The 288,358-nt window shown below is 48.2% G+C and overlaps 2 protein-coding genes across 4 annotated transcripts; both read right to left on the bottom strand.

Moving 5' to 3' along the window:
- Positions 1-6,494: 6,494 nt before the first annotated feature.
- Positions 6,495-234,997, bottom strand: LOC138246679 (carcinoembryonic antigen-related cell adhesion molecule 4-like). Of its 3 annotated transcripts, XM_069201443.1 has the most exons (5): positions 234,651-234,997; positions 153,294-153,457; positions 52,164-52,319; positions 8,125-8,481; positions 6,495-7,597 (listed from the first exon to the last, which is right to left on the bottom strand). In XM_069201443.1, the coding sequence occupies exons 3-5, from the start codon at positions 52,231-52,233 to the stop codon at positions 7,593-7,595; spliced, it is 432 nt and encodes a 143-aa protein (XP_069057544.1). In that variant the 5' UTR covers positions 52,234-52,319; positions 153,294-153,457; positions 234,651-234,997; the 3' UTR covers positions 6,495-7,592. The 3 variants fall into 3 exon arrangements, with proteins under 3 accessions (XP_069057544.1, XP_069057542.1, XP_069057543.1); XM_069201441.1 differs by lacking the exon at positions 153,294-153,457 and having other exon boundaries at positions 234,651-234,996; XM_069201442.1 differs by lacking the exons at positions 153,294-153,457; positions 234,651-234,997 and adding an exon at positions 68,873-69,006.
- On the bottom strand, positions 146,023-147,468 carry LOC138247108 (uncharacterized PE-PGRS family protein PE_PGRS20-like). The gene is made up of 3 exons (XM_069201853.1): positions 147,417-147,468; positions 146,861-147,079; positions 146,023-146,792 (listed from the first exon to the last, which is right to left on the bottom strand). The coding sequence occupies exons 1-3, from the start codon at positions 147,466-147,468 to the stop codon at positions 146,023-146,025; spliced, it is 1,041 nt and encodes a 346-aa protein (XP_069057954.1).
- Positions 234,998-288,358: the final 53,361 nt, after the last annotated feature.

Here is a 288,358-nt window from a genome sequence, read left to right on the forward strand (position 1 = left end):
TGTATCCACATTTTGTTCTGGGGCATTTCATGTGGCGGGCACTAGGCTTACCCACACAAGTGAGGTGCCATTTGTATTGGGAGACTAGGGGGAATGCTGGGTGGAAGGAAATGTGTGGCTCCTCTCAGACTGCAGAACTTTCTGTCACCGAAATATGAGGAAAAAGTGTTTTTTTTGCCAAATTTTGAGGTCTGCACAGGATTCTGGGTAACAGAACCAGGTGAGTGCCCCACAAGTCACCCCATCTTGGATTCCCCTAGGTGTCTAGTTTAAAAAAAAATGCACAGGTTTGGTAAGTTTCCCTAGGTGTCAGCTGAGCTAGTGGCCAAAATCCACAAATAGGCAATTCGCAAAAATCAGCTCTGTTTTCTTTGGGAAAATGTGATGTGTCCACGTTGTGTTTTGGGGCATTTCCTGTTGCGGTTGCTAGGCCTACCCACAAAAGTGAGGTACCATTTTTATCAGGAGACTAGGGGGAACACTGGGTGGAAGGACATTTGTGGCTCCTCTCAGATTCCAGAATTTTCGGTCACCATAAAATGGGGAAAAGTGTTTTTTTGCCAAATGTTGAGGTTTGCACAGGATTCTGGGTAACAGAACCTGGTGAGAGCCCCACAAATCACCCCATCTTGGATTCCTCTTGCGAGCATTAGACCTACCCACACAAGTGAGGTACCATTTTTATCGGGAGACTTGGGGGAACGCTGGGTGGAAGGAAATTCATGGCTCCTCTCAGATTGCAAAACTTTCAGTCACCATAATGTGAGGAAAAAGTGTTTTTTTGGCCAAATTTTGAGGCTTGCACAGGATTCTGGGTAACAGAACATGGTGAGAGCCCCACAAGTCACCCCATCTTGGATTCCCCTGGGTGTCTAGTTTTCAGAAAATGCACAGGTTTGGTAGGGTTCCCTAGGTGCCAGCTGAGCTAGAGACCAAAATCCACAACTAGGAACTTTGCGAAAAAAAGATCTGTTTTCTTTGGGAAAATGTGATGTGTCCACATTGTGTTTTGGGGAATTTCCTGTTGTAGGTGCTAGGTCTGCCCACAAAAGTGAGGTACCATTGTTATCGAGAGACTAGGGGGAACACTGGGTGGAAGGAAATTTGTGGCTCCTCTCAGATTCCAGAATATTCTGTCACCATAAAGTGGGGAAAAGGTGTTTTTTTGTCAAATGTTGAGGTTTACACAGGATTCTGGGTAACAGAACCTAGTGAGAGCCCCACAAATCACCCCATCTTGGATTCCTGTTGCGAGCATTAGGCCTACCCACACAAGTGAGGTACCATTTTTATCGGGAGACTTGGGGAACGCTGGGTGGAAGGAAATTCATGGCTCCTCTCAGATTGCAAAACTTTCAGTCACCATAATGTGAGGAAAAAGTGGTTTTTTTGGCCAAATTTTGAGGTTTGCACAGGATTCTGGGTAACAGAACATGGTGAGAGCCCCACAAGTCACCCCATCTTGGATTCCCCTAGGTGTCTACTTTTAGAAAATGCACAGGGTTAGTAGGTTTCCCTAGGTGCCGGCTGAGCCAGAGGCCAAAATTCACAGCTAGGCACTTTGCAAAAAATAGCTGTTTTCTTTAGGATAATGTGATGTGTCCAAGTTGTGTTTTGGGGCATTTCCTGTCACTGGCACTAGGCCTACCCACAAAAGCGAGGTACTATTTTTATCGGGAGACTAGGGGGAACACTGGGTGGAAGAAAATTTGTGGCTCCTCTCAGATTCCAGAATTTTCTGTCACCGAAATGTGATTAAAAAGTGGGTTTTTTGCCACATTTTGAGGTTTGCACAGGATTGTGGGTAACAGAACCTGGTAAGAGCCCCACAAGTCACCCCATCGTGGATTCCTCTGGGTGTCTAGTTTTCAGAAAATGCACAGGTTTGGTAGGGTTCCCTAGGTGCCAGCTGAGCTAGAGGCCAAAATCCACAACTAGGCACTTTGCGAAAAACAGCTGTTTTCTTTGGGAAAATGTGATGTGTCCACGGTGTGTTTTAGGGCATTTCCTTCTGCGGGTGCTAGGCCTACCCACACAAGTGAGGTGCCATTTTTATAGGGAGACGTGGGGGAAGGCTGGGTGGAAGGAAATTCATGGCTCCTCTCAGATTGCAAAACTTTCAGTCACCATAATGTGAGGAAAAAGTGTTTTTTGGCAACGTTTTGAGGTTAGCACAGGATTCTGGGTAACAGAACATGGTGAGAGCCCCACAAGTCACCCCATCTTGGATTCCCCTAGGTGTCTACTTTTCGAAAATGAATAGGTTTGGTAGGTTTCCCTAGGTGCCAGCTGAGCTAGTCGCCAAAATCCACAACTAGGCACTTTGCAAAAAATAGCTCTGTTTTCTTTGGGAAAATATGATGTGTCCATGTTGTGTTTTGGGGCATTTCCTGTTGCGGGCATTAGGCCTACCCACAAAAGTGAGGTACCTTTTTTATCGGGAGACTAACGGGAACACTGGGTGGAAGGAAATTTGTGGCTCCTCTCAGATTCCAGAATTTTCTGTCACTGAAATGTGATTAAAAAGTGTTTTTTTTGCCACATTTTGAGGTTTGCACAGGATTCTGGGTACCAGAACCTGGTAAGAGCCCCACAAGTCACCCCATCTTGGATTTCCCAGGGTGTCTAGTTTTAAAAAAATGCACAGGTTTGGTAGGGTTCCCTAGGTGCCAGCTGAGCTAGAGGCCAAAATCCACAACTAGGCACTTTGCGAAAAACAGCTCTGTTTTCTTTGGGAAAATGTGATGTGTCCACGTTGTGTTTTGGGGCATTTCCTTTCGCGGGTGCTAGGCCTACCCACACAAGTGAGATGCCATTTTTATAGGGAGACGTGGGGGAACGCTGGGTGGAAGGAAATTCATGGCTCCTCTCAGATTGCAAAACTTTCAGTCACCATAATGTGAGGAAAAAGTGTTTTTTGGCCACGTTTTGAGGTTAGCACAGGATTCTGGGTAACAGAACATGGTGAGAGCCCCACAAGTCACCCCATCTTGGATTCCCCTAGGTGTCTACTTTTAGAATATGCACATGGTTAGTAGGTTTCCCTAGGTGCCGGCTGAGACAGAGGCCAAAATTCACAGCTAGGCACTTTGCAAAAAATAGCTCTGCATTCTTTAGGAAAATGTGATGTGTCCAAGTTGTGTTTTGGGGCATTTCCTGTCGCGGGCACTAGGCCTACCCACAAAAGTGAGGTACCATTTTTATCGGGAGACTAGGGGGAACACTGGGTGGAAGGAAATTTGTGGCTCCTCTCAGATTCCACAATTTTCTTTCACCGAAATGTGATTAAAAAGTGTTTTTTTTTGCCACATTTTGAGGTTTGCACAGGATTCTGGGTAACAGAACCTGGTAAGAGCCCCACAAGTCACCCCATCGTGGATTCCCCTGGGTGTCTAGTTTTCTAAAATGCATAGGTTTGGTAGGTTTCCCTAGGTGCCAGCTGAGCTAGTCGCCAAAATCCACAACTAGGCACTTTGCAAAAAATAGCTCTGTTATCTTTGGGAAAATGTGATGTGTCCATGTTGTGTTTTGGGGCATTTCCTGTTGCGGGCATTATGCCTACCCACAAAAGTGAGGTACCTTTTTTATCGGGAGACTAACGGGAACACTGGGTGGAAGGAAATTTGTGGCTCCTCTCAGATTCCAGAATTTTCTGTCACTAAAATGTGATTAAAAAGTGTTTTTTTTGCCACATTTTGAGGGTTGCACAGGATTCTGGGTAACAGAACCTGGTAAGAGCCCCACAAGTCACCCCATCTTGGATTTCCCAGGGTGTCTAGTTTTAAAAAAATGCACAGGTTTGGTAGGTTTCCCTAGGTGCCAGCTGAGCTAGAGGCCAAAATCCATAACTAGGCACTTTGCGAAAAACAGCTCTGTTTTCTTTGGGAAAATGTGATGTGTCCACGTTGTGTTTTGGGGCATTTCCTTTTGCGGGTGCTATGCCTACCCATACAAGTGAGGTGCCATTTTCATAGGGAGATGTGGGGAAACGCTGGGTGGAAGGAAATTCATGTCTCCTCTCAGATTGCAAAACTTTCAGTCACCATAATGTGAGGAAAAAGTGTTTTGTTGGCCAAATTTTGAGGTTTGCACAGGATTCTGGGTAGCAGAAAATGGTGAGAACCCCATCTTGGATTCCCCTAGGTGTCTACTTTTAGAAAATCCATAAGTTTGGTAGGTTTCCCTAGGTGCCGGCTGAGCTAGCGGCCAAAATTCACAGCTAGGCACTTTGCAAAAAATAGCTATGTTTTCTTTGGGAAAATGTGATGTGTCCACGTTGTGTTTTGGGGCATTTCCTGTCACGGGTGCTAGGCCTACCCACAGAAGTGAGGTACCATTTTTATCGGGAGACTTGGGGGAATGCTGGGTGGAAGAAAATTTGTGACTCCTCTCAGATTTCAGAACTTTCTGTCACCAAATATGAGGAAAAAGTGTTTTTTGGGCCAAATTTTGAAGTTTGCACAGAATTCTGGGTAACAGAACCTGGTGAGACCCCACAAGTCACCCCATCTTGGATTCTCCTAGGTGTCTACTTTTAGAAAATGCACAGGTTTGGTAGGTTTCCCTAGGTGCCGGCTGAGCTAGAGGCCAAAATCCACAACTAGGCACTTAGCAAAAAATATCTGTTTTCTTTGGGAAAATGTGATGTGTCCACGTTGTGTTTTGGGGCATTTCCTGTCACGGGCACTAGGCCTACCCACAGAAGTGAGGTACCATTTTTATCGGGAGATTTGGGGGAACACTGGGTGGAAGAAAATTTGTGACTCCTCTCAGATTTCAGAACTTTCTGTCACCGAAATGAGAGGGAAAAGGTGTTTTTTGGACCAAATTGTGAGGTTTGCAAAGAATTCTGGGTAACAGAACCTGGTGAGAGCCCCACAAGTCACCCCATCGTGGATTCCCCTAGGTGTCTAGTTATAAAAATTGCACAGGTTTGGTAGGTTTCCTGAGGTGCCAGCTGAGCTAGAGGCCAAAATCCACAGCAAGGCACTTTCCCAAAAACACAGCAGATTTCAGTGTAAAAATGTGATGTGTCCGTGTTGTGTTTTCTGTCGCAGGCATTAAGCCTACCCACGCAAGTGAGGTACCATTTTTATCGGGAGACTTGTGGAAACACAGAATAGCAGAACAAGTGTTATTGCCCCTTGCCTTTCTCTGCATTTTTTCCTTCCAACTGTAAGACAGTGTGTAAAAAAGACGTCTATTTGAGAAATGCCCTGTAATTCACATGCTAGTATGGGGACCCCGGAAATCAGAGATGTGAAAATAACCACAACTTCTCAACACCTTATCTTGTGCCCATTTTGGAAATACAAAGGGTTCCTTGATACCTATTTTTCAGTCTTTATTTTTCACCAAATGAATTGCTGTATACCCAGTATAGAATGAAACCCCATTGCAAGGATCAGCTAATTTTTTGGTTCTGGTTACCTAGGGATCTTGATGAACCTACAAGCCATATATATCCCGCAACCAGAAGAGTCCAGCAGACGTAACGGTATATTGCTTTAAAAAATCTGACATCGCAGGAAAACATTACAGAGTAAAACATTGAGAAAAAGGGTTGTTTATTTCACCTCAATTACACTATTTTTTTATTTCAGCTGTTATGTTCTGTAGGAAAAGCTTGTAGGAACTACACAAATTACCCCTTGCTGATTTCAGAATTTTGTCTACTTTTCACAAATGTTTGGTTTTCTGGGATCCAGCACGGGTTTCACACCCATTTCTGTCACTAACTGGAAGGAGGCTGAAAGCAGAAAACAGTAAAAATGGGGTATGTCCCAGTAAAATGCCAGAATTGTGTTGAAAAATGTGGTTTTCTGATCCAAGTCTGCCTGTTCCTGAAAGCTGGAAAGATGGTGATTTTAGCACAGCAAACCCTTTGTTGATGCCATGTTCAGGAGAAAAAAACACAAGCCTTCTTCTGCAGCCCTTTTTCCCCATTTCTTTTTTTTAAACAAAACAAACTTTTTGCTGTCTTTTGGCTAATTTCTAGGTCTCCTTCAGGATAACCCACAAACTCTGGGTACCTCTATAATCCCTAGGATGTTAGAAAAAAAGAGACGCAAATTTGGCGTGGGTAGCTTATGTGGACAAAAAGTTATGAGGGCCTAAGCACGAACTGCCCCAAATAGCCAAAAAAACGCCTGGCACCTGAGGGAGAAAAGGCTGGGCAGCGAAGGGGTTATTATCTGCTCTGTGCAGGCGTTAAAAATGCTGCAAAAAATGACACAAAGAAATCTTTTAGATTTCTTTGCACCATTTTTTTGGCCCCCTAACAAGGGCACGCCCCCCTTGCATACATTATGCCTGCGCAGACATAATGTGGCATAAGGGGTTACAAAGTTACCCAATTCATTGCCATAATATTGTCACATTAGCGTCAAAACAATGACGCCAATGTGGTGATATATGGCGCTAGGCCCTCTTAAATCAGGGCCAGTATTTTTTTTACTTTTTTAAATCTAGTGTTAAAAAAGGAAAGAAAGAAATCCCTTGAAAAGAGGCAAAGTTTTAATTACCATATTAAACAGATGACTGAGACCTGTACACCAAGTGTTTTCACCTCTTAGCACCTAGCACATAAAGAAAAGGCCAGTATTTTAATCTGATAAAGGTGGCAATTTCACATACATAGGAGCTGAGAACCTAAAGCCTAAAGAGGAGAGGTGTCAGAACCAAGAGACTGAGAAGAAACATAAAATCAAGCTGGAGAGAGGAATATTAGGTGGGGGAGGGACCACTGTCATACTTAAAGACAATGTTGAAGCAGAAATGGAGAAGGAAAGAGAAAGGAAACCAGTTGAGCAAGAAGAGGGAAGAGAAGAGAGCAGTGGGCAAAACTAACAAGCATTGGCAATGCCAATAGGTCTGGCTATATAGGAATGTTGCATGGTGATGTCAAGTAGTATACGTAAACAGTATGGGAACAGAGAACTGTTTGTGTGGAAGCAAAGAACTGTAGGATAATATTGGTGGATTTGAAAGGTCAGGTGACAGTTGCACTGTCAAGCCAAACCTAAAAGTACATGTATGTGTATGACTGGCCTCCTCCCATCTGTGCTGCCGCCAGAGAAAAGCAGCATTAATTATCTGATACCTAAGACACTTCAATAGCATTCCAATGTCATGTCCCTACAACCGAAAGTGAAAGCTTACCTAGCTGGATAAACAAACAACATGATCACAGCTGCTAGAGGGTAAAGACTTTTTTTGAAGGAGGACACAACTTCTGCCCAATCAAAACATGTACTCCTGGCTCTCAAATGTGGGCGGAGCCAAACCCCTCTCTAGTAATGATCACAAAATTGTCTGGCGACCGCTGTGCTATCATTCTAGACCACAACAAGGGGATTTATGGCCGTAGTTAATAGCTAAACAAAAGAAAAGGCAGGAAGGGAAGTCTTAAGATGGGCTGAGTCAAGGCAGGTTTGAGCGAGAATGACAATATTTGCAGCCTGGAATGTAACGAACTGCCAGATCTTGTGAACACCATCAAGCTGGGAGCAACATGGGTCGACTGCACTCGCGCCTCTGGGTACAGGAGGTGTTGGCTGCACCCTCATACTCTGGAGGTGATACTTGGAGAATCAGGCTGTAAAAAGAGTTTGAGAAATAGGTTAGATGAGTTTGAAGCAATAAATCAGTGAAATGAACAAAAGAATCGCCTGGTAGGCCTACAGCTCTGGGTTGTTCTCCTTCCTAGGCCATCCCCAAGAGACAAGTCATGGAGCTGTGCTTCCTCCAACCCCACCCCTAGTTGAATGGGCCTGCCCTTCTTCCCAGCCCACCCCCAGCAGAATGGTGCGGTCCTTCCTTACATCCCACCCCAAGCAGGAAGGAGGTGTCCTTTATCCTAGCCCATCCCCAAGAGACCAGCAGAATGGTGCTGTTCTTCCCCCCAGCACCCTCCCCATGATCAGTAGTACAGTGCTGTCTTCCTATCCACCCATCTCAAGGAGGTCAGAAGAATGGAGCTGTGTTTGAGCTCCAGCATTATTAGAGAGTGAGGCTTCCATTACTAAAGCTCACAGTTTATTAATATGGGCTACCAGGGGTGCCCCAACTTTTCTGTTGTTAGAGAAGTTTGAGTCAGAGAGCAAGTGCTGCACAAACACTTACCAGAGACTGTTAATTGGACTGTGGCTTGAACGGAGTCAGAAGCGGTTGTGATCTCTACAGTATAGCTCCCTGCGTCACCAAATGTAAGGTTTGTGATCTTCAAGGATCCATCATCATACGTGGTCTCTCGGCCACTGAAGTTGTTTCCAAAGTGTGTGAGATTGAATTCTGGATTATAAGCCAGTATGGAATTCTGCTCATACAGCGCATGCCCTGCTGCTCTGTACCAGTACACGTTGTACATTGTGCCATTATATGAAGGCGTCAGAACAACCTGTCCTCCAACCATGGGTGACTCTGGGATCAGCTTGATGGATATCAGTGGTGTTGAAGCGTTGACCCCAAAGATCAGGAAAGCTGAAATGAAGTAAAGGTAGGTGGGTAGAACACAGGAGATATTCAGATCAAATGAAATATGCAAATTACAACATGAACAGTAGGATAAAGGAGATTAGAATAATCTTTAGAATGTAAGTCTGTGTACCTGGGGTGACACTTCCCCCTTGTGAGATGTGGTTGAGGCTTTGAGGTTTACCTGTTTCCACCATTTATAGAGGCCACATGCAACAAGCGCTTGCCTCCCTGTTAGAAATAGGGTCTATAGTTTGCAGTCAGTTTACACCCTGTCCAATCAGGAAGCCTCACTCTAGTAAGGGTAGGGAGATACACACTTCAGATAACCCCAGCTCACCCCCTTGGTAGCTTGGCACAAGCAGTCAGACTTATCTCAGAGGCAATTTGTTAAGTATTTGTACAAACACACCTAGTAACACAGTAAACACACCACAAGGGGACTCCACAGCAGTTTAGAAAATTAACCAATATTTTTCTCAATCAACCAAGACCAAAACAACAAAAATCCAAGATACACACACAAAGATATGAATTTTAAAAGGTTAAATCCCAGTAAAGACACTTCGAAACACAATAGCTCCAACTGGGGCTATCACGATGTAGTTGACGGAGTAGTTCCCAACAGTCTGATGCCACTTGCAGAGGGAGGCGGCGGTCACGGAGTCGCACGGACCTCCAGGTACAGTACCTTTGGTAACGAGGTGCACGGCGTCATGGAGGTGAAGCACTGGATCCAGTGCGGCTTCTGCGCCTCACTGCAGAACAGAGGAGGTGATGCGCCGTTGGTGAAAGGGGTTGATCCCTTACAATCCGGCGGGGCTGATGAATATGGCGGGTCAAGACGCGGTGGGGCGACCTCGTGAGCTAGAGGCACCGTGGCAGAGTCGGGTGTCATGGAAGTCGGCGACACAGCGCTCGGGACTCACAATGTCGCTGGACTTCAGTGGGGCTGCAGTGGCGTTGAGCCTGTGGCGGCGGTCAGGGTCGTCACACTCCAGCAGCGACCATGGCTTCAGGTTCCAGGCAGTGGCGCGGAGTTGTGCAGCGGCGCCAGTTCTGGAGTTATCCGGAGTTGGTGTGCATGTTTTTTCTTGGTTTTCAGGCCAGCTTTCACTCTCAAAGGCCCAGGAAATGGATTGGCACCACTTGGCAAGTCAGGGGCCTCAGCAGGAGTACCCAGGTGCTGGCAGGTACAGTCTTTGCTGTCCCTGAGACTTCTTAACAGGAGGCAAGGTCAGTCCAAGCCTTTGGAAAAACTTCACAAGCAGGATACACAGCAAAGTCTAGTCTTTTTCCTCTCTTAGGAAGAAGCAGCAACTGCAAACACACAGCAAAAGGGCAGTTCTCCTCCTCACAGCTCTTAAACTTTTCTCCTTGGAGGAGATTCCATTTGATCCAGAAGTGTTGTGAGAGTCTGGAGTTTTGGGTCCACTATTTATAGTCATTTTTGTCTTTGAAGTAGGCAAACCTTAAAGGAAGGTCTCCATTGTTCACAAGATCCTGCCTTGCCCTGACCAGGCTCCAGACACACTCCAGTGGCTTGGGGACTGCATTGCGTAAGGACAGGCACAGCCCTTTCAAGTGCAGGTGTCAGCTCCTCCTTCCCACCCTAGCCCTGAAGACTCATCAGGCTATGCAGGATAAACCCCAGCTCCCTGTGTGTCACTGTCTAGAGCATGGGTACTCACAAACTTTTTCTCGGGGGCCAAAATTGCAGTATGGTTTGCGGCCGAGGGCCGCACTGAAGAGACAGCGGGGGGCGGGGCTTAGAGGGGGCGGGTCTTAGAGGGGGAACAACCACCCCACCCCCTTTTTCAAAACAATGCCCCTACCCCAGTAACACACACAGCGCGCACACATACAGCGCCATCTGCTTTCACCCCTACCCCAGTAACACACACAGCGCGCACACATACAGCGCCATCTGCTCTCACCCCTACCCCAGTAACACACACAGCGCGCACACACACAGCGCCATCTGCTCTCACCCCTACCCCAGTAACACACACAGCGCCATCTGCTCTCACCCCTACCCCAGTAACACACACTGCGCCATCTGCACACAGCGCCATCTGCTCCCACCCCTACCCCAGTAACACACACAGCGCCATCTGCTCTCACCCCTACCCCAGTAACACACACACTGCGCCATCTGCACACAGCGCCATCTGCTCCCACCCCTACCCCAGTAACACACACAGCGCCATCTGCACACAGCGCCATCTGCTCTCACCCCTACCCCAGTAACACACACTGCGCCATCTGCACACAGCGCCATCTGCTCCCACCCCTACCCCAGTAACACACACAGCGCCATCTGCACACAGCGCCATCTGCTCTCACCCCTACCCCAGTAACACACACAGCGCCATCTGCTCTCACCCCTACCCCAGTAACACACACTGCACCATCTGCACACAGCGCCATCTGCTCTCACCCGTACCCCAGTAACACACACTGCGCCATCTGCACACAGCGCCATCTGCTCTCACCCCTACCCCAGTAACACACACTGCGCCATCTGCACACAGCGCCATCTGCTCCCACCCCTACCCCAGTAACACACACAGCGCCATCTGCTCTCACCCCTACCCCAGTAACACACACACTGCGCCATCTGCACACAGCGCCATCTGCTCCCACCCCTACCCCAGTAACACACACAGCGCGCACACACACAGCGCCATCTGCTCTCACCCCTACCCCAGTAACACACACAGCGCGCACACACACAGCGCCATCTGCTCTCACCCCTACCCCAGTAACACACACACACACAGCGCAATCTGCTCTCATGCCTACCCCAGTAACACACACTACATTAAAAACAAATAAATAAATAACCAAAGAGCCTTACCTGACTCAAAGCACTGTAAAGATGCCACAAATGTGGAACAGCAGGCAGGCAGGCGGGCAGCAGACGTGGAGCCGGTGACAGGAAGCAGACGACCAAAGCCCCATAAAAGTTAGCTGCAAGCGCTGACTTTTATGGGGCTTTGGCTTCCAGGATCGTCAGGGCAACGCCATAAACAATGGCCGCCGTATGTAAACATAGAGGAGGGCCGCGGGAGCATGCTCCCGCGGCCCTCTTCTATGTTTACATAATGCTGCCATTATGATGTGGCGTTTGGTGTGCGTCTCGCGGGCCGCCAAGCTAGGTCCGTGGGGCCGCTGGCGGCCCGCGGGCCGTACTTTGAGTACCGTTGGTCTAGAGGGAATTCACAAACAGCCCAACTGTTAATCTGACCTAGACTTGGATTCCACAGCCTGGTTGAGGCACAGAATGGTTATACAAGAAAATGCCCACTTTCTAAAAGTGGCATTTTCAAACAATCTAAAAAACAACTTCAACAAAAGATGTAGTTTTAAATTGTGAATTTGGAGTCCCCAAACTCCATATGTCAATCTGTTCCCAATGGGAGATTACACAAAAAAAATATTTAAAGGCAATACCCCTGTTAACTTATGGAAGAGATAGGCCTTTAAATAGTGAAAAATGAACTTAGCAGTATTTAACTAGCAGGACATGTAAAACACAACAGTACATGTCCTAACTTTTAGATACACTGCACTCTCCCCATGGGCTGCCTTGGGCCTACCTTAGGGGTAGCTTATATGTAGTAAAAGGGAAGGTTTAGGCCTGGCAAGTGGGTACACTTGCCAAGTCGAGTTTACAGTTTAAAACTACACACACACAGACACTGCAGTCCGTCTGTCCAAATTTGGTGGAGGTAAGTCCTTGCCTCCCCACGCCAGACAGCAAATCTGTGTACTGCGTGATTTGCAGCTGCTCCGGCTTCTGTGCACTTTTCCAAGGATTCCTTAATGCACAGCCTAGCCTGTAAACTGTAAACTGTAAACTTCGTACTTGTATAGCGCAGTACTCACCCGTTAGGGTCTCAAGGCGCTGTATGCATACCGCTGTGGAACCCCTCCTGGCTTTTCCCTGTGAGGTGCCCACTCCTGGGCAACCTCCAAGGTGAAGCCAGGCATCCCAGGGCTGTTGGGGTCGTTGTGGAGATTAAGCAAGCTATTGTCCAGAGATAAAGAGTGGGACCTATGAATTAGATTAGGCACCGATGCGAGAATTATCAGGTCTGAGGAAATTGAGCCCAAGACCCGCCAAGGCGGGAATTGAACCCTGGTCCCGGCCAGATTTCTGCATCAGGGTCTGCCGCTCTAACCATTGAGCCACACTTCTCCACTGGGTCCCCAGCCTGGGTCCCCAGCATTCCGTCCTGCAGTGCTCAACCCGCTGAGTTGGACTCCGACGTCGTGGGACCCTCCTTTTGTGACTCTGAGTTCACAGATCTTCCAAGTGCCTGCTCCAGTACTTCTGCGGGGGCTCTCTGAGTTGCGGAGCGCCCCCTCTGTCTCCTCCTCCAAGGGGCGACATCTTGGTCCTTCCTGGTCCCCAGCAGCACCCTACAAACCTCTACTGCGACCCTTGCAGCTAGCAAGGTTTATTTGCTGTATTTCTGGAAACACTTCTGCAACATCCAGCACGCCTTGGGACATCTTCCATCGAAAGGAGAAGTTCATAGCCCTTTTCGTTGTTGCAGAATCTTCGGCTTCTTCCACCCGGAGGCAGGTCCTCAGGTCCAGGAATCCGTCTTCAGTGTTTTGCTGGTGCTTGTGGTTCTTGCAGAATCCCCCTATCACGACTATTCTGTCTTTCTGGGTGTAGGAGGCTGGACTGGCTTGTAGTGAGTACCAAGGGGTACTTGCACCTTGCACCAGGCCCAGTTATCCCTTATTAGTGTATAGGGTGTCTAGCAGCTTAGGCTGATAGATAATGGTAGCTTAGCAGAGCAGCTTAGGCTGAACTAGGAGACGTGTGAAGCTACTACAGTACCACTTAGTGTCATATGCACAATATCATAAGAAAACACAATACACAGTTATACTAAAAATAAAGGTACTTTATTTTTATGACAATATGCCAAAGTATCTTAGAGTGTACCCTCAGTGAGAGGATAGGAAATATACACAAGATATATATACACAATAGCAAAAATATGCAGTATAGTCTTAGAAAACAGTGCAAACAATGTATAGTTACAATAGGATGCAATGGGGACACATAGGGATAGGGGCAACACAAACCATATACTCCAAAAGTGGAATGCGAACCACGAATGGACCCCAAACCTATGTGAACTTGTAGAGGGTCGCTGGGACTATTAGAAAATAGTGAGAGTTAGAAAAATAACCCTCCCCAAGACCCTGAAAAGTGAGTGCAAAGTGCACTAAAGTTCCCCTAAGGACAAAGTAGTCGTGTTAGAGGAATAATGCAGGAAAGACACAAACCAACAATGCAACAACGATGGATTTCCAATCTAGGGTGCCTGTGGAACAAGGGGACCAAGTCCAAAAGTCACAAGCAAGTCGGAGATGGGCATATGCCCGGGAAATGCCAGCTGTGGATGCAAAGAAGCTTCTACTGGACAGAAGAAGCTGAGGTTTCTGCCGGAACGAAAAGGGCTAGAGACTTCCCCTTTGGTGGACGGATCCCTCTCGCCGTGGAGAGTCGTGCAGAAGTGTTTTCCCGCCAAAAGAACGCCAACAAGCCTTGCTAGCTGCAAATCGTGCAGTTAGCGTTTTTGGATGCTGCTGTGGCCCAGGAGGGACCAGGAGGTCGCAAATTGGACCAGGAGGTAGAGAGGACGTCGAGCAAGACAAGGAGCCCTCTTAGCAGCAGGTAGCACCCGGAGAAGTGCCAGAAACAGGCACTACGAGGATGCGTGAAACGGTGCTCATCCGAAGTTACACAAAGGAGTCCCACGTCGCCGGAGACCAACTTAGGAGGTCGTGCAATGCAGGTTAGAGTGCCGTAGACCCAGGCTTGGCTGTGCACAAAGGATTTCCGCCGGAAGTGCACAGGGGCCGGAGTAGCTGCAAAACTCGCGGTTCCCAGCAATGTAGTCTAGCGAGGTGAGGCAAGGACTTACCTCCACCAAACTTGGACTGAAGAGTCACTGGACTGTGGGAGTCACTTGGACAGAGTTGCTGGATTCGAGGGACCTCGCTCGTCGTGCTGAGAGGAGACCCAAGGGACCGGTAATGCAGCTTTTTGGTGCCTGCGGTTGCAGGGGGAAGATTCCGTCGACCCACGGGAGATTTCTTCGGAGCTTCTAGTGCAGAGAGGAGGCAGACTACCCCCACAGCATGCACCACCAGGAAAACAGTCGAGAAGGCGGCAGGATCAGCGTTACAGAGTTGCAGTAGTCGTCTTTGCTACTATGTTGCAGGTTTGCAGGCTTCCAGCGCGGTCAGCAGTCAATTCTTTGGCAGAAGGTGAAGAGAGAGATGCAGAGGAACTCGAATGAGCTCTTGCATTCGTTATCTAAAGTTTCCCCAGAGACAGAGACCCTAAATAGCCAGAAAAGAGGGTTTGGCTACCTTGGAGAGAGGATAGGCTAGCAACACCTGAAGGAGCCTATCACAAGGAGTCTCTGACGTCACCTGGTGGCACTGGCCACTCAGAGCAGTCCAGTGTGCCAGCAGCACCTCTGTTTCCAAGATGGCAGAGGTCTGGAGCACACTGGAGGAGCTCTGGACACCTCCCAGGGGAGGTGCAGGTCAGGGGAGTGGTCACTCCCCTTTCCTTTGTCCAGTTTCGCGCCAGAGCAGGGCTAAGGGGTCCCCTGAACCGGTGTAGACTGGCTTATGCAGAATTGGGCACATCTGTGCCCAAGAAAGCATTTCCAGAGGCTGGGGGAGGCTACTCCTCCCCTGCCTTCACACCATTTTCCAAAGGGAGAGGGTGTAACACCCTCTCTCAGAGGAAGTTCTTTGTTCTGCCATCCTGGGCCAGGCCTGGCTGGACCCCATGAGGGCAGAAACCTGTCTGAGGGGTTGGCAGCAGCAGCAGCTGCAGTGAAACCCCAGGAAAGGCAGTTTGGCAGTACCAGGGTCTGTGCTACAGACCACTGGGATCATGGGATTGTGCCAACTATGCCAGGATGGTATAGAGGGGGCAATTCCATGATCATAGACATGTTACATGGCCATATTCGGAGTTACCATGGTGAAGCTACATATAGGTAGTGACCTATATGTAGTGCACGCGTGTAATGGTGTCCCCGCACTCACAAAGTCCGGGGAATTGGCCCTGAACAATGTGGCGGCACCTTGGCTAGTGCCAGGGTGCCCTCACACTAAGTAACTTTGCACCTAACCTTTACCAGGTAAAGGTTAGACATATAGGTGACTTATAAGTTACTTAAGTGCAGTGTAAAATGGCTGTGAAATAACGTGGACGTTATTTCACTCAGGTTGCAGTGGCAGGCCTGTGTAAGAATTGTCAGAGCTCCCTATGGGTGGCAAAAGAAATGCTGCAGCCCATAGGGATCTCCTGGAACCCCAATACCCTGGGTACCTCAGTACAATATACTAGGGAATTATAAGGGTGTTCCAGTAAGCCAATGTAAATTGGTAAAATTGGTCACTAGCCTGTTAGTGACAATTTGAAAGAAATGAGAGAGCATAACCACTGAGGTTCTGGATAGCAGAGCCTCAGTGAGACAGTTAGGCATCACACAGGGAACACATACCTATAGGTCACAAACTTATGAGCACTGGGGTCCTGACTAGCAGGGTCCCAGTGACACATAACAAACATACTGAAAACATAGGGTTTTCACTATGAGCACTGGGCCCTGGCTGGCAGGATCCCAGTGAGACAGTGAAAACACCCTGACATACACTCACAAACAGGCCTAAAGTGGGGGTAACAAGGCTAGAAAGAGGCTACTTTCTCACACTGGGGTAGTAGGGTAACTTTACTCCTACTTTTCAGGGTCTTGGGGTGGGGTATCTTGGACACCCTTACTGTTTTCCTACAGTCCCAGCGACCCTCTACAAGCTCCCATAGTTCTGGGGTCCATTCGTGATTCGCATTCCACTTTTGGAGTATATGGTTTGTGTTGCCCCTAGACGTATGTTTACCTATTGCATCCTATTGTGATTCTACATTGTTTGCACTACTTTTCTTACTGTTACTTACCTGTTTTGGGTTTGTGTACATATAACTTGTGTATATTACTTACCTCCTAAGTGAGGGTATTCTCTGAGATACTTTTGGCATATTGTCACTAAAATAAAGTGCCTTTATTTTTAGTAACTCTGAGTATTGTGTTTTCTTATGATATTGTGCTATATGATATAAGTGCTATAGTAGGAGCTTTGCATGTCTTCTAGTTCAGCCTAAGCTGCTTTGCCATAGCTACCTTCTATGAGCCTAAGCTGCTAGAAACACCTCTATTCTACTAATAAGGGATAACTGGACCTGGCACAGAGTGTAAGTACCACAAGGTACCCACCATATGCCAGGCCAGCCTCCTACAGTGTGACATGAGTGTGGTTAAAAGCCCAAAGAGAGATTACACCAGGGACGGAGCGCTTTGCACTCGACCCTAAAATAAAAACAATGGATTAAACCCAGATCTGTGACTGGGGTGAATGTTTGAATTGTTCTGCATTCTGTCCATCATCTGTTTTTTTGGTATATGGGTACTCACATAAATTTCTCTATGAATAGGTGAGAACATGTATGTATGAATATAGAAATGTGCATGCATGTTAGTCATGCAACTTTCAATTAAGCCGTGTGATTAATTCCATGTATCAATAACAGCATGGAAGAAAAAACGTGGCAATGTGTACTCTCCTAGTCTAGTGCAAACATCACATTGGTTTCTGGCAGCAGAAACTCCTGCGGTTTCATCCGGCCCTGTCCTGGTGTTGTAAGAGTTGCTTTGTTCACTTGGATGTCTCTACAAGTGGATGTAAATAGTTTGTTGTTCAGAAAACCCCTCTCTTTGCGGGGATGAAATGGAAGATGCCGCTCCCTCTTGGGTGCAGGAAGTGCTTTTAGCCACAGTGTGAGTCTGGTACACTTTGTTCCGCCGCAATGCAGTCTGGTATTTGTAGTTCAAAAGAGGGTGCAAATCTGACAAGCAAAGCACGCCCAGCTCTGTCCAGAAATATATTCTGGTTGGTTAAACGTCTGTTCTATTCCGGAACTTCTGCTTTATTGTAATCTCTCTGGGAAATTCTAAACGTACTTAATACAATTTCAGCGAGACTGTAAATCAATTTACAAAGACTTTCTGAGAGCCCTAACATAGATATTTGGCACTGGTACAAAAAGAGGTCAAATCCATTTCCCCCAGTTCTACTACTTGCATAATATGTAATTCAGCAAACAAAAAATGCCACCCCAGTCTCTACGAGAATACATTTTTTTTTTTTGCAAGATGTCGTTAATTGGGAATTGGGCAGCGAGACCATTTCCAAATGTATATGAAAAAAAGCGAATTGCTTCCTAATCATTTGACTTTATAAGAGGGACCTTAGCAAGTACATCCCTGACTCTGAATTGTAATGAAAATGAAAATAACAGAGTTTGTTTCAACGTAGAAACATATTGGACATTTGAAAACTGAACAAATGTATTTTCTTATTTTCTCAGTTTTTGTGTAAATGCAGACCAATTAGTGTGCAAGCTCTTTGCTGCGGTACAATGGTTCGATGAGACATAACAAACCTGGACTTCTAAGGTTTAGAACTTTCTTAACATATTTAACAGAAGCTCCTACAGAAAAAGAGTAAATGATGGAACTGCACGTGCCAGATTTTTTTCAACGTTTCTGGAGTAAGCCCCCTATATCTCGAGGAGTTACTTTGTGTAGCGCATCTCATTTTCATGAATTATGCTCATTTGTAAGTTGCTCAGAGTCATCGTGGGAATGTTAGTGGGGCAGAGTGTGCGAGGGGTGGAGGTATTTGGGACGGGTGACATAGCAGTGCAGAAGGATTGCTGCTTTTACTGACTTGTACACAACTTCAGCACCTCTTGTTCATGTTGAGTTTAAGATTTCGATAATGGAGAACTTTTATTGCAAAGTTAGCCAGATTTCCTTTTGTTTGCAGAGAGATAGTTATACATACCTCCCACTGTGTTTTCTCGAGTCAGAATTAGCACGTAAAAGGCACCAATATTGCAGCTTGTCCACAAGTTTTTGAGATTTTACGTTTGGGACGCCCCTCTGAATTGGAGGAGGCTGGTTTCACAGCCTTTATTTTAATGTTGAATACGCCATTTACTGTTTACTAATAACTTTGAGACAATAAAACGAGCAGCGCGCGACGGTGCTGTGTAAACCGCAGCCGGGACCTCGCTGGAGGCACCGAGCCTGCCACGGTTTCAGTAGTTTACCCGTGCTCCGTGGGCGGGCTCAACACGGAAGAGGCGTGACGTGTGCGTGCCTTCCACAAATGAAAGCACGCGGACTTTAACAGGCAAGCCCAGCGACCAATGGACGCGAACCTTGAAACAAGGAAAGCTGCGCGGGGTGAAGGAACGAGGTGCCCGGGGCCGCCCCCTCGCTGGACTCCGCGCCTGGAAACTGCCTCTTAACACCGAGGCTCAGGGACACGCAGCTTTACAACAAAGAAACAAGAGAGAACAGAGCGAAAGAGAATAAAAGCGGCGCTTACCCGCGGCCCCCAGCAGCCTGGCAGCTCCCCCCGGCGGCATGGCCTCCCCTCTCAAACCAACGAGAGCCGGGGAGACTGTCTCCACCAGAGCCCACAGTGGCACCCGGTGGCCAAACAGAGGTACTGCACCCTCTCTCACCTTAAAAGGAAAGCAAGCATGGAACAAGGCGCGTTCACAGCAGCACCCCCAGGAAGCCACTGCTCCACACCAACACCGCGCCCGCGGACGGAAACAGCGCAGAAGATGGAAGCGACGCGGACGACGCTGCACAGGGAAGGAGAGGACTGCAGCTCTCCCAGCCAAGCTGCAACGGTGAGGAATGGACTTAAGTGCCACATGAGGCACGAGGAGAGCGCGCATGACCTGCGCAGCCCCTGACGGCCACCCGCGCCGAAATATGCCACGTGTCCCACCAGTGATGTACATCATCGAAGGACAAGAAAGGGACATCCTAGGAGTTAACAAAGGACGCCCAGAAATGGGAAAAAAACAGAGACTATGTCACGTGCGCAAAGAGCTGCACCAGAGAACATCACGGCACGGGCAGAAACCTGCAAAGATGGAGACAGCACCCAAGAGCGTTAAGTAAAACACGGGACAAGAGAACATGTCAGCTGGCCACACAACGACAGAAGATGGCCACCACTGGCCCATCAGTGAGCAGGTCATCTGTGAGAAAGTAGCCTCTTTCTAGCCTTCTTACCCCCACTTTTGGCCTGTTTGTGAGTATATGTCAGGGTGTTTTCACTGTCTCACTGGGACCCTGCTAACCTAGTGCTCATAGGTTTGTGGCCTATATGTATGTGTTCCCTATGTGATGCCTAACTGTCTCACTGAGGCTCTGCTTACCAGAACCTCAGTGGTTATGCTCTCTCTTCTTTACAAATTGTCACTAACAGGCTAGTGACCAATTTCACCAATTCACATTGGCATACTGGAACACCCTTATAATTCCCTAGTATATGGTACTGAGGTACCCAGGGTATTGGGGTTCCAGGATATCCCTATGGGCTGCAGCATTTCTTTTGCCACCCATAGGGAGCTCTGACATTTCTTACACAGGCCTGCCAGTACAGCCTGAGTGAAATAATGCCCACATTATTTCACAGCCATTTTACACTGCACATAAGTAACTTATAAGTCACCTATATGTCTAACCTTCACCTGGTGAAGGTTGGGTGCAAAGTTACTTAGTGTGTGGGCACCAAGTCACTAGCCCAGGTGCTCCCACATCATTCAGGGCAAATTCGCCAGACTTTGTTAGTGCGGCGACACCATTACACGTGTGAACTGTACATAGGTCACTACCTATTTATAGCGTCACAATGGTAACTCTGAACATGGCCATGTAACATGTCTACGATCATGGAATTGTCACCCCAATGCCATTCTGGTATTGGGGGGACAATTCCATGATCCCCGAGTCTCTAGCACAGACCCAGGTACTGCCAAACTGCCATTCCCGGGGTTTCACTGCAGCTGCTGCTGCCAACCCCTCAGATAGGTTTCTGCCCTCCTGGGGTCCAGGCAGCCCTGGCCCAGGAAGGCAGAACAAAGGACTTCCTCTGAGAGAGGGTGCTACACCCTCTCCCTTTGGAAAAAGGTGTCAGGGCTGGAGAGGAGTAGCCTCCCCCAGCCTCTGGAAATGCTTTGATGGGCACAGATGGTGCCCATCTCTGCATAAGCCAGTCTACACCGGTTCAGGGATCCCTCAGCCCTGCTCTGGCGCGAAACTGGACAAAGGAAAGGGGAGTGACCACTCCCCTGACCTGCACCTCCCAGGGGAGGTGCCCAGAGCTCCTCCAGCATGCCCCAGACCTCTGCCGTCTTGGATTCAGAGGTGTGCTGGCACACTGGACTGCTCTGAGTGGCCAGGGCCAGCAGGTGACGTCGGAGACTCCTTCTGATAGGCTCTTGCCTGTGTTACAAGCCTATCCTCCTTCCTAGGTAGCCAAACCTCCTTTTCTGGCTATTTAGGGTCTCTGCTTTGGGGAATTCTTCAGATACCGAATGCACAAGCTCACCAGAGTTCCTCTGCATCTCCCTCTTCACCTTCTGCCAAAGGATCAACCGCTGACTGCTCAGGACGCCTGCAAAACCGCAACAAAGTAGCAAAGACGACTACTGCAACCTTGTACCGCTCATCCTGCTGCCTTCTCAACTGTTTCCTGGTGGTGCATGCTCTGGGGGTAGCCTGCTTCCTTCTTGCACCAAGAGCTCTGAAGAAATCTCCCGTGGGTCGACGGAATCTTCCCCCTGCAACCGCAGGCAACAAAAGACTGCATCACCGGTCCTCTGGGTCCCCTCTCAGCACGACGATCGTGGTCCCTGGAACTCAGCAACTATGTCCAAGTGACTCCCACAGTCCAGTGACTCTTCAGTTCAAGTTTGGTGGCGGTAAGTCCTTGCCTACCCACGCTAGACTGCAGTGCTGGGTACCGCGTGATTTGCAGCTGCTCCGGCTCCTGTGCACTCTTCCAGGATTTCCTTTGTGCACAGCCAAGCCTGGGTCCGACACTCTAACCTGCAGTGCACAACCTTCTGAGTTGTCCTCTGGCGTCGTGGGACTCCCTTTTCTGACTTCGGGTGGACTCCAGTTCACTCCTCTTCCAATCGCCTGTTCCAGTACTTCGGCGGGTGCTGCCTGCTTCTGTGAGGGCTCCCTGACCTGCAAGGCACCCCCTCTGTCTCCTCATCCAAGTGGCGACATCCTGGTCCCTCCGGGGCCACAGCAGCATCCAAAAAATCTAACCGCAACCCTTGCAGCTAGCAAGGCTTGTTTGCGGTCTTTCTGCGTGGGAACACCTCTGCAAGCTTCTTCACGACGTGGGATATCATCCTCCAAAGGGGAAGTTCCTAGTCCTCTTCGTTCTTGCATAAACCAAAGCTTCTTCCATCCGGTGGCAGCTTCTTTGCACCCTCAGCTGGCATTTCCTGGGCATCTGCCCTCTCTCGACATTGGCGCGACTCTTGGACTTGGTCCCCTTGTTTCACAGGTACTCAGGTCCAGAAATCCACTGTTGTTGCATTGCTGGTGTTGGTCTTCCTTGCAGAATCCCCCTATCACGACTTGTGTGCTCTCTTGTGGTTATAGGTGCACTTTACACCTACTTTTCAGGGTCTTGGGGTGGGCTATTTTTCTAACCCTCACTGTTTTCTTACAGTCCCAGCGACCCTCTACAAGCTCACATAGGTTTGGGGTCCATTCGTGATTCGCATTCCACTTTTGGAGTATATGGTTTGTGTTGCCCCTATACCTATGTGCTCCTATTGCAATCTACTGTAACTTTACATTGCTTGCATTACTTCCTTTTGCTATTACTGCATATTTTTGGTATTGTGTACATATATCTTGTGTATATTTGGCATCCTCATACTGAGGGTACTTACTGAGATACTTTTGGCATATTGTCATAAAAATAAAGTACCTTTATTTTTTTTAGTGTATCTGTGTATTGTGTTTTCTTATGATATTGTGCATATGACACCAGTGGTATAGTAGGAGCTTTGCATGTCTCCTAGTTCAGCCTAAGCTGCTCTGCTATAGCTTCCTTCTACCAGCCTAAGCTGCTAGAAACACCTCTTCTACACTAATAAGGGATAACTGGACCTGGTACAGAGTGGAAGTACCTCTTGGTACCCACTACAAGCCAGGCCAGCCTCCTACATCATCTGAACTGACTGACCCTGCAAAAACACATGGACGCAGGAGGGGGCACCACAACTGCACAGTTTCAAGGCGCAACAGTGGCACCTTTGAGTGAAGAGATGGAGGAAGAGAGCAGTGACCCTTTTGCCAAGGAGAGGTCCACCTACAAGATCCAGAAACGGACCAGTCCGGGAGAGGTCTGCTAGAAGAGCGGATCATGTCCTACCCGCAGTACTCACCCTGCGAAAGGCTGCGACCGAGCAAGATGCACCAGAGGAGGTGCAGTGATACGTCCATGTGAACCAACAGGCGACCTGTGGCATGAGGCCACGTCGAGGACGAAGAGAAAAATGCACCCGCAGAGGTGCAGCACAAGGTCCATGTGACGCAACATTCGACCTGTGGCACGACACTACACCAATGAGGAAAACGAGAAGAGGGAGTGGCACAATGCCACAACAAGAAATGAGAAGGAGAGGAGTGTGACAGACCAGTCACACCACAGATTGACTCCATCATAGGTGTGCAAGCGGAAGGAAGTAGAGTGACACAACTGAGGACTCGTGCGAGCAGATAAGAAGGTATCCATCAGCACAAGACAGTCACCGGGGTGAGCAGACGTCACTGAAGACAGGGATGTGGGTGTTCCCCGACGCTTCTCAGTGCAACCGTCCTGTCACTCGTCACCGGCTGCTTGGCTGCGATGGCATCCCTGTCGCCAACTGCACAGGCCACACAAGACCTGCCTGTGGCCACAACGTCCATCAAGGGATCTTTCCGCCGACAAAGACGCTGCCACATCTTTGATCTGTAGAAGGATGAAAAACACATCACCATCAAGATGAGGTGCATCGCCCAAACACCGAAGGGGCACAGCACCACCTGGGTGGAGCCAGTCAGTAACAAGAACCGACGCTGACAAGGCATGTCTGGCAACGTAGAAACTTACCATCTGAACACCTGCAATGACCCCGTGAACCAGACACCTGCGGGTGAGAGCAGACCAGATCATTTGAACCATCCCCCCCCTTGGGGTTGCACAATACTTGGGCGTGGCCCTGTTGTGAGTTCAGAGAGACTCCTTTGGCGTAGCCTTCATTGGCCCGCACAGCCCACGCAGTCCTGTGGCAATCCAGTGGCAAGGGCCTCCAACGAATTCCTGTGAGAGAGGAATCCTGCTGAGAGAGAATGCATCTGAGACAGCTCCACGTTTGGCATAAGGAAGCACGGAGATCTCATATTGAGAGACTGGTCACCTTAAGACTTTGCACTATGGCCAGAGCACCTGGATCCTGATGGCTCAAGCAAGCTATCCCTGCATCAACCGCCCTTGTGGCTCCATGCGAGACTAGGATGTGGTTCTGTAGGCTGTTCCTCTGCAACGTCCTTGCTGGGCCTGCTATAGGCCGGCTGTAGGAAAGTACCATCTTGCCTGGCATGTTACCCCCATTTTCACTTGTGTCAGTTTGTCTTTGCCTGTATCACAGGGATCCTGCTAGCCAGGACCCCAGTTCTCATAGTTTGTGGCCTGAATGTGTTCCCTGTGTGGTCCCTAACTGTGTCACTGAGGCTCTGCTAAACAGAACCTCAGTGCTTATGCTCTCTCTGTCTTTAAAATTGTGACTGCAGGCTAGTGAACATTTTTACCAATTCTGATTGGCACACCGGAACACCCTTGTAATTCCCTAGTATATGGTACCTAGGTACCCAGGGTATTGGGGTTCCAGGAGATCCCTATGGGCTGCAGCATTTCTTTTGCACCCATAAGGAGCTCAGACCATTCTTACACAGGACTGCCACTGCAGCCTGAGTAAAATAACGTCCACGTTATTTCACAGCCATTTTACACTGCACTTAAGTAACTTATTACTCACATATATGTCTAACCCTCACCTAGTGAAGGTTAGGTGCAAAGTTACTAAGTGTGAGGGCCACTGGCACTAGCCAAGGTGCCCCCACATCGTTCAGGGCAATTTCCCTGGATTTTGTGAGTGCTGGGACACCATTACACGTGTGCACTACATATAGGTCAATACCTATATGTAGCTTCACAATGGTAACTCGGAATATGGCCAAGTAACATGTGTAAGATCATGGATTTGTCCCCCAATGCCAAATCTGGTATTGGGGTGCCAATCCCATGCATCCCCGGGGCTCCAGCATGGACCCCGGGTACTGCCAAACTAGCTCTCTGGGGTTTTCACTGCAGCTACCGCTGTTGCCAACCCACAGACTGGCTTCTGTGTTACACCCTCCCATTTTGGAAATAGGTTTTAAGGGCTGGGGAGGAGTAGCCCCCCCAGCCTTTGGAAATGCTTTGAAGGGCACAGATGGTGTCCTTCTTGCATAAGCCAGTCTAGACCGGTTTAGGGATCCCCCAGCCCCTGCTCTGGCACGAAACTGGACAAAGGAAAGGGGAGTGACCACTCCCCTGTCCATCACCACCCCAGAGGTGGTGCCCAGAGCTCCCCCAATATGTCCCAGACCTCTGCCATATTGAATGCAGAGGTGTGAGGGCACAATGGAGGCCTCTGGGTGGCCAGTGCCAGCAGGTAACATCAGAGACCACTCCTGATAGGTGCTTACCTGGTTAAGTGGCCAATCCTCCTCTGAGGGCTATTTAGGGTCTCTCCTGTGGGTTCCTCTTCAGATAACAAATGCAAGACCACACCAGAGTTTCTCTGCATCTCTCTCTTCGACTTCTGCCAAGGATCGACTGCTGACTGCTCCAGGATGTCTGCAAAACTGCAACAAAATAGCAAGATGACTACCAGCAACATTGTAGCGCCTAATCCTGCCGGATTTCTTAACTGTTTCCTGTTGGTGCATGCTCTGAGGGCTGTCTGCCTTCACCCTGCACTGAAAGCCAAGAAGAACTCTCCTGTGGGTCGACAGAATCTTCCCCCTGCTAACGCAGGCACCAAACTTCTGCATCACCGGTCCTCTGGGTCCCCTCTCATCCTGACGAGGGTGGTCCTTGGAACACAGGAGCTGGGTCCAAGTGTCTCTCACAGTCCAGTGGCCCTTCTGTCCAACGTGGTGGAGGTAAGTCCTTGCCTCCCCACACCAGATAGCAAACCTGTGTACTGTGTGATTTGCAGCTGCTCCGGCTTCTGTGCACTTTTCCAAGGATTCCTTTGTGCACAGCCTAGCCTGGGTCCCCAGCACTCCGTCCTGCATTGCCCAACTCCCTGAGTTGGATTCCGACGTCGTGGGACCCTCCTTTTATGATTCTGAGTCGGCCACTGTCCTCAGATCTTCTAAGTGCCTGCTCTGGTACTTCTGCGGGTGCTGCCTGCTTCTTTGGGGGCTCTCTGAGTTGCTGAGCGCCCCCCGTCTCCTCCTCCAAGGGGCGACATCCTGGTCCTTCCTGGCCCCCTGCAGCCCCCATAATCCTCAACATCGACTCTTGCAGATAGGAAGGCTTGTTTGCGGTATTTCTGCCCGGAAACACTTCTGCAACCTCCAGCACGCCGTGGGACATCTTCCATCCAAAGGAGAAGTTCCTAGCCCTTTTCGTTGTTGCAAAATCTTTGGCTTCTTCTACCCGGAGGCAGCCCTTTTGCACCTTCATCTGGGGTTTAGTGGGATCCTGCCCCCCTGGACACTTTAGTGACTCTTGGACTTGGTCCCCTTCCTTTACAGGTCCTCAGGTCCAGGAATCCGTCTTCAGTGTTTTGCTGGTGCTTGTGGTTCTTGCAGAATCCCCTATCACTACTATTGTGTCTTTCTCGGGTAGTAGGGTAAATTTACTCCTACTTTTCAGGGTCTTGGGGTGGGGTATTTTGGACACCCTTACTGTTTTCTCACAGTCCCAGCGACCCTCTACAATCTCCCATAGACCTGGGGTCCATTCGTGATTTGCATTCCACTTTTGGAGTATATGGTTTGTGTTGCCCCTAGGCCTATATCTACCTATTGCATCTTATTGTGATTCTACATTGTTTGCACTACTTTTCTTACTGTTACTTATCTGTTTTGGGTTTGTGTACGTATAATTTGTGTATATTACTTACCTCCTAAGTGAGGGTATCCTCTGAGATACGTTTGGCATTTTGTCACTAAAATAAAGTACCTTTATTTTTAGTAGCTCTGAGTATTGTGTTTTCTTATGATATTGTGCTATATGATATAAGTGGTATAGTAGGAGCTTTGCATGTCTCCTAGTTCAGCCTAAGTTGCTTTGCCATAGCTACCTCTATCAGCCTAAACTGCTAGAAACACCTCTATTCTACTAATAAGGGATAACTGGACCTGGCACAAGGTGTAAGTATCACAAGGTACCCACTATAAGCCAGGCCAGCCTTCTACATTTGTGGTGCAGCTGTGGGATATGTACTTGTAACTGCTTTACCACTTTGTCATTTGGTGCTTTTCAGAAGAAAATCATATACCAAATAGTTCAGTATATGTACATTTAACCAAAACAAGTTTACTTTCTGCTCTAAAACGTTTTACTAAGTTTATGAAAAGTTCTGAAAACGTTTAAAAGTTTTCCAAAAGTTTGAAAACGTTTTTTCTCTGTGCTTTCTAAAGTTCTAAAACTTTTTCTCTCACTATCCTTAAACCTTTTCTATCATGTCTTCAGAAAAGCCCACTCCCAAAATTTTTCAAGCAACTTATGAGAGTTAAAACTATAAAAGTTTGAGGGGTCTCTGCCTGGATAGAGGTTTAAGCATAGGTAAGAATCCAACAAAAGAGTTTCTCTTTAACCTGCTCTTACAGATGACCAGAACCAGTCTGGCCCATCTCAGGAGAGGGTAGAAAAAGGGGAAGCTTCCCAGTCAGACTCAGAGGAGTTCCCTAAAGATGCTGGGGAGGGTTCTTACAAAGTCCTGCCCCCTAGCAGGCCACCTAGTGACACTGGTAGTGTTAGAGGGTCACACATTAATAGGGCATCTTTCACTCCTAGAGGCCAGGTTACTAGGGTCCAGACAGTTAGGGACTGGTCTCTCTCTGCCAATCCCAAATCTCCTCTATGTCCAACCATTCCCACGCCTCCCACCCTGAGGATAACTTAATGGAAAGGGAACTCAGAAAGCTGAGGTTGGAAGAGACCAGACTGAAGCTTAAACAGCAGCAGCTGACGTTAGGCAGGGAATACCTAGATATAGAGAGGGAAAGACAGAGAATGGGGTTAAGTCCCCATGGTGGCAGCAGCAGTATTTCCGATAGCAATCCTGTTAGAGAGCAAGATTCCAGGACCCAGGATTAAGTTCAGAGACACCAGAAAAGAGTCCCCTCAAGACTGGACAGATTATGTTAACTGTTCAGTGAAGGCCTTGGTAGGTTGGTTACATGGCAGTAAAGTTTCTGACTATGAAAGCCTATATAATCTGATCCTGAGAGAGCATACTCTTAACAATTGTGTGTCTGATTTGTTACACCAGTACCTGGTAGACTCTGATCTGGCCTCTCCCCAAGAATTGGGAAAGAAGGCAGAAAAATGGGTCAGAATAAGGGTCAACAGAAAACTTCATACAGGGGTTGACAAGGATGGCAAGAAGAAGGATGGTAAGTCTTCTGACAAGGGTGGGGACAAAAGTAAACATTCTGAGTCTTCATCAGGCACACAAAAATCCTCTGGAGGTGGTGGGTCCAAATCCTCTTCAAACAATCAGAAAAAGCCTTGGTGTTATTTATGTAAAGTAAAAGGCCATTGGGCAAGTGATTCCACTTGTCCAAAGAAAAACGCCAAACCTCCCACCACCACAACCCCTACTGCAACCTCTAGTGCCCCTAGTAATAGCAGTTGTGGTGGGAAGTTGGCTACTAATAGCCAATCCAAGGGTGTAGCTGGGCTCACTATTGGCAGTGTAGTTGGGGTTGGTCTTGTTAGGGAGACCACAGAGGCTGTTTTAGTCTCTGATGGTGGCATTGACTTTGCCACCTTGGTTGCTTGTCCACTTAATATGGGTAAGTACAAGCAACTACCCCTAATCAATGGTGTTGAGGTTGAGGCCTACAGGGACACAGGAGCCAGTGTCAGTATGGTGATTGAGAAACTGGTCCACCCTGATCAACACCTACTTGGTCAGCAGTACCAAGTGACTGATGCTCATATGAACACTCTTAGCCACCCCAAGGCTGTTGTGAATCTCAACTGGGGGGAGGTTACTGGTCCAGAGAAAGTTGTGGTAGCCACTGAATTACCTGTAGATTGCTGGCTGGGCAATGATTTGGAAACATCAGCTTGGGCAGAAGTGGAGGTGGAGGCTCATGCAGCAATGCTGGACATTCCTGGGCATATTTTTGCTTTGACAAGGGCTCAGGCCAAGAAGCAAAAAGGACAGGGAAACTTGGATCCTGGAACAATGGACCAAGTGCTCCCAAATCCTAGGGGTAGAAAGGGTAAATCCCTGCCCACTATCCCTCCCTCTACAGATGATTCCCCTTTTGAGGAAGAGGAATCCTCTCCCTGTGCAGAACCTACACCAGAGGAGGTGGCAGCAGACACTGCTGAGCTTTTGGGTGCAGGGGGGCCTGCCAGGGAAGAGTTGAGTGTGGCACAGCAAACCTGTCCCACATTAGAGGGTTTAAGACAGCAAGCTGTCAAACTGCAGAATGGGGATGTCAGTGATAGCCATAGGGTGTGCTGAGAAGACAACCTCTTGTACACAGAGTCAAGGGACCCTAAACCTGGAGCTGCCAGGAGACTGGTAATTCCCTTGTAGTACAGAGAGTTTCTTCTCACCCTGGCACGTGACATTCCTTTGGCTGGGCATTTGGGACAGACGGAAACTTGGGAAAGACTTATCCCCTTGTTTCACTGGCCTCATATGTCAGAGGACACAAGAGTTGTGTCGCTCTTGTGTGACCTGCCAAGCCAGTGGCTAGACTGGTGGCACTCCAAAGGCCCCCCTAATTCCACTTCCAGTGGTTGGGGTGCTCTTTGAAAGGGTAGGGGTTGACATAGTGTGGCAAAGGCCCTCCTGGAAATCTTTTCCAGGGTGGGTTTTCCTAAGGAAGTGTGTCAGACAGAGGTAGCAACTTTATGTCTGCATACCTAAAAGCAATGTAGAAGGAGTGTGGTGTAACCTACAAGTTCACCACCCCTTACCATCCACAAACAAATGGTCTGGTTGAAATGTTTAATAAAACTCTCAAAGGTATGATAATGGGACTCCCTGAAAAACTCAGAAGGAGATGTGATGTCCTGTTACCTTGCCTTCTTTTTGCTTACAGGGAGGTACCCCAAAAAGGAGTGGACTTCAGCCCCTTTGAACTCCTCTTTTGGCACCCTGTAAGAGGTCCACTTGCTCTTGTGAAGGAGGGTTGGGAACAACCTTTAAAAGCTCCTAAACAGGACATAGTTGACTATGTACTTGGCCTAAGATCCAGAATGGCTGAGTATATGAAAAAGGCCAGTAAAACCATTCAGGCCAGCAAGGAGCTGCAAAAGCAATGGCATGACCAGAAGGCTGTCCTGACTCAGTACCACCCAGGACAGAAGGTGTGTGTATTGGAGCCTGTGGCCTCAAAAGCACTCCAGGACAAATTGAGTGGTCCCCATCTAATTGTTGAAAAAAAGGGTGAAGTTACCTATTTGGTAGACCTAGGCACTGCCAGGAGTCCCCTTAGGGTGATTCATGTCAACCGCCTAAAACCCTACTATGACAGGGCTGATCTCACCCTGCTCATGGCAACAGATGAGGGACAGGAAGAAGAGAGTGACCCTCTCCCTGATCTCTTCTCCACCACTGAAGCTGATGGCTTAGTGGAGGGAGTAGTCTTAGCAGATTGTCTTACTGCAGAACAGAAAGACAACTGTATCAATCTCTTAAGTCAGTTTTCAGAACTCTTTTCACTTATACCAGGTACAATTTAAGACTAGTCATTACCTGATGGGTCTTCATTGTCTAAGTGGAAATATCTGGAGAGTCCATCTGCATTAGAGTGGGTACTCCCAGGTCTATGTTCCACTGTATAGTCCATTCCCTGTAGGGATATGGACCACCTCAACAATTTAGGATTTTCACCTTTCATTTGTTTTAGCCAAAGTAGAGGTTTGTGGTCTGTCTGAACAATGAAGTGAGTGCCAAACAGGTATGGCCTCAACTTCTTCAGTGCCCAGACCACAGCAAAGGCCTCCCTCTCTATGGCAGACCAACACTTTTCTCTAGGGGTACAATTTCCTGGTGTGAACATACAATTGATACTGGAGACAGTTTACCTGTCAAAAGTAAAATGTATAGGCAGCCTGACCATGTCAGTTACTGCATTAAACAACAGGTGCAGAAAATATTGGACTTAGGGGTGATTGAGCCATCTGAAAGCCCCTGGGCTAGCCCAGTTGTGCTTGTACCAAAACCTCACACCAAAGATGGAAAGAGCGAGATGGGGTTTTGTGTAGATTATAGAGGGCTCAATCAAGTAACCAAGACAGATGCTCACCCTATAACCAGGGCAGATGAGCTCATAGATACACTGGCTTCTGCCAAGTATCTAGGCACTTTTGTATGCTTGTACTATGAATCAAAAAATATTAAAAACAGTCGGTTGGTTCTTTTCTGTTTGCTGCATTAACTCCATTCCAAATCCTCAGAGAGTCTAAATTAATTCCTTTAATCCTCCAAAGATCCTCTGCAGAAACCAATCCAGACTATGATATATCCGTCGACGTTTCAACCCCTCTATACCTTGGGCCAAATCCCAGCTCCACAATGGGTCTTCTTCAGGACTAGTACAATGGGAGTCCCTAAAATTTGGAATGGAGTTAATGCAGCAAACAGAAAAGAACCAACCGACTGTTTTTAATGTTTTTTGTATAGGTTTTTGATTCATTGGAATGTGTATTCTTCTTTCTATGTATCACGAGCACTTTTTCTCACACTATCTGTCCTTTGGTGTGTTGTTTTACTAGATGGGTTGTCCATATCGGATGAATATATTAAATTGATATTTATGTATAAGTAAATAAAAGAATATATATATTTATATGAATAAATAGTTTTTTTGTTTTCACCTATGTTGTTTTATGATATATAATTAATTTGTCGATCTTTCCCCGTTAGGGCATTGTTGTATGTAATGATTATCTTCTACCCAGCCTGATCGGGTTTTTGGGTTACCCTCTGTGGTTTATAAGTAATCTTTTGAGCAGATAGCTGTCTGCGAAGGGTTTGTTTTAATATTGTTTGATGCTTTTAGATACTGTGCAAATTTTTCTGTTTCATTATGGCTTCAGATAGGGAGACTCTGTCATATAGTGAAGACTATATTAATAGATTGATTCAGGGTCAAGCGGGTTCACAGTTTCTAGGAAGTTCTCCACCTACTGTGGACTTATCACTAAACGAGAAGATTAACAAATTATAAAGGCTTGAGAAAAAACTGGTACGCACTCGCTTACATGGACATTCATTAACCAAACATTTACAATCCAATACCATTCCGATGGGGATACAAGTGAGGAATGAACCAGCAATCTTTGTAGATAACCCGAAATTTAAAGAAGGGTTTAGCTTTGTAGCAAACAACTGCTCACGACAATGGATGGTACTGGGTGTAGAAACAGCGTTAGAGGAGGTGAAAAAACTAATGAAAGAGATCACGGATTTGAGGAAGGAGATTATAGAAAATAAGGCCTTGGTAAATGCTAAGGAGGCACTGGACTGTCTTGATAGGAGTATGAAGGATTTTGATACCAATACTCAGATGTACAAACTTAATAAGTTAATGAGGGATATTAGTCTCTATGATAAAAAACGGACTTATCCGTATCTAGTGGAAGATTACTATAAACAGGAGGCAAGAGGTAGATATTCCACGAGGGGCCGTGGTGGACCTAGGAGATATGCTACTTTTTCTGAGGCTTCAGGCACAAGTGGAGGAGAAAGCAATACTGAACAGCCTAGTACCAGTGCAGCTCCACATTATCAAGATGGACAGCAGATGGACTGAACTACGGGTCCTTATTTAGGCCCCACCTCTTGGCCACAAACCCAGGGAGGGGGCAGGCCTTGGAACAAAGGTTTTCCCAGAGATCGGGGCTGGACCAGGGGTCGTTACAGGGGCAGGAGACAGGTGCAGTTTCAACAGGAGGAGCATGGGGAGATACAAACCCGGAGACAACACTACAGGTGGTAAAGGTATCCAATCCGGTAATTAATCTATCAACCCATTGTATGTCTGAAGTGGAATGTCAAGTTCTATCTAGGGGCTTATCCTTTGTCCCCACAACATTACCTGACTCTTTCAACCTTAAGATGGAACTTTATCCGTTTTTTCGAAAAATCAGATTGAGACATTTCTTTAGGAAGTCCCCCTCGGCAGCATTCCCTTCAGTGACTGGTTTGAGGACACCCTCTACTTTTACCCCTCCTGCTCATACGATGTTGCATAAGATTTTAGCTTTTGAGCAGGTGGTCATGAGGGATACAATGAATTTGGTTTCCAAGGGCAGATTTGTAAAATACAACACTACTAAAGCTGAAAAAGATGCTCTTTATAACCTAAGAGCTAATAAAGACATAGTTGTAAAAGATGCAGATAAAGGGGGAGCTATAGTGGTCCAAAATCTCCAGGATTACAAAGAGGAGATTTTATTACAATTGTTGGATACAGGGAGCTATGTGAAATTGGGTGATAACCCTACGAATGAAGTGATGACTATGATAAAAACAGTAACTGATTGCGGTTTGACCAATGGCTTCTTGTGCGATTTAGAATATGACTTTTTGAATAAGAAAAATCCTTGGACCCCCACAATTTATACTCTCCCAAAAATACATAAAGACCCTTGGAAACCTCCGGGACGTCCTATCATATCGGGATGTGGTTCAGTCATTGGTTGAACAATAGATGTAAGGATATTCAATTTACCATTAAATATAGCTCTTCTGAAATTGAATTTTTGGATTTGACAATCAAAGTAGAGGAACAACATTTATATACTACTTTGTATAGGAAACAGAGCGAGAGGAATTCTTTATTACAATATTCCAGTCACCATCCACGGAATTTGCGGCATAATTTACCCTTTGGTCAATTCCTCCGAATTCGGAGGAATTGCTCCCGCAAACATGATTACTTTCTGGAATCGGATGATTTGGTTAATCGTTTGATAGCACGGGGATACCCGAAGAGTCTATGTAGAAAGGCCAGAAAAAGAGCATGGTTTTGTCATCGAGAAAACCTTTTGTCATCTAAACAATGGGCCGATAATGAGACTAACAGATTGATTTGTGTTACCACATTTTGTACAAGAAGTTGAGATATTAAAAACATTATCAATGGCTACTGGAATATTATTGCGGATGATCTTGAGACTAATGATTTACCGATGTATGCCTTTAAGAGGGGTAGAAATGTCAAGGATTGGGTGGTTAGTTCCTTACTAACCGAACCCACACAACCGTCTTTGAGTTCTATGTTAAATTTACCAAGGATTGTGGGCCATTATAAATGGGGATCATGCAAAGCGTGTTCACAATGTATGGAAATGAAGGTGTTCAATTATCAGAATGTTTCTCTAGTTTTGAAAGAGCACACCAATTGTAATAGCAGTAATGTAATTGACATCATCAAATGTCCGTGTGAATTGCTTTATGTGGGGCAGACGAAACAAAAGGTTAAGGCACGGATTTTGAAACACTGCAGTCGCATTAGGTGCAAAACATTAGGGGCACCTTTAGTGGAACACTTTGCTGCGTTAAATCATCCCATTGACTCTTTACGTTGGACGGTGATTGAGAAAGTTTATCACAATTTTTGAGGAGGGGATCTAACACGGGCCCTGAATCTAAGAGAATGTAAATGGATTAATTCTTTAAACTCGGTAGAGAATGGCTTGAATGAGTATGAGGGAATCTCTAGACAAACTGCGAATTTGGCGACTGGTTGAATTCCCCTTTTTAGATGGTTTATATTTTTGGTTTCGTACAGGGTAATAATTTAAATACCTTGGTAATAAATTAGACATTTTTGAATTCTGAAATGCGTAGTTTGGTTCATTGATTGGCTTTTCTGTTTCGGTAATAAAGATGCAGCTTGGTCTGTAATCAGGTTGCTGTACTGTGCCCTTAATTGTGGAAGGGATTAGTTATCATTTGTTTAATATAGTTCAGTTATTTAGGCTTTTTGCTTGGTTTACATGTGGTGGCAGTGGCATTATTGTCTAGTCATGTTTTTAGTTGGCCCCTATTTATTCTATAAAGGTTATAAGTATTGTTGGTATTTTGTTAAGTTAATAGGATATAAGGTATTGTGTGTGTTTTTACACTGATGGGAGGATGGCTTCCTCTGCTGTCAATATGCATTTTGGTGGTAGTTTTGAAGTTTAGCGAGAATGAGTTGTTTTCTTTCCCTCTGTTGGAGGCTGCTGCTGGGCCGGACTGCTTTGGTTTCTAGTTACAAAGTGATTAATAAAGCCATCAAGGGATAAGACACATACATGATGGCATTTGGTTTCCCTTATCTTGGGCACCGAGGTGCTGCTTACATTTTCTTCAGCAGAGAGCATTTGATGGTGCTGCCAGAATGATGGATTGTTTTCGGCTGGCAGCTGAAAGTGTGCACTTGAGCGTGCCGAGCACTGAAGGCTTTGTATAAGTGACACGAGTTCTAAAGACCCTGTTCACATCCCTCGACATTCCTCGGGGGCCGTGGGTTTAATGTTTACAGTTTCTTTAACAATGGGTTGCTGCTGGTTTAAGTGGAGCACATATTTGTATTGAAACCTGGCTCTGGTAGGAAACTGAATATGCCTAATGAAGCGGGTGAAATATTGAGGGCTCTGTGTAACAAAAGGGGCTGAGATCTGAAGGCTTAGTTTACAATCCTCGGCTACCGCCGGTTGAATGTTTAGAATTGCTTTAACAACGGATTGCTTCTGTTCTAAGTGGCACATATATTTTTATTTAAGTTGGGCTCTTCTTAATTGATGGAATTATCTTCATTGCTAGTTGGCAGCTGGGACCAATTTGTCAGGTCCAGCAGTAAACCCAGGTGATTATAAAAGGGTGATTATAAAAGGCTGCGGTTTGCTTTGTGAACGCTCAGTCTTCTGAAGGCTCACACGTGAATGAAGGTAAAATGTGGTTTGGTATAAGAAGGAGATGTATAAGTTTTGTGAGATTTTTGGGAATTGTTTTGAGAAGTTATTGGATGTTAACAGAAAGCAGGATATATAGTTATAATATGAGGGCTTGCTTGTCTGCACATGGGGAGCAATATGGAGAGGCTTGTTACCTTGGAGTGCAACAGGATATGTTGTGATTGATAATTTATTAATATGGGAAGTGCAGGAATGGGATGTTTGGTAATTGTATCATACGTTTTTAGTGATTATTGTAAGAAATATAGAAAGAGGATATGCTATGAATATTTATTGAGTGGTATTAACAAGTGAGGGAATGTGAGGATGTTATATTAATGTTTTGTGATTGATATTGGTACTTAGTGAGTGGTATGTGATAATGTGTTGTGTTTGGCTAATTTTTTTAGAGTGCTTTGGAATTGATTGGTAACCTGGTATATGAGGAGGAATGATATTTTAAAATTAGGTGAGTAGGTGATTTTCTTGTTGGTTTCATTTGGAAGGGTTACAATATGATAGACTGGGTTGTTTTTGTGATGGTAAATGGTGTAATGTGGTTTATTATTTTAGATATGATCTCCTCATAAGTAGACAAGTAAAAGAAGTGAAGAAGCCTGAGGAAATATTTAAGGTAAGTTTTGATCAAATTCGTTAGACAGCATAGGTGGTTAGAATATAAGTGATGGTTTTTGATTGAGTTGTTATGGTGTTTTAGTGACTCCCATCGTACTAGTCCTGAAGAAGACCCATTGTGGAGCTAGGATATGGCCCAAGGTAGAGAGGGGTTGAAACGTCGATGGATATATCATAGTCTGGATTGGTTTCTGCAGAGGATCTTTGGAGGATTAAAGGAATTGATTTAGACTCTCTGAGGATTTGGAATGGAGTTAATGCAGCAAACAGAAAAGAACCAACCAACTGTTTTTAATGTTTTTTGTATAGGTTTTTGATTCATTGGAATATGTATTCTTCTTTCTATCTATCACAAGAACTTTTTCTCACACTATGGGTGTCATTACGACCTTGGCGAAATTATGACATTCCCGCTGGGCCGGCGGGCGCAAACTTGGATGAGGCCGCAACATAGGAGCCGGCTCCTAATGGAGCCGGCGGTGTTGCGGGCGTGCGACGGGTGCAGTTGCACCCGTCGCGCTTTTCACTGTCTGCTATGCAGACAGTGAAAAGCTGTCCGGGGTCCTGTTAGGGGGTCCCTGCACTACCCATGCCAGTGGCATGGGCAGTGCAGAGGCCCCAGGACACCCCTTAGCGCCAGCCTCTTCCTAGTGGTGCGCTGCCCTGGCGGATTATCACCACCGGGGCTAAAACGGCGGGAAACCGCTGGCCCCCGCGGTGCGACCGCGGCTCTTCCGCCGCGGTCATAATAGGGCTGGAAGCACTGCCAGCCTGTTGGCGGTGCTTCCGTCTTTTTAGCCCTGGCGGTCTCGGACCGCCAGGTTCAAAATGACCCCCTATCTGTCCTTTGGTGCGTTGTTTTACTAGATGGGTTGTCCATATAGGATGAATATATTAAATTGATATTTATGTATAAGTAAATAAATGAATGTATATATTTATATGAATAAATCGTTTTTTTGTTTTCACCTATGTTGTTTTATGATATATAATTAATTTGTCGATCTTTCCCCCTTAGGGCATTGTTGTATGTAATGATTATCTTCTACCCAGCCCGATCGGATTTTTGGGTTACCCTCTGTGGTTTATAAGTACCCACATTGTTCAGGGCAAATTCCCCGGACTTTGTGAGTGCAGGGACACCATTACACGCATGCACTACACATAGGTCACTACCTATGTGTAGCGTCACAATGGTAACTCCGAACATGTCCATGTAACATGTCTAGGATCATGGCATTGTCACCCCAATACCATTCTGGTATTGGGGGGGGACAATTCCATGCATCCTCGGGTCTCGAGCACAGAACCCGGGTACTGCCAAACTGCCTTTCCGGGGTCTCCACTGCAGCTACTGCTCCTGCCAACCCCTCAGACAGGTTTCTGCCCCCCTGGGGTCTGGGCAGCCCAGTCCCAGGAACGCAGAACAAAGGATTTCCTCTGAGAGAGGGTGTTACACCCTCTCCCTTTGGAAATAGGTATAAAGGGCTGGGGAGTAGTAGCCTCCCCCAGCCTCTGGAAATGCTTTGATGGGCACAGATGGTGCCCATCTCTGCATAAGCCAGTCTACACCGGTTCAGGGATCCCACAGCCCTGCTCTGGTGCAAAACTGGACAAAGGAAAGGGGAGTAACCACTCTCCTGACCAGTACCTCCCAGCTCCTCCAGTGTGTCCCAGAACTCTGGCATCTTGGATTCAGAGGTGTTGGGGCACAATGGACTGCTCTGAGTGGCCAGTGTCAGCAGGTGACGTCAGAGACCCCTCCTGATAGGTGCTCACCTCTTTCAGTAGCCAAGCCTCCTTTCTTAGTAGCCAAACCTCCTTTTCTGGCTATTTAGGGTCTCTCCTCTGGGCTATTCCTCAGATAACGAATGCAAGAGCTCACCAGAGTTCCTCTGCACTTCCCTCTTCGACTTCTGCCAAGGATCGACGGCTGACTGCTCCAAGACGCCTGCAAAACCGAAACAAAATAGCAAGATGACTACCAGCAACATTGTAGCGCCTCATCCTGACGGCTTTCTCGACTGTTTCCTGGTGGTGCATGCTCTGAGGGCTGTCTGCCTTCACCCTCCACTGGAAGCCAAGAAGAAATCTCCTGTGGGTCGACAGAATCTTCCCCCTTCTAACGCAGGCACCAAACTTCTGCATCACCAGTCCTCTGGGTCCCCTCTCATCCTGACGAGCGTGGTCCCTGGAACACAGGAGCTGGGTCCAAGTGTCTCCCACAGTTCAGTGGCCCTTCTGTCCAATGTTGGTGGAAGTAAGTCCTTGCCTCCCCATGCCAGACAGCAAACCTGTGTACTGCGTGATTTGCAGCTGCTCCGGCTTCTGTGCACTTTTCCAGGACTTCCTTTGTGCACAGCCTAGCCTGGGTCCCCAGCACTCCCTCCTGCATTGGCCAACTCGCTGAGTTGGACTCCGACGTCGTGGGTTCCTCCTTTGTGATTCTGAGTCGACCACTGTCCTTAGATCTTCTAAGTGCCTGCTCCGGTACTTCTGCGGGTGCTGCCTGCTTCTGTGGGGGCTCTCTGAGTTGCTGAGCGCCCCCTCTGTCTCCTCCTCCAAGGGGTGACATCCTGGTGCTTCCTGGACCCCAGCAGCCCCCCCTAAATCCTCAACAGCGACTCTTGCAGCTAGCAAGGCTTGTTTGCAGTATTTCTGCCTGGAAACACTGCAACCTCCAGCACGCCGTGGGACATCTTCCATCCAAAGGAGAAGTTCCTAGCCCTTTTTGTTGTTGCAGAATCTTCGGCTTCTTCCACCCGGGGGCAGCCCTTTTGCACCTTCATCTGGGGTTTAGTGCGCTCCTGCCCCCCCTGGACACTTTTGTGACTCTTGGACTTAGCCCCCTTCCTTTACAGGTCCTCAGGTCCAGGAATCCATCTTCAGTGTTTTGCTGGTGCTTGTGGTTCTTGCAGAATCCCCTAACACGACTATTGTGTCTTTCTGGGGTAGCAGGGTAACTTTACTCCTACTTTTCAGGGTCTTGGGGTGGGGTATTTTAGACACCCTTACTGTTTTCTCACAGTCCCAGCGACCCTCTACAATCTCCCATAGGCCTGGGGTCCATTTGTGATTCGCATTCCACTTTTGGAGTATATGATTTGTGTTGCCCCTAGGCCTATGTCTACCTATTGCATCCTATTGTGATTCTACATTGTTTGCACTACTTTTCTTACTGTTACTTACCTGTTTTGGGTTTGTGTACATATAGTTTGTGTATATTACTTACGTCCTAAGTAAGGGTATCCTCTGAAATACGTTTGGCATATTGTCACTAAAATAAAGTACCTTTATTTTTAGTAACTCTGAGTATTGTGTTTTCTTATGATATTGTGCTATATGATATAAGTGGTATAGTAGGAGCTTTGCATGTCTCCTAGTTCAGCCTAAGCTGCTTTGCCATAGCTACCTCTAACAGCCTAAGCTGCTAGAAACACCTCTATTCTACTAATATGGGATAACTGGACCTGGCACAAGGTGTAAGTACCACAAGGTACCCACTATAAGCCAGGCCAGTCTCCTACAAGGGGTCTCTGACGTCACCCGCTGGCACTGGCCACTCAGAGGCCTCCATTGTGCCCTCACACCTCTGCATTCAAGATGGCAGAGGTCTGGGACACACTGGAGGAGCTCAGGGCACTACGCCTGGGGTGGTAATGGACAGGGGAGTGGTCACTCCCCTTTCCTTTGTCCAGTTTCGTGCCAGAGCAGGGGCTGGCGGATCCCTAAACCGGTGTAGACTGGTTTGTGCAAGGAGGGCACCATCTGTGCCCTTCAAAGCATTCCCAGAGGCCAGGAGAGGCTACTCCTCTCAGGCCCTTAACACCTATTTCCAAAGGGAGAGGGTGTAACACCCTCTCTCAGAGGAAACCCTTTGTTCTGCCTTCCTGGGACTAGGCTGCCCAGACCCCAAGAGGGCAGAAACCTGTCTGTGGGGTGACAGCAGCGGTAGCTGCAGAGAAAAACCCCAGAGAGCTAGTTTGGCAGTACCAGGGGTCTATGCTAGAGCCCCAGGGATGCATGGGATTGGCACCCCAATACCAGATTTGGCATGGGGGGACAATTCCATGATCTTAGACATGTTACATGGCCATATTCGGAGTTACCATTGTGAAGCTACATATAGGTATTGACCTATATGTAGTGCATGCGTGTAATGGTGTCCCGCACTCACAAAATCCGGTGAAATTGCCCTGAACAATGTGGGGGCACCTTGGAGAAACAGCAGCACTCATCTTCCTGGACCTCTCCGGAGCCTTCGACACGGTATGTCATCAGACTCTCCGCACAAGGGTCCGCAACAAAGCACTGTATTGGATCTCGTCATTTCTCAGGGGCAGAACCCAGAGAGTCCTCCTCCCGCCATTCCTGTCAGAAGCCTCTGGAATCACCTGTGGTGTCCCCCAAGGATCTTCACTCAGCCCGACACTTTTCAACGTCTACGTGGCCCCCCTCGCCAACATCGCACGAACATACCACATCAACATAGTATCCTACGCAGACGATACCCAGCTGATCATCTCCCTCATTAAAGACCCCACAACAGCAAAGGACAACCTCCACAACGGACTCCACGCCATCGCCAGCTGGATGGAATCAAGCCACCTCAAGTTAAACACAGACAAAACAGAAATACTCATCTTCGGCCCCAACCTCTCAGCTTGGAACGACTCCTGGTGGGCCATCTCCCTAGGATCCGCACCCTCACCCACCACCCACACACGCAACCTGGGCTTCATCTTGGATTCCACACTCGGCATGACTCAGCAGGTCAATGCGATCTCCTCTTCCTCCTACAACACCCTCTGCTTGCTCTGCAAAATCTTCAAGTGGATTCCCGTTGAAATCAGGAAAACAGTCACCCACGCCTTGGTCAGCAGTCGATTGGACTACAGAAACACCCTATATGCAGGAATAACAATCCAACTCCAAACAAAGCTGCAAAGAATCCAGAACGCGTCCGCCCGCCTCATTCTAGACATCCCACGCCGCGACCACATCTAACCCAACCTCAGAAACCTGCACTGGTTACCAGTATCAAAGAGGATCACCTTCAAAATCCTCATCCACGCACACAAAGCCCTCCACAACACAGGTCCTGCCTACCTCAACGACAGACTCACCTTCCACACCCCCACCCGCAACCTTCGCTCCGCCAACCTTGCCCTCGCCTACATCCCCCGCATTCGCCGCACCACCGCCAGAGGAAGATCCTTATCTCACCTAGCAGCCAAGACCTGGAACACCCTACCTCTCCACCTCCGCCTGACCCAAGACCTCCTCTCATTCAGGAAATGCCTCAAGACTTGGCTTTTTGACCAGTAGCTCCCCCCCCCCCCCAGTGCATTGAGACCCTAATGGGTGAATAGCGCACTTTATAAATCCAAATACAAAATGTAATGTCTAATATCATGTCAAAGCCAATAGGCAGCTGAGCTGAATACAAAATGTAATGGTTAACTCCATGTTAAAGCCAATAGGCAGCTAAACTGAACAAAACATATAATGTGCTACTGATGAACATTGAGCAACTAATATGCGCAGTGGTGAAACACAAAGTCATTGGTCAAACACAATTAATAGCATCACAAGCTCCTGGCTGGCCTGAAGGTTTTCAGCCTTGGCCTTAGGCCAAGTACATAGTCCACAATGTCCTGTTTAGGTGACTTATAAGTTATTTATGTGCAGTGAAAAATGGCTGTGAAATAACGTGGACGTTATTTCACTCAGGCTGCAGTGGCAGGCCTGTGTAAGAATTGTCTGAGCTCCCTATGGGTGGCAAAAGAAATGCTGCAGCCCATAGGGATCACCTGGAACCCCAATACCCTGGGTACCTCAGTACCATATACTAGGGAATTATAAGGGTGTTCCAGTATGCCAATGTAAATTGTTGAAATTGGTCACTAGCCTGTTAGTGACAATTTGGAAAGAAATGAGAGAGCATAACCACTGAGGTTCTGGATAGCAGAGCCTCAGTGAGACAGTTAGTCATAACACAGGTAACACATTCAGGCACACTTATGAGCACTGGGGTCCTGGCTAGCAGGATCCCAGTGACACAGGCAAAAACAAACTGACACACAAGTAAAAATGGGGGTAACATGACGGGCAAGATGGTACTTTCCTACACTACTTCACTCTCGGCACTCATGTCTACTATTTTTTGCTTCTCAAACTTTTCTGGATAGAAAGTCAATTGGAATAAGAGTGAAGCTCTCCCATTGTCCCGGGGCACAACAAAAGCAGCTATCTAAGGCTACAATTCTCAATGGAAAGCAGATCACCTGAAGTATCTAGGTATTTATATCAACACTGGTTTAGAACGTACGATTCAAGATAACTTAGATCCACTCATTGCTAAAACGAAGTCAGAATATGAAAAATGGTCCCATCTTAACCTCTATTTTTGGAGTAGAGTCCAGGCAGTGAAAATGATTATAGTGGCTTGTTTCACTTATGTTTTAGGTATGCTACCTTTGACAGTTAAAATATCAATATTGCAAGACATTGACGAAGGTATTAAAACCTTTATTTGGGGATCTCTGAGACCTAGACTCAAGCTCTCCAAACTGACTGCTCACAGGCGATCTGGTGGCCTTAGTTTACCAAGCATTGAACATTACTATACAGCCCTCCATTTATCTCAATTGGTTTATCTTTGGCCAATACAGGATGACCCCCCCACTAAGGGTTCTTATTGAAAGGCAATTTTTACCGGCATCTTCAGGTTTGCAAATGTTTTATTCTCATAAATCGGCTGCTTTACAAACTTCTAACCCTAATATTCAGTCTATGCTTAAGATTTGGATACACTCCCACAAACTCTTTAAGAGTAATCCAAGGCTACATAATAATGCTCCCATATGGCATAACGCTGATATAAGAATTGGGAAACAGACAATTTCCTGTAATACATGGGAGAGAGCAGGTATTCTAATGTTGGATCATTTATTCACTTTAGAAGGCAATCTTAAAACCTTTACGAGGCTTCAGATAGAATTTCAAAACCCTAGCTCTCAAAAGAAGAAATACTTACAATTGAAACAAGCTCTACTTAGAAGACTAGGACCATTTCCGTGGATACCTGAGGATTCTCCATTCTTACAATACTTAAAAACTTGGGGGAAATTGAAAGGAGCGGTCTCTGGATTTTATAATCTCATAGTGCATAAACTACACTCATCACCATTACTAGCACAACTCCACATCAAATGGCAAGTGTTACGTATTTGTAGAGAATTCCAATGAGGACTGGACGGATGTTTTTTATGAACATGGATAAAGAAATCAGAGAGGCAAGAATGAAATTTATTTTTTACAAAATTCATCATAATTGGTACTACTCACCACAAATCAAATCAATAATATTTATAAAGCGCGCTACTCACTCGTGAGGGTCTCAAGGCGCTAGGGGGAGGGGGTTACTGCTGCTTGAAGAGCCAGGTCTTGAGCTGCCTCCGGAATGTGAGGTGGTCCTGGGTGGTCCTGAGGTTGGCGGGGAGGGAGTTCCATGTCTTGGCCGCCAGGTAGTAGAAGGATTTCCCATCTGCTGTTGTGCGGCGGATGCGAGGGACGGCGGCGAGTGCGAGGTTGGCAGAGCGAAGTTGACGGGTGGGCGTGTAGAAACTGAGGCAACGGTTGAGGTATTCGGGTCCCTTGTTGTGGAGGGCTTTGTGTGCGTGGGTGAGGAGCCTGAAGGTGATCCTTTTGTTGACAGGTAGCCAGTGCAGGTGTTTCAGGTTTCCGGAGATGTGGCTGTTGCGGGGTATGTCGAGGATGAGGCGAGCAGAGGCGTTTTGTATTCGCTGAAGACGTTTCTGGAGTTTTGCGGTGGTTCCTGCATATAGGGAGTTTCCATAGTCCAGGCGGCTTGTGACGAGGGCGTGGGTCACAGTTTTTCTGGTGTCGGCGGGGATCCAGCGGAAGATCTTTTGGAGCATGCGGAGAGTGAGGAAGCAGGAGGACGATACGGCATACACAAAAACTCAAGGCAGCAGGTTTACTACACCATTCTACCTGTTGGAGGTGTCCTCATGAGGACTGTAATATCCTACACATTTTATTTCGATGTCCAGTTTTGACGGAATACTGGTCTTCTATAACTTCCTCTCTACACAGAGCTATCCATGTGTCCATTCCTTTAACAGAAAAATTAGTTATATTACATGATGTTACTGATCTCCCAAATCTAACAACCCATACAAGACGATTGATGGCTATCGCACTCACTGCAGCACAAATATGTATATTACGACATGGGAGAACACCACAATACCCTACACATGATGACTGGCTTATTGAAATGTATAACATGGCATCATATGAAAAGCTGTTTCACAGTTTGCAAGATAATATTGGGATTTTCATCCAAATTTGAAATCCCTTTCTAGCTAATACATATTCTATTAATATTCATACTTAAATGTTTTCTCCTTCCTTGTCTCCTATCCTTATTAACCCCTTCGCTGCCAGGCCTTTTCCCCCTCCTGTGCCGAGCCTTTTTTTGGCTATTTGGGGCAGTTCGCGCTTAGGCCCTCATAACGTTTTGTTCACATACTCTACCCACGCCCCAAATTTACCTCCTTTTTTTCAAACATCCTAGGGATTCTAGAGGTACCCAGACTTTGTGGGTTCCCCAGAAGGAGGCCAAGAAATTAGCCAAAATACAGTGAAAATTTCATTTTTTTCAAAAAAATTGGAAAAAGGGGCTGCAGAAGAAGGCTTGTATTTTTTTCCCTGAAAATGGCATCAACAAGGGTTTGTGGTGCTAAAATCACCAGCTAACCAGCTTTCAGGAACAGGAAGACTTGAATCAGAAAACTAAATTTTTCAACACAATTTTGCCATTTTACTGGGACAAACCCCATTTTTACGATTTTTTGTGCTTTCAGCCTCCTTCCAGTCAGTGACAGAAATGGGCATGAAACCAATGCTGGATCCCAGAAACCGAAAAATGTCTGAAAAGTACACAAAATTCTGAATTCAGCAAGGGGTAATTTGTGTAGATCCTACAAGAGTTTCCTACAGAAAATAACTGAATAAAAAAATATTGAAATTGAGGTGTAAAAATCTGCAATTATTCTCTACGTTTTACTCTGTAACTTTTTCCTGCAATGTCAGATTTTGTAAAGCAATATACCCTTACGTCTGATGGACTCTTCTGGTTGCGGGGATATATAGGGCTTGTAGGTTCATCAAGAACTCTAGGTACCCAGAGCCAATAAATGACCTGCACCCTGCCTTGGGTTTTCATTCTATACCGGGTATACAGCAATTCATTTGCTGAAATATAAAGAGTAAAAAATAGCTATCAAGAAAACCTTTGTATTTCCAAAATGGGCACGAGATAAGGTGTTGAGGAGCAGTAGTTATTTGCACATCTCTGAATTCTGGGGTGAATTACAGGGCATTTCTCAAATAGACGTCTTTTTTACACACTCTCTTATATTTGGAAGGAAAAAATGTAGGGAAAGACAAGGGGCAATAGCACTTGTTTTGCTATTCTATGTTCCCCCAAGTCTCCCGATAAAAATGATACCTCACTTGTGTTGGTAGGCCTAGCGCCCGCGACTGGAAATTCCCCAAAACACAACGTGGACACATCCCATTTTTTGACAGAAAACAGAGGTATTTTTTGCAAAGTGCCTACCTGTAGATTTTGGCCCCTAGCTCAGCCGGCACCTAGGGAAACCTACCAAACCAGCACATTTATGAAAACTAGAGACCTAGGGGAATCCAAGATGGGGTGACTTGTGGGGCTCTGACCAGGTTCTGTTACCCAGAATCCTTTGCAAACCTCAAAATGGGGCTAAAAAACACATTTTCCTCACATTTCGGTGACAGAAAGTTCTGTAATCTGAGAGGAGCCACAAATTTCCTTCCACCCAGCGTTCCCCCAAGTCTCCTGATAAAAATGGTACCTCACTTGTGTGGGTAGGCCTAGCGCCCATGAAAGAAAATGGCCCAAAACACAACGTGGACACATTCCAATTTTTTTACAGAAAACAGAGGTGTTCTTTGGAAAGTGCCTACCTGTAGATTTTGGCCCCTAGCCTAGCCGGCACCTAGGGAAACCTACCAAACCTGTGCATTTTTTAAAACTAGAGACCTAGGGGAATCCAAGATGGGGTGACTTGTGGGGCTCCGACCAGGTTCTGTTACCCAGAATCCTTTGCAAACCTCAAAATTTGGCTAAAAAACACATTTTCCTCACATTTCGGTGACAGAAAGTTCTAGAATCTGAGAGGAGCCACAAATTTCCTTCCACCCAGCGTTCCCCCAAGTCTCCTGATAAAAATGGTACCTCACTTGTGTGGGTAGGCCTAGCGCCCACGAAAGGAAATGGCCCAAAACACAACGTGGACACATCCCAATTTTTTTACAGAAAACAGAGGTGTTTTTTGGAAAGTACCTACCTGTAGATTTTGGCCCCTAGCCTAGCCGGCACCTATGGAAACCTACCAAACCTGTGCATTTTTGAAAACTAGAGACCTAGGGGAATCCAAGATGGGGTGACTTGTGGGGCTCTGACCAGGTTCTGTTACCCAGAATCCTTTGCAAACCTCAAAATTTGGCTAAAAAAACACATTTTCCTCACATTTCGGTGACAGAAAGTTCTGGAATCTGAGAGGAGCCACAAATTTCCTTCCTCCCAGTGTTCCCCCAAGTCTCCCGATAAAAATGGTACCTCACTTGTGTGGGTAAGCCTAGCGCCCACGAAAGTAAATGCCCCAAAACACAACATGGACACATCACATTTTTTCACAGAAAACAGTGCCTACCTGTAGATTTTGGCCTCTAGCTCAGCCGGCACCTGGGGAAACATAGCAAACCAGCACATTTATGAAAACTATACACCTAGGGGAATCCAAGATGGGGTGACTTGTGGGGCTCTGACCAGGTTCTGTTACCCAGAATCCTTTGCAAATCTAAATATTTGGCCAAAAAAACACTTTTTCCTCTCATTTCGGTGACAGAAAGTTCTGGAATCTGAGAGGAGCCACAAATGTCCTTCCACCCAGCGTTCCCCCAAGTCTCCCGATAAAAATGGTACCTCACTTGTGTGGGTGGGCCTAGCGCCCACGAAAGGAAATGAGCCAAAGCACAACGTGGACACATCACATTTTTTCACGGAAAACAGAGGTGTTTTTTGCAAAGGGCCTACCTGTGGATTTTGGTCTCTAGCTCAGCCGGCCCCAGGGGGGTGACGACGCAAAAAAAAAAGATCCCCAGTGCCTAGTGGTTTCTGCCCCCCTTGGGTGCAGATTGACCTAAAATCATCCGATCTGCCCCCAAGGGGGGCAGAAGTGGTCTAAATACAATTTGCCCCTCCAGGGGAGCGACCCTTGCCTAAGGGGTCGCTCCCCATCTCTAAAAAACAAACAAAAAAAACAAACAAAAAAAAAAATTTAGCCCTGGCGCCTAGAGGTTTCTGCCCCCCAGGGGGCAGATCGTCTAATAACAATAGGCCGATCTGCCCCCAGGTGCGGCAGAAATGGCCTAAAATAAATTTGCTCCCCCCATTCCCCCCGGAGAGCGACCCTTGCCTACGGGGTCGCTCCCCTTGCGTGACGGCGCAAAAAAAAAGATCCCTGGTGCCTAGTGGTTTCTGCACCCCTTGGGGGCAGATTGACCTAAAATCGTCTGATCTGCCCCCAAAGCGGGCAGAATTGGCCTAAATACAATTTGCCCCTCCAGGGGAGCGACCCTTGCCTAAGGGATCGCTCCCCATCTCAAAAAACAAACAAACAAAAAACAAAACAAAACAAAAAAAATTAGCCCTGGCGCCTAAAGGTTTCTGCCCCCCCAGGGGGAGAACGGCCTGATAAAAATAGGCTGATCTGCCCCCAGGGGGGGCAGAAATGGTTTAAAATATATGTGCCACCCCCCGGGGAGTGACCCTTGCCTATGGGGTCGCCCCCCCTTGCCTGACGGCGCAAAAAAAAATATCCCTGGTGCCTAGTGGTCTCTGCCCCCCTTGGGGGCAGATTGACCTAAAATCGGCCGATCTGCCCCTAAAGCGGGCAGAAATGGCCTAAATACAATTTGTCCCTCCAGGGGAGCGACCCTTGCCTAAGGGGACGCTCCCCATCTGTAAAAGAACAACAACAACAAAATCCCCGGTGCCTAGTGGTTTATGCCCCCCTTGGGGGCAGATCGGCCTAATTAAAATAGGCTGATCTGCCCCCCTGGGGAACGACCCTTGCCTAAGGGATCGCTCCCCTTACGTGAAATTCACAAAAAAAAAGAAAAAACTCCCTGGTGTCTAGTGGTTTCTGTCCCCCTTGGGGGCAGATTGGCCTCATAAAAATAGGCCAATCTGCCCCCAAGGGGGGCAGAAATGGCCTAAATATAATTTGCCCCATATGGGAGCGACCCTTACCTAAGGGGTTGCTCCCCACCTCTAAAAAAAAAAAAAAAAATTATCCCTGGTGCCTAGAGGTTTCTGCCCCCCCCGGGGGCAAATCGGCCTAATAATAGGCCGATCTGCCCCCAGGGGGGGCAGAAAAGGCCTTAAAAAAAAATGCCCCCCCTGGGAGCGACCCTTGCCCAAGGCGTTGCTCCCTTATGTCCATTTAATTTTTAAAAACACATCCCTGGTGTCTAGTGGGCGTTTTGACAGCCGGATTGCTATCATTCCGGCTGCCAAAACGCAGAGAGAGACTTCAAAGGGAAGGGAATAACTTTCCTTCCCTTTGAAGCCTCTCTCGGCCTCCCCCACGTCATCATTTCTCTTCCGATCGCGCTGGTGGAGGCGCTGTGACAATCAGCGCGCGCTCACGCGCTGTCATGTACTTCTCAATAAACATATATTTTTTTTAAAACACATCATTTTAATCAAGTTTATACATCTTTTCCATGTCCAATCCACGTCCTTTTCCTCACTGTAGCGCTTTAAACACAAAGAAAGGACTAGCGGCATCAATATAAACAGGATTGCCACTTTAAATGAGTTCCAAAAATACAAAAAACATACAAAGGTTATCATGATGTGCGCAACTTACACATACATGAATTCATCTACAAAACTGAATACAATCCTTGGTTGTTGTCAGAGCACACTCCCCAAATAAATGCAAATAAATTTGGATGCATTTACATACTGGATACATCAGTTTGTCTCCTCAATCACTGCTGGCTGATAATGAAATCCATCCAACTATTAAAAAATATTATTTCTGCTGTTCCTCCTTTTAAAGACCATTAATTATACAAGGAAACCCTTCCCTTTCTTTGAAATAAACTGCTCTGGGGAATGGGGTCCCCAGGGCCTGAAAAGGCGCTGAGAGGAGAGGCACATGGCCTCCCTCCCCTCTAATTAATAAGCCCTTGGAGGGTGGGGATCCCATGAATGTTTTTCCAAGGGAGGCACCAGAAACTTTTTTTTACATATTCATATTACATTGGAGGAGAGAACACTTCAAAAAAAGACATAAAATGCATTAACAAAGACATAAAACGCATGGATTGGAGGCCAAGGAACTGTAACCCCTTCCTCTGATCTTACCCTTTACAGTCGAGAGTTGTGCCACTGAAATCCCTATGATCAGTCCCTTCCTTGCTGGTACCAAACATTACAGATTCCTTGGGAGTGGTAGCCTCTTCCAGGGGTGATGCTAGTGGCCCCCTCATGCCCAGCCTATGGCTTAGGGAAGCTCGGGGCGCCTTTTGAATTTTGAACGTTTTCATAAATTTTGTTGTAATTAATAGACATCTCAGTACTGGTGCATACGTGAAATCACTTAAGATCACTCGTGGGCACCTGTCGCTAGGGTTCCTGGCTGGTAGCAAACATCTTCATCTTGGTAAGACACTGGATGTATGCAGCATCAAAGGACAACCACAGGAGGGCCATTCCCCACTTCTTTCCCTCTGGGTTATGTCAGGACCCCTTTTAGGGGTAATACACAAGCTTCCCTGTCATAGCAGGCCTCTGCAGGTGAGTGTTGGCTGGCAAGATGTACATCACCATTTTTATTCTGAGAAGAAAGGTGTGGGTACCCATTTCTGAAGACCATTGTGGGCTCCAAGCCTTCTGTTTTACTTTGAGAAATACAAATTGCTGGATTGGCTGTGGACAACTGCCCATTGCCAGGATGTGTGATTATCTGGAACTTCCGTCCTGCTTATCAAACATCTCTTTGGACATGGACCTGCTTGCACCTGCTGCTCTTGGTGCTTCCAGAGCATGGACCCGAGGACTTCCCATTTCCCTTTGATTGGAAGCAAGAGTGAAGGCCATGCTGAAGGTCTGCTGACCTGCCCTGCAGCTGAGCTTGCGTCTGTGGGGGCCACCAGCCAGTGCAGTAAGCAGAAAGATGTCAAAATAGTGCCTAGGAGCCACAGTCGCCCATCATCAGGGATCCGAGGAAGGCCGCCTTAAGAGACTACTTATACAAATGATGGGGGTGACTCTGCCATGTGCATGCGTACTCCTTCCCAGCACCTGCTTTTATTGCTTTGCTATTTGTTGACCATGCTGTTTGTGTGGAAGTCCATCAACCAGCGGGCCTACATGCTGCTGGAGAAAGCAAGGGACTTTTGGGAGATTTTGTTGCTCACTCTTACTGTGGGTCAGTCAGCAGTCCACCACTCTTCATCGTGAAGATTAGTTCTTTCCTTTTTATGATACCCAAGAGACCCCAATATCACAAAACAGTGCTAATTGGTAAATTTCACTGTTTGCGAATGCAAAATAGCCTTCCACGATGTATGAAAGGCATTGCAGTCCCATTTCAAGGATTCAGAAATGTTTGATTCCCTTAACATTGCCACTCTGAATACGGTATTCCTATTTGCGATTCCCTATGCACATGTATCCAGCATTTCCTGTTTTTGGTGTCATTTTATTTATTAAACTTTGTTTTCTATTTTTCTAATTTGGTTTGTGATTATTCTTGTGCTGTGTTTTCACTTTATACTGTTTGTGCGTTGTATATATAATTTATACATTGCCTCTAAGTTAATCCTGACACTTTTTGAACCAAAGTACCAGAGGTTTAAGCAGAGTTTAATTTGGTGACCTTTGTGGTTCACCCTGACACCGACTGTGGTTATTGCCTGAGTGGGGATTCTACCCATCCCAACCAGTATCCTATTTTCTTACATTGTGTATTTTGTAAATGTTCTCAGTTTTTTGGAGTATCTACGCTTTGTGATCATAAATAGATATTGTGTTTCTATTTAGGCGCTATTTTATTAATGCATTAGCTGTCCTTACCTTTGTTGTGTATCATGCTGCAAGTGTGTTTTACCATTCCACCACTATATTTCTTGTAAATATATTTATAGTCTTTAGGTTTTATTAAAGTTGTGTGTACTTGTAAAAACTGACAACTGTTGCTGGACATTTGTATCTTGATTGCACTTGTGAGACCTGTAGCTGGACTACTAGTTGGACTACTTCTCCACATCTTCCTGAAGTAGGCAGCTTGGGATGCTAAGATTCTATTGAGATGGCCTGACCACTATCTAGGGTAGAAGAGCACCTGCCCTCTCACCTTTGATAATCCTGGGTTGCCTTTGAGGCTGGGATAAAAAGATAACCCATGTTGGACAGTCCCTGGGCTTCTTAGAGTGAGCTGGGAGCAGAGCAAGTGGCTTGGGAAGCTGAGCACTTACAAAATCTACTTCAAAATATTATCAGAGAAAATTAACTTGCAAAATTTCAAGTTGACGCCGGTGAGTTATCATGGACGTTCATGATGGGCACAGAAAGTGTCAATGATCTATAGCGCCCTGCGTCACCGCAGAGGAGCTTTGGTGCAGTCCATGTACATGTCTCATTAGCTCTGACTGTCAATGCTCATTTATTCTACTCTTCACCTGCTCCTCATGCGAAGTTCACATCCACTCACCTGTGAGGAAACAGCACCAGGTTTTTAGTCCCAGTGTGTAAGATGGACGACTTTGGAAGATGCTCTCCATATCGGTTCAGAAGCTGTGCTGGGATTGGTCCGGGATGGGTTATCGCGATATTCAGTGAAAGACGATCAGATCAGGAATTTGGAATTCTGCAAACCAAGCACAGGGTTAAGTGATGTATAAACTGCATCATCCAACTATTAAATGGAGAAACTGAGTTTTAAAGAAAATCTATGCTCCAATATTTATTTAAATGATCATTGAAATATTTTTAATATTTTTATTCTTTTTGTTTGAAAGGTCTCTGCACAAGGATTTGCTACACTAAAAACATGTGCTATTTATTGACAAAAGAAAGTACTTATTTTTAAATACATTTAACACATTTGAATTCTGCAAATCGTGATGCTCTCTTGTCCGTGATAATATGTCCATAGATTTTTTTAGAAGTAGCTTTAAATATTAAAAAAATCTTGCATGTAATGTAGTATTCCTAATGTGTGGTCCTTAGTCAGTTTTTTCAGAAATCAGTTATGTTCTCAAGCTGAAATTCATTGCTTTTAATTTCTAAATCTAGAAGGTATGTGAGAGAGGTGACAGGCTTTTAGGGCCTCATTGACAAGCTCCTTGCTGTGCCACCCTGTTCACGAGGAAAGGGCAGAAATGTGCTGCATCTACCAGGTATGGCACATTTCTTTCATCTCCCCCTGCCCTGGTGCACAAATTGCTCCCATATGCCAATGCAGCACCCTTGCACCATGGTGCAAAGACCCCTGCAGTGTAGGATGATTGTTTTTCTGAGGTCCTGCATCTGCGTCCTGCACAAAAACGATTGCAAAATGTTTTTTCCTCTTCCTCTCCGTCCTGCAGTATGTAGCACACATGGAAAGTGGAAAAAAACGGGAAAAAATAAAGATAAATATATAAATACAGATATTTTTCCCTGTTGCTTCACTCTTACGTCACCTCTGAGGTGGCTTAGGAATCTGACACATTCCCAGACTAGTAAATCTGGGACTGCGTCAGATTCCATCTGGTTCCATGGGTGTTGATGGGGGGCACTCCAAGCAATAGTAAATCTAGAGTGTATGTGAGAAAGTCAAAATACTTTTAATTTCTTAATCTATCTGAGTATCTGAGAGAGCCGACAGGCTTTTAGTTTCTAAATCTAGAGAGTATCTGAGAGAGCCGACAGGTCAGGTAGGATTCATCCAATCACTTTTCAGGAGCACAAATGCTTCAACTTACATTGAAACTGCTTACACGGTCACTGTAATTATGTGAATATTTAATTAGGTTGATAGATCTTACATGGGGCTTCAAGTGCCCTGAAGGATGCCTCACCAGTGACGGGAGGAAAAGGTAAACAGTCGGCTAAATTGGAAGAGTGAAGATGGCAGGTTTGTTATGGTCTGAATCAACAGAGCAACTGTCGCCAGACGATTGTGGTAATCACCAGGGAAGGGGCTTTGGCTTGACCCACATGCTGGGAGCCGGGAGTACATGATTTTATTGGGCAGAAATTGTTGGGTAGCAGGAAAAAAAGAGTGCTTGCTGCACTGTGATTGGTTCCCAGGGGGATTCAGCTTAGCGAAAAGAGCTACCACATCCAACGTTGTGGCGCCCTAGAGGAAGTGCATCATCCAGTGGCATGTCTTGTTCTGTGCGCATCTTCATACGTTTCCTGTTTCGCTGTGGCGTATTCATGAGCTGGTATTGGCCAGAAGCTCTAAAGATCTAAAAATCACAATTATACGTTCTTTCATCTTTTATCAAATATTTTCTCCTGCTTTATTCAATCTTCTGTGTTTGATCACAGAGTAAGGATGGAATGTGGACAATAACAAAAATGAAACTTTTCACTGTAACTCTTTAAAAATAGTTAAAATGCCAAAGAGACTAAGGACCACCTTGATTACCACAGTTGTAGCACTTGCACCATGCAACGTGGTGCATGCGTGTAGGAGGCTGGCCTGGCTTCTAGTGGGTACCAGAGGTACTTACACCTTGTGCCAGGTCCAGTTATCACTTATTTGTTATGCCGCGACGCTCCCCGCGGCCGCGGGCTCCGGTTACCGCGGCGCGGCACGTTTATTCTGGCGTGGCCGGCGCCCGGGTCGCGGAGAGCCCCGCGGCCGACGCTCAGGTCGCGGGGGTTGCCGCGGCCCGGGCGGGAGCCATGGAGGCTCCAGGGAGCCGGTCTAGGGGTCGCGGCACTCGCCGCTTGCCCTATTTCAAGTTCTGCCGTAAAGGCAGAAGCGGCAGAGCCTGAGACCGAATTCCTGGACGCCTTGACGGTGTACTTTGCCTTTCGCCCCTCGCAATTTGTCCAAGATAAGACCAAGGTGGGGTATTTGATTAGTGCCTTATCAGGGCCAGCCTTGGTTTGGGCCACACCTCTAGTAACCAGAAACGATCCCTGTCTATCTAATTATTCCACCTTTATCACTACTTTTAAACAGATGTTTGAACGCCCTGGACTCGAGGCGTCAGCAGAAGAGGCTCTTTGCGAAGTCCAACAAGGGAGTCAAGATGTATTACAATACATCACCCGTTTCAGACAATTAGCAGCAGAAACAACCTGGGTGGAACATACCTTGGTGACACTCTTCCGTAGAGGTCTCAGAGAGGACATCAAGGATGAACTAGTGCATTCTGCCAGAATAGAAAAACTCAAAAGATTGATGGACCAGGCACTAACGATAGAATATCGGTTGAATGAACGAAGAATGGAGAAAAAGAAGAGTCGTTTGCCTTCTCACTCAGTACCATCTCGTCCCTTCGCCCATCGTACCGAGGAAGTCCGTCCTGAATCCAAAGGGAATACCGAGGAAGAGCCCATGCAGATTGACACAGCTCGCAGACCTTTATCCGCCAGTGAAAGGGAACATAGACGAAGGAAGGGGCTTTGTCTATATTGTGGTGCAGCTGGTCACCTAATTCGCGCTTGCCCCATTCGTCCAACCAAGCCCTTGGGAAACGCCAACTCCCGTCCTCAGTAAGAAGGGTGAGGACGGGATATCGTGATATACCTTCTATTTGCTCTTCCAGGGAGGAAGGAACTGCTCTTTTTCTCTTACCAGTTACCCTCCATTTAACTGATGGCCGGGAAGAAAGAACTTTGGCCTTATTGGACTGTGCGAGTTTGATCAGATATAAGTAAAATACCTGGGATACTGTATAAACCAGACCGGAGTTGCCATGGACTCAGACAAAGTACAGGCTATATTGAATTGGCCATCTCCTTCTTCCATCAAGGAGACACAATGTTTTCTGGGGCTAGCCAACTTCTACCGACAGTTCATAGCAGACTTTGCCCAGAGAACCAGTTTCATTACTCAAACCCTCAAAAAGGAACATCTAAAGAAAGGGTTTTGTTGGACACCAGGCGCTGAGTCAGCCTTTCAGGACTTAAAGAAAGCCTTTATTCAAGCCCCTATTCTTCGACACCCAGACACCAGCAAGCAATTCATTGTTGTCACAGACGCCTCAGAAAGAGCCATTGGGGCTGCCTTGTTACAAAAACAAGACGATGATGACCTAGAACACCCTGTATTTTATCTATCACACATTCTATCTGATTCTGAGCGAAACTATTCCGTGCTAGAACGCGAATTACTTGCCTTAAAAGTCGCGTGCACCGAATGGAGACACTTTTTGATGGGATCAAAAGAACCCTTTGAAGCCCGGACCGATCACAGAAATCTACAGTGCTTAAGAAATTTTCAGTGCCAAAATAGCCGGCAGGCTCGATGGGCCTTCTTCTTCAGCCAATATGACTTCTATATCACCTACATCCCTGGTTCTCAGAACATCCTAGCGGATGCCCTGTCCCGACGTTACCCTGGGTGCGGTGATTCCGCGGTTCAAAACTTATTTGACAACAATAAAATCATAGGGGTAGCACAGACTTTTTTAGATCAAGTCAAGTCCGAATATGCCCGTCTACACGAAACAGAACTGAAAAAGTTACGTCCGCAGCTGCACACAGATCATGACTATTATTATCGTGATAAGGCCCTGTTTTTACCCACTAAAGCAGTGCAAATCGAAGCTTTACGCATGTGCCATGATTCCCCTATCGCAGGTCATCGAGGAATGAAAGCCACTCAAGATCTTTTGCTTCGCTCTTTCTGGTGGCCAACTCTCAAGGCTGACACTGAGGCATATGTGTTATCCTGTCCTACGTGTGCTCAAGCCAAGACACCCCGAACCAGACCTGTGGGGTTACTTCGCCCATTACCTGTTCCCCCAGGCCCATGGCATACCATATCCACCGATTTTATGTGCGCATTACCTTCCTCAATGGGAAACCACGTCATAATGGTAACTGTGGACTCCTTCACCAAGATGGCCCACTTCACGGCCTTGAGAAAGTTACCAACGGCAAAGGAGTTAGGTCAGATCTCTACTCAAGAAATCTTCAGGCTACATGGGTTACCCCAAGTTATTATATCGGACAGGGGTCCTCAATATATCTCCCGATTCTGGAACAATTCTGCAAGACCTTGGAGATCCAGGTGGCCTTATCATCCGGGTTCCACCCACAAACCAATGGACAAACGGAACGACTCAATCAGGGACTTGAACAGTACTTACGTTGCTTCTGTAACGCTACACAAAGTAATTGGGCTCCCTACTTACCGCTTGCAGAATTCTCCTATAACAACTCTCTACACAGTGCCTCTAAGGTCTCTCCTTTCTATGGCTCTTACGGTTTCCATCCCAGGGCCTTCCCAACTCCCCTGAGAGACAACTCCAATCTTCCCGCCATCTCCTCCTACGTTCGACAGCTACGGGGTATACAACAAATTATCCATTCCAACCTTGTGTCCTCCAAGTCCCGCATGAAGAAGATAGCAGATAGGAGACGCTGTGCGGCTCCTCTATATCAGGTCCATGATAAGGTCTGGCTCTCCTCTAGATTCCTACCTCTCCGACTCACCCAAAACAAATTCAAACCACGCTTTTATGGTCCCTTTCTAATTCTAAAAAAAATCAACCCAGTGTCTGTGCGTCTTCGCCTACCTCGGACATGGAAGATCCACCCGGTATTTCATGTCTCGCAATTGAAACCTTACCGTCCTGATCTTTTTCATAGGCAGTTCCCCTGTCCCCCTCCTCTGTTGGTTGACAATGTGCCTGAGTACGAAGTTCAGGAGGTCTGTGACTCTCGGTTTTTCCATGGGCGCCTCCAATACCTTATTCATTGGAAGGGATACCCTTTGAGTGAGTGTTCTTGGGAGGATGCCTCTTCAGTCCATGCTCCTCTTTTGCTCCGCCGCTTTTTTCGGCTCTTCCCTCACAAACCCGGGGCCTCGGGGGCATACTGTTATGCCGCGTCGCTCCCCGCGGCCGCGGGCTCCGGTTACCGCGGCACGTTTATTCTGCCATGGCCGGCGCCCGGGTCGCGGAGAGCGCCGCGGCCGACGCTCAGGTCGCGGGGGTTGCCGCGGCCCGGGCGGGAGCCATGGAGGCTCCAGGGAGCCGGTCTAGGGGTCGCGGCACTCGCCGCTTGCCCTATTTCAAGTTCTGCCGTAAAGGCAGAAGCGGCAGAGCCTGAGACCCCGAGGGGGTTCAGGCATGGCCGCATCAGCGCTGTTTGCGCTTAACATTTTTCTTGCATGTCCTTTACCTGCCAACCACTTACCGATGTTCCTGGATCAAACCGAACCCTTACACTTGGGGTACTTTATACTTGTCTCTCTTCTTCCCAGCATGCTGACCACTTCCTGTCTGCCCAGCATGCATTGTTAAACACACATACCTCATTCACTATTGTTGTCTTCTCCCCAATCCAAGATGGTGGTGTTCTACTTCCTGTTTCCTACTTCCTGTCCAGGGGTATATAAGGGGATTCCAACTGCTTGTCCATTGCGTTGCAACACTCCTTGGTGGTAGTCACGGTCCGATTGATCTCCTCCTGCGAATCCTGTCTGTTCCTGTCCTGCGTTGTTTTCCAGTCTTCCTGATCCTCGGTCCTAACGCCCTGGTGTCCTCCTTTCATTTCAGGGAGTTCCTGTGGAGGTTTTTTACCCTACTGGGGTTTTTCCTCTGGGACTCCTTCTGGAGGGCACGGACTGTAGTGGTTTGCTCATACCAAACAGCACCGTGGCTACTGGAAGGGGTCGCCCCTACCTCGGCCAGAGCAGAACCTACCGGAACAAGGATCGTTCCCCTACGCCTCCCAGCTTCGACGGTAAGACCATTGAAAACCGTGACATTATTATTAGAAGAAGGGTTTCTAGCAGCTTAGGCTGATAGAAGGTAGCTAGGGCAAAGCAGCTTAGGCTGAACTAGGAGACATGTAAAGCTCCTACTATGCCACTGGTGTCAATTGCACAATATCATAAGAAAACACAATACACAGAGTTACTAAAAATAAAGATACTTTATTTTTATCACAATATGCCAAAAGTATCTCAGTGAGTACCCTCAGTATGAGGATAAGTTATATAAACAAGATATATGAACACAAACCAAAATTAGGTAAGTAATAACAAGAAAAGTAATGCAAACAGTGTAGAATTACAATAGATTGCAATAGGAGCACATAGGTATAGGGGCAACACAAACCATATACTCCAAAGTGGAATGTGAACCACGAATGGACCCCAAACCTATGTGAGCTTGTAAAGGGTCGCTGGGACTGTAAGAAAACAGTGAGGGTTAGAAAAATAGCCCAACCCAAGACCCTGAAAGGTAGGTGTAAAGTGCACCTACTACCCCCAGAGAGCACAGAAGTCGTGATAGGGAGATTCTGCAGGAAGAACAAACACCAGCAATGCAACAACAGTGGATTTCCAGACCTGAGTACCTGTAAGACAAGGGGACCAAGTCCAATAGTCACAACAGTGTCAAGAGTGGGCAGGAGCCCGGGAAATGCAAGGGAGCTGCCACCGGATGGAAGAAGCTTGGAGTTCTGCAAGAAAGAAGAGAGCTAGGGACTTCTCCTCTGGAAGACGGATGTCCCACATCGCGATGAAGCTTGCAGAGTTATTCCCATGCAGAAAGACCGCGAACAAGCCTTGCTAGCTGCAAGGGTTGCGGTAGAGGTTTTTGGGTGCTGCTGTGGCCCAGGAGAGACCAGGATGTCGCCACTTGGAGGAGGAGACAGAGGGGCCGCCCAGCAACTCAGTGAGCCCTCACAGAAGCAGGCAGCACCTGCAGAAGTACCTGAACAGGCACTTGGAATAAAAGTGAACCAGAGTCCACCCGAAGTCAAAAAAAGGAGTCCCACGACGCCGGAGGACAACTCAGAAGGTTGTGCACTGCAGGAAGGAGTGTCGGGGACCCAGGCTTGGCTGTGCACAAAGGAAATCCTGGAAGAGTGCACAGAAGCCGGAGCAGCTGCAAATCACGCAGTACCCAGCAATGCAGTCTAGCGTGGGGAGGCAAGGACTTACCTCCACCAATCTTGGACTGAAGAGTCACTGGACTGTGGGAGTCACTTGGACAGAGTTGCTGAGTTCCAGGGACGACGCTTGTCAGTATGAGAGGGGATCCAGGGGATCAGTTTTGCAGTGTTTTGGTGCCTGCGTTAGCAGGGGGAAGATTCCATCGACCCCAGAAGATTTCTTCAGAGCTCCTGGTGCAGGGTGAAGGCAGGCTACACCCAGAGCATGCACCACCTGGAAACAGTTGAGAAAGCCGGCAGGATGAGGCGATACAAGGTTGCTAGTAGTCATCTTGCTACTTTGTTGCGGTTTTGCAGGCGTCCTGAGCAGTCAGCGGTCGATCCTTTGGTAGAAGGTGAAGAGGGAGATGCAGAGGAACTCTGATGAGCTCTTCCATTTGTTATCTGAAGAATTCCCCAAAGCAGAGACACTAAATAGCCAGAAAAGGAGGTTTGGCTACCAGGTTAGGAGGATTGGCTACCAAGAGAGGTAAGAGCCTATCAGAAGGAGCCTCTGACGTCACCTGATGGCACTGGCCACTCAGAGCAGTCCAGTGTGCCCCCAACACCTCTGTTTCCAAGATGGCAGAGGTCTGGGACACACTGGAGGAGGTCTGGGCACCTCCCCTGGGAGGTGCAGGTCAGGGGAGTGGTCACTCCCCTTTCCTTTGTCCAGTTTTGTGCCAGAGCAGGGCTGGGGGCTCCCTAAACCGGTGTAGACTGGCTTATGCAGAGATGGGCACCATCTGTGCCCATCAAAGCATTTCCACAGGCTGGGGGAGGCTACTCCTCCCCAGCCTTCACACCTATTTCCAAAGGGAGAGGGTGTAACACCCTCTCTCAGAGGAAATCCTTTGTTCTGCCTTCTTGGGCCAGGGCTGCCTGGAGCCCAAGAGGGCAGAAACCTGTCTGAGGGGTTGGCAGCAGCAGCAGCTGCAGTGGAGACCCCATAAAGGCAGTTTGGCAGTACCCGGGTGCTGTGGTAGAGACCCGGGGGATCATGGAATTGTCTCCATGTCTCCATGATCTTAGACATGTTACATGGCCATGTTCAGAGTCACCATTGTGACGCTACACATAGGTAGTGACCTATGTGTAGTGCATGCGTGTAATGGTGTCCCCACACTCACAAAGTCCGGGGAATTTGCCCTGAATGATGTGGGGGCACCTTGGCTAGTGCCAGGGTGTCCACACACTAAGTAACTTTGCACCCAACCTTCACCAGGTGAAGGTTAGACATATAGGTGACTTATAAGTTACTTAAGTGCAGTGGTAAATGGCTGTGAAATAACGTGAACGTTATTTCACGCAGGCTGCAGTGGCAGGCCTGTGTAAGAATTGTCAGAGCTCCCTACGGGTGGCAAAAGAAATGCTGCAGCCCATAGGGATCTCCTGGAACCTCAATACCCTGGGTACCTCAGTACCATATACTAGGGAATTATATGGGTGTACCAGTATGACAATGTGAATTGGTAAATTTAGTCACTAGCCTGTTAGTGACAAATTTGGAAAGCAGAGAGAGCATAACCACTGAGGTTCTGGTTAGCAGAGCCTCAGTGAGACAGTTAGGCATCACACAGGGAACACATACAGGGCACATACTTATGAGCACTGGGGCCCTGCCTGGCAGGGTCCCAGTGACACATAGACTAAAACAATATATATACAGTGAAATATGGGGGTAACATGCCAGGCAAGATGGTACTTTCCTACAATGCGCACCTCAACTCAAAAATGACATTTATGAAGCCACGCAAGGCTGCCTTGCGTGTCCCTGAGCGGCTTCATAGATCTCAAGTACAGCAACGCAGTACAAATTGCTGCCTTGCCTCACTTTGCAGCAGGGAGGCATTCCATGTGTGTTGTGTGGCTGTTCCCATGCAACATCCATGGATGATGGATTTCCAACTCAACTGGGGCTTCCTCCTGATCCTTTTTCAGCTCTCGGGGAGCTGTTTTTTTTATTGTCCAACATCAGCTGACCAGCTCCCAGGGTACTGGTATGGTCCGGCCACCAGGGGTTGCGGTGCCACTAAACTTGGCACACTTGCAGGGCTTGTCCTGGTGGTCGTCAGTGTGTTGTTGGGTCTACTTGTGACTTCCAGTTCTGGAGATATTGTCCAGTCAATAAAGTGACCCTCACTGGGTTGCTGATTCTTGTTTGGTTGTAGTGTGGTACCTCCACTCTGAAGGGAGATCTCGGGATATTGGTGAAGCCTGGAGATCCTCAGGGTTTGTCAAGGTCAATCTAGTGGTCAGCTCCTCCGCAGCGGTGATTGGCGAGTCCTAGGTGCAGCAGGTAGAGTTTGGCTCCTTTTTCTTGTGCAGCAGGTCCACAGTTTTCGGGCTTTGGTTCCTCTTGGTGCTTTCTTCTTTTCTTCCTTTCAAATCGAATTATCTGGTCTAGAGATGCCCACTAAATACTGAATTTAGTGGGCGTTTTAGGGGGAACCTGGTAGTGTTCAATGGGACACTTACATTTGGGTGGCTACACCCACTATGGTGACCACTTCCTGTGGTAAGGGTCGCTGCCCTATACCTAATTGTCTATTTCCTTCCATCCAAGATTGAGGAAAATGAGATAGAGGGTCCACCTTGCAGGCAACACCTTAGGGGTGGTGCATGCCAGGTGAAGCCACTCCCCCTACCCTTTGTGTGGTTTCTCTCCTTTGCTCTTGCCAAATGTGGGGGTTTGCAAAGGGGAAGGCCATCTTCTGCTTGCAGCAGGCCTGGGGGTCAAGTTTCAAGGGTGGTAGCCATTTGAAGCTTACTGCCAGGGCAGTGCACATTCCTGAGGGAGGGGATGTTAGCTCCTCCACCCAGGAAAGGCATTGTTTTACAAACCAGAAACACAGGTCTCCCCCTCCAAGGTTTGTATATTGGCTGACTGGAGGTGGCACGCTGGCTGGAACCAGTCAGCAACCATGCCAGGTTAGATAGCTTTTGCAGGGGGTACCTCTAAGGTGACCCCTGGTTACATTTTATAATAAATCCAGTACTGGTACCATTTTAGATTTATCATTTTGAGTTTTTTTTATACCAAACAACCTGGGGTTCAGAGTGGCCATCATGTAGCTGGGAAACTTGTGCTGACCAGTGTCCGGCACATATATTAAAATGGCTGATCTGTTCACTCACTATGTCCCAGGTTTGGCAGGGACACAGTGGGGGCATATTGCTCATGCAGCTATGCCCTCACATATAATATGGAGCACCATGCCTTAGGGCTGTAAGGCATGCCAGAGGGATGTCTTACCCATAGTAAATGCAGTGTATGGTGGACAGGGCAGACAGGCAGTGGGCCATGTCGAGTTTGTGTTTTAGGTTTGCACCAGGACACTCAGCCTGCAAAGGCAGTGCTGTGTGCATCTGGATATATGGCGCTACAGGGTGGCACAATGAGTGCTGCTGCCCTCAGGGGCCTACCCATAGTACCCCATGCCCTGGGCACATAGGTACCCATTTACTAGGGACTTATAGTGGTAGCTAAAGGTGTATTCAATTACCTTTACAATGTTTTAGGGATAGAACACTGGGCACTGGGAACCTGGTTAGCAGGATCCCGGTGCACTCCAGTCCAAATTGCATTCAGAAACCAGGCAAAAAGTGGGGGTGAGGGTACTGCAACAAAGTGGCAGATTCCCACAGAGCTAGGACCAACACACACACCCACGGACCATGCAAGAAATCTATGGATCATCCTAGGTGACAAGCTCAACATGGTGACTCAAGTCAATGTAGTGTGCACGCCTCAGAACACCAGTATCCGCAATCAAATGTATCTGCCTCTTCCTCATTGGAAGAACCCAACAGGTGAGACTGCACCCTTCACATCAGAGAGCAAGAAATTGATGTGCGGTGTCCCACAAGGATCGTCCCTCAACTTCACCCTTTTCAACATATACATGGCACCGCTGTCAACATTATCAGATTACAAGATATCACCATCATCTCCTACGTCAATGATACCCAACTTATCCTCTTTCTGACGGACAAGACAAACACCAACAGACCAGCTTCCCCAACTGCATGACCATGGTAGCAGTCTGGTGCGGACCAGCTGTCTGAAGCTCAACTCCGACAAGACATCCATACTGGTCTTTAGTAAGAAGACCTCCTCAGGCTACTCCACCTGGTGGAGATAGGACAGACACTTACACCCATGGACCATCAAAATAATCTAGGGATCAACCTAGATGACAAGCTCAACATTGCGACTCATGTCAATGCAGTGCACACTTCCTGATTCCACATCCTATGCATGCTGCGAAAGATCTTCAAATGTTTGCCTGAGAACACAAGACGGACCATCACCAGCAGGTTGATCTAAGGCAACTCTCTCTACACTGGAATCTCAAAGCAACTCCTACACAGGCTCCAGAACTCAGCCACAAGGCTAATACTCGGCCTCCCACACAGCACCCACACCACAATGCACCTCAGGAAGCTTTACTGGCTCCCCATTCACAAGCAAAGCCAATTCAAACTTCTCACAAACACACAAAAAGCCCTACACAACACAGTACCAGAATACCTGAACAGTCACAAACACCAGACAACTACACTCTGCCTCACTCTCATTCGCAGGCATTCTCTTCATCTGCAAAAGCAAAAATGTAGGTCATTCATTCTCCTGCATTAAATCGAAGACATGGAATGACCTTTTCCAACACACAAGAGCCTCCTCACTTCTTGAGCTCCACAAGAAACTGAAGACTTCGATCTTCATATAAGCACTCTGTGTACCACACACCTATACTCCTTGCCCAAGCACCTCAACATCGCCTCTGGTGATTAGTGTGCATAAAATTCAACATAACATAACAAAACATTGTGGTGACATTACAACATTAATAGGATTATATACAAATGAAGGAGGCTGGCCTGGTTTGTAGTGGGTACCTTGGGTACTTACACCTTACACCAGGTCCAGTTATCCCTTATTAGTAAGTGTAGTAGTGTTCTAGCAGCTTAGGCTGATAGAAGGAGCTATAGCAGAGCAGCTTAGGCTGAACTAGGAGACATGCAAAGCTCATGCAATACCACTTATAGTTACACAGTACTTATACACAAGTAAAGACAATACTAAGTGTTACGAAAAATAAAGGTATTTATTTGGGTGACAGTACCAAAAATATATTCGAGACAATACTCCTTCTGGAGGTAAGTATTATACACAATATATACACTAGACACCAAAATTAGACAAGTAAATAGTCATAGAACAATGCGAACAATAGGAAATGCTATAGAACACAAAGGGAGAAAATAGGTCTGGAGCAACACAAACCATATACTAGGAAAGTGGAATGCAAATCACGAACTATCCCCTAGACAAGTGTAGTGTGTGCAGGATTGCTGGGAGATTAAGAATACAGTAAAGGTAAGTAAATTACCCCACCCCAGAGCCCAGAGCCCAGAAAAGCAGGAGTAAAGTACTGCAAGTTTCCTTAGGACACACTACAATTCGTTTTGGGGATTTTGCAGCAGCCAACCAAGTCTGCAAAGAACAACTGCTGGATTATTGGTCCTGAAGACCTGCAAAGGAAGAGGACCAAGTCCAGAAGTCGAAAGATGTTCCAGGAAGGACAGGAGCCCCTGCCAACCTAGAAGAGGGTGCAAATGAAGAGCACCCAGTTAGTTGAAGACTGGCGAAATGCTAGCTGGTTCCTTCATGATGCAAAAGATGTCCCACGGCGTGAAGATTGTTGCAGATGATATATTGTGTTGGAAGGCGCCAAAAAGCCTTGGCTACAGCAAAAGTGCGTTTTTCATCAAAATGGCGCTGGTTGGACCCAGGAGGGATCTGGGGGCCTCAACTCCATGTGAGGAGGAAGAGGGAACTCTAAGCACTTTATACAGCCCTCAGGATGCCAGCCAGCACCCCTAGAAGCCACAGGATCTGGATTCAAAGGCGGTGCAAAATACTGTTGATGCAGGACAACAAAAAAAGGTCCCACGCTGCCGGAGAACAACTCAGCGGGTTGAGCATTGCAGGGTTGAGTGCTGGAGACCTGGGCCAGGCTGTGGAGGAAGAAATTTTGTAAAGAATGCACAGAGGCCTCAGGAGGTGAAGAAGACACAAAACACAGGGGTACTGTCGTTCTCAGGGAAGGCAAGGTCTTACCTCCTCCAAATTGTGTCAGCAGACCCTCAGGACAGTCTATGTTGATGATGTCCACCCTCTGTGTCCTTAGAAGCATGCTCGTTGCCGTGAGAGGAGACCCAGGGTACCAGTCGTCGCCTTGGAAGGTGCCTGCTTGGAGCAGGGAAGGACTCCGTCACTCCACGGGAGATTTCTTCAGTCCTTCTGGTGAAGGATGAAGACAGGGAGTCCCCAGAGCATGCATACCATGGAAACTGGTGCAGTTGCTGACTTGGATCTGAGGTTGCTGAAGAAAAGTGTCTCTTGTATACACTTTGTTGCAATTACAGTGTTTCTTGGAGCAGGCTGCAGCTGATTCGAGGTCAGAGGATGCTGAAGTTGTTGCAGAGGATTCCCGAAGGAAACTTGCAAGCAGAATCTGAGGAGAACCCACAGGAGAGAACCTAAATAGCCCTGAGAGTGGGATTGGCTACCTTATCAGGTAGGGACCTATCAGGAGGGTCTCTTAAGTCACCTGCTGGCACTGGCCACTCATAGCCCCCCAGAGTGCCCCCACACCTTGCAAAGCAAGATGGCTGAATTCTGGGACACACTGGAGGAGCTCTGGGCACCACTCCTGGGGTGGTGATGGACAGGGGAGTAGTCACTCCCCTTTCTTTTGTCCAGTTTCCCGCCAGAGCAGTGGAGAAGGGGTCCCTGAACCGATGTAGGCTGGTTTATGCAAGGAGGGCACCATCTGTGCCCTTCAAAGCATTTTCAGAGGCTGGGGGAGGCTACCCATCCCCAGCCTGTAACACCTATTTCCAAAGGGAGAGGGTGTAACACCCTTCTCTCAGAGGAAATGCTTTGTTCTGCCTTCCTGAGACTGGGCTGCCCAGACCCCAAGGGGGCAGAACCCTGTCTGTGAGGTGGCAGCAGCTGTAGCTGCAGTGCAAGCCTCACAGAGCTGGTTGGCAGTACTGGGGGTCCATGGTGGAGCACCCAGGATGCATGGAATTGGCTCCCCAATACCAGATTTGGAATGGGGGGGGCAATTCTATGATCTTAGACATGTTACATGGCCATATTTGGAGTTACCATTGTGAAGCTACATATAGGTATTGACCTATATGTAGTGCACGCGTGTAATGGCGTCCCCGCACTCACAAAGTCCGGGGAAATGGCCCTGAACTATGTGGGGGCACCTTTAGTAGTGCAAGAGTGCCCTCACACTTAGTAACTTTGCACCTAACCTTCAGCAAGTGAAGGTTAGACATATAGGTGACTTACAAGTTACCTAAGTGCAGTGAAAATGGCTGTGAAATAACGTGTGGTTATTTCACGAAGGCTGCAATGGCAGTCCTGTGTAAGGGTTGGTCTGAGCTCCCTATGGGTGGCAAAAGAAATGCTGCAGCCCATATGGATCTCCTGGAGCCCTAATGTCTTGGATACCTAGGTACCATATACTAGGGGCTTATAAGAGGGGTCCAGAATGACAATTGAAATTGGTAAATGAAGTCACTGGCCTACAGTGACAAATTTAAAAGCACGGAGAGCTTAAGCACTGAGGTTCTGGTTAGCAGAGCCTCAGTGACACAGTTAGGCACTACACAGGCATACACATTAGGCCACAAACTATGAGCAGTGGGGTCCTGGCTAGCAGGGTCCCAGTGACATAGTAAAAACACACACTCACAAACAGGCCAAAAGTGGGGGTAACCATGCTAGAAAGAGGCTACTTTCCTATAATGAAATATGGAAATGTCCTACACCTGAAAGCTACTAATTTAGAAATCAATATGCGTAACTAGTCTAAAATCTGCAGCCTACTTTGTCATAGTTATTTTCGATCCAGTGGCCCTCATCTCTTTGGATTTTGCAACGGGCACCAATTTAGCTGCAAGTTAAAGACATTTGCTATCTATTTTTTATGTAGTGCTGCAGGTCTTTGGATTTTGCAGTTATCACAGATATAACAGGATATTTTATTTTGGTTTTGTGCATGATTCCCTGGCTTGGGCATGGGGCAGATACTCATCTTTTACAAGAGAATCTTGCATCAAACAACACTGGCCATTTTCAATGCTCTGCGCCTTAAGAATTATTGATTTGAGGGTCAGTTGCTTACTTTGCTGCCCAAAACCTGTGGAATTTTCTGCAGTTGTTACATGCAATTGAACACCCTTTCTTGTTTTTAGAAGAAAAAAAGACCTGTAAGTTTCAGAGATAGGAATTACTTCCTCATCCTTTTGTGAAGATCTGTAATTTACTACATTTTGACTACTTTGGGCTTAACTGTACAGGTTAAATTCTGAAAGCAGAAGACACCCACACCTTCTATCAAGGTCCCATCAGAAACAGCAAGGGGCACAATTATGAAGAATTGGCACAGGGAGAACAGCAAGTATATTTGATCTGTTGTCCTAGGCTGACTTGAAATGCCAGAAATGTACCATATTTACGAGATACAGTGCATTCTTGTCCTTCCAGGCGGCGCACAATTTGGTGCCTAGCGCCAACACAGGCTCTTTTGCACCATGGTGAAGGGGTGTCTGTGTTGTAGGCATCAGGATTGATTTTTTGCAGGAAGGGGACCATTCCTACATAAAAACAATCCATGGAGACCTTTTCCTCTTTTTATGTGGGCAGCACACATGGGAAGAGGAAAGAGCAAGGATAAATAAAGTTATACGTCCTAGTTACACCTCCGCTGAGGAGGTGTACGGTTTTGACTCATTTCCAGGTTTACACATCCTAGTAAATGTGGAAATGGATGAAACCCCATTGGTGTTGCGTGGGAAAACCCATCTCACCCCCATGGAACACCTCCCTGGCGCAGAGTAAGGCAACACAGCAACTTGCCCTGCCTTATTTCATATCTATAAGGCCATTTAAAGCCACACGAAGTGGCATGTGGTGGCCTCATTGATTTGGGACTGCACTATGCAGCACTTGTGAATCAAAACAAGTGAAGTTCCGGTGGTGCAAGGGGCTTGTAAATATGCCCCCAAGTCTTCAAAGGCTCTTCCCTGATCCCTGGAGGTAGCCGCCCTGTGCCAGGAGGATGTGTTAGGATGAGGGATCAGGAGTCACCGCTTGCAGCCAGGAAGGTAAAGTGGCAGCAGGGTGGACATGGGTCCTTCAAGCTCAGAGCTGGTGTTACCTTCCTGAATCCTCCTCCCAGGCTTCTGGGAAACAATGCAAGAGGTATAAACACTTACCGAGATCCCAGGGTGCTCCTCAGCTGCACAGTGGGGAGAGGAGACCCTGTCTAGGGGGGACAGATGCCTGGTTTGCTCTGTCTCTCTTTCATCAGGTAGGTTCCGGCACCGCTCCCCTCTGTGGCTCCCTCCCCGATGCAGGGAGTTACCATCCTTGATCACAATGCCTCCACCCAGGTGACGAGAGTTTGTCTCTTTGCCAAATTCCTTGGCACGCCTTTGCTGAAGTGTTCTCCATCTCTTTTGTGCGTTAACTAATTTGATTCACTGGGCAGTGTCATCATACACACTGGCATCTAGTCACGCCTCCTGTCACACACTTGGAGCTGGGCTGAAACACAGGCTGGCCCAGTGCCCACCCCATACCTTAAACATATAAGAGGATTTTTTGAAAATGACACAATGTACAATTAGTTAACCATTCCCTCCCGTTACCCAAACTGCACAAACATTTGTATCGTCAAATGCCACGACTTGGTTGGTCTTATTGAGAACAATTGAAACACATTTGACAGAAACACCTGCCTTAGCTCATCCTGTGAAGAAAAGCTAAGACTGTTTTGAGTCTTCTAAGGCAGTCACTGGGAGGTATATTTTTGATGTCTCCTGATGGTTCCTGGTCTTCTACGGCAGTCACAGGGGTACATTCATGATGTCTTCCTGCTGGCCCCTGGATTTCCGTGGCAGGCACTGGGGGTCCATTCATGATGTCTTCCTGCTGGCCCCTGGTCCTTCATGGCAGGCACTGGGGGTCCATTCATGATGTCTTCCTCCTGTCCCCTTGTCTTCCTTAGCAGGCACTGGGGCTCCTTTCATGATGTCTTCTTGCTGGCCCCTGGTCTTCTGTGGCAGGCACTGGGGGTCCATTCATGATGTATTCCTGCTGCCCCCTGGTCCTTCATGGCAGGCACTGGGGTCCTTTCATGATGTCTTCCTGCTGTGCCCTGGTCTTCCGTGGCACGCACTGGGGGTCCATTCATAATGTCTTCCTGCTGTCCTTTGGTCCTTCATGGCAGGCACTGAGGGTCCTTTCATGTCTTCCTGCTGTCCCCTGGTCTTCCTTGGCAGGCACTGGGGCTCCTTCCATGATGTCTTCCTGCTGTCCCCTGGTCCTTCATGGCAGGCACTGGTGGTCCTTTCATGATTTCTTCCTGCTGTCCCCTGGTCTTTGGTGGCAGGCACTGGGGTCCATCCATGATGTCTTCCTGCTGTCCTTTGGTCCTTCATGGCAGGCACTGAGGGACCTTTCATAATGTCTTCCTGCCGTCCCATGGTCTTCCATGGTAGGCACTGGGGGTCCATTCAGGATGTCTTCCTGCTGTCCCCTGCTCTTCCATGGCAGTCAGTAGGGTCCATTCATGATGGCTTCCTGCTGGCCCATGGTCTTCCGTGACAGGCACTTGGGGTCCATTTATGATGTCTTCCTGCTGGCCCCTGATCCTTCATGGCAGGCACTGGTGCTCCTTTCATGATGTCTTCTTGCTGGCCCCTGGACGTCCGTGGCAGGCACTGGGGGTCCATTCATGATGTCTTCCTGCTGTCCCCTGGTCCTTCATGGCAGGCACTGGGGGTCCATTCATGTTGTCTTCCTGCTGTCCCCTAGTCTTTTGTGACAGGCACTGGGGGTCCATTTATGATGTCTTCCTGCTGGCCCCTGGTCCTTCATGGCAGGCACTGGGGCTCATTTCATGATGTCTTCCTGACGGTCCCTGGACTTCCGTGGCAGGCACTGGGGGTCCATTCATGATGTCTTCTTGCTGGCCCTTGGACTTCCGTAGCAGGCACTGGGGGTCCATTCATGATGTCTTCCTGCTGTCCCCTGGTCCTTCATGGCAGGCACTGGGGGTCCATTCAAGATGTATTCCTGCTGTCCCCTGGTCCGTCATGGCAGGCACTGGGGGACCTTTCATGATGTCTTCCTGATGGTCCCTGGTGTTAAATGGCAGGCACTGGGGCTCCTTTTATGATGTCTTCCTCCTGTCCCCTGGTCTTCCATGCCAGTCACTGGGGATCTGTAAGGAAATGGCTCCCTGTTGCAGTTACCCCCCACTTTTTGCCTGATACTGATGCTAACTTGACTGAGAAGTGTGCTGGGACCCTGCTAACCAGGCCCCAGCACCAGTGTTCTTTCACCTAAAATGTACCATTGTTTCCACAATTGGCACACCCCTGGCACACAGATAAGTCCCTTGTAGAAGGTACCAGTGGTACCAAGGGCCCTGTGACCAGGGAAGGTCCCTAAGGGCTGCAGCACATGTCGTGCCACCCTAAAGGACCCCTCACCTAACACATGCACACATTGGGGGTCATTCTGACCCTGGCGGTCCAAGACCGCCAGGGCCACGGATGACTGAAGCACCGCCAACAGGCTGGCGGTGCTTCATAGACCATTCCGACACCTGCGGTCGGAAACGCGGGTCCGGCGGTTTCCCGCCAGATTAGCCCCGGCTGGGCGAATCCTCCATGGCGGCGCTGCAAGCAGCGCCGCCATGGGGTTTCTCACCCCCTTCCCGCCAGCCTGTTTCTGGCGGTTTTTACCGCCAGGAACAGGCTGGCGGGATCGGGTGTCCTGGGGCCCCTGGGGGCCTCTGCACTGCCCATGCCACTGGCATGGGCAGTGCAGGGGCCCCCTAACAGGGCCCCAGCCTGCTTTTCACTGTCTGCCTAGCAGACAGTGAAAAGCGCGACGGGTGCAACTGCACCCGTCGCACACCTGCAACACCGCCGGCTCCATTCGAAGCCGGCTTCTGTGTTGCAGGCCCTTTCCCGCTGGGCCGGCCGACCCAGCGGGAAAGTTAGAATGGCCCCAGCGGTCTTTTGACCGCGGGGCGGCCATATGGCGGTTCCCTCCAGGAGGGCGGCGACCGCCGCCCGCCGGGGTCAGAATGACCCCCATTGTGTGTGTTGGTGGGGAGAGAAAGGCAAAGTCGACATGTCATCCCCCTCAAGATGCCATGCACACAAAATACTGCCTGTGGCATAGGTAAGTCACCCCTCTAGCAGGCCTTACAGCCGTAAGGCAGGGTGCACTATACCACAATGTGTATGCTATTGTGTTTATTTAATGTTCCTAGAGTATATAAGTGAACTACCTTGCATTTAAAGTATTAAGTGTAAATCTTGAGCCTGTGGTTCTTAAAATAACTAAGAAAATATATTTTTCTATATATAAACCTATTGGCCTGGAATTTGTCTTTGAGTGTGTGTTCCTCATTTATTGCCTGTGTGTGTACAACAAATGCTTAACACTACCCTCTGATAAGCCTACTGCTCGACCACACTACCACAAAATAGAGCATTAGAATTATCTCTTTTTGCCACTATTTTACCTCTAAGGAGAACCCTTGGACTCTGTGCATACTATTTCTTACTTTGAAATAGTACATACACAGCCAACTTCCTATAGGATCCATTTATGATGTCTTCCTACTGTCCTCTAGTCCTTCATGGCAGGCACTGGGGGTACGTTCATGACGTCTTCCTGCTGGCCCTTGGTATTCTGTGGCAGTGTAGGAGGCTGGCCTGGTTTATAGTGGGCGCCTGATGGCACTTACACCCTGTGCCAGGTCCAGTTACCCCTTATTAGTAGAGTAGTAGTGTTCTCGTAGCTTAGGCTGATAGAGGTAGCTATAGCAGAGCAGCCAAGGCTGAAATAGGAGACATGCAAAGCTCCTACTATTCCACTTATATCATAGAGGTACTATATCATAAGAAAGACAATACCCAGGGTTACTAAAAATAAAGGTACTTTATTTTAGTGACAATGTTCAAAAAATATCTCAGAGGATATACTCCCTTAGGAGGTAAGTAAAATACACAAAATATACACACAAACCAAAATCAGGTAAGTCAAACAGTCAGAAAGTAGTGCAAACACTGCAGAATACAAAAGGATGCAATAGGCCTAGGGGCAACACAAACCATATACTAAAAAAGTGGGATGCGAACCACAAATGGACCCCCTATGATAGTGTAGTGTGTAGAGGGTCGCTGGGAGTGTAAGAAAACACTAAGGGTGTCCCAGATACCCCACCCCAAGACCCTGAGAAGTAGGAGTAAAGTACTACTATTTCCCCAGAAACACACTAAAGTTGTGATAAAGGATTTTGCAAAGACCACAACAGACTGCAAAGCACTGAAGATGGATTCTTGGACCTGAGGACCTGTGAAGGAAGTCCAAGTGTCACAAAAGTGTCCGGGGGGGCAGGAGCCCACTAAACCCCAGAAGAAGGTGCTAAATGGCTGCCTGTGGATGGAAGAAGCTGAAGATTCTGCAACAACGAAAGGTGCTAGGAACTTCTCCTTTGTACATAAGATGTCCCACGGACGCAGAGCTGTTTCCTTGGCAAAATACCACAAACAAGCCTTGCTAGCTGCAAGAGTCGCAGTTGAAGAAAAAGGATGCTGCCCGGGCCCAGGAAGGACCAGGATGTCGTCACTTGGGTGAGGAGACAGAGGGGACCCTCAGCAATGTAGAGAGCCCACGCACAAACAGGAAGCACCCACAGAAGTCCTTGAACACAGGTTCAAGAAGTCTGAACATGGCGCTCATCTCAACACTGCAGAAGAGGGTCCCACGACACCGGAGATCAACTCAGGGAGCTGAGCATCGCAGGACAGAGTGCTGGGGACCTAGGCTTGGCTGTGCATGCAGGATTACATAGAAATGTGCACAGAAGCCCTTGTAGCTGCAGTTCACGCGGTGCACAGGATTACTGTCTGGAGAAGGGAGGAAAGGACTTACCTCCTCCAAATTGGGACAGCTGGACCACTGGACAGCCTCGGTCACTTGGGTCCACTACCTGTGTTCCAGCGGCCACGCTCGTCAGGATGAGAGGGGTCCCAGAGTACAGGTGACGCTGAAGTTTGGTGCCTGCTGAAGCAGGGGGAAGATTCCGTCGACCCACAGGAGATTTCTTCGTGGCTTCCAGTGCAGGGTGAAGGCAGGCAGCCCCCAGAGCATGCACCACCAGGAAACAGTCGAGAAAGCTGGCAGGATTAGGTGCTACAATGTCGCTGGTAGTCTTCTTGCTACTTTGTTGCAGTTTTGCAGGCATCCTGGAGCAGTCAGCGGTCGATCCTTGGCAGAAGTCGAAGAGAGAGGTGCAGAGGAACTCTGGTGAATTCATGCAAGTCGTTATCTGAGGGAAATCCCCCAGGAGAGACCCTAAATAGCCCTCTGAGGAGGATTGGCCACCTAGTCAGGTAAGCACCTATCAGGATGGGTCTCTGACGTCACCTGCTGGCACTGGCCACTCAGAAGCCTCCAGAGTGCCCTCACACCTCTGGAAAACAAGATGGCAGAGGTCTGGGACACACTGGAGGAGCTCTAGGCACCACACCTGGGTTGGTGATGGACAGGGGAGTGGTCACTTCCCTTTCCTTTGTCCAGTTTCACGCCAGAGCAGGGACTGGGAGTTCCCTAAACTGGTGTAGACTGGCTTATGCAAGGAGGGCACCATCTGTGTCCTTCAAAGCATTTCCAGAGGCTGGGAGAGGCTACTCCTCCCCAGCCTTTAACACCTATTTCCAAAGGGAAAGGGTATAACACCCTCTCTCAGAGGAAATTCTTTGTTCTGCCTTCCTGGGGCTGGGCTGCCCAGACCCCAGGAGGGCAGAACCCTGTCTGTGGGGTGGCAGCAGCGGTAGCTGCAGAGAAAACCCTAGAGAACTCATTTGGCAGTACCCGGGGTCCATAGTGGAGCCCCAGGGATGCATGGGATTGGCTCCCCAATACAACATTTGGCATGGGGGAACAATTCCATGATCTTAGACATGTTACATGGCCATATTCGGAGTTACCATTGTGAAGCTACATATAGGTGTTGACCTATATGTAGTGCATGCGTGTAATGGTGTCCCCGCACTCACAAAGTCCGGGGAAATAGCGCTAAACTATGTGGGGGCACCTGTGCTAGTGCAAGGGTGCCCTCACACTTATTAACTTTCCACCTAACCTTCAGCAAGTGAAGGTTAGAAATATAGGTGACTTATAAATTACTTAAGTGCAGTGGAAATGGCTGTGAAATAAAGTGTGCGTTAATTCACTCAGGCTGCAGTGGCAGTCCTGTGTAAAGGTTTGCCTGAGCTCCCTATGGGTGGCAAAAGAAATGCTGCATCCCATAGGGATCTCCTGGAACCCCAATACCCTGGGTACCTAGGTACCATATACTAGGGCATTATAAGGGTGTTCCAGTGTGCCAATTGAAATTGGTAAAACTGGTTACTAGCCTATAGTGACAAATCTAAAAGCAGAAAGAGTATAAGCACTGGGGTTCTGATTAGCAGAGCCTCAGTGACACAGTCACTAAACAGGTATACAGATTCAGGCCACAAACTATGAGCACTGGGGTCCTGGCTAGCAGGGTCCCAGTCAGACAGTAAAAACACACTTACATATACTCACAAACAGGCCAAATGTGGGGGTAACACTGCTAGGAAGAGGCTACCTTCTCACAGGCAGGCACTGGGGTCTATTAATGTTGTCTTCCTGTTGTCCCCTGGTCTTCCAAGGCAGTCACTGGGGGTCCAATAATGATGTCTTCCTGATGGTCCCTGGTCTTCTGTGGCAGGCGCTGGGGCTCCACTGTACCCTGACCTTCCATGGCAGGCACTGGGGGTCCATTCATGATGTCTTCCTGCTGGTCCCTGGTCTTCCGTGGCAGGCACTGGGGGTCCATTCATAATGTCTTCCTGCTGGTCCCTGGTCTTCCATGGCAGACACTGGGGGTCCATTCATGATGTCTTCCTGCTGTCCCCTGCTCTTCCATGGTAGTCACTCGGGGTCCACTGGCCCCTGGTCTTCCAAAGCAGGCACTGGGGCTCCACTGTACCCTGGTCTTCCATGGCAGGCACTGGGGGTCCATTCATGATGTATTCATGCTGTCTCCTGGTCTTCCATGGCAGGCCCTGGGGGTCCATTCATGATGCCTTCATGCTGTCCCTGGTCTTCCATGGCAGTCACTCGGGGTCCACTGACCCCTGGTCTTCCAAAGCAGGCACTGGGGTTCATTCATGATGTCTTCCTGCTGTCCCTGGTGTTCCATGGCAGGCCATTCATGATGTATTCCTGCTGTCTCCTGGTCTTCCATGGCAGGCCCTGGGGGTCCATTCATGATGCCTTCATGCTGTCCCTGGTCTTGCATGGCAGTCAGTCGGGGTCCACTGGCCCCTGGTCTTCCAAAGCAGGCACTGGGGGTCCATTCATGATGTATTCCTGCTGTCTCCTGGTGTTCCATGGCAGGCCCTGGGGGTCCATTCATGATGCCTTCATGCTGCCCCCTGCTCTTCTATGGCAGTCAGTGGGGTCCATTCATGGTGTCTTCCTGCTGTCCCCTGGTCCTTCATGGAAGGCACTGGGGGTCCTTTCATGATATCTTCCTGCTGTCCCCTTGTCTTGCATGGGAGGCTCTGGGGTCCTTCCACTATGGTCCCCATCCTACATGTGTGCTCAAGAGTAGGGGTGCTCCCACATCCATTTGAAGGGTGACCTTCTGGCTTCGTCTTTGTATCATGGCACAGTCTCGAGCTGTGAGTGTGTGCCCTATCAGAAGCATATGCTGCGTCTGACTTTTCTTAGCAGTGAAAACAGAACTTTGCCAGCCAAGCAGCAACATCTCCAAAAGACATCTAATTATCAATAATGCCATTTATCCCGTAGCTCCTGGGGGCCTTTTCACTCCCCATCCTCAGTGCTAATGTCGTTTTTTGGTTATTTGTGGTAGTTTGCACTTAGGGCTCCACGCCAAATTTGCATCCTTTGTTCCGATGTCCTAGGGATTCTAAAGGTGCCTAGGGTTTGTAGATTTCCCTGGAGGAGACCGAGAAAATGGGCAAAATATAGCAAAAGTTTGAATTTTTTGAGAAAAATAGGAAAAAGGTGCTCCAGATAAAAATCTCTGTTTTCCCCTAAAAATGGCATCCCTGAACGGTTTGCTGTACTAAACTCAGCATCAACTTTCAGGAGTAGAGATGAACCAAACAACCTAACTTTGTACCAGGGTTTTGGCATTCCTCTATTTTTGTGCTCTGAACCTACTTCCAGTTTTTGGTGGAAACAAGTGCGAAATCCATGGGTAATACAGGAACACTAAAGATGTTTGAAAAGTAGACAATATTCTAAATTCAGGAAGGGGTCATAGCTGTAGATCCCTCAAGGCTTTCTCAAGGAAAATAACTGTTGGAATAAAAACATATTGAAAACGAGTAGAAAAAAACTGACATTTGTGACAACATTTTCATCTGTAACTTTTTGTCATGATGGCCAATTTACAGAAGTAATATACCATTACGTCTGCTAGACCCTTCTGGTTGTGGGTAATATACAGGGTTTGTAGGTTCTCCAAGAACAGAAGGTATCAAAATCCAACAACTGAACTGCACCTTGCAATGGTTTTTCATTGAGTATCGAGTATAGACCAATTCGTATAGCGTGATAGGAAGAGTGAAAAATGGGTATGAGGGAAACCCATGTATTTCTAAAATGGGCACAAGATATGGAGTTTAGGAGCAGTGGTTATTTGTACATTTCTGAATTTGTGTGTGCCTGTACTCTCATATGATTCAAAGGGTATCAAAATGTCAGCTTTCTTATGCACTGTCTTACATTTGAAAAGCACATATGCAGTGAACTCCAAATGGTAATAATCAATCAGTACATTTGTAGAGCGCGCTTCTCACCCGTGAGGGTCTCAAGGCGCTTATTGAGGGGGGGTGGTGGGGGGAGCTACAGCTCGAACAGGCAGGTATTGAGGTGTCTCCTGAAGGTCGTAGGTCCTTGGTCTGTCGTAAGTGGATGGGGAGGGTGTTCCAGGTCTTGGCAGCGAGGTAGAAGAATGATCTGCCACCGGTTGTTGTCCTGTGGATGTGTGGAATGGTGGTGAGGGCGGTGGAGCGGAGCTGTCGGTTCAGGGTGTAGAAGGTGAGTCGATCATTGAGGTATGCTAGTCCGGCATTGTGGAGTGCTTTGTGGGTGTGGCTGAGGAGTTTGAATGTGATCCTTTTGTTGACGGGGAGCCAGTGTAGGTCTCTCAGGTGGGCTGTGATGTGGCTGCGGATGTCGAGGATGGGGCGTGCTGAGGCGTTCTGTATTCGCTGCAGTCTTTTCTGGAGACTGGCCGTGGTTCCTGCGTAGAGAGCAATGCCGTAGTCCAGTCTGCTGATGACAAGGGCCTGGGTGACTGTCCTTCTGGTTTTGGTAGGGATCCACCTGTAGATCTTGCGGAGCATGCAGAGTGTGTTGAAGCAGGAGGATGAGACGCCGTTGACTTGTTGGGTCATGGAGAGCTATGAGTCAAGGATGAAACCCAGGTTGCGTCCGTGGTTAGTGGCATCAGTGCGGCTCCCAGCGTGGACGGCCACCAGGAGACGTCCCAGACAGAGGGGATGGGGCCGAGGATAAGGACCTCTGTCTTGAACGAGTTCAGTTTTTGGTGACTGTTCTCCATCCCGTTGGTGATGGCCTTCATACCTTCGTGGATTATGGTTTTGGCGGTGGTTGGGTCCTTGGTGAGGGAGAGGATCAGCTGGGTGTCGTTGGCTTATGAGACGATGTTGAGGTTGTGAGATCGGATGATGTTGGCGAGTGGTGCCATGCAGACGTTGAAGAGGGTAGGGCTGAGGGAGGAGCCCTTTGGTACGCCACAGATGGTTTTGGTGGCTTCAGAACGGAATGGAGGGAGGTGGACTCTCTGGGTTCTACCGGTGAGGAAGGAGGTGATCCAGTCCAGTGCTTTGTCGTGGACCCCTGCATTGTGGAGGCATGTGCGCAGGCTGTGGTGGCAGACAGTGCCAAAGGCGGGCGAGAGGTCAAGGAGGGTGAGGGCTGTGGTTTCGCCTTTGTCCAGGAAGGTCCTGATGTCATTGGTGGCAGCGATGAGGGCGGTCTCTGTGCTGTGGTTGCTGCGAAAACCAGATTGAGACAGGTCCAGAGTGTTGTTTTCCTCAAGGTGGTGGGTCAGATGCCTGTTGACGATCTTCTCAATGACCTTCTCGGGAACGGAAGCAGGGAGATGGGACGGTAGTTTTTGAGGTCCTTAGCGTCTGCCTTGGGTTTCTTGAGTAAGACGTTGATCTCGGCATGCTTCCAGCTTTCCGGGAAGGTGGCGGTCTCGAAGGAGCTGTTGATGATCATACGGAGTTGGGGGGCGATGATGGAGGTTGCTTTGTTGTAGATGTGGTGCAGGCAGGGGTCAGATGGTGAGCCGGAGTGAATGGTGTTAATTAATTTGGTGGTGTCAACGTTGCTGACGTGTGTCCAGGAGAGCAGGAGGTTGGTGTGGCTGAGGGGCGATGAGTCGGAGGTGTTGGCGACTGCCGGTGGGGTCTTAGGCCCTCATTACAACCCTGGCGGTCCAAGACCGCCAGGGCTGTTGTGACGGAAGCACCGCCAACAGGCTGGTGGTGCTTCTATGGTCATTACGACCGCGGCAGTAGCACTGCGGTCGCACTGCCGGGGCCGGCGGTTTCCCGCCACATTTACCCCGGCGGTGATAATCCGCCAGGGCAGCGCTGCTTGCACAGCTGCCCAGGGGATTACGAGTCCCCGACCGCCAGCCTTTTCCTGGCGGTTTGAACCGCCAGGAAAAGGCTGGCGGTACGGGGAGTCGCGGGGCCCCCTGACAGGGCACTGTGCAGCTTTTCACTGTCTGCATAGCAGACAGTGAAAAGCGGGATGGGTGCAACTGCACCCGTCGCACGGCTGCAACACCGCCGGCTCCATTTGGAGCCGGCTCCCATGTTGCGGGCCACATCCCCGCTGGGCCGGCGGGCGGAAACTCTGTTTCCGCCCGATGGCCCAGCAGAGATGTCATTATGGGCACCGCAGGAGTGCGGCCGCATTGGCGGCCTCACGGCGGTTACAACTTGGCGGCCGCCCGCCCGCCCGCCAATGTTGTAATGACCTCCTTAGTGCTGAAGCTGTCGTGGATGTCTGTGATCTTGCGGTGAAAGAAGATGGCGAGGGAGTCGCAGAGGTCTTGCGAAGGTGGGAGGTTGTTGGTGCTGGAGCTGCGGTTGGAGAGTTCCTTCACGATGTTGAAGAGCTCTTTGCTGTTGTGCTCGTTGTTGTCGATTCGTTCCTTGAAGGAGGATCTCTTGGTGGTCAGGATAAGCTGGTGATTCTTGCGGATGGCGTTCTTGAGGGCCGTGTGGGTGGCTGGTGTCTGTTCTTGGCGCCACTTCTTCTCGAGTTTTCGGCAAGTCTGTTTGGAGGTCGGTGGTGAACCAGGTGGTCTTTCTGAAGGCGCGGTTGTGGGAGGGTTTCCTGATCGGGGCGAAAGCGTTGGCACAATCGTCGTAATAACACATGTTCTACTAGTCTATGCTCCCACAAATCTTCAGATAAAAATGTACCTCACTTGTATCGGTAGGCTTGGTGCCTGCGACAGGAAACAACCCAAAATGCAACATGGACGTATCACATTTTTCCACCGAAAACTCATCCTTTTTTTCCAATGTCAGTAGCTCTAGGTTTGGTACCCTAGCTCAGCCAGTAACTAGGGAAATCTAGCCAACATGTACATTTTTTAAAACTAGACACTTAGATATATGAAGGGATAGCTGACTTGCAGGGGTCTCGCCACATTTTTTACCCAGAACCCCTTAGAAAACTCAAACTTTTCTTAAAAAACACATTTTCCTCACATTTCTGTGATGGAAAGCTCTGGAATCTACAGGGAGCCGCAGACTTCTATCCACCTGGCATTTCCCCAAGTCTCCCAATCAAAATGGTACCACACTTGTTTGAGTAGGGTTAGTTGCCGTGACAGGAAAAGGACAAAAACTCAGAATGGACGCATCACATTTTCCCACTGAAAACTGACCCTTTTTGTGTAACGTGCCTAGCTGTGGATTTTGGGCCCTAGCTCAGCTAAGTAAATCTAGCCAAACTGTACATTTTTGAAAACTAGACACTTAAGGGTATCCATGGTGGGTTGACTTGCATTGGTTTCTTCAGGTTTGATTGCCCAGAATGCCTTGCAACCTCACATTTATGTGATGAAAAGTTCTGAAATCTGTTGGGAGCCACAGACTTCTGTGCACCCGGCATTTCCCCACACCTTCCGATAAAAATGGTACCTCAGTTGTGTGGGTAGGCCTAGTGCCTGTGACAGAAACGGATCAAACCAACATCAATTCGAGTCCCCTGGTGAGGGCTCCCACAGACCTCAGTTTCAGCCATTCCTGTATCAGGCACTAGGCCCAGCTGCACAAGAGGTGCAGAATTTTTATTGGCACAAATGGAGTGATGGAGACTGCTAGGAATTTTGTGGATTCCTATGGATTCTGGTACTTTCCATCAGAGAAATGGAAGGTAACTGTGTGATTTCTGTTAGAGGTTTGTACAGCACTGTGGGTAAGAAAACCTTGTGGCATCCATGGAAGGTTACCACCCTGGGCTCCCTTGGTTGTCTAGATTACCAAAATGCCTGTGGTTTGTAGGTTTGCATAGGTAGCGCCTCAGCACGACCCCAAACACTGCACCTACTCCTATTGCCTATCTCTCAGCATAGTCATTCAGGACCTTTCTGTTTGGCCATCCACATAAGTGGGGTACCTTTCTTATCTGGTGACGTGAGAAACCTGTGGCTCTATACGAATTTGATGTCTTTCTATCACAGAAATGAGATGAAAATGTAAGTTACCAAAGTTTGACATTTGCAAGGGCTTCTGCGTAGTATTACCTTGTGAGAGCCATGTGAGTCATGCACCCCTGGACTCCCATGGTTGTTTTGTTTGCAAAAATGTACATGTTTTCATAGTTGTCGGCTGAGTCCACAGCTATGCATAATAAGGGGACAAAAAGAGTTCCGAGTAAGAGCCGTCTTACGGCCATAGATATATATCTGATACTGAGTTCATTCACCACTTCCACTGGTTGATTTTAGCAACTCTAGAGATAATGGCCTCAAAGCACAAATACTTATCAAAGTATCTGACTATTGAAACCAAGACTTCTGAAGGTGAGCCATAAAGCCTTGTCAACGCACAAACCACTTATATATTCCATTCACACACCATTCACGCACCACACACAAGACTTTTATTTCACCGGATGCCAACCAATTAGCACCCTCACATCCACCAAGCATGGCCCCTCACATTTATACGCCACAGGACGGAATCAGTTTGACCACATTTTGCCAACCGTCAAGTAACTGCCTCCTTTTTTTTTTAATATTACTGAAAGCATGCCTTGTGAAACTTTACTATTGGCTTCGATGACAGCCACATGAGGTTCAGGAAGACATGTCTTACATGCGTCTCTAGCACACTCACTGTGATAAATCCAACTCCTTCCAGTTTGTGGATCAATTTCGGGGTGTCTGATCATGCCTGTGAGGTGTCATTCATTGAACTCAGTGAGCGTATCTACCTTTGAAGGTAAAGCAAACATGCTGGGGAGTTCTGCAGAAGTTCTGTAAAGAGAACATCATAAACGTTTGACACAAAGGGTCTGTGAGAACATGACATATGTCCCATCCTTCAATATGCGCAGTGCTGTGACTATAATGCACTTAGCATACAGCAAACTAAACATCTACTAAGTTCTAACAGAGGATGAACATGACAGTCAGGCCAAGCATTTACCCATACATGCCATTGTAATTCAGTATCGGGGCGAGTGTGGTGCTAATGGGGCGTCGAATCCTTAGGTGGAGATGAAGTTATTCCTTCTACCTGTGCAATATCCCTGGGAAAGCACACATACCGGAGATTTTTCTTACCCGCTCATGTATGTCCTCATCAGAGTCCTGACTAATCCTGTATAATTGCCAAGGGAACCCACACTAATGCCTTCCTCCATTAGCCACTTGAAGCTCAAGGAAACACGTCATTACTGTGCTAAATCCAGCTCCTTCCAGCTCCTGGATGCCCGAGTATGCCTTCCGAGGCCTCATTCTTCGAACTGAGTCGTCATATCTACGGTTGAAACTAAGGAAAACATGCTAGGGAATACTGCCTAGAGTATCCTGGAGTTTCTTAAAGTAATAAGCCAAACAAATGTCCTGTGTGACTCATTCACCTACACTTCTACTTTTACTTTGAAACTGTGAAAACTCAGTTACTAACTTGTATCTCACTCTTTTTGTATTATTTTATTATACATTTTCATTATATCCACATGAGAATATTGAGATACGTCATTTCTGATTACAATAATATTACAATCCAGCATGACAATAAGATAATTCAAAGTCTCATATAAATTACTCATAATCCGAAAAAGATAAAAGGGGAGGTGACTCAGAGAATAAAGTGCAGGAAGTGCTTCCAGTATCAACTAGTCCAAGACTCAAACATATTCCATTCCACCACTGCATTCGCAAAATCTACGACACGACATCAAGTGAGACTGAAGCCCTTTATAGCATAAACAATTCCTCCCAATTAAAAGGATGGAGGGTACCCTGGAGAATAAAGTGCAAAAAAGATTCCACATATCAAACAGAATACGCAATTCATACTTGCTCAATACAAACATCTTTGGCAGAGACCACAGAGATGACCCCATTCGTTCCACCTATACAGATGAACATGCTCCAACCCACTCCCAGAGGGGGGCCCAGATCTGTCTCCCACTTTTCCTGGCTTTCCTGCTTTTTCAAGCATACAAGGTGCTTCCCAGATTATATTAAGGTGGACAGAACCCTTGGAGTTTTACTCTGCAGAAGTCCTCAGTTACATAAAAACTTAGAAAGATTCCACTGAGTTTCGTCCACCCCATGTACAGTTAATCAGTGGTGAGTGCTCTCGAAGGAGGTGGCGCACTTCCGAGGCCTTGTGTATGTGCATGCATGAGGGTTTCCATACAGAATGAATAAGCAGAACACTGCCACAATATAAATTGTTCTACACCGCTCAACTACTGCAAGACATGCAAGAGACCTACATAGACATTGCAAAGATCATGCAATATTTGTAAGAGTACTATATTTACCTCTGGGGTCCGATTCTTCAGCTTTTTCCGCAGAGACTCTTTAAACTTGATAGGAGTTTCCAAAGTTACAGCTGTGGAAGTTCCAAGTCTGTGTGCAGGATTCCTCAAATGACCGTATTGAGAATCGTGCATGTCTCAGTGCCAAGCGGTGCAATCAGGGTGTCCCAAGCAGCTCCTGACAGCACACAGGTGCCTCATTGTTGCTCCGGCGGCCCATTTCTTGGGCTCAACTAAAGGGGCTGCCAAGTTCCAAGTTGTTGGTCAGCACAGGCTGAGCTGCCAATCAATGGTTAGCGCTCACTGCTTGCAACCCACTCACAGACCCCACAGGGCAAGCTGCGCGCCTCACACTTAGGCTGGAGGCGAGAAGCGTGCAGGGCCCCTAGCCCTGACCCTGCGCTGTAAGACTCTGAAGTGAGACCACTGCTCTCAGAGGTGGCCTATGTTACGCTATGGGTAGGTAATATGCCTGCGGCACTCAATTCTCATCCAACCAAGAGGTCCGCGGGCCATTTTTCAGCGCTTCAGGACTGCTGCAGGACGTTTGTTTGCCCGCAGTGTCTAAATCTTGCACAGCGGCGGGGTCGGACGGCCCAGGGTCCGGCTCAGGATCTTGTCGCGGTCGCAGAGTGCTCTGCCCTTGCGTTTCGGGTGGCCCCTGCAACACCTATATAATACTTATCGGTTTTCTTGGCTTTTGGCTGTCCGCCCTTTTGGTAATTGGGGACTATGTTTTCTTGGCCTCAGAATGCTTGTCTATCCTAGCATGCATTGCTCTTTCCTTTTACTAGTACCTCTCCAAGATGGTGCTTCTCTGTTTGTCCTACAATACTTTCCCAACTTAATATGACGTTTTTCCTTTTCATGTATGTTCACTTCCTGTTTTATTGGTATATAAGGGGCTTGAGCTTCTTTCTTCTTTGCATTGCAACACTCTGGTTTAGTGGTCCTCACTCCTGTTTGTTCCTGCTGTGGATTGCTTTCTGCTTGGTTTTCCTTGCAGCTTCCTGATGTCCCAGTTCTGGAGCAATTTTCTGGAGGTTTATTCCCTGGTGTTTTTTCCCCTGGAGCTTCTTCTGGAGGACACGGACTGCTTGGGCTTTCACCTTGCCAGCATCACTGTGGCTACTGGAAGGGATGGTCCTCATCTTGGCCAGACCAGGACGTACAAGACAGAGTACATCCGACAGAGGCGGTAAGGAAAAGGCGAATTGTGACAGCCTCACTTCCTCATTACTTTTCAGAGGCTCACGGTTCTCTCCACGCAGGTATTCTCACTTAGTCAGCACTGCCCCCTTGTCTCTGTGCGTGGCACAGACTCGTTCTGCTGCCAACCCAGCGCATGCCACAGCCAGCGGGCTGGGAGCACCGTCAATGGATAACATGGAGCAAGGGCTGGACACACTAGGCAGAGTGAGTGAAGACATAGAAGAGGGATGAAACAAATTCACAGGACATTTTTGGGATTGGGTCATAACAGCCTTGGCAAACTGCTTCAGGAGACCTGGTAGCTCTGGTGGAATATTGATTTGCTACAGACAAAACATGGTGTCCGGAGGAGGTATAGTTTTTGTATAAGCTGGGAGCACCACAGTCCCCACCTCTCCCCAGGCTGGGGGTTCGTGGTAACAATGACAGAAAGCTCTGACCTAAAAACCACAGAGTAGACAGGGGGCCATCACCTGTATTTGAGAAGGTGGAGCTCCAGGCTTTTTTGTATCTGATTCACCTAGCAACCGTTGTTCAATCTTCACCCCACCCTGGCAACATTGGAAAGGGAAGTCGAGTACAAATAATATGTTACAGGTAGAAAGAGGGCTGATGGTGAAGACTTGTGGGCAAAAAACAGAGAAATAAAGGACAGTATCTGGTAAAATCTGCAAATCCACCAATTGAGTATAATTTACTGCTCACCCCTAGAATATATAAAAAACAATTGCGCTAACCATTGTCCCACACAAACGGAACATTGTTCTTGAACATGTTAGTAAAACTTTTCATCTTCCTGGCATATCCAGGAATGAACCTGGCATAACATGTACACAGCCCAATGTATAAGCATAATTCATCCTTGCTCTTGTGACTGGGAAACTCAACCACAGCTTTCACCAACCCTGCTCTAGGACAAATGCCATCATTTGAAATACTACCCCTCAGAAAATTATTGTTTCTCTTCCAGAACTCACCTTTTTTTTTTTTTTTTTTTACCACCACAGCATTGTTCTCAAAGATGTAAAGCAGCATCCTAAGCACCTTATCATGATATTCCAAATTGTTGCGAAAAAAACACAAGATTTTGTCCTGAAACACAAGGACAACCTGAACGTTCTCTAACAGTTGCTTTGTGATTTACTGAAACATTGAGGCAGGCGATGCCTGACAAAACAGTATACTGCAGAACTGTAACTTCTAACAGATCACTAATGCTGGGCATCGGATGGGAATCCACCCAGTTTTCCTTAGACTAGACTCCAGGTCAATACACAAACACATTTCACCATTACGCTTGGTCTATTTCAAGAGGTGATAGCCATAGACTTGACTCGATTGGCTCAATCACTCCTTTCTTTTGTTAATTGTCTAGTTCTCATTTGAGGTCTCCCCTAAGACTAAATGGCACTGAGCAGATCTCGTGCTTGACCATGATTGGCACTTGTTTCACTTTTATGTTTGAAACCAACAATCCTAAGTTGCTTGAAAAATCTCTGGCAAATTCACTTTCAAAAGAGTCAGGAGAAGGTAAATCTTTGATGACCATAACTTTTTCACTAGCTGCAGGTTTAACTGACATGCCAAAGAGAACCTGGTGGAGCCATCCTAAAATATTGAGGCAAAATACTGCTACACAGATTTTCCCTTTGATTCTGCACCCTTTGAACTCTAAAATGTCCTCAATAAACCCCTACAATTCAATCTTTCTGCCTTCATATGACACAAGTGCTCTATCTGGTCGGAACAACACTCGCTCACCTCACATTTTGCAAAATAACTCCGATATCACCATTGTTATGTGTGTTCCGAAATCAACCTACAAATGCAAAGCTTTGTCTCCCACCACAATGTCAACATAAAGGTGTACACATTCACTTGGGTCACCGCTACCCACTTCATCATCAGTGACAACCAAAATCATGTTCTGAAAATCCTTTACTCTTTACTCTTGCCGCCTGCCAAAGTTGTAATGAGGGCCTTAGTCTCTCTACATACAGGGGGTTATTTGTTACAGCAATAACACTCTTCTACAATTGGCTATACATTAAGGTCTTTAAGGGGAATGTGTGCTAATTCCACATGTTCGGACACCTAAATAGCATCTTCTAAAGACTGATCACCCATTGTTAATAGTTTTCTTGAATTTGCTTGTCTGAGCAGTGGCCGATGAACGAGTCCCTAACCAGCTGGTCATGAAACGTTCCAAATTGACACTGTCAACATAATTTTCTTAGTGCACTAACGTAAACATCAACGTTTTCCTTCTGCATTTGTGCTCGGTTGAAAAATGTATGTCACAGAACTACTAAACTAGGTTGTATAACAAATCTTGCAATCAATTTGTTACAACTTCTTGGTAGTTGTCTAACTCTTCTCCTTCAGCCATTGTCAGGAATCACATGTCTAAAGTTCTCCTGAATTCAGTTTGTCCGTAGAGTATGATGTTGTATCTTAATGGTCAATGTTAATTGTTTATTTTCAAGGTTGTTTATTGATGTGTAGCAATCAGTCAATCAGTAATTTTTAAACCTTGGTTAACCACCCGTAGGGTCTCAAAGCGCTGTTTGTGGGTGTGCTGCTCAATCGAAGAGCAAGGTCTTGAGGTCCTACCTGATCTGCTTCAGTGATGCATCTGCCTGAGCTTAAGAGGTAGCGTCTTGATAACGGCTGCAAGGGAGAGCTGGGAAGAACAGAGATGTCTGTTGGGCACGTAGAAGGTGAGATGGTGGTTGAGGTGTGCTGGTCCTATGTTGTGTAGTGTCTTTTACATGTGGATCAGGAGTTTGTATGTGATGCACTTGTTGACTGGGAGCCAGTGTAGGTTTCCGAGGTGAGAAGAGATGTGGCTGTGTCATGGGATGTCCAGGATGAGTCTGGCTGCTGCATTCTGGATTCTTTGTAGTCTTGATTGTAGTTTCTTGGTGATGCCGGCATCGAGTGTGTTTTTGTAGTCCAGTTTTCTAGTGACAAGTGCATGGGTGAATGTCTTCCTTGTGTCAGAGAGGATCCACTTCAAAATCTTTCGCAGGAGTCGCAAGGTTTGGAAGCATGACGGTGAGACAACATTGACTTGGTGGGTCATGGATAGAAAGCAGTCCAGGATGATGCCCAAATGGTGTGCATAGTCCGTGGGAGCAGGGCGTTCCTCAGTGTGGTGGGCCACCAGGAGCCATTCTAGGTAGAAGGGGTGTAGCTGATTATGAGGATCTCTGTCTTGTCTGAGTTGAGTTTGAGGCAGCTGGCTTCCATCCAGGTGGCTCTCATCCGGTTGTGGAAATGTCTCTTGGCCTCTGCAGAGTCATCAGACAGGGAGAGGATCAGTTGGGTATCGTCAGCGTAGGAGACTATGTTAAGCCGGTGTTTTTTGATGATCTTGACTAGTGGGGCCATGTATATGTTGAAAAGCATTGGGCTGACTGATGATCTTTGGGGCACTCTGCAGCATGTGTCTTTGGGTTTTGACGTGAACGGTGGTAGTCTGACACTCTGTGTTCTTCCAGTGAGGAAGGACCTGATCCAATCCATTGCTTGATCTTGGATGCCGGCATTGTATAGTCTAGCCCAGGGGGTGGAGTGGTAGATGGTGTCAAACACAGTGGAGAGGTCGAGGAGGATGAGTGTGGCCGTGCCTATATGGTCTAGTATGATGAATATGTCATCGGGGGCTGCTAGGAGTCCTGTTTTGGTACTGTGGTGTTGCTTCTGAATCCAGATTGGGATGGGTCTAGGATTTGATTTTTTTCGAGCAATTCAGTGAGTTACTGGTTGACGGTCTTTGGCTGGGAAAGGGAGCAGAGAGATGGGTTTGTAAATTTTTCAGCTCCCTTGGGTAGGCGGTGAGTTTCCTGAGCAGTGGGTTGATCTTGGCGTGCTTCCAGTCTGATAGGCAGGTGGTGATCTTGAAGGATTGGTTGATAGTTCACCAGAGCTCAGGTGCTTTTGTGGCGCTGGCCAGGTTGAAGATATGATGAGGGCTCGGATCCGAGGGAGTTCCCGAGTAGATGCAGTTCATGAGTCTTTGGGTGTCCTCTTCGGTGATGGGGTCCAAGAGTTCAGGATCTCATGTGGTGCTGGGTCCGTGGTGGTGTTTGTGGGTGGTGCTGGCAGGTTTTGGTTCCTGAAGCCTTCGTAAATGTCCAGTGTTTTTCGGTGAACAAAAGGGGTGAGGTCGTTGCAGAGGTCGTGGGAGGGAGGGATGGATGAAGTGTCTGTACCGGGGTTCGTGAACTCTTTGACAATGGCGAAGAGCTCTTTGCTGTTGTGAGCGCTGGCGCTGAGGTGTTCTTGAATGTTGGCTTTTTTGGCAGCTCTGATGTTTTGGTAGTGTGTGGTGACTGCATTCTTGTTGGCTGTACGGTATTCTATTGATTCGCTGTTCCTGCATTTTCCTTTCAGTCACCTGCAGGAGTGTTTGGATTCTTGTAGGTCTGCCGTAAACCATTTAGGTGTTTTGCTATGTCGCAGGGGCAGCAGTGGCATGGGGAAAACACGAGGAGAGTGAAAGGAAAGAGAAAAAGACAATAGGGAAAAAAATGGAATAAAAGACAGAAAATAAAAACAGAAGTAAAAAACAGACGTAAAGGCAGAATTAAAAGCAGGAGTGAAGAGAGACAGAAGATGCTTACTTGCAGATGGCCACTCCGCCACCAGGGATGAGGCACAGGTGGGAGCCTGCAGGTGGAGGTGGTCCTTGAACTGAGTCAGGGAGGCTCTCAGTATGCTTGAGGCAGAGGCAGCAGCCGTAGCAACAGGTGGAGCTGCATAGGGGAAGGCAGCAGACGCTGACCATGTCACGATTCCTCCAATAAGATCGTAGGTGAGCTAACAGCCATGAGTTGATTCTTGTGCACATCACTGAAAGTGTACATTACAGGAGAGTGGTGGTGAGTGTGGGATGTGTTTCAGGCTCGTTTTAACATGCTCAATGTTCATAGGCTATTGAGCATTACAATGTTTATCGTGTCCTTTCCCAGTTTGACTGTAGAAATAGGTTGCATTTGCCAAGTCTTGTTGAACTGAGAAGTAATCCTTGTGTCCTTTCTCAGTTCCCATAGTAGGTTCCACAGCCATCTCTGAGGGTGTAAAAGCAGCCTGCTCCACTCACACATGTGGGTCCCCAAAGAGTCAGTGTGTCATCAATTCCTAGAGGAAAACAACGTACTCAACACCTCCCAGTCTGGATTCCGCAAGAACCACAGCACTGAGACCGCCCTCATCGCCTGTACTGACGACATCAGAACCAGAATCGATAAAGGCGAGACCATCGCACTCGTCCTCCTGGACCTCTCCGCAGCCTCCGACACTGTCTGCCACCAAAAACTCCGCACATGCCTTTACGACGCAGGAATTCGACACAAGACCCTGGACTGGCTCGCCTCATTCCTCACCAAAAGATCCCAGAAAGTACGCCTCCCTCCTTTCCACTCCCCAGCCACCAAGATCATCTGCGGAGTCCCCCCAGGGTCCTCCCTCAGCCCCACCCTTTTCAACATATACATTGCGCCTCTCTCCAACATCCTCCGGCCACACAGAATCACCATCATATCCTACACAGACGACACCGCCAAGACCAACCTCCACGCCGGACTCCTTGACACCGCCAAATGGATGACAGCAAGCCACCTCAAACTAAACTCCAACAAAACCTAAATCATCATCTTTGGCCCCAACAAAACAATATGGAACAACTCCTGGTTGCCCACTGCCCTAGGATTACCCCCAACACCCGCCACCCACGCACGCAACCTCGGCATCTTCTTAGATTCTTCTCCCTCCATTACCCAGCAAATCAATGCCATCACCTCCTCCTGTTTCAACACCCTCCGCATGCTGCGAAAAACCTTCGAATGGATTCCCATAGAGACCAGAAAGACTGTCACCAATGCACTCATCAGCAGCAGGCTAGACTACGGAACCGCCCTCCACGCTGGCACCACAGTCAAGCTTAAGCGAAAGCTCCAGAGGATCCAGAATGTAGCCGCCCACCTCATCCTGGACCTCCCACGCCATGAACACATCTCCTCCCACCTCAGATCCCTTCACTGGCTCCCGATCGACAAAAGGATCATCTTCAAAGTCCTCATCCACAGCACACAAATCCCTCCACAACACTGGACCAGCCGACCTCAACGAAAGAGTGAACTTCCACGCACCCACTCGTCACCTCCACTCTGCTGACCTCGCACTCGCCACAGTACCCCGCATCCAACGCGCCACCTCCGGAGGCAGATCCTTCTCCTACTTCGCCCCCAAAACCTGGAATTCCCTCCCCACCAACCTCCGCAAGACTCAGGACCTCCTGTCTTTCAGAAAACATCTCAAGACATGGCTTTTCGAACAGTAATCGGCAGACCCCCCCTACCTCTTCCCCCCCCCCCAGCGCCTTGAGACCCTTACGGGTGAGTAGCGCGCTCTATAAATCTTTTGATTGATTGATTGATCACGTGTTGCAAAATCTGATTTCCCCAATTGTTTTCAGTCACTGTCAGGGAGGAGATCAATGGTTATTTCTAGGATGGAAAGAGCGGAAATCCAGCAACAAGTTCAAGTATTTAAGGTTTGGGTTTTTAAGTTTCTATGGCAGGGCAAATTGCCCTGTGAACTTTTGTAAAGTTTTAAATCAGTGAAATAAAAGTTGTAGCGAACAATATTAACATATCGATGATTTTTGTAATTTCATGATGTTCTCATAAAGCGAGAAATGCAATCAAAAGTGAACTTTTGTCAAGTGTTGGAGCAGTGAAATGAAAGTCGTAACGAACAATATTAATATATCGATGACCTTCGTAATTTCATGATGTTCTCATAAAGTGAGAAACTAAATCGAAAGTGAACTTTTGTTAAGTGTTCAACCAGTGAAATCAATGTCGTAACGAACAATATTATATTCAGATGATTGTTATACCTTTAATGATGTTCACCTAAAAAAGGAAATGTAACCAAAAGTGAACTTTGGTCAAGTGTTAAAACATTAAAGACAGTGTCATAATGAACAATAATTATATATGAATGATCGTTATAATATTCATGATCTTCACATTAAGCCAGAAGTGAAACCGAAAGTAAAGGGAAAAAAGGGAAGTAATCATAAATACGAGAAGGAAGTAAATCTAACAAATTCTTATGGTTTGATGGTGGTTCGAGAGTATTTAAAGAAGAATTCAAGGTAAAATAAATACTGAGAACTTTTCAAGTATTATAAAGTGTATTCTAATCAACCCTCAGACAACAGAAGGCCACAGTATTCGCAGGTATAAGTGACTATGGTTTTGAACCTTGATATTATTATATTTACTGAGAGAGAACAGACAGGATTTTAATTATAATATTCTGCTTTCAGGTCTCCCTCCCTGCAGTGCCCTCCCTACTTCCCTTCCCCTCGTCTGGCCATTCTGATACTCTGTATAAATATACAATCAGAGTCAGAGCTGCCGGAAGGTGGGCCTCTTGAGGGTACTGCTCCTAAGAACCAATCAAACGAACCTTGACAGACCAGGAGGTCAGAGGAGTCGCCCTCTCAGTGTGCAGCGGGTGCCATTAAGAAGGGGAGGGAGGAGGAAGGTCCGGTCGGCTGGGAGGTGGGAGGGTGGAAAAAGCGCTTCACAGAAGGGGTGGGCTGCAGTGGCAGCAGCGGCGTGGGGAAAGCACAGGGAGAGTAAAGGAGAGAGAAAGAGACAAGAGGGAAAAAATGGAATAAAGGACAGAAAATAAAAACAGAAGTAAAGGCAGAAGTAAAAGCAGGAGTAAAGAGAGACAGAAGATACTTACTTGCAGATGGCCACCAGGGATGAGGCAGTCGGGAGCCAGCAGGTGGCAGTGAGCCTTGAACTGAGAGTCAGACAGGCTCTCAGGTCGCTCGAGGAAAAGGCAGCAGCAGCAATAGGTGGAGCTTCACAGGGGAGGGCAACAGGTGCTGACCAGGAGAAGCAATGTAATTTAATTGCTTCTGTGCGACGGATGGCTGGTGCTTGTGAGCCAAGGATGACCCCCGACCGCCTTCAACACATGAGCGGGACTCAAGCACCAGAGAGATTTCCTTTGTACTAAAACAGCCTTGAGAGGTGAAGAAAAGCCTGTTTTAAGTTTTCATTGAGATGACGATCGGCGTGTGATGTAATTTCAAAGAAAACAAAATAATTTCAAAGAAAACAAAAGTGAAATGAGCCGATCTGCTCATTTTACTTTCCCTGTCTAGTTGCCCAGGTGGCTAGCTCAGCCCCCCGAGCACAGACACAGACGGGAGATATTGTTGGAAAGGGGAGAATCTCTTTTTTCCAATGGTACCCCTCCCAAGCAGAGATCCATTGACTAGAAACCAGGGAGCGGGGAGCGGCTCTTTGGGCAAGGGCTTTTGCACCACTCAATTATTTTGGGCATTATCAGTCTTTCTGTACCCTTTGGGGAGGCAAATAGGGGTAATAGTCCCCAATCCGCCCAAGAGGGGCAGAAAGCCCGTTAGCACACCAGGGAATATATTTTTTGTATTATTAGTGTAGGGTGGGGGCTGGCCATGGTGGTCTTGTCAATGCACCAACCCCATAAAAAGTGGGCACAGTCTTTCTGCCCCTCCTTGGGGCCAAATGAGGCAATTCCACTGATCTGCCCCCCAGTGGGTGCAGGGGGGGTCGTAGAAAGGCCATTAGGATGGCAGGGATTTTTATATGTATTTATTGTAGGGGTGAGGGCAGGCCATGATGGCCCTATCAATACCCCCCACTGCCAAAACAATGCATAAAGTCTTTCTGCCCCCACTAGGGGGCAGATGGGGTAATTGCCCCCAATCTGTCCCCCCAGGGAGGCAGAAAGCCCACTAGCACCCCAGGGAATTCTTTTTATTATTAATGTAGGGGCTTTGTCAATGCCACCATCCCAGAAATTGTAGGCATTGCCTTTCACCCTCCTTGGGGGGGGTTTGAGGGCAATAGCCTCTGATAAGCCCTCCCAGGGAGCAGAAAGCCCTCTAGGCACCAGGAATTATTTTTATTTTTCATTAGTGTTGGTGTGGGGCCTGCAGTCTTTCTGCCCCCTTTGGGGCCAGAGAACCTACTAGGCACCAGGGACTATGGTGGAGGCTGCCCAGAATGGGCATGGCAATGCCACCCAGCCCCTTAAATGGGTATAGTCTTTCTACCCAACCTGCTGACTAAAGCATATCATCCCAATGGCAAGGAAAATGAGATTTGGCTCTTTTGGTTGTTGGTTTCACATTTGGGCCAGTAGAGCTAGGCTAACTCCCAATATCCTCCCACTTGCCATTGTGAGCAGCTGCGCTTTTTGGACTTGGGTAGGCTGCTATCTGGAAAAACCTACTAGATCCAGTAACATCTGAAAAGTAAACATCTTGGGAAGTCCAGGGTGGTTGCTTCGCAGCCATCGTGCACAATTTTCTTACAAACAATGACTTGCAAAACCTCCAACTTTGCCTGAAATCATGCATTTTCCCTACATTTCTGTGATGAAACTTCCAGAGTCTGCATGAATCCACAAAATTCCTACCATCTAGCATTACCCCTTATGTATAATAAAAATTCTGCCCCACTTGTGTAGGTGCCCACAGCAGAGACATATGAAAAAATATATGAAAAAAACCTGCCCTTTTGGACCTGTTTTGGTCCCCCTCGGTTTTTCATTTATATGTGTTTAGGCTGACTCTGTTTTAGGCACACATACAAGTGAGGTATCATTTTTATTGGAGGAAAATGCTGGGTGGTAGGAAATTTGTGCCGGCACAGTGATCCCGCAAACTTTTCTACACAGAAATTTAAGGAAAGTGTGACTTTTTATCTAAATGGGAAATTGGCAGGGCATTCTGAGGAAGAAAACGTCACATCTCCCTGGACTTCCCTAAGTGTCTTTTTTCAGAAATGTCCAGTTTTGGAAGGTTTCCCTAGATGATCACTTGTCAAATCAAATCAAATCAGGGTTTATAGAGCTCAACTACTCCCCTATAAGGATCTAAAGGTGCTGTGGGGATTTGCCCTCTGAGCTTCGGTTGAAGAGCCTGGTTTTACAGTCCTTTCTGGGTGTTCTAGCTCTTTTCTGCAAGGTAGGTGAAGAATGTTCCACCCGCTGAAGTGTTCTGCATGCGTAGTACAGTGGCTAGTGCTTGTTGAGCAGAGTGGAGAGGTCTGGTGGGCAGCAGAAGGTGATGCAGTGGTTGAGGTAGGCAGGTCCTATGTCATGACGGTCTTGTATGTGTGGACAAGGAGTTTAAAGCTAATTCTATTCTCGATAGGAAGCCAGTGAAGGTCTCTTAGGTGATTGGAGATGTGTTTGCGGCAGGGAAGGTCCAGGATGAGTCTGGCGGAGGCGTTCTGGATGTGCTGTAGTTTCTTTAGGTTCTTCTGGGTGGTGCTGGCGTAGAGGACATTGCCATAGTCGAATCTGCTGGTGACCAGGGCACGGGTTATGGTTTTGAGGCAGTCCTTTGGGATCCATTTGTGTATCTTCTGGAGAAATCTGAGTGTGTGAAAGCAGTATGATGTGACTAAGTTGACTTGGCAAAGTTGCATGTGTGGTTAGTTGGGATGGGGGGTGCCGAGGGATGATGGCTATCAAGAGTTGTTCCACGCTGATGTGGATTGTCCCAGGATGAGTATCTCGGTCTTGTTAGAGTTGAGCTTGAGGCAGCAGTCCTTCATCCAGGAGGCGACGGCTTCCATCCTATTGTGGAAATTGTCCTTGGCAGTAGTGGGGTTTTCGGTTAGTGACATGATCAGCTGGGTATCCTCTGCATAGGAAATGATGTTCAGCCCTTGTGTAAGTGCCGAGAGCAAAGTCAGACTGAGGGGAATGCTGAGTGGTAGGCAATTTTGTGCCTGCACAGTGATCCCGCACAGAAATGTGAGGAAAATTTGTTTTTTTTTTAGCAAAATTTTAGGTTTGCAGGTGATTCTCTGTAAGAAAACATTAGAGCATCTACGAAAGCCACACCTCCCTGGACTCCCCAGGGTGCCTAGCTTTCAGAAATATCTGGGTTTGGTAGGTCTCCCTAGATGGCCTTCGATCCTGGGACCAAAAATGCAGGTTACCCCATTGCAAAACCAGATGGTTTTGTGATAGATAATTTCGATGTCTCCACAATATGCTTTGGGGTGTCTCCTGTCGCGGGCACTAGGCCCACCCACACATGTGAGGTAGAATTTTTATTGGGAGACTTGGAGGAATGCTGGGTGTAGGGAAGAATGTGGCTCTCCTCAGATTCCAGAACCTTCTGTCACCAAAATGTGAGGAAAATGTTTTATACAACATTTGAGGTTTGCAAAGGATTCTGGGTGACTAAACCTGGTGAAAGCCCCATAAGTCACCCCATCCTAGATTTCTGTCTAGTTTTTTTTTTAAAATACAGATTTTCTAGGTTTCTCTAAGTGCCGGCTGAGCTAGAGCCCAAAATCCACAGCTAGGCACTTTGCAAAAAAAGTGTCAGTTTTCTGTGGAAAAATGTGATGTGTCTATGTTGCGTTTTGGAGTGTTTCCTGTCACGTGCACTAGGCCTACCTACACAAGTGAGATAGCATTTTTATCGGGAGACTTCAGGTAATGCTGGGTGGAAGGAAGTTTCTTGCTCTTCTCATATTCCAGAACTTTGTATTACAGAAGTGTGAGGAAATCGTTGTTTTTTTAGACCAATTTTGAGGTTTGCAAAGTATTCGGAGTGACAAAACCTGGTGAGAACCCCACAAGTCACCCCATCCTTGATTCCCCTAGGTATCCAGTTTACAACAATGCACAGGTTTGCTAGGTTTCTCAAAGTGCCAGCTGAACTAGAGCCCAAAATCCACAGCTAGGCACTTAGCAAAAAAACACGTCAGTTTTCAGTAGGAAAATGTAATGTGTAGTCATTGCGCTTTTGGGCGTTTCCTGAAAAAGGCAGTAGGCCTACCCACACAAGTGAGGTACCATTTTTATTGGGAGACGCGGAGGAACAGAGGATAGTAGAAACAGTGTTATTGCCCCTTGGCTTTCTCTATATTTTTTCTTTCCAAATGTAAGACAGTGTGTAAAAAAGACATCTAGTTGAGAAACGCCCTGTAATTCACATGCTAGTATAGGGACCCCGGAATTCAGAGATGTGCAAATAACCACAGCTTCTAATCTCCATATCTTGTGCCCATTTAGGAAATATTTAGGTTTCCTTGCTACCTATTTTCACTCTTCATATTTTACCAAATGAATTGCTGTATACCCGGTATACAATGAAAACCCACTGCAGGGTGCAGCTCATTTATTGGCTCTGAGTACCTAGGGTTCTTGATGAACCTACAAGCCCTATATATCCTCGCAACCAGAAGAGTCCAGCAGACGTAACGGTAAATTGCTTTGGAAAGTCTGCAATAGCTGGAAACATTTACAGAAGAAAACGTAGACAGAAATGGCTCTTTTTTTCAACTCATTTTCAATATTTGTTTGTTTCAACTGTTAGTATCTGTAGGACAAACTGAAGGGATCTATACAAATGACCCCTTGCTGAATTTAGACTTTTGTGTAGGTTTCAGAAATGTATAACTTTCTGGAATCCACCATTGGTTTCAGTCCCATTTTTGTCGCTAACTGGAAGGAGGCTAATAAGAAAAATGGGGTATGTCCCAGTAAAATGCCAAAACTGTGTTGAACAATGTGGTTTTCTGATTCTACACTGTGTGCTCCTGAAAGGTGGAAAGATGGTGAAACCCTTTGGTGATGCCATTTTCCGGAGAAAAAGAAAACAGATGCTTTCTTCTACAGCTTTTTCCATTTTTCACAAAAACCCCATATGTTAGCTGTATTTTGACTAATTTCTCTGTCCCTACCAGGGGAACTCACAAACCATGGCTACCTTTAGAATCCCCATGATGTTGGAAAAAAAGGATTCAAACTGGCATGGATAGTTTATGTGGAGAAAAGGCTATGAGGTCCTAAGCGTGGACTACTCCAAATAGCCAAAAAAGGCTTAGGAAAGGCCTTGCAGCGACGGGGTTAAGGAAAACTTTTTATTGAAAACAATCCGTTTGCTTGTGCCTGTGCTTGTTGGATCCAAAGCTGACCTCAGAGAAGAAATGTAACTGACCAAGGGGAACCTATGCAGATTGGTTCAGTCAGAAGCCCCTGAATGTAGATACACGTAATAAGTGAAACAGATGTTTATACTGTGGGAAATCTGGATATTTCGTTAAAGAGTGTCCCGCTCATCTGTAAAAACCAAAAACCAACCCTTCGCGACTCCACAGACACCAGATCTCAGTCTAATAACCCGTCTGAAAACTACCTGAGGCGGTCAGCAAGGAGGCTGTGAACACGACCTCACCCCTGCTTAGCTTATGATGTGACCATATCCACTGCCCTACAGTCAGTCTCCAGACACTCCTGGGAAGGCGGAGGCCTTAGTGGAATGTGGGCCACAGACACCTTCATGGACACTCCATCCACAGAGACTCTAGGGGCGCACGTGCTTCCCACAGACAAGCCAGGATCTGACGGGCTGCTGATGGTAATCAGTCCCATACAGAAACTCTCCGAGTGACTTGTGGCACTGAGCATCGAGAACAACTCTCTTCTGACATCACAGACGACATAAGACATAGCCCGGTATTAGCTGCGCACTTGAGTAGTGCAAGCAACATTGTTACAAGGCTGTGGGTAGTGGAAAGGAACCATTAATGAGCAAAGTATTGAGGAACACGATGCTGACAAAACCAGCAAACGGAGGCCCTGTTTAGCGCACACATGATACTAACTAAACAGTGCAACAGACAAGGGCCGTTCACTGCCCTGGTCGTGGGTGGTCAGCTTACGTCGCCTAGTCTGCTCTTTTCAAGACTTACGCGAACTTTCTCAGTCCTGCTAAAGTCTGAAATTAGACCACAGAGGAGAGGTTCAGGGGTATTTATACGGAGTACACGTCTTTTCATACACGGTACAAATGTGTTACATACACTGCAAAGCACATATTTACCACTAGAGGGAGACAGCAGCTTAGATACTTCAATAAAGTCTGATAACATTTTCTACAGTAGGGCTCTCCAAATTATGGCCGGTGGGCCAGATCCGGCCCTCTACAAGAGTCTATCCGCCTTCACCAACTTTAGCAGTAATAACTTATCTATTTAGCTATTATCAGGAATATGTATTTCCTCTGGTAGACTGTAGGTGGCAGCAAAGCCTCTTGAATCGTCTCTAATATTTATATCAGATATATTATTATATTGTAATATTATATTGATATATTATGCATATGTTTATACATCACTACTATTATTTATATTATATATATATATATATATATATGTATATATATGAGTTATATATGATATATTCTTGTATATACTATTTATGTATTATTATCTGTTATACTATTATTTATAAGTTATTTATATATTTATATACAGGGAGTGCAGAATTATTAGGCAAATGAGTATTTTGACCACATCATCCTCTTTATGCATGTTGTCTTACTCCAAGCTGTATAGGCTCGAAAGCCTACTACCAATTAAGCATATTAGGTGATGTGCATCTCTGTAATGAGAAGGGGTGTGGTCTAATGACATCAGCACACTATATCAGGTGTGCATAATTATTAGGCAACTTCCTTTCCTTTGGCAAAATGGGTCAAAAGAAGGACTTGACAGGCTCAGAAAAGTCAAAAATAGTGAGATATCTTGCAGAGGGATGCAGCACTCTTAAAATTGCAAAGCTTCTGAAGCGTGATCATCGAACAATCAAGCGTTTCATTCAAAATAGTCAACAGGGTCGCAAGAAGCGTGTGGAAAAACCAAGGCGCAAAATAACTGCCCATGAACTGAGAAAAGTCAAGCGTGCAGCTGCCACGATGCCACTTGCCACCAGTTTGGCCATATTTCAGAGCTGCAACATCACTGGAGTGCCCAAAAGCACAAGGTGTGCAATACTCAGAGACATGGCCAAGGTAAGAAAGGCTGAAAGACGACCACCACTGAACAAGACACACAAGCTGAAATGTCAAGACTGGGCCAAGAAATATCTCAAGACTGATTTTTCTAAGGTTTTATGGACTGATGAAATGAGAGTGAGTCTTGATGGGCCAGATGGATGGGCCCGTGGCTGGATTGGTAAAGGGCAGAGAGCTCCAGTCCGACTCAGACGCCAGCAAGGTGGAGGTGGAGTACTGGTTTGGGCTGGTATCATCAAAGATGAGCTTGTGGGGCCTTTTCGGGTTGAGGATGGAGTCAAGCTCAACTCCCAGTCCTACTGCCAGTTCCTGGAAGACACCTTCTTCAAACAGTGGTACAGGAAGAAGTCTGCATCCTTCAAGAAAAACATGGTTTTCATGCAGGACAATGCTCCATCACACGCGTCCAAGTACTCCACAGCGTGGCTGGCAAGAAAGGGTATAAAAGAAGGAAATCTAATGACATGGCCTCCTTGTTCACCTGATCTGAACCCCATTGAGAACCTGTGGTCCATCATCAAATGTGAGATTTACAAGGAGGGAAAACAGTACACCTCTCTGAACAGTGTCTGGGAGGCTGTGGTTGCTGCTGCACGCAATGTTGATGGTGAACAGATCAAAACACTGACAGAATCCATGGATGGCAGGCTTTTGAGTGTCCTTGCAAAGAAAGGTGGCTATATTGGTCACTGATTTGTTTTTGTTTTGTTTTTGAATGTCAGAAATGTATATTTGTGAATGTTGAGATGTTATATTGGTTTCACTGGTAATGATAAATAATTGAAATGGGTATATATTTTTTTTTGTTAAGTTGCCTAATAATTATGCACAGTGATAGTCACCTGCACACACAGATATCCCCCTAACATAGCTAAAACTAAAAACAAACTAAAAACTACTTCCAAAAATATTCAGCTTTGATATTAATGAGTTTTTTGGGTTCATTGAGAACATGGTTGTTGTTCAATAATAAAATTAATCCTCAAAAATACAACTTGCCTAATAATTCTGCACTCCCTGTAGTATTAATATATTTATATATTCTATTATATTTCTATTCATAATAATTATTTATTATCTCAATTTAAGAATGGCATTATTTCTTTGTAATTGTCACATTTCTCTTTTCTTCTGAATCATATCATGCTCATTTAAAAAGAGATCCAAGTAAACCTTATTCACTCTTTTAAATGATGTGGCCGTCGTCCTGAAAAGCTGCGAGACCTCTGTTCTATAGCTACAAAAATAAGTTCCGACAAGGGGTGAGGAAAGTAGGCCTCATGGCAGTGCTTAATTTGAACCGCCATTTGCCATGCTCAGCACGGGGTCTTAATTGTCAACACCCGCGCTTGTGGCAGTCTGCCACAAGGTGGCACTGTCGGGCTATTTTACAAATGACCACAAAAACAGTTAATTATTAGTTCAGTATACATTCCGAATGACTGTTACCCTCTGTCCAAGCAATTCTTTAAGCATTGGCGGTCTGGAATAGTCCGAATTGTCCCACTTGCAGGATTGTGATGGTTAGTAATTGTGTAGATAATATTATTTACAGCATAAAAGCGGCAATGTGTGGTTCAAGCTGCAGTGCCCTCCTGACAGAAGCCCTGGTACTGATTTGTTGTTACAAATTAAGCACGGCTTCATGGCACAGTCTAGCATTACTCTCATCTAGACTGAAATCATTTGAGGGAGGATCTGGGCACCATGAAGGTTCCTCCAACTTCATCTTTGCCATGAAACCGATGGCAGATCTTTTCAGGGGTACCTTAGGACCCTTCTATCCAGCATTCATCGCGGAATGAGTTTAAGCTGCCCCCCTCTCCAAAGTTTGAATTCCTTTTATTCCGTATCATTCTGTCAGTCTGTAGTGTGCTGTAGTTATACATGCGTAGCATTAAAAAAAAACAATAATGTAAATTAAAAATAAAATGTCTGTGACTTGTAGTGAAAAGCCTATGGAATACTGAGGTAATGAGTAATTACAACAAACATGCTAATGTTGCAAAGTTCTGCTCTACTAGGTTTCTTGCTGCAATTATCACCCTTTTAACATAACATAGGCCCTCATTACAAGCGGCCTGGTAATTGGTAAGATGTTTATAACATCTGATAAAATCCAACACCATTGAGTCACAATTTATCGGTGTAATAAATACCACCCAATTATGACTGTACCACGGTGAGAGGCGAGTCCGCTGCACCGACTGGGTCTCACCTGTGTGCAGGTTCTAGTCGGTGACACTGTATGGCAGAGGGGCCGGCGGTGAAGTTAGCAGTGGTCAGCATCACTGTTGTGCGTACTGGGAAAGAGCAGGAATGTGCGGTATTTAAGGCATACGGCGCATTCCTCACTTTTCCACCTGCACTGGCGCACAGTGGGCTGCTAAGCGCCAATGCAGGCACCCTTGTGCCATGGTGCAAGGCTGCCTACGATGCATGCAGAATTGTTTTTGTGCAGGAAGGGACACCTCCCTGCACAAAAGCAGTCCTGAGAGGCATAGTCCTCTTTCTATGTCTGCTGCAGAATGCAGCAGACATAGAAAGAGGAAGTAACAAAGAGTAATTAAGATATGTCTCCTTGATATGCCTTTCCCAGGGAGGTGTATCTTTTTGGCCTATTCCCAGGTTTTCAAGGTCTTGTAAATCTGGAAATAAATCAAAAACCATGGGAGTTCCATGAAAACACCAACACAATGCCCATGGAACATTGTAACACACAATACTTCCTCAGCTCTTGACTCAACCACTCGGAAATTAGGTTAAACCAGTTAATGTTCAAACATCAGCATTCCAGCTGCTCAATCTGCCTCTGTGACCCACTACAAACTCTAACCATTTCATAGAGAAAGACCATCTCGACAACTTGGGTTTCTCTCCCATCATAGCCATCAACCAATTCATGGCTTATGATAGATTTTCACCACAAACTAAGCACAGCAAATCACCCTGCTGCGTTGTGTCGCAGGGAAAGGTCAGGAATGCAGCACATTTCTACCATTGTCCCTTCACTGGCGCCAATTTGCAGCTGAGCAACACCACAGGTAAAATAGTGCAAGGGAGCCTCCCTTTAAGGAGGATGGTTTTTGTGCAGGAAGAGGTTGGCTCCCTATATAGGCCCTCATTACAACCCTAGGGGTGAGTAATACCGCCAACAGGCTGGTGGTAAGTACAGCCAAATTATGACCATGGAGGTGATAACTCCCATACACAGTCAATGTACCACACCAACCGCCACGGTGGAAACAATAGTCACCACGGCGGTAGCTGTCAACAGCCAGGCGGGAGACAAAGTACCACCCACCATATTAAGACACAGCAAACCTCCACCTTTTCCGGGGTGGTACCAACGCCATCAAAATCCTGGTGTAAACACTGCACACAAGTGAAAGGACTCACAATTGGAGACACAGGGAAGAACAACCCGCCATGGAACGCAAAATGCAAGACTTCGGAATGATCTCCTACGTCATGCTTCACTTGGAACACCAACAAGGGCAAAGATGACGACGGTGAGTACAGCCGTCTAGCACACAAGGGAGGGCGGGAGGAAAACAACAGTGACACACACACGCACAACACACACCCGACACACACACCATACACACAACCAGCTGCACATGTAAACCAATGGCACACAACACATGGCATAATAAAACACAGATCATAATTATTGATTAACAAAAATGTATTAGCATAGCAAAAATCCACCACACGAACCAAATATATACAAATGTCCATCAAGGGCCAATGCCCAGTCCAAAGTCATGAAGGCCCACAAGGCCACGTGGCACAGTCCAAGGCCCAACCCGCATCCTGGCACAGCCAGAGAGAACACTGCAGGGGCATCATTTAGCAAGTGGGAAGGCACCTCATGGGGCTGAGGGGGCACCTCAGCCGAATACGGGTACGTCCTACTGGTTCTGGATGAGGCAACATGCCCATTGCTTTTTTTTTTTTTTTTGGTCCTCATAATAATACTCCACTCTGGCAGGGGAAGTCATGGGTTTGTATCTCCAGGTATAACCCCTCAATGTTAATGGGCCACACCACATGTTCGACACACACCACCCCCTCACTCCTCGCTGATCCATTGACAAATTATTGCGCAGCAACGAACCTTACACGCTTGTCAAATGGTCTTGTACCAGGACATAACCTAGTGGATAGAGAAGAGTTTAATTATCAGACTCTATCAGTCAAACTCATTTAACTCAAGGGAAATCATTTCTTGACAACCATTCTCCTAAATAGACCAAAATTAATCTCTTTTACTAGCAGGACCAATTTGTTCCAAGTTGCACATTCGATTAATCAACATCACCCACTCCTGTACTGTAGGGGGTAATGGCCATACCCATTTAAGGCACATTTCACGCTGGCCAAGAGCATCAATACAAACAGCACATACTCGTATTGCCTGGGGAATTTCTTGCCTTGGGTCTCTCCGCTAAATAACCCAAAGATAATCATCGAAGAACTTATCTCGACTTCTGAACTGAATATTTCCTTGAGAATTTTTTCAATACCTTCCCAGAATTCCCCAGCTTTGGGCACTGCCAAAACATATGAAGGTCATCTGCACTGTCGTTTCCACAATGAGGACAGCTTTTTTAAGTCTTTCCTTAGGCAGTCAATTTCGCCAGCTACCAGTATACCCTATGCAGTGTAAACAATTTTATTTTCTTCATGGAGGCAGATTTAATAGTAAACCAAAGTCTAAACCATGATGTTTCCCAAAGATTGGCAATATCTAAGGCTGGAAAAACCTTCCCCCACTTCATCAATGGAAGAGATAGGCCTTCTTCTGCCACCTCCAAACGTGCATGATACCACAAGGCGACTTCTTTGTAGATATATTTCTGTAATAGTTTCTCCTCCCAAGGACTCTTCCCGGTTTCTTCTTTCTGAAGAGACTTAACCAAACTAGCCAATTGATAATATTTAAACTTAGAGATTGTATTGGCTGCTTGTTCTATAAATGTAGACCAAGGTATCAGCTTAAAATCCTCTATAATATGCCCCCATTTTATCACCCCATTAACCTTCAGCGGAAATGATAACTTAGCCGAAAGACACTCAGGGGTACCTGGTGAATCCCAGATGGGTGCCGAACTGTTATAATAAGCTATCCCTAAAACGCCCGAATCTGCAACCAGATTTCACATGCATCCTTAAGAATCTTGAGACGGACCTTCTTAAAATATTTTGGACGGCCAAATTTATATAAAACATTGTCGCCCTCTTCTGAAAGGTGTAAAGTCAAAGCCTTCCAAAGAGATGTATACTCTGACCTATTATTCAAAAGGATTCTTAAATTCTTTAACTGAAAGACAAGATATTATTTTTAGAAATCTGGTGATGCGATCCCCCCATGTTCTGTCTTTTTACATAGCTTTTTCCATGCTAATCGTACTCCCTTAGATGCCCATACGAACGCAGAGAGGTCCCCCTGTAATTTTTTAAACTAGCATGCTTTAAATTCCGATGGAATACCATTAAATAAAAAAGAACATTTTGGGAGAATAATTATCTTTAAAATATTATATCTACTAATTAGAGGCAGGGGGAGACTTGTCCATATCTTGAGGAGTTTTTTCGTTTCTGCACAAGCTCTGTCAAAATTAACCTTTGCCACTTCCTGAATCCCTAGATATCTTATCTCTTGTTTAACTAATGGGCTATTATATGCCATATTCCATCACATAATCTCTGTCTTCACAGGGTTTGCAGAATAAACCGACATCCTACCAAAATCTTCTATTAGCAAAGTGATGCTGAGAAGGGAGCCGGACACATCTCTAGTATATCATAAGGTCATCTGCATACAGTGCGACTTTCCTTTCCCACCCATTGCTTTGAAAGGGAAGAATATTACAGTTTGCCCTAAGTGATATTGCCAAAGGTTCAATATACAGATTAAAAATAAGCGAGGATATTGCGCACCCCTGATGAGTCCCTCATCCAATCCTAAACTCTTGTGACAGCTTATCATTAATCAATATTCTTGCTGTCGGACGCCTGTACAGGGCCTTGATTGCCCTAATAAAAGTTTCCCCAAACCTGTAGGATTCCATTGTAATCTGCAAAAAGAACCAATTAACCCGATCAAATGCCTTAGCCACATCAAAGGTCAACACCGCAAGCAGAGCCCCCTCCTGCAGTGCCAAGTCTACTGTACCCAATAAGTCATGAGTACGTTCCTGAAGTGGTATTCCTTCAATGAAGCCCACATGTACCAAACTACCTACCACTCTCCCAAGTCTTCTAGATAAAATACAGGTATAAAGTTTATAATCTGAGTTAAGTAACGAGATGGGTCAATACAACATGCAATGAGTTGGCAAATTATAGCTTCATCGCATGATTTTGGCACTTCCGTACCTTCATAGAAAACATAATTAAACAATTCTAACAAAATTGGAACTAACTCATCCCTGCGTAGACTATATAGTTTGTTTGGAAGATTATCAAGGCCAGACGCCTTTCCTTTCTTCAAATTCTTAATTGCTTCATACACCTCTCTTTGCTCTATCTTACTGCCTAGCTGCTGCTGTGCGACGCATCCAAACCAAGGAGGTGAATTCCCTTCAAAAACTCTCTAAGCTGCCCCTCCGATACCTCCAGATCATCAGTATAAAGTGCTTGAAAAAAGGAAGTAAAAGCCTCTTCTATCTCTGATTCCCCTATGCAACGATGACCTGCGGCCCCCCCATCTGATCGATGGAATATAGTGCGTTGAGTGGTCTGTCTTAGTTTTCCAAGCTAAGAGCTTACTACACCCTTCCTCATATTCATAGTGTGCGTACCGACTGCTGTCCCATCTTCTCCTGTTTTGTTTTTATAAAAACAGTTCCAAATCTAGATTCGCTTTCTCAACTTGAGCTTCCAAGCATCCTAACTGACGTTTATTCTCATCCTGATGAATATTATACATTGATGCCTGCAGAGTGGCTAGAACAGATTCTAAGCTCTTCAATTGCTCCCTTTCCTCCCGATGCCTATGAGCCGCTAAATTAATAGGCCTGCCTCTAATATAAGCCTTATACGTGTCTCACACAATCTGCAAAGTAGCCCTCAATTATCAGCTCGTCTAGGAATAAAGCCCGATTTACGGTCCACCTAAAGTTAGGAAGCTGAGTCTTAAAACCAAGATGTCATCTTACCGCTGAATGATCTGAAAGATGGGCAGGAGCATGCCCCACATAGTTAACATTTCCGCACAAACTTTTGATTATTAAGAAAAGTCTATTCTAAATTGTAGACCATATTTCTTGTTAAATGCAAATCTAGGGCCTTCTCTGCCCTTCCAAAGCCAAACATCAAGAAGACCAAGGTCTGCTATGGCCTGCTTCACCCAAGATCGGGTTTTGGGAGAGTTAGCCGTACCTCAGGAAGTAGATATATCCAAAACAGGTTTTAACAGTACATTAAACTCTCCTCCCAACAGAACTGGATATTTAGCTAACAGTAAATGGTTATTTAGAGCCTGAAAGGATATTTAGGTCATCTGTATTGGGACCATATTATCCTGCTATCATAAACCAAAATCCAAACAGGCCACTTCCACAATCAACCATCTGCCTTTTGAATCCGTTATTACATTGCCCACCTTTGTCCTTGTAGACTTTTTTAAGAAGAATTGTCACACCTTTAACCGCGCAAGATCGGTTAGTGCTTAAACTATCGCCCACCCAGTTTACTTGCTTAAGAAAGGCTTCCCACTCCTCCCACAAAAGGTGAGTCTCCTGAAAAACAACCACCTCCTCCTCAGCATTTTTCAAAAAGTAAAAAACTTCCTCCTCCTCCCCTTAACCCTCAGGCCATTAACATTCCAAGAGAGAATCTTCATCTGAGAAAACTCATGCCTACTCATTACCCCAAAAAAACATGCAGAATATCTGAGGACAATTATATGTATTTTTTTCCTTTTTCCCCACATGCTCCCACACCTCGTGCAAAAAAGACCAAAAAAAGAATAACCCTCTGACCTCTAGCAAAACCCCAACCATCCCCTCCCCCAGGGGAACCCTCCAATCCTCCTCTAGGAGAAACATAACGTTACCCCATATGAGCTCTCCGCTGGACAAAACATAAACTACTGTGATGCCTTAATCTGCGCTAAAAAAGCACGAACTTCATTAGGATCCCTGATGTTGTGCATTTTATGGTTCCACATAATTTGCAGGCAGCAGGGAACCTCAACTGGACTGCAGCCCCCAAGTACCTAAGTTCTTGCATATGGTTCACCAATTCCCACTGCCTGTCCAAAGCCACCTTCGACATATCTGATCGTATACGGAAAAACCAGTCCACCTTTGAGAAGCTGCCTGGTTTGAGGGCTTCACACAGAATGTTTTCTTTAATAGAGTATGTACCAAAATGTATTAATACTTTCCTGGGGACTTTCCTTCCAGGGTTTCTCCTGAAAGGCTCTCAATGAATTCTTTGAATATCTTCTTCTAAGTTTAAATGAGCTAACTTTGGAATAGCATCTCTAATGAGAGAAATTACATAACCCTTGATGTCTTCACCTTCTTCTCCCTCAGGAACATTTAGCGGACTAATGTTATTTCTCCTCATGGTATTTTCCAAAATGTCTAACTTGTCTTGAAGTACTTTCTCTCCATTTTTCAGCTAAGAAATATCCTGGCTGTTTACGAGCAACTGTCTGCCCTGTTCTTCTACCGCCACTTCCAGTCTGCCCAACCTTTCCGTTAGTGTAGGAAAGAACCATCTTGCCTGACATGTTTCCACCATTTGTACATGTATGGCAGTATGCTTTTGCCTGTCTCACTGGGACCCTGCTAGCCAGGACCCCAGTGCTCATAGTTTGTGGCCTAATGTGTGTACCTGTGTAGTGACTGACTGTGTCACTGAGGCTCTGCTAATCAGAACCTCAGTGCTTATGCTCTCTCTGCCTTTACAATTGTCACTATAGGCTAGTGACCATTTTCACCAATTCGAATCGCCACACTGGAACACCCTTATAATTCCCTAGTATATGTTACCTAGGTACCCAGGGTATTGGGGTTCCAGGAGATCCCTATGGGCTGCAGCATTTATTTTGCCACCCATAGGGAGTTCAGACAATTCCTACACAGGCCTGCCACTGCAGCCTGAGTGAAATAACGCACATGTTATATCACAGCCATTTTCACTGCACTTAAGTAACTTATAAGTCACCTATATGTCTAACCTTCACTTGCTGAAGGTTAGGTGCAAAGTTACTGAGTGTTAGGGCAAAGCCCTTTCACTAGCAAATGTGCCCCCACATAGTTCGGGGCCATTTCCCGGGACTTTGTGAGTGCAGGGACGCCATTACATGTGTGCACTACATTTAGGTCAATACCTATATGTAGCTTCACAATGGTAACTCCGAATATTGTCATGTAAGGTGTCCAAGATCATGAAATTGTCCCCCCTTTCCAAATCTGGTATTGGTGAGCCAATTCCATGCATCCTGGGGCCTCAACTATGGACCCCCATTACTGCCAAACCAGGTCTCTGAGGCTTGCACTGCAACTACAGCTGCTCTCACCTCACAGACAGGGTGCTGCCCTCCTGGGGTCTGAGCAGCTCAGTCCCAGGAGGGCAGAACAAAGCATTTCCTCTGAGAGCAGGGTGTTACACCCTCTCCCTAGGTGTTACAGGCTGGGGAGGGGTAGCCTCCCCCAGCCTCTAGAAATGCTTTGAAGGGCACAGATGGTGCCCTCCTTGCATAAGTCAGTCTACACTGGTTCAGGGTCCCCTTCTCCCCTGCTCTGGGGCAAAACTGGACAAAGGAAAGGGGAGTGACCACTCCCCTGTCCATCAACACCCTAAGGGTGGTGCCCAGAGCTCCTCCAGTGTGTCCCAGACTTCAGCCATCTTGCTTTGCAAGATGTGGGGGCACTCTGGAGGGCTCTGAGTGGCCAGTGCCAGAAGGTGAAGTCAGAGACCCCTCGTGATAGGTCCTTACCTGATAAGCTAGCCAATCCCCCTCTATTAGGGTCTCTCCTGTGGGTTCTCTTCAGATTTTACTCGCAAGTTTCCAGCAGGAATCCTCTGCAACTACTACTTCATTCTCTGACCTCGGATCAACCGTGGACTGCTCCAGGAACCGCTGTAACAGCAACAAAGTATCCATAAGGGATACTTTTCTTCTGCAACTTCAGCTCTAGCCAGCAACTGAAACACTTTCCATGATGTGCACGCTCTGAGGACTCCCTGTCTTCACCCTGCACCAGAAGGACCAGAGAAATCTCCCATGGAGTGACAGAGTCACTCCCCTGCTCATGCAGGCACCTTCTAAGGCAATGACTGGTTCTCTTGGACTCCTCTCACATCTCAGCATGCTCCTTGGAACACAGAGGGTGGAGCCCATAGACACAGACTGTCCTGAGGTCCTGCTGTCGCAATTTGGAGGAGAAAAGACCTTGCTTTTCCCAAGAACGACAGTACCCCTGTGCACTGCGTCTTTGTAGGAAAGTACCATCTTGCCTGGCATGTTACCCCCATTTTTCACTGTATATATGTTGTTTTAGTTGTATGTGTCACTGGGACCCTGTTCACCAGGGCCCCAGTGCTCATAAGTGTGCCTGAATGTGTTACCTGTGTAGTGACTAACTGTCTCACTGAGGCTCTGCTAATCAGAACCTCAGTGGTTATGCTCTCTCATTTCTTTCAAATTGTCACTAACAGGCTAGTGACCAATTTTACCAATTTACATTGGCTTACTGGAACACCCTTATAATTCCCTAGTATATGGTACTGAGGTACCCAGGGTATTGGGGTTCCAGGAGATCCCTATGGGCTGCAGCATTTCTTTTGCCACCCATAGGGAGCTCTGACAATTCTTACACAGGCCTGCCACTGCAGCCTGAGTGAAATAACGTCCACGTTATTCCACAGCCATTTTACACTGCACTTAAGTAACTTATAAGTCACCTATATGTCTAACCTTTACCTGGTAAAGGTTAGGTGCAAAGTTACTTAGTGTGAGGGCACCCTGGCACTAGCCAAGGTGCCCCCACATTGTTCAGGGCCAATTCCCCGGACTTTGTGAGTGCGGGGACACCATTACACGCGTGCACTACATATAAGTCACTACCTATATGTAGCTTCACAATGGTAACTCCGAATATGGCCATGTAACATGTCTATGATCATGGAATTGCCCCCTCTATGCCATCCTGGCATAGTTGGCACAATCCCATGATCCCAGTGGTCTGTAGCACAGACCCTGGTACTGCCAAACTGCCTTTCCTGGGGTTTCACTGCAGCTGCTGCTGCTGCCAACCCCTCAGACAGGCATCTGCCCTCCTGGGGTCCAGCCAGGCCTGGCCCAGGATGGCAGAACAAAGAACTTCCTCTGAGAGAGGGTGTTACACCCTCTCCCTTTGGAAAATGGTGTGAAGGCAGGGGAGGAGTAGCCTCCCCCAGCCTCTGGAAATGCTTTCTTGGGCACAGATGTGCCCAATTCTGCATAAGCCAGTCTACACCGGTTCAGGGGACCCCTTAGCCCTGCTCTGGCGCGAAACTGGACAAAGGAAAGGGGAGTGACCACTCCCCTGACCTGAACCTCCCCTGGGAGGAGTCCAGAGCTCCTCCAGTGTGCTCCAGACCTCTGCCATCTTGGAAACAGAGGTGCTGCTGGCACACTGGACTGCTCTGAGTGGCCAGTGCCACCAGGTGACGTCAGAGACTCCTTGTGATAGGCTCCTTCATGTGTTGCTAGCCTATCCTCTCTCCTAGGTAGCCAAACCCTCTTTTCTGGCTATTTAGAGTCTCTGTCTCTGGGGAAACTTTAGATAACGAATGCAAGAGCTCATCCGAGTTCCTCTGCATCTCTCTCTTCACCTTCTGCCAAGGAATCGACTGCTGACCGCGCTGGAAGCCCGCAAACCTGCAACATAGTAGCAAAGACGACTACTGCAACTCTGTAACTCTGATCCTGCCGCCTTCTCAACTGTTTTCCTGGTGGTGCATGCTGTGGGGGTAGTCTGCCTCCTCTCTGCACTAGAAGCTCCGAAGAAATCTCCTGTGGGTCGACGGAATCTTCCCCCTGCAACCGCAGGCACCAAAAAGCTGCATTACCGGTCCCTTGGGTCTCCTCTCAGCACGACGAGCGAGGTCCCTCGAATCCAGCAACTCTGTCCAAGTGACCCCCACAGTCCAGTGACTCTTCAGTCCAAGTTTGGTGGAGGTAAGTCCTTGCCTCACCTCGCTAGACTGCATTGCTGGGAACCGCGACTTTTGCAGCTACTCCGGCCTCCGTGCACTTCCGGCGGAAATCCTTTGTGCACAGCCAACCCTGGGTCCACTGAACTCTAACCTGCATCGCACGACTTTCTAAGTTGGTCTCCGGCGACGTGGGACTCCTTTGTGTAACTTCGGGTGATCACCGTTTCATGCATCCTCGTAGTGCCTGTTTCTGGCACTTTTCCGGGTGCTATCTGCTGCTAAGAGGGCTCCTTCTCTTGCTCGACGTCCCCTCTACCTCCTGGTCCAATTTGCGACCTCCTGGTCCCTCCTGGGCCACAGCAGCATCCAAAAACGCTAACCGCACGATTTACAGCTAGCAAGGCTTGTTGGCGTTCTTTGGGCGGGAAAACACTTCTGCATGACTTTCCACGGCGAGAGGGATCCGTCCACCAAAGGGGAAGTCTCTAGCCCTTTTCGTTCCTGCAGAAACCTCAGCTTCTTCTGTCCAGTAGAAGCTTCTTTGCACCCACAGCTGGCATTTCCTGGGCATCTGCCCATCTCCGACTTGCTTGTGACTTTTGGACTTGGTCCCCTTGTTCCACAGGTACCCAAGATTGGAAATCCATTGTTGTTGCACTGTTGGTTTGTGTCTTTCCTGCATTATTCCTCTAACACAACTTCTTTGTCCTTAGGGGAACTTTAGTGCACTTTGCACTCACTTTTCAGGGTCTTGGGGAGGGTTATTTTTCTAACTCTCACTATTTTCTAATAGTCCCAGCGACCCTCTACAAGGTCACATAGGTTTGGGGTCCATTCGTGGTTCGCATTCCACTTTTGGAGTATATGGTTTGTGTTGCCCCTATCCCTATGTTTCCTCATTGCATCCTATTGTAACTATACATTGTTTGCACTGTTTTCTAAGACTATACTGCATATTTTTGGTATTGTGTACATATATCTTGTGTATATTTCCTATCCTCTCACTGAGGGTACACTCTAAGATACTTTGGCATATTGTCATAAAAATAAAGTACCTTTATTTTTAGTATAACTGTGTATTGTGTTTTCTTATGATATTGTGCATATGACACTAAGTGGTACTGTAGTAGCTTCACACGTCTCCTAGTTCAGCCTAAGCTGCTCTGCTAAGCTACCATTATCTATCAGCCTAAGCTGCTAGACACCCTATACACTAATAAGGGATAACTGGGCCTGGTGCAAGGTGCAAGTACCCCTTGGTACTCACTACAAGCCAGTCCATCCTCCTTCATTGGTTGTGCAGCGGTGGGATAAGTGCTTTGAGACTACTTACCACTCTTGCCATTGTACTTTTCATAAGAGAAAAATATACAAAAGAAGTTCAGTGTGTGTACACATAGCTAAAAAGTTTTGCATTTCCTCTTTTCACTCTTTTCTAAAGTGCTGAAAAGTACTTCTAAACTTTCAAAAAGTTCTTAAAAGTTTAAAAAGTTTTTTTTTCTGTCTTTCTAAAAAGCTCTGACAAACTTTTTATCTTTTACTATCACTTTAACTCTCTCTAGAAATGTCTGGCACAGGCCAAAATGTTGATCTGTCCAAACTTGCATATGACCACCTTAGCTGGAAAGGAGCAAGGAGTCTCTGTGTAGAGAGAGGTTTGAGTGTAGGGAAGAATCCTTCCTTGGAACTATTACTTAACATGCTTAGAGAACAGGATAAGGCTAGAATTGCCCCATCTGTAGAAAAAGTAGCTAATGGTTCCCAATCTGATCCAGGGACTCCCCCAGGAAAAGATTCAGGAAAGAAACTCCCTAGCCTGCCCATTACTAGACAGTCTAGCATAGTTGGTAATGATGGAGAGCCACACCATACAAATAGTGTTGTCTCACATCACAGCAAAAGCATTTATTCTCACCACAGTGGTACTGATGTTTCTGTTAGCCAAGCTGTTAGGGTGCCCTCTGTAAGGGACAGGTCTCCTTCTGTCCATTCTCACCATACTTCTGTTTCAAGACATGTCCCTCCCACCCACCCTGATGACAGATTGTTAGAAAGGGAGCTCAATAGATTGAGAGTGGAACAAACCAGACTGAAGCTCAAGAAGCAACAGCTGGATTTGGATAGACAGACCTTAGAAGCAGAGAAGGAGAGACAGAAACTGGGTTTAGAAACCCATGGTGGCAGCAGCAGTATTCCCCATAGGCATCCTGCAAAAGAGCATGATTCCAGGAATCTGCACAAGATAGTTCCCCCTTATAAGGAGGGGGATGACATTAACAAGTGGTTTGCTGCACTTGAGAGGGCCTGTGTTGTACAGGATGTCCCTCAAAGGCAGTGGGCTGCTATCCTATGGCTATCATTTAGTGGAAAAGGTAGGGATAGGCTCCTTACTGTGAAAGAAAGTGATGCCAATAATTTTACAGTTCTTAAGAATGCACTCCTGGATGGTTATGTCTTAACCACTGAACAGTACAGGATAAAGTTCAGAGAGACCAAAAAGGAGTCTTCACAAGACTGGGTTGATTTCATTGACCATTCAGTGAAGGCCTTGGAGGGGTGGTTACATGGCAGTAAAGTTACTGATTATGACAGCCTGTATAACTTGATCCTGAGAGAGCATATTCTTAATAATTGTGTGTCTGATTTGTTGCACCAGTACTTGGTGGACTCTGATCTGACCTCTCCCCAAGAATTGGGAAAGAAGGCAGACAAATGGGTCAGAACAAGGGTGAACAGAAAAGTTCATACAGGGGGTGACAAAGATGGCAACAAAAAGAAGGATGGTAAGTCTTCTGACAAGGGTGGGGACAAATCTAAAAATGAGTCTTCATCAGGCCCACAAAAACACTCTGGTGGGGGTGGTGGGCCCAAATCCTCCTTTAATCAAAATAAAGAAAAGAAACCATGGTGCTATTTATGTAAAGTACAAGGCCATTGGACAACAGATCCCAGTTGTCCAAAGAAAAGCACCAAGCCTCCTACCACTACCACCCCTACTGCTACACCTAGTGTCCCTACTAATAGCAGTGGTGGTGGGAGCAAACCTACTAATAGCCAATCCAAGGGAGTAGCTGGGCTCACTATTGGTAACTTAGTTGGGGTGGGCCTTGTTAGGGAGGCCACAGAGGCTGTGTTAGTCTCTGAGGGGGCTATTGATTTAGCCACCTTAGTTGCTTGTCCCCTTAATATGGATAAGTACAAGCAGCTACCCCTAATAAATGGTGTTGAGGTTCAGGCCTACAGGGACACTGGTGCCAGTGTGACTATGGTCATAGAGAAACTGGTCCACCCTGAACAACACCTGCTTGGTCACCAGTACCAAGTAACCGATGCTCACAACAACACACTTAGCCACCCAATGGCTGTTGTAAATCTCAACTGGGGGGGGGTTACTGGTCCAAAGAAAGTTGTGGTAGCCATGATTTACCTGTAGACTGTCTACTAGGGAATGATTTGGAGACATCAGCTTGGTCAGATGTGGAGTTGGAGGCCCATGCAGCAATGCTGGGCACTCCTGGGCATATTTTTGCTTTAACAAGGGCTCAGGCCAAAAAGCAAAAAGGACAGGGAAACTTGGATCCTGGAACAATGGACCAAGTGCTCCCTAAAGCTAGGGCTAGTAGAAGCAAACCACTTCCTACTATCCCTCCCTCTACAGTGGATTCAACTTCTGAGGAAGAAGAATTCCCTCCCTGTGCAGAACCTACACCAGAGGAGCTTAAAGCAGACACTGCTTAGCTTTTGGGTGAAGGGGGGCCTGCCAGGGAGGAGCTGAGTGTGGCACAGCAAACCTGTCCCACATTAGAGGGTCTAAGACAGCAAGCTGTCAAACAGGCTAATGGGGATGTCAGTGACTCTCACAGAGTTTACTGGGAGGACAACCTCTTGTACACTGAGCATAGGGATCCTAAACCTGGAGCTGCCAGGAGATTAGTGATTCCTCAGGAGTACAGAAAGTTCCTCCTAACTCTAGCCCACGACATTCCCCTAGCTGGACATCTGGGACAAATGAAAACTTGGGACAGACTTGTTCCCCTGTTTCATTGGCCTAGGATGTCTGAGGACACAAAAGAGTTTTGTAAGTCCTGTGAAACCTGTCAAAGCCAGTGGCAAGACAGGTGGCACTCCAAAGGCACCCCTTATTCCACTGCCTGTGGTTGGGGTTCCCTTTGAGAGGGTAGGGGTTGACATAGTTGGCCCCCTTGACCCTCCTACTGCTTCAGGCAATAGGTTTATCTTGGTGGTAGTGGACCATGCCACAAGATACCCTGAAGCAATTCCTTTAAGGACCACTACAGCACCTGCAGTGGCAAAGGCCCTCCTGGGAATATTTTCCAGGGTGGGCTTCCCAAAGGAAGTAGTATCAGACAGAGGAAGCAATTTCATGTCTGCATACTTAAAGGCCATGTGGAAGGAGTGTGGTGTAACTTATAAATTCACTACACCCTATCATCCACAAACAAATGGACTGGTGGAGAGATTTAACAAAACTCTCAAAGGCATGATTATGGGTCTCCCTGAAAAACTCCGCAGGAGATGGGATATCCTTTTACCATGCCTCCTTTTTGCCTACAGGGAGGTACCCCAGAAAGGAGTGGGCTTCAGCCCCTTTGAACTTCTTTTTGGACACCCTGTTAGGGGTCCACTCACACTTGTAAAGGAGGGTTGGGAACAACCTTTAAAAGCTCCTAAGCAGGATATTGTGGATTATGTACTTGGCCTCAGATCAAGGATGGCTGAGTATATGAAAAAGGCCAGTAAGAACCTTCAGGCCAGCCAAGAGCTCCAGAAGCAATGGCATGATCAGAAGGCTGTTTTGGTTCAGTACCAACCAGGGCAGAAAGTGTGGGTCTTGGAGCCTGTGGCCCCAAGAGCACTCCAAGATAAATGAAGTGGACCCCACACAATTGTTGAAAAGAAGGGAGAAGTCACCTATTTAGTTGACTTAGGCACTGCCAGGAGTCCCCTTAGGGTGCTCCATGTCAACCGCCTGAAACCCTACTATGACAGGGCTCATCTCACCCTGCTCATGGCAACTGATGAGGGACAGGAAGAAGACAGTGATCCTCTACCTGATCTCTTCTCTTCCACAGAACAAGATGCTCTTGTGGAAGGTGTAGTTTTGGCTGATTGTCTTACTGCTGAGCAGAAAGACCATTGCATAAATCTCCTAGATCAATTCTCTGAACTCTTCTCTACTGTGCCAGGTACCACTTCTTGGTGTGAGCACACTATAGATACTGGAGACAGCTTGCCTGTCAAAAGTAAGATCTATAGGCAGCCTGACCATGTCAGGGACTGCATAAAGCAAGAGGTGCAGAAAATGTTAGAACTAGGAGTGGTTGAGCACTCTGAAAGTCCATGGGCTTCTCCTGTGGTACTTGTACCAAAACCCCATTCCAAAGATGGAAAAAAGGAAATGCAGTTTTGTGTAGACTATAGAGGTCTCAACCTAGTAACCAAAACTGATGCTCACCCTATACCCAGGGCAGATGAGCTCATAGATACACTGGCATCTGCCAAGTATCTAAGCACTTTTGATTTGACTGCAGGGTATTGGCAGATCAAATTATCAGAAGATGCTAAACCTGAAACTGCATTTTCAACCATTGGAGGCCATTACCAATTTACAGTAATGCCTTTTGGTTTGAAAAATGCACCTGCCACTTTTCAAAGGTTGGTGAACACAGTCCTGCAAGGGCTGGAGGCTTTCAGTGCAGCATATTTGGACGATATAGCTGTCTTTAGCTCCAGCTGGGATGATCACCTGGTCCACCTATGGAAAGTTTTGGAGGCCCTGCAAAAGGCAGGCCTCACTATCAAGGCTTCAAAGTGCCAGATAGGGCAGGGTAAGGTGGTTTATCTGGGACACCTTGTTGGTGGGGAACAGATTGCACCACTGCAGGGGAAAATCCAAACAATTATTGATTGGGTTCCCCCTACCACTCAGACTCAGGTGAGAGCCTTCCTAGGCCTCACTGGGTACTACAGGAGGTTCATTAAGAACTATGGCTCCATTGCAGCCCCTCTTAATGACCTCACCTCCAAGAAAATGCCTAAAAAGGTATTATGGACAGCAAACTGTCAGAAAGCTTTTGAGGAGCTGAAGCAGGCCATGTGCTCTGCACCTGTCCTGAAAAGCCCTAGTTACTCTAAAAAATTCTATGTCCAAACTGATGCATCTGAATTAGGAGTAGGGGCAGTCCTATCACAACTTAATTCTGAGGGCCAGGATCAACCTGTTGCTTTTATTAGTAGGAGGTTGACCCCTAGAGAAAAGCGTTGGTCTGCCATAGAGAGGGAGGCCTTTGCTGTGGTCTGGGCTCTGAAGAAGTTGAGGCCTTACCTGTTTGGCACTCACTTCATTGTTCAGACAGACCACAAACCTCTACTTTGGCTAAAACAAATGAAAGGTGAAAATCCTAAATTGTTGAGGTGGTCCATATCCCTACAGGGAATGGACTATACAGTGGAACATAGACCTGGGAGTAGCCACTCCAATGCAGATGGACTCTCCAGATATTTCCACTTAGACAATGAAGACTCATCAGGTCATGGCTAGTCTTATTGTCCTTTGTTTGGGGGGGGGGTTGTGTAGGAAAGTACCATCTTGCCTGGCATGTTACCCCCATTTTTCACTGTATATATGTTGTTTTAGTTGTATGTGTCACTGGGACCCTGTTCACCAGGGCCCCAGTGCTCATAAGTGTGCCTGAATGTGTTACCTGTGTAGTGACTAACTGTCTCACCAAGGCTCTGCTAATCAGAACCTCAGTGGTTATGCTCTCTCATTTCTTTCAAATTGTCACTAACAGGCTAGTGACCAATTTTACCAATTTACATTGGCTTACTGGAACACCCTTATAATTCCCTAGTATATGGTACTGAGGTACCCAGGGTATTGGGGTTCCAGGAGATCCCTATGGGCTGCAGCATTTCTTTTGCCACCCATAGGGAGCTCTGACAATTCTTACACAGGCCTGCCACTGCAGCCTGAGTGAAATAACGTCCACGTTATTCCACAGCCATTTTACACTGCACTTAAGTAACTTATAAGTCACCTATATGTCTAACCTTTACCTGGTAAAGGTTAGGTGCAAAGTTACTTAGTGTGAGGGCACCCTGGCACTAGCCAAGGTGCCCCCACATTGTTCAGGGCCAATTCCCCGGACTTTGTGAGTGCGGGGACACCATTACACGCGTGCACTACATATAGGTCACTACCTATATGTAGCTTCACAATGGTAACTCCGAATATGGCCATGTAACATGTCTATGATCATGGAATTGCCCCATCTATGCCATCCTGGCATAGTTGGCACAATCCCATGATCCCAGTGGTCTGTAGCACAGACCCTGGTACTGCCAAACTGCCTTTCCTGGGGTTTCACTGCAGCTGCTGCTGCTGCCAACCCCTCAGACAGGCATCTGCCCTCCTGGGGTCCAGCCAGGCCTGGCCCAGGATGGCAGAACAAAGAACTTCCTCTGAGAGAGGGTGTTACACCCTCTCCCTTTGGAAAATGGTGTGAAGGCAGGGGAGGAGTAGCCTCCCCCAGCCTCTGGAAATGCTTTCTTGGGCACAGATGTGCCCAATTCTGCATAAGCCAGTCTACACCGGTTCAGGGGACCCCTTAGCCCTGCTCTGGCGCGAAACTGGACAAAGGAAAGGGGAGTGACCACTCCCCTGACCTGCACCTCCCCTGGGAGGTGTCCAGAGCTCCTCCAGTGTGCTCCAGACCTCTGCCATCTTGGAAACAGAGGTGCTGCTGGCACACTGGACTGCTCTGAGTGGCCAGTGCCACCAGGTGACGTCAGAGACTCCTTGTGATAGGCTCCTTCATGTGTTGCTAGCCTATCCTCTCTCCTAGGTAGCCAAACCCTCTTTTCTGGCTATTTAGAGTCTCTGTCTCTGGGGAAACTTTAGATAATGAATGCAAGAGCTCATCCGAGTTCCTCTGCATCTCTCTCTTCACCTTCTGCCAAGGAATCGACTGCTGACCGCGCTGGAAGCCTGCAAACCTGCAAACCTGCAACATAGTAGCAAAGACGACTACTGCAACTCTGTAACGCTGATCCTGCCGCCTTCTCGACTGTTTTCCTGGTGGTGCATGCTGTGGGGGTAGTCTGCCTCCTCTCTGCACTAGAAGCTCCGAATAAATCTCCCGTGGGTCGACGGAATCTTCCCCCTGCAACCGCAGGCACCAAAAAGCTGCATTACCGGTCCCTTGGGTCTCCTCTCAGCACGACGAGCGAGGTCCCTCGAATCCAGCAACTCTGTCCAAGTGACCCCCACAGTCCAGTGACTCTTCAGTCCAAGTTTGGTGGAGGTAAGTCCTTGCCTCACCTCGCTAGACTGCATTGTGGGAACCGCGACTTTTGCAGCTACTCCGGCCTCCGTGCACTTCCGGCGGAAATCCTTTGTGCACAGCCAAGCCTGTGTCCACGGCACTCTAACCTGCATCGCACGACTTTCTAAGTTGGTCTCCGGCGACGTGGGACTCCTTTGTGTAACTTCGGGTGAGCACCATTTCATGCATCCTTGTAGTGCCTGTTTCTGGCACTTCTCTGGGTGCTACCTGCTGCTAAGAGGGCTCCTTGTCTTGCTCGACGTCCCCTCTACCTCCTGGTCCAATTTGCGACCTCCTGGTCCCTCCTGGGCCACAGCAGCATCCAAAAATGCTAATCACACAATTTACAGCTAGCAAGACTTGTTGGCGTTCTTTCGGCGGGAAAACACTTCTGCACGACTCTCCACGGCAAGTGGGATCCGTCCACCAAAGGGGAAGTCTCTAGCCCTTTTCGTTCCTGCAGAAACCTCAGCTTCTTCTGTCCAGTAGAAGCTTCTTTGCACCCACAGCTGGCATTTCCTGGGCATCTGCCCATCTCCGACTTGCTTGTGACTTTTGGACTTGGTCCCCTTGTTCCACAGGTACCCAAGATTGGAAATCCATCATTGTTGCACTGTTGGTTTGTGTCTTTCCTGCATTATTCCTCTAACACGACTACTTTGTCCTTAGGGGAACTTTAGTGCACTTTGCACTCACTTTTCAAGGTCTTGGGGAGGGTTATTTTTCTAACTCTCACTATTTTCTAATAGTCCCAGCGACCCTCTACAAGGTCACATAGGTTTGGGGTCCATTCGTGGTTCGCATTCCACTTTTGGAGTATATGGTTTGTTGTGCCCCTATCCCTATGTTTCCCCATTGCATCCTATTGTAACTATACATTGTTTGCACTGTTTTCTAAGACTATACTGCATATTTTTGGTATTGTGTACATATATCTTGTGTATATTTCCTATCCTCTCACTGAGGGTACACTCTAAGATACTTTGGCATATTGTCATAAAAATAAAGTACCTTTATTTTTAGTATAACTGTGTATTGTGTTTTCTTATGATATTGTGCATATGACACTAAGTGGTACTGTAGTAGCTTCACACGTCTCCTAGTTCAGCCTAAGCTGCTCTGCTAAGCTACCATTATCTATCAGCCTAAGCTGCTAGACACCCTATACACTAATAAGGGATAACTGGGCCTGGTGCAAGGTGCAAGTACCCCTTGGTACTCACTACAAGCCAGTCCAGCCTCCTACAGTCTTCTTCACCTCCTGAGGCCTCTGTGCACTATCTCCAAAATTCCTTCATGCACAGCCTGGCCCAGGTCCCCAGCACTCTATCCTACGACGCTCAACTCGCTGAGTTGTTCTCCGGCGGCGTGGGACCTTCCTTTGTACTGCTGCACCAACTGCATTTTGCACCAGCTTTGTCCCCGTGTCCTGGGATTCCTGTGGGTGCTATCTGGTGCTCTGAGGGCTCTCTGAAGTGCTGAGAGCCCCCTCTTCCTCCTCACACAGAGTTGAGGCCCCAGGTCCCTCCTGCGTTCAGATAGCGCCTAGTTGTCGCAAAACACGACTTTGCCGGAACCAAGGCTTGTTGGAGGAATCCAATGCCAAAACTCGCCTGCATCCAACTTCAGAAGGTGGTTCATCCTTTGCATCATGCAGGAACCCGCTGGCATCTTTGTAGGGTGCATTTCTGCAGTCTTCGTCCAATCCGGGACTTCTTTGCACCCTCTTCTGGGTTGGCAGGGGCTCCTGTCCTTCCTGGAACTTCTTTCTACTTATGGACTTAGGGCCATATGTACGAACACATTTTCCCATAGACACAGAATGGGCATAACTGCTTGCTACATCTGGCCCTTAGTCTCCTTCTTTTGCAGGTCTTCAGGTCCAGGAATCCACTGTTTGTTGTTTGCAGACTTGGTTGGTTCTTGCAATAATCCCAATCACGAGGTGTAGTGTGTCCTAAGGAAGCTTGCACTACTTTACTCCTGCTTTTCTGGGCTCTGGGGTGGAGTAATTTACTTACCTTTACTGTATTCTTACTCTCCCAGCGATTCTGCACACACTACACTTGTCTAGGGGGGAATTTGTGATTCGCATTCCACTTTCTTAGTATATGGTTTGTGTTGGCCCTAGACCTATTTTCTCCCATTGCATTCTATAGCATTTCCAATTGTTTGCACTATTCTATGGCTAATTACTTGCCTTATTTTTGGTCTCTAGTGTATATATTGTGTATAATACTTACATCCAGAAGGAGTATTGTCTCTAAGATATTCTTGGTACTGTATCACCCAAATAAATACCTTTATTTTTGGTAACACTGAGTATTGTCTTTACTTGTGTAAATATAAATGGTATAGCAGGAGCTTTGCATGTCTCCTAGTTCAGCCTAAGCTGCTCTGCTACAGCTACCTCTGTCAGCCTAAACTGCTAGAACACTACTACTTCACTCATAAGGGATAACTGGACCTGGTGTAAGGTGTAAGTACCCAAGGTAACCACTACAAACCAGGCCAGCCTCCTACAGTTAGCAGATTAATCTTGCCCTCCAGAGCCTCGCATACTTCTCTGATTTTCACTTGGTTATGCTCCAAGATATCAAACTTTTCTCTAATCTCCTGTGTTAAGGAGATTAGGAGATCCTGCGATGAGGCTGCATGTGAACAACCGGAAAGCTGGGTTCAGGGGAGACAGAGGTTGATGGAAGTGAAGCCTTCATTAGCCCAGACGAAGGCACTTGAGCCAAGTTCTTATTGCTGTTTCCAAACTCTTGCATCTTTGAACCAAACCCCCCCAAAACCGAGGGGGAATCAATTACCTGTTGCGGGCCGGTACTCCCTTCTCCCCTTTTGAGAAAGATTTGAAAAAAGACGAGAGCGGTGTAGCCCCCCTGCAGTCCTCCAATAAATGTTTTGAGGAAAAAGCACCTTTTTTAGCATATGAGAAGACACTGCTTTATGAGGCAATTCCGTTTTTAAGTTTATATTATGCTATTGGTCCTCTGGGAAATTGACAATCTCCAGGGCAGTAGTTTTTAGCCCACACCTCACTCTCTCTGCCCCCTTTCTAACACCCTTTAGATGGATTTCTCCTCCTTTTTTGTTCTTAATGGGGATATCTGTAATAGAGGTATTGGGATCTGAATCCAGAGAACTAGACTTACCTTTCTGTGAAATGTCTACTGGTAAATTAGAGGCTGCATGGAGGCCTCTGGGGCCTATTCGAGAACGTCTGGCTGGCGTCATAAACAGCGGGTCTTCCGCGCTCTTGCTGCGCCATTGGGCCCCAACTCCTGATAAGCTTTCCCTCTGGGGGAAGCACACCTCCCGCGCCGGCCATCCCATGGAGGCTGCAACGAAACAAGCAGCGTCTCCCGCGATGCACACTCCAAGCATCCTCCGCCCACACGCCAGGACCCGACGTGCACTTCTCCCACTGACTTCCCTCCGTTTCACCTCTGAGACCGACGCCAGCTTAACTCCCGGGCTTCAAGGACATAGACTGCCTAAATAAATCTGCATAACTTCCAGGTTAGTGCCTTTTCTTTAAAATGTGTTTGAAATAACCAGGCAGAATCTTAATAAACGCCCACTGTCCAGAACCAGGAAAGCTTGTGACCGCGCTCCTCAGCCGGCCGCCATGCTCCCCAACCGTATAATCATGCCCATTGCTTTGTCCTGGGGAGTGCAAGGCCACAGTCTCTCAAGTGGGTAATTTGCCCGCTGGTTCTGGAGGGGGCGACATGCCCATCCGCTGGTGGTGACAACAGCACTGTGGTAGTGGTTGGAGGAGCCTCCAGGGCAGCCCCTGCACTGTCTGATGGCTGCATTGTGGTGGTGGTGGTGGAGGAGCCTCCTGGGCAGCCCCTGCACTCCCTGCTACATTGTGGTGGTGGTTGGAGGAGCCTCCTGGGCAGCCCCTGCACTCCATGATGGCTGCACTTCCACAGCTGGCGTTGGGGACCCTGTGACAGCTGGTGATGGTTGGCAGTGTTAGCCTGACAGCTTCCACTAGCATAGAGTTCCTCGTCTCCTCCTGTCCATGGGTTGTGTATCCCTTAAATTTCCTGGCAAGGGTGGATGGGCTCTTCCCCTCTCTGCCTGGTGTTGCAGGCTCCTTCCCCTTCTCCACCGCTGGCGGAGGCCCCTTCCGCTTCTTCACAGCTGGCACAGGCCTCTTCACACTATTCCCTGGTGGTGCAGGCCCCTTCCCCTTCTTCCCTGGTGGTTCTGGCTCCTTCCCCTTCTGTGTTGTAGGTCTTGAATCCTTACCACCATGAGTAGGTGGTGCTACCACTCTCCCGGTGGATTGTCTGGCTGAGGTGCTGGACTGTGTCCTTGGTACCCTGCCCATACGTGCAGGTCAGGGGGAGGGGAAGGGAAGAGGTCAATTTGGGAAAGGAAAACTTTTTAGGGACGTTGCGTTTGTGTTCCTTAGGAGGGGGGGCAGACACGGTGGGAGAGGACACAGGGGACACATGCATGGTTGTTGTGGAGGTGTCTGCCAGTGAGGTGTGTGTTCTACTTGGTGTGGTGATTCTGGTAGTGGATGTAGATGTAGTGCATGCAGGTGTGAGTGTGGACGTGACTGGGAGGGAGGTGGAGGAGGAGGAGGGGGAGACAGTGGAGGCAGTGGATGCTGTCGTATCTGCAACTGTATGGTGTTTGTGTGAGTGCCTGTGGGATGAAGTGTGGTGCTTGTGTTTGCCTGTGCCACTCTTGTGTGTTGCCTTGTGTGCATTCTTGTCTGTATGTGTGCCTGGGATGGGTTGGGGTTGAGGGCAGTGGGACTGGAAAGTGGTAGTAGGAGGTAGGACGGTAGAAACAGGGACAATGGCTGCCATCAGAGAGGAGGCAGAGCCTGAATCGATCTTTGTTGGGCCGCCAGTCCACTGTGGATGCACTCCAGGAATGCTTTGCATTGCTGCATCTGGGATGCCAGCCCCTGGATGGCATTCACAATGGTTGACTGCCCTACAGAGATGGATCTCAGGAGGTCAATAGCCTTCTCACTCAGGGCAGCAGGGCTCACTGGGGCAGGGCCTGAGGTGCCTGGGGTGAAGGAGATGCCCACACTCCTGGGTGAGCGGGCACGGGCAACTCGCTGAGGGGGTACTGGGACGGCGGTGCTGGTATGGGTGTGGCGGCTGTACCTGCAGCTGGGGTGGTCACAGAGATGTCTGCCACCACCAGGAAGCTCCCATCGGAGGAGGTATCAGAGTCTGTGTTGTCCCCTCCAGTCTCTGCTGTGGTGCTCCCCTCGCCCTCTGTCCCACTGGTTCCCTCAGCATCGGTGGGCTCTGCCTCCAGGGTCAGGTGGGATGCAGCTCCCTCTGTCACTGGTGCCCCTGCTCCTCTGCCAGATGATGCTAATGCAAACAAGGACAGGACGACAAAACAATAAATCGGGGAGAGAGACAAAGGATACACTGGGTCAATGACTGCACCAACACCACCGTTGGCGTACACAGCACCCTCACACACAGGGAACAGGCCTACGCAATAGGCATTGCACTTCCAGTGATATGGCTAGTCACCAAGGCATGATGAGGAGCACACACCACCAACTGCAGCACACCTGGGACCCACAATGCCCTGCCTGGAAGTGACTAACAAGCTAGGTTACCTGTATTTGCTATGCAACCATTACCCTATCGAGGACCTACGCTGCAATGTCTGGCCTGGCCTTAGGGGCACCCACTAACACACAACAACCAGCTGGATACCACCCCACCAGCCAAAATTTGTAACAATACCCACTGTTCTTACCACCTTGTGGCTGTGGTGATTCCCTCAAGGGCCCATCCATCTCAGGGTACCTCGCCGCCAGTATGCAGGCCATCACGGGGGTCAGTGTCTGACGGGCACCCCTTCCTCGTTGGGAGGCCATCCCCAGATGGGCCTCCATGGTCTTCCGTACCCAGCGTCTCAGGTCCTCCCACTGTTTCCGACAGTGGGTGCTCTGCCTGCCATAGACCCCCAGGGTCCACACCTCCTTGGTGATGGCATGCCATATTCCCTTCTTTTGATGGGCGCTGACTTGCAGAGGCAATAAAGACAGGAGAACACCATTAAACTAACAGTCCAGCCTGTCACACACATGGCCCACCATACCCGTTTCCATCACCATTGGCCCAGCGCACGACATGTACACCATCAACAGATAATCCCCCCCTTACACAGTGCCTTCACACACATCTCCATGCATCCATGCCACATGCATCATGCCCACAGTGTACTGGAGACCCATACATCAGTCCATATCCAATGAGGAATTGCACGGCAGTTCACGGCCGCCTACAGCCATAACACCCAACGTCGGCGGAATTCCCTCACTTCCACCTGTCCCTCCACACAGGACAGGCGGTCATCATTTTATGGGGGGTGAACAGGCCTATTGATAATTGCTGCATCACAGGATACATAGGCACATACTTTGAAATTTACACTGTCCCAATACCTATTTGCACGATGTGGACTGCTGTTGTGGTTTAGTTGTTCAAATTGTGACAGCCTACTCACTCATGTGTCCCTTAGATACCTACCGCTGTGATTGAATAGGAGACGGAGACATACCCCTGTGTACAGACCCCTGGTGGACTTAGCTACACTGGAGGACAGGCACATTATCCTCACCTATAGACTGGACAGGGCCACAATTACAGATCTGTGTGCACGGTGGGAGCCCGACCGGATATCTGCTATCTGTCACCCCACTGGGATCCCCCTTCTTCTGCAAGTTCTATCAGTGCTCCATTTCCTGGCATCCGGTTCTTTCCAAGTGACAGTGGGCTTCGCAGCAGGAATTTCACAGCCAATGTTTTCAATTGTGCTTGCAAGAGTTTTGTCTGCCCTGGTGAAACACATGTGCAGCTACATAGCTTTCCCCCAGGTGGAAGATTTGGCCACTGGGAAGGACGGATTCTATGCAATGGGACATATCGCCAAGATTGACAGGACACATATTGCGTTAGTCTCTCTGCCAGAATGAACAGGTTTTCAGGAATCGGAAGAGTTTCCACTCACTGAATGTGCAAATGGTGTGCCCGGAGGACCAGTACATCTCCCACGTCATGTATCCTGGGTCGGTGCATGACGCCTTTGTCCTGAGGAAAAGCAGCATCCCAAACATGATAGCCTAACTGCAGAGGCACAGGGTTTAGCTAATAGGTGAGCCATGGTCCCCACCCACTGTATGTTGGTGTATGCCTTCAGGTGTCATCCCCATAGCATTGTGTGAGGCTAAATGTTGTCCCTCAATACTTGCAGGTGACTCTGGCTACCCAAACCTATTTTGGCTGCTGACCCCTGTGAGGAATGCCAGGACAGGGGCTGAGGAATGTTATAATGAGGCACATGGGTGAACCAGAAGGATCATCAAGATGATCTTGGGGCTCCTGGAGGCCAGGTTCAGGTGCCTCCATCTGACAGGTGGATCCCTGGAGTGAGGAGGTCGCAACCGATTAGGGACCTCTAGAGCACAGCTGGTTTTCTGATGCAGGGGCCAGGGAGGCTGGGTGAAGGGCAGATTGGTTTGCCAAGGGTCATGTGTCTTATGGTCCTTGGAGCCAGGTGCAGGTCACTTTCAGGGTAGATTGCAGGTCAGAAGAGCCACTCTGGGGGGTGGTTCTTGGGTGCCCTGATGTCACTTTACTGGAGCTTGCTTCTTGTGCTAGAAATCACAGTGCAACCAAACTTGCCACACTGGCAGGGTTTGTCCTCCGGGACTGTTGGGTGAAATTTGTTCTGGCTGCTCTTTCTGGTTCATTGGTCAGCGGCCAGCCAGTGAACTACACTTCACTGGTTCTTGCCTGTGGGTGAAGGGAGTGATGCCATCAATCTGGAGGGAGGTTCTTGGCAATTTTTAGAAGGTTAGAGGTTCTCTGGGGTTTCTTAATGTCTGTCTGATGTCTAGTTGACCCCTCAGTGGCGACTGTCGAGACCTGGGTGGGTTTGATGCATTTTTTGTCTTGCAGCAGGACTTCTGTTCTTGGGTCTTCATTGTCATGGATCTTCTTGCTTCCATGGAATCTGATCTGCAGGTGTAGGGGCACCCACTAAATAGTGTGTTTAGTGGGTGTTAGAGAGAGTACCTGGTAGTGGCCAATAGGTCACTTACCTTAGGATGGCCATACCCACTAGGTGTCCACTTCCTGGGAAATAAATCACACCCCTAATTTGACAGGCTATTTTCATGCTATTCGAGATGGAGGAAAATAAAATGCAGTGGTCACCTCACCTGCCACACCTGAGGGGTGGTGCAAGCAGAGGGAAGTCACTCCTCCTATCCTTTGCTGGTTTTCCTGCCGTTCCTCCCACCAAAAGTTGGCTCTCGGATGGGGGTGGCCATCTGCTGCTAGCAGCAAATGACTGGAGCGGTGCTTCAAAGGCAGCATGACCGTTGAAGCTTCCTGCCAGAGAAGGGTACATTCCTGGTTGGGTGGAAGCGTGACACCTCTGCCCAGGAGAGGCTTTGTCTTCTGGTCCCAGAGAGCAAGAGCCCCCACTCCAGGGATCCAGACTCACATCTGGTGGTGGCAGGCTGGTTAGGGCCAGCCAGCAACCATGCCAGGGTTGGGTAGGTTTTGCAGGGGCACCTCTAAGGTGGCCCGGGTACATTTTATAATAAATCCAACACTGGTACCAGTGAGGATCTATTACTCTGAGTTGTTTGATACCAAACAACCCAGGGTTCAGAGTAGCAAACATGCAGTTGGGGAACTCAAAATGACCAGTGTCTGACACATGCAGTTGCTATGGCTCCCCTATACACTTACTATGCCTTAAAGTTTTGTAAAGACACAGTAGGAGTATAGATGCTTGTGCAAATATATGCCCTCACATGCATTATAGTGCACCCTGCCTTAAGGCCTGCCAGAGGGGTGACATACCTATAGTGCATGACATGTTAGTGAACAGGGCACTCTTGGTGAATGCCAAGTCGAGTTTGTATTTTTTAAATACATCAGCTCATACACTTGCACTGGCAGTCTGCATGAGGCTGGTGTGGGGGTCTCAGTACCCAGGCCCCAGGTACCTGGGGTATAATTTTACTAGGGATTTACAAGGGTGGCTGAAGTGCCAAACATAGTACAGTTTTGGGAAAAGAGATCTGGCCCTGGGAACATGTTTAGCAGGTGCCCAGGGCACCTACAGTTTCAAACCATATCAGTTTCCAGGCAAAAAGTGGGGGGCTAACCGGGCAAAAAGAGGCCCTTCCACACACTGGCCTTGACTCTATTTAAACATTTTGAATTCCTGCAAATCTGGAATATAAAATGCCAGGGGACACGGAAAGCATGTGCAGTAACCAGTAATGGCCTTCAACTAAATCAATCAGGATTCATAAAGCCCAGCAAAGCACCCATGAGGATCTCAAGGTGCTATTGCCAGAGGGAAATGTCCTAAACTAGCCAGGCTTACAACACAAGTGCAACAACACTTGCTTTAACCACGACTGCCTTGTCCTCTGCCTTAACCACGCATGTACCGAAACCATGCGTATGCGAGGTTAAGGCAGAGAGCGGTCTAGTGGTGTGAAAGGGTAGAGAGAAGAGGAAGGAGGATCGGAAGAAGACCCAGTGAGGAAAGTGGGGCTGGGTTTAGGGAAGGGGAGTGGATTTAGGGCTTAGGGTGGGTGGGGCGTCGGGGTAGTCTATTTTTTAGTGGTGGTGGAAGGTTTTAGGAAGGGCAAGGGACGGGCGGAGAGAAGAGCAGGAAGCATCGGGAGAGGATGTGGTGAAGGAAGTTAGGCTGGAGCAGGGTTAGGGGGGCATTTTTTAGGGGTGGGGTGGATTTAGGGTTTAGGGTGGGTGGGTGTTGGAGTAGTTTTGTATTTAGGGGTGGGAGAAAGTTTTACGGCTCAGGATGGGTTATGGGGTTCAGGGCATTTGTTTTTAAACAGGAGCCAGGTTTTTAGGCGGGGTCGGGTGGATGTTTTTACAGGGAGAAGGGTTTGAGGGCTCAGGGCAGGGAAGGGCTGGGGTCTGTTTTAGGGGTGAGGTAGTTTTAGGCCTCAGGGCGGATATGGTATGGGTCCAGGTTTTGGGGGGGTCTACGGGTGGAAGAAGGTTTTAGGGCTCAGGGTGGGTAGGGTGTTGGAATAGTTTAGTTTTTAGGGGTGGTGTAGGTTTTACAGTTCAGGGCGGGTAGGGTGGTCAGGGTTTTTTTTTATATAATCAGTGGCCATGGTTTTTGGGGGGTATTTTAAGGCCTCAGGGCTGGTGGGGGGGTCGAGTTTTTTAGGTTAATAGGGGGCTTGTATAACACAACCACACATGCGTTTTCCACATGTTCCTTTACTAAGCATGGTTTTACAATACCATTAGTTGTAAAGGCATGCATGGTAAAGACGCAGTTGTGGTTACGACCGTGTTGTTAAGGCATGCATGGTTCCGTCATGCGTGGTTGTGTCATTCAGCTGCAGATGACAGCTGTTAGAAATCGGGTCTCTAGTTGGCAAAGGTATATACCCTTGTCCAAGTAGGAACCACAATCCTAGACTGGGTAAGTCACACACAATCCAAATTATCCTGTGCCTGCCCTCTGGTAGCTTAGCACTGAGCAGTCAGGCTTAACTTAGAAGGCAATGTGTAAAGTATTTGTGCAATTAATCATACAGTAACATAGTGAAAACACCACAAAAATACACCACACAGGATTAGAAAAATAGATAATATTTATCTGATTAAAATAAGGTCAAAATGATTAAGATTCAATAAGCACAAGTTGAAATATCATTTTTGCACGTTTAAAAAGAGTCTTAAATCTTAGAAATCAACAATTGTCTTGATTACACAAAGTACCTGGTTTGCGTCAAAATTAACACACACGGCGACCACAGAGGAGGAGGTGCGTGGAAAAATAAGGGATGCATCGGATTTTCTGACGCGGCACAGACGTTGTGTTGCTTCTTTCCACACTGTAAGTGGGTTTGCATCATGTTTCGGCACGCAGTCTTGGTTCCTCATTGTGATGCGGGGATCTTTTTGACATCCAGGGAAGATGTGGGGAATTTCTGGATGCTCTGGAAGAAGTCACAGGCATTGCGTCGATCTGGGAGGGCGATGCATTACATTTTACATGGTAGGCGCGGCATCGATTTTCCACTCGATGAATCGGCTGCATCGTTCTGGTTCGGCTGTGCATCAGTCCGAAAGAGCAGTGCATTGAATTATCAGTCGCAAGGCAGGCGCTGTGTCGAATTTACACTCAGGAAGTTGGGCTGCGCCGTTCCAGTTTAGCTGTGCGGTGATGTCTCGGTTGCAAGGCAGGCTGTGCATCGTTTCCGGCAGGCTGTACAGTGATTTTCTACGCACAAGGAGTTTCCTGAAGAGGTGAACTCTTTTTGGCCCTGAGACTTCAGAAAAGCAGAGGCAAGCTCAATCCAAGCCCTTGGAGAGCACTTACCAGCAACGTTAGAGGTCAGCAGGGCAGCAGGGCAACAGCAGGGCAACAGTCCTTTTTAGAAAAGCAGTCCAGATGAGTCCTTTAGGCAGCCAGGCAGTTCCTCTTGACAGGATGCACGTTCAGGTCCAGAAGTGTCTGATTTTGTGGGGTCAGAGACCCAGTTTGTTGGAAAGTGAGTTACTGGCAGTGGTAACTGTGAACCAACACTGGCACTAAGGCCACTAACCAAATATAGGTTCAGTACAGGTCCCAGTAAATTAGCCCCTTTCTAAGCCCTGGGTAGCTATACCTGAGCAGGCAGACCTAACTTAGGAGACAAGAGTGTAAAGTATTCAAAAACACCAATACAATAAAAATCCCACACCAATTTATAAATATAGGTTATATTTTTATGAGTAAATAGACACCAAATGACAAAAATCCAATGTAGGGAACCAGAGATATGAATTTTAAAAGAATAAACCTTTCTAGCGCTTAGAAACACAAAGTGCCAACTTTACCAAAACTCTCCAAACTTCAGGAGGTGTTTCCTGAAGTCCTCCTTGCAGGTACAAAAGGTCCAAAACACAAATCCAAGAGTCTGCAATTTCCGGGTGGGTCCTTGGAACCGGAGATATGAATTTTTTAAAGAATAAACACTTCCTAGTGCTTAGAAACACAAAACGCCAATTTTACTAAAATTCTCCAAACTTCTCCAATCTTCAGGAGGCGTTTCCTGAAGTCCTCCTTGCATGTACAGAGGGTCCAAAACACAAATCCAAGGGTCCGGTATCTCCTGGATGGTCCTTAGAAAGTTGGACCACAATTCCCACAATGCACCTGGCTAAATCCTTAAAAGTCCCCTGGATGCACTCCAGGCTGGGGACTTTTGCTGGGGATGATGCAGGTGAAGCTCTGTTAACCTGTAGCTGCAGGGAGTCCACTCCTGAGTCCTTCTTGAAGCAAGGCACTGTCCCCAGGGCTGTAGTACCAGATTGTGCAGCAGGCACAGTTCACTTAGAAGTGCAGGCCAAGGGTGCAAATCCAGATTCCAGCAGGGCAGTCTTTCTTTCTCTTGTAGTTTCAAGCAGCAGATCCGAGAGGCTATGCACCTCTCACATACTTATTCCCAGCTCCTGGGTATCAGGAAGGGGGTCGCCCAACCAATAGAATGCAGAGTGACTCCCAGATGCATGACCACTTCCTGCAAAGTGTGGCATATCCCTGCCCCAGAAACCACAATTTTTCCAAAATCCATAATGTCTGAAATTAAGAGCTGACTAAACCATCCTCCAGTGTGGCTCATTTCCATAGCTCTCCTCCCTCTAACATCTGGAAATTCCTTCCTTAAGCCTAGTATCCAGCGGAGGGGTCCAGAAGTGGGGGTTAGGTGATCTGGCATTCTCTCCTGTCTTGCTTTACTTTGAGTTTGTATGTTTTATTACCCCTCCCCCTGCTCATGCATTCCTGTGTAGCCCCTGAGCTGCCCTTCACCAGAGATGCTCTCCCCTGGACTGCCACTTATCACTTAATCAAGCAGCTCTGCTAATACTGTTAGCACTGACCAATCAGAAGGGACAGTCAGAAGGCTGGATTTTGGCTTACAGAAAGAAAAGCCTTCTAACTTATTTTCTGTACAAGTTGTGATAAATTCACCAATGCCAAATTGCTGGATTTATCAAAACAAATCTTTTAAGTCCTTGAATTACTTTTCTGCTCTTTTCCTTACTATTATTACCATGTAAATACCATATAGCAATGATTGCCTGTGAAGGCCAGCATCTAAAGTGGGAGAAAATGAAATGATCAGTTGTTCCATTACCTGGATTTATAAAACATCTTTTGTAAGACCCCTGCTTATGGTTACATGACCCCCCGCACCTGGGATACATAGGGGAGATCCTGGGGTACCTAATATATGAAAATAAGGTAGATCATCACATTTAAAGTGTCCACAGCACCAAAGTCGAATTGGGATTCCATTTCCATGTAAATGCAGTCTGCAGAGTCAGGCTGCATTTTAAAATGACAAAAAACCTCCAGCAGTGCCCACATGCAGAGGGCAGCAATTCTGCTGGGTCTCTAATCTCCATGCCCTATTATGTATGAGGGTCTTATAGGCAGATTGTACACCCTTGCCCATTATATACTAGGGGCTTACAGGATCTGTCAGGACAAACGAAAGGGTACCCTAATACCTAGTGTACTCTACTACAAGTGTGTGTTTTAACATAGCACTGGCCTGGGTCTGGCTAACGGAGTCCAGGGCACAGTCAGAGTCAGTTATCATCAGCACCAGTCAGCAACAAAATAATTTAAAGGATGAACAGGGCAAAAAGATGACATTGCAACATAGTTTCTATACCCAAAAATGCCTTTGAAGTGGGGAGATTTCAAAGAGTGGTTTTGAAGTGCATAAGTTCCCCTTTCAGTACAGGTCTGTCTGCCAGGGTCCCTTGAGAGGGTTTGGCAGTCCTTTGTGTGAAGGCAGGCCTCAAAGTAGTGGAAAACGAATTTAGGAGTTTTCCAATACCAGGTCATATAAACCACACATGTACATGTCCTGCCTTTTACCTACATAGCACCCTGCCCTATGGGCTACCTAGGGCCTACCTTAGGGGTGACATATATGTAGAAAAAGGGGAGTTTAAGGCTTGGCAATTACTTTTAAATGCCAGGTTGAGGTGGCAGTGGTCTTGCACACACAGGTCTTGCAATGGCAGGCCTGAGACATGGTTAGGGGGCTACTTATGTGAGTGGCACAATCAGTGCTGCAGGCCCACTAGTAGCATTTCATTTACAGACCCTGGGCACATTACTAGGGACTTACAATTAAATCAAATATGCCAATTGTGAATGAATCAATGTTACCATGTTTAAGGGAGAGAGCACTTGCACATTAGCACTGGTTAGAAGGGGCAAAGTGTGGAAAGTCCTAAAACCAGCAAAAACAGTGCCAGAAAAGTGGAGTAAGGCTGACAAAAGTTGGGGGATGGCTACCCTAAGGGTGGCAGGTCTCACAGCAGCCTAGCCACTCCAAGCAAAAGGTGCAACCACCACCAAAACCCAATAACAGGTTTAGGCTAAAGATTTCTTGAATTTTCATTTTTAAGTTTTTCTCTTGAATTTGGCATGCACTTCACTTGGAGCCCAATGCAACTACCTAGTACACCTCTGTAAGTAACGGAGTCTGCTGACAATAACCATTCTGTGTCTGAGCGAAGCTCGCACTACTGCTGCTAGGACGTATTGGTTCTCTGAGTGCCTTTGCTTTTTATGCACAACAGCAGTTTGTTTCCCTCGATTTTTCAGCCCATATTGTCACTTTGTAAAGGCAAACTACAGGTTCCAGAATGCAACATGGCATGGGCTAAAATGTGAAGACTGGCATAAGACGTAACCTACAGATACTTGGTACCATCAATATGTTTTTAACTTTTTTGGTGTGGTAGAAGGGGAAAAAGGTGGTAGGTGATGAATTGTTTTAAACAAATTCTTGGTATTCATTTGTATCATTGCAAGAGTGCCTCCATTTGCTCTCATTGTGATTTAGAATTTTAGTACACAAATATCAAATGTTGAAGTGATTTCTTCAAGTATTTGGTGTTTAGGTCTATATTTCAAATGGAAACAGATACAGGATTTCATTGATTTTTGCCAGTTCTTGACTTAAATTAGAAGTATAATATAGTTACTTAAAGGGGCTTTCAGACACCTCTCTTTATTCATTGGTCTGTTCGTGTGTTATTCACATTGTGCTTCCGCCCATTACAGCTTAAACATGGGGCAGCGGGTCAGCCCACTTCAGCCAATGGCTAACTTCACTTTCAGCGATTGCATTTAGCCCTTTCAGAAGGTGCACATCCGCACACAAAATAGTGCCCTCCAGTGCCAGTGTATCTCTTTTTACTTCATTATTACTTTAATGTTGTCTTTGTGTTTAGAGCATATTATGATAGCATGGTGCTTTTGGTGTGAACACAGGGCACATTCCAGCTTTATCTGTTAATGTCTCCTCCTAATACTGTTGTAAGTTCCTTTGGCAGTGGTCTTTGTTTACCTGTTTGCTGCTGTTTCACAGAATAATAGATTGTGTCAGATTTGAACCTGTTCTCTATTAAGTAACCCTCTTTTTACAATATGCACAAAGAAGTGTAAATATACCTATCTATCCCAATATGATACACAAACTGGAAGCTCTAATGTTATGGGATGTGAATTCATAAGCAGTTCATTCTGCTGAATTGTTTATCCTAGGCTTGCTTTTACCAATGGTTCTTTAAAAAACTTTATTCAGGAAGAAAACATACCTTTATCAGATCTAGGCCCATATTTATACTTTTTGACGCACAACTGCGCCAACGCAGTTGTGCGTCAAAAGTTTTACCGCCGGCTAACGCCACTCCAACGCACCATGCGGGCGCCTTATTAATGGAATGACGTTAGCCGGCGCTGCGGACTGGTGTGCGTAAAAAAAAATTACTCACACCAGGCAGCGCCGGTGTATGGGAAAATGGGGGTTGTGCGTCAAAAAATGGTGCAAGTCAGGTCTGAGGCAAAATTCAGGCCTCAAACCGTATTTGCGCCATTTTTTTTGACGCCCAACCTCCATTGACATGACTCCTGTCTTAGCAAAGACAGGAGTCATGCCCCCTTGCCCAATGGCCATGCCCAGGGGACTCATGTCCCCTGGGCATGGTGGCATGTAGGGGGGCCCAAATCAGGCCCCCCATGCCACAAACAAATCTGAAAAAATACTTACCCGAACTTACCTTTACTTCCCTGGGATGGGTCCCTCCATCCTTGGGTGTCCTCCTGGGGTGGGCAAGGGTGGCAGGGGGTGTCCTCCTTCCGAGCCCACAGGTCCCTTAACGCCTGCCCTGACCCAGGCGTTAAAAAACAGCGCCCATCAGGCTGTGCGCTGTTTTTTAAGGCCCACCCCCTCCTGTGCGTCAAAATGACACCAGAGTATAAATAAGGGGCACAGGCCTTAAAGTCATTTTTTGGAAGGGAACGCCTACCTTGCATATAATTAACGCAAGGCTGGTTCCCCCTTCCAAAAAATGACGCACATGGTGGAATTTTGACGCCCACGGGGTCGGACGTCAAAGTATAAATATGGGGCAGGGTTTGCGCCGATTGTGCGTCAAAATTTTTGACGCACATGCGGTGCAAACAGAGTACAAATATGCCCCCTAATTTCCAGCACACTTGTAACACTTGTATTTAAACACAGGCTGGGTGTAATGTGTCTGTGGGATGAACAGTATGGGACGAGTGTGAAAAAGAGACAACAGAAATCCAAGCAGAGCATCCGCAGAGTCGGATAGCTCCCAAGCTCGCTCTGCCTTTGCAGCCCTAATTCTGCCTGTCTTTCCTTACTGCCCCTTTTTTCTTGCTTGCTTTCGTTCTTTCGTTCTTTCTTTTTCCTTCGTTATTTCCGTCTCTTTTGTGGGTTTTCCAGCCAGACTTCTTGCATTAGTCTGTTGTTGTGTCACTCCCATGTATCTCCCACCCACGCCAGCGTGCATCAAGGAGCAACTTGTCCGCCCACTTCCGCCCTAGGCTGACTTCACTTCTAATTGCGGCATGCTGTCCTTTCACAAGGAGCACATTCACACACAAAGTAGTTCCCTTCTTGCCAGGGAGTATTATTGTAATGTGTGATTATTTTAGACCAAACATTTTTTTTGCCTTTAGCCAATGTTTTAAAATTCTTTTTTTTTTTAGATTGATGAGTGCCAGGCTGGTTTTGAACCAATAATGTTTTGCAAAAACCATGATGAAACATAAGAAGAATTAGTAAAAAGTTTCCGACCAACACCAGATGTATCGGCTTTGCCAATGCTTGATTTTATTGGCATGGACATCAAAATACTCATCAGGCTTTCAAAATACTAATAAGGTAGCATTTACTGTGCCATTTCAATGTTTGTTATTGGAGTGCTGAAAACTGTCATTATATAAAAGCCAAAACACGTTTGGCCTGATTTTACAAAAGTGGTGCTGCACAGTCAAGAACCCTCAAACTTGCCGTGTAATAACAGTGAAACATAAAGGAAAAGCAATAGGAGTGCTAGTAAAGAAGTATCCACAGTGGAAAAAATGATGTGCTTATTGGAAGAAAGTTTGTCGAATCGTGCTACACACGTTCCAAAGAAAATGCAGAAGCAAGGAATCCAAGATGGCCGACGAGAAGTTCAAATGTTAAGTTGTCATTCTAGTGTTGCACTCAGTTTTGTTGCTATGATACGCGCGCACTACTAGAGAGCTTCACACTTCAACTGTGACCTCACAGGAAGCCATGTGTGTTGAGAGAGCACTCGTTTTGAGCTAAACGTTTTCTGAGGCAAACTTGGCTTTGCATGCATTTCACTGACTGTTCAGGTTAACCATAGATAATATTTAATTGTTTAGAAGCAAATACTGTGACAGAATGTTTTTGCAGAATATAAAAGAGTCTCCGGCTAGAATTGACTCTTGTGAACATTCAAAGAATATAAAGATATTATCGACATCCAGTTTGATAATCTCGTATCACTAGTCAAAACAATCAGAGTTCAAAATAATTACTGAAGAATGTTAAAACGACGAATTTAAAGAAGCATACAGATTATTATTAACATAAAAGGTTAATTTGAGACAGACAACAGGAAATACAGTTTTCACTCATTACACTACCATATTTAACTCTTACCTATAAATGTAGATATATATATATATATATATAGAGAGCAACTATTCAAAATTATTTAAGAATGTGCAGACAAACTAACTCAAAATACATATCAGTACGAAGGTTGAGAAGCAAACTAATCTTCACATAAAAACGGAAAACAACTTCTAAGAAGCTCATTTACTATAAATTCCTATTAATTCAACATTCAACAGTCATAGAGAAAGAGAGGCAAATTCCTTAGGGAACTCAGGGTAAGAGAGTGTGACATAATTGTCAGTGGAATTAATCATTAGTAAATGTTAAAGGATGATGTAGTTCAACAGTGTGTCCCTAGTAATTATAATTGTAATCTTGCAGGTGCTGTTCTCCAGTTAAAACAAGAAGTGAGTTGCAGACTGAGTATTTGAAGAAACACCATCTCTGAGGCAGTCGCTTTAAATCCCATTCCCCTTTCCCCCTCCAGGGCGCTAAAAACGCAGATTCTATTTTGTTGCGAGTAGACTGGGTTGGGACTGAGGATTTATCTTCTGCTCCTGAGGGAATCGAATCAAGGTGCTCTGACATACACCCAGTGCAGTGCCACTTTTCTTGCACCCCTGAGCGCCCCTTAGCACCCCCTAATGCCACCATGTTTGCACCATCTCTAAGATACGGCGCACCATGGTGGTAGTTAGGGAACTACATCACAATTTTTGACACTAGTTCGGAGCTTTGCAGGACTAGCGTCAAAAAGTTTGACGCTAAACCTGCAAAGCCCATTGAGTCCCATTGTAATCAGTGGGGTGCCTCCCTTTAACTCCTGCTCTGAGCACGCATTAAAAGTGCCGAACAAAATGATACAAAGAAATTAGCCCATTTTTGTTTTCAGCCCCCCCCCAATGGGGGAATGCCCCCTTTGCATACATTATGCTTGGCACAGCATTAATGTAGCACAAAGTGTTACAAAGTGGCACAATGCATGCAGGGATTTTGGCCTCATTGGGCCACATTAACATAAAAATAAATTTGCTAATGTGGAGTAAGTAGGTGCTAGGGGCTCTTAAATCTGCCCCTTTATTTCTCCATTATCCTTTCTTGTGTTTTCTCTCCACCTTTTTCTATAACTCACCATTTATGCTTTCTCCACACTTAATATTTTTTTTTCCCCTTCTGGCTTTTCTTCTTCTGTTTGATTGCCTTACACTCAGGGGCATAGCTACTGTTCGGGCAGCAGGTACAGTAGCACCAGGGCCAAAGGAAATTTTACTGATCCCTGAATATTGCTGTATTCCATTATTCAAACTGCGGCCACTGGGGGCCATGTCCTTCCTTGTTTTAGGGCCATGACACATTACACAACATCTGGTCCTGGAGTTACTAGCCTTAGCCCAGTTCTTAATTTGTAAATAAAAATATGCCGCTGCCCAAAGCTCTTTTTTGAAACACGTGGCTGCTGCATTTAAATATGCAAACCATTGCGGGCCTCAGTCATCTATTTACAGCCACTCCCTGCCCCTTCAGCTCACTCTTGCAGCTTACTGCTTTCTCTCTCTTTTTTCTCTTTCTCCACCTTTTCCATAAGTGTCATTTGTTCACAGTAAATGGATGATGCAGAAAACGAAGTGCCAGCCCTCGAAAATAAATGCCAGTGCTCCCCACGGGTAACCACCGGCTCAAATTAAGCCCCACATTAGCCTGTGAGTGGCACTGCAACAGCCAGAGAGCAACCTGTCCATTGAGGCCAATCATATGTGTCAAAAGGCTGCAGATCCCTGATGGCTAAAGTGAGCAGCCACCAAAATCCTGCAGTAGCAGACAGTCTCAGGCTGGTGAGTCTGCAAGAGGCCGGCAATGTCACAGGACCAAAGACGCTTTAAGGCGTGGGCAAAGCGGGCAATTGCCCAGGGCCCCCTCCTTCCAATGGGCCCCTGGCAAAGTGAAGGTTTTCTCTATTTTACTTTTATATATTTCTCTATCTCAACATTTAACAGATGATTCCATTTTGTTTGCCATCATGGGGCTTAAATTAGCAGAAAATTGGTGATAAAAGTCAAAGGGCCTCATTTACGAGAAACTGACACATTGGCTCCGATGGGTCAGATTTCTTGCGCTGCCAAACGATTCCCTAAAACCATGGATGTGTTTTATCCACAATAGAGAGCTCCATGGCGCACGTTTCCACAGATGCGTGAGAAATTCTGACGCATATGTGGCGCTAAATTGACATATTGCTGGACTAGTGTAAAAAAATGACACTACTCTAGCAGTGCGTGGAAGGCTCTCATAGGAAAAAGCCGTGCATCAGTTTAACGCCTGATGCCTTGAAGTCTGAGAATGACACAGTGAAATGTGCATTTCACCTTGTCAGTTCTGCGTGGCTTTTGCCTGGAAAAGCCTGCCTTACATATCATTGAAGATAGCTGGGGCACAGGGGTGAAAAGTGACGTCACTCTGTAGATGTTGAGTTGTTTTTGCATCCCCTCAGCTTAAAAACCAAATGACGCTGTAGCAGTGCAGGGGCCTTGTAAATAAGGCCCAGAGTTTTGCCAAATGGGGCTCCTAAAATACTTTTTTCCCCGGGGGCCCCGGAATGCTTAAGACAACACACTCTACAGGAACATGGATGCTAGAATGTTGTGAGCTCTTTTATGAAGTCCCAGTCCTTAAACTTGTCCTGTCAAAGCTTAGCGCCAAGAAGGCACTGCGGGTAGATTCTGCGCGCTATGTTTATTTCGTTTGCCTTGGAAACCACCTTCCCCTTGTGGTTACACTTCCGGGATAGAGCTCTTGTCCCGTGGTTGGTTCTCGCCTGTGACATATCCGCTATGAGAGAGCATTAAAAAGGAACTTCACTGTAGAATGACCATCCCTGGCTAACAGGGGCCGCTCTGAAGGCTGCAGGGACTGGCTCATCCGAGGGCTGCTGGAGGAACCCACCTCACCCAGGGACTGACAGGTACTCACCCTAGGGAGGGGCCAGGGAGAAGGTGAGTCAGCCAGGTCTACTGGAGGAACCAACCTCACCCAGGGACTGACAGGTACTCACCCTAGAGAGGGGCCAGGGAGAAGGTGAGTCAGCCATTTCTGCTGGAGGAACCAACCTCACCCAGGGACTGACACATACTCACCCTAGAGAGGGGCCAGGGAGAAGGTGAGTCAGCCAGGTCTGCTGGAGGAACCAACCTCACCCAGGAACTGACAGGTACTCACCCAAGCGAGGGGCCAGAGAGAAGGTGAGTCAGCCAGGTCTGCTGGAGGAACCCACCTCACCCAGTGACTGACAGGTACTCACCCAAGCGATGGGCCAGGGAGAAGGTGAATCAGCCAGGTCTGCTGGAGGAACCAACCTCACCCAGTGAGTGACAGGTACTCACCCAAGAGAGGGGCCAGGGAGAAGGTGAATCACCCAGGTCTGCTGGAGGACCCCACCTCACCCAGGAACTGACAGGTACTCACCCTAGGGAGGGGCCAGGGAGAAGGTGAGTCACACAGTTCTGCTGGAGGACCCCAACTCACCCAGTGACTGACAGGTACTCACCCAAGCGAGGGGGAAGGGAGAAAGTGAGTCAGCCAGGTCTGCTGGAGGAACCAACCTCACCCAGGAACTGACAGGTACTCACCCAAGCAAGGGGGCAGGGAGAAGGTGAGTCACCCAGGTCTGCTGGAGGAACCAACCTCACCCAGTGAGTGACAGGTACTCACCCAAGACAGGGGCCAGGGAGAAGGTGAGTCAGCCAGGTCTGCTGGAGGAAGCAACCTCACCCAGGGACTGACAGGTACTCACCCAAGAGAGGGGCCAGGGAGAAGGTGAGTCACCCAGGTCTGCTGGAGGACCCCACCTCACCCAGGAACTGACAGGTACTCACCCTAGGGAGGGGCCAGCGAGAAGGTGAGTCACCCAGGTCTGCTGGAGGAATCCACCTCACCCAGGAACTGACAGGTACTCACACTAGGGAGGGGCCAGGGAGAAGGTGAGTCACACAGTTCTGCTGGAGGACCCCAACTCACCCAGTGACTGACAGGTACTCACCCAAGCGAGGGCCCAGGGAGAAGGTGAGTCAGCCAGGTCTGCTGGAGGAACCAACCTCACCCAGGGACTGACAGGTACTCACCCAAGCGAGGGTGGAGGGAGAAGGTGAATCACCCAGGTCTGCTGGAGGAACCCACCTCACCCAGTGAGTGACAGGTACTCACCCAAGAGAGGGGCCAGGGAGAAGGTGAATCACCCAGGTCTACTGGAGGAACCCACCTCACCCAGGGACTGACAGGTACTCACCCAAGCAAGGGTGGAGGGAGAAGGTGAATCACCCAGGTCTGCTGGAGGAACCCACCTCACCCAGGGACTGACAGGTACTCACCCAAGCGAGGGAGAAGGTGAATCACCCAGGTCTGCTGGAGGAACCCACCTCACCCAGTGAGTGACAGGTACTCACCCAAGAGAGGGGCAAGGGAGAAGGTGAGTCACACAGTTCTGCTGGAGGAACCAACCTCACCCAGTGACTGACAGGTACTCACCCAAGCGAGGGGGCAGGGAGAAGGTGAATCACCCAGGTCTGCTGGAGGAACCCACCTCACCCAGTGAGTGACAGGTACTCACCCAAAAGAGGGGCCAGGGAGAAGGTGAGTCAGCCAGGTCTGCTGGAGGAACCAACCTCACCCAGGAACTGACAGGTACTCACCCAAGCGAGGGGCCAGGGAGAAGGTGAGTCAGCCAGGTCTGCTGGAGGAACCCACCTCACCCAGCGAGTGACAGGTACTCACCCAAGAGAGGAGCCAGGGAGAAGGTGAGTCCGCCAGGTCTGCTGGAGGAACCAACCTCACCCAGTGAGTGACAGGTACTCACCCAAGAGAGGGGGCAGGGAGAAGGTGAGTCACCTAGGTCTGCTGGAGGAACCGACTGACAGGTACTCACCCAAGCGAGGGGGCAGGGAGAAGGTGAGTCACCCAGGTCTGCTGGAGGAACCCACCTCACCCAGGAACTGACAGGTACTCATCCTAGGGAGGGGCCAGGGAGAAGGTGAGTCACCCAGGTCTGCTGGAGGAACCGACTGACAGGTACTCACCCAAGCGAGGGGGCAGGGAGAAGGTGAGTCACCCAGGTCTGCTGGAGGAATCCACCTCACCCAGGAACTGACAGGTACTCACCCTAGGGAGGAGCCAGGGAGAAGGTGAGTCACACAGTTCTGCTGGAGAACCCCAACTCACCCAGTGACTGACAGGTACTCACCCAAGCGAGGGGCCAGGGAGAAGGTGAGTCAGCCAGGTCTGCTGGAGGAACCAACCTCACCCAGGGACTGACAGGTACTCACCCAAGAGAGGGGCAGGAAGAAGGTGAGTCACCCAGGTCTGCTGGAGGAACCCACCTCACCCAGGGACTGACAGGTACTCACCCAAGAGAGGGGCCAGGGAGAAGGTGAGTCACCCAGGTCTGCTGGAGGAACCAACCTCACCCAAGGACTGACAGGTACTCCACCAAGAGAGGGGCCAGGGAGAAGGTGAATCACCCAGGTCTACTGGAGGAACCCACCTCACCCAGGGACTGACAGGTACTCACCCAAGAGAGGGGCCAGAAAGAAGGTGAATCACCCAGGTCTGCTGGAGGAACCGACTGACAGGTACTCACCCAAGCGAGGGGGCAGGGAGAAGGTGAGTCACCCAGGTCTGCTGGAGGACACCACCTCACCCAGGAACTGAGAGGTACTCACCCAAGCGAGGGGCCAGGGAGAAGGTGAGTCAGCCAGGTCTGCTGGAGGAATCAACCTCACCCAGGGACTGACAGGTACTCACCCAAGCAAGGGGGCAGGGAGAAGGTGTCACCCAGGTCTGCTGGAGGACCCCACCACACCCAGGGACTGACAGATACTCACCCAAGCAATGGGGCAGGGAGGAGGTGAGTCACCCAGGTCTGCTGGAGGACCCCACCACATCCAGTGAGTGACAGGTACTCACCCAAGAGAGGGGCAGGGAGAAGGTGAGTCACCCAGGTCTGCTGGACGAACCCACCTCACCCAGGGACTGACAGGTACTCACCCAAGCAAGGGGGCAGGGAGAAGCTGATTCACCCATGTCTGCTGGAGTAACCAACCTCACCCAGGGACTGATAGGTACTCACCCAAGAGTGGGGCAGGGAGAAGGTGAGTCGCCCAGTCCTGCTGGAGGAACCCAACTCACCCAGTGACTGACAGGTACTCACCCAAGAGAGGGGCCAGGGAGAAGGTGAGTCACCCAGGTCTGCTGGAGGACCCCACCTCACCCAGGAACTGACAGGTACTCACCCTAGGGAGGGGCCAGGGAGAAGGTGAGTCACACAGTTCTGCTGGAGGACCCCGACTCAACCAGTGACTGAGAGGTACTCACCCAAGTGAGGGGCCAGGGAGAAGGTGAGTCAGCCAGGTCTGCTGGAGGAACCAACCTCACCCAGGGACTGACAGGTACTCACCCAAGCAAGGGGGCAGGGAGAAGGTGAGTCACCCAGGTCTGCTGGAGGACCCCACCACACCCAGGGACTGACAGGTACTCACCCAAGCAAGGGGGCAGGGAGAAGGTGAGTCACCCAAGTCTGCTGGAGGTCCCCACCACATCCAGTGAGTGACAGGTACTCACCCAAGAGAGGGGCAGGGAGAAGGTGAGTCACCCAGGTCTGCTGGAGGAACCTACCTCACCCAGGGACTGACAGGTACTCACCCACGAGAGGGGCAGGGAGAAGGTGAGTCGCACAGTCCTGCTGGAGGAACCCACCTCACCCAGTGACTGACAGGTACTCACCCAAGAGAGGGGCCAGGGAGAAGGTGAGTCACCCAGGTCTGCTGGAGGACCCCACCTCACCCAGGAACTGACAGGTACTCACCCTAGGGAGGGGCCAGGGAGAAGGTGAGTCACACAGTTCTGCTGGAGGACCCCAACTTAACCAGTGACTGAGAGGTACTCACCCAAGCGAGGGGCCAGGGAGAAGGTGAGTCAGCCAGGTCTGCTGGAGGAACCAACCTCCCCCAGGGACTGACAGGTACTCACCCAAGCAAGGGGGCATGGAGAAGGTGAGTCACCCAGGTCTGCTGGAGGACCCCACCACACCCAGGGACTGACAGGTACTCACCCAAGCAAGGGGGCAGGGAGAAGGTGAGTCACCCAAGTCTGCTGGAGGACCCCACCACATCCAGTGAGTGACAGGTACTCACCCAAGAGAGGGGCAGGGAGAAGGTGAGTCACCCAGGTCTGCTGGAGGAACCCACCTCACCCAGGGACTGACAGGTACTCACCCAAGCAAGGGGGCAGGGAGAAGCTGAATCACCCATGTCTGCTGGAGTAGCCAACCTCACCCCGGGACTGATAGGTACTCACCCACGAGAGGGGCAGGGAGAAGGTGAGTCGCCCAGTCCTGCTGGAGGAACCCACCTCACCCAGTGACTGACAGGTACTCACCCAAGAGAGGGGCCAGGGAGAAGGTGAGTCACTCAGGTCTGCACTGATACTGAAGAGATCTGCACCTCCAGGCACTGAGGTCAGCTCCATTTCAGTCTCCCAACACTCACCTCTGCTTCCTCATTGGACCCTGTGCACAGACCCTTCACCAACACTGAGTCCTGCATCACCAGAACCTTTGACCACAGCGAGTCCTGCATCATCATAACCTGCGTCCACAATGAGTTCTGCATCACCAGACCCTGCATCAGTAGACCCTGCATCACCAAACCCTGCATCCATACTGACATCTGCATCGCCAGACCCTTCATCCACACAAATTCCTGTATCACTAGACCTTTGATGCAAACTGAGTTCTGCATCATCGGATCCTGTATCCTCACTGAGTCCTGCATCATCAGACCCTGCATCACCAGACCCTGCACCACCAGACTCTGCATTGCCAGACCTTTTATCCATACTGAGTCCTGCATCACCAGACCCTGCATCGCCAGACTTTGCTTCCACACTGAGTCCTGCATCCCCAGAGCCTGCATCCTCACTGAATCCTGCATCACCAGGCCATGCATTTACACTGAGTCCTGCATCACCAGACTCTGCATCCTCACTGAGTCCTGCATCTCCAGACCCTGCATCACCAGCCCCTGCATCCACACTGTGTTCTACAACACCAGGCCCTGCATCCTCACTGAGTCCTGCATCTCCAGACCCTGCATCACCAGACTTTGCATCCACACTGAGTCCTGCATCCACAGAGCCTGCATCCTCACTGAATCCTGCATCACCAGACCATGCATTTACACCGAGTCCTGCATCACCAGACCCTGCATCTCCAGCCCCTGCATCCACACTGAGTCCTGCATCCCCAGAGCCTGCATCCTCACTGAATCCTGCATCACCAGACCATGCATTTACACTGAGTCCTGCATCACCAGACCCTGCATCACCAGACCCTCACCACCAGACTCTGCATTGCCAGACCTTTTATCCACACTGAGTCCTGCATCACCAGAACCTGCATCACCAGCCCCTGCATCCACACTGTGTTCTACAACACCAGACCCTGCATCCTCACTGAGTCCTGCATCTCCAGACCCTGCATCACCAGACTTTGCATCCACACTGAGTCCTGCATCCCCAGAGCCTGCATCCTCACTGAGTCCTGCATCTCCAGACCCTGCATCACCAGACCATGCATTTACACTGAGTCCTGCATCACCCAGACCTTACATCATCATACCCTGAATCTACAATGGGGGGGCCTCTTCAATACCCATGCCCTAGTACCGGAGGTGCCATTTACCAGGGACTTGCAAGGGAGGCTGAAGTGCCAAGTATAGTACAGTTTGGGGGAAGAGATCTGGCCCTAGGAACCTGTTTAGCAGGAGCCAAGGGCACTTTCAGTTTGAAACCACATCATTTTCCAGGCAAAAAGAGACCGTTTCTCACAGTTAGCACCTTCATAAGAGTTCAAATATAATTTATCCTTCTATTTTTTTGTTAGGTTTAAAAACCTTTCAGCAATCCATTTAGGTAGACGTTTTGTAACTGAGAAATTGTGACCATGTTGATTCCCCATGTAATACTGCTAAAGGTGTTATATTTTCATCAAACTGGTGGTTTTCATGTGGAACATCTGTCTCGCGACACAAGACAGACTTGTACCTTTTGGAATTGGTAACCTACAGGCACAGAGGCAAATACCAACATTTGCAAATTGTGTGTAATAAAACTAATTTATTTCCATACCAAATATAATGCAAAGTCTGTGCCCAGAAATAGCTGCCAGTGTTGCAAGCACGTCTGCATATTCCGCACACACTATGTAGAAGTATCTCTGCATCTGCGTGTTTTTGAGGGAGTAACTACATGGAGGTCTGCATGCTTCTAGAGGCTGGATTTGTGTCCCTCCTGGGTAAATATACCTTGGCAGCTTACATCACTTGCATGCGTGACAGGAAAACCCATGCCTTTAATGCAAAAACCAAAGCTACATGTCCCAGAATGCATAGAACCTGAACTAAGTCTGAACCTCCATAAAGATATGGGGTCAAGTGACGGCTGTGTTTTGACACCAAGAAACTTTTCTCAGTAGGTGAGGCAGTACTCCAAGGAGAGTGGCTGTAGCAGGGGCGGCTCCTACGCTACGGGGAGGAGCGTCGCCCCCCGCCAGCAGCAGCAGCAAAACGTTTACTATAAAACGATAATAAATTACCTTAATTATCGTTCTATAGTAAAAGGAGCGGGCCATGGGTCTGTGACGAGCAGGAAGGAGGAGTGGACAGCACTCCCCCTCACTGCACATGTATGTTTGGCCGCCCGTCTTGGGCCTTCCAAACACACATGCGCACTGGGCTCTCTCCAACCCGACACTGCGTTGCCAGGTGGGAGAGAGCAGGCAGAGCTTCTCACTCTGCCTCAGAGCGCCCTGGCTGGGCGCTCCGTCCAATCCGAACACTGGGTTTTTTATGCTGCCAGCAGCATGAAAGCAGCTTTAGGATTGGACGAAGGCAGGCTGGGAGCCTGTGCCTGCAGTGGAGGATCGGAGAGGATCAGAGCGGTGCGGCGTGCAGAAAAAGGTATGTTTCTTTTTTATTAACTCATATTTTTTTGTCCCGTCACCTCCCCACTACCACCACCACGCACCGCGTCATCCTTTCTCCCTCAGGTGAGCTGCCCTTGGGCTGTAGTTTTTTCTACTTGAGTGACAACAAGGGCTGACAGCATTCTCTTTGGGATTTACTGTAAAGAAGTGTATGTATGACCAAGTAGTCACTTGGGGCCAAGTTTAGGGGGACTTGGCGTAGGGCAGCGCAACTAGCCATCTTGCAGCACTGCCCTACGCCATAGTGAAGGGGCAGGAATGCTCTGTATTTATGCATTGTGCACAATGGGCAGCCTAGCGCCAATACAGACACCCTTGCACCATGGTGCAAGGGCACCTGTTTTGTCAGCAGGATTCTGTTTTGTGCAGAAGGGGCACCTTCCTGCACTAAAACAATCAAAGGAGGTGTTTTCCTCTCTATATGTGTGGTAGAGAAAGCAGCGCACATAACAAAAGAGGAACAAACAAGGAGAAGTAAATATATTTCTCCTTGTTACGCCTCCCCTGGGGAGGCGTAAGGTTTTGACACATTCGCAGGTTTATGAAATCTCGTAAATCTGGGAGTGTGTCAAATGCCACGTGGCGATTTTCCGCTCAGCCTATTATGACTGTTGGCAGCTCTCCGTCCTTTTTCCAACGGAGAGCCGCCAACAGCCATACTGGCGGGAGGCGGGGAAGTGGAGGTTGCTCCACCTCCACCGCCACGCCAATAGAACACCGCTCAGCGAATCACGTCCTGTGATTCGCCGTGGCAGTGTTCTGTTGGCGGTGTGGTGTTGGCGGAGCTGCCCCCATGGCTCCCGTCCCCTCCTGGAGGATCGTCGGACCAGGTAAGTCGAACGTCCGTGAGGGGAGGGGGGTCGGGGGGGTGTTGTGTGTTGTGTGGGTGCATGGGGGTGTGCGTGTGTGTCTGTAGATGGGGTGTGTGAGTGCGTGTATGCTTGCGGGGGTGTTGTGTGTATGGGAATGAGTGCGTGTATGTCTGTGGGTATGTCTGTATGGATGTGTGCGTGTATGTTTGAATGTGGGTGTGCGTGTCTGACTGTGTGTGTGGATGTAGGCATGTATGTCGGTGTGTGTGCGTGTATGTGTGTAGGTGGTGCCTGCGTGCGTGTCGTGTGGCTATGGGTCATGTGATGTTGGGGGTCGGGGGGGAAGGAGCCCCTGCCACCTTTGGGGGGTGGCAGGGGTGTTGTAGGGGAGGGAGTTGGGGTGGGGGTGGGGGGTGGGGGAGACCCCTATCAGTGCCAGGAAAGGAATTCCCTGGCATTGATAGTGCTTACCGCCATGGATTTCATGGCGGTTCAAACCGCTGGAAATCCACGGCGGTAAGCCGGGTCCAAATACCGCCAGCGGTCTAGTAACGGCCGCCGGGCTGGAGACCCAGGTGTCCAGCCCAGCGGTCGTCTCCGCCCTGGCGGGCGGAACGGAGAACCAGCGGATGACCATGGCGGTAACCGCCATGGTCATAATTCCCCAAAGTGAGACCGCCAGCCTGTTGGCTGTCTTACCGCTGTTTTAACACCGACCGCCAGGGTTGTAATGACCCCCATAGTCTGCACTGCCGGAACATAAAAAAATATGGTGCTGTGGCGATGCACGGGCTCAAAAACATGCCCTGGTGTTTATAACGCACCATGACTGAGAGCTCTGGAGTTGAGGCTGAAGGCAGGGAGAGTTTCTCACAGTGCCTGTCAGTGGCTCATAGAATTAAAAATAAACTATGGGGCATATCTATGCCAAAGTCACGCAGCGCAGAGCACCAAGTCACCTTGCTGCGCTACGCTGCGCTGCGTGACAGAGACAAGGCAGGAATGTGCCGTATTTATACCATTCGGCACATTCCTGCCTTTTCCCATGCAGTGGTGCGCTTTGCCTGCCTAACGCCAATGCAGGCACCATGGCACCACGGTGCACGGGTGCCTCCATTGTATGCAGGATTGTTTTTGTGCAGAAAGGAGCACTTTCCTGCACAAAGGCAATCCCCTGAGACTTTTCCTCTTTCTATGTGTCCTGCAAAAGGCAATCCTGGGGAAGTGTATCTTTTTGGCGCATTCCCAGGTTTACTAGTTCTGGTAAACCTGGGAATGTCTCAAAAACCATGGGAGTTGCATGGCAACACCCACACAGCGCCCATGGAACACCTCCATGTGCAGAGTAACAATTTGTGCTGCATTGCTTTACTTGAGATTTATGGAGCCACTCAGAGCTTGCATGGCTTCATAAATCTCACTTAAGGTTTGCGTCACGCATGTACCACATTAAGTGGTGTAAACGCGATGCAATGCAGGTGATAAATATGGCTCCAAGTACTTACCCACTAGCTTGCCTCCTTCAATACAACAGGCGCATATTGCTTCATAGCCAACTCCCCTAACTGCTCCACATGTTGTTCTCGTGCTGCTGATAATGTTAAGCAGCATAAGAGCAGTGCCAGGATTGGTTGGAGTGGGCTGGCTCAGTGTTGTGTCAGTCACTGCAAGTCTGTGCCTGCTCTCCAGCCACCGGTCTAAGACAGCTCGGGTTGGAGAGGTGTAAAGTGCGCATGTAAGCCTAGCCGAAGAAAGACAGCCGGCAAAAGTGACATGTGCTCATTAAACTGGAGTGGGCACCACTCTTACCCCGCTGCCAATCAGCAGCAATGGCCCCATCTTCAGGCTCGTCTCGGGCTGGGGGCAGTGAAAAATGAAATAGCCAAATGCTAATTTTGTCACCTTTAATTAATTTTATCACCCTTTGGTTTTTCAACTTTGCAGGGATTTAAGCAGTGGGGCGACGCTTGAAGTGTCACTCATGGGCATTAAATCAGGGCTGGACGGGGAACCCAAATCAGCTCTGGCAAATTGTGTCAGACCAGCCCCTGTACAGTTTGTAGTGAGTGAGTGCCGTGCGGGAGCCTGACAAAAATGTTGCACCCTACAATGCATTCTTGATTATATCGTCAATTATATTAGCTTGTAAATCGTAGTAAATGATGTCCTTACAGCGCACCAGGATACCCAGACATAGTCACAGACATCCTTACTAAGAACACAAAAAATAAGATGTCAAGCATGACACATGGATTTAAATATAACATAAGTGGACACATTCACTGTTAAGCACAGCCAAGAAGCTGGGAAGACAATGGAAGACCATTTTGATGGATTTAAGCATCGTCCACCCCAATAAGTGGCACAGCAAGGCCAGTTTAGTGCTGATGGCACCTGGAGCAACAATATTTTTGGGGGCACCCTCCTCCCCAATGAGCTCCTCCTCCACAGATTCTCTCACAACCACCCCCTAACAGTGTCCTTCATTTCTCCATAGCTCGTCTCTTACAGGTATTTCATTTGTTTTACAGCTCCTCTCATACCAGTGGATGGTGTCATAGCACTTTACATCACTCACACACATACACAGGAACAATGTATAGAAAATGTTAAATAATGCAAAGGAGGACTACAAGGTGTAGGATTCAAATGTCATCCAAACTGGGAGGCATTTTTAAGAGTGCTTGGCCTGGAGATGCACAAACTCAGCACTCAAAATGTAACACACTGGTTGGGGTTGACTTTAATACTAATAATTTATTTCTGCCCCGAAAAAAACTTTTTAGCAGCTTTAGGATAATGAATGTCTGGGAAAAGCATAGCTTTCTAACCTGTAACATTTAGTTTTCATGCAGCTCTTTGTGCTATATCACGATTGTAATTTATGAACTTCAAGAAACAAAACATACTCTATGACAAAAGCAGTAACCCACTGAGGTACCTACATAAAATACAGTTCCTCTACAATACTTTTGATAAATCAAAACTGCCGATAGACAAAACTCTAATCCCTCTTCAGCAGGGACATTAATCAACATCGTGGCATTTTTCTTGTTGCCTGAAAACCGCTGGACATAAGAGGAGCTCTGCAGGATGTGCCTTTAAACCCATATCAATTTGCAAAGCAAAGTGCCCCCAAGTCAGTGATGAACTAGCCCCAATAACAAAACCAGCCCCCAGGAAATGTGATTCCCAGTACGGCCAGTCCAGCCTTGATTAAAATGACACACATTCGCTCACAGAAAACATGGAAATGTCACACTTAGGCAAATTGAAAACCTGGCAGCTCTGGATGCAGACATATGTCTGGCGCTGGTGTTGATCAAGGGTGATTACCCCCAAGGAAGCCCATAGCTCAGTTCAGACGTTTTTTATCCCTGCGAAGGTTGGCGTGCACAGTGACAGCTTCTGTCTTCTAGAGGCAGGCGAAGTCTCTTAGGGACATATTTACAAGAAATGACACATTGCTGTGTTACGGCAGTGATGCCTTAAAAATAGTTATGATGCGCAAAAATCTGTTACGAAGCCATGGATGCACTGTGTGTACAATACAGGGCACCACTGCGCAAGGACCCAAGGTGCGTCAGAAATTCTGATGCATCTGTGGGAACTTTGCTGTAACGAATCAGCCCCAAAAGAGGTGCATCGCTGAAAGTGGCCTCACAAGTGACACAGCTTCAGTGATGCGTCAAAATGAAGAGATGCTGCATCGGTTTTGACTGACGCACGCAGTCTAATGTGTTAGGACAAATGTGAAAAACTGTAAAGTGGTGGAATAGCACTTTATGCAATCTTATATTTGTCCTGAATTCAGTGCAAGCCGTATAGTTATGTGTCACATTACAGTGGGCATGGTCTACTTTTTTTTATGTTGAGACCTGAGTATGTGTGACATAGTGAATGCAGTGTTATGTGAATGAATACAAGTAATGTTATGTGGAAATACATGTTACGTAACTTATGTGTGTACTTACCTATTGTCCTTTGGAGTACGTAGACGTGGACTTGGGGACCCATTCCTCCATGGGAAAGTGACAATCTTGGTCTGTCCCTTGCAAACAATACACAATGTCACATAGCCTTGTTGCAGAGGATGATGATATCATAGGTGCCATGGTCCCAGGTTGGTCAAGGGCTCCTACAACATGATTGTCACATGTTTAGACCCACTACTAGTAGAGGTGATGTGATTTCATAACTTATTTCAGTGTTTTAAGTGACTTCAGATGGTCAGATTCCTATTGAAAAGCCAATGCGTCAATTCCTACGCCTGGGGTAAGGAGGCACAGGAATTCTGAAGCATCCAAAGCTTAACACAACACATCTGAAAGGTACATCACACATTGGAAAATTTGTAAATATCACTGCATCAATCTTAAGTCAGTTTTAATGAGGGAACACCTACCCTGCATACATTAATACTTATGTGGCGCAGCCGGTTCCCGCCCAGGTATTTTTTTACGCAGGCCGACTAATGCATCTCCTCGTAAATGTATATGGAGCAAGATAGGGCAGAGAATGCATCACCAGAGCATCCAAAAAAATGAAGCAATGGCGGCACAAGCTACTTGAAAATAAGCCCCTAGGTCCACGCAGAGACAGATCATGTTGCCTGCAGAGAGATGCTGGTGAGTCTGAAATGTGGGCCAGTGCAGATACCGTCCTTATTCTCTTGAGCTTCGTCACTTGAACGTATGGTGGTCTACGTCCTTTCAGTATCACAGGAGCTGAGCAGATCGCTCTGTGAGCTGGTCAGTGGTCACAGTCATTGAGCTAAAACAGGAAGGTGCTTGTCTTTGGCAGCTGCAACACTGGAGGTGATGCGGGTGGCCCCTCAGTGACAGGGCAGTGCCAGGTCCTTGGGGTTGATGGCAGGATTGCCGACCAGCACAGTGACAAATTGATAAATTCTTCATTATGCACCTCATCGAAGTAGCTGCCACATGACACTGGGGTACCACACAGTCTTTAGATACAGACCAGATGTGCTCCCCTTCAGCAGTCAGCCACTTCTTGCTGCCCCACACACTGGGAACTCTTTGGGATTCTCCTCATGGGCAGTTTCTCCACCTGTAGGACCAGGCACTCTTGTTACATCTCTGAGCAGGTAAGCAGATGTCTAGGCAGTAGCCAGAGCCTCAGATTCCCCAGCAAGTTGCAGACTTCATGTAATGTTCCTGCTTTCTGAAGCAATCAATTCGTTAGTCACAAAGAATTCAGAACTGCAAAAAGTGGGATGTTTTGGAACACTCCCTTTAATGCACATTTTCCATAGAGGGGATGTGGATCCAGTGTCTCAAACTTCATAACAACTTTTGGGTGGTTCTGCTTTCAAGTATCCTTCTCAGGCTGCTCTCAGGATGCAGTCTTCGAGTAGAGTGATTCTTCTAACAGGAGGCAGGACTGCAGCTGATTCCAGACTGGTACACCCACAACACAAGCACCATGAATTGTGACATCTCTGCACCTGGCAGTCATCAGATGCTCTGAAACAGGGATTGTAGGAAAGTACCATCTTGCCTGGCATGTTACCCCCATTTTTCACTGTATATATGTTGTTTTAGTTGTATGTGTCACTGGGACCCTGCCAGCCACGGCCCCAGTGCTCATAAGTGTGCCCTGTATGTGTTCCCTGTGTGATGACTAACTGTTTCACTGAGGCTCTGCTAACCAGAACCTCAGTGGTTATGCTCTCTCTGCTTTCTAAATTGTTACTAACAGGCTAGTGACCAATTTCACCAATTCACATTGGCATACTGGTACACCCATAGATGGTACTGAGGTGCCCAGGGTATTGGGGTTCCAGGAGATCCCTATGGGCTGCAGCATTTCTTGTGCCACCCATAGGGAGCTCTGACAATTCTTACACAGGCCTGCCACTGCAGCCTGAGTGAAATAACGTCCACGTTATATCACAGCCATTTACCACTGCACTTAAGTAACTTATAAGTCACCTACATGTCTAACCTTCACCTGGTAAAGGTTGGGTGCTAAGTTACTTAGTGTGAGGGCACCCTGGCACTAGCCAAGGTGGCCCCACATCGTTCAGGGCAAATTCCCCAGACTTTGTGAGTGCGGGGACACCATTACACGCATGCACTGTACAGCGTCACAATGGTAACTCCGAACATGGCCATGTAATATGTCTAAGATTATGGAATTGTCACCCCCAATACCATCCTGGCATTGGGGGTGACAATTCCATGACCCCCGGGTCTCTAGCACAGAACCCGGGTACTGCCAAACTGCCTTTCCTGGGTTTTCACTGCAGCTGCTGCTGCTGCCAACCCCTCAGACAGGTTTCTGCCCCCCTGGGGTCCAGGCAGGCCTGGCCCAGGAAGGCAGAACAAAGGACTTCCTCTGAGAGAGGGTGTTACACCCTCTCCCTTTGGAAATAGGTGTTAGGGCTGGGGAGGAGTAACCTCCCCCAGCCTCTGGAAATGCTTTGATGGGCACAGATAGTGCCCATCTCTGCATAAGCCAGTCTACACCGGTTCAGGGATCTCCCAGCCCTGCTCTGGCGCGAAACTGGACAAAGGAAAGGGGAGTGACCACTTCCCTGACCTGCACCTCCCAGGGGAGGTGCCCAGCGCTCCTCCAGCGTGCCCCAGACCTCTGCCATCTTGGATTCAGAGGTGTGCTGGCACACTGGACTGCTCTGAGTGGCCAGGGCCAGCAGGTGACGTCAGAGACTCCTTCTGAAAGGCTCTTACCTCTCTTAGTAGCCAATCCTCCTTCCTAGGTAGCCAAACCTCCTTTTCTGGCTATTTACGGTCTCTGCTTTGGGGAATTCTTCAGATAACGAATGCAAGAGCTCACCAGAGTTCCTCTGCATCTCTCTCTTCACCTTCTGCCAAGGAATCGACCGCTGACTGCTCTGGAAGCCTGCAAAACTGCAACAAAGTAGCAAAGACGACTACTGCAACCTTGTATTGCTTCATCCTGCCGGCTTTCTCGACTGTTTCCTTGGTGGTGCATGCTCTGGGGGTAGCCTGCCTCATTCTTGCACCAGGAGCTCTGAAGAAATCTCCAGTGGGTCGACGGAATCTTCCCCCTGCAACCGCAGGCAACAAAAGACTGCATCGCCGGTCCTCTGGGTCCCCTCTCAGCACGACGAGCGTGGTCCCTGGAACTCAGCAACTCTGTCCAAGTGACTCCCACAGTCCAGTGACTCTTCAGTCCAAGTTTGGTGTAGGTAAGTCCTTGCCTCCCCACGCTAGGCTGCATTGCTGGGTACCGCGTGATTTGCAGCTGCTCCGGTTCCTGTGCACTCTTCCAGGATTTCCTTCGTGCACAGCCAAGCCTGGGTCCCCGACACTCTAACCTGCAGTGCACAACCTTCTTAGTTGTCCTCCGGCGTCGTGGGACTTCCTTTTCTGACTTTGGGTGGACTCCGGTTCACTCCTCTTCTAAGTGCCTGTTCCGGTACTTCTGCGGGTGCTGCCTGCTTCTGTGAGGGCTCCCTGACTTGCTGGGTGCCCCCTCTGTCTCCTCATCCAAGTGCGGACATCTTGGTCTCTCCTGGGCCACAGCAGCATTTGCGTTCTTTCTGCAAACACCTCTGCAAGCTTCTTCACGACGTGGGACATCCATCCTCCAAAGGGGAAGTTCCTAGGCCTCTTCGTTCTTGCAAAACACCAAGCTTCTTCCATCCGGTGGCAGCTTCCTCGTACCCTCAGCTGGCATTTCCTGGGCTCCTGCCCACTCTCGACACTGTCGCGACTCTTGGACTTGGTCCCCTTGTCTTACAGGTACACAGGTCCGGAAATCCACTGTTGTTGCATTGCTGGTGTTGGTTTTCCTTGCAGAATCCCCCTATCACGACTTCTGTGCTCTCTGGGGGTTGGCTATTTCTCTAACCCTTACTGTTTTCCTACAGTCCCAGCGACCCTCTACAAGCTCACATAGGTTTGGGGTCCATTTGTGGTTTGCATTCCACTTTTGGAGTATATGGTTTGTGTTGCCCCTATACCTATGTGCTCCTATTGCAATCTATTGTAAATTTTACACTGCTTGCATTACTTCCTTTTGCTATTACTGCATATTTTTGGTATTGTGTACATATATCTTGTGTATATTTGGCATTCTCATACTGAGGGTACTCACTGAGATACTTTTGGCATATTGTCATAAAAATAAAGTACCTTTATTTTTAGTATATCTGTGTATTGTGTTTTCTTATGATATTGTGCATATGACACGAGTGGTATAGTAGGAGCTTTACATGTCTCCTAGTTCAGCCTAAGCTGCTTTGCCATAGCTACCTTCTATCAGCCTAAGCTGCTAGAAACACCTCTTCTACACTGATAAGGGATAATTGGACCTGGCACAAGGTGTAAGTACCTCTGGTACCCACTACAAGCTAGGCCAGCCTCCTACAGTGATGAGGAGTAGACAAAAGATCAGGCCTGAACTACACATGTCCTCACCTAACACAAAAGAAACTGCAGTATCACCCTACACCTGTGGTGTCAACTAAATGGCAGTGCTGATGCAGAATTAATCATCAGCCCTTTGCTAACAAAACCCTCATGGAATTTCTAAGAGCCGATCTGTCTCCATCCTCCAGCCACATTCACTGTGGAGCTATCCTCAGCCTCAGTCGTGTGCCTGGCTGAAACAGAGGCATCCATGGATCCCAGTGACTCCAGTATGTAAAACAGAAAACATGGAGGCCAACTACCATACATGTGCAACACACATCTGCACATGCGCACGCACACACACGACATTCTCATGGGATGTTGTTGGAAGTTGACTCTGTATGTACTATTTCAAAGTAAGAAATAGCATGCACAGAGTCCAAGGGTTCCCCTTAGAGGTAAGATAGTGGCAAAAAGAGATAATTCTAATGCTCTATTTTGTGGTAGTGTGGTCGAGCAGTAAGCTTATCAGAGGGTAGTGTTAAGCATTTGCTGTACACACACAGGCAATAAATGATGAACACACAGACTCAAAGACAATTCCAGGCCAATGGGTTTTTGTAGAGAAAAATATATTTTCTTAGTTTATTTTAAGAACCACAGGTTCAAGATTTACACACAATACTTTAAATGAAAGGTATTTCACTTAAGTATCTTAGGAACTTTGAATCAACACAATATCATATACAGTTTTAGCAAAAATGGCAATAAGCTATTTTAAAACTAGACACTGCAATTTTCAACAGTTCCTAGGGGAGGTAAGTTTTGGTTAGTTTTGCAGGTAAGTAAAACACCTACAGGGTTCAAAGTTGGGTCCAAGGTAGCCCACCATTGGGGGTTCAGAGCAACCCCAAAGTTACCACACCAGCAGCTCAGAGCCGGTCAGGTGCAGAGTTCAAAGTGGTGCCCAAAACGCATAGGCTTCAATGGAAAAGGGGGTGCCCCGGTTCCAGTCTGCCAGCAGGTAAGTACCCGCGACTTCGGAGGGCAGACCAGGGGGGTTTTGTAGGGCACCGGGGAGGACATAAATCAGTACAAAAAGTACACCCTCAGCGGCACGGGCGGCCGGGTGCAGAGTGCAAACAGGCGTCTGGTTTGTATTAGGTTTCAATGGAAGACCCAGGGGTCTCTTCAGCGAAGCAGGCAGGCAAGGGGTGCGGGGGCTCCTCGGGGTAGCCACCACCTGGGCAAGGGAGAGGGCCACCTGGGGGTCGCTTCTGCACTGGAGGTCGGATCCTTCAGGTCCTGGGGGCTGCGGGTACAGTGTCTTCACCAGGCGTCGTGTTCTTGGAAGCAGGCCGTCGCGGTCAGGGGGAGCCTCGGGATTCTCTCTGCAGGCGCCGCTGTGGGGGCTCAGGGGGGTCAACTCTGGCTACTCACGGGCTCGCAGTCACCGGGGAGTCCTCCCTGTAGTGTTGTTTCTCCGCAGGTTGAGCCGGGGGCGTCGGGTGCAGAGTGGAAAGTCTCACGCTTCCGGCGGGAAACGTGGAGTCCTTTAAAAGTTGTTTCTTTGTTGCAAGTTTTGGTTTCTTTGGAACAGGGCCGCTGTCCTCGGGAGTTCTTGGTTCTTTTAGATGCAGGGTAGTCCTCTGAGGCTTCAGAGGTCGCTGGACCTTGGGGAACGCGTCGCTGTTGCAGTTTTTCTCAAAGTGGGAAGACAGGCCGGTAGGGCTGGGGCCAAAGCAGTTGGTGTCTCCGTCTTCTATGCAGGGCTTCAGGTCAGCAGCTCTTCTTCATCTTAGGTTGCAGGACTCTATCTTCCTAGGTTCTGGGGGCCCCTAAATACTCAATTTAGGGGGGTGTTTAGGTCTTGGGGGTTAGTAGCCAATGGCTACTAGCCCTCTTTGCGCCTCCTCCCTGAGGGGAGGGGGCACATCCCTAATCCTATTGGGGAAATCCTCCATCTGCAAGATGGAGGATTTCTAAAAGTCGGAGTCACTTCAGCTCAGGACACCTTAGGGGTTGTCCTGACTGGCCAGTGACTCCTCCTTGTTTTTCTCATTATCTCCTCCGGCCTTGCTGCCAAAAGTGGGGCTGTGTCCGGAGGGGGCGGGCATCTCCACTAGCTGGGATGCCCTGTGGCGCTGTAACAAAGGGGGTTTGCCTTTGAGGCTCACCGCCAGGTGTTACCGTTCCTGCAGGGGGAGGTGAGAAGCACCTCCACCCAGTACAGGCTTTGTTACTAGCCACATAGTGACAAAGGCACTCTCCCCATGTGGCCAGCAACATTTCTGGTGTGTGGCAGGCTGGCAAAACTAGTCAGCCCACACTGAAAGTCGGGTATGTTTTCAGGGGGCATCTCTAAGATGCCCTCTGGGTGTATTTCACAATAAAATGTACACTGGCATCAGTGTGCATTTATTGTGCTGAGAAGTTTGATACCAAACTTCCCAGTTTTCAGTGTAGCCAATATGGTGCTGTGGAGTTCGTGTATGACAGACTCCCAGACCATATACTCTTATTGCTACCCTGCACTTACAATGTCTAAGGTTTTGCTTAGACACTGTAGGGGCATAGTGCTCATGCACCTATACCCTCAGCTGTGGTATAGTGCACCCTGCCTTAGGGCTGTAAAGCCTGCTAGAGGGGTGACTTATCTATGCCATAGGCAGTGTGAGGTTGGCATGGCACTCTGAGGGGAGTGCCATGTCGACTTAGTTGTTTCCTCCCCACCAGCACACACAAGCTGGCAAGCAGTGTGTCTGTGCTGAGTGAGAGGTCTCCAGGGTGGCATAAGACATGCTGCAGCCCTTAGAGACCTTCCCTGGCATCAGGGCCCTTGGTACCAGGGGTACCAGTTACAAGGGACTTACCTGGATGCCAGGGTGGGCCAATTGTGGAGACAAAGGTACAGGTTAGGGAAAGAACAATGGTGCTGGGGCCTGGTTATCAGGCCTCAGCACACTTTCAAATCATAACTTGGCATCAGCAAAGGAAATAAGTCAGGGGGTAACCATGCCAAGGAGGCATTTCCTTACAGATGTCATATGTCAAAGCTGAACTTTACACATGGGAGGTTATTAGACTGTGCTCTCACTGACAGAGAGTCTGGTCACACTAGAGATTTCACAAACCATGTCACACTGCATCAACCCTTACATGATATAACTGGTGCAAGGACTGTAGTCACTTGCCTAGTATGAGGGCACACTTTGGGACAGATTTACTAAGAAGTCATCTAAGGCAATACAGCAAGATAACGTACTGTGCTGCATGACAGGGAGAGAGCAGAAATGTGCCATACCTGCTAGGATATTGCACATTTCCTCTCTCTGCCTGCGCTGGCATACTGTGTGCTGCCTAACGCCAATACAGGCACCCTTGTGCAATGGTGCAAGGGTTCCTGCGTTGCAGGCAGGATTGGTTTTGTGCAGGAAGGGGCAAAACTATCTTTAAAGGTGTTTTCTCTTTATATTTGTGCTGCAGAACGGAGCACACGTGGAAAGTGGAAATAACAAGGTGATATTTCCCCTCGTTATCTCTGGCTTGGGAGGCGTACTGACCTTACTAAAGCTGGGATTGCATCGAAATCCATAGGTGGACAAATGGGAACGCCCTTTCTCCACCCAGGGGATGCCTTCTCAATTAGAGTAACGTAAGCCGGTGATCTGCACTGCCTTGCATTACACTGGATTTACAAAACCACCAGAGGCAAACAAGGCTTAGCATGGCTTAGTAAATCCTACTTAAGGGCTTGTGTCGCCTTGCGTGTTGCAAGGGAAATGCAAGTCCTTAGTAAATCTGCCCTCTAGGTAAGGTTAACGGCACAGCAAAAATCTAAATTAGGATACCAGTTTTACTGGCAGTGGGGCATTTATGGCAGGGATATATTTGCATTTAGCATGCAGAGGACATTGCTATCTCAGTAGGTGCCTTCTTAGATCTGACTACTAGGAACCTTTCTCCATTTTTGGGGAGGTCTGGTCATCGGATTAGAAAAACTGCTGGGAAACCCCCATGATTCATTGCAGCTACCTGAAATCTGCAGATAAACTCAAATGATGGACGGAATGTGGAACCAATCAAACAATCCCCACTTGTCACAGATCTGGGTTTAATCCATCCATTCTTTTGCTCACCATACCACCCCAGTTTGGACCCAGCCATATGCAAATCAGTATTGACCTTGTTCCCCAGGGGAACAGTCCAGCCCGAACTGCCAGGCCAGGTCCTGTCTGGACCAGAAACAAGCATCCTGGGACCGGTTTCAGGGGATCACCCTTCATCAGCCAGGCTAGCTTGAATCCAGTGGCACAGTGAGCCCGGGACCCACGTCTGGGCATACCTGGCGCACTTATGGCGACAAAAGTAAATAAACACAAATCTGCACCATCTGAGCAATTTGGGATTCTCCCCCTTAGTCTCTACCAATCACCTGGGTGGATTTGTCATCTCTCTGAACTCTGACCTTGGGGCATGATTCTGTATTCTAATGAAAAAGTGAGTAAATGTGTGACATTTCGAGCTAAAAAAGGGCAAAAAATTAAAGCACTGTGAACACCCCGCTTGTCTTCTGCATTTTGTAGTAACTTTTTCTCATGGAGGATGAATTTGCAGTAGATATTTACAGAGAATGACTCTTAATTCTGTGAATTAACGTAATGGGGGAATTTCAGGAATTTCCTGTAGCAAGCGCAATTGCAAAATTGCTGAAATTAAGCAAATTATGTCAGTGTAAATTACATTTCACCCACCCCTAGATGAAATCTCCTCAGAGCACCCAGTACCACAAAACAATTTTCATTGGCTGACCACTTCCCTAAAAAGCAGTCTGCAGAAGTAATCCTTGAGACATCACATTACAAGCATTGGCAAAGCCAATAGGTCTCTGCAATCCGAGAGCAATTGGCAAATGTGTTTGGGCCTTTGAAAATGTGTGAAATTTATAATACACAGTGCACGATGCAAGACTCAGCAGAAATCGGGTCAAATTCAAATAACGTAGCAGTATATGTGAGACAGCCTGTTCTGTGAGGCGTGGCCGGGAATTCCAAGTGACACTTCATCGGACATTATATTGGACACAGCACATGGATGAAATGTTCTGAATAACAGCATGATATGCACAAAGAAGAACATCAGTGGCCTAAAGGAAACACTACAATATATGCTGCAGCAAATTCTGATGATTCTCCTCCGAAGCTTGGTTTGGTGAGCACCATCGCGGCCCCGTCTGTACTTGATGTAGAGGTTGATGATTCAGTCATCTTCAGCCCTGAAGATACTGAGGCTAAGGCCTCCTGGTTTAACAAAATTCCTGGTGATTTGTATAAAACAGAGCCCTCAGGCTGGATTAGTTATATACATTTTCTATTGAAATGTCATTGCGGGTGGTGGGGAGATCCTCGATTCATGGAGAAATAATCCTGATCTATCAGAAGGGCGAAGCCTGTGCCCCTTCTGATTATAGGCCAATTAGTCTTACAGATAACCTACAAAAAGGTCTTCGTCATGCAAATCTTAGATAAACTATTGGACTGGGTGGAAGGTGAGGAAATGTTGTCTCCCCTCCAAGCTGGACTTTGCCCTAAGGCAAGCAATTCTGACCAGGTTTTTAGATTTGGATGGAGATACACTCTATTAGCGAATCGATGGGTCTGTGTGACCTTTGTTGATCTTAGAGCAGCATTCGATCTTATCCCACATAACGATTTGTGGCAAGTCCTGGCAAATATGGGTGTTCACGGGAATCTGCTCCAGTTTATTGTAAAACCACACACCAAGGACTTTGCTCAGGTTCAATGGGGTAGCCAGGGAGAACTAACGGAATGCATCGCTATTAGGGATGGTGTACGCCAACGGTGCGTGCTCACCCCAACGCTATTCACTCTTTATATGAATGATGTAGAGGAAGCAGTGTTAGACTGCAAGAATGATTCATCCATCCTGAACAACAAGAAGGTTCCCAATTCTCCTTTTCGCAGATGATTCACTCCTCATCTCGAAAACACCTAGGGGGCTTCAACCCCTGATTAGTGAATTCTTAGGTTTTTGTACGACCAGGGGATTAGAGATTAATAAAACCAGGTACATGGCGTTACCAAGAATGATATAATTCGAGCAGTATGCAAAGTATTGGAGAGGGTAGTTAGTTTTGACTATTTAGGGGTTAAATTAACAAACAAATTCAAGTGGGGGCACAACTCACTACAAGTTCTTTGACAATCAAACACAGATCTAGTGCCATTTTAAGGCTTTATAAAAAAACTAACTCACACGCAATATCAACAGTGCTTGAGGTATATCATGCTAAAGCACAAAATGTGGAGCTCTTTGGCACAGAGGTCTGGGGTTATATTGATACTAAGCGATTGGTTAGGGCTGAGAACATCTTTGCACAGAAGTTGCTCTCTGTACCAACCAGTACTCCCCTTGTTCCACTTTTCTTTGGTTTAGGTCTAAAAAGAATTGCCGATCTGCCGTCTTTAAAGACCCCTGTGTACTGGGTCCATCTTTGGTCTACACCGGAACTTAATGAGTATAGAGATTCCCTCAGGGATTTAGTAAACCCAATCAATACTAAGAAACAACCCTGGGTGAAATTTGTCTTCAACAGGTTACATAACTTGAGCCTGCAGAGATTATGTGATGATCCGGATTCTGTTCGTAAAATTGACCTTGATGGTTTGAAATCCCGCTATTGGGCATTCATCTATGATCAATATGCAAATGGTGGAGATGAAGGTCTCCTCACAAATAAGTTCTTAGAGTTTAAGTTCTATCCACATTTTGAATCACATTCAGGCTTAATGTACCCACCTCTGGCTAAGAGCTTGTATGTCCGTTTTTGGCTAAACACTCTTCCATTTAAATATTTTACCAGTAAATGGGGGAAAGAATTGGGCTCATGTTTATACCCAGCTTGTGGCCTGGATTCTGAGACAGAGGTGCACATAATGTTCTTTTGTCAGGAGTATCGGGGGTCTTGTTGCAAGTAGATTTGACCAATCGGTCTGCCTTTAGGGGTAACTAGATATTTAATAGCACAGAGAATTCTGAAAAGTGATACCTCACCTCTAATTTTTGTTTGCAGTTAGTAATTTTTATTGAATATTTAGTATAAGCAGAACAAGCTTCTATCTGCGACTATATTGTGATTAATTCAGTATATTGCTTTTATCTTGTGCTATTTATTCTGTGTCTTTTTAACTTATTTTTATGAAGCAAGAAGCAATGACACATTATAACCCCTGGAATTATATTATTTGGGCGTGATTGTTCTAGTTTTAGAACTGTATATGTATTCATCATAAATGTTATGAGTGTATTGTAATTTTAAACAAGAAAATTTACTTTCAATATACAGTATGTATTTAGATGTTTTGTTTTTATCCAATTGTTCTTGTGGTATTATGCACCTTGTGTTTTTATACTTTGATGGTTTTGGATAAATGAATAAAGGCCCATATTTATACTTTTTTGACGCCGCATTTGCGCCACTTTTTAACGCAAAAACGGTGCAAAGTTACAAAATACAATTGTATTTTGCAAGTTTGCGTCACTTTTGCGTAAAAAAGTGACGCAAATGCGGCGCAAAAAAAGTATAAATATGGGCCAAAGTATCAATAAAGCAAGTATACAACATGTCTCTACACGACAGCACATGCGCTGTCTAGGAGAGACCTAGTGAAGAAAAAAACAGTTTTCAAGCTGGAGTGGCAGTCCTGGGAAGACACAGAGGCAGCAGAGGTTGTGGGACCACTGAATACATGGCTGTAATGTGCACTTGTTACAGAAGTTGAGTGACGTTTGAGGCCTTTCGCCGTCGGTGAATATCTATGTCCTACATGATTGTTATTAACTTCCCTTTACAAGTGAAGCAATAACAGTGATCCAAAATATCCTGTTGGTTGCAGTACATATAGGAGTATCAGGTTAATTAGCAACAGCTAAGGCAACCTGGTAAACTTTGTTCAGATGCTTCCCAACCTAAAACAGAAATGATTAATCTCTGAGTAGTCTCGAAGCTGAGACGCCTTAGTCTGTAGCTTCTGTCAGTCTGAGAATTGTCAGCCTTGATCGCTGCCAGATTCTGGAACAAACTTGTCACCATTTGTTGTGCCCTGCTGTGCCACACACCAGCAATAACTAGTCAGCCAGAGAAGGCACTAGAGGCGTAACTTACGCAATGGCATTAGGGGGTGTGAGTGTGTGCATTTCTAACAAGCAATAGGGTGTACCCTACCAAAGAAGTGCACGGTGGGCTAGGCAGTCTGCTGGGAAGGGTGACGGGCAAACAAAGGCGCATTCCTGGCACCATTTGTTTATGCAAAGATCCATAAACTGATGACAGCAAACTTTCCTACACCCTTAGCCAAGCACCTACGGTAAGGACACGTTGTATAAGAAATGCGTATTGTAAATCAAGCATGTCACAGTACCATGTTTACAAAGTGGCACAATGCAATGCCAAACTCACATGATACACACTTGGCAGGCTTGGGTCACTGAACTCTGCATTTTTAAAACGGGTATTTAAAGGTAGGTCCAAGATTAGAAAAATGGCCACTTGAAGGTCACCGACCAAACATAGGACAGTCCTTTTATAGAATGCATAAGTGTTCTCTCACACACACACACTTCCTCTCTTAGGAGCCAATTCACAAAGAGCCTCTGCACTCATGGTGGAGGCTCCACCGTTGTGGGGGATCTCGGCACTTGTTGCGGGATCTCCTCTCTACAGTTTCTCTTTGTGGAGATCTTGCTCCGAGTGCAGAGATCCCGCCATGACTACGCAGTCTCCACCACGGTGCGGAAGCTCTCTGTGAATTGACTACTTAGACACTCTCTTTTTCCCGAGTGACATAACAGATAGATGCATCCCCTGACATCCCCCTGCTATTCATTGAAGTAACACATGGCTCTACAATAGCAAGGCAGTCTTGACCACTCATGACATGCTGGATTGTTGGTGCAACAACTCAATAAGCTGTAGCTCCTACCACAGGCCTGTTGCAGTTTCAATAAAGAGGGTAAATGCAACCTGTAGTGTAATTTTATTAGAATGGACACTTTAAAAAACAGTCACAGTTAATACACAGTACAACTATGTCATAACAGTAGATATTACACAGTTCCAAAAACACAAAGCAACAACCATCATTTTACCCAGGTTATAAACAGAATACATTCTCTACAATTACTAAAATGATTGTGATCACTGTGGTGTTGGTAATGTCATGAAATTGTCCCAGTTACTAGTTCCTACCTCCCCTCATCTTTAGAGTACTCCTTTCCTCAATTAATCAATCAATCAATCAATCAGGTGGTATTTGTACTGCACGGCTTGTCACCCAAGAGGGTATCCAGGTGCTTCCTGCAGATGTTTATTCGAAGTCAGGTTTTCAGTTCCTTTCAGAAGATGCTCAATGAGGGTGCAGTGCAAAGGCGGAGGGCGTTCCAGGCTTTGACAGCAAGGTGGGAGAAGGAGCGTCCTCCAGTGCTGCAGGTGCTATGCGAGGTATCTTTGCGAGGGTGCTGTGTGAGGAGAGGAGGTTCCTGGTTATTTGGTGGAGGTGAAGGAGGTGGTTCAGGTAGGCAGGCCCTTGGTTGTGGAGGGCTTTGTATGGAAGGGTCAGGAGCTTGAAGTCGATCTTTTCTGGCTTGAGAGCCAATGGAGGCCCTCCAGGTCCTGGATGATGTGGGTTCTCTTGGGCAGGTTGAGGATCAGTCTGGCAGCTGCGTTCTGGATCGTCTGGAATCTTTTCATGAGCTCGGTGGTGGTGCCCGTGTAAAGTGGGTTGCCATATTCTAATCAGCTGGTGATGAGGGCATGAGTCACTGTCTTGCTTGTGCCACTTAAAGATCTTGCGGAGCATGTGGAAGCAGGCTGTGGAAACAGCATTCACCTGGCGTTTCATGGAGGGTTAGCTATTGAGAATGATGCTGCGGTTGTTTGTGTGATCTTTTGATGTGGTAGGCTAAACATGTTCTCTGTAAAGCATTTGCAGAGTCTTGATGCAAGATATGATTCTATGTCAGAATATTAAGCACAAAAATAACATTGGTCAAAAATATTTTTGCCAGAATATTGACTTATATGTAGATAAGTGTTAGAAATGGGGTCTTTGGTTGACAGTCAGGTTACCCCCTGTTCAAGCAAGGACCCTCACTCTAGTCAGGGTAGAAGAGAATCACCCTCAGCTAACCCCTGCTTACCCCCTTGGTAGCATGGCAGAGCAGTAGGCTTAACTTCAGAGTGCTAGGTGTAAAGTATTTGTACCAACACACACAGTAACTCAATGAAAACACTACAAAATGACACAACACCGGTTTAGAAAAATAGGGAATATTTATCTAAACAAAACAAGACCAAAATGACAAAAATCTGACATACACAAGTCAAGTTATGAATTTTTAAAGATTAAACTCAAAATTAGCGCTTAGAAACAAAAATGCTTCGATGAGATGTTAACACGGCGTCGTGACGGAGTCATTCCCAACAAGCCGACACCAGCGGCGCCAGACACGAAGTCGTGTAGACCCCCAAGTACAGTACCTTTGGTGAAGAGTGAAAACAAGCCGATGCGCGAAGTCGGGAATCGCGGCGTCTGTGCGAAACGTTGAATCCGTGCATTTCGAGCAGCGTCTGTCACGACATGGTGCGGCGACTTCCACGGAGTCGCGGACTTCAGCGGGGCTGCTGCGGCGTCGGACCTGCGAAGAGCGTCGCATTCCAGCGAAGGTCACGGCATCAGGTGCAGGTGGCGTTACCGGATTCAGCAGCGGCGTCGGTCCGAAGTCGTCCGAAGTCTATTTCCTTGGATTCCACCAGATTTCCTTTCAAGGGCCCAGGGACTGGATAGGGCACCACTTGTCAGAGCAGGAGTCTCTCCAGAGACTCCAGGTGCTGGCAGAGAGAAGTCTTTGCTGTCCCTGAGACTTCAAACAACAGGAGGCAAGTTCTAAATCAAGCCCTTGGAGATTTCTTCACAAGATGGAAGGCACACAAAGTCCAGTCTTTGCCCTCTTACTCTGGCAGAAGCAGCACTGCAGGAAAGCTCCACAAAGCACAGTCACAGGCAGGGCAGCACTTCTTCCTCAGCTATCAGCTCTTCTCCAGGCAGAGGTTCCTCTTGGTTCCAGAAGTGTTTCTAAAGTCTTTAGATTTGGGTGCCCTTCTTATACCCATTTTAGTCTTTCAAGTCACCTTTCTTCAAAGGGGACTCACACCTACTTGTGAAATCCTGCCTTGCCCAGGCAAGGCATCAGACACACAGCAGGGGGTTGGAGCCGGCATTGTCAGAGGCAGGCACAGTCCTTTCAGGTGAGAGTGACCACTCCATCCCTCCCTCCTAGAAGAGATGGCTAATCAGGAAATGCAGGTTACACCCCAGCACCCTTTGTGTCACTGTGTAGTGCGAGGTGAAAAACAACCCAACTGTCAAACTGACCCAGACAGGGAATCCACAAACAAGGCAGAGTCACAGAATGGTTTAAGCAAGAAAATGCTCACTTTCTAAAAGTGGCATTTTCAAGCGCACAATCTTAAAATCAACTTTACCAAAAGATGTATTTTTTAATTGTGAGTTCAGGGACCCCAAACTCCACATGTCCATCTACTCTCTAGGGGAATCTACACTTTAATCATATTTAAAGGTAGCCCCCATATTATCCTATGAGAGAGACAGGCCTTGCAACAGTGAAAAATGAAATTGGCAGTATTTCACTGTCAGGACATATAAACCACATTACTATATGTCCTACCTTATCCATACACTGCACCCTGCCCTTGGGGCTACCTAGGGCCTACCTTAGGGGTGCCTTACATGTAAGAAAAGGGAAGGTTTAGGCCTGGCAAGTGGGTACACTTGCCAAGTCGACTTTACAGTGTAAAAATACACACACAGACAGGTCTGAGACATGATTACAGGGTTACTTATGTGGGTGGCACAACCAGTGCTTCAGGCCCACTAGTAACATTTGATTTACAGGCCCTGGCACCTCTAGTGCACCTTACTAGGGACTTACTAGTAAATCAAATAGGCCAATCATGGATAAACCAATTACATACAATTTACACGGAGAGCATATGCACTTTAGCACTGGTTAACAGTGGGAAAGTGCTCAGAGTTCAAAAGCCAACAGCGACAGGTCAGAAAAAAATAGGAGGCAGGAGGCAAAAAGATTCAGAATGAACCTGCATAAGCAAAAGTCCTACACGACCCCCTACCAGCCTAAAGCCAGGGGAAAACAATCAATACCTTGATGTACTTCCCTGATTGGGGCAATAGAACAAGGACCCAGGCCCACAACAGCAGGGGCATGTTCCAGTTCTATGCCTTCCTGACTCCCGTTGGATCCCTCTGTCCATACTCTCAGGGCCCACTAAGCTAACCCATGGGGAACTCTTCTCCACATCTGCAGACACCATCTGTGCAGCGCCTAACTTTACTTTGCTCACAGATGTATTGCAATGGGCAGATAGTACCACCAGTGCCACCACAGTGGTGTTGCCCACTCCACCCCTGGGGTGTGACTCTCGTCCCCCCCCCCAGGGGCAGCTCTGTCCACCAGGACAGCAAGCCAAAGTGACCCCTGACAACTGTCAGGGATGAGAGCCTGACCTCAGGCCTCTCCAACCACTGTGACTGTGGAGAGTGGGGGGCGGTAGCCCCAGGTGCCTGACACCCTTTGACCACTCTACCTTCCACCAGGTCATAGAAGATATCCTGACCCTGGTCCTCCCCTCTGGGGCTCTGTACCCTCCCTCCAGGAGCGGCACCCCCAGAGTAAATAATTGTCAGGGTGCTTGTAGAAGCAGTCCTGCACAATTCTTCCACCAGTGCAGGGATGTTAGCCTGCAACTGATCCTCCAACCTGGGGTCTGTACCTTCAGGTTGGACCAGGGCCAGGGGTGAGGCTTCCCTCCCCCTGCTCTCTCTTCTGGGGTCCTGAACCACCCAACTAGGAGTGGCCCCCCCAGAAGACAACATGGTAGGGGCACTGTTAGCAGTAGCCCCTTCCTCCAGGTCAGGGGGGACACCCTGAACCTGGCCTTCCAATCCAGGGTCTGTACCCTTAGATTGCTCTGGGGTCAGGGGTGAGTCTTTCTCTCCCCTTCCCCTACTCTCAGGGTTCTGCACCCACCCCTCAGGGAGAGTACCCCTTAAAATCACACCGGGGGGGTGAATGGGCAAACCGCCCCCCCTTTCAGGTCAGGGTTTATCCCCTGCACCTGATCCTCCAGTCCAGGGTCTGTACCCACAGACTGAACCACTGCCTGGCAACCCAGGAATACCTGGGGGGCATACCTACCCCCCACCAGGTCAGAGTTTACCCTCTGAACCTGGTCATCCAACCCAGGGTCACCACCCTGCGGTTGAACCACTGCCTGGCGCACTAGGACTTCCTTGGGAGCACACTTACCCCCCACCAGGTCAGAGTTTACCTCCTGAACCTGATCATTCAACCCAGAGTCTCCACCCTGCGGTTGAACCACTGCCTGGCACACCAGGACTTCCAGAGGGGCACACTCACCCCCCTCAAGGGACACACTGTCCCCAAGGGCCACACAAGAGTCTGGCTGGCACAGGTCTCCTGACCTCTGCCCATCTGACAGAGTCTGGATTCCCCCCAACCCAGAAATGGTCTCACCAAGGTCATTCCTGGGGGGCTCTGCTCTCAGAGCTGACCCCTGACCCTCCAGGTTCTCCACTGGGGTCCACAACCCCCTCTCAACCCTCTGTCTGGACTTCTGCACCCCCTCACTACGAGTGGTACTGCCAGACACCTGAACTGGTTGGACGCTGGCTACAGCCGCCCCCCCAAGTTCTCCTGACACTGTGGGATCTCCCTCAAGAGATGGCCCTATGGTACAGGCTAGGCTCCCCTCCTGGTGTTCCCTCGTGGAACCCTCCAGGACCTGGGACCAGATCTCGGGCACCTCAGACCTCAGCCCATCCCCATTCCCTCTCCTCAGAGACTGGACATGGGGTCCCTCACCCATCCCACTACACTGGGACCTACCTGGGACACCACAATCCTTCCCTTCCTCACCTGGTTTGGGAAATACCTAGACTATTCCTCTCAGGAGCCCCCCAAATGCCTCTTCAGACTCTCTGGTACTCACCAAGAGGTCTGCCTCCATTGTAAGCTCCCTGGGGTCAGAGAACTCACACTCCACCTGGTGTTGGCGTAGTTCTAGAAAATAAGGACTAGACATATGCTCTCCAGCAATTACATCACTCAGCCTCTTACATGAATTAACTAAAGTACCCTTCACCCACCATCCAGTGACTCTGCTTTGAAAAAGCACCCCACATCACCCTCCTGAGACTGGTGAGACAGTACCTGACTGTCCCTGACACTCAACCCACACTCTTCTGGGATGTCTTCACACTCCATAACCAGGACTTCTACCTGGGGGGAACCCCTCTCCCTGTCACTCTCACCTAGAGTCAGTAGAGTGTTCTTCCCACCAGTAGGAATATGACTCCCCATGCCAGTTCCCCAATCCACCTCAAGGACCCTGTGCATCACTGGATCTACCTCATACCCCTGAACCTCCTGTCGTGTGTTAACTCCCTCCTTCAAGTAGGGCACCACATCTCTGGGCATGTGCACTTCTTCAGCAGTACTGGATACAAGATTTTTGCTGCCACCATCTGAACTGGACTCAGCCCTCATAGCCTCCAGCTTCAGCTCTTCACAGCTCAGCTCTTGAGCTGTAATCCTTTCTTTTTCCAAGGCTCTCTTCTCCTCAGCCCTCTCAAGCTCTGCATCTAGCTCTTCCAGACTCTGGATTCGAGCTAGGAGCCAATCATCTCTTTCTGTTCTCTCCTCAGGGCCACTGCCCTCCTCCTCAGAGTAGTCCTCCTCCTCAGAGTAGTTATCCTCCTCAGACTCATTTGGTGGTGTTGCCTGACAACGTTTCAATTCATACTGAAACAGGGCTGACTCAAGATCCTCCCTTCTGGATTTCTTGTTCACAGCCAGTCCCCTTTCCATGCAGAATGCTTTAAGCTGCCACTTTTTATACATAAATAGGTGCCAGAAATTGACTTCCATTCTGCAAAGGCTTCACAACCAAAAACCAAAGTCCAAAAATATTAGCAATACTTCCAAGAGGACATCAGAGAACAAAAAGCAGAATCACAAGACAAGTAGTATGTGGTCACGTAGTGGTCTGAACTCAAAACAGTAGTGTACACTTAATTACTGTATGTCAAGTACAAATACAAGTCCAAATCCCAACCGCTGATCACCAATGTTAGAAATGGGGTCTTTGGTTGACAGTCAGGTTACCCCCTGTTCAAGCAAGGACCCTCACTCTAGTCAGGGTAAAAGAGAATCACCCTCAGCTAACCCCTGCTTACCCTCTTGGTAGCATGGCAGAGCAGTAGGCTTAACTTCAGAGCGCTAGGTGTAAAGTATTTGTACCAACACACACAGTAACTCAATGAAAACACTACAAAATGACACAACACCGGTTTAGAAAAATAGGGAATATTTATCTTAAACAAAACAAGACCAAAATGACAAAAATCTGACATACACAAGTCAAGTTATGAATTTTTAAAGATTAAACTCAAAATTAGCGCTTAGAAACAAAAATGCTTCGATGAGATGTTAACACGGTGTCGTGATGGAGTCGTTCCCAAAAAGCCGACACCAGCGGCGCCGGACACGGAGTCGTGTAGACCCCCAAGTACAGTACCTTTGGTGAAGAGTGAAAACAAGCCGATGCGCGAAGTCGGGAATCGCGGCGTCTGTGCGAAACGTTGAATCCGTGCACTTCGAGCGGCGTCGGTCACTACATGGTGCGGTGACTTCCACGGAGTCGCGGACTTCAGCGGGGCTGCTGTGGCGTCGGGCCTGCGAAGAGCGCCGCGTTCCAGCGAAGGTCACGGCGTCAGGTGCAGGCGGCGTTACCGGATTCAGCAGCGGCGTCGGTCCAAAGTCGTCCGAAGTCGATTTCCTTGGATTCCACCAGCTTTCCTTTCAAGGGCCCAGGGACTGGATAGGGCACCACTTGTCAGAGCAGGAGTCTCTCCAGAGACTCCAGGTGCTGGCAGAGAGAAGTCTTTGCTGTCCCTGAGACTTCAAACAACAGGAGGCAAGTTCTAAATCAAGCCCTTGGAGATTTCCCCACAAGATGGAAGGCACACAAAGTCCAGTCTTTGCCCTCTTACTCTGGCAGAAGCAGCACTGCAGGAAAGCTCCACAAAGCACAGTCACAGGCAGGGCAGCACTTCTTCCTCAGCTATCAGCTCTTCTCCAGGCAGAGGTTCCTCTTGGTTCCAGAAGTGTTTCTAAAGTCTGTAGATTTGGGTGCCCTTCTTATACCCATTTTAGTCTTTGAAGTCACCTTTCTTCAAAGGGGACTCACACCTACTTGTGAAATCCTGCCTTGCCCAGGCAAGGCATCTGACACACAGCAGGGGGTTGGAGCCGGCATTGTCAGAGGCAGGCACAGTCCTTTCAGATGAGAGTGACCACTTCACCCCTCCCTCCTAGCAGAGATGGCTGATCAGGAAATGCAGGTTACACCCCAGCCCCCTTTGTGTCACTGTCTAGTGCGAGGTGAAAAACAACCCAACTGTCAAACTGTTAAATCAAATAGGCCAATCATGGATAAACTAATTACATACAATTTACATTGAGAGCATACGCACTTTAGCACTGGTTAGCAGTGGGAAAGTGCTCAGAGTTCAAAAGCCAACAGCGACAGGTCAGAAAAAAATAGGAGGCAGGAGGCAAAAAGATTCAGGATGATCCTGCATAAGCAAAAGTCCAACAGCATAGATGTACTGTCCTTAACACCACATCTACAAACCTTAATGATATATTGTTTATGATACTATAGATGAGGTGTTAGGAATACTAACTGTGTACTTTTCTGCATATCTTTACCTTTACGATATTTTGGTAGTTGATATTCTGGGGAATACCCTACATCCGTGCTGCATTACTTGCCTTGTATGATATTAAACAACTAGATGGCTTGAGTTAAGACTCTACCAATCCAGCGGTCGAAGTGCGGGAACTGTGATGCTGCATGCAAAGGGGCGGGGCTGGTGAGCGCGGGGGCGGAGCTAGATGTGTGGCTAAAAAAACAAAATGTTTGGTACATTTTTTGGTCTTTCACCTTCAGGTAGCAACATATCAAATAAGTCACAGCTTAGATGCAAATACATGTTAAAAAGTTACGTTATTCAGTGGGCAGCGCACTATTGTACATTATGAAGCCTCTATTATTTTATGCACTGAGAGGTCTGTGTGTAACCAAAAAGCCACAGAATAAAACCTTGGTTGGTGCAGTGGAGAATATGGCCTTGTGCATTGTTAGTGCTACGAGGGCCCAGCCTGAGACAGGAAGCACTGAAGACATCTGTCATTATGTTAAACGTGCATTGCACACAGGGTAAGATATACTGCTATCAAATGTGTTAAAAGGTTTTGGATAAAATGGGGCTTCCAAAATATAGATTTTAGGAATACCCAGACTGTACCTAATGATTCCTTTTTAAATGACTGCCCTGAAAAGCTCACACTTCACAGCTGAGCTGGTAACTCCCTTGCACTGGAGAAGAATGCATCCCCCAAGCCCCCTTTTCATTTGCAGATTAACCAGCTGTGCACGTTTGCATTTCTTTCAGGCAGCAGCGCCCCGGCAAGAAGGCTTGTTTATTGTTAAACTGCTTGCCCCTCCCTCGTCGGGAGCCAAGCATTGACCAGGAAATGGGAAACACCACAACAAACACTTCACAACTTCACACCTGGCCACACACTGTGACCAACGCAACAACCAGGAGGATCCCAGCCACAACCACAGAGCAACGAAGTGTCCTTGGTAAGTCCCGTGTCCACCATTTCCGAAATGTGTGAATGTAATTATCTTAGGCACGCCTGACTCTCCTCGGTGCGTGGACTCTGGGGCCAGGTATAAAAAGAGCTATCTACCCACAGGCTAAATGAATTTTGGGAGCACGATTCACGGTAGATCGGAGTTTAGGACAATCTATAGATCGGTGTAGTTTAGGAGATGGGTCACTTAAAAACTTAAACCTGATGTACAGATCCTTTCTGCTCTGCACTGAGAGCCTTCTGGTTCTCCTTGGTGAGTTACATGCGGGGTTTCCAGGTCAGTGTTATCTGATTAAATCATATCAAACCCTTTCCCCGGCACTGAGCCTACATGGCATCTGCTGCTAGTACTTAAAGTGCAGACATCATAGTGGCCTTTCCGAGGCACTTCGGATTCATTGGCTGCCTACCTCCTCTCTCTGCTGAGGAAAATGAAACTGTTCCTCCGAGGAAGCCACATCTGAACTGGGTTTCAAGCTCTCATGCTGTAGTGGTGTCCATCTTGGAACAATGTTGGGTCCCCTGTTTTTGGATTAGTTTCGTATTGCACATTTCACATTGCACATTTCACATTGCACATTGCACATTTCATATTACACATTTCACATTACACATTTCATATTGCACATTGCACATTTCATATTGCACACCTCATATTGCACATCTCATATTGCACATTTCACATTGCACATTTCATAATGCACATCTCATATTGCACATTTCACATTGCACATTTCATATTGCACATCTCATATTATACATTGCACATTTCATATTGCACATTGCACATTTCCTATTGCACATTTCACATTGCACGTTTCAAATTGCACATCTCATATTGCACATTTCACATTGCACATTTCATATTGCATATCTCAAATTGCACATTTCGCATTGCACATTTCACATGTGGTACATCTTAGCTATACTGCGTTTAGCAGTCTCATGATCTCACTCTAAGAAGGCAGAGTACATGGCGCTTGTTCTTAGCTTTCGCGACATACTATCAGGCATAGGACGGACAGTACAAGATATCCTTGTGCTGTGTTGCCTGTTCAGGCGACAGCTCCTAACACCCAGACATGACACCTCATCAGAGCTGAATCTTGCAACACAGGGCAGGTTTGTTGTATAAGCAATGCACTGACCGGAAGGGTCAGAGACACATTCCAGCTGCAACCATCCTGGGACTACTGCTGTGCTTGACAATGCAGCTTTGCTGGCACTGACCACCAGCTTCCTGACAAGGACTGACATTCATCACACAGGCTCTTGACATCAGTTGCAGGTTTGAAGCTAAGACTAATCCCGTCGACCAGGCAGGCAGAAAGAAATGCTCTCCTTGGGGTATTAGGGCTAGGTAGGAATCTCTAGAACTTCTAGAACCGATTTACCTCTGTAGGAATGTTCATTGTCATTACCATGTTCATTATGCTGATCACATTGCTTTGTTTCATCTGCCTCATTATTGAAACTCATTCTCTCTACATTAGATAATGAGTGTTTCAATAATTATATTGAAAACTCCTACTGTATTTTCTTGGTGTTTTCACCTTAGCACGTGATGAAAGAGTGAGATCCGTGGGGTATCCGGTTGCCGCAAACCACATTCTCTCTGTAAGGTTAGGGGTTCAGCTAAGGCACTGTGAGCAAGCTAAGAACTGGGCTGACAGTTTGCGATGGTGTAGGAGGGCTCAGGGCCTGATTAGATTTTGACGGTGTTACCGCCAAACCACCACTGTGGCCAGCCCAAGTACTCCATCGAGCCGGCGGTCTTCAGACTGCCGTATTTAGATGTATTGGGGCTGAGCCTCTGACCGCTGAGGCAGCAGGTTCCCAGTGCTGGCTGATAACACTCCACTGCCATCAGGGTGGGGGTGAACCATTAACCAGATTTAGATGTCACCTCTTTACTGGTGGTGTGACAGCAGCTGTTGAGCCATGGAGGGAGGTAGTCCCTGTGAGTATATTGGCTGATACAAGTGTGTTACATGTAAAGTAGGTAACAACTTGTATCAACACATATACTGAACACAGGTGTGGAAAAAAATAATATTTTAGAGGTATGTCAACGCTTGGGTCCCGAGTCAATGTGAAGTGAGCATCCTACCTGTACAGGTACCAGGGAATGGTCACCTTTATGTCCGGCAACATCGCGGTCAGTGTCCTACATGGTCAAGTGGCAACAGCAACGGAAGAAGTCCTCCAGTCAGTTTCCAGTGGAAAAGGTAAGTGGGAAATGGGGTACAGGTAGGTTTGTACCCCCTTTTCTTTCCAATCCACCAACTCAGGTATGGCAGTATTCCCACCATAGTCTGCTTGCCGAGAAGGCACATCCAAATATGCAAGGCAGTAATAGTGTGCTTGGTTCCACCACCAGCCACTGTTTCCTATTGTGCCATCGAAGAGGGTTGGGATTCCTTGCAGAGTCGGTGGGAACGTGGCGGTCAATGGCAGTCTATCGCCTATGGTCCCTCCCACATCTAAATCGAGTGAGCGGAACACCAAGCTAGTGGGTGGGAAAACCAACAAAAAAGCAAAGCGGGACCAATACTGCCAACATCTAATTCAGGCCCATAGTCTTCTACATTCTGAAGTTCTGCTGTCCCTCACACGCAGTCCTATTACCATAATAGGAAACATACAACAATACATTTTATTAGGATAGTCGCAGCACCCTGTGCGATGGACTCCAAACCTCCAACCTGTCCCCCGGCCAGCTCCACTATGAGAGCATTCACTGTGTCTCATTAAGGGCCTGAGGAAATATGACTGTATTAGTCCCACTTCGATGACACTCCATTGGCTCCCCCTGCCGGTTTGCACCACCTTCAAACCCAGCTACGTCATTTACAAAGCCATCATGATCGGCACACCCACCTATATCGCTGACAAGCTCACCACTGCTGGTGGCTCTCAGCTGTCCCTAGCAATGATGTCATCATATTGGAGACGAAGAGGTGCAACTAGTATTGGCAATACCCGTAGGTCTGGCTTAACACTAAAAGTCTGTCTTTTGAGTTATTCTTCAGGCGACGGATGTGCAAATGCGGCTGTCAAGTAAAATATTAACAGTAAACGGGATAACTGCTGCTGAACATATAATTACTTTAAATGCCTTGAGAAAGCCCTGGCCTACGCGCCTGTGGGGCGAAACACTTGTTGGTTGGCCTAACTCATACACTCTCCTAGACCTTTGTGTGCCTACGTTTTCACCGCAAGTTAAATGTTTTCCTAAGATAAAATTGGATTTGGAGCAACATTGATACTATCTCTAGCCTTGTTGATGAACGCTACACGTCTCTAGACATGTTGACACTGAGAAATAATAACTACATCCACATAGTGAGACCTCACCACTTTTTGAATCACTAACACTAAAAGTGCCTATTCAGCCAATGGCGAGTGTGGGCGCTCAGTAACACATCATACATGAACTATGTCACTCATCTTTGCACCCATGCATCCATGCATCCATTCAACCCCACCCTCTGTTTAATTTTTACTTTCACTGTTCCACAGTAAAACAAAACACACACACAAGCTGAAGAAGAAAATGCAAGATTGAATAAAAAACAAACAGGAGAAAACAGAAAAAAAGCCGGTTGCCTAGATGTGGATAGTCTATGCTTGCAAAAAATAAATAATAAAAATATAAACATAGCCGTGAATGGATATCTTGGACTGGTATTTATTTTGAAAAATGTAATGAGTCATTGAGTCCGAGATCAACTTGTAGATATTAAAATTATTACTATTAAAACAAGCGATAATGACTTTGCAATAACAAAATGGATGTAAAAACATGACAATTATTTAATCATATACAAACTAGCTTCCTCTGCTATTCCTGGTTGATGTTATGTTTGTGTTTGACCTGATACAGCGCTCTGCTGCCTTTTGGCTAGGTTTGCGCTAATGAAATACACACTCATACATAAGTCCACATATGAGCCCATACTTATACATACATATGGATAAATATAGGTACACCCTGCCATGGCTTGTAGAAAAACTTAGCGCATGGTTTAGATCTTGGTGGAGGGGAATACTCCATCACAAATGTGACGGATATCCCGTCCATCTTTACAATCCCATTATATCCTATGGAGATCGTAATGCGGCGGACGGGATATCCGTCAGGTTTGTGACAGAGTATTCCCTTCCCGTAAGATCTAAATCAAGCCCTTAGATTGAGTAGGTACAAAGAAGCGTTGTAACTCTTTCCTTGACATTCTTCTCCCAACAGTGTCCCTTTCAAGGGCACTAAGTCCCCGGTTCTGGTATATACAGTTTAGTAAAGTAATTGTTTTTGGATTTCAACTTCAGTGTCCTCTACTGGGGTGGTGTTTGGTTTTCTTTCAGTGTCTAAAATGACTGATTATTTGCCGTCTTCCCATCAGAAAATCATCAACCTTCTATTGTTCATTATGCCTATCTGACACATTCTATGAAAATCATAATCCTCTGACAAACACTTTAGAGCAATACCAGATTACTGGAGAACTTGCATTACCTCGATTTATTTCAAAGTGTGGCTCGAGGCATCTCACAACTTGTTTGCTAAAGACCTCTTTTCCAAGAGCCCCTGAATGACCAGGGTAAAGCGTTTTGTAGCGTGGCCGCACTTCCTACTCCATCCCTGTATCCCTGAGTCAGTGGTCATGGGAAGTAGTGGACATAATTTCAATGTGATTGATTATAGTTCTTGTAGTAACTAGAAAAAGTGTAGACAGGCTTCATTTCCATATTTATTACTTTAACATGTATAATAGCATGTTTTGGGGTGTCTTTTTCTCCATGCCTCTTCTAGTTTATAGCCCTATATTAAAGCTCCTGTCACCTGTCTTCTAGAGATTGGCTCCTATTCTCTGTGATTGAAAGAGTCAAGGCTCTTGGGATGGTTTGGTGCCTAGAGTACACATAGGCCCTCATTAAGACATTGGCAGTATAGGCCACCTACGGCCGCTGTGACGGCCTCCAAAAGACCATTGCCGCGGCTAACATCCGTCCACCATATTATCACCACAGCTGGATTTCCGCGACAAGAAGGGTGGAAATCCGGCAGTGGCCATACTGGTGGATGGTGTTAAGGTGGCTCTGCTACCACCAGCAGCGCCATGCCAGTAGACCACCACCAGCCATATTATGACAAATAATACGGCCTGGCGGTGTTCTGCTGGCGGGCGCTGCTGGCGGTAGCAGACTCCCATCCCGTTCCTGTCAGGAAGACCCCCAGGATGCAGGTAAGTTGGGCTTCTGACAAGGGAGAGGGGTGTTGTGTGTGTGTGTGGGGGGGGGTTGTGTGCATGAATGTGTGTGTGTGCGTGAATGCGGACTGTGTAGTGTTTTTTGTGTTGGAGAATGCATGTGTGAGAACGTTTGTTAGAATGGAAATGTGAATGCATGTCTGCATGTCAGTGGGAATGTGTGTACGGATGTGTGCAAGAATGAATGGATGCATGCATGAATGAATCCGTGTATGCCAGTGTGAGTGAGTGTGTGTGTGTGCGTGGTGCATGTCTGCGAGGATGCATGAGTCACTGCAGTAAGAGAAGCTGCAGCTATTGCAGATTTCGCTGCTCCATCAGCCAAGGTATTTCCAATAACACGTACTCCACACATTGGTGACCCAAGGTATGGACTACCTGAGTATCAGGTAGCTTATCCTTAAGATCAGCCACTCTCTGCCACAGAGGTCTGTGTTTTATGCTGTTCCCCTTTGAGACTTTGAACCCGTTCACTGGCCAATGATTGAGATAATCATTGTAGGACAGGAGACAGTAGCACCAATCACACACTATCAATGTGAGGTGTCGTGGATCCGGTTGTTCCAATGCCAGGATGAGGGCTTTGAGCTCAGCCAGCTGAGCTGTGCAGTCCCCTCGGGTCTGCATGTAGGTATTGTGAGGGTGGACCACATCATCCTTCTTCGCTCCACTCACAGCTGCGCAAGCGTCTGAGTATTGATGTTTGGCATCTACAGCTGGTTATGCTGAAGCATCTGTGTAATATCTGTTGAGTGGCAAGATGTCTAGAGGTGCAGGGTACTCCTGTTCATATTGGAGAAATTCTTATGTTTGAAGTTTTGGGTCAAAGATGTTATCAACATCAGTGGCAGTCAGTGAGGTTGCCCACTGAATCTAGCGTGGATGTAATGCTTTAGCATTAGGCACGCTCGCTTTGGTGACGGCCTCTAAAGCCGGCACTGAGGTAATGACAATAATGAGTTTCCCATGGGCAAGTGGCCTCTCCTTGATGACGGCCATCCGAACTGCAGTCAGAATTGTTTCTATAGGTGCAAAACGTTGTTCTGCATTGGAATATAAATGTGATTTATATGCTATGTGCACCATGTCGCCTTCATTAAAGGTGACATAAGTGAACCCAATGGCACCAGTGTAGGAGGCTGGACTGGCTTGTAGTGAGTACCAAGGGGTACTTGCACCTTGCACCAGGCCCATGTATCCCTTATTAGTGTATAGGGTGTCTAGCAGCATAGGCTGATAGATAATGGTAGCTTAGCAGAGCAGCCTAGGCTGAACTAGGAGACGAGTGAAGCTCCTTCAGTACCACTAGTGTCACTTGCACAATATCATAAGAAAACACAATACACAGATATACTAAAAATAAAGGTACTTTATTTTTATGACAATATGCCAAAGTATCTCAGAGTGTACCCTCAGTAAGAGGATAGCAAATATACACAAGATATATGTACACAATACCAAAAATATGCAGTATAGTCTTAGAAAACAGTGCAAACAATGTATAGTTACAATAGGATGCAATGGGGAAACATAGGGATAGGGGCAACACAAACCATATACTCCAAAAGTGGAATGCGAACCACGAATGGACCCCAAACCTATGTGACCTTGTAGAGGGTCGCTGGGACTATTAGAAAATAGTGAGAGTTAGCAAAATAACCCTCCCCAAGACCCTGGAAAGTGAGTGCAAAGTGCACTAAAGTTCCCCAAAAGACAAAGAAGTCGTGATAGAGGAATAATGCAGGAAAGACACAAACCAGCAATGCAACAACAATGGATTTCCAGTCGAGGGTACCTGTGGAACAAGGGGACCAAGTCCAAAAGTCACAAGCAAGTCGGAGATGGGCAGATGCCCAGGAAATGCCAGCTGTGTGTGCAAAGAAGCTGCTACTGGACAGTAGAAGCTGAGGTTTCTGCAGGAACGACAAGGGCTAGAGGCTTCCCCTTTGGAGGACGGATCCCTCACGCCGTGGAGAGTCGTGCAGAAGTATTTTCCCGCCGAAAGACCGCCAACAAGCCTTGCTAGCTGCAAATCGTGCGGTTAGTGTTTTTGGATGCTGCTGTGGCCCAGGAGGGACCAGGATGTCGCAAATTGCGTCAGGAGACAGAGGGGACGTCGAGCAAGACAAGGAGCCCTCTCAGCAGCAGGTAGCACCCGGAGAAGTGCCAGAAACAGGCACTACGAGGATGCGTGAAATGGTGCTCACCCGAAGTTGCACAAAGGAGTCCCACGTCGCCGGAGACCAACTTAGAAAGTCGTGCAATGCAGGTTAGAGTGCCGTGGACCCAGGCTTGGCTGTGCACAAAGGATATCCGCCGGAAGTGCACAGAGGCCGGAGTAGCTGCAAAAGTTGCGGTTCCCAGCAATGCAGTCTGGCATGGGGAGGCAAGGACTTACCTCCACCAAACTTGGACTGAAGAGTCACTGGACTATGGGGGTCACTTGGACACAGTTGCTGGATTCGAGGGACCTCGCTCGTCGTGCTGAGAGGAGACCCAAGGGACCGGTAATGCAGTTCTTTGGTGCCTGCGGTTGCAGGGGGAAGATTCTGTCGACCCACGGGAGATTTCTTCGGAGCTTCTAGTGCAGAGAGAAGGCAGACTACCCCCACAGCATGCACCACCAGGAAAACAGTCGAGAAGGCGGCAGGATCAGCGTTACAGAGTTGCAGTAGTCGTCTTAGCTACTTTGTTGCAGTTTTGCAGGCTTCCAGCAGTCGATTCCTTGGCAGAAGGTGAAGAGAGAGATGCAGAGGAACTCAGATGAGCTCTTGCATTCGTTATCTAAAGTTTCCCCAGAGACAGAGACCCTAAATAGCCAGAAAAGAGGGTTTGGCTACCTAGGAGAGAGGATAGGCTAGCAACACCTGAAGGAGCCTATCAGAAGGAGTCTCTGACGTCACCTGGTGGCACTGGCCACTCAGAGCAGTCCAGTGTGCCAGCAGCACCTCTGTTTCCAAGACGGCAGAGGTCTGGAGCACACTGGAGGAGCTCTGGACACCTCCCAGGGGAGGTGCAGGTCAGGGGAGTGGTCACTCCCCTTTCCTTTGTCCAGTTTCACGCCAGAGCAGGGCTAAGGGGTCCCTGAACCGGTGTAGACTGGCTTATGCAGAAATGGGCACCAAATGTGCCCATGAAAGCATTTCCAGAGGCTGGGGGAGGCTACTCCTCCCCTGCCTTCACACCATTTTCCAAAGGGAGAGGGTGTAACACCCTCTCTCAGAGGAAGTCCTTTGTTCTGCCATCCTGGGACAAGCCTGGCTTGACCCCAGGAGGGCAGAAACCTGTCTGAGGGGTTGGCAGCAGCAGCAGCTGCAGTGAAACCCCAGGAAAGGCAGTTTGGCAGTACCAGGGTCTGTGCTACAGACCACTGGGATCATGGGATTGTGCCAACTATGCCAGGATGGCATAGAGGGGGCAATTCCATGATCATAGACATGTTACTTGGCCATATTCGGAGTTACCATTGTGAAGCTACATATAGGTAGTGACCTATATGTAGTGCACGCGTGTAATGGTGTCCCCGCACTCACAAAGTCCGGGGAATTGGCCCTGAACAATGTGGGGGCACCTTGGCTAGTGCCAGGGTGCCCTCACACTAAGTAACTTTGCACCTAACCTTTACCAGGTAAAGGTTAGACATATAGGTGACTTATAAGTTACTTAAGTGCAGTGTGAAATGGCTGTGAAATAACGTGGACGTTATTTCACTCAGGCTGCAGTGGCAGGCCTGTGTAAGAATTGTCAGAGCTCCCTATGGGTGGCAAAAGAAATGCTGCAGCCCATAGGGATCTCCTGGAACCCCTATACCCTGGGTACCTCAGTACCATATACTAGGGAATTATAGGGGTGTTCCGGTAAGCCAATCTAAATTGGTAAAATTGGTCACTAGCCTGTTAGTGACAATTTGAAAGAAATGAGAGAGCATAACCACTGAGGTTCTGATTAGCAGAGCCTCAGTGAGACAGTTAGTCACTACACAGGTAACACATTCAGGCACACTTATGAGCACTGGGGCCCTGGATGACAGGGTCCCAGTGACACATACAACTAAAACAACATATATACAGTGAAAAATGGGGGTAACATGCCAGGCAAGATGGTACTTTCCTACAACCAGCAATTATTCTGATAACCAAATTTGTTTTGTTATCACAGGTGTGTAAGTGTTTTGCTTCTAGCATGTTTTGCTACAATCCTCTAAGGATGCATGTGTGTTCAATTGTCCAGTGTCTGCTTGAGAAATCTGGGTCGATTAAATCATAGAGAGGTTTCATGTGTTGTGCACAGTCAGGAATGTAAGTTCTGCCAAAGTTGAAAAAAACAAATAAAGACTGCAGTTTCTTGATAGTATTTATTGGTTATAATTGAGCACATTTTTCTAAAAAGTGTGGGGTCAGTCTCTTGCCCTCGTTTGATAGCTCATATCCCAGGAACAATACACTGAGAAAGGCTATTTTAGTTTTTCTGAAATAGAATTTTTAGCAAAGGGCTGAAAATTCTAGAATGATCTGATCGACCCTGGCAAGATGAATGTTGAGGTCATCACCTGTGAGATATATGCCATTCACATAGGACAACGCCTCTGGATCAATATCATGCAATACTGATGGGACACGGGCTGATAACAGCCCTAGGCTGTTCCTGTAGTCTTGGGGCAAACAACAGAAGTGCTTTAGTGAGCCTAATGAGATGGCACTCAGGTCCCGACTTTCGTGTGCTAAGTTCTGGCACACAAAAACGTCGGAAATATCCAAGGTTTTCTATTTTTTATGCACTATGTTGTTAATTAGTGCTGTGTTGTGTGAATTTTGTATCGCATATGTGCGTGTGTGACTGTTTACGTGTCTGTAGTCTAAGACTATTCTATATGAAGGGTCTGGCTTTGCAACGGGGAATAACGGGTTATTCATTGCGGAGACTCAGGGCTCAATTACTCTGAGGTACACGAGTTGAGTGAGGATCTCCCTCACCGGAGCTTTTGCTTCGTGTTTGACAGGATATTGTAGCTGAGGTTGGGGTGTAGACGTCATAGGTATTACATGACAAAGTGAATTCTTGTCCCAACCTACATGATTGCGGGACAACACAGGTGCCTGCACTAAGGCCCACTTGACAGCATAGGCATGTTTTACTGCTTCTGGAACAAGATAAGAGAAAGAAGGCAAAATAACATCTTCCCCATGTGGGAGCATACAGAAGTGCTCGGGTGGCCAGTCCCTCTCGGCCAGCAGGATATCACAACTAAGTTCATCCCAGAATATCACACCTTAGACAGACTGAATCCTGGCCCCTTCACTAACTCTACCTCCCCCTGCCTCCTTCCCCACATTGCTTGGCTGACCTCTCACTCTGTCACCAGCTCTACCTCCTTCTGTCTCCTCCCCACCTCTGATAGGCTGACCTCTCACTCTGTCACCAGCTCTATCTCCTCCTGCCTCCTTCCCTACCTCTGATAGGCTGACCTCTCACTCTGTCACCAGCTCTACCTCCTCCTGTCTCCTCCCCACCTCTGTTAGGCTGACCTCTCACTCTGTCACCAGCTCTACCTCCTCCTGTCTCCTCCCCCACCTCTGATAGGCTGACCTCTCACTCTGTCACCATCTCTACCTCCCCCTGCCTCCTTCCCCACCTCTGACAGGCTGACCTCTCACTCTGTCACCAGCTCTACCTCCTCCTGTCTCCTCCCCACCTCTGATAGGCTGACCTCTCACTCTGTCACCAGCTCTACTCCTCCTGACTCCTCCCCACCTCTGATAGGCTGAATCCTGGCCCCTTCACCAGCTCCACCTACCCCTACCTCGCCCCTACCTCGCCCCTTCACTGGCTGTCCCTCACAGGGGTGTGTGCCCTTCACAGCGCTCTCTTGATAACCAGCTGGATTCACAACAGATACATGGTCTCACAGACTTTGCTGTTCTTTTCACAGACAGGTTTTTGCAGAGTGTATCCCAGGGGCAAACTTGAACTGATGCTCTTTCAAAATAATGCATTACTAGAAAAGGCAATTGTTCATGAATTGTGTTAGATGTGGCATCATTGGCAGGGTCTCCCCTAACGTTTTGTCTGTACTTTCCAGGTTGCTTCTGTGTGCTGGACTCTGTTTTTGCTGTCTGTGTTTGCTTTGGACACTTTATCATTGCTGACCAGTGCTAAAGTGTAAGTGTTCCCTGTATAAATTATATGTGTGCATTGGCTTATCCATGATTGGCATATTTGATTTACTAGTAAGTCCCTGGTAAGGTGCCCTAGAGGTGCTCAGGGCCTGTAAACCACATGCTACTAGTGGCCTGCAGCACTGGTTGTGCCACCCACATTAGTAGCTCTGTAAACATGGCTCAAACCGGCCAGTGCAGTGTCTGCGTGTGCAGTTTTAAATTGCCAATTCGACTTGTCAAGTGTACCCACTTGCCAGGCCTAAACCTTGCCTTTTTATGCATGTAAGACGTCCCTACGGTATGCCCTATGTAGCCCCATGGGCAGGGTACAGTGTTTGTATACATTAGGTGTAAAATGTATTTATGTGTTTTACATGTCCCAACAGTGAAATACTGCCAAATTCGTTTTTCACTGTTGCAAGGTCTATCTCTCTCATAGGTTAACATGGGGGCTGCCTTTAAATATGATTGAAGTGCAGATTCCCTTTGAGCGCAGAAAGACATTTGGAGTTTGGGGTCTCTGAACTCACAATGTAAAAATACCTCTTTTATTGAAGTTGATTTTTATATTGTGTGTGTTCGAAAATGCCACTTAAACCATTCTGTGACTCTGCCTGTTTGTGGATTCCCTGTCTGGATCACTTTGATAGTTGGGCTGTTTGCACCTCTCTCTAGACAGTGACACAAAGGGAGATGGGGGTAGCCTGCATTTCCTGATGGGCTATCTGGGCTGAGGGGAGGAGTGGTCACTTACACCTGAAAGGGCAGTGCCTGCCCTCACACAATGCAGTCTCCAACTTCCTGGTGTGCGTCTGGGGCCTGGCATGAACAAGGCAGGGTCTTGAAAACAACAAAGACTTCTCTTTGAAGTAGGCCCACTTCAAAGACAGAAAGGGGTATAAGAAGAGTATCAAAAACCCCTAGAAATCAGATTACTTCGGGAACCAAGGGGAACCTCTGCCAAGGAGAAAAGCTGGAGAATCTGGAGGAGGAGTACTGCCCCTTTGCCTGTGACTGTGGTTTGCTGGGTTGGCCTGGAGTAGCTGCTTCTACCTGAGAGAGGAGAGACTGACTTTTGAGTGACTTCCCACTGGTGAAGAATCTCCAAGGGCTTGAACTGAGCTTCCTTCCTGGTGTTGAAGTCTCAAGGGCAACAAAGACTTCTCTCTACCTGCACTGGGGCTTTCTGCTGAGAGTCCTGCCTGACAAGTGGTGCCCTAACCTGTCTCCGGGCCCTTGAAAGGTGCAGCGGGTGAAAAAGGAAAGAAATCCAAGCAAAGACCGCCATGCGGGGAAAGTTTTGACACACCACCCGCCTTGCGGCTGATGAACGACGCGTTACCGGCCTCGTGGCTAAAATCGACGCTCCACCTATATTGCAGCTAGGAGATTGATGAACGCAGCTGGACAAATGATGCACAACACCCTCAGCGGCTGCTCTTAATGACACAAGCCCCCACGCAGCGTGGTTTCTTGACACCGTACATCCGGATTTCAACACAAACTTGCTGGCCGTGGCAAATGAACGCAAAGCCTGCCTGGACCCGAGGTGCCCATCCGGATCGACACATTGCTCTCTTGCGGGAGAGAAGAAATGATGCACACCGACCCAACTGGAGGAGGAACGATGCACGTAATCGCTTGCGAGTGAGAAATCAACGCAATGCTGGCCTTTTCCGGTGCACACTCGCCCGTGCGGCTTTATTTTGACGCTACCCAGGTATTTTTGTACGATAACAATGTATTCTATGGATTAAGAGTCTTATTCTTAAAATTCATAACTTGGCTTGTATGTGTTGGATTTTTGTCGTTCTAGTCTAGTTTAGATAAATATTGTCTATTTTTCTAAACCTGTGTTGTGTCATTTTGTAGTGTTTTCAGTGAGTTACTGTATGTGTACAAATACTTTACTCATTGCTTCTGAAGTTAAGCCTGCCTGCTCATGCCAAGCTACCAAAGGGGCGATGGGGATAAACTGAGGGTGAGCCTCCTTTACCCTGACTAGAGTGAGGGTCCTTGCTTGGACAGGGGGTAACCTGACTGCCAGCCAAAGACCCCATTTCTAACAACAGAATTACTTTAAATTGAATACCATTTAGCCAATGGTGACATTTTGCTCTGTAATTATAATTTACCATAGGGCCCCATTAGTTTGCACAGCCCTCCTCTCCACCTTCCTCTGGGTGGATGGTTGCAGTGCTGTATTCTGAGGTACTGACGCAGTACCTTGTTTTCCCTCAGAATCTCCCCTGCCCTCGGAGCCCCTCTCATCGGACTGGTCATTTGCCGTGGGGGTGTCCATCGGGGTGGCCCTCGGAGCTGCCCTTTTCATCGCTGGTACAGTTCTTCTTTACAAGAGATGTGGGTCTGGACCCAGGATCGGCAGAGGAACGAAGCCTGGTGAGTCAGAGCATCTTTCAAAACACTGAGGAGGAAGTTGTTGTCACCTCACATGTCTGCGCGTGCTCTCTTCCAGGTGTGAACTAGCATGTCAACATCACGCTGTCGGAGGGAACAGACCCTGAGTATGAAATGACGTAACATGTCTGCGCATGCTCTCTTCCAGGTGTGAACACGTATGTGTGCAGCAGGCGGTCAGAGGGACCAGGCACATAATATGAAATGACCTAACATGTCTGCGCATGCTCTCTTCCAGGTGTGATCACGTATGTGAGCAGCACGCGGTCAGAGGGAACAGACCCTGAGTATGAAATGACGTAACATCTGCGCATGCTCTCTTCCAGGTGTGATCACGTATGTGTGCAGCACGCGGTCAGAGGGAACAGACCCTGAGTATGAAATGACGTAACATGTCTGCGCATGCTCTCTTCCAGGTGTGATCACGTATGTGTGCAGCACGCGGTCAGAGGGAACAGACCCTGAGTATGAAATGACGTAACATGTCTGTGCATCCTTTCTTCCAGGTGTGAACTAGCATGTCAGCATCACGCTGTCAGAGGGAACAGACCCTGAGTATGAAATGACCTAACATGTCTGTGCATGCTCTCTTCTAGGTGTGAACACATATGTGAGCAGCATGAGGTCAAAGGGGACGAGGCACATATTATGAAATGACCTAACATGGCTGCGCTTGCTCTCTTCCAGGTGTGAACACGTATGTGTGCAGCATGAGGTCAAAGGGGACGATGCACATATTATGAAATGACCTAACATGTCTGCGCATGCTCTCTTCCAGGTGTGAACACGTATGTGTGCAGCACGCGGTCAGAGGGACCAGACCCTGATTATGAAATGACCTGACATGTCTGTGCATGCTCTTTTCCAGATGTGAACACATATGTGTGCAGCACGCGGTCAGAGGGACCAGGCACATATTATGAAATGACCTAACATGTCTGTGCGCATGCTCTCTTCTAGGTGTGAACACGTATGTGAGCAGCACGCGGTCAGAGGGACCGGGCACATATTATGAAATGACCTAACATGTCTGCGCGTGCTCTCTTGTAGGTGTGAACACGTATGTGAGCAGCACGCGGTCAGAGGAACCGGGCACATATTATGAAATGACCTAACATGTCTGCGCGTGCTCTCTTCCAGATGTGAACACGTATGTGTGCAGCACGCGGTCAGAGGGACCAGGCACATATTATGAAATGAGCTAACATGTCTGCGCGTGCTCTCTTCCAGATGTGAACACGTATGTGTGCAGCACGCGGTCAGAGGGACCAGGCACATATTATGAAATGAGCTAACATGTCTGCGCGTGCTCTCTTCCAGGTGTGAACACGTATGTGAGCAGCACGCGGGCAGAGGGACCAGGCACATATTATGAAAACGTCAGGAGAGGCTCCCGGGCCGGGTCTGTAAGTAACACCCTGCGCTGCATGAACCAAAACATGTCCAGCTCCCGAAGTGTCGCTATCAGCTCGAAATATTTTAGGGCGAAGCAGCCCGAGTGACCCCTCAGCAACCCGGGGGTCCCGAGGAGTTGGGGGCTCTTTGTCATTAAAGATTCGTTGTCTTTTCCTGAGAAACAGTGAACTCAGAGCTGATTCTCTCTCAGCGAAGCTGGAATTCTAGAGAAATTAGTCATTGAACCAAGATATTGCACATTTTCTACCAAATTTTCTGAAACAAAAGAAATGCAACATCATCAAATATGTGCCCAGAAGGTGACAGGGAGGAAGTCTGATCCCACCGCATGAGTAGGGCGTTGTCCAGTTCTACTTCCGGGGCCACATACATGTCTTGGAACCTAGTAAAGGTCTGAGCTACAAGAACATCGTCCCATTCCTGGTGCAAGTGTGGACCTTCCACCAGGGGTAGAGCACGCAGAAGGAAACCCCGGCGGTGGATTCCCTTCAAATCTATAACTTTCTGTGCGCTTGAAGGCTTCCTCTGTGCAGGGCTTAATTTGTAAACTGAACCGTGCCGGTGCCCAGAGCTCTCCTCTAAAACACGTGACTGCTGCATTTAAATGTGCGAGCACTGAATGCTGAGGCAGCGTTATCCTAATGCCATCTCGGGGTCTTTAATCTATTTACAGCCACTCCCTGCCCCTTCAGCTCACTCTTGCAGCTTTCTGCTTTCTCTCTTTCTGACGCTTTTCCTTCTTTCTATGTTCCGCCTTTCCCAAAAGTCTCTTTTACTCGCAGTAATTGCCTGCTGAAGAAACTAACAGCCTCATTTCCAAAGCCTTTGCGCCACAATTGTTTCTTTTTTTTTTTTTACACAGGGGCTGCACTAGCAGTGCTCTACACTGCTCTGGGTTTACAAATGAATGCATTGGGCCCAATGCTCCAGTTTGTAAACCCTTGCGCCACATTATACCTGAGCCAGGTCTAATGTATGCAGAATAGGCGTTTTCAATGGGAAAAATCCACGCAGATCTAACGCAGTGAAATTTACAACAATTCACTGTGTTATTCACCAACTTCACTGCGTCAGAATTTTACCGCCTGAGAGCAGGCATAAAATTGACGCAGGGCTTCTCTGTATGGGGGCTCTTCACATTGCTTAAGTAGCGTCATATTTTGACGCTAGTCCAGAAATGTGTGAGTTTAGCACCAACTGCTACATGAGAATTTCTGGCACATCTGTGAAAACGTGCACCATAGACCTCTGTCCAGTAAAAACAGCGCATCCATGGCATCGTTATGGGGTCGCAGGGCAGCGCAAGAAATCGGACGCATTGGGACGATGCATCAGATTCTTGTAAATGAGGCCGTAAATACCAGCCCTCAAAAATAAGGGCTGGTGCCCCCCACCGGCTACCCCCAGCTCAAATGAAGCACTGTCTCTGTGGCATGTAGCGCGCTGTCTGGTTTCTGTTTTTGATATGTGTATAGCACAGTCTTTGTAATTTCCTGGCCTCTGATTCATATACACATATAAATGTAGCAGGATACATCATTGCTAATGGATACCAAAGTTGAATCCACTCCTGTCACAGACTTCTTTATGCAAAGGTTGTGGATTTAAGCAATTCACACTTCATTATTGAAGCAACTGTTCAAACTAATATAACTGCAGGGTCGCACTGGCCTACAGGCCAACGTGGCAGCGCCCGAACGGCTGGCCTGAAAGATCAGTGAGTTTAGCAGTCTGTGGGCATGTTTTCCGGCCAGGTGAGCTGTTTTTACTATTTATTACCCTAATATCACCACACACATTGCCTGCAGCAAACACAACTTCATGCAATACCGATACCTTGCAAAATACCCATACAGCATGTTTTTACAAGCTCAAAACTGCCCTGATTTGCTATTTTGGCCCATCTTTTAGGGTCGAGTCTGAGAGGGCATGTACTAGTGCACGCGTCTCGATTTCGAGTTTCTGTTGGGTTCAGTAAAGGGCTTGGAGCCCGCCTGTCGCGTACCATTTGTTGGTCTACCTGTCACTCTTCCTAACAGCCTCCTAATTCGTCAAGGTACGGCTGGCATCATTTCCGTCTCTTCTCTATAGGGCAGGGACCAACCAATAATTAATTCAACTTAATTAGTGCCCATCCGCTGCTCCCAACATGATCGAGGTACTATTTTGTTCTTTTTAGCTTCTAATGCCCACAAACAGAAGGCTTTTGACTGCAAAAATGTGCCCAGCAGGACAAACAAAATTGCAATTTTTTTTTTTTTAAAGCTATCTTTCTTTTATTCTGCCAAGTCATATTTTCTCACTTCCCCCTCATATATTCTTTTGCTTTTGTTGGTGGGCACTGTTCTCAAAAGATGACAATTAACTTGTTCGAAATATTGCAAAGTGACTGTTTTTCTTTATTATGTGTAATCTCTGAAATGGTGCTTTAACACATAATCGGACTGTACACCCCAATCCACCCCACTACAATCCACTACAATCCAAATCACTTCACCCCACACCAATCCACTACACCCCAATCCAGTCCACTTCAACCCACCCCGCTTTAAACCTCCTAACCCACCACATTCCAATTTGCCCCCTCTAATCAAAAACGACTGCACAACTTCAAAGCAATCTGCCCCATTCCAATCCAAAGCAATCTGCCCCATTCCAATCCAAAGCAATCTGCCCCATTCCAATCCAAAGCAATCTGCCCCACTCAAATACGCCACACTCTATTCTTCCCCACTCCAATCCAAAACAATCTGTCCCACTTGTATCCACCCCACTTCAATCTGCCACACTCCAATCCAAAACAATTTGCCTCACTCCAGTCCAAAACAATCTGCCCCACTTCAATACACCACACTCCCAATTTCCCCCCTTCAATCCAAAACAATCTGTCCCTCTACTAACCGCCCCACTCTAATCTGCACCACTCCAACCCCAAAACTCTGCCCCACTCCAATGCGCCCCACTCCAGTCTGCCCCACTCCAATCAAAAACAGTCTGCCCCACTCCAATCTGTCTCACTCCAATCCAAAACAATATGCCCTACTCCAATACAATCCACCTCACCCAAATTCAGTCTACACCACTCCATCCCAATTCACCCCACTCCTATCCACATCACTCCTATCCAATCAACCCCACACCAACCCAATCCACCCCACTCCAATCCCAAACAATCTGTTCCACTGCAATCCAGCCCACTTTAATCTGCCCTATTCCAATGCACAACAATCTGCCCAACTCAAATCTTCCCCAATCCAATCCGAAGCAATCTGCTCCACTCCAATGCACCACACTGCAGTCTGCTCCACTCCAATCAAAAGGAGTCTGCCCCACACCAATCTGCCCCACTCCAATCCAAAACAATATGCCCCAGTCAATACAATCTACCTCATCTCAATCCAGTCCAGCCCACTCTATCCCAATTCACCACACGCTAATCCACTCCACTCCCATCCAAGCAACCCCACAGCAACCCAATTACCCCACTCTAATCCACCCCCTCCAATCTGTCCCACTCCAATTGAAAACAATCTGCCCCACTCCAATTCAAAACAATCTGCCCTACTTCAGTCAAAAACAACCTGCCCCATTCTCATCCATTTCAATTTGCCCCACTCCAATCTGTCCCACTTTAATCCAAAACAACCTGACCCACTCCAACCTGCCCCACTACAATGCCAAACAACCCACTCCAATCCAAAACAATCTGCCCTTCTCCAATCAAATCCATTTTACCTCACCCCACCCAACCCACTCCATTCCAATTCATCCCACTCTAATCCACTCCACTATGACCTAGTCCACACCACAACAGTCCAACCCACCCGCACTAATCCAATTCACTTCAATCCAGCCCAGTCCAATCTACACCACTCAAATCTAATACATCTCACCTGAATCCACCACACCACACCCCAGTCCAGTCTCCCACACCCCACTCAGTCCATTTCACCCTACTGCTGTCTGATCCATCCTACTCCAATCCAACCCAACCCAGTCTAGTCTAATCTTCCCACCCTACTCCAGTCATCCCACCCCACTCAAATCCAATTATCCCACCTCACTCAAATCCACTCCAACTCCAATCAAGTCCACTGCTACCCAATCCACCTCACTCCAATACAGTCCACCCCACTCCAATACAATCCACTTTAATTCACCTCACCCAGTCCAATTTAGTCCACATTAATCCACTCTACTCCAGTTGAATCCATCCAACTCCAAACCACTTTAATCTTCCCCACTTCAATCCAGTAAATCACTCTCCAATCCACCTCATTCCAGTCCAATCTACCCCAATCCAGTCCACCCCAATCCAGTTCACCTCACCCCAATTCAGTCCACCCCACCCCTATCTAGTCTTCCCCAATCCAACCTACCACACTCAATCCAATCCACCCTATCACACCCTGATCTACCCCATTCAGTCCTATCCAACTCACTGGACACCACTCCAGTCTACCACACTCCAGTCTACTGCACCCTTTGCCAATCCAATCTACCTCACATCAATGCAATCCACTGCAGTCTAATCAACACAAGTCCAGTCCACCCCACCCCAATCCAATCCACCCCACCCCAATCCACTTCCTACTGTCCACCCTAATAAAACTCACCCCACTCCAATCCACTCCACTCCACTGCAGTCCACCTCACTCCACTCCAATCCACATCACTCTACCACAATCCAGTCCACCCCATCCAAGTTCAGCCCACCACACCCCAATCCAATCCACCCAGCCTACCCCATTCCATTGACTCCAATCCACCCCTGCCCATTTTAATCCATCCTACCCTATCCCACTTCAGACCAACCCACTCCAGTTCAATCATCCACCCCATCCCACTGCACTCCAATCCACTCCACCTCCATGCAGTCCACCCTACTCCAACCACCTCATTCTAATCCACCACAATCCAATCCAACACACCCCACCACAATCCAATCTACCCCACCCCAATCTAATCAACCCCACCCCAATTCAGTCTACCCCACTCCAATCAACTGCACCCCACACCATCACTCCAATCCAAACCACCCACCCAATCCAATCTAATCCATGCCACTCTAATCCACCCCATCACATTTTAATCCACCTCACTCCAATCCACCCCACGTAAGCCATCCCAATCCAATGCACCCCATTCTACTCCAGTCCAATCCACCCCATTACCTCAGTCCACTCTAACCCCACACCAACCCGATCCACCCAAATACAATCTGCTCCAATCCAATCCAAAACTATCTGCCCCACTCTAATGAGCCACACTTCAGTCTGCTCCACTCCAATCAAAAACAGTCCACCCCACTCCAATCTGCCCCTCTCCAATCAGCCCCACTCCAATCAAAAACAATATGCCCCACTCCAATACAATCCACCTCACCCCACTCCAGTCTGCCCCACTCTCATTCAATCAACCCCTCTTTGTCCCCACCCCACTCCACTCCACAACACTCTGCCACTGAATCCTGCTTCCCTCTACTCAACTCTATGACACTGATCGCCCTACTTCACTCACATTCACGACAAATCTACTCAACAACACTGTACGTCCCTCTCCATTCTGACACTCCACACCACTAACCTTTAGCCTTGCTGAACAGGAGCCACACTGGTGTACAACATGACAAATCATAGCCAATATGTCTGGTATAGGCGAGACCATTTGGCATTGCCAATACTTGTTTACCTATTTGGTTAATGGAGGCGATTATTATTTTTTGTCCCTGCCCGACCCTGGTGAAACCTGAATCCAAAATGAATGAATAGAATTGTGTAATTTCTCCTGGGGAGATATTAAATAAATGGTGCACTTTACCTGTTTGCGCCCGACTCTGCAAAACGCGCTGCACTCAGGACAGCCGCTTACTCAGGGCAGCCGCTTACTCAGGGCAGGCGCTTACTCAGGGCAGTGTTTACTCAGGGCAGCCGCTTACTCAGGGCAGTGCTTACTCAGGGAGCCGCTTACTCAGGGCAGCCGCTTACTCAGGGCAGGCGCTTACTCCGGGCAGTCGCTTACTCAGGGCAGCCGCATACTCTGGGCAGCTGCTTACTCCGGGCAGCCGCTTACTCAGGGCAGCTGCTTACTCAGGGCAGCCGCTTACTCCGGGCAGGCGCTTACTCAGGGCAGGCGCTTACTCAGGGAGCCGCTTACTCAGGGAGCCGCTTACTCAGGGCAGGCGCTTACTCAGGGCAGCCGCTTACTCAGGGCATCCGCTTACTCAGGGCAGGCGCTTACTCCGCGCAGCCGCTTACTCAGGCAGCCGCTTACTCAGGGCAGGCGCTTACTCAGGGCAGGCGCTTACTCAGGCAGCCGCTTACTCAGGCAGCTGCTCACTCAGGGCAGCCACTCACTCAGGGCAGGCGCTTACTCAGGGAGCCGCTTACTCAGGCAGCCGCTTACTCCGGGCAGGCGCTTACTCAGGGCAGGCGCTTACTCAGGACAGCCGCTTACTCAGGGCAGCCGCTTACTCAGGGCAGGCGCTTACTCAGGGCAGGCGCTTACTCAGGGCAGGCACTTACTCAGGGAGCCGCTTACTCAGCCAGCCGCTTACTCCGGGCAGGCGCTTACTCAGGGCAGGCGCTTACTCAGGGCAGCCGCTTACTCAGGGCAGCCGCTTACTCGGGGCAGCCGCTTACTCAGGAAGCCGCTTACCCAGGGCAGGCGCATACTCAGGGCAGCCGCTTACTCAGGGCAGCCGCTTACTCGGGGCAGCCGCTTACTCAGGGAGCCGCTTACTCAGGGCAGGCGCTTACTCAGGGAGCCGCTTACTCCGGGCAGCCGCTTACTCAGGGCAGGCGCTTACTCAGGGCAGGCGCTTACTCAGGGCAGGCGCTTACTCAGGCAGCCGCTTACTCAGGGCAGGCGCTTACTCAGGGCAGGCGCTTACTCAGGCAGCCGCTTACCCAGGCAGCCGCTCACTCAGGGCAGCCGCTCACTCAGGGCAGGCGCTTACTCAGGGAGCCGCTTACTCAGGCAGCCGCTTACTCCGGGCAGGAGTTACTCAGGGCAGGCGCTTACTCAGGGCAGGCGCTTACTCAGGACAGCCGCTTACTCAGGGCAGCCGCTTACTCAGGGCAGGCGCTTACTCAGGGCAGGCGCTTACTCAGGGAGCCGCTTACTCAGGCAGCCGCTTACTCCGGGCAGGCGCTTACTCAGGGCAGGCGCTTACTCAGGGCAGGCGCTTACTCAGGGCAGCCGCTTACTCGGGGCAGCCGCTTACTCAGGAAGCCGCTTACTCAGGGCAGGCGCATACTCAGGGCAGTCGCTTACTCAGGGCAGCCGCTTACTTGGGGCAGCCGCTTACTCAGGGAGCCGCTTACTCAGGGCAGGCGCTTACTCAGGGAGCCGCTTACTCCGGGCAGCCGCTTACTCGGGGCAGGCGCTTACTCAGGGCAGGCGCTTACTCAGGGCAGGCGCTTACTCAGGCAGCCTCTTACTCAGGGCAGGCGCTTACTCAGGGCAGCCGCTTACTCAGGCCGCCCACAGAGCTGCATTCAAGTGAAATACGGGTGGCTACTTCAAAGCAAAGGCGGTGGTGCAGGTGGCAAGCCTCGGTGAGTGTCTGCAACCACCTGTAGGGGGACATCTGAGGGCGCCATGGGATCCCCTCCCCCAGCAGAGAGCTGCCTTGAGGACGTGCAATGAACGTGTGCCACCTTCCTCTGGGTCACTTTCAGTGCGCTTCCTAAAGGCATGTTTGCCTCTGCGCCTACCTGGGTAATGCGTTCGCAGAGGCAGACCTGCCAAGCGAGAGGCAAAGTGATTTCCTCATTTGCACAGGGCCCCATGTAAATAAGGGAATGCCCTCGCATGATAGAGCCAGCTCTGCCTGTGTTACGGAAGGGACCTTTGTGCCCCGGGGGTGTACAATGCGGGCACAATGTACAATAAGTCCCCTGGACTCTGATTTTTGTGGGTATTATACTCTAAAGATCCTGGAATAAAATGAACTGCCCTCTCTCAAGCCCTAGCTAGACGATAATGCTTTGGAAAGTGCGTGTCACTGCCTTGAACCCTACCTCACCCAACACACTGATCATGCCTGGGCACTGAGGTCTTTCCTTGACATGCACTGAGATCCAGAGCAGGGTCTGTGCTCAGGAGGGCGCACCACTGGGACCACTACCGCCTCACCAGGCTGCAGAGGCCTGTCAGTCAAATGAGTAGAGATTCAGGACAGGACGTTTTCCATAGAGGCTGCTTGGAGAGGAGTCTATGGATCTCTTTATTTTATCTGACAAGGTTACCCTCTTGCTGACTATTTTTTCTCTCCCTTACAGAATCAACCTCTGGAAGCAGATTCTATTTATACAGTAAGAAAATGATTAAGTTCTTAGAAGCAAATGATCCCCTGCTACGTGAGTCAAGAAGTCTCCCAATAGACAGTGTGTTTGGAGTGGGAAGGGCCCCTGCATGGGGCCCCTACATGGAGTACAGTTGTGTTCTCTGCCCTGAGGGGTCGTTTGCAAGTATCTGGTATCCTGATTTTTTTATAATTTTTGGCTCCAGCTTCGTGTTATCCTAGCATGTGTGTGAAGTCCTAGACCTGTCCTTTGATATGAGAGCAGCTTTGGACATGTCCCTGGTTCAGGCATGCGGAGTGTGCTGTTAGCATACAGGGTTGTACAGTGATCCTAGAGGATATCGGTGTCACAGGAGGGGTGGCCACTGGCCCACGCGGGGAACATTCCACAGCTACAGGTGACTTCTGACCCCAGCAGTAATATCCCAAGTTAGTGAGCATATACACATGTGTGTGGTTTGAGCTGCCACGCTGTGTACGTCTGGGTGGCCCATGTATAGGAGGCCTCTGGGCACAATTCTAGAAGCCCTTGGGATGGTCATGTGCCTGAGATGCTGAGGTTACTCTTCAAAGAGAGCGGACGTGTATTTCTGGCATTCTTTGGACTGGAGGAAGGGGACCGAGACACTGAAATTCCTTTAGAAATCCACTGAGGTTCTTTTGCTGCAGAGAGCGTGGTGAGTCTCCCTAAACACTGCCATAGGGTTGAAGGGGGGTGAGGGGTGGAACCACAGTACTGCTTGTCCAAGTGTGAAAGGTGCTTTACAAAGGGATCAACCTTTTGTGTCTCTTGCTGGTCACGGTCTTGTGTGGCTGCGATGCCAGAGACGCTCACACCTCCATGTGCCTCTGCGGTGAGTTCTCCAGCCTGGAAGGGGCCTGAGGAGCATCTCTCCAGATAAAGACTGAGGCTGGGAAACAGCCTGAGAAGGACACGTGAAAGAAGGGCCAACCCAAACCTGTTCTGGAAGTGCAGCCAGAGAATAAGCATATTTTCTACCTTTATAAAAGTGCCCACTTGTTCCAGCTGCAGGTTCTGCGTGGTGAACCAAGGGGGCGCTCTGCGGAGCACCAGGAGGCCTCCTGTGCTACCACGGCTGGTGCCAGGCAGCCATCTCCCCAGAGGTGAGGGGGCATCTCCTAGAGTCTCACCTGAAGGAAGAGATGTTCCTTGTGCTGGAGGACCATTGCTTGTCCTAGAACGCGTGGAGGACCATTGCTTGTCCTAGAACGCATGGAGGACCATTGCTTGTCCTAGAACTCGTGGAGGACCATTGCTTGTCCTAGAACGCGTGGAGGACCATTGCTTGTCCTAGAACGCGTGGAGGACCATTGCTTGTCCTAGAACGCGTGGAGGACCATTGCTTGTCCTAGAACGCGTGGAGGACCATTGCTTGTCCTAGAACTCGTGGAGGACCATTGCTTGTCCTAGAACGCGTGGAGGACCATTGCTTGTCCTAGAACGCATGGAGGACCATTGCTTGTCCTAGAACGCGTGGAGGACCATTGCTCGTCCTAGAACGCGTGGAGGACCATTGCTCGTCCTAGAACGCATGGAGGACCATTGCTTGTCCTAGAACGCGTGGAGGACCATTGCTTGTCCTAGAACGCTTGGAGGACCATTGCTTGTCCTAGAATGCGTGGAGGACCATTGCTTGTCCTAGAACGCGTGGAGGACCATTGCTTGTCCTAGAACGCGTGGAGGACCATTGCTTGTCCTAGAACGCTTGGAGGACCATGCCTGGAGGAAGAGGGAAGGCGTAAGCACCCGTGAGGGAGCAGACTACTGGCGTGAGCAACAGCAGCTGAGTTTGCTGCTGTGTTTCGTCTGATAGAGACCCTTAAGCCATAGCAGAGGATTCAGCAGCGATGAAGTATTCCGGGATGCATCACCTCAGCAGCATTGCTGTTTCATCCGTGGCCCTTGCCTCAGTGAGCAGTGACTGCCACTGAAGAAGAGACTTGATGCATCTCAGTAATCACCAAACGTGCCTGGATGACTTCCTTGTCACAGCAGTGGCACATGCCCCAAGTGTCCCAAGCGCTACACCCTCGCTCCAAGTGTGGATGCAATGAAGTGTTTTGTGGTCAGCGATCAGTTACTGCTACAAATGGACATGGACTGTGGATGACACAAATGTTAAGAGACTGAATGCTCTCTAGTGTCTATCTGACCAAAGGAGGGAGTGCTCACCTGTGCTGAACCCACATCAGTGTACCCTAGAATGTGGGAGGTGGAATGGGGAGAGGGGGCATCCTCTCTGGGAGGGTTTAAGTACCTGATCCTTTGGATGGAGGGCAGTGTGGATGTAATTCTCCTTTGAAGTACTTCTCTTTTAGAAAGACAAGCACGGCTCTGCACCATCATGGTATTGCCCCGTTGGGTGTATTTTAGAACCGACCTCCCTGAGAGCCCGGTGACTCCATTGCTACCGCTGAGAGTCTAATGCTGAGGGGCTGCACTTGGCCCAGTTTGCAGAGTCCTAGCAGGTCAGACCCAGAGCATCCCAGGCAAGTGGTTCCAGCCCCCACAACAAGGGACCAGTACCCCCCGCCTCCCCCAGACTCCGTCTGGGACGTTTCTAATCTCTAATGCTGCCTGCTTCATTTCCAGGATTTACAACTCGGAGACCAAGCGGTTTACAACGAGCTGAAGAGGAAGCAGGTGCGAAACCAGGAATGTAAGAATCACATGAAGACTGTGCTGTCATGTATTTCATTGGTGGGATTTATATAGTTTGAGTCTTAACCCAGAGGGCACTTGACTGTTCTTAAATGGTCAGAGAATGACATGCCGACACCGAAGGGTGAGAGATGCACCTATGGAGGCCCAGATTTACCAACATTTGACACAACACAGCCAGACAACTTGCAGAGCTGCTTGAGACAGGAGGGATCTTCAATATGGATATCAATATATGGCACATTCCCGCTCTCTCTCTGCGCTGCAGCACTTGTAAGTTGCCAAGTGCCAAGGTAGCCACCCTGTACCATGGTGGGCGGGCACCTGCACTAGAGGCAGGATTGATTTTGTGCAGGAAGGAGGGCCTTCCTGCACAAACACCATCCTCAGAGGCAGTTTCCGCCTTCTATGTATGCTGCAGGGATCACTGACAGATTATTGGAAACAGAAATATTCTGTGGACATAATATCCTCTCAAAAATATCGAGGGCCAAAATATCGAGAGGGTAAGTTCAAATGGGTGAGTATATATTTACTAGTCTTATCTATGTACCTTGAAGATATATATATGTATCATCAAGGTACATATATGTGGAGTTATATATAGGAAACTTTGCTTACTTACTGAAACTTACCTTCACAATATTTGTGTCCCCGACAGGCGTGACACAACATTTTGTTATTTCTGTTTCCGATATTCAGTCTGAACACTGTGCAGCATTCTGTGTAGGAAGAGAAAGTAACAAGGAGAAATACATCTATTTAACCTCGTCACGCCGCTGCTGGGATTGCGTAGCATTATGACGCATTCCCAGCTTTACTATTCTTCGTAAATCTGGGAGTGCTTCGGAATCCATGGGTGGATGCGTTGGAACATCGACGCTGCACCCATGGAATGCCTTCCCAATGCAGATTAATGCAAGGCACTGATTTGCCCGCTTTCCATTTCTCTAGATTTACTAAGACACACACAGCCACAGAGTGTGTAACTTGTAAATAAAAACATGCCGGTGCCCAGAGCTCTACTCTGCAACACGCAGCTGCTGCAATTAAATGTGTGAGCACAGAATACTGAGGCAGCGTAATCCTAAAGCCATCTTTGGCCCCTTTAATCCATTTACAGGCACTCCCTTCCCCTTCAGCTCACTCTTGCAGCTTTCTGCTTTCTCCCTTTGTCACACTTTTCCGTCTTTCTCTTCTGCCATATTTCCCATTAGTGTCTTTTGCTCACAGTAAATTCCTGATGGAAAAAACGTGGCCCTGCACTGCAAACCACCAGCTCAAATGAAGTACTGCAGCCACACAAATGACTTTGCACAGCTTGCTGTTTTATGCTTTGTTATGTTGATTAAATGATTCTACAAAGTATATCTTAAACAACACAATTCTCTTCTCTTCCAGAAAGACTATATCTGGATTCTCTTTCTATCGCTCCATTATCAGAAACAGAGGAACACCTGTGAAAGCCATGGATTTTAAATGCACCCTGGACTGACTTTGTATCCTGGAGACCCCGAAGGGAGAATGCACCCTACCCATACCTTATACCCACTATCATCTCCTCTCATTCTTATTTTACAGATTTAGCATTGAGGATGAGGAGGTGGCTGAACATCACAAAAAGAGATTTCTAAATTGTACTTATTAGATTCCAGAGTAGGAGATTCCACATGAACAACATTATAGCCTATGGGGATCGTAATATGGTGGATGGGATATCTGACACCTTTGTGACAGAGTAACCCCTCTTCCAGGATCTAAATCAGGCCCTAAACCTGCAGAGCTCATCACAGAACATTGTATCTCCAAGAATCAAGGACTGTGCTAGCCTAACACAGAGCATTGCCAAAGTACGACCACACGTTCAAAAACGTGTGACACAGCAGAAAGTATTCACTATGCAGACGATGACTCAGGGAGCTGGAGAGTGTGACCCGCAACCACCCAAGTAGGCTTCAGAACAATAATAAAAATGTCTTAATAAAGATAGGAGACAAAGAAGGAGAAAACATTTAAGTGTGAATATTAATAGAATATGTATTAGCTAGAAAGGGTTTCCAAATTTGGATGAAAATCCCAACATTGTCTTGCAATCTGTAAATCAGCTTTTCATATGATGCCATGTTATACATTTCAATAAGCCATTCATCATGTGTAGGACGTTGTGGTGTTCTCCAATGTCGTAATATACACATTTTTGCTACAGTGAGTGCAATAGCAATCAATCGTCTTGTATGGGTTGTTAGATTTGGGAGATCAGTAACATCATGTAATATAACTAATTTTTCTGTTAAAGGAACGGGCACATGGATAGCTCTGTGTAGAGAGAAAGTTATAGAAGACCAGTATTCCGTCAAAACTGGACATCGAAATAAAATGTGTAGGATATTACAGTCCTCATGAGGACACCTCCAACAGGTAGAATGGTGTAGTAAACCTGCTGCCTTGAGTTTTTGTGGTGACCAGTACCAATTATGAAGAATTTTGAAAAGAGTAAATTTCATTCTTGCCTCTCTGATTCCTTTATCCATGTTCATAACAACATCCGTCCAGTCCTCATTGGAATACGCTACATTAAGTAATCCTTGCCATTTGACGTGGAGTTGTGCTAGTAATGGTGATGAATGTAGTTTATGCACAATGAGATTATAAAATCCAGAGACCGCTCCTTTCAATTTCCCCCAAGTTTTTAAGTATTGTACGACTGGGGAATCCTCAGGTATCCACGGAAATGGTCCTAGTCTACTAAGTAGAGCTTGTTTCAATTGTAAGTATTTCCCCTTTTGAGAGCTAGGGTTTTGAAATTCTATCTGAAGCATCGTAAAGGTTTTAAGCTCGCCTTCTAAAGTGAATAAATGATCCAGCATTAGAATACCTGCTCTCTCCCATGTATCCCAGGAAATTGTCTGTTTCCCTATTCTAATATCAGCGTTATGCCATATGGGAGCCTTATTATGTAGCCTCGGTTTACTCTTAAAGAGTTTGTGGGAGTGTACCCAAATCTTAAGCATAGACTGAATAATAGGGTTAGAACTTTGTAAAGCAGGCGATTTATGAGAATAAAACATTTGTAAACCTGAAGATACCTGTGATTATTGCTTTTCAATAAGAACCCATAGTGGGGGATCATCCTGTATTGGCCAAAGATAAATCAATCGAGATAAATGGAGGGCTGTATAGTAATGTTCAATGCATGGTAAACTAAGGCCACCAGATCGCCTGTGAGCAATCAGTTTGGAGATTTTGAGTCTAGGTCTCAGAGATCCCCAAATAAAGGTTTTAATACCTTTGTCAATGTCTCGCAGTATTGATATTTTAACTGTCAAAGGTAACATACCTAAAACATATGTGAAACCAGGCACTATAATAATTTTCACTGCCTGGACTCTACCCCAAAAGGACAGGTTAAGATGGGACCATTTTTCATATTTTGACTTCGTTTTAGCAATGAGTGGATCTAAGTTATCTTGAATCGTACGTTCTAAACCAGTGTTGATATAAATACCTAGATACTTCAGGCGATCCGCTTTCCATTGAAAATTGTAGCCTAAGATAGCTGCTTTTGTTGTGCCCGGGACAATGGGAGAGCTTCACTCTTATTCCAATTGACTTTGTATCCAGAAATGTTTGAGAAGTGAGAAATAGTAGACATGAGTGCCGAGAGTGAAGTAGGTAGATCTGTAAGTGTGAGTAATCTGTCACCCGCGTATAGAAGTAGTTTTGAGATGCCCGCTGGTGTAGGAATGCCTACTATTTGTGAACACTGTCTTATTGCTGCAGCCAGTGGTTCAAGTGCAAGAAGAAATAAGAGGGGCGATAAAGGGCAACCCTGGCGGGTACCTCTTTGCACTAAAAAGGTTTTTGAAAGGAAACCCCCACAATTCACTTGTGCAGATGGTGTCTTGAATAACCATTTAACCTTAGAGATAAAATCATCACCTAATCCCAACCTATGCAATGTACGGAACATATAGCTCCATTCAATGCGGTCAAAGGCCTTTTCGGCATCTAAGGATAATGCTACTCTGTCTTCTCCAGCATACTTGGAAAACCAAAGTATGTGAGCCAAAGTGCGGAGATGGCTACAAGAGTTTCTGCCTGGTATGAATCCAACTTGAGAATTATGTATGAGTTTAGAGCTAACTTGTTTGAGTCTTTTGGCAAGAATGGTGGCTAATAGCTTTGAATCTGTATTCAGAAGAGAAATCGGACGATAGTTACTGCAGTATAATGGATCTTTCTCAGGTTTGGGAAGGACAGTTATGATAGCTTTATTTGAGAGTGAGGAGAGACTACCAGTTTCCTCTGCTTCTTTATAAACCTCATAAACGGCATCTATTGCTTCTGGTTTTACCCAACGGTAAAATTCCCCAGGAAAACCATCTTCTCCCGGTGCTTTATTGTATGGGAGACTGGAGATTGCTTGCGCAATTTCATCCTTTGTTATTTCGCCAGTCAGTATGAGCCGGTCCTGTTCATTTAGACAGGGGAGTGTTATTTTATCAAAGAATTCCTGTTCTTTGAGGAGGTCATCATCAACTTCTGAACTATATAACTTGGTATAATAATCTGCAAACGTATTAGCTATTGCTTGAGTCTCAGTTATTAGTTTACCCTCAGGGTTATATGTAGCTGGAATAGCTGTCATAGCTTCTCGCTGTTTTAATCATGCCGCTAGTAAACGGCCTGCTTTTTCTCCTTGTTCATAATTGCGAGCCTTAAGTCTATATAGCATATATTCTGCTTTGGAAGTATATAGGTGGTCATTCTAACCCTGGCGGTAAAAACCGCCAGGGCGACTGACCGCGGTTGCACCGCCAACAGGCTGGCGGTGCACCGCTGGGCATTCTGACCGCGGCGGTTCAGCCATGGGGATTCTGACACCCCCTACCGCCATCCTGTTCATGGCGGTTCGCCCGCCATGAACAGGATGGCGGTAGGGGGTGCCGCGGGGCCCCTGGGGGCCCCTGCCGTGCCCATGCCAATGGCATGGGCACGGCAGGGGCCCCCGTAAGAGGGCCCCGAAAAGTATTCATCCATCAGATAAGGAGTTACCTAGCAGACACTGAAATACGCGACCAATTTTACCAATTTACATTGGAATACTGGAACACCCTTATAATTCCCTAGTATATGGTACTGAGGTACCCAGGGTATTGGGGTTCCAGGAGATCCCTATGGGCTGCAGCATTTCTTTTGCCCCCATAGGGAGCTCTGACAATTCTTACACAGGCCTGCCACTGCAGCCTGAGTGAAATAACGTCCACGTTATTTCACAGCCATTTTACACTGCACTTAAGTAACTTATAAGTCACCTATATGTCTAACCTTTACCTGGTAAAGGTTGGGTGCTAAGTTACTTAGTGTGTGGGCACCCTGGCACTAGCCAAGGTGCCCCCACATTGTTCAGGGCCAATTCCCCGGACTTTGTGAGTGCGGGGACACCATTACATGCGTGCACTATACATAGGTCAATACCTATGTATAGCTTCACAATGGTAACTCCGAATATGGCCATGTAACATGTCTAAGATCATGGAATTGCCCCCCCCCAATGCCATCCTGGTATTGGGGAGACAATCCCATGATTCCCCGGGTCTCTAGCACACACCCGGGTACTGCCAAACTGCCTTTCCCGGGGTTTCAATGCAGCTGCTGCTACTGCCAACACCTCAGACAGGTTTCTGCCCTCCTGTGGTCCAGCCAGGCTTGGCCCAGAAAGGCAGAACAAAGGACTTCCTCAGAGAGAGGGTGTTACACCCTCTCCCTTTGGAATAAGGTGTCAGGGCTGGGGAGGAGTAGCCTCCCCCAGCCTCTGGAAGTGCTTTGATGGGCACAGATGGTGCCCATCTCTGCATAAGCCAGTCTACACCGGTTCAGGGATCCCTCAGCCCTGCTCTGGCGCGAAACTGGACAAAGGAAAGGGGAGTGACCACTCCCCTGACCTGCACCTCCCCTGGGAGGTGCCCAGAGCTCCTCCAGTGTGCTCCAGACCTCTGCCATCTTGGAAACAGAGGTGCTGCTGGCACACTGGAATGCTCTGAGTGGCCAGTGCCAGCAGGTGACGTCAGAGACTCCTTCTGATAGGCTCCTTCAGGTGTTGCTAGTCTATCCTCTCTCCTAAGTAGCCAAACCTCCTTTTCTGGCTATTTAGGGTCTCTGCTTTGGGGAATTCCTTAGATAACGAATGCAAGAGCTCATCAGAGTTCCTCTGCATCTCTCTCTTCACCTTCTGCCAAGGAATCGACTGCTGACCGCGCTGGAAGCCTGCAACACTGCAACAAAGTAGCAAAGACGACTACTGTGACCTTGTAACGCTGATCCTGCTGCCTTCTCGACTGTTTTCCTGGTGATGCATGGTGTGGGGGTAGTCTGCCTCCTCTCTGCACTAGAAGCTCCGAAGAAATCTCCTGTGGGTCGACGGAATCTTCCCCCTGCAACCGCAGGCACCAAAGAACTGCTTCACCGGTCCTCTGGGTCTCCTCTCAGCACGATGAGCGAGGTCCCTTGAACTCAGCAACTCTGTCCAAGTGACTCCCACAGTCCAGTGACTCTTCAGTCCAAGTTTGGTGGAGGTAAGTCCTTGCCTCCCCACGCTAGACTGCATTGCTGGGAACCGCGTGTTTTGCAGCTAATCCGGCTCCTGTGCACTCTTCCAGGATTTCCTTTATGCCCAGCCAAGCCTGGGTCCCCGGCACTCTAACCTGCAGTGCAGGACCTCCTGAGCTGTCCTCCGGCGTCGTGGGACCCTCTTTCGTGACTTCGGGTGAGCTCCGGTTCACTCCACTTCGTAGTGCCTGTTCTGGCACTTCTGCGGGAGCTGCTTGCTTCTGAGTGGGCTCCTTGTCTTGCTGGACGCCCCCTCTGTCTCCTCACACAATTGGCGACATCCTGGTCCCTCCTGGGCCACAGCAGCATCCAAAAACCCTAAACGCGACCCTTGCAACTAGCAGGGTTTGTTTGCGGTCTTTCTGCACGGAAACACTTCTGCACGACTCTTCACGACGTGGGACATCCATCCTCCAAAGGGGAAGTTTCTAGCCCTTGTCGTTCTTGCAGAATCCACAGCTTCTACCATCCGGTGGCAGCTTCTCTGCACCCACAGCTGGCATTTCCTGGGCATCTGCCCACTCCCGACTTGATTGTGACTCTTGGACTTGGTCCCCTTGTTCCACAGGTACTCTCGTGAGGAAATCCATCGTTGTTGCATTGCTGGTGTTGTTGTTTCTTGCAGGATTCCCCTATCACGACTTCTGTGCTCTTTGGGGAACTTAGGTGCACTTTGCACCCACTTTTCAGGGTCTTGGGGTGGGCTATTTTTCTAACCCTCACTGTTTTCTTACAGTCCCAGCGACCCTCTACAAGGTCACATAGGTTTGGGGTCCATTCGTGGTTCGCATTCCACTTCTAGAGTATATGGTTTGTGTTGCCCCTATCCCTATGTGCCCCCATTGCATTCTATTGTGACTATACATTGTTTGCACTGTTTTCTATTGCTATTACTGCAAATTTTGGTATTGTGTACATATATCTTGTGTATATTTGCTATCCTCATACTAACTGAGATACTTTGGCATATTGTCATAAAAATAAAGTACCTTTATTTTTAGTATATCTGTGTATTGTGTTTTCTTATGATATTGTGCATATGACACTAGTGGTAATATAGGAGCTTCACTTGTCTCCTAGTTCAGCCTAAGCTGCTCTGCTAAGCTACCTTTTCTAGCAGCCTAAGCTGCTAGACACCCCTCTACACTAATAAGGGATACCTGGGCCTGGTGCAAGGTGTAAGAACCCCTTGGTACTCACTACAAGCCAGTCCAGCCTCCTATAGGGACCTGTTCTGTCTAAGATCGCATCTGGTGCAAGATTCCAATCGCCTCCCAAAACTATTCTGGAAATTCCCATTTCTGTTAGAATTCTATTTAGATGAAGGAAAAAGGGGGCTTTAGTCCCAAACGGGCATAAATGGAACCCACTCCTAATATATTGTTACCAACTTTAAGCTTCGCTAAAACAAATCTACCATCTTCATCTGACCATGACTGAAGTATTTGGCATTGCAGTGTTTTCCGTATTAGAATGGCTACACCACTTTTTCTAGTAATAGTGTGGGTTGTAGCATTTCCTGATATGTGAGAAGGGGATTTGCAGCTGTAAAGAATCTGGCCTACCCAATCTCGTTTTGATTTTTCTGATTCTATATCAGATAGATGAGTCTCCTTGATGAGAGCAATGTCAGTATGTTTGGAGGCTAAATAGGAAGGAATTTTCTTCCTTTTAATGTAATTAGTAAAGCCATTGACATTGAGAGAGACAATTTTCATAGGACTTGTTGTCATGATGCTGACTAAAAATGTTAGAGTATATTTCTACTGTGTGAAACTGAGTCAAAATGCTAAAAAAGGGAAAAGGAAGTAGATAACTTATATGGCAATGTGATAATGAGAACTTACTGGAGGAAAAAAAAAAAAAAACTATCTGGAGTATAGTAAACCTGAAACCAATATGTGGAACTATAATCATAAAATATTGTTAACACTAAACTCTAAATGGTGTAAGTACACCCTTCTAAGTGCTAGAATGTAAAAGAACACTGCAGATCAAAGAATATGTATCTTTCGTCGGTGGGTCTAAACCTCAATTCGAAACCCAGACTCTGGAGGGGAGGAAAGGAAAACCACTCATGGTAAATAGATTATAAGAAAAACCACTCCATGGAGTTATAAAATCTATCCAAGAGAAAATCTGCAAATACAAATACAGTAGGAAATGTACATGGTTATTGAACAGCAATATATGAGGATAGGAAATGAATCATATCCATCAGAATTAATAACTGCAGTAAAACAGTAATAACATTATATTGATACATAGCATGTATAAATATACTCATCTAGCTGGAAGAAGTGATAGTGGAAGGTTGAGCATCAGTTGCTTTAATAAAAGACGTGGGTGACTTTAGAGGTGATCTTGATTGGTCTCTGGAATTTTCCTGTGTGAGTGACTTTACGCAGTGTACTGCTTTATCTCTGTCAAACTGTCTCTTAAAGGTACGGACGTGTAATCTACCGGTGTGATGGCTTTGTGGATCTTTCTGTAATTGAAGCAGACTATTCATAGTTGTTTTGTTCAGTGGTGTTGAGTCCATATGTTGGTCATCCAAACTGTCCAGGAAGTGTACCAGATCCTCAGGCTCTGTGTAATACCTTGAGTTCCCATCCATTGTGATCCACATTGTGGCAGGTTCTAAAAGACCATATTTGATATCCCATTTGCGAAGTCTTGGCCTAAGTTGCAGGAACGCTTTTCGTTTGGCATTGGTTTCAGTGGAGAAGTCTGCAGCAATAAATACTTTATGGCCTTCCAAGTCATACGGACCATGTTTACGAGCAGCTGTTAATATTTGGCGGACCTGTTCATGACGTCAGAGGCATGCTATAATCGATCTAGGTCTAGATTCAAAAGTTGAAGTTGAAGTTCTTGATCGAATTCTGTGAGCTCTCTGCAACTCAAGGGGATGCTCAAAAGATATGTTCAGTAGCCGCGGTATTAACGTTAGTAGCAAGTTCTTCACATCATTATTGACTTCCATTTTTTCTGGAATTCCATAAAAACGAATGTTATTTCTTCGGGCCCTGTCTTCCAAATCTATAACTTTTTGTTTTAGGTGCCAGATATCCGGACCCCAATACTCTGCATTATCTAATTTCTCTTCCAAAAAAGTGGTTCTTTGATCTAAAATTTCCACTTTGGTATGAAAAGAGTTTAGATCCATCCGTATTGTCTTCATTTCTGTTGCGGGATCTGAAATTTTTACATCCATAGATCCCAGTCTTTGCCCCACGGCAGAGATCTCTTTTAAAATAAGGTCCATAGAAGCAATGTCTTGTGGGACAATAGTAGCCGTGCCTGGAGGTACAGTGTTCCCTACTATTTGTGTAAACAAAGGCTTTCTATCAGATTTGCCACTGGCCATACTGTTATATTTTAATGTTAGAGAAGACAATGAATAAGTACAGCTTAGTAATCAAATATGATATCCAATAGACCCACAAAGTAGGTAGATATTAACACTGTAAATGGAGACAGACATCTGGGATTTTAAAATTATGGCTATATGTTTTCAAGCAGGTGTCGCTGAGAAACAGTGCATCAGAAATGTTGTACAGTTTTCCCTGCCTACCCAAATTCACTTTACCCCCTCTGCTGATAGGAATTCCGGCGTTTATTTAAGTTCATAGTAGAGTCTGAATTGTCAAATTTAGAAAAACATCTCAGAAGTGAAAGTTTATATGCTTCTCATACAGCTGCCTTTCGACATTCAAGGGAAGGAATTTCACACATATCTTCAGAAACTGTCTGTGTTTTCTCATAGAATGAGTCATTTTCACAAACTCTGTCAGCTGTAGGAATGGTGTACAACACTCACTTGCCAAACTGTATTTACGCCACACACCTGTAGACAAGAAATTCCTGCGCTTACATAATCACGTAATGGATCCTGAACAGTTAAGTGAAGAGAAATACCTCAGAGTTGAGAGTTGTCAGAGGCTTCTCTTACAGCAGCCTTTTCACTTATCTCACCAGCAGCTGGCTGTGTTTCCTGACAGAATTAGTCTTTGCCACAGACTTCTAGAATTTTAAAAAGTAATGACTGAATGCTTTCAGACAGGTGTCCCTGAGAACCAGTGCATCAGAAATAGCTCACATGTTTTGCCTGCCCATCCAAATTCGCTTTACACCCTCTGCTGATAGGAATTCCAGCATTTACTTAATTGCGTAGCAGACTCTAAACTGTCAAATGAAGAGAAATACCTCAGAAGTGAAATTCCATATGTTTCCCCTACAGCAGCCTTTCAAGAAAGGGAATTCCACTTCTCTGTTAAGAAACTGGCTGTATTTCCTGACAGAATGAGTAACTTTCACAGACTCTCTCAGCTGCAGGCTTGGGGTACAACACTCACTTTCCGAACTGCATTTGCTCCACGGCTGACAAGAAAATCCTGTGCTCACACATTCAGGTAATGGAGTCTGAACAGTTAAGCAAAGAGAAAATACCTCAGAGTTGAGACTTGTCCTAGGCTTCCCTGTGCTGTGTGGAGAGTTCAACCAAAGGCCAACAGTAATTTAATTCCCCTGGTGCAGCCTCCCAGTTTAAACAGAAGAAAGCCCCTTATCTCTTCAGCAGCTGCCTCTGTGTCCTGACAGAAAGTGTTGTTCTTTGCTCAGCTGAGGGGCGTGTTCAGGTGATTTGTAGCCCGGCTTCAGCTCCGTTTTAACTGGCATCTCTTACTTGGAAAATAACTTCAGAGTTATGTTGCTGTTATCACATGTATATTTCCTTTCATTCTGACTCCAAGGAGGCTTTTTGACAGCTGTTTGGGTAATCCTTCCCTCAGACTCCGCCCCCTGTGGGAGTCATTTAAACGTTTGAACTGTCCCTTACCACCTGTTTTAACTAGCCCTGGTGTAAGTACCCAAGGTACCCACTACAACCCAGGCCTACATTTACTAGTAAGGGAGATTGTGAACTGGCCAGTGGACCCCCGCTCTTAGACGCGTATTTATCATAATGTCAAGTTGCACTGTGTGATAGGGAAAGGGCAACCTAAGATTGTACGGCGCATTCCTGCCCTTTCCCTGTGCTGGCGTCAGCAGAGGCACTCCTGCACCATGGTGTTTTCAGGAAGGGACACCTTCCTGCACAAAAACTATCCTCTGAACATTTTTCTCTTTCTGCATTCTGCAACACTCATAGAAAGAGGGAAAAACTAGGAGAAATAAACATATTTCTCCTTGTTATGCCTGACCTGGAGAGGCGTAGCAGTTTTGGCACATTCCCAGGTCTACTACTTACAGTAAATCTGGGAATGCATCAAAGTCCTTGGGTTTTGCATGGGAACACCCACACACCATTCATGGAACACCTCCTGGGACAGAGTAACGCAGTGCATTGATTTGTGAAGGTGGCCTTGTGTGACTTGATAAATCTTATCTCAAGGGTTGCAACACTTTCACACCCTGTTGTGTGAAGCAAAAGCGATGCAACCCTGGATAAATACTGCCCTAACTTGGGCAGGTGGTAGAGTGGCCAAACCTCCGACAGCCCGATGGCGTATGTCAGCAACGGAGATGGAGTCATCTCCACGCAGAGAGGGGGCTCTATTGCTGCTGCAAAGGAATACTCTCTCCACCAAACTCTAAATCAGCCCCTGAGTCAGGAAAAGTTACATCACAACTTTGTGTCCTCAGTGGGGGCCCCTGCAAATCTCAAGTGGGGGGCGGATTATGGGAATAATAAAAAAAAAAACATACTTATCCTGCCGCCACTGCTGCATGCCACCTCGCTCTCCTCTCTCCTGTTCCCGATGGTGTCCCAGCAGTCCCTGGGATACCAGCACAGGCTCCCCACGCAGTCCTAGTGCTACTCTCATGCCATATCTAGCATGGGAGCAGTGCCAGGATTGGCTTTAGTAGCTTGGTCTGCTGCTCAGACAGTGCACGGGAGTCTGTGCTGTTCCTCCAACCCGGCTGGGCAGAATTGTCAGAGCTCCCTATGGGCTGGGCAGAACAGCTGGTTTGGAAAAATCTAAGTGCGCATGTCTGTTTGGCCAGCCTAAGGTGGTCAGCTAAACTGACATGCGCACTTTTAGGTGTACTCCAGGACTCCATTCCTCCTCCTCCCTCCCATGGCCCGGCCCTGCCCCTCCCTGCACTCGCTGGCTCAGCCAGCAGTTGAAAAGTAAAACAATAAAATATTGTTTTCTTTTTCAGATGCTGCTTCTGAGCCAGTGGGGCAATGCTCTTCGCCATTGCAGAGAAGTCGTCACTGCAAATTTTAATGTCATTGTAAACCAATTTGACCCGCTGCACAGCCAAGATCGACCTGAGTGTAACTGAAGATAGATGCACACAATGCTGGGAACCAGTGACATTCCAGCTGCCCATGTATACTGACCGACCTCCTTCAACATTACATTATGAGATTGCTCTATGGAGGGCAGACATCTTCAAATGGGAAGAGCCAATGCTACCCACATCAGTGGCCATCTTTAGATGGGAAACTGCGATGCAAGATGGCCGTTCTGTAATGCAACATCCAGCAAATACAATTCAAAACTAGTCTTGGTTTCTTCTAAGCCAGGTCTACAAAATACTAATTGATTTTAAAAGAATCAACATTCGCTAATATTTTGATTCTTATCTCAGAAAATGGGGTTAACATCTTCCTAAGTATGAACACATTTTTCTGTAGGGGTCTTTCAGTCAAGGTACCTACGTTCAACACTGCCTCTCACCCTAAGCATTGTAAGGAAAATATTAAGGCAGTCTTCAACTTTATATGGAAATAAAGACTATTTCAGAAAGCAGATTTGCTTAAAAAGTCTTGTGGCGAGACTGTATGCAATAAACTGTAGGATAAGCAATATGTTTTTGTATATATATGTGTGTGAAGCGAAAGCTTTGCTGTACAATAGAAAAAGATAAAGTGCAATCGTGAAGGGCATGGGTATATCTTGCTTACAGAAAAGTGAGCAATCTTCAGGTGACATCTCTGCTTTGATACATTGGATGATAACAGTTTCAGACAAGGTGGTCCTTGAAGACCTGCATCCTCAGCTTCTTTCTGGGTTTAAGGAGTAATGATGATGCTTGCTGGATGAATGTTGTGTTGGGAGTAATCCTTCTTTCTAGCCAGTGAAGACCTATCTACTCAGCATTTCTTTTAACACTTTTTGGTTTCAAACATGGCAGCATTTAGGCTAGGTAAAAAGTGTTGGCAGCAAGATTCTTGATCGTGTCTGCCAGGAAGGTTGGTATGTTGCAGGTGATAGCCTTGAGGATGACACCACAAGGTGTTGCAAGATGAGTTGGTGACTTTCGTGAAGCATACTGTCTCCTTTAACCCTCCGGCTGCTCTTCGGAGCAGGGAGAGAAAATCCTTCTTGGTGTAACCTCCAATCTGCCCCACCAGGGAGGCAGAAAACCTGCTAGGCACCAGGGAATTTATTAACGAAAAAAATGGGGAGGCGGGTGACCTTTCATGGAATCATGGGGTCATGTCATGTTATGAGATTGGTTAAGCACTAAGAGGCTGAGCACAAACGTCCTGCGTCTACACAAAAGGGAAAAAATAGACAGAACCGAAGATCCAAGCAAAACGAATGAGTGTGTAACCAGGTCTACAAGGCTTTACTAACTTTAATCAGTGCTGGCATCCTATGCAAAAGGAGTCGGAGTTCCACAGGTAAGGTCCGACCAAACCTCACCCAGATAACTTTGGCGATAGAGGGAAAGAAAGCATCCTAAAAACAAAGGTGGTGACCAGTGTAGGGAAGCACCATCTTCCTTGGCATGTTACCCTCATTTCTACCTGTATGTCAGTGTGTTTTTGCCTGTCTCACTGGGATCCTGCTGGTCATAGTTTATGGCCTAAAGTGTGTGTCTGTATATGCTTGACTGTGTCACTGAGGCTCTGCTTACCAGAACCTCAGTGCTTATGCTCTCTCTGCTTTTAAACTTGTCACTGTAGTCTAGTGACTTCATTTACCAATTTCAATTGGCACGTTGGACCCCCCCTTATAAGTCCCTAGTATATGCTACCTAGGTACCCAGGGCATTGGGGTTCCAGGAGATCCTTATGGGCTGCAGCATTTCTTTTGCCACCCATAGGGAGCTCAGACAAACCCTTTCACAGGACTGCCACTGCAGCCTGAGTGAAATAATGCACACATCATTTCACAGCCATTTTCACTGCACTTAAGTAACTTATAAGTCACCTATATGTCTAACCTTCACTTGCTGAAGGTTAAGTGCAAAGTTACTAAGTGTGAGGCCACCATGGCACTAGCCAAGGTGCCCCCACATAGTTCGGTGCCAATTTCCAGAACTTTGTGAGTGCGGGTACACCATTACATGCATGATTACATATAGGTCAAAACCTATATGTAGCTTCACAATGGTAACTCCGAATATGGCCATGTAACATGTCTAAGATCATGGAATTGTCCCCCCATTCCAAATCTGGTATTGAGGAGCCAGTTCCACGCATCCTGGGGGCTCCACTATGGACCCCCAGTACTGCCAAACCAGCTGTCTGAGGCTTGCACTGCAGCTACAGCTGCTGCCACCTCACAGGCAGGGTTCTGCCCTCCTGGGGTCTGAGCAGCTCAGTCCCAGGAAGGCAGAACAAAGCATTTCCTTTGGGGGCAGGGTGTTACACCCTCTCCCTTTGAAAATAGGTGTTACAGGCTGGGGGAGGGTAGCCTCCCCCAGCCTCTGGAAATGCTTTAAAGGGAACAGATGGTGCCCTCTTTGCATAAGCCAGTCTACACCTGTTCAGGGACCCCTTTTCCCTGCTCTGGTGCGAAACTGGAAAAAAGAAGTGACCACTCCCCTGCCCATCACCACCCTAGGGGTGGTGCCCAGAGCTCCTCCAGTGTGTCCCAGACTTCAGCCATCTTGCTTTGCAAGGTGTGGGGGCACTCTGGAGGCCTCTGGGTGGCCAGTGCCAGCAGGTGACGTCAGTGACCCCTCCTGATAGGTCCTTACCTGATAAGGTAGCCAATCCCCCTCTCAGGGCTATTTAGGGTCTCTCCTGTGGGTTCTTTTCAGATTCTACTTGCAAGTTTCCAGCAGGAATCCTCTGCAACTACTACTTCATCCTCTAACCTAGGATCAACCGCAGCCTGCTCCAGGAACCGCTGTAACAGCAACAAAGTATCCAGAATGGCTACTTTTCCTTTGCAACTTCAGCTCCAGCCAGCAACTGCAACAGTTTCCACGATTTGCATGCTCTGAGGACTCTCTGATTTCACCCTGCACGTGAAGGACCAAAGAAATCTCCAGTGGAGTGACAGAGTCACTCCCCTGCACAAGCAGGCACCTTCTAAGTCGACAACCGGTTCTCTTGGACTCCTCTTCTGCCGACGAGCGTGCTCCTTGGAACACAGAGGGTGGACCCCATCAACACAGACTGTCCTGGGGTCCTGCTGTCCCAATTTGGAGGAGGTAAGACCTTGCCTTCCCCGAGAACAACAGTACCCCTGTTCCCCCCTGTCTTCTTCACCTCCTGAGGCCTCTATGCACTATTTGCAAACTTCCTTTGTGCACAGCCTGGCCTAGGACCCCAGCACTGCATCCTGTGCCGCTCAACTCGCTGAGCTGTCCTCCGGCGGTGTGGGAACTTCATTTGTAGTGCTGCACCAACCACATTTTGCACTGTCTTTGTCCCCGTGTCCTGGGACTCCCGTGGGTGCTATCTGTGCTCTGAGGGCTCTCTGAAGTGCTGAGAGCCCCCTCTTCCTCCTCACACAGAGTTGAGGCCCCCAGATCTCTCCTAGGTCCAGATAGCGCCAACTTGATGCAAAATGTGACTTTGCCAGAACCAAGGCTTGTTGGAAGAATCCAGCGCCAAGGCTCATCTGCATTTAACTTCTCTCTGTGGGACAGACAGTGCATCATGCAGGAACCTGCTGGCATCTTCATAGGGTACATTTATGCAGTCTTTGCCCAACTGGGGACTCTTTTGCACCCTCTTCTGGGTTGGCTGGTGCTCCTGTCCTTCCTGGAACTTCTTTTGACTTCTGGACTCGGTCTTCTTCCTTTGCAGGTCTTCAGGTCCAGGAATCCACAATTTTTTGTTTGCAGTCTTGCTTGGTTCTTGCAATAACGGTCATCACGACTTGTAGTGTGTCCTAAGGAAACTTGCATTACTTTACTCCTGCTTTTCTGGGCTCTGGGGTGGGGTAATTTACTTACCTTTACTGTATTCTTACTTTCCCAGTGATTCTGGACACACTACACTTGTCTAGGGGGGAATTTGTGATTCACATTCCACTTTCTTAGTATATGGTTTGTGTTGCCCCGCGACATATTTCTTCCTATTGCATTCTATGGTATTTCCTATGTTTTGCACTATCCTATGGCTAATTACTTACTTATTTTGATGTCTAGTGTAAATATTGTGTATTATACTTACATCCAGAATGAGTATTCCCTCTAAGATATTTTTGGCCTGTGTCACCCAAATAAACTACCTTTATCTTTGGTAACACTGGGTATTGTCTTTTGTTGTGTATAAGTGCTGTGTAACTATAAGTGGTATTGCATGAGCTTTGTATGTCTCCTAGTTCAGCCTAAGCTGCTCTGCTATAGCTACCTCTATCAGCCTAAGCTGTTAGAACATCACTATATTTCACTAATAAAGGATAACTGGACCTGCATTAAGGTGTAAGTACCGAAGGTCCCTACTACAAACCAGGCCAGCCTCCTACAGCCAGGGACATAGAACCTACATTGTTTTTTAGGTTCATTGGTCCAGATTGCTGGAGATTCCTGTGGACTGTGCCAGGGGATTTGAAAGAACTAATTTTAACCAGCAGAAGCCACTGAAGTGAATCAAGAGTAGAGGAAAATGAGGGGTAGTTGTTAGTCCAAGAGCCAGTGGTGTGACGAAACATGAAGGGCGCCCCCTGCAAAGTACATGGAGGGGCCACTTCCAGACTTACTCAGGAGATCCAAGGCCCAGGTAATGTGCTGAGGGGGCCCCCTGGAGCTCAAGGCCCCCTCACAGTGGGGGCTGCGGAGGCCTTTGTTACACTGCTGCCAAGAGCTACATTGGCTGCTGGGTTTTGGGCCTGCTGAAGGTTTATCAACACACTGGCTGAGGACCCTAGAAACAGAGAAGTACCACAATCAAACTGAGTAAGGATAGTGGCCTGGAACACAATCAAGGGAGTCTGGGAGGGGAGAAATGAACTCTTTTTCTAAGCACCCTCTACAGGAGGAAACAAGAGGGGGTAAGATGGTTAGCCTCTATCTCCGAGGACAGATTGTCCTCCAAACAAAAGTCCAGATTCTATACGGGCTTTGCAGGAATAGGAGGGGCAAGGAAAAGGGGGAGGGATATGAAGACAGAAGGAAGAGGTCTTGTTAGAGTTAAACGTCAAGCATGAAGTCTCAACCATTAAGTGACAGAGAGCAGACACTGATGGAGATTACCCTAAGAGGCCAATCCAGGTTTATCTAAGGCTATGACAAGCTGTGTGTCATCTACATAACTCATTCAGGTAACACCAACAGATGTGACCGGTAAAGACAGAAGACAGATGCAAATATTAAACATGGTCAGACTACGTTCTGACCACTATAGGATAACTTATCCTAAAGCCTTGTACCCCAAGACATGTCAAGCAAGGTACACAGCTTGATGTCTATCCTGAGGGTGAGACTTACACCACAGAAGAGCGGATCCTGTTACCCCGGCCACCTCCAATCTGGTTGGAAGAAGGGGAGGAGATACAGCGTTGAATGAAGTGAAACATCAAGAAGTGCTAAGGCTGCTGGAGTTGCCTAGTCGGCTAGCATTCTTAACTCCTTCAGGACCCGATACCAGTGCAGTTCCAGCAGTACCGCCCCAACCCTGAAACCCAACATTCATTTTGCTCCCCACAGTCTGACGCTGTGGTAGCCAAACCACAATGTTTTAGTGTACCCCAATATTTTGACCACTTAAAATTACCCTTTGGTGGCGCGGCTCTGGCAGCCTTCATCTGGCAACATGAGTCTCAACCCTTTTAACTTTAGGTCCAATAAATAGCAGATCATTTTAATAAATGACTGGGTCCACTCAATAGCTGAGCTCTAGTCCAATGTAAAATTAATGGGTTTTATTAAAATCTTAAATTAGCAATACAGGGAAAAATGGAATGGCATGAAGACTCAGATAGAGACTAAATAGTCAGAAATCAGAATCTACCATGTTCCAAGCAGCAACAATATTTATAGAAAACCTCTCTGTAAATGAACAAAGTTATAACTTTCAGTCTCTTAATAATAGAAAAACGGAGGGGCTGATTAGCATCATTGTTTTGACCGAAAACGCTGCACCATATTTATAAAGTGGCGCAATGCATGCATTGCACCACTTTGTAAACCCTTGCAGCACATTATGCTTGCGCCAGGCATAATGTATGCAAGGGGGGCATTCCACCGTTAGGGGGATCGAACAAGTGGCACAAAGAAATCTAAGAAATTTCCGTCTGTCAATTTTTGCGGCACATTTAACGTCTGTTCAGAGCAGGTGTTAAAAGTGGGCATGACATTGAATAAAATGGCCTCCTATGTACTCTGCAGGAGTAGCGTCAATGTTTTGGTGCTACTCCTGCACAGTACATCAATAGCGGGAGGAATCCTGACGCTACTGCCCCCGACCATGCGTCATGGTGCACTGTATTTTAAATGCGGCACACACATGGTGGTGGTAGGTGCTAAGGGCTGCAAGGGTGCAGCGCCACTTTTCTTAAATAAGCCGCTGAATGTCTTTGGCTCACCCCCAAAACAAGGGATTTGTATAGACATTTCACACATAGGCTGTTGGACCTCGCCCTTTTTGTAGGTTCATCCCCAGACTTTTTGCCTCCTTCCTCCTATTTTGTCTGACCTCTTGCTGTTGGCTCTAGGACTCTGAGCGCTTTATCACTGCTGATCCGTGCTAAAGTGCAGGTGCTCTCCCTTCTAAAGTTGGAATGATTGGCTTACACCTAACTGGCACATTTAATTTACCTGGAAGTCCCTTGTACATTGGTATCCTTATACCCAGGGCCTGTAAATTAAAAGCTACTAGTGGACCTGCAGCGCTGCTTGCGCCACCCACAGAACCAGCCTTTCAAGCTTATCTCAGGCCTGCTAGCGCAGGGCCTGTGTGCGCAGTTTTCTGCCACAGGGACCTGGCATCTAAATTTACTTCCAAGCCCAGACCTCCCCTTTTATTACATGTATGTCATCCCTAAGCAGTGCTTAATTTGTGCTTCTTGTTTCCGCTGCTGAACACCAGCACTTATTTTTGAAGGCCGGGGCTTATTCTTCTGCCTCAAGCATTTGCTGCGAGTGAAAGACACATATGGCAAAGACGGAGGAAGGAAAAAAACGAAAAAGAGTCACAAAGTTTGAAAGCAAAAAGCTGCAAGAGTGAGCTGAAGGGGCAGGAAGTGGCTCTAGATTGATTGAAGAGGCCTGAGATGGCTTCAGGATTACGCTGCCTCAGTATTCAGTGATCGTACATTTAAATGCAGCAGCTGCGTGTTTAAGTGGCGGTCTTTGGGCACTGGCACATTTTTATTTACAAACTAAGCACTGCCCCTAAGGTACCCCCTAGCTATCCCTATGGGCAGGGTGCCATGCATATAGAAGGCAGGACAAGTGCCTAGTAGCATAGCCTGTCCGGGTAGTGACAAACAGCCTATTTGGTTTCTCAGTGCTGTGAGTGCTGCCCTCTCATAGGATTGCATTGGAAATTACCTGCCTTATGCTTAGGGGGTATTGTCTGATCTATGAGGGATAGCGTGGGCATGTTTAGTATGGCTGGAATGGTAGTGAGAAATGCTGCTTACTGGTGTAGATGGATTTTTTATAATCTTTACAGAAATGCCACTTCTAGAAAGTGCGCATTTGTCTGTGCTTATGACTCTGGTGTTTTGCAGCTTGACTCCAATCCATGTCTGGGGCAGAGTGACAGCTGGGCTCTGTGCATACTTTTCAGTCTGTGCACAGGGAGGGTGGAGGTGTCAGAGGTGCATCTGCATTTTGAGAAATCTTCCTGAGCTGAGAGAACAGGAGGCTGGGGACGCATGCATCTGTAAAGTCTGTGCCCTGCCGTCACACAATGGGGTCATATACCCCCAACTGATGTTCGGAGCCTCTGTTGGAGGAGAAAGGGAGCACTCACAGAACCAGCTGTAACTGATTGGAACCTCCTCTCCCCTTCTTTGTTAAATCTTTGCAAAACTGAGTATAAGTACAGGGGGGTTTCCCCATGAAAACGTGACACACTAGACACTGATACATGCTTGGAACTGGACAGAGAATGCTGCTGGAGGGACTCACCAGGAACCGCCTTGGACTGCTGCTGCTGACCTCTGACCTGCTGGGTCACTTGGAGGAACTGCCACCACCTGCATCCCCTTTGTGCTGGCCTGCTGCTGGGCCCTGCCACCCTGTGCTCCATCTTTGTGTACCTGTGGCCCCTGCTGTCTGCAACCTTTAACTGTTAAAGGGCATGAGGAGTGCTTCATTTTTACTGCCTAGCGCCTTGAGAGTACCTACTTTCCATTGCTAGAGCACATGAGGAGCGCTCTTCATTTAAACTGCTGCAGCACCTGGAGGGCACTTTTGTTTTATCTAATTGCGCCTTGGGAGTGCGTTGCCGCAAGAAAATCACCGTCACAGCCCAGAGCGAGCGCAGTCCATAAGTGCCCCCGTGGAAAAGCGTGCCCAGGAAAATGCCCTTCCATTTGTTAAGATTCACCGCAGCGACCCGGGGACATGACCAGGTGGCTGCCCAGAGTAGTACGTGAGCTCCTACAGGACATCTAGGGGGCTGGGATGACCTGCCTCTTGGGAACGGTGGGGGTGAGAACACATCGAGAATACTGTCCAGGGGCAAACAGCATGGGGGTGTTTCCCCAACTCTTCCAGCTCATGTGTCAAAACTACATCCGGGGAATCCCAATTTCCTCTCCCTTGCCATGGTGAAAGGATGCACTAGTTAAAGCACAGCAGCGACCTGCCTCTAAACACACATCTCTGCACCTCCCCAGCTCTCCTCAATCACCTAAGCTCTCCCCAGGTTGGTTCAGAGTTTTTGGGAGAGGAGGTGTTGATGTGTGGTGTACAGTGGAGAGGTAGATGGGAGGGCAAGGGATAGCTGAATATGTGCTTAAAGCACATTAAAAACAATTATAAACACTTTAAACAGAATCACTACAGCCAAGGTAGGGGGTGTTGCTGTTTGCAGGACTTTTATGCAGACAGTTCTTTTCGCCCCTCTGTAGATTTGCACCCAGGGCCTAGGCCCAGCTCGCCCATTCCTAAAACCGACCCTGCCCACCACCTCCACTGACCACACTTCCACGAAGGCCACTTGCCAGCCATCTTACATATCTGTCCAACCATCAGCTCCCCGGAGGGTGGGACCACTTTCTGCCTCCAAGGCCTTCGCCTGGGCACCGGTGCGGGGACAAAACCAACACCGGGTGAGGCGAGTGGAGAACAAGAGGCTGTGGCAGTGCCACCTGCAGGAGCCAGAGCAACGCCATCCGTTCGTGGCCGCAGCAAGGATGAAAGCAAAAAGGGGGCTGAGGACAGGGTGACCAGGTCTCCTGAATTTGCTGGGACAGTCCCATTTTGTCACCAGCCGTGCCGGCATCTTTCCCGGTTTTTAATATTGTCAACGGAAAAGAGCAAGAGGTCCATTTTTAAGTTTTCCACAACAGGGATAGTTAGCAGCTCTTATCAAAAAGCAATTTTAAAACAGGGACGGCTCCTCTGTAAAGGGGGTGGAGCATCGCCCTCTGGTTAGTCAGGTAGTGACCAATAAATTGTTAATAAAATACTTTTATTATCATTTTATTACTACAGCACGTCTAGGGCGGGGCCGGGCCATAAGGAGGTTTGGCCGGCCGTCTTAGGCATGCGTACTTACATTTCTCCAACCCAGGGTTGAGAAATGGCACGGGCTCCCTGTGTCTGATCGAGCGTCTGACCAGCCCACTCAGGCCAGTCCCAGCGCTGCTCTCATGCTTGCTTTAGCATAAAGGCAGGGTCTGGATTGGGATCCTGTGCCCCAGTGACTGCCAGGAGGAAGAGGAGTGACGGAGGTGGGTGGGAGAGGCAGACAGGTACGTTTAAAAGAAAAACATTTTTTTAAACCCCCGCCTCTGACAGTAAAACCCCGCCCCACCACCCTTGATCGTCGGCCGCCATCACTGCTTTAAAAATAGCATTTTAGATTTATTTTCTTAGTGCCCCGTCTGTATTTCTGTGCTGATGAGCTCCGTCATTCTCTGTGCTCCATTGGTGTATAATTGTAGTCATTCTTCTATTTTTGTGAACTGTCCCAATTTTTGATTTGAGCAATCTGGTCACCCTAGCCAAGGAGGAGGGTACAGGCTGGCATGGGGCTCTTCCCTGAAACACCTTAGCCCTGGCACAAGCAGCCGCCCTCAGTCGAAGGTGCACTCCCTCTCCGTCTCCACTGCAGGCACAATTCCAAGAGGGAGGTGGATGAAGTCAGGCCATCTAAACAGTATCAATCAGCATCAAGAATAGTTTTTCAAAGTTTGAAAATATGCACAGACAAGAGCTGCAGTCTGGAAGTTGACCACTAGAGGGAGAAACTACATTATTTATAAACACATTTTGCCCCAGATTTATGAAGGGACTAGCACCAAGTATCGCCACATTAGCGTAATTTTTTTAGACTAATGGGCGCTATGTAGCAAAAAACGTCATGCCATATTTACAAAGTGGCACAATGCGTGCATTGTGCCACTTTGTAAACACTTGCGCCACACTATGTCTGCTCCAGGCATAATGTATGCAAGAGAGGGTGTGCCCCCATTAGGGGGCTCATAAAAAAAGCGCTGTGGAATCTACAGAATTCCACTGCGTCATTTTTTCTTTTTTTAATTTATTTTATTGATTTTATCATATCAAACATATAAAAGTAAAACAGTCCCTTCAAAGCAGCACATCTAAAGAGCAATAGCCGCCCACTGCAATATTAACATACATTTCGTGCAGGAGAAATCAGACAGGTACACATTGATCATTACAATCCATTTGTCCTTCTAAATTTCCCATCCATTAATTGGGGACGAGATCCGTACCAAATTACCACGGGGCAGCTTTCTGGCAGAAATGCAGTAGTGATAACATACAGCAGAATAAGGGACATCAACAGATACAAACGGAAGAGGCAGGTGGGGAATACAGCCAGATATCAACAACCTTTCACCTTTCCTGGCGTAGATGCCAACATACAGAGGGGTCAGTAACTCAGTCCGGGCTTCTTTGGTTATATCACTCACTCGTCTTGGGCCGCTAAGAAGTTATTCAACGCGGCCCAAATGTCTTTGGGTCTAGACCCTTCAGACATCAAGCTCCAGAAGACCATAAGCTGATCATGACAAAAAGCAGCATCACTTAACCATTCAGAACGGCGCAGCACTCTCGTCCCGCCCCAGCACATGGCCACTCTACGCTTGGCCAACAACAATAGCAGGCCCACCAAGCGTCTGTGTGTTGCCCGGATGTCCTCCACACACCCAAGCAGCGCGGTTCTAGGAGTGGCAGGAATTTCTATTTCGACCATTTCAGAGATTGCATTGAAAACTGCCACCTAAAAGGCGTAAACATCCGCACACTCCCATGCCAAATGTAAAAAACCAGCCTCCGGCGCCCGGCAGCGTACACAGCGCGCATCTTCGCGCAACCCCAAGGAGTGAAGCCACACTGGGGTATAATATAGTCCGTGCAAAAATTTAAAATGCAGCAGTCTAAACCTGTAATTTGGCGTCAACGCTCTCATATGCGCACAACAGTCACGCCACAGAGCCTCCGAGATGGACTCTCCCAGATCCGCTTCCCACGCGAGCCTAGATGGCTCCCGGAGATTATTCCTCTGCTCCTGCATACAGTTATATAATTTGGTGACCAGCCTATTAGGCGACTGCGCACAGCAGAGGACCTCCAGCGCGCGGAATTCCACCGGGGCTTCATCCGAACTCCACAAGCGGTTCCGCAAAAAAGAACGAACTCGGATCACATACATACGCTGAAGCGCCGTGCACTCGCGACCAGCCAGTATCTCAGATACATCAAGCAAGCGACCATCCACCATCCAATCTCTCATCTCGGTTAGGCCAGCATCTCGGAGAAACCCACGTACTCCGCCGTCACGGTACAACTGTCCGTCAGCTGTCGCCATTACCGGCAAAGAAGGAGCGCATGGGACTGCAACCCCGGACCACCGCATCAACATACCCCACGCCCGCATCGTACATGCCACCGTATCAATCCCCCGCACCCGGGACGGAACATGTCCACCAAATGCCCTCGCCAGGTCGTCTGGCCACACAGAGTCGCTCTCAGGCGCCAAGTGCGGCAGATAACGGATGGGATTCAGCCAGTAATACGCAAAGTGCACCTGAGCGCATAGATAGTACAGCTCCATATCCGGCGCAGCGTGCCAACCTAGTTCGAACGTCAACGTCAACCTCTCCCATGAAATGAGCGCGCGTCGGCCCGCCCACACCAGGCAGATCAGCGCTGAGCGCAGACGCCTTAGGTAGCTTCTCGGAAGCGGGAGAGGTAGATTCACAAATAAGTACAAAAACTTCGGTAGAACCACCATCTTTGCAATAGCAATACGTCCTATCAATGACAACGGGAGGGCACGCCAGGTCTCAACCTTCCCCTCCAGCCACGTCAGAGCAGCGCCATAGTTAGCTAGCCACAACTCCTCCACATCACAACTCAGCTGTATACCCAAATACCGCACCGGCCCATCCGCCCACACCAGAGGGTATCGAGAGTCATACCGCGGCACCTTGGGGGTCAAAGGCAACACCACAGATTTAGACCAATTAATAGTAATACCCGAACAGGTACCAAAACGCACGATCTCATCTAGCAGTATATCCAGATTCTGGTCAGGATTCCGTACATATAATGCAATATCATCTGCGTACAGAGATATCAAAATTGGTCGCTGCCGGAATTGCAATCCTCTGTCGTTATAATTCTGTCGGAGCCGGGCCGCCAGGGGCTCCATTGCCGCAGCAAAATGGAGAGGGGACAACGGGCATCCCTGGCGCGTGCCGCGCGCTACAGGGAACGGGGCAGACACGTTCCCATTGAGGCGCAATCTAGCAGTGGGCAATGTATACAGCAATTTAATCCAGCGGAGGAAGCGCACGCTAAGTCCCACCGACCCAACAGAGCGAACATATAGTCCCATGTCAAGGAATCAAACGCTTTAGCTGCGTCCAGGAAAACAGCTGCTGCATTGTCATCCTCTACTAGTGTTCCCGCCACCGCGAAGAAGGTGCGCAAATTGTGGCCCGTAGACCTTCCCGGGACAAAACCCGACTGATCCGGAAGCACCAAACTGGGGAGAAGAGGCTGCAGCCTCGCCGCAATCATCTTTGCTAGGATTTTGTTGTCAATATTTATCATGGAAAGCAGGCGGTACGAGTCGCACCGAGTCGGATCCTTTCCAGGCTTCAGGATCGTCACAATCAGTGCCTCCCAGAGCGAGGCCGGGAGCGACCCAGTCTCCAGGGCCTCTGCATAGACCTCCAACAGCCGAGGGGCTAATATATCCACATACTCTTTATAGAACGCAGAGGTCAGGCCATCCACACCGGGAGACTTCTCTCCGGGCAAGCCACGTATGGCCGCAGCCACCTCCTCCACTGAAAATGGTTCGTCTAAGTATTTCCTGTGCACCTCATCAAACCACTCGAAGGGCACCTGTGCATCAGTCGTACCAGCTCCCGCCGGAGCCGCATAGAGCCTCGTGTAGAACTCAGTGAACACCTGCATAATTCCACCCGATCCCGACACACTCTCCCCCCCACCATCCACGACCTCAGAGACATAGGCGGTCATTCTGACCGCGGCGGGCGGCGGTCGCCGCCCGCCATGCGGTTACCGCCGAATGACCACACTGCGGTCAAAAGACCGCGGTGGTCATTCCAACTTTCCCGCTGGGCCGGCGGGCGACCGCCAAAAGGCCGTCCGCCGGCAAAGCAGACAGTGAAAATCTTTGTGGGGCCCTGTTAGGGGGCCCCTGCACAGCCCATGCCAGTGGCATGGGCAGTGCAGGGGCCCCCAGGGGCCCCACGGCACCCGTTCCCGCCATCCTGGTTCTGGCGGTGGACACCGCCAGAAACAGGCTGGCGGGAAGGGGGTCGGAATCCCCATGGCGGTGCTGCAAGCAGCGCCGCCATGGCGGATTCCCTGGGCCAGGGGAAAACCGGCGGGAAACCTGTTGGCGGTGCTTCCGCCGCCCTCCGCCATGGCGGTCATGGACCGCCAGGGTCAGAATGACCCCCATAGTCACTGGCCCAAGGTTTGCGAAGCAAAGCTGCCAACGTACGTCCAGCCCTTTCACCCTCCCCATACTGGCGCGCGCGGGCCTCCCTCCCGAGGAAGCAAATTTCCCTAGGAGAGACCTCCTCATACAGCGATACCACTCGACGGATCTCCGCAAGAACTTCATTGGACCAGGTAGATTCCAGTCGCCTTTCCAACTCAGCAAGCCGTGACTCAATTTTAGCCATCTCTCGCCTTAAAGTTTTAACTATACCGTATTGTTTCGAAAGACAAACCCCTCTGATAACAACTTTAAATGCCTCCCACAGGGTTCCTGGGGACCTCACCGACCCCTGATTCTCTGCAAAATACAGTCTAATCGCCTCCTGTAATTCCTCATGGAAGGCCGCATCCCGAAGTGCCCCCCTAGGCAGCCGCCACATAACAGATCTACCAAGTTCAGTCGGTATCTCCAATTCCAGACACACCGGCGAGTGATCTGACAGCGTACGAGGGAGATGGTCAACCGCTCTAGTCCAGGCTAGCACATCCCTGGAGCCCAGCCAGCGGTCAATTTGAGACCAGCTACCATACACATAATTCAAACATGTACCCTCTATCGCCACTCCATGCCGCTGCCGCCACAGGTCAACCAGCGCACCATCCCGCATCACGGCCTCCAAGGCTTTAGCCGCCGCAACATGCTGCATCCTGGCCTTGCTCTCCCTGTCCATCTTGGCGTCAAGTACGACATTAAAATCTCCCTCCCAGAGCACCGCACCCAGCCCGAGCGACTCCACCAGGCGCCACAGCTCCAGGAAGAAATCTGGATCATCAACATTCGGCCCATAGACAGCGACTAGGCGGCACGCCTTGTCCAGTAGCACACCACTCATCAGTACGTATCTGCCGTTTGGATCAACCAGAACTTTTTCCGTTCGCCACTGCAGACCCTTGCGAATAAGGACTGCGACTCCACAGGAGTAACCCGAGTACGTGGAGCAATGCATCTCACCCACCCACCCAGATTTTAGTCTGTGTATTGTGGACCTCACTAAGTGCGTCTCTTGAAGCATACAGATATCAATTGCATGTCTCTTAACATATGCAGCCACAAGTCGAGCTTTCCTACTATCATTAAGCCCTCGCACGTTCCAAGTCAAACATCTGATCCTAGACACTTCCTCACCCCTCGGCCCCATCCACAATCAGCCAGTATTGCACGCAAAGGACAGCCACCACCTGCCTTAAATTTAGCAAAGGAACAAATAAAACATCCATACATAAAAGAAGGGACAATACCCTACAAACATGTGAGAAACCCCCCACCCACTCAGGACCCCCAATCGGACCCAACCAATGACCCACCCATCTTGGCCCCAAAACCCTCCTCGAGAACAAGAACAGTGAATGACAGGACTCATCCCAGGGGCGATGACCGGCTTAGTATCTCTCCGCCCAGCTGACATCGGGAGAGAGGGGCCCGTGGGCCAACTACAAGTCACTAGGCAGACGGGACCAGGCAAGGAGCAGCCAGCGCGCCCAAGCAGTTCCAACAATAAGTATCAGGTCGATCGGAGCATATTAGTCATTGTCACTCAGGGCAACGTCGTCACTGCCACGGCCCCGGCACTCTGCGGCCTCCCGCTTCTTAGGCAGCTGCCGAGCAAATTTGGTCGCTTGTTTCAGATCCGTAAAGTAGTGCATCTTACCCTCATGGCGCACCCTCAGCTTAGCAGGGTATAGCAGGGCAAAGCTCACTCCCGCCTGAGACAGCAGTCGCTTAACCGGCAGAAAGGCACGTCTCTGGGACTGCACACCAAGTGTATAGTCTGGGAAAAAAAAAAATCGGAGTTCTTATAAAGTAACGGACGTCTCTCCCTTGCCAGACGGAGTACAGCGTCACGATCACGGTAATTCAATAGACGCGCAATAATTGGACGTGGGGGAGTCCCCGGAGGGGGTCGGGCCCCAAAGATCTGTGAGCTCTCTCAACCACCAACATCCGAGAGAGCTCACCGGCGAACAAATCAGATAACATCTGCTCTATAAAGTCTTCCATTCGACCCATATCGGTCGCCTCCGGCAGCCCCACAATTCAAATGTTATTGCGGCGGGATCTTGATTCCAAGTCCTCGTTCTTGTTACGTTTGACCTCAAGAATTCGGTCCATACGTGCAATCTGATCTCTGTCACCCTGGCGTGCGTCCTCTATCTCAGATGTGCGTGACTCCAGGGCCTCAAGCCTGGTGTCGTGATCGTCTACACGCGCCCTAATGCGATCAAGCTGTTCAGTGACATGATCCAGCTTGGCGTCAATGCCAGCCAGGCTGGCCTTAAGTTCCAAAAACATGGACTTCACCGATGCCTCAGGGCTATCCTCTCCGTTCGGCTCCTCACAGGGCTGGGAGCTGGCAGCAGCGTTCTTTTTTTCCCCCCCTCGAAGGTAAGTTTGGCCTGGCATTGATCAGCCTTACCCATCGTTCCACTCTGCGTCAACACCTCCAACCAGGCCCAGGTAAGTAGAGCCAAGCAAAGGGGGGCCCAGACTCCAGGGACTCCCCCAATTAACGCAGAACTCACCGTGGGCCCCCACTCCAGCAGCAGAGATCATCAAAGAGCGGGATCCCAGAACATCAGCCTATCCTCACTGGTCCAATCGGCCCGCACTGCCCAGCCGGATAGTCGCCGCTCGTACACCCTCCTCAGGCCACCGCAATCACAGCCTTCTCCGCCCTCCACCGGGCCTCACTTCGTATCCTTGAATTAGCGGCCCAGAGGGCCCGCCTAAATATTTCGGTCGGTTCCTCCCAAGAAGCCAAGCAAGAGCAGCTACGAACCTCAAAGGCCCCCTGCGTGGCTTCACCTCGACGGCTTGTCTCCGTACGGGCCTCCTCCTCGCCCGTTTAAACCGCTGGACCCAGAGAGAGCCACGGGGCCTATCAGTGCCTCCTCCGCGTCAGCGCCACCATAGCCAAGCGTGTTGTAAGGCCGCGACACGACCACGTCGCCGAGTGGACCCCAGGCGCAGCCCCGTACCTGGTCACACACCTCCGGGAGCGGCCACGGGCCTCACGTCCGCCCGCCCGCTCTGCACCTTGTGTAGCTCCGCGCTCGGCCACACACTTCCAGAAGCTGCCGCGGGCCTCCACGTTCGCCCGCCCGCTCTGCGCTCTACAGGCGCGGGCGCGGCCGTCAGCAGGCCCGCCTGCGTCTCTTCACAGCTTCTCTGGTCGCTCCGCCGCTCCCGAGCCGCCGGAGGCAGCCCAGGGGCTCCTCTTAACAGAGCGCGCCAGGCTCACGCCCGCCTGCACCATCGGATGAGGCAATAGTCGGATAAACGGCCCCGGGCCAGGCAGAGCCTCACGTAGTTACGGCCATCTTGCCCGGCGGTCAGGCCACGCCACCCACTGCGTCATTTTTAGCAGCATTTTTAACACCTGCTCACAGCAGGTGTTAAAAGGAGGGGCACCATTATTTATAACGGATCTCTAAGTACTGTGCAGGATTAGCGCTAACATGTTTGGCGCTAATTCTGAAAAGCACAACGCTATTGTCCATACCCTGAGCCATGGTGCACCGTGTGTTAAATATGGCGAACACATGGTAGCATTAGGGGGGCTAGAATAATGCAACCTTGCATCTTGACATGAAGTGCACATTTCCTAAAAGCGGGCTTTTGTTTTACCTGTGCTCCAGAAGATGCAATAATCAAAGTAACCACAGGAGGGGGCCATTAGATCCTCAATTGCAATACTATCAGGTCATAGATTCAAGAGACTGATAACTGCAGGCGCCTGGAAACACTGACTACTGATTAAATAAATAACAGGTGCCCAGGCGGGTTTTAGTAGCAATACCGAGGTCATATTAGAGAAAAGAGGGTGACACTGCTGGGAGGGGGGGGGTGACATTGCTGGGAGGGGGGGACACAGCAGGGAGAGGGGGTGTGACACTGCTGGGAGGGGGGGCACAGCAGGGAGAGGGGGTCTGACACTGCTGGGAGAGGTGGTGGGACACTGATGGGAGAGGGTGTGTGACTGCTGAGAGGGGTGTGACTGCGGAGAGGGGTGTGACTGCTGAGAGGGGTGTGACACTGCTGGGAGAGGTGGTGGGACACTGCTGGGAGTGGGGGTGTGACTGCTGAGAGGGGTGACACTGCTGGGAGAGGAGGTGTGACTGCTGGGAGACGGGAGTGACACTGCTGGGAGTGGGGGGGTGACTGCTGAGAGGGGTGACACTGCTGGGAGAGGAGGTGTGACTGCTGGGAGACGGGAGTGACACTGCTGGGAGGGGGGGGGTGACATTGCTGGGAGGGGGGGACACAGCAGGGAGAGGGGGTGTGACACTGCTGGGAGGGGGGGCACAGCAGGGAGAGGGGGTCTGACACTGCTGGGAGAGGTGGTGGGACACTGATGGGAGAGGGTGTGTGACTGCTGAGAGGGGTGTGACTGCGGAGAGGGGTGTGACTGCTGAGAGGGGTGTGACACTGCTGGGAGAGGTGGTGGGACACTGCTGGGAGTGGGGGGGTGACTGCTGAGAGGGGTGTGACACTGCTGGGAGAGGAGGTGTGACTGCTGGGAGACGGGAGTGACACTGCTTGGAGAGGTGGTGGGACACTGCTGGGAGTGGGGGTGTGACTGCTGAGAGGGGTGACACTGCTGGGAGAGGAGGTGTGACTGCTGGGAGACGGGAGTGACACTGCTTGGAGAGGGGTTCTGACACTGCTGGGAGAGGGGTTCTGACACTGCTGGGAGAGGGGGGTGACACTGCTGGGAGAGGGCGGGTGACACTGCTGGGAGGGAGGTGTGACCCTACAGGGAGAGGGGGTCTGACACTGCTGGGAGTGGGAGTGTGACTGCTGGGAGAGGGGTTCTGACACTGCTGAGAGAGGGATTGTGACACGGCTCGGAAAGGATGTTGACACTGCTGGGAGAAGGGGTGTGACTGCTGAGAGGGGTGTGACTGCTGAGAGGGGTGTGACACTGCTGGGAGAGGGGGTGTGACTGCTGAGGGGGGTGGCACTGCAAGGAGAGAGGTTGTGACACTGCTGGTATAGAGGGAGTGACAGCTCTGGGAGAGGGGGTGTGACACTGCTGGGAGAGGGTGTGTGAGTGCTTAGAGTGGAGGTGTGGCACTGCTGGGAAAGGGGGTGCGACGCTGCTGAGTGGGGCTGACGCTGCTGGGAAGAGGTTACATTGCTTGGAGAGGGGGGTGACGTTGCTAAGGGGAGCGCACGCTCATTAACAGGAAACGAATGCTCCTTAGCAGCAGCTGACACTGATGGAGACAGCACGGACTGAAGGACAGCCTACACTGATGGGAGACAGCCCCACTAGCTGGGATACAGTACAGACTGATGGAGGAAAGCAGGGGTTGTTGAGAGACAGCACAGGCTGATGGGAGTCATCACAGACTGCTAGGAAACAGCCCGGGCTGCTGAGAGAGAGGACAGACTGCTATGAGAGAGTACATACTGGTGAGAGACGTCCCAGGCTGATTGGAGACAGTCCAGACTAACACGAAGGACCTGACATTGCTGATAGAAGCCTCACAATCCAGAGAGGGAGCTGACACTGCTGCGAGACAGCCCAGACGGATGGGAGACAGCACACCCTGACGGGTGACAGCCCAGACGGATGGGAGAAAGCCCGTACTGATAAAAGACAGTCCAGACTGACATGAGGGACCTTACATTGCTGATAGAGACCTCGCAATCCTGGGAGGGAGCTGTCAGTGCTGGCAGACAGCACAGACTGCTGGCAGACAGAATAGACTGATGGGAGCTGACACTGCTGTGAGACAGCACAGACTGATGCATAGGCTGATGGGAGACAGCACGGACTGCTGGGAAAGAATGTAGACTGATGGGATCTGTCGTTGCTGATAGGAACCTCGCAATACAAAGAGGGAGCTGACACTGCTGAAATCAATCACTCAGTCTTTTTAGAACACGCTACTCACCCGTTGGGTCTCAAGGCGCTGCGAGGTGTCCTCGGGGTTCAGTTGAAGAGACAGGTCCCTCCAGCCGGACTTCCTTGTGCGGGGTGCGGTGGAGAGCGTGTGCTGGGAGGAGGGAAGAGGTCTGGCAGGGGAGTAAAAAGCTGATGCGGTGGTTGAGGTAGCTGGGTCCAAGGTTGTGGAGGGCCGCTGTGGAGGGCCCTGTAGGCGCGTACGAGAAGCTTGAAGTTGATCCTCGCCTCGACTGGGAGCCAGTAGAGATTTCCTGTGATGTGTTCTCAGCCGGATCTTCAAGACGTGTTTGGCAGAGGAGTTTTAGATTTGTTGTAGCTTGTTCAGGTTCTTCTTGGAAGTTCGGGCATGGAGGGCGTTGCCGTAGTCAAGTCTGCTTGTCATCAGGGCGTGTCGTGGTTTCGCTGCAGTCACTTGCGATCCACTGTAGGAGGCTGGCCTGGTTTCTAGTGGGTACCTTGGGTACTTACACCTTGTGCCAGGTCCAGTTATCCCTTATTAGTAAGTGTAGTAGTGTTCTTGCTGTAGCAGAGCAGGTTAGGCTGAACTAGGGGACATACAAAGCTCATGCAATACCACTTATAGTTACACAGTACTTATACACAAGTAAAGACAATACTCAGTGTTACCAAAAATAAAGGTATTTATTTGGGTGACAGTACCAAAAATATCTTCGAGACAATACTCCTTCTGGAGGTAAGTATTATACACAATATATACACTAGACACCAAAATTAGACAAGTAAATAGTTATAGAACAATGCAAACAGTAGGAGATCCTATGGAATGCAATGGGAGAAAATAGGTCTAGGGGCAGCACAAACCATATACTAAACAAGCATTTGCAATGCAACGGGTCTCACGTTTGCTCGTGTTAGAGCTGATAGCGTTGTAAACTCCTAATCTGACTTTTCACTCGTAATGAAACCTATCGGCAAAAGTGCATTTATGTTCGTAACCAGAAAAAGTGCAACTAACTGTGTAACAGGATCAATATTATGAAAAGCGCTCGACTTCTGCCAAGCGAGATCGCGCTGGCAAAATAGAGAAAAAGTAGTCCGCGAGCCGGATGGAAAACAGCGAGCCTCGCATGTTTTCTGTACTTGGTCGATGCGCTCGAGGAGGGCTATCCACCGGAAAAGGCATGAAGTATGCATGCCTTCCACTAATGAAATCAAGCAGATTCTAACAGGGAAGCCCACGAGCCAGTGAAAGACACTAATGTGACGTGGACGGGGCTCCGAGCCCTTTTTAATTCCTAAAGCGTCTCGCTTAGCGAAACGCATGTGCTGGCTCGACCCTAAAAAGTGGAATGTGAATCATGAAATCCCCCCTAGACAAGTGTAGTGTGTGCAGAATCGCTGGGAGAGTAAGAATACAGTAAAGGTAAGTAAATTACCCCAGCCCAGAGCCCAGAAAAGCAGGAGTAAAGTACCGCAAGTTTCCTTAGGACACACATCACCTCGTTTTGGGGATTTTGCAGCAGCCAACCAAGTCTGCAAAGAACAACTGCTGGATTATTGGAACGGAAGACCTGCAAAGGAAGGGGACCAAGTCCAGAAGTCGAAAGAAGTTCCAACCCAGAAGAGGGTGCAAAAGAAGAGTCCTCGGTTAGTTGAAGACTGCAAAAGTGCTCCCTAGGAAGATGCCAGCCATTTTACACTGCACTTAAGTAACTTATAAGTCACCTATATGTCTAACCTTTACCTGGTAAAGGTTGGGTGCTAAGTTACTTAGTGTGTGGGCACCCTGGCACTAGCCAAGGTGCCCCCACATTGTTCAGGGCCAATTCCCCGGACTTTGTGAGTGCGGGGACACCATTACATGCGTGCACTATACATAGGTCAATACCTATGTATAGCTTCACAATGGTAACTCCGAATATGGCCATGTAACATGTCTAAGATCATGGAATTGCCCCCCCCAATGCCATCCTGGTATGGGGGAGACAATCCCATGATTCCCCGGGTCTCTAGCACACACCCGGGTACTGCCAAACTGCCTTTCCCGGGGTTTCACTGCAGCTGCTGCTACTGCCAACACCTCAGACAGGTTTCTGCCCTCCTGTGGTCCAGCCAGGCTTGGCCCAGAAAGGCAGAACAAAGGACTTCCTCAGAGAGAGGGTGTTACACCCTCTCCCTTTGGAATAAGGTGTCAGGGCTGGGGAGGAGTAGCCTCCCCAGGCCTCTGGAAGTGCTTTGATGGGCACAGATGGTGCCCATCTCTGCATAAGCCAGTCTACACCGGTTCAGGGATCCCTCAGCCCTGCTCTGGCGCGAAACTGGACAAAGGAAAGGGGAGTGACCACTCCCCTGACCTGCACCTCCCCTGGGAGGTGCCCAGAGCTCCTCCAGTGTGCTCCAGACCTCTGCCATCTTGGAAACAGAGGTGCTGCTGGCACACTGGAATGCTCTGAGTGGCCAGTGCCAGCAGGTGACGTCAGAGACTCCTTCTGATAGGCTCCTTCAGGTGTTGCTAGTCTATCCTCTCTCCTAAGTAGCCAAACCTCCTTTTCTGGCTATTTATGGTCTCTGCTTTGGGGAATTCCTTAGATAACGAATGCAAGAGCTCATCAGAGTTCCTCTGCATCTCTCTCTTCACCTTCTGCCAAGGAATCGACTGCTGACTGCGCTGGAAGCCTGCAACACTGCAACAAAGTAGCAAAGACGACTACTGTGACCTTGTAACGCTGATCCTGCTGCCTTCTCGACTGTTTTCCTGGTGGTGCATGGTGTGGGGGTAGTCTGCCTCCTCTCTGCACTAGAAGCTCCGAAGAAATCTCCTGTGGGTCGACGGAATCTTCCCCCTGCAACCGCAGGCACCAAAGAACTGCTTCACCGGTCCTCTGGGTCTCCTCTCAGCACGATGAGCGAGGTCCCTTGAACTCAGCAACTCTGTCCAAGTGACTCCCACAGTCCAGTGACTCTTCAGTCCAAGTTTGGTGGAGGTAAGTCCTTGCCTCCCCACGCTAGACTGCATTGCTGGGAACAGCGTGTTTTGCAGCTAATCCGGCTCCTGTGCACTCTTCCAGGATTTCCTTTGTGCACAGCCAAGCCTGGGTCCCCGGCACTCTAACCTGCAGTGCAGGACCTCCTGAGCTGTCCTCCGGCGTCGTGGGACCCTCTTTCGTGACTTCGGGTGAGCTCCGGTTCACTCCACTTCGTAGTGCCTGTTCTGGCACTTCTGCGGGAGCTGCTTGCTTCTGAATGGGCTCCTTGTCTTGCTGGACGCCCCCTCTGTCTCCTCACACAATTGGCGACATCCTGGTCCCTCCTGGGCCACAGCAGCATCCAAAAACCCTAAACGCGACCCTTGCAACTAGCAAGGTTTGTTTGCGGTCTTTCTGCACGGAAACACTTCTGCACGACTCTTCACGACGTGAGACATCCATCCTCCAAAGGGGAAGTTTCTAGCCTTTGTCGTTCTTGCAGAATCCACAGCTTCTACCATCCGGTGGCAGCTTCTCTGCACCCACAGCTGGCATTTCCTGGGCATCTGCCCACTCCCGACTTGATTGTGACTCTTGGACTTGGTCCCCTTGTTCCACAGGTACTCTCGTGAGGAAATCCATCGTTGTTGCATTGCTGATGTTGTTGTTTCTTGCAGGATTCCCCTATCACAACTTCTGTGCTCTTTGGGGAACTTAGGTGCACTTTGCACCCACTTTTCAGGGTCTTGGGGTGGGCTATTTTTCTAACCCTCACTGTTTTCTTACAGTCCCAGCAACCCTCTACAAGGTCACATAGGTTTGGTGTCCATTCGTGGTTCGCATTCCACTTCTAGAGTATATGGTTTGTGTTGCCCCTATCCCTATGTGCCCCCATTGCATTCTATTGTGACTATACATTGTTTGCACTATTTTCTATTGCTATTACTGCAAATTTTGGTATTGTGTACATATATCTTGTGTATATTTGCTATCCTCATACTAACTGAGATACTTTGGCATACTGTCATAAAAATAAAGTACCTTTATTTTTAGTATATCTGTGTATTGTGTTTTCTTATGATATTGTGCATATGACACCAGTGGTAATATAGGAGCTTCACTTGTCTCCTAGTTCAGCCTAAGCTGCTCTGCTAAGCTACCTTTTCTAGCAGCCTAAGCTGCTAGACACCCCTCTACACTAATAAGGGATACCTGGGCCTGGTGCAAGGTGTAAGTACCCCTTGGTACTCACTACAAGCCAGTCCAGCCTCCTATAGGGACCTGTTCTGTCTAAGATCGCATCTGGTGCAAGATTCCAATCGCCTCCCAAAACTATTCTGGAAATTCCCATTTCTGTTAGAATTCTATTTAGATGAAGGAAAAAGGGGGCTTTAGTCCCAACAGGGGCATAAATGGAACCCACTCCTAATATATTGTTACCAACTTTAAGCTTCGCTAAAACAAATCTACCATCTTCATCTGACCATGACTGAAGTATTTGGCATTGCAGTGTTTTCCGTATTAGAATGGCTACACCACTTTTTCTAGTAATAGTGTGGGTTGTAGCATTTCCTGATATGTGAGAAGGGGATTTGCAGCTGTAAAGAATCTGGCCTACCCAATCTCGTTTTGATTTTTCTGATTCTATATCAGATAGATGAGTCTCCTTGATGAGAGCAATGTCAGTATGTTTGGAGGCTAAATAGGAAGGAATTTTCTTCCTTTTAATGTAATTAGTAAAGCCATTGACATTGAGAGAGACAATTTTCATAGGACTTGTTGTCATGATGCTGACTAAAAATGTTAGAGTATATTTGTACTGTGTGAAACTGAGTCAAAATGCTAAAAAAGGGAAAAGGAAGTAGATAACTTATATGGCAATGTGATAATGAGAACTTACTGGAGGAAAAAAAAAAAAAAACTATCTGGAGTATAGTAAACCTGAAACCAATATGCGGAACTATAATCATAAAATATGTTAACACTAAACTCTAAATGGTGTAAGTACACCGTTCTAAGTGCTAGAATGTAAAAGAACACTGCAGATCAAAGAATATGTATCTTTCGTCGGTGGGTCTAAACCTCAATTCGAAACCCAGACTCTGGAGGGGAGGAAAGGAAAACCACTCATGGTAAATAGATTATAAGAAAAACCACTCCATGGAGTTATAAAATCTATCCAAGAGAAAATCTGCAAATACAAATACAGTAGGAAATGTACATGGTTATTGAACAGCAATATATGAGGATAGGAAATGAATCATATCCATCAGAATTAATAACTGCAGTAAAACAGTAATAACATTATATTGATACATAGCATGTATAAATATACTCATCTAGCTGGAAGAAGTGATAGTGGAAGGTTGAGCATCAGTTGCTTTAATAAAAGACGTGGGTGACTTTAGAGGTGATCTTGATTGGTCTCTGGAATTTTCCTGTGTGAGTGACTTTACGCAGTGTACTGCTTTATCTCTGTCAAACTGTCTCTTAAAGGTACGGACGTGTAATCTACCGGTGTGATGGCTTTGTGGATCTTTCTGTAATTGAAGCGGACTATTCATAGATGTTTTGTTCAGTGGTGTTGAGTCCATATGTTGGTCATCCAAACTGTCCAGGAAGTGTACCAGATCCTCAGGCTCTGTGTAATACCTTGAGTTCCCATCCATTGTGATCCACATTGTGGCAGGTTCTAAAAGACCATATTTGATATCCCATTTGTGAAGTCTTGGCCTAAGTTGCAGGAACGCTTTTCGTTTGGCATTGGTTTCAGTGGAGAAGTCTGCAGCAATAAATACTTTATGGCCTTCCAAGTCATACGGACCATGTTTACGAGCAGCTGTTAATATTTGGCGGACCTGTTCATGACGTCAGAGGCATGCTATAATCGATCTAGGTCTAGATTCAAAAGTTGAAGTTGAAGTTCTTGATCGAATTCTGTGAGCTCTCTGCAACTCAAGGGGATGCTCAAAAGATATGTTCAGTAGCCGCGGTATTAACGTTAGTAGCAAGTTCTTCACATCATTATTGACTTCCATTTTTTCTGGAATTCCATAAAAACGAATGTTATTTCTTCGGGCCCTGTCTTCCAAATCTATAACTTTTTGTTTTAGGTGCCAGATATCCGGACCCCAATACTCTGCATTATCTAATTTCTCTTCCAAAAAAGTGGTTCTTTGATCTAAAATTTCCACTTTGGTATGAAAAGAGTTTAGATCCATCCGTATTGTCTTCATTTCTGTTGCGGGATCTGAAATTTTTACATCCATAGATCCCAGTCTTTGCCCCACGGCAGAGATCTCTTTTAAAATAAGGTCCATAGAAGCAATGTCTTGTGGGACAATAGTAGCCGTGCCTGGAGGTACAGTGTTCCCTACTATTTGTGTAAACAAAGGCTTTCTATCAGATTTGCCACTGGCCATACTGTTATATTTTAATGTTAGAGAAGACAATGAATAAGTACAGCTTAGTAATCAAATATGATATCCAATAGACCCACAAAGTAGGTAGATATTAACACTGTAAATGGAGACAGACATCTGGGATTTTAAAATTATGGCTATATGTTTTCAAGCAGGTGTCGCTGAGAAACAGTGCATCAGAAATGTTGTACAGTTTTCCCTGCCTACCCAAATTCACTTTACCCCCTCTGCTGATAGGAATTCCGGCGTTTATTTAAGTTCATAGTAGAGTCTGAATTGTCAAATTTAGAAAAACATCTCAGAAGTGAAAGTTTATATGCTTCTCATACAGCTGCCTTTCGACATTCAAGGGAAGGAATTTCACACATATCTTCAGAAACTGTCTGTGTTTTCTCATAGAATGAGTCATTTTCACAAACTCTGTCAGCTGTAGGAATGGTGTACAACACTCACTTGCCAAACTGTATTTACGCCACACACCTGTAGACAAGAAATTCCTGCGCTTACATAATCACGTAATGGATCCTGAACAGTTAAGTGAAGAGAAATACCTCAGAGTTGAGAGTTGTCAGAGGCTTCTCTTACAGCAGCCTTTTCACTTATCTCACCAGCAGCTGGCTGTGTTTCCTGACAGAATTAGTCTTTGCCACAGACTTCTAGAATTTTAAAAAGTAATGACTGAATGCTTTCAGACAGGTGTCCCTGAGAACCAGTGCATCAGAAATAGCTCACATGTTTTGCCTGCCCATCCAAATTCGCTTTACACCCTCTGCTGATAGGAATTCCAGCATTTACTTAATTGCGTAGCAGACTCTAAACTGTCAAATGAAGAGAAATACCTCAGAAGTGAAATTCCATATGTTTCCCCTACAGCAGCCTTTCAAGAAAGGGAATTCCACTTCTCTGTTAAGAAACTGGCTGTATTTCCTGACAGAATGAGTAACTTTCACAGACTCTCTCAGCTGCAGGCTTGGGGTACAACACTCACTTTCCGAACTGCATTTGCTCCACGGCTGACAAGAAAATCCTGTGCTCACACATTCAGGTAATGGAGTCTGAACAGTTAAGCAAAGAGAAAATACCTCAGAGTTGAGACTTGTCCTAGGCTTCCCTGTGCTGTGTGGAGAGTTCAACCAAAGGCCAACAGTAATTTAATTCCCCTGGTGCAGCCTCCCAGTTTAAACAGAAGAAAGCCCCTTATCTCTTCAGCAGCTGCCTCTGTGTCCTGACAGAAAGTGTTGTTCTTTGCTCAGCTGAGGGGCGTGTTCAGGTGATTTGTAGCCCGGCTTCAGCTCCGTTTTAACTGGCATCTCTTACTTGGAAAATAACTTCAGAGTTATGTTGCTGTTATCACATGTATATTTCCTTTCATTCTGACTCCAAGGAGGCTTTTTGACAGCTGTTTGGGTAATCCTTCCCTCAGACTCCGCCCCCTGTGGGAGTCATTTAAACGTTTGAACTGTCCCTTACCACCTGTTTTAACTAGCCCTGGTGTAAGTACCCAAGGTACCCACTACAACCCAGGCCTACATTTACTAGTAAGGGAGATTGTGTACTGGCCAGTGGACCCCCGCTCTTAGACGCGTATTTATCATAATGTCAAGTTGCACTGTGTGATAGGGAAAGGGCAACCTAAGATTGTACGGCGCATTCCTGCCCTTTCCCTGTGCTGGCGTCAGCAGAGGCACTCCTGCACCATGGTGTTTTCAGGAAGGGACACCTTCCTGCACAAAAACTATCCTCTGAACATGTTTCTCTTTCTGCATTCTGCAACACTCATAGAAAGAGGGAAAAACTAGGAGAAATAAACATATTTCTCCTTGTTATGCCTGACCTGGAGAGGCGTAGCAGTTTTGGCACATTCCCAGGTCTACTACTTACAGTAAATCTGGGAATGCATCAAAGTCCTTGGGTTTTGCATGGGAACACCCACACACCATTCATGGAACACCTCCTGGGACAGAGTAACGCAGTGCATTGATTTGTGAAGGTGGCCTTGTGTGACTTGATAAATCTTATCTCAAGGGTTGCAACACTTTCACACCCTGTTGTGTGAAGCAAAAGCGATGCAACCCTTGATAAATACTGCCCTAAATTGGGCAGGTGGTAGAGTGGCCAAACCTCCGACAGCCCGATGGCGTATGTCAGCAACGGAGATGGAGTCATCTCCACGCAGAGAGGGGGCTCTATGGCTGCTGCAAAGGAATACTCTCTCCACCAAACTCTAAATCAGCCCCTGAGTCATGAAAAGTTACATCACAACTTTGTGTCCTCAGTGGGGGCCCCTGCAAATCTCAAGTGGGGGGCGGATTATGGGAATAATAAAAAAAAAACATACTTATCCTGCCGCCACTGCTGCATGCCACTTCGCTCTCCTCTCTCCTGTTCCCGATGGTGTCCCAGCAGTCCCTGGGATACCAGCACAGGCTCCCCACGCAGTCCTAGTGCTACTCTCATGCCATATCTAGCATGGGAGCAGTGCCAGGATTGGCTTTAGTAGCTTGGTCTGCTGCTCAGACAGTGCACGGGAGTCTGTGCTGTTTCTCCAACCCGGCTGGGCAGAATTGTCAGAGCTCCCTATGGGCTGGGCAGAACAGCTGGTTTGGAAAAATCTAAGTGCGCATGTCTGTTTGGCCAGCCTAAGGTGGTCAGCTAAACTGACATGCGCACTTTTAGGTGTACTCCAGGACTCCATTCCTCCTCCTCCCTCCCATGGCCCGGCCCTGCCCCTCCCTGCACTCGCTGGCTCAGCCAGCAGTTGAAAAGTAAAACAATAAAATATTGTTTTCTTTTTCAGATGCTGCTTCTGAGCCAGTGGGGCAATGCTCCTCGCCATTGCAGAGGAGTCGTCACTGCAAATTTTAATGTCATTGTAAACCAATTTGACCCGCTGCACAGCCAAGATCGACCTGAGTGTAACTGAAGATAGATGCACACAATGCTGGGAACCAGTGACATTCCAGCTGCCCATGTATACTGACCGACCTCCTTCAACATTACATTATGAGATTGCTCTATGGAGGGCAGACATCTTCAAATGGGAAGAGCCAATGCTACGCACATCAGTGGCCATCTTTAGATGGGGAACTACGATGCAACATGGCCGTTCTGTAATGCAACATCCAGCAAATACAATTCAAAACTAGTCTTGGTTTCTTCTAAGCCAGGTCTACAAAATACTAACTGATTTTAAAAGAATCAACATTCGCTAATATTTTGATTCTTATCTCAGAAAATGGGGTTAACATCTTCCTAAGTATGAACACATTTTTCTGTAGAGGTCTTTCAGTCAAGGTACCTACGTTCAACACTGCCTCTCACCCTAAGCATTGTAAGGAAAATATTAAGGCAGTCTTCAACTTTATATGGAAATAAAGACTATTTCATAAAGCAGATTTGCTTAAAAAGTCTTGTGGCGAGACTGTATGCAATAAACTGTAGGATAAGCAATATGTTTTTGTATATATATGTGTGTGAAGCGAAAGCTTTGCTGTACAATAGAAAAAGATAAAGTGCAATCGTGAAGGGCATGGGTATATCTTGCTTAAAGAAAAGTGAGAAATCTTCGGGTGGCATCTCTGCTTTGATACATTGGATGATAACAGTTTCAGACAAGGTGGTCCTTGAAGACCTGCATCCTCAGCTTCTTTCTGGGTTTAAGGAGTAATGATGATGCTTGCTGGATGAATGTTGTATGAATGTATGTTGGGAATAATCCTTCTTTCTAGCCAGTGAAGACCTATCTACTCAGCATTTCTTTTATGTACTTTTTGGTTTCAAACATGGCAGCATTTAGGCTAGGTAAAAAGTGTTGGCAGCAAGATTCTTGATCGTGTCTGCCAGGAAGGTTGGTATGTTGGAGGTGATAGCCTTGAGGATGACACCACAAGGTGTTGCAAGATGAGTTGGTGACTTTCATGAAGCATACTGTCTCCTTTAACCCTCCGGCTGCTCTTCGGAGCAGGGAGAGAAAATCCTTCTTGGTGTAACCTCCAATCTGCCCCATCAGGGAGGCAGAAAACCTACTAGGCACCAGGGAACTTATTAATGAAAAAAATGGGGAGGTGGGTGGCCTTTCATGGAATCATGGGGTCATGTCATGTTATGAGATTGGTTAAGCACTAAGAGGCTGAGCACAAATGTCCTGCGTCTACACAAAAGGGAAAAAATAGAGAGAAGAACCGAAGATCCAAGCAAAACTAATGAGTGGGTAACCAGGTCTACAAGGCTTTACTAACTTTAATCAGTGCTGGCATCCTATGCAAAAGGAGTGGGAGTTCCACAGTTTGGCAGCAGCCACAGGTGAGGTCCGACCAAACCTCACCCAGATAACTTTGGGGACAGAGGGGAAGAAAGCATCCTAAAAACAAAGGTGGTGACCAGTGTAGGAAAGTACCATCTTCCTTGGCATGTTACCCTCATGTCTACCTGTATGTCAGTATGTTTTTGCCTGTCTCACTGGGATCCTGCTGGTCAGGACCCCAGTGCTCATAGTTTATGGCCTAAAGTTTGTGTATGTATATGCTTGACTGTGTCACTGAGGCTCTGCTAACCAGAACCTCAGTGCTTATGCTCTCTCTGCTTTTAAACTTGTCACTGTAGGCCAGTGACTTCATTTACCAATTTCAATTGGCACGTTGGACCCCCCTTATAAGTCCCTAGTATATGCTACCTAGGCACCCAGGGTATTGGGGTTCCAGGAGATCCCTATGGGCTGCAGCATTTCTTTTGCCACCCATAGGGAGCTCTGACAATTCTTACACAGGCCTGGCAGTGCAGCCTGAGTAAAATAACGTCCACGTTATTTCACAGCCATCTTACACTGCACTTAAGTAACTTATAAGTCACCTATATGTCTAACCTTCACTTGCTGAAGGTTAGGTGCAAGGTTATTAAGTGTGAAGGCACTCTTGCACTAGCAAAAGTGCCCCCACATAGTTCACAGCCAATTTCCAGAACTTTGTGAGTACGGGGACGCCATTACATGCGTGCATTACATATAGGTCAAAACCTATATGTAGCTTCACTATGGTAACTCTGAATATGGCCATGTAAGATGTCTAAGATCATGGAATTGTCCCCCCATTCCAAATCTGGTATTGAAGAGCCAGTCCCACTCATCCTGGGGGCTCCACCATGGACCCCCAGTACTGCCAAACCAGCTTTCTGAGACCTGCAATGCAGCTACAGCTGCTGCCACCTCACAGGCAGGGTTCTGCCCTCCTGGGGTCTGAGCAGCTCAGTCCCAGGAAGGCAGAACAAAGCATTTCCTTTGGGGGCAGGGTGTTACACCCTCTCCCTTTGGAAATAGGTGTTACAGGCTGGGGGTGGCCTCCCCCAGCCTCTGGAAATGCTTTAAAGGGCACAGATGGTGCCCTCCTTGCATAAGCCAGTCTGCACCTGTTCAGGGACCCCTTTTCCCTGCTCTTGTGCGAAACTGGAAAAAAGAAGTGACCACTCCCCTGCCCATCACCACCCTAGGGGTGGTGCCCAGAGCTCCTCCAGTGTGTCCCAGACTTCAGCCATCTTGGGGGCACCCTGGAGGCCTCTGAGTGGCCAGTGGCAGCAGGCAACGTCAGAGACCCCTCCTGATAGGTCCTTACCTGATAAGGTAGCCATTCCCCCTCTCAGGGCTATTTAGGGTCTCTCCTGTGGGTTCTCTTCAGATTCTACTTGCAAGTTTCCAGCAGGAATCCTCTGCAACTACTACTTCATCCTCTGACCTCGGATCAACCGTAGACTGCTCCAGGAACCGCTGTAACAGCAACAAAGTATCCAGAAGGGCTATTTTTCCTTTGCAACTTCAGCCAGCAACTGCAACAGTTTCCACGGTGTGCACGCTCTGAGGACTCCCTGATTTCACCCTGCACCAGAAGGACCGAAGAAATCTCCAGTGGAGTGACGGAGTCACTCCCCTCCTCCTGCAGGCACCTTCTAAGTCGACAACCGGTTCTCTTGGACTCCTTTTCTGGCGACCAGCGTGCTCCTTGGAATACAGAGGGTGGACCCCATCAACACAGACTGTCCTGAGGTCCTGCTGTCCCAATTTGGAGGACGTAAGACCTTGCCTTCCCCGAGAACAACAGTACCCCTGTGCATCGTGTCTTCTTCACCTCCTGAGGCCTCTGTGCACTATTTGCAACCTTCCTTTGTGCACAGCCTGGCCTAGGACCCCAGCACTGCATCCTGTGCCGCTCAACTCGCTGAGTTGTTCTCTGGCGGCGTGGGACCTTCCTTTGTAGTGCTGCACCAACCGCATTTTGCATCGTCTTTGTCCCCGTGTCCTGGGACTCCTGTGGGTGATATCTGGTGCTCTGAGGGCTCTCTGAAGTGATGAGAGCCCCCTCTTCCTCCTCACACAGAGCTGTGGCCCCCAGATCTCTCCTGGGTCCAGATAGCGCCAACTTGATGCAAAATGTGACTTTGCCAGAACCAAGGCTTGTTGGAAGAATCCAGCGCCAAGGCTCACCTGCATTCAACTTCTCTCTGTGGGACATACAGTGCATCATGCAAGAACCTGCTGGCATCTTCATAGGGTTCATTTCTGTAGTCTTCGCCCAACTGGGGACTCTTCTTTTGCACCCTCTCTAGGTTGGCAGGGGCTCCTGTCCTTCCTGGAACTTCTTTCGACTTCTGGACTTGGTCTTCTTCCTTTGCAGGTCTTCAGGTCCAGGAATCCACCATTTTTTGTTTGCAGTCTTGCTTGGTTCTTGCAATAACTCTAATCACGACTTGTAGTGTGTCCTAAGGAAACTTTCAGTACTTTACTCCTGCTTTTCTGGGCTCTGGGGTGGGGTAATTTACTTACCTTTACTGTATTCTTACTCTCCCAGCGATTCTGCACACACTACACTTGTCTAGGGGGGAATTTTTGAATCGCATTCCACTTTCTTAGTATATGGTTTGTGTTGCCCCTAGACCACTTTCTTCCTATTGCATTCTATGGTATTTCCTATGGTTTGCACTATCCTATGGCTAATTACTTACTTATTTTGGTGTCTAGTTTATATATTGTGTATAATACTTACCTCCAGAATGAGTATTCCCTCTAAGATATTTTTGGCCTGTGTCACCCAAAAAAACTACCTTTATTTTTGGTAACACAGAGTATTGTCTTTTATTGTGTATACGTACTGTGTAACTATAAGTGGTATTGCATGAGCTTTGCATGTCTCCTAGCTCAGCCTAAGCTGTTAGAACACTACTACATTTCACTAATAAGGGATAACTTGACCTGTTATAAGGTGTAAGTACTGAAGGTCCCTACTACAAACCAGGCCAGCCTCCTACAGCCAGGGACATCCAGATTGTTAGAGATTCCTGTGGACTGTGCCCGGGGATTTGAAAGAACTAATTTTAAGCAGTAGAAGCCACTGCAGTGAATCAAGAGTAGAGGAAAATGAGGGGTAGTTGTTAGTCCAAGAGCCAGTGGTGTGACGAAACATGAGGGGCACCCCCTGCAAAGTACATGGAGGGGCCCCTTCCAGACTGACTCAGGAGATCCCAGGCCCAGGTAATGTGCTGAGGGGGCCCCCTGGAGCTCAAGGCCCCCTCACAGTGGGGGCTGCGGAGGCCTTTGTTACACTGCTGCCAAGAGCTACATTGGCTGCTGGGTTTTGGGCCTGCTGAAGGTTTATACACACACTGGCTGAGGACCCTAGAAACAGAGAAGTACAACAATCAAACTGAGTAAGGATAGTGGCCTGGACCACAATCAAGGGGGCCTGGGAGGGGAGAAATGAACTCTTTTTCTAAGCACCCTTTACAGGAGGAAACAAGAGGGGGTAAGATGGTTAGCCTCTTTCTCTGAGGACAGATTGTCCTCCAAATAAAAGTCCAGATTCTATACGGGCTTTGCAGGAATATGAGGGGCAAGGAAAAGGGGGAGGGGTACGAAGACAGAAGGAAGAGGTCTTGTTAGAGTTAAACTTCAAGCATGAAGTCTCAACCATGAAGTGACAGAGGGCAGACACTGATGGAGGTTATCCTAAGAGGCCAACCCAAGTTTATCTAAGGCTATGACAAGCTGTGTGTCATCTACATAACTCATTCAGGTAAAACCAACAGATGTGACCGGTAAGGACAGAAGACAGATGCAAATATTAAACATGGTCAGACTAAGTTCTGACCACTATAGGATAACTTATCCTAAAGCCTTGTACCCCAAGACATGTCAAGCAAGGTACACAGCTTGATGTCTATCCTGAGGGTGAGACTTACACCACAGAAGAGCGGATCCTGTTACCCCGGCCTCCTCCAGTCTGGTTGGAAGAAGGGGAGGAGATACAGCGTTGAATGAAGGGAAACATCAAGAAGTGCTAAGGCTGCTGGAGTTGCCTTGTCGGCTAGCATTCTTAACTCCTTCAGGACCCGATACCAGTGCAGTCCAGCAATACCGCCCCAACCCTGAAACCCAACATTCTTTTTGCTCCCCACAGTCTGACGCTGTGGTAGCCAAACCACAATGTTTTAGTGTACCCCAATATTTTGACCACTTAAAATGACCCTTTGGTGGCGTGGCTCTGGCAGCCTTGATCTGGCACCACGAGTCTCAACCCTTTTAACTTCAGGTCCAATAAATAGCAGATCATTTTAATAAATTACTGGGTCCACTCAATAGCTGAGCTCTAGTCCAGTGTAAAATTAATGGGTTTTATTAAAATCTTAAACTAGCAATACAGGGAAAAATGGAATGGCATGAAGACTCAGATAGAGACTAAATAGTCAGAAATCAGAATCTACCATGTTCCAAGCAGCAACAATATTTATAGAAAATCTATCTGTAAATGAACAAAGAATCTAAGTTATAACTTTCAGTCTCTTAATAATAGAAAAACAGAGGGGCTGATTAGCATCATTGTTTTGACCGAAAACGCTGCACCATATTTATAAAGTGGCGCAATGCATGCATTGCACCACTTTGTAAACCCTTGCAGCACATTATGCTTGCGCCAGGCATAATGTATGCAAGGGGGGCATTCCACCGTTAGGGGGATCGAACAAGTCGCACAGAGAAATCTAAGAAATTTCCGTCTGTCAATTTTTGCGGCACATTTAACGTCTGTTCAGAGCAGGTGTTAAAAGTGGGCATGACATTGAATAAAATGGCCTCCTATGTACTGTGCAGGAGTAGCGTCAATGTTTTGGTGCTACTCCTGCACAGTACATCAATAGCGTGAGGAATTCTGATGCTACTGCCCCCGACCATGAGTCATGGTGCACCGTATTTTAAATAGAGCACACACATGGTGGTGGTAGGTGCTAAGGGCTGCAAGGGTGCAGGGCCACTTTTCTTAAATAAGCCGCTGAATGTCTTTGGCTCACCCCCAAAACAAGGGATTTGTATAGACATTTCACACATAGGCTGTTGGACCTCGCCCTTTTTGTAGGTTCATCCCCAGACTTTTTGCCTCCTTCCTCCTATTTTGTCTGACCCCTTGCTGTTGGCTCTGGGACTCTGAGCGCTTTATCACTGCTGATCAGTGCTAAAGTGCAGGTGCTCTCCCTTCTAAAGTTGGTATGATTGGCTTACACCTAACTGGCACATTTAATTTACCTGTAAGTCCCTTGTACATTGGTATCCTTATACCCAGGGCCTGTAAATTAAAAGCTACTAGTGGACCTGCAGCGCTGCTTGCGCCACCCACAGAACCAGCCTTTCAAGCGTATCTCAGGCCTGCTAGCGCAGGGCCTGTGTATGCAGTTTTCTGCCACAGGGACCTGGCATCTAAATTTACTTCCAAGCCCAGAACTCCCCTTTTATTACATGTACGTCACCCCTAAGCAGTGCTTAATTTGTACTTCTTGTTTCCGGTGCTCATTTTTTGAAGGCCGGGGCTTATTCTTCTGCCTCAAGCGTTTGCTGAGAGTGAAAGACACATATGGCAAAGACGGAGGAAGGAAAAAACGAAAAAGCGTCACAAAGTTTGAAAGCATAAAGCTGCAAGAGTGAGCTGAAGGGCAAGAAGTGGCTCTAAATTGATTGAAGAGGCCTGAGATGGCTTCAGGATAATGCTGCCTCAGTATTCAGTGATCGCACATTTAAATGCAGCAGCCGCGTGTTTAAGTGGAGGTCTTTGGGCACTGGCACCTTTTTATTTACAAATTAAGCACTGCCCCTAAGGTACGCCCTAGCTATCCCTATGGGCAGGGTGCCATGTATGTAGAAGGCAGGACAAGTGCCTAGTAGCGTGGCCTGTCCTGGTAGTGACAAACAGCCTATTTGGTTTCTCAGTGCTGTGAGTGCTGTCCTCTCATAGGATTGCATTGGAAATTACCTGCCTTATGCCTAGGGGATATTGTCTGATCTATGAGGGATAGCGTGGGCATGTTTAGTATGGCTGGAATGGTAGTGAGAAATGCTGCTTACTGGTGTAGATGGATTTTTTATAATCTTTACAGAAATGCCACTTCTAGAAAGTGCGCATTTGTCTGTGCTTATGACTCTGGTGTTTTGCATCTTGACTCCAATCCACGTCTGGGGCAGAGTGGCAGCTGGGCTCTGTGCATACTTTTCAGACAGTCTGTACACAGGGAGGGTGGAGGTGGCACAGAGGTGCATCTGCATTTTGAGAAATCTTCCTGAGCTGAGAGAAGAGGAGGCGGGGGACACATGCATCTGTAAAGGATGTGCCCTGCCCTCACACAATGGGGTCATATACCCCCAGCTGATGTCCGGAGCCTGTGCTGGAGGAGAGAGGGGGCACTCCCAGAACCAGCTGTAACTGGTTGGAACCTCCTCTCCCCTTCTTTGTTAAATCTTTGCAAAACTGAGTATAAGTACAGGGGGTTTTCCCCATGAAAACGTGACACACTAGACACTGATACATGCTTGGAACTGGACACAGAATGCTGCTGGAGGGACTCACCAGGAACCACCTTGGACTGCTGCTGCTGACCTCTGACCTGCTGGGTCACTTGGAGGAACTGCCACCTCCTGCATCCCCTTTGTGCTGGCCTGCTGCTGGGCCCTGCCACCCTGTGCTCCATCTTTGTGTACCTGTGGCCCCTGCTGTCTGCAACCTTTAACTGTTAAAGGGCATGAGGAGTGCTTCATTTTTACTGCCTAGCGCCTTGAGAGTACCTACTTTCCATTGCTAGAGCACATGAGGAGCGTCCTTCATTTTTACTGCTGCAGCACCTGGAGGGCACTTTTGTTTTATCTAATTGCGCCTTGGGAGTGCGTTGCCGCAAGAAAATCACCGTCACAGCCCAGAGCGAGCGCAGTCCATAAGTGCCCCCGTGGAAAAGCGTGCCCAGGAAAATGCCCTTCCATTTGTTAAGATTCACCGCAGCGACCCGGGGACATGACCAGGTGGCTGCCCAGAGTAGTACGTGAGCTCCTACAGGACATCTAGGGGGCTGGGATGACCTGCCTCTTGGGAACGGTGGGGGTGAGAACACATCGAGAATACTGTCCAGGGGCAAACAGCATGGGGGTGTTTCCCCAACTCTTCCAGCTCATGTGTCAAAACTACATCCGGGGAATCCCAATTTCCTCTCCCTTGCCATGGTGAAAGGATGCACTAGTTAAAGCACAGCAGCGACCTGCCTCTAAACACACATCTCTGCACCTCCCCAGCTCTCCTCAATCACCTAAGCTCTCCCCAGGTTGGTTCAGAGTTTTTTGGAGAGGAGGTGTTGATGTGTGGTGTACAGTGGATAGGTAGATGGGAGGGCAAGGGATAGCTGAATATGTGCTTAAAACAGCATCTGTGGCACATTAAAAACAATTATAAACACTTTAAACAGAATCACTACAGCCAAGGTAGGGGGTGTTGCTGTTTGCAGGACTTTTATGCAGACAGTTCTTTTCGCCCCTCTGTAGATTTGCACCCAGGGCCTAGGCCCAGCTCGCCCATTCCTAAAACCGACCCTGCCCACCACCTCCACTGACCACACTTCCACGAAGGCCACTTGCCAGCCATCTTACATATCTGTCCAACCATCAGCTCCCCGGAGGGTGGGACCACTTTCTGCCTCCAAGGCCTTCGCCTGGGCACCGGTGCGGGGACAAAACCAACACCGGGTGAGGCGAGTGGAGAACAAGAGGCTGTGGCAGTGCCACCTGCAGGAGCCAGAGCAAGGCTCCAGGATGAAAGCAAAAAGGGGGCTGAGGACAGGGTGACCAGGTCTCCTGAATTTGCTGGGACAGTCCCATTTTGTCACCAGCCGTGCCGGCATCTTTCCCGGTTTTTAATATTGTCAACGGAAAAGAGCAAGAGGTCCATTTTTAAGTTTTCCACAACAGGGATAGTTAGCAGCTTTTATCAAAAAGCAATTTTAAAACAGGGACGGCTCCTCGGTAAAGGGGGTGGAGCATCGCCCTCTGGTTAGTCAGGTAGTGACCAATAAATTGTTAATAAAATACTTTTATTATCATTTTATTACTACAGCACGTCTAGGGCGGGGCTGGGCCATAAGGAGGTTTGGCCGGCCGTCTTAGGCATGCGTACTTACATTTCTCCAACCCAGGGTTGAGAAATGGCACGGGCTCCCTGTGTCTGATCGAGCGTCTGACCAGCCCACTCAGGCCAGTCCCAGCGCTGCTCTCATGCTTGCTTTAGCATAAAGGCAGGGTCTGGATTGGGATCCTGTGCCCCAGTGACTGCCAGGAGGAAGAGGAGTGACGGAGGTGGGTGGGAGAGGCAGACAGGTACGTTTAAAAGAAAAACATTTTTTTAAACCCCCGCCTCTGACAGTAAAACCCCGCCCCACCACCCTTGATCGTCGGCCGCCATCACTGCTTTAAAAATAGCATTTTAGATTTATTTTCTTAGTGCCCCGTCTGTATTTCTGTGCTGATGAGCTCCATCATTCTCTGTGCTCCATTGGTGTATAATTGTAGTCATTCTTCTATTTTTGTGAACTGTCCCAATTTTTGATTTGAGCAATCTGGTCACCCTAGCCAAGGAGGAGGGTACAGACTGGCATGGGGCTCTTCCCTGAAACACCTTAGCCCTGGCACAAGCAGCCGCCCTCAGTCGAAGGTGCACTCCCTCTCCGTCTCCACTGCAGGCACAATTCCAAGAGGGAGGGGGATGAAGTCAGGCCATCTAAACAGTATCAATCAGCATCAAGAATAGTTTTTCAAAGTTTGAAAATATGCACAGACAAGAGCTGCAGTCTGGAAGTTGACCACTAGAGGGAGAAACTACATTATTTATAAACACATTTTGCCCCAGATTTATGAAGGGACTAGCACCAAGTATCGCCATATTAGTGTAATTTTTTTAGACTAATGGGCGCTATGTAGCAAAAAACGCCATGCCATATTTACAAAGTGGCACAATGCGTGCATTGTGCCACTTTGTAAACACTTGCGCCACACTATGTCTGCGCCAGGCATAATGTATGCAAGAGGGGGTGTGCCCCCATTAGGGGGCTCATAAAAAAAGCGCTGTGGAATCTACAGAATTCCACTGCGTCATTTTTTCTTTTTTTAATTTATTTTATTGATTTTATCATATCAAACATATAAAAGTAAAACAGTCCCTTCAAAGCAGCACATCTAAAGAGCAATAGCCACCCACTGCAATATTAACATACATTTCGTGCAGGAGAAATCAGACAGGTACACATTGATCATTACAATCCATTTGTCCTTCTAAATTTCCCATCCATTAATTGGGGACGAGATCCGTACCAAATTACCACGGGGCAGCTTTCTGGCAGAAATGCAGTAGTGATAACATACAGCAGAATAAGGGACATCAACAGATACAAACGGAAGAGGCAGGTGGGGAATACAGCCAGATATCAACAACCTTTCACCTTTCCTGGCGTAGATGCCAACATTCAGAGGGGTCAGTAACTCAGTCCGGGCTTCTTTGGTTATATCACTCACTCGTCTTGGGCCGCTAAGAAGTTATTCAACGGGGCCCAAATGTCTTTGGGTCTAGACCCTTCAGACATCAAGCTCCAGAAGACCATAAGCTGATCATGACAAAAAGCAGCATCACTTAACCATTCAGAACGGCGCAGCACTCTCGTCCCGCCCCAGCACATGGCCACTCTACGCTTGGCCAACAACAATAGCAGGCCCACCAAGCGTCTGTGTGTTGCCCGGATGTCCTCCACACACCCAAGCAGCGCGGTTCTAGGAGTGGCAGGAATTTCTATTTCGACCATTTCAGAGATTGCATTGAAAACTGCCACCTAAAAGGCGTAAACATCCGCACACTCCCATGCCAAATGTAAAAAACCAGCCTCCGGCGCCCGGCAGCGTACACAGCGCGCATCTTCGCGCAACCCCAAGGAGTGACGCCACACTGGGGTATAATATAGTCTGTGCAAAAATTTTAAATGCAGCAGTCTAAACCTGTAATTTGGCGTCAACGCTCTCATATGCGCACAACAGTCACGCCACAGAGCCTCCGAGATGGACTCTCCCAGATCCGCTTCCCACGCGAGCCTAGATGGCTCCCGGAGATTATTCCTCTGCTCCTGCATACAGTTATATAATTTGGTGACCAGCCTATTAGGCGACTGCGCACAGCAGAGGACCTCCAGCGCGCGGAATTCCACCGGGGCTTCATCCGAACTCCACAAGCGGTTCCGCAAAAAAGAACGAACTCGGATCACATACATACGCTGAAGCGCCGTGCACTCGCAACCAGCCAGTATCTCAGATACATCAAGCAAGCGACCATCCACCATCCAATCTCTCATCTCGGTTAGGCCAGCATCTCGGAGAAACCCACGTACTCCGCCGTCACGGTACAACTGTCCTTCAGCTGTCACCATTACCGGCAAAGAAGGAGCGCATGGGACTGCAACCCCGGACCGCCGCATCAACATACCCCACGCCCGCATCGTACATGCCACCGTATCAATCCCCCGCACCCGGGACGGAACACGTCCACCAAATGCCCTCGCCAGGTCGTCTGGCCACACAGAGTCGCTCTCAGGCGCCAAGTGCGGCAGATAACGGATGGGATTCAGCCAGTAATACGCAAAGTGCGCCTGAGCGCATAGATAGTACAGCTCCATATCCGGCGCAGCGTGCCCACCTAGTTCGAACGGCAACGTCAACCTCTCCCATGAAATGCGCGCGCGTCGGCCCGCCCACACCAGGCAGATCAGCGCTGAGCGCAGACGCCTTAGGTAGATTCTCGGAAGCGGGAGAGGTAGATTCACAAATAAGTACAAAAACTTCAGTAGAACCAACATCTTTGCAATAGCAATACGTCCTATCAATGACAACGGGAGGGCACGCCAGGTCTCTACCTTCCCCTCCAGCCACGTCAGAGCAGCGCCATAGTTAGCTAGCCACAACTCCTCCACATCACAACTCAGCTGTATACCCAAATACCGCACCGGCCCATCCGCCCACACCAGAGGGTATCGAGAGTCATACCGCGGCACCTTGGGGGTCAAAGGCAACACCACAGATTTAGACCAATTAATAGTAATACCCGAACAGGTACCAAAACGCACGATCTCATCTAGCAGTATATCCAGATTCTGGTCAGGATTCCGTACATATAATGCAAAATCATCTGCGTACAGAGATATCAAAATTGGTCGCTGCCGGAATTGCAATCCTCTGTCGTTATAATTCTGTCGGAGCCGGGCCGCCAGGGGCTCCATTGCCGCAGCAAAATGGAGAGGGGACAACGGGCATCCCTGGCGCGTGCCGCGCGCTACAGGGAACGGGGCAGACACGTTCCCATTGAGGCGCAATCTAGCAGTGGGCAATGTATACAGCAATTTAATCCAGCGGAGGAAGCGCACGCTAAGTCCCACCGACCCAACAGAGCGAACATATTGTCCCATGTCAAGGAATCAAACGCTTTAGCTGCGTCCAGGAAAACAGCTGCTGCATTGTCATCCTCTACTAGTGTTCCCGCCACCGCGAAGAAGGTGCGCAAATTGTGGCCCGTAGACCTTCCCGGGACAAAACCCGACTGATCCGGATGCACCAAACTGGGGAGAAGAGGCTGCAGCCTCGCCGCAATCATCTTTGCTAGGATTTTGTTGTCAATATTTATCATGGAAAGCAGGCGGTACGAGTCGCACCGAGTCGGATCCTTTCCAGGCTTCAGGATCGTCACAATCAGTGCCTCCCGGAGCGAGGCCGGGAGAGACCCAGTCTCCAGGGCCTCTGCATAGACCTCTAACAGCCGAGGGGCTAATATATCCACATACTCTTTATAGAACGCAGAGGTCAGGCCATCCACACCGGGAGACTTCTCTCCGGGCAAGCCACGTATGGCCGCAGCCACCTCCTCCACTGAAAATGGTTCGTCTAAGTATTTCCTGTGCACCTCATCAAACCATACTAGCGCAATATCCTCGAAGGGCACCTGTGCATCAGTCGTACCAGCTCCCGCCGGAGCCGCATAGAGCCTCGTGTAGAACTCAGTGAACACCTGCATAATTCCACCCGATCCCGACACACTCTCCCCCCCACCATCCACGACCTCAGAGACATAGGCGGTCATTCTGACCGCGGCGGGCGGCGGTCGCCGCCCGCCATGCGGTTACCGCCGAATGACCGCACCGCGGTCAAAAGACCGCGGCGGTCATTCCAACTTTCCCGCTGGGCCGGCGGGCGACCGCCAAAAGGCCGTCCGCCGGCAAAGCAGACAGTGAAAATCTTTGTGGGGCCCTGTTAGGGGGCCCCTGCACAGCCCATGCCAGTGGCCAGGGGCCCCACGGCACCCGCTCCCGCCATCCTGGTTCTGGCGGTGGACACCGCCAGAAACAGGCTGGCGGGAAGGGGGTCGGAATCCCCATGGCGGTGCTGCAAGCAGCGCCGCCATGGCGGATTCCCTGGGCCAGGGGAAAACCGTCGGGAAACCGCCGGTTCCCCTTTTCTGACCGCGGCTTTACCGCCGCGGTCAGAATAGCCCAGGAAGCACCGCCAGCCTGTTGGCGGTGCTTCCGCCGCCCTCCGCCATGGCGGTCATGGACCGCCACGGTCAGAATGACCCCCATAGTCACTGGCCCAAGGTTTGCGAAGCAAAGCTGCCAACGTACGTCCAGCCCTTTCACCCTCCCCATACTGGCGCGCGCGGGCCTCCCTCCCGAGGAAGCAAATTTCCCTAAGAGAGACCTCCTCATACAGCGATACCACTCGACGGATCTCCGCAAGAACTTCATTGGTCCAGGTAGATTCCAGTCGCCTTTCCAACTCAGCAAGCCGTGACTCAATTTCAGCCATCTCTCGCCTTAAAGTTTTAACTATACCGTATTGTTTCGAAAGACAAACCCCTCTGATAACAACTTTAAATGCCTCCCACAGGGTTCCTGGGGACCTCACCGACCCCTGATTCTCTGCAAAATACAGTCTAATCGCCTCCTGTAATTCCTCATGGAAGGCCGCATCCCGAAGTGCCCCCCTAGGCAGCCGCCACATAACAGATCTACCAAGTTCAGTCGGTATCTCCAATTCCAGACACACCGGCGAGTGATCTGACAGCGTACGAGGGAGATGGTCAACCGCTCTAGTCCAGGCTAGCACATCCCTGGAGCCCAGCCAGCGGTCAATTTGAGACCAGCTACCATACACATAATTCAAACATGTACCCTCTATCGCCACTCCATGCCGCTGCCGCCACAGGTCAACCAGCGCACCATCCCGCATCACGGCCTCCAAGGCTTTAGCCGCCGCAACATGCTGCATCCTGGCCTTGCTCTCCCTGTCCATCTTGGCGTCAAGTACGACATTAAAATCTCCCTCCCAGAGCACCGCACCCAGCCCCAGCGACTCCACCAGGCGCCACAGCTCCAGGAAGAAATCTGGATCATCAACATTCGGCCCATAGACAGCGACTAGGCGGCACGCCTTGTCCAGTAGCACACCACTCATCAGTACGTATCTGCCGTTTGGATCAACCAGAACTTTTTCCGTTCGCCACTGCAGACCCTTGCGAATAAGGACTGCGACTCCACAGGAGTAACCCGAGTACGTGGAGCAATGCATCTCACCTACCCACCCAGATTTTAGTCTGTGTATTGTGGACCTCACTAAGTGCGTCTCTTGAAGCATACAGACATCAATTGCATGTCTCTTAACATATGCAGCCACAAGTCGAGCTTTCCTACTATCATTAAGCCCTCGCACGTTCCAAGTCAAACATCTGATCCCAGACACTTCCTCACCCCTCAGCCCCATCCACAATCAGCCAGTATTGCACGCAAAGGACAGCCACCACCTGCCTTAAATTTAGCAAAGGAACAAATAAAACATCCATACATAAAAGAAGGGACAATACCCTACAAACATGTGAGAAACCCCCCACCCACTCAGGACCCCCAATCGGACCCAACCAATGACCCACCCATCTTGGCCCCAAAACCCTCCTCGAGAACAAGAACAGTGAATGACAGGACTCATCCCAGGGGCGATGACCGGCCTAGTATCTCTCCGCCCAGCTGACATCGGGAGAGAGGGGCCCGTGGGCCAACTACAAGTCACTAGGCAGACGGGACCAGGCAAGGAGCAGCCAGCGCGCCCAAGCAGTTCCAACAATAAGTATCAGGTCGATCGGAGCATATTAGTCATTGTCACTCAGGGCAACGTCGTCACTGCCACGGCCCCGGCACTCTGCGGCCTCCCGCTTCTTAGGCAGCTGCCGAGCAAATTTGGTCGCTTGTTTCAGATCCGTAAAGTAGTGCATCTTACCCTCATGGCGCACCCTCAGCTTAGCAGGGTATAGCAGGGCAAAGCTCACTCCCGCCTGAGACAGCAGTCGCTTAACCGGCAGAAAGGCACGTCTCTGGGACTGCACACCAAGTGTATAGTCTGGGAAAAAAAAAAATCGGAGTTCTAATAAAGTAACGGACGTCTCTCCCTTGCCAGACGGAGTACAGCGTCACGATCACGGTAATTCAATAAACGCGCAATAATTGGACGTGGGGGAGTCCCCGGAGGGGGTCGGGCCCCAAAGATCTGTGAGCTCTCTCAACCACCAACATCCGAGAGAGCTCACCGGCGAACAAATCAGATAACATCTGCTCTATAAAGTCTTCCATTCGACCCATATCGGTCGCCTCCGGCAGCCCCACAATTCAAATGTTATTGCGGCGGGATCTTGATTCCAAGTCCTCGTTCTTGTTACGTATGACCTCAAGAATTCGGTCCATACGTGCAATCTGATCTCTGTCACCCTGGCGTGCGTCCTCTATCTCAGATGTGCGTGACTCCAGGGCCTCAAGCCTGGTGTCGTGATCGTCTACACGCGCCCTAATGCGATCAAGCTGTTCAGTGACATGGTCCAGCTTGGCGTCAATGCCAGCCAGGCTGGCCTTAAGTTCCAAAAACATGGACTTCACCGATGCCTCAGGGCTATCCTCTCCGTTCGGCTCCTCACAGGGCTGGGAGCTGGCAGCAGCGTTCTTTTTTTCCCCCCCTCGAAGGTAAGTTTGGCCTGGCATTGATCAGCCTTACCCATCGTTCCACTCTGCGTCAACACCTCCAACCAGGCCCAGGTAAGTAGAGCCAAGCAAAGGGGGGCCCAGACTCCAGGGACTCCCCCAATTAACGCAGAACTCACTGTGGGCCCCCACTCCAGCAGCAGAGATCATCAAAGAGCGGGATCCCAGAACATCAGCCTATCCTCACTGGTCCAATCGGCCCGCACTGCCCAGCCGGATAGTCGCCGCTCGTACACCCTCCTCAGGCCACCGCAATCACAGCCTTCTCCGCCCTCCACCGGGCCTCACTTCGTATCCTTGAATTAGCGGCCCAGAGGGCCCGCCTAAATATTTCGGTCGGTTCCTCCCAAGAAGCCAAGCAAGAGCAGCTACGAACCTCAAAGGCCCCCTGCGTGGCTTCACCTCGACGGCTTGTCTCCGTACGGGCCTCCTCCTCGCCCGTTTAAGCCGCTGGACCCAGAGAGAGCCACGGGGCCTATCAGTGCCTCCTCCGCGTCAGCGCCACCATAGCCAAGCGTGTTGTAAGGCCGCGACACGACCACGTCGCCGAGTGGACCCCAGGCGCAGCCCCGTACCTGGTCACACACCTCCGGGAGCGGCCGCGGGCCTCACGTCCGCCCGCCCGCTCTGCACCTTGTGTAGCTCCGCGCTCGGCCACACACTTCCAGAAGCTGCCGCGGGCCTCCACGTTCGCCCGCCCGCTCTGCGCTCTACAGGCGTGGGCGCGGCCGTCAGCAGGCCCGCCTGCGTCTCTTCACGGCTTCTCTGGTCGCTCCGCCGCTCCCGAGCCGCCGGAGGCAGCCCAGGGGCTCCTCTTAACAGAGCGCGCCAGGCTCACGCCTGCCTGCACCATCGGATGAGGCAATAGTCGGATAAACGGCCCCGGGCCAGGCAGAGCCTCACGTAGTTACGGCCATCTTGCCCGGCGGTCAGGCCACGCCCCCCACTGCGTCATTTTTAGCAGCATTTTTAACACCTGCTCACAGCAGGTGTTAAAAGGAGGGGCACCATTATTTATAACGGATCTCTAAGTACTGTGCAGGATTAGCGCTAACATGTTTGGCGCTAATTCTGAAAAGCACAACGCTATTGTCCATACCCTGAGCCATGGTGCACCGTGTGTTAAATATGGCGAACACATGGTAGCATTAGGGGGGCTAGAATAATGCAACCTTGCATCTTGACATGAAGTGCACATTTCCTAAAAGCGGGCTTTTGTTTTACCTGTGCTCCAGAAGATGCAATAATCAAAGTAACCACAGGAGGGGGCCATTAGATCCTCAATTGCAATACTATCAGGTCATAGATTCAAGAGACTGATAACTGCAGGCGCCTGGAAACACTGACTACTGATTAAATAAATAACAGGTGCCCAGGCGGGTTTTAGTAGCAATACCGAGGTCATATTAGAGAAAAGAGGGTGACACTGCTGGGAGGGGGGGGGGTGACATTGCTGGGAGGGGGGGACACAGCAGGGAGAGGGGGTGTGACACTGCTGGGAGGGGGGGCACAGCAGGGAGAGGGGGTCTGACACTGCTGGGAGAGGTGGTGGGACACTGATGGGAGAGGGTGTGTGACTGCTGAGAGGGGTGTGACTGCGGAGAGGGGTGTGACTGCTGAGAGGGGTGTGACACTGCTGGGAGAGGTGGTGGGACACTGCTGGGAGTGGGGGTGTGACTGCTGAGAGGGGTGACACTGCTGGGAGAGGAGGTGTGACTGCTGGGAGACGGGAGTGACACTGCTTGGAGAGGGGTTCTGACACTGCTGGGAGAGGGGTTCTGACACTGCTGGGAGAGGGGGGTGACACTGCTGGGAGAGGGCGGGTGACACTGCTGGGAGGGAGGTGTGACCCTACAGGGAGAGGGGGTCTGACACTGCTGGGAGTGGGAGTGTGACTGCTGGGAGAGGGGTTCTGACACTGCTGAGAGAGGGATTGTGACACGGCTCGGAAAGGATGTTGACACTGCTGGGAGAAGGGGTGTGACTGCTGAGAGGGGTGTGACTGCTGAGAGGGGTGTGACACTGCTGGGAGAGGGGGTGTGACTGCTGAGGGGGGTGGCACTGCAAGGAGAGAGGTTGTGACACTGCTGGTATAGAGGGAGTGACAGCTCTGGGAGAGGGGGTGTGACACTGCTGGGAGAGGGTGTGTGAGTGCTTAGAGTGGAGGTGTGGCACTGCTGGGAAAGGGGGTGCGACGCTGCTGAGTGGGGCTGACGCTGCTGGGAAGAGGTTACATTGCTTGGAGAGGGGGGTGACGTTGCTAAGGGGAGCGCACGCTCATTAACAGGAAACGAATGCTCCTTAGCAGCAGCTGACACTGATGGAGACAGCACGGACTGAAGGACAGCCTACACTGATGGGAGACAGCCCCACTAGCTGGGATACAGTACAGACTGATGGAGGAAAGCAGGGGTTGTTGAGAGACAGCACAGGCTGATGGGAGTCATCACAGACTGCTAGGAAACAGCCCGGGCTGCTGAGAGAGAGGACAGACTGCTATGAGAGAGTACATACTGGTGAGAGACGTCCCAGGCTGATTGGAGACAGTCCAGACTAACACGAAGGACCTGACATTGCTGATAGAAGCCTCACAATCCAGAGAGGGAGCTGACACTGCTGCGAGACAGCCCAGACGGATGGGAGACAGCACACCCTGACGGGTGACAGCCCAGACGGATGGGAGAAAGCCCGTACTGATAAAAGACAGTCCAGACTGACATGAGGGACCTTACATTGCTGATAGAGACCTCGCAATCCTGGGAGGGAGCTGTCAGTGCTGGCAGACAGCACAGACTGCTGGCAGACAGAATAGACTGATGGGAGCTGACACTGCTGTGAGACAGCACAGACTGATGCATAGGCTGATGGGAGACAGCACGGACTGCTGGGAAAGAATGTAGACTGATGGGATCTGTCGTTGCTGATAGGAACCTCGCAATACAAAGAGGGAGCTGACACTGCTGAAATCAATCACTCAGTCTTTTTAGAACACGCTACTCACCCGTTGGGTCTCAAGGCGCTGCGAGGTGTCCTCGGGGTTCAGTTGAAGAGACAGGTCCCTCCAGCCGGACTTCCTTGTGCGGGGTGCGGTGGAGAGCGTGTGCTGGGAGGAGGGAAGAGGTCTGGCAGGGGAGTAAAAAGCTGATGCGGTGGTTGAGGTAGCTGGGTCCAAGGTTGTGGAGGGCCGCTGTGGAGGGCCCTGTAGGCGCGTACGAGAAGCTTGAAGTTGATCCTCGCCTCGACTGGGAGCCAGTAGAGATTTCCTGTGATGTGTTCTCAGCCGGATCTTCAAGACGTGTTTGGCAGAGGAGTTTTAGATTTGTTGTAGCTTGTTCAGGTTCTTCTTGGAAGTTCGGGCATGGAGGGCGTTGCCGTAGTCAAGTCTGCTTGTCATCAGGGCGTGTCGTGGTTTCGCTGCAGTCACTTGCGATCCACTGTAGGAGGCTGGCCTGGTTTCTAGTGGGTACCTTGGGTACTTACACCTTGTGCCAGGTCCAGTTATCCCTTATTAGTAAGTGTAGTAGTGTTCTTGCTGTAGCAGAGCAGGTTAGGCTGAACTAGGGGACATACAAAGCTCATGCAATACCACTTATAGTTACACAGTACTTATACACAAGTAAAGACAATACTCAGTGTTACCAAAAATAAAGGTATTTATTTGGGTGACAGTACCAAAAATATCTTCGAGACAATACTCCTTCTGGAGGTAAGTATTATACACAATATATACACTAGACACCAAAATTAGACAAGTAAATAGTTATAGAACAATGCAAACAGTAGGAGATCCTATGGAATGCAATGGGAGAAAATAGGTCTAGGGGCAGCACAAACCATATACTAAACAAGCATTTGCAATGCAACGGGTCTCACGTTTGCTCGTGTTAGAGCTGATAGCGTTGTAAACTCCTAATCTGACTTTTCACTCGTAATGAAACCTATCGGCAAAAGTGCATTTATGTTCGTAACCGGAAAAAGTGCAACTAACTGTGTAACAGGATCAATATTATGAAAAGCGCTCGACTTCTGCCAAGCGAGATCGCGCTGGCAAAATAGAGAAAAAGTAGTCCGCGAGCCGGATGGAAAACAGCGAGCCTCGCATGTTTTCTGTACTTGGTCGATGCGCTCGAGGAGGGCTATCCACCGGAAAAGGCATGAAGTATGCATGCCTTCCACTAATGAAATCAAGCAGATTCTAACAGGGAAGCCCACGAGCCAGTGAAAGACACTAATGTGACGTGGACGGGGCTCCGAGCCCTTTTTAATTCCTAAAGCGTCTCGCTTAGCGAAACGCATGTGCTGGCTCAACCCTAAAAAGTGGAATGTGAATCATGAAATCCCCCCTAGACAAGTGTAGTGTGTGCAGAATCGCTGGGAGAGTAAGAATACAGTAAAGGTAAGTAAATTACCCCAGCCCAGAGCCCAGAAAAGCAGGAGTAAAGTACCGCAAGTTTCCTTAGGACACACATCACCTCGTTTTGGGGATTTTGCAGCAGCCAACCAAGTCTGCAAAGAACAACTGCTGGATTATTGGAACGGAAGACCTACAAAGGAAGGGAACCAAGTCCAGAAGTCGAAAGAAGTTCCAACCCAGAAGAGGGTGCAAAAGAAGAGTCCTCGGTTAGTTGAAGACTGCAAAAGTGCTCCCTAGGAAGATGCCAGCGGCTTCCTGAATGATGCAAAAGATGTCCCACAGCATGAAGATCGTTGCAGATGAGATTTCGTGTTGGAAGGCGCCAACAAGCCTTGGCTACTGCAAAAGTGTGTTTTTCATCAAAATGGCATTGGATGGACCCAGGAGGGACCTGGGGGCTTCAACTCTGTGTGAAGAGGAAGAAGGGGCTCTCAGCACTTCAGAGAGCCCTCAGGATGCCAGCATTTTAGGAAAGTAGCCTCTTTCTAGCATGGTTACCCCCACTTTTGGCCTGTTTGTGAGTGTGTGTCAGTGTGTTTTTACTGTGTCACTGGGATCCTGCTAGCCAGGACCCCAGTGCTCATAGAAAAAAACCTGTATGTCAGTGTGTTTTGCCTGCCTCACTGGGATCCTGTGAGAAAGTAGCCCTTTTTCTAGCCTTGTTACCCACACTTTTGGCCTGTTTGTGAGTATATGTCAGGGTGTTTTCACTGTCTCACTGGGATCCTGCTAGCCAGGGCCCAGTGCTCATAGTGAAAACCCTATGTTGTCAGTATGTTTGTTATGTGTCACTGGGACCCTGCTAGCCAGGACCCCTAGTGCTCATAAGTTTGTGGCCTATATATATGTGTTCCCTGTGTGATGCCTAACTGTCTCACTGAGGCTCTGCTAGCCAGAACCTCAGTGGCTATACTCTCTCTGTTTTCCAAATTGTCACTGACAGGCTGGTGACCAATTTCACCAATTCACATTGGCATACGGGAACACCCTTGTGATTCCCTAGTGTGTGGTACTGAGGTGCCCAGGGTATTGGGGTTCCAGGAGATCCCTATGGGCTGCAGCATTTCTTTTGCCACCCATTGGGAGATCTGACAATTCTTGCACAGGCCTGCCAGTGCAGCCTGAGTGAAATAACGTCCACGTTATTTCACAGCCATTTACCACTACACTTAAGTAACTTATAAGTCACCTATATGTCTAACCTTCACCTGGTGAAGGTTGGGTGCAAAGTTACTTAGTGTGTGGGTACCTTGGCACTAGCCAAGGTGCCCCCACATTGTTCAGGGCAAGTTCCCCGGACTTTGTGAGTGCGGGGACACCATTTCACGCGTGCACTACACATAGGTCACTACCTATGTATAGCGTCACAATGGTAACTCCGAACATGGCCATGTAACATGTCTAAGATCATGGAATTGTCACCCCAATGCCTTTCTGGCATTGGGGAGACAATTCCATGATCCCCCGGGTCTCTAGCACAGAACCCGGGTACTGCCAAACTGCCTTTTCAGGGTTTGCACTGCAGCTGCTGCTGCTGCCAACCCCTCAGACAGGTTTCTGCCAGCCCTGGCCCAGGAAGGCAGAACAAAGGATTTCCTTTGAGAGAGGGTGTGACACCCACTCCCTTTGGAAATAGGTGTCAGGGCTGGGGAGGAGTAGCCTCCCCAAGCCTCTGGAAATGCTTTGATGGGCACAGATGCTGCCCATCTCTGCATAAGCCAGTCTACACTGGTTAAGGGATCCCCCAGCCCTGCTCTGGCACGAAACTGGACAAAGGAAAGGGGAGTGACCACTCCCCTCACCTGCACCTCCCAGGGTAGGTGCCCAGAGCTCCTCCAATGTGCTCCAGACCTCTGCCATCTTGGAAACAGAGGTGTTGTTGGCACACTGGACTGCACTGAGTGGCCAGTGCCAGCAGGTGACGTTAGACTCCTTCTGATAGGCTCTTACCTTTCTTACTAGCCTATCCTCCTTCATAGGTAGCCAAACCTCCTTTTCTGGCTATTTAGGGTCTCTGCTTTGGGGAATTCTTCAGATACCGAATGCAAGAGCTCATCAGAGTTCCTCTGCATCTCCCTCTTCACCTTCTGCCAAAGGATCGACCGCTGACTGCTCAGGACGCCTGCAAAACCGCAACAAAGTAGCAAAGACGACTACTGCAACCTTGTATCGCTTCATCCTGCCGGCTTTCTCACCTGTTTACTGGTGGTGCATACTCTGGTGGTAGCCTGCCTCCTTCTTGCACCAGGAGTTCTGAAGAAATCTCCCGTGGGTCGACTGAATCTTCCCCCTGCAACCGCAGGCAACAAAAGACTGCATCACCGGTCCTCTGGGTCCCCTCTCAGCACGACGAGCGTGGTCCCTGGAACTCAGCAACTCTGTCTCAGTGACTCCCACAGTCCAGTGACTCTTCAGTCCAAGTTTGGTGGATGTAAGTCCTTGCCTCCCCACGCTAGACTGCATTGCTGGGTACCGCGTGATTTGCAGCTGCTCCGGCTCCTGTGCACTCTTCCAAGATTTCCTTTGTGCACAGCCAAGCCTGGGTCCCCGACACTCTAACCTGCAGTGCACAACCTTCTGAGTTGTCCTCCGGCGTCGTGGGACTCCCTTTTCTGACTTCGGGTGGACTCCAGATCATTCCTCTTTGTAGTGCCTGTTCCGGTACTTCTGCGGGTGCTGCCTGCTTCTGTGAGGGCTCCCTGACTTGCTGGGCGCACCCTTTGTCTTCTCATCCAAGTGGCGACATCCTGGTCCCTCCTGGGCCACAGCAGCATCCAAAAACCCTAACCGCAACCCTTGCAGCTAGCAAGGCTTGTTTGCGGTCTTTCTGCGTAGGAACACCTCTGCAAGCTTCTTCACGACGTGGGACATCCATCCTCCAAAGGGAAAGTTCCTAGTCCTCTTCGTTCTTGCAGAACACAAAGCTTCTTCCATCCGGTGGCAGCTTCCTTGCACCCTCAGCTGGCATTTCCTGGGCATCTGCCCTCTCTCGACATTGTCACGACTCTTGGACTTGGTCCCCTTATTTCAAAGGTACTCAGGTCTGGAAATCCACTGTTGTCTCTTTGCTGGTGTTGGTCTTCCTTGCAGAATCCCCCTATCACAACTTCTGTGCTCTCTGGGGGTTGTAGGTGCACTTTACACCTACCTTACAGGGTCTTGGGGTCGGCTATTTTACTAACCCTCACTGTTTTCTTACAGTCCCAGCAACCCTCTATAAGCTCACATAGGTTTGGGGTCCATTCGTGGTTCGCATTCCACTTCTGGAGTATATGGTTTGTGTTGCCCCTATACCTATGTGCTCCTATTGCAATCTACTGTAACTTTACATTGCTTGCATTACTTCCTTTTGCTATTACCTGCATAATTTTGGTCTGTGTACATATATCTTGTGTATATTTCTCATCCTTATACTGAGGGTACTCACTGAGATACTTTTGGCATATTGTCATAAAAATAAAGTACCTTTATTTTTTAGTATATCTGTGTATTGTGTTTTCTTATGATATTGTGCATATGATATCAGTGGTATAGTAGGAGCTTTACATGTCTCCTAGTTCAGCCTAAGCTTTGCCATAGCTACCTGCTATCAGCCTAAGCTGCTAGAAACACCTCTTCTACACTAATAAGGGATGACTGGACCTGGCACAAGGTGTAAGTACCTCTGGTACCCACTACAAGCCAGGCCAGCCTCCTACACTCATGCACCCCACTTCGCACACCCAACCACAGTATCCAACACCCACACACTTACAAACACCATACACCACAGAACACCCATGTCCCCACAAAGGCACCCCTGTTTCACAGATGAGGAGTTGTGGGTCATGGTTGTAGGAGGCTGGCCTGGTTTGTAGTGGGTACCTTGGGTACTTACAACTTATACCAGGTCCAGTTATCCCTTATTAGTGAAATGTAGTAGTGTTCTAGCAGCTTAGGCTGATAGAGGTAGCTGTAGCAGAGCAGCTTAGGCCAATACTCAGTGTTACCAAAAATAAAGGCAGTTTATTTTAGTCACACAGTACCAAAAATATCTTAGAGACAATACTCCTTCTGGAGGTAAGTATTATACACAATATGTACACTAGACACCAAAATGAGGTAATTAATTAGTCATATGATAGTGCAAACAATAGAAAATATCATAGAATGCAATAGGAAGAAATATGTCTAGGGGCAACACAAATCACATACTAAGAAAGTGGAATGTGAATGACAAATTCCCCCCTAGATAAGTGTAGTGTGTAGAGAATCGCTGGGAGAGTAAGAAAACCACAAAGGTGAGTAAAATATCCCACCGCAGAGCCCAGGGAATTAGGAACTTTAGTAAGTTTCCTTAGGACACACTACAAGTCTTGAATGGCAAGAACCAAGCAGGACTGCAAGCAACAAATGGTGGATTCCTGGACCTGAAGACCTGTAAAGAGTGGAGACCAAGTCCAGAAGTTGCAGAAGATTCCAGAAAGGACAGGAGCCCCTGCCAACTTAGAAGATGGTGCAAAAGAGGAGTCTCCGGTTGGAAGAAGACTGCAGAAAAGCACCAAGGAAAATGGCTGCGGGTTCCTGCATGATGCAAAGAATGTCCCACATGGAGATGTTGGATGCGGGCGAGTTGCAGTGCTGGATTCATCAACAAGCCTTGTTTCAAGCAATGTTGCTGGTTGCATCAAAATGGAGCTGCCTGGACCCAGGAGGGACCTGTGGACCTCAACTCAGACTGAGGAGGTAGAGAGGGCTCCCAACACTGGAGGGAACCCACAGATGACCAGACAGCACCCACGGAGGTCCCATGACACAGGGACTAAAAAGGTGCAAATTGTGCTTGTTGGAGCACTACAAAAGAAGTTCCCACACCGCAGGTGAACAACTCAGCGAGTTGAGCATCGCAGGATAGAGTTCTGGGGACCTGGGCCAGGCTGTGCATGAAGGATTATTGCAAATAGTGCACAGAGGCCTCAGGAGGTGAAGATGATGTGATGCACAGGGGTACTGTTGCAAACGGGGAAGGCAAGCTCTTACCGCCTCCGTTTTTGGACAGCAGGACCTTAGGACAGTCTGTCAAAGGGGTCCACCACCTGTGTTCCAAGGAGTACGGTTGTTGCCAGGAGAGGAGTCCAAGAGAACCGGTCGTCATCTTAGAAGGTCCCTGGAGGAGCAGGGAAGTGACTCTGTCACTCCATGGGAGATTTCTTCGGTCCTTCTGGTGCAAGGTGAAGACAGGGAGTCCCAGAGCATGCACACCATGGAAACTGTTGCAGTTGCTGGCTGGAGCTGAAGTTTCAGGCTCGAAGTAGCCCTTCTGGATACTTTGTTGCAGTTACAGTGGTTCCTGGAGCAGTCTGCGGTCGATCTGAGGTCAGAGGATGAAGTAGTGGTTGCAGAGGATTCCTGATGGAAACTTGCAAGCAGAATCTGAAGAAAAACCCACAGGAGAGACTGTAAATAGCCCTGGGAGGAGGCTTGGCTACCTTATCAGGTATGGATCTATTAGGGGGTCTCTGACGTCACCTGCTGGCACTGGCCACTCAGAGGCCTCCAGAGTGTCCCCACACCTTGGAAAACAAGATGGCTGAAGTCTGGGACACACTGGAGGAGCTCTGGGCACCACCCTTGGGGTGGTGATGGTCAGGGGAGTGGTCACTCAACTTGTCCTTGTCCAGTTGCGCACCAGAACAGGGACTGGGGGTCCCTGAACCAGTGTAGACTGGCTTATTCAAGGAGGGCACCATCTGTGCCCTTCAACGCATTTCTAGAGGCTCTGGGAGGCTACCCCTCCCAAGCCTGTGACACCCATTCCCAAAGGGAGAGGACGTAACACCCTCCTCCCAAAGGAAATGCGTTGTTCTGCCTTCCTGGGACTGAGCTGCTCAGACCCCAGGAGGGCAGAACCCTGTATGTGATGTGTATGTGGGATGCTGCAATTCCTCAGGACAAAGGCGTCATGCACCGACCCAGGATACTTGGCAGTGACGTGGGAGTTGTACTGGTCCGCCAAGCACACCATTAGCATATTGAGTGAGTGGAAACTCTTGTGATTCGTGAACACCTGTTCATCTGGCAGGTAGGGGACAAACACAATATGTGTACCGTCAATTGCACCAATGATATTGGGCATAAGTCCCATTGCATAGAATCAGGCCTTCACAGGGGCCAAATCTTCCACCTGTGGGGAAGAAATGTAGCTGCACATGCATTTCACCAAGGCAGACAATACCCTTGCCAGCACGATTGAGAACATTAGCTGTGGCATTCCTGCTGCCAAGCCCACTGTCACTTGGAAAGAACCTGTTGCCAGGAAATCAAGCACAGATAGAACCCGCACAAGAGGGGGGATCCCAGTGGGCTGATGGATAGCTGATATGAGGTCAGACTCCAATTGGGCACACAGCTCTGTGATTGTGGCCCTGTCCAGTCTATAGGTGAGTATAATGTGCCTGTGCTCCAGTGTAGCCAAGTCCACGAGAGGTCTGTACACAGGGGTTTGTCTCCTCCTCCTATTCATCCACAGTGGTAGGTATCTAAGGGACACAAGAGTGAGTAGGCCGTCACAATTTGAACGATAGAACCACCTCCTCAGTGTGCAAACTGCATTAATGTGATGGGACAGTGCGAATGGCAATGTATGTGCAATTCTCGGCAATGACGCAGTTATGGAAGATCTGTATGTAGTCCACCACCATGAAATGGCGACCGCCTGTCCTGTACCTAGGAACAGGTGGAAGTGAGGTAACTCCACCAACATTGGGCATGGTGGCGGAAGGCGGTCTTGCACAGCCGTGCGATTCCTCTTTGGCTAATATGGGTCCCTATGGAGTACAATGACCAATGGGGATCAGCGTCAGATTGTGACAGTGTACACTGCCGCAGACGTGACTGCCATTTTCTGTCTATAACTTCACTTGATTCCTGACTTTCCAAAGGAGAACACCTACACTGCGTGTGTTGCTGTGACCTGTGTCTGGAACCTACCAAGGCCCGTGTGACCGGGTAAAGGGCCCCTGCCTTCACTTCTGAGGAGTTGGGGCACTTGGCGGATGGGGTCCTACGCAAGTATGGACTGCTGTAAGGGCCTCCGGACCAACAGGCAAGTACACCTTGGGCACGATGCATGTGGTTGCATGGAGATGTGTGTGCAGGCATCGTGTCATTTTGGGGGGATGTCTGTAGGTAGTGTACATGGTGGGCGCCAAACGATGTGTGTGCCAGTGGATGTGGAAACGGGATTTGTGGGCCATATGTGTGGCAGGCTGGATTGTATGTGTAATGGTGTCCTCCTTTCTGCATTCCCTCTGCAGGTCAGTGCCCATCAAAAGAAGGGATTGTGGCTTGCCATCGCCAAGGACGTGTGGACCCTGGGGATCTACAGCAGGCAGAGCACCCACTGCAGGAAACGGTGGGTGGACCTGAGACTCTAGGCACAGAAGACCATGGAGGCCCAGCTGGGGATGGCCTCCTAATGAGGACGGGTTGCCCGTCAGAACATGACACCCCTGATGGCCCTCATACTGATGGTGGCCTAACCAGAGCTGGATGGGCACTTGATGGCATCACAGCAGCCACAAGGGGGTGAGTACAGTGGGAATTACTACTATAATTGGTAGGTGGCATGGGATCCGGATGGTGCGTGTGGGTTAGTGGGTGCCCCTTAATGCCAGGCCAGACAGTGCAGCGTGATTCAGCTGTGAGAGGAGGCCTCTTTTTGCATGGTTAGCCCCCACTTTTTGCCTGATGTTGATGTGTTCTATAAGTTGGTAGTGCCTAGGGTCCCTGCTAAACAGGTTCCCTGGGCCAGAGCTCTTTCCCTAAAACTGTAGTGATGCTTGGCACAATTGGTTATACTCTAAAATATCTCTATAAGTCCTTAGAAAATGGGTACCCCAGTACCCAGGGCAAGAGATATTAAGAGTAGGCCCCTGGGAGCAGCAGCACTGATTGTGCCACCCCCAAGGGCCCTGCACCATTGCAGACTGAGTGTACTTGGGCAACCCTAAAAGGATAAACTCGACATGGCACACTCTCTGACCACCATACACTGCATATCTTACGGTTAAGTCACCCCTCTAGCAGGCCTTTCAGCCCTTAGGCAGGGAGCACCATACTATATGTGAGGGCATAGCTGCATGAGCAATATGCCCCACTGTGTCCTTGCTCAACCTAGGACATAGTGAGTGAACAGAGCAGCCATTTTAATGTATGTTCTGGGCACTGGTCAATCACGAGTTCCCCAGCTACATGATGGCCACTCTGCATCCTGGGTTGTTTGGTATCAAACAACTCAGAATATTAAATCCAAACTGATACCAATATTGGATTTAACCCTAAATGTACCCAGGGGCCACCTTAGAGGTGCCTCCTGCAAAACATAACCCTAATTGGCAGAGTTGCTGGGTGGTTCCATCCAGCTGCCACTTCAGACAGCCAATATACAAACCTCAGGGAGAGCCCTGGCTCTCTGGTTTGTAAGACAATGCCCTTCCTGAGTGGAGGAGCTAACACCCCCCCTCAGGAATGTGCAACACCCTGGCGGTGAGCTTCAAAGGGCTACAGCCCCTGACACTTGAGCCTCCAGGCCTACTGCTAGCAGGAGAGGGCGTCCCCCTTTGCCATCCTCCACTTGTGGTGGGAGCAAAGGCGGGAAACCAGACAAAGGGTAGGAGAAGTGGCCTCACTGAGCATGCTCCACCCCTAAGGGCTTGCATGCGAAGTGGACCCTCTGATTCAGTTTTCTCCATCTTGGAATGGAGAAAAACAACCAATGAGGTTTTGGGAAGTGACCCTTCCCACAGGAAAAGATCACTATAGTGGGTGTAGCCACCCAAGGGTAAGTGCCCCATCGGACACTACCAGGTTCCCCCTAAAATGCCCACTAAATTCACTATTTGGTGGGCTCCCCTAGACAAAGATTTTAGATTCAAAAAGGATTCCAAGAAGACAAGAAGACCAGCACCAGAAAAACCGCCAGAATGAGAACTGAGGACCTGCTGCACCAGAAGAGGTGCCAAGACCCCTGTTTGCTGCACTAGAGTCCCAACAATCGCAACAGTGGAGGAGCTGAACACTGGACTGGCATCAATATACCCAGTGGACCTCCAGGCTTCAAGGATCACCCCAGAGCTCCCTCCTGAGTGAAATCAAGTAAACTACAAAAGACCAAGAAACCAGTAAGGGACACTTCACTGAATTGCAGATATCTCTGCAACCGAAAGTCACAGCTGGACCCAATGACATGCAGCCGACAGTCCTGAAGTGTACCAAGTTTGGTGGCGCTGCGACCCCTGGTGGTCAAGATAGAGCAATACATTGGGTCCTGGTCAGCTGACATGGGACCACGAGAAAACCAGCTCCCCCGAGCTGACAAAGGATCAGGAGGAAGCCCCATTCTAGGGACTTCAGGAACACCCCAGAATGCCCCCATTGTCCTGCAAGCAACCCTCAAAGAGACTTACCTCCAGCTCCAGTGCGTACTGCATCTAAGACCTCCAAAACGCCCTGCCCTTGGCCGCCCTGGGCCTTGCATCGTGGGATCTGCTGTGTGCCCCGGGTCCCCCACCCCTTGTGACCTCATCAGCCCATGGGGACCCCCAGGCACCAACTTTTAATCTGCAAACTAGCTCCTTTACTAAGTGGCCCGTCCAGGTGGCCCTGTGCCTGTGCCAAGAACTTTTCCAATGCTGCTCCCACTGGAACCGGGAGCTGCCTGAAGCACTCCAGCTGGCACGAGGTGCCCACCGGCCACTGCAACCACCCTGTAAAAGAAGAGACAGGTAACTCAACCGTGTTTTTTAATGCATTTTTAAAAGTGACTGCCTATTGATTCCTATGATGCGTAATTACGCTCAGAAAGACTAACTTTGCAAAAACTTTCAAACGTCATAACAAAAAAAGTACTTAACCTATTCTAAAGATTTTGGTCTTAAAAATTATATAAAAGTCTGAAGTATGTTTCTAAATTCTGGTCTCGAGTTATTCATTGAGTGTGTGTGGTGCATGATTGGATTTGTGAGTACAGCAAATACTTAGCACACCTTCTGGATTAGCCTAACTGCCCGACCAGCTACATTACAAATTAGAGCATTAGGTAGTCTGATTTTTACCCCTGAAAACTAACATGTGGTTGTTCGGACCCTCTGCATAGTGTACTTGGGTTTTGTACACTGCATAGAGGGCCAGCCTCCAACACCAGCTCAAGGGCAATGGATGTATGGCAAATGCAGGTAACCTAGCTCGTTTGCATTCCATGTCAGTCAGGGCTTTGTGGGTCCCAGGAGGTGTGCAGTTGGCGGTGTTTGGCCCTCATCTTGCTGTGGCATCTAGCCAAATCAATGCCAGTGCAATGCATAGTGCTCAATCCTGATCCCTGTGTGTTACACCAACTGTGGTGTGGTGCTGTAATTGACCCAGTGCTCCCTTTCTCTCCCTCCCCCGCTTCTCCTTCTGTCATCCTGTCCATGTGTGCATTAGTGTCATCTGGCGGAGGAGCAGGGACACCGGTGGCAGCGGGAGCTGCATCCCACAGGACCCAGGAGTCAGAGTCCACCGACGCCAAGGAAACCAGTGGGACGGAGGGGGAGGAGAGCACCACGGCACAGACAGGAGGTGACAACACTGACTCAGATACCTCCTCCGATGGAAGCTCCCTGGTGGTGGCACACGCCTCTGTGACCACCATAGCTGCAGGTACAGCCGCCACCCTCCGTACCAGCACTGCCCTCCCACTAGCCCCTCAGCGAGTTGCCCGTGCCCGCTCACCCAGGAGGGTGGGCTTCTCCTTTGCCCCAGACACCTCAGGCCCTGCCCCAGTGAGCCCTGCTGCCCTGAGTAAGGAGGCTATTGACTTCCTGAGGTCAGTCAACCATTATGAATGCCATCCAGGGGCTGGCATCCCGAAGACAGCAATGCATTCCTGGAGGGCATCCACGGTGGATTAGCGGCCCAAAAGAGATCGATTCAGGCTCTGGCCTCCTCTCTGATGGCATCCATTGTCCCTGTTCCTACCGTCCCCTCTCCAACTACCACGTCCCAGTCTCCTCAACCCCAACCCATCCCATGCACTCATACAGATGAGCATGCACATAAGACACCACACAAGAGTGGCACAGTGAAACACAGGTACCACACTTCAGTCCACAAGCACTCACACAAACAACATACAGTTGCACACACATAAACATCCACTGCCTCCACTGTCTCCACCTCCCTCACAGTCACCTCCACACTCACACCTCCATGCACTGCTTCAACAGCCACCACTGGCATCACCACACCAAGCAGCACACACACCTCACTAGCAGACACCTCCACAACATCCGTCCCCTGTGTCCTCTCCAACCCTGTCTGTCCCCCCTCCTAAAGGACACAAACAAAGGCACTCAGACACCCAACATCCATCCACCTCACATCAGCACACTGCCCATGCACCTGCATCCAAGTCCAGCAGACATACTCCTCCATCAACCACTCCTGCAACCTCCACTCCCATCCCTCCCCCCCACATCCTGCCCCAACGTCCCTAAGAAGCTTTTCCTTGCATGTCTTGACTTCTTCCTGCCCCCTGCCCCCTGTCCTGCCCATAAGAGCAGGGTCCCAACAACCCAGCACAGCACCTCAGTCAAAAAGTCCACAGGACAGTGGAGGAACCTCCTAGTTGTGGAGGCAAGACAGTGAGGAATCCCACTCCACCAGCCAGGGAAGGGAAGGATCCCACTCCTCCAGCCAGCAAAGGTAAGGACCCCACTCCACCAACCAGGAAAGGTAAGGATCACACTCCACAAGCCAGGAAAGTGAAAGATCCCACTCCACCAGCCAGGAAAAGAAAGCATCCCACTCCACCAGCCAGGAAAGGGAAGGATAATACTCCATCAGCCAGCAGGGGTAAGGTTAGTAATCAACCACCAATGCAGTAAATGGTTTCCCCCTCAACCACCAATGCAAGAAAAGGTTCCCACTCTACCACCAATGCAAGAAAAGGTTCACACTCAACCACCAATGCAAGAAAAGGTTCAACTCAACCACCAATGCAAGAAAAGGTTCTCACTGAACCACCAATGACAGGCAAGAAGCCCTCACCTCCAGCTGGAACACAGCAGCCCTCACCTTCAGCAGAGGCTGCCCAGGTGACACCTCCCCCAGCAGAGACAATGCAGCCCTCACCTCCAGCAGAAGCTGCCCAGGTGACAACTCCCCCAGCAGAGACAATGCAGTCCTCACCTCCAACAGAGGCTGCCCAGGTGACACCTCCCCCAGCAGATAAAATGCAGCCCTCACCTCCAACTGAGACACAGCAGCCTTCACCTCCAGCACAGGCCATGTAGGCCACCCTCCAGGGACTGTTGTACAAGGAGCATCCTCCAGGATCAGTGGGCAAGTTCCCCACTTCAGTGACTGTGACCTTGCATTCCCCAGCATTGGAAAATGGGCATGGAGCCCTCTCCAGGATCAGTGGGCAAGTTCCCAACCTCAGTGACTGTGACCTTCCACTCCCCAGCATTGGGAAATGGGCATGGAGCCCCCTCCAGAATCAGTGGGCAAATTCCTGACTTCAGCTGAGGTGATCCCCACCCCCTTTCCCCTGAGGTGCCTGTGCACTTCCATGATGATGCCCCTGCACAATTTTGTGCGTAGTCAGGATCAATTTGGGGCTTGGACTGTGCCGTGTGGCCATATGGGCCTTATGTACTTTTGCAGGGCATCGGCCCTTTCGGGACAATTGTTTAAGTCTATCTGTTCAAAATTGGTTTATAGGGTGGCTTTTGCCTTACGAATACATTTTCAGTACTTCCGACCTCCAGTCCTTGTATTATTATGCCGTGTGTCATGTGCCATTGGTTTTCTGCTGCAGCTGGTTGTGTGGATGGTGTGTGTGGATGGTGTGTGTTGTGCATGTGTGTGCCACTCTCCTTTTCCTCCCTCCCTCCCTTGTGTGCTAGGCGGCTGTACTCACCGTTGTCGTCTTCATCGGCGTTTGTGTGTGAGGTGGAGCACGGCATAGAAGAGAATTGGGAAGACTTGAAGTTCCGGTTCCATGGCGGCGTTGATCTTCTGTGTCTCTGTTGGTGAGCCTTTGGTCTTTTGTGATGTGTTTCTGCCAGCCTTTTGATGGCGTTGGTACCTCCTCGGAAATCTTAGCGGTGTGGTGTGTCATAATGTGGTGGGTGGTACCTTGTCTTCCTCCTTGCTGGTGATGGCTACCGCCGTGGTGTGTGGTGTTTATGCCCTGGCAGATGGTGTGGTACATTGGCTGTCTATGGGAGTTATCACCGCAATTACCGCCAGTGATTGTGAGTGCATGTGGCATTGCTGTGCAGACCCCTCGGAGGCCCTACATAATCAAAGTTTATAAGCTCTATAAACTCGGAGTATGTAAGGGCGCCAAGGGTGGGCACTGTAAGTGCATATTGGATTTTAAAAGTTCGATGTACTCGGAGTATGAAAGGATGCTGAGGGTGGGCACTTTAAGTGCATGTGGCATTTTGTAAGCTCTATATACTCAGAGTATGTAAGGGTGCCAAGGGTGGGCACTGTAAGTTCATGTGGCATTTTATTAGCTCTATATACTTGGAGTATGTAAGGGCGCCAAGGGTAGGCACTGTGAGTGCATGTGGCATTTTATAAACTCTATATACTCGGAGTATGTAAGGGCGCCAAGGGTGGGCAATGTAAGTGCATGTGGCATTTTATAAACTCCATATATTTGGAGTATGTAAGGGGGCCAAGGGTGGGCACTGTAGGTGCATGTGGCATTTTATAAGCTCTATATACTCGGAGTATGTAAGGGCTCCCATGGTGGGCCCTGTCCATGCATGTGTCATTTTATAAACTCTATATACTCGGAGTATGTAAGGGCACTGAGGGTGGGCACTGTGAGTGCACGTGACATTGCTGTGCAGACCCCTCGGAGGCCCTATATAATCAAGGTGTATCAGCTCTATATACTCAGAGTATGTAAGGGCGCCAAGTGTGGGCACTATAAGTGCATGTGGTTTTTTATAAGCTCTATGTACTCGGAGTATGTAAGGGCGGCAAGGGTGGGCACTGTAAGTGCATGTGGCATTTTGTTAGATCGATATACTTGGAGTATGTAAAGGCGCCAAGGGTGGGCACAGTGTGTGCATGTGGCATTTTATTAGATCTATATACTTGGAGCATGCAAAGGCGCCAAGGGTGGGCACTGTAAGTGCATGTGACATTTTATAAACTCTATATATTCGGAGTATGTAAGGGCACTGAGGGTGGGCAGTATCAGTGCATGTGGCTTTTTATAAGCTCTATATACTTGGAGTATGTAGGGGCGCCAAGGGTGGGCACTGTAAATGCATGTGGCATTTTACAAGCTCTATGTACTAGGAGTATGTAAGGACGCTGAGGGTGAGCACTTTAAGTGCATGTGGCATTTTATAAACTCTATATACTCGGAGTACGTAAGGGCGCTGAGGGTGGGAACTTGGAGTGCATGTGCATTTTATAAGCTCTATATACTCGGAGTATGTAAGGGCACCGAGGGTGGGCAGTATCAGTGCATGTGGCATTTTATAAGCTCTATATATTCGGAGTATGTAAGGGCGCCAAAGGTGGGCACTGTAAGTACATGTGGCATTTTACAAGCTCTATGTATTCGGAGTATGTAAGGGTGCTGAGGGTGGGCATTGTAAGTGCATGTGGCATTTTATTAGCTCTATATGCTCGGAGTATATAAGGGCACCATGGGTGGGCAATGTAAGTGCATGTGGCATTTTATAAGCTCTATATACTCGGAGTATGTAAGGGCTTCCAGGGTGAGCACTGTAAGTGCATGTGCCATTTTATAAGCTCTATATACTCGGAGTATGTAGGGGCACCGAGGGTGGGCACTGGGAGTGCATGTGGTATTTTATAAGCTCTACATACTCGGAGTATGTAAGGGCGTCGAGGGTTGGCACTGTAAGGGCATGTGGCATCTTATAAGCTCTATATAGTCGGAGTATGTAAGGGCACCGAGGGTGGGCACTGTGAGTGCATGTGGTATTTTATAAGCTCTGTATACTCAGAGTATGTAAGGGCGTCGAGGGTTGGCACAGTAAGTGCAAGTGGCATTTTATTAGCTTTGTATACTCAGAGTATGTAAGGGCTCCAAGGGTGGGCACTGTAAGTGCATGTGGCATTTTATAAGCTCTATATACTCGGAGTATATAAGGGCACTGAGGGTGGGCACTGGGAGTGCATGTGGTATTTTATAAGGTCTATATAATCGGAGTATGTAAGGGCGTCGAGGTTTGGCACTGTAAGTGCATGTGGCATTTTATTAGCTGTATACACTCGGAGTATGTAAGGGCTCCCAGGGTGGACACTGTAAGTGCATGTGGCATTTTATAAACTCTATATACTCGGAGTATGTAAGGACGCTGACCGTGGGCACTGTAAGTGCACGTGACATTGCTGTGCGGACCCCTCGGAGGCCCTACATAATCAAGGTGTATGAGCTCTATATACTCAGAGTATTTAAGGGCAACAAGGGTGGGCACTATAAGTGCATGTGGTATTTTATGAGCTCTATGTACTCAGAGTATGTATTGGCACCAAGGGTGAACACTGTAAGTGCATTTGGCATTTTATTAGATCTATATACTTGGAGTATGTAAGGGCGCCAAGGGTGGGCACTGTAAGTGCATGTGGCATTTTATTAGATCTATATAGTCGGAGTATGTAAGGGCACCGAGGGTGGGCACTGTGAGTGCATGTGGTATTTTATAAGCTCTGTATACTCAGAGTATGTAAGGGTGTCGAGGGTTGGCACAGTAAGTGCAAGTGGCATTTTATTAGCTTTGTATACTCAGAGTATGTAAGGGCTCCAAGGGTGGGCACTGTAAGTGCATGTGGCATTTTATAAGCTCTATATACTCGGAGTATATAAGGGCACTGAGGGTGGGCACTGGGAGTGCATGTGGTATTTTATAAGGTCTATATAATCGGAGTATGTAAGGGCGTCGAGGTTTGGCACTGTAAGTGCATGTGGCATTTTATTAGCTGTATACACTCGGAGTATGTAAGGGCTCCCAGGGAGGACACTGTAAGTGCATGTGGCATTTTATAAACTCTATATACTCGGAGTATGTAAGGACGCTGACCGTGGGCACTGTGAGTGCACGTGACATTGCTGTGCGGACCCCTCGGAGGCCCTACATAATCAAGGTGTATGAGCTCTATATACTCAGAGTATTTAAGGGCGCCAAGGGTGGGCACTATAAGTGCATGTGGTATTTTATGAGCTCTATGTACTCAGAGTATGTATTGGCACCAAGGGTGGGCACTGTAAGTGCATGTGGAATTTTATTAGATCTATATACTTGGAGTATGTAAGGGCGCCAAGGGTGGGCACTGTAAGTGCATGTGGCATTTTATTAGATCTATATACTTGGAGAATGTAAAGGCGCCAAGGGTGGGCACTGTAAGTGCATGTGGCATTTTATAAGCTCTATATACTTGGAGTATGTAAGGGCACCGAGGGTGGGCAGTATCAGTGCATGTGGCATTTTGTAAGCTCTATATACTCGGAGTATGTAAGGACACCAAGGGTGGGCACTGTAAGTGCATGTGGCATTTTACAAGCTCTATGTACTCGGAGTATGTAAGGACAGTAAGGGTGGGCACTGTAAGTGCATGTGGCATTTTATAAGCTCTATATACTCGGAGTATGTAAGGGCACCGAGGGTGGGCAGTATAAGTGCATGTGGCATTTTATAAGCTCTATATACTCAGAGTATTTAAGGGCGCCAAAGGTGGGCACTGTAAGTGCATGTGGCATTTTACAAGCTCTATGTATTCGGAGTATGTAAGGGAGCTGAGGGTGGGCATTGTAAGGGCATGTGGCATTTTATTAGCTCTATATACTCGGAGTATATAAGGGCGCCAAGGGTGGGCAATGTAAGCGCATGTGGCATTTTATAAGCTCTATATACGCAGAGTATTTAAGGGCACCATGGGTGGACAATGTGAGTGCCTGTGGCATTTTATAAGCTCTATATACTCGGAGTATGTAAGGGCTCCCAGGGTGGGCACTGTAAGTGCATGTGGCATTTTATTAGCTCTATATACTCGGAGTATGTAAGGGCACCGAGGGTGGGCACTGGGAGTGCATGTGGTATTTTATAACCTCTATATACTCGGAGAATGTAAGGGCGTCGAGGGTTGGCACTGTAAGTGCATTTGGCATCTTATAAGCTATATATAGTAGGAGTATGTAAGGGCACCGAGGGTGGGCAGTATCAGTGCATGTGGCTTTTTATAAGCTCTATATACTCGGAGTATGTAAGGGCGCCAAGGGTGGGCACTGTAAATGCATGTGGCGTTTTACAAGCTCTATGTACTTGGAGTATGTAAGGACGCTGAGGGTGGGCACTTTAAGTGCATGTGGCATTTTATAAACTCTATATACTCGGAGTATGTAAGGGCGCCGAGGGTGGGAACTTGGAGTGCATGTGGCATTTTATAAGCTCTATATATTCGGAGTATGAAAGGGCACCGAGGGTGGGCAGTATCAGTGCATGTGGCATTTTATAAACTCTATATACTTGGAGTATGTAAGGGAGCCAAGGGTGGGCACTGTAAGTGCATATGGCATTTTACAAGCTTTATGTACTCGGAGTATGTAAGGACGCTGAGGGTGGGCACTTTAGGTGCATGTGGCATTTTATAAACTCTATATACTCGGAGTACGTAAGGGCGCTGAGGGTGGGATCTTGGAGTGCATGTGGCAATTTATAAGCTCTATATACTCGGAGTATGTAAGGGCACCGATGGTGGGCAGTATCAGTGCATGTGGCATTTTATAAGCTCTATATATTCGGAGTATGTAAGGGCGCCAAAGGTGGGCACTGTAAGTACATGTGGCATTTTACAAGCTCTATGTATTCGGAGTAAGTAAGGGTGCTGAGGGTGGGCATTGTAAGTGCATGTGGCATTTTATTAGCTCTATATGCTCGGAGTATATAAGGGTGCCAAGGGTGGGCAATGTAAGCGCATGTGCCATTTTATAAGCTCTATATACTCGGAGTATGTAAGGGCGCTGAGGGTGGGCACTGTAAGTGCATGTGGCATTTTATTAGCTCTATATACTTGGAGTATGTAAGGGCGCCAAGGGTGGGCACTGTAAGTGCATGTGGCATTTTATTAGCTCTATACTCGGAGTATGAAGGGCACCAAGGGTGGGCACTGTAAGTGCATGTGGCATTTTATTAGCTCTATATAGTCGGAGTATGTAAGGGCGCCGAGGGTGGGCACTGTAGGTGCATGTGGCATTTCATTAGATCTATACACTCGGAGTATGTAAGGGTGCCGAGGGTGGGCACTTGGAGTGCATGTGGCATTTTATTAGCTCTATATACTCAGAGTATGTAAGGGCGCCAAGGGTGGGCACTATAAGTGCATGTGGCATTTTATAAACTCTATATACTCTAAGGTTGTAAGGGCGCTGAGAGTGGGCAGTTGTAGTGCATGTGGCATTTCATTAGATCTATATACTCGGAGTATGTAAGGGTGCCAAGGGTGGGCACTGTAAGTGCATGAGGCATTTTATAAGCTCTATATACTCGGAGTATGTAAGGGCACCGAGGGTGGGCAGTATCAGTGCATGTGGCATTTTATAAGCTTTATATACTCGGAGTATGTAAGGGCACCGAGGGTGGGCAGTATCAGTGCATGTGGCAATTTATAAGCTTTATATACTCGGAGTATATAAGGGCTCCGAGGGTGGGCAATGTAAGTGCATGTTGCATTTTATAAGCTCTATATATTCAGAGAATGTAAGGGCAAAAAGGGTGGGCAATGTAAGTGCATGTGGCATTTTATAAGCTCTATATACTCAGAGTATGTAAGGGCAACAAGGGTGAGCAATGTAAGTGCATGTTGCATTTTATTAGCTCTATATACTCAGAGTATGTAAGGGCACCGAGGGCGGGCACTGTAAGTGCATGTGGCATTTTATTAGCTCTATATACTCGGAGTATGTAAGGGCGCAGAGGGTGGGCACTGTAAGTGCATCTGGCATTTTATAAGCTCTGTATACTCGGAGTATGTAAGGGCACCGAGGGTGGGCAGTATCAGTGCATGTGGCATTTTATAAGCTCTATATACTCAGAGTATGTAAGGGCGCCGAGGGTGGGTACTGTAAGTGCATGTGGCATTTTATAAGCTCTATATACTCGGAGTATGTAAGGACACCAAGGGTGGGCACTGGGAGTGCATGTGGTATTTTATAAGCTCTATATACTCGGAGTATGTAAGGGCATCAAGGGTTGGCACTGTAAGTGCATGTGGCATTTTATAAGCTTTATATATTCGGAGTATGTAAGGGCTCCCAGGGTGGGCACTGTAAGTGCATGTGGCAGTTTATTAGCTCTATATAATCGGAGTATACAAGGGTACCAAGGGTGGGCACTGTAAGTGCATGTGGCATTGTATAGGCTCTATATACTCGGAGTATGTAAGGGCGCCAAGGGTGGGCACTGTAAGTGCATATGGCATTTTATTCGATCTACTGTATATACTTGGAGTATGTAAGGGCGCCAAGGGTGGGCACTGTAAGTGCATGTGGCATTTTATTAGCTCTATGTACTTGGAGTATGTAAGGGCACGAGGGTGGGCAGCATCAGTGCATGTGGCATTTTATAAGCTCTATATACTCGGAGTATGTAAGGGCGCTGAGGGTGGGCACTGTAAGTGCATGTGGCATTTTATTAGCTCTATATACTCGGAGTATGTAAAGGCGCCAAGGGTGGGCACTATAACTGCATGTGGTATTTTATAAGCCCTATGTACTCGCAGTATGTAAGGGCACCAAGGGTGGGCACTTTAAGTGCATGTGGCATTTTATTTGATCTATATACTTGGAGTATGTAAGGGCGCCAAGGGTGGGCACTGTGAGTGCATGTGGCATTGCTGAGCAGACCCCTCGAAGGCCCTACATAATCAGAGTATATAAACTCTATATACTCGGAGTAGGTAAGGACACCGAGGTTGTACATAGCAGTGCAGTCAATGGTTTTTAAACAGGGCCAGAAGAGGGAGCTGTACCTCTATGTTTAAAAATCAACACAGCTTAAATTTTGATCTGCAGTGGTTTTTAAAGAACAGAGGGACAGCTTCCTCTTCCTGCCCTGTTTAAAAGCCAAACTGCTGATAAAGGGAGCCAAGGGTGGGCACTGTAAGTGCATGTGGCATTTTATTAGCTCTATATACTTGGAGTATGTAATGGCACAGAGAGTGGGCAGCATCAGTGCATGTGGCATTTTATTAGCTCTATATACTCAGAGTATGTAAGGGCGCCAAGGGTGGGCACTATAAGTGCATGTGGTATTTTATAAGCTCTGTGTACTCGGAGTATGTAAGGGCGCCAAGGGTGGGCACTGTAAGTGCATGTGGCATTTTATTCGATCTATATACTTGGCGTATGTAAGGGCGCCAAGGGTGGGCACTGTAAGTGCATGTGACATTGTATAAGCTCTATATACTTGGAGTATGTAAGAGCGCCGAGGGTGGGCACTTGGAGTGCTTGTGGCATTTTATAAGCTCTATATACTCAGAGTATGTAAGGGCGCCGAGGGTGGGCAATGTAAGTGCATTTGGCATTTTATAAGCTCTATATACTCAGAGTATGTAAGGGCACCAAGGGTGGGCAATGTAAGTGCATGTGGTATTTTATAAGCTCTATATACTCGGAGTATGTAAGGGCGCCGAGGGTGGGAACTTGGAGTTCATGTGGCATTTTATAAGCCCTATATACTCGGAGTATGTAAGGGCACCGAGGTCGGGCAGTATCAGTGCATGTGGCATTTAAAAAGCTCTATATACTCGGAGTACGTAAGGGCGCTGAGGGTGGGCACTGTAAGTGCATGTGGCATTTTATTAGCTCTATATACTCGGAGTATGTAAGAGCGCCAAGGGTGGGCACTGTAAGTGCATGTGGCATTTTATTAGCTCTATATACTCGGAGTATGTAAGGGCACCGAGGGCGGGCACTGTAAGTGCATGTGGCATTTTATTAGCTCTATATACTCGGAATATGTAAGGGCGCAGAGGGTGGGCACTGTAAATGCATGTGGCATTTTATAAGCTCTATATACTCGGAGTATGTAAGGGCACCGAGGGTGGGCACTGGGAGTGCATGTGGTATTTTATAAGCTCTATATACTTGGAGTATGTAAGGGCATTGAGGGTTGGCACTGTAAGTGCATGTGGCATTTTATAAGCTCTATATACTCGGAGTATGCAAGGGCACCGAGGGTGGGCACTAGGAGTGCATGTGGTATTTTATAAGCTCTATATACTCGGAGTATGTAGGGGCGTCGAGGGTTGGCACTGTAAGTGCATGTGGCATTTTATTAGCTCTATATAATCGGAGTATGTAACGGCTCCCAGGTTGGGCACTGTAAGTGCATGTGGTATTTTATAAGCTCTATGTACTCGGAGTATGTAAGGGCGCCAGGGGTGGGCACTGTAAGTCCATTTGGAATTTTATTCGATCTATATATTTGGCGTATGTAAGGGCACCAAGGGTGGGCACTGTAAGTGCATTTGGCATTTTTTTCGATGTATATACTTGGAGTATGTAAGGGCGCCAAGGGTGGGCACTGTAAGTGCATGTGGCATTTTATTAGCTCTATATACTTGGAGTATGTAAGGGCACCGAGGGTGGGCAGCATCAGTGCATGTGGCATTTTATAAGATCTATATACTCTGAGTATGTAAGGGTGCTGAGGGTGGGCATTGTAAGTGCATGTTCCATTTTATTAGCTCTATATACTCGGAGTATGTAAGGGCGCCAAGGGAGGGCACTGTAAGTGCATGTGGCATTTTATAAGCTCTATATACTCGGAGTATGTAAGGGCGCCAAGGGTGGGCACTATAAGTGCATGTGGCATTTTATAAGCTCTATGTACTCGGAGTATGTAAGGGCGCCAAGGGTGGGCACTGTAAGTACATGTGGCATTTTATTCGATCTATATACTTGGAGTATGTAAGGGCACCGAGGGTGGGCACTGTAAGTGCATGTGGCATTTTATAAGCTCTATATACTCGGAGTATGTAAGGGCACCGAGGGTGGGCACTGGAAGTGCATGTGATATTTTATAAGCTCTATATACTCAGAGTATGTAAGGGCGCCAAGGGTGGGCACTATAAGTGCATGTGGTATTTTATAAGCTCTGTGTACTCGGAGTATGTAAGGGCGCCAAGGGTGGGCACTGTAAGTGCATGTGGCATTTTATTCGATCTATATACTTGGCGTATGTAAGGGCGCCAAGGGTGGGCACTGTAAGTGCATGTGGCATTTTATAAGCTCTATATACTTGGAGTATGTAAGAGCGCCGAGGGAGGGCACTTGGAGTGCTTGTGGCATTTTATAAGCTCTATATACTCAGAGTATGTAAGGGCGCCGAGGGTGGGCAATGTAAGTGCATTTGGCATTTTATAAGCTCTATATACTCAGAGTATGTAAGGGCACCAAGGATGGGCAATGTAAGTGCATGTGGTATTTTATAAGTTCTATATACTCGGAGTATGTAAGGGCGCCGAGGGTGGGAACTTGGAGTTCATGTGGCATTTTATAAGCTCTATATACTCGGAGTATGTAAGGGCACCGAGGTCGGGCAGTATCAGTGCATGTGGCATTTAAAAAGCTCTGTATACTCGGAGTATGTAAGGGCGCTGAGGGTGGGCACTGTAAGTGCATGTGGCATTTTATTAGCTCTATATACTCGGAGTATGTAAGGGCGCCAAGGGTGGGCATTGTAAGTGCATGTGGCATTTTATTAGCTCTATATACTCGGAGTATGTAAGGGCACCGAGGGCGGGCACTGTAAGTGCATGTGGCATTTTATTAGCTCTATATACTCGGATTATGTAAGGGCGCAGAGGGTGGGCACTGTAAATGCATGTGGCATTTTATAAGCTCTATATACTCGGAGTATGTAAGGGCACCGAGGGTGGGCACTGGGAGTGCATGTGGTATTTTATAAGCTCTATATACTTGGAGTATGTAAAGGCGTCGAGGGTTGGCACTGTAAGTGCATGTGGCATTTTATAAGCTCTATATACTCGGAGTATGTAAGGGCACCGAGGGTGGGCACTAGGAGTGCATGTGGTATTTTATAAGCTCCATATACTCGGAGTATGTAGGGGCATCGAGGGTTGGCACTGTAAGTGCATGTGGCATTTTATTAGCTCTATATAATCGGAGTATGTAACGGCTCCCAGGTTGGGCACTGTAAGTGCATGTGGTATTTTATAAGCTCTATGTACTCGGAGTATGTAAGGGCACCAGGGGTGGGCACTGTAAGTCCATTTGGCATTTTATTTGATCTATATATTTGGCGTATGTATGGGCACCAAGGGTGGGCACTGTAAGTGCATTTGGCATTTTATTCGATCTATATACTTGGAGTATGTAAGGGCGCCAAGGGTGGGCACTGTAAGTGCATGTGGCATTTTATTTGCTCTATATACTTGGAGTATGTAAGGGCACCGAGGGTGGGCAGCATCAGTGCATGTGGCATTTTATAAGCTCTATATACTCTGAGTATGT

This window comes from Pleurodeles waltl, chromosome 7 (assembly GCF_031143425.1).
Source record: "Pleurodeles waltl isolate 20211129_DDA chromosome 7, aPleWal1.hap1.20221129, whole genome shotgun sequence".
NCBI classification, from domain to species: Eukaryota; Metazoa; Chordata; class Amphibia; order Caudata; family Salamandridae; genus Pleurodeles; species Pleurodeles waltl.

Excerpts from the sequence above, each read along its gene's own strand:
- LOC138246679 (XM_069201443.1), bottom strand. The coding sequence starts at position 52,233 with ATGGAGAGCATCTTCCAAAGTCGTCCATCTTACACACTGGGACTAAAA. Across the intron at positions 8,482-52,163 it reads CTGGTGCTGTTTCCTCACAG|CTTTCCTGATCTTTGGGGTC; the intron begins GTGAGTGGATGT and ends ACTTCATTTCAG.
- LOC138247108 (XM_069201853.1), bottom strand. The coding sequence starts at position 147,468 with ATGGTCACAATTTCTCAGTTACAAAACGTCTACCTAAATGGATTGCTG. Across the intron at positions 147,080-147,416 it reads CCTAAATGGATTGCTGAAAG|GGTCTGGAGATGCAGGACTC; the intron begins GTTTTTAAACCT and ends CTGGTGATGCAG. Across the intron at positions 146,793-146,860 it reads TGGCAATGCAGAGTCTGGTG|GATTCAGTGAGGATGCAGGC; the intron begins GTGAGGGTCTGG and ends CTGGTGATGCAG.